The following is a 288,358-nucleotide window of genomic DNA, read 5'->3' on the forward strand; positions in this document are numbered from 1 at the left end:
ACCAAGTTTTGTACCCATAAAGATGGTCTCAGCTGTGACCTTGGGTTCATGTCATATTGTATGTGACATATGATAGTTCTGTATTTGTAAAATCTCACAGTTTTGTTTTGACACCATCACCTTAATAAATTGGCATGATTGTTGTACTTTAACTTGTTTGCACAGCTTTAGAACATAGAACATAGAACATAGAACAGTACAGCACAGAACAGGCCCTTCAGCCCACAATGTTGTGCCGACCATTGATCCTCATGTATGCCCCCTCAAATTTCTGTGACCATATACATGTCCAGCAGTCTCTTAAAAGACCCCAATGACCTTGCTTCCACAACTGCTGCTGGCAACGCATTCCATGCTCTCACAACTCTCTGCGTAAAGAACCTGCCTCTGACATCCCCTCTATACTTTCCACCAACCAGCTTAAAACTATGACCCCTCGTGCTAGCCATTTCTGCCCTGGGAAATAGTCTCTGGCTATCAACTCTATCTATGCCTCTCATTATCTTGTATACCTCAATTAGGTCCCCTCTCCTCCTCCTTTTCTCCAATGAAAAGAGACCGAGCTCAGTCAACCTCTCTTCATAAGATAAGCCCTCCAGTCCAGGCAGCATCCTGGTAAACCTCCTCTGAACCCTCTCCAAAGCATCCACATCTTTCCTATAATAGGGCGCCCAGAACTGGACGCAGTATTCCAAGTGCGGTCTAACCAAAGTTTTATAGAGCTGCAACAAGATCTCACGACTCTTAAACTCAATCCCCCTGTTAATGAAAGCCAAAACACCATATGCTTTCTTAACAACCCTGTCCACTTGGGTGGCCATTTTAAGGGATCTATGTATCTGCACACCAAGATCCCTCTGTTCCTCCACGCTGCCAAGAATCCTATCCTTAATCCTGTACTCAGCTTTCAAATTCGACCTTCCAAAATGCATCACCTCGCATTTATCCAGGTTGAACTCCATCTGCCACCTCTCAGCCCATCTCTGCATCCTGTCAATGTCCCGCTGCAGCCTACAACAGCCCTCTACACTGTCAACGACACCTCCGACCTTTGTGTCGTCTGCAAACTTGCTGACCCATCCTTCAATCCCCTCGTCCAAGTCATTAATAAAAATTACAAACAGTAGAGGCCCAAGGACAGAGCCCTGTGGAACACCACTCACCACTGACTTCCAGGCAGAATATTTTCCTTCTACAACCACTCGCTGTCTTCTGTTGGCCAGCCAATTCTGTATCCAAGCAGCTAAGTTCCCCTGTATCCCATTCCTCCTGACCTTCTGAATGAGCCTACCATGGGGAACCTTATCAAATGCCTTACTGAAGTCCATAGATTACTTACTTCTTTGGTTAGGCCCTGAGTATGCGACTTATGTCTATTATGATATTCTAGTCAATTGGTTTGTCTCCAGCACCACCTTATCTTTAATTATTTGTAATTATCTCTCTGAATCATTTTAATGGATTATAGGTCGTCTGTTCGCTTGATATTCAGCAGGTAACATTTTACTCACCCCACCTGATGCACTTGATCACCTACAGATTCATATTATTCGGCCTGTTGATACTCAACTCACACCGTTTATGTGACCTTTTGATCTCTCTGCCTATTGATCTCTCTGCCTATAAATTGTGTGCCTGTGTGCCTATCTCTCACTTCACCTGACGAAGGGACAAAGGTCCAAAAACTTGTGATTTCAAGTAAACATGTTGGACTATAACCTGGTGTCATCTGATTTCTGACCTAGCCCACCTGAGTCCAATACCAGCACCTCCACATCACTCTAGCATCAGACAGTGACTGTCTCCAGCAAGAGAGAACCTGATCATTACCCTTGGCATTTGATGGCATTACAATCACTAAATCTCCCATTACTGAGATCCGCAGGTTACCATTGGACAGCTCTGAACCATACCGATGATACAAGTCTTACAGTTAGAAATGCAGATCAAAGGGTCAGATTCTTGCAGTGCGTAATTCACCTCCTGACTCCACAAAGACTGTCCACCATCTACAAGGCACAATTCAGGAGTGTGATGGAATATTCCTCACTCACCTGGATGAGTGCAACTCCAAAAACATTCATGAAACTGGCAGCTATCCAAGACAATAGTCGTCCACTTATTTGGCATTGTATTCACAAACATCAAATCTCTCCACCACCGACACTCAGTGACTGCAGTATGTATCATTAACAAAATGCACTGCAAAATTTCACCAAGAAGCCTGAGATAGCACCTTCCAAATCCATGATCACTATCATCTAGAAGGACAAGGGAGCAGATTTTATAGGAATGGCAACGTCTGCTTATCACCCTTCAAGCTGCACACCAGCCTGATTTGGAAATGTACTGTTGTTCCTTCAGTATTGCTGGGTCAAAATCCTGGAATTCACTTCCTAACAGCATGATGTCGACCTAAGGAAAATGGTCTGAGGTGGTTCAAGAAGATAGAATATCAACACTTCCTCAAGGGCAATAAATGCTGGAACAGCCAAGAATGCCCTGCATCCCATGAATGAATTAAAACAAAACTAATTCTTGATGATACAAGTTGGCCAAAAGAATGATAATGGATCTTGTAAAGTTATTACTAATAATTTCACTTCTGCCTAAGTTAGCACAAAAATATAGTTTCATTTTTGAAAAGTCTTACTTAATGATGCTGCTACAGTTGGCACAGTAACTAAGTAACTTTTAGTTTATTATTTTATGTGACTTTACAAGCAAAGCGAATATCTATTTTTCATCCTTATGAGAAGGTAGTGCTGTGTCACCTTGAACTGCTGCACACTATCAGATGGAGGTGCTCATTGTAAAGGTGGTTCCATGATCTTTACCAAGAGACAATGAAGGAATGGCCATATAGTTCCAAGTTGGGTGTCTAAGCTGATGGGGAACTTGTGGTCTAACCACATGTATGTTACACTTGTATTTCTAAATGGTAGAGGTCATCGGTTTGGAAAGTGCTATTGAAGGAATCTCATGAATTACCACATTGTCTCTTACAGATGGTACATACTGCAATTACTGTGCATCAGTGGTGAGGGCTTGGAATGTTGAAGGTGGTGCATGGAGTGCCAATCAAATGGATTGCCTTCACCCGAACATCACTGAGTTCTTGAGTGCTGTTCGAGTTGAACTCATTCAGGCAAGGGGAAAATATTCCACCACATTCCTAAATTATACATTGCGGATGGTAGACAGACAGGGAGTCAGGAGATATGTAGCTCACTGCAGTTTTTTCATTCTCTACTTTACTATTGTAACACAATATAAATGTGATTAAACTGGTTAGAATTTTTGCCTAAGGGAATACCCAAAATGTTAATTGTGGGGATTCAGTGGTGGCAATGCTGTTAAATGTTAGGGGAGATAATTAGATTCTCTTCTTGACATTTGAGTCTCATGCATTTTATGTGCCACATATCAGCCCAAATCTGAATGCTGTAAAGTTCTTGCTGCATATGGACAGGGACATTTTCAGTTTCTAAAGAGTGATGAATGGTGAAAAACATCGTGCAATTATCAGTGAACCTGCCTGTGGTATGGAACATCTTAAGAGTCATTACTTTTTAAAATAGACCCTATTTCTAACCTTACGATGGAGAGAGCTAGTGAGTGAATTGAATATGATTGTGATGCTAACCTGAATAGCTCTTACAGTCTATTCTGACAATGTGTCATTTGCTGCGTAAATACAAGTGTATCTTCAATAATTACATATTTACAAGTAACTATTTAGACAATTTAGCATCTAAACTGTCATGCGTATTAATCATGTGAGCACATGAATACCTTAGGGACTTACAAGATATTATAGCGACGGATCAATGCAGATGATTAGCCGACATCATAATTTTTCAAAGATGATTAGTTGAAATTCATTTTCAAATAGAATGCACATCTATGTTAAAAATCAAATTAGTTCTCAATCAGAAACGAGAAAAAAAAATTATCATGGCAGCTGGTGACATGATGTAACACTAAAGGTTACTCCAGGGAAGCTTTCCAAGTTGTCTCCAGACTTCAAACCAAAAGTCTCAGCCATCATCAAAATCAAATTAGAAATATATGCCATTGTTAATCATTTTTAGGACCAATATAAATTTATTGCCCATAAATGGTCTTTATGAGACAGTTGTACCTTCTTTCCTTAAATTAAAATATTAAATATCACTATAATTTGCATTCAATTTCAGAGGTTGTCAAAGGATAAAATGAGATGCCTGTTAAAGATCTTTAAGAAGTGTGGTTGAATTTTCCAGGCTTTAGTATGTTTTTTTGTGCTCTGTGTAATTCTTGATATTGAAGGTACAGTGTGCTTTGAATATATTGCTTCCTATGGAAAAAGGCTATCACTTTTCAGGTTTATGGTGTCTGAAAAAGATTTGCAAGCATGCCATGAAAACTTCATTCAAGTTCAGGACATTTGTGGAATTGGAGAACATTCGATTAACGAAGACTCAGTATCTGGTCAAATCAAGAGCCTGCAATTATCACCTCCAGACCTAGACAACAGTTCTTATGGCTTTTATATCCATTCTGGGGACCATCATCCTTACAACTGAGAGGCAGCGGTAAAAAGGTAAGTAAAGCATAGCAGCCTTCAATATAACAGTAAGTGATTACATAGAGAACAGTTTTTTTATTAACTTTGGCCGCAGACAGCAATCTGGATGCACACTGATCAAGACTGCTTGTTTTGGATTTCCAGTGTCCAGTTCTCTGGTTCATTTGTATTTTTCTTGGGAATGGTTTTTCTCATGAACTTTCTCTCAAATGCATTTCCCTATCGTTAAATGAAAATGTACCATGAATTAGTAGATTTCATCAGTGTTTTAGTACACTTTTCAGAAAAGAAGCTAATTTTCTTTGGTTTCATAATGTCCATCTTTGGACAATAAATCAGCTCCCATCTTTTTAATCACATGGATTGGCCAAAATAGGTTTTGATTTCTTTTAAGCACAAATATATCACACTTAAATTGAAATTCTCAGTCATGCAAATTAAAGAGCCAACAACGTATTTTGTTGAGTGAAAGAAAAGAAATTTTTATTACTTATTCACTCTGAGATAAATAAATAAAACATCAACAAGACACAAACAAACATAGGTATTAAGTGAAATTTTACAGGGGTCTGAGGAACATGGACTTTGCTGAGATTTTGCAGCAGAAACATGTGCTATGGGCCAGACCAAATCACCACAATATATATGAAGAAGCTAGCCTAGACCCTAACTTTTCCTTATTTTAAAGGTAAATGTAAGGCATTGCATTCCAGATGCAATTGGCCAAACCACTTGAATTTAAGCAGAGCACACATTGTTTTCACGCTGCAGTTAAAATATGGACAAAAAAAGAAAAAGAATTGAGTCAAATGCATCTCCATCAAAATGCTTAACAAAATAATATATGTATTAACTATTACTCATTAACTGTTTCACTACAGTAACATCCCTTAAAAATACCCCCAGCAAAGGCAAATTTAATAAAATAGATTTTTTCACATACAGATCTCGAAGCAGGAAGAGAACCCCAGCTCTTAGCTGTAAAACAATGAGGAAACAGAGCCTCCACATCCAACTTCAAGAGCCCAGCAACTGCCGAAAGCTAAAACTAAAATTCCTGGTTCTTTGGGAGCTTGACCCCATCCCTTCAGGCTGCATCTATTGTTCCAACTTTTAAACAAAATGAAGGCTTCACAAGCTGTTTACTTTATTGGCTCTGAGCAGAGCGCTCGATTCTACTATCTCAATCCTTCTTCATAAAAAAAAGCACAAAATATATCTCTGAAAGCTGCGGTATCTTTACTTGTGTGAGAATTCTAATGATGCCTATCTCCACATTGAGAGCAACCCACTGTAGTTTTTATGTTTTTTGCCAAGTGGCAAGGTGAGTTTTCACTATGTAGCAACGAGTTGCTAATTCAGGTGAATTACAACTTATTAAATGCCTTCTTATTGCTGCAACTCACAGCATTGATATTCAGTTTTCTGTCTTCCCAAAGGCTCCAAAAGAGTTAGAGATCCACAGCTCTCGGTATGGAAGTGAAATTGTATACCCGGTGTCTCCACTCCCTGTTGGCTACAAACAACCTCCGTTAGTATACAGGCACAAGATTGCACAGCTCACAACATGGGCAACAGCCATATATACCCCATGCTCCAGACTCTGGTTTCTGATGTAACATCCTGTGGAAAACCTTATGACACATCTCTGATCCACTTACAATTGAGTTTCTCCAGCCTTTTAGTTGTTATTAGTTATCTTTGCAATGATAACTAATTGTATTACTGTATACCCAAGGACGCACATTCAGTTCATAGACTGGATCAGGCTGCATCTCTGCACTGTTCACTAGTTGTCACAACACTACCAGGTGCTCAGAACATCCTTGCCTTCCCTTATAACAAGGTGTAGAGTTGAATGAACACAGCAGGCCAAGCAGTATCCTAAGAGCAGGAAGGCTGACATTTCAGGCTTAGACCCTCATCTCATTTCTGATGAAGGGTCTAGGCCTGAAATGCCAGCCTTCCTGCTCCTAGAATGCTGCTCGGCCTGCTGTGTTCATCCAGCTCTACACCTTGTTATCTCGGATACTCCAGCATCTGCAGTTCCTTTTCCCTCTTGCCTTCCCTTGGTGTGTTTTGCTGTTGATGCAGACACAAAGCCACGAAGTTTGTCATTGTTTTCAGCAGCCCTCAATCAAGTCAAGGGAGATAGTCTGCACTCAGGACCCCCCAGTACAGTAAATCAAGGGCAGACGCTGACACTAGACCAGGGTCAGTCAGCCACAGTGTGGTCACAGTCAGGATCCTCTCCCACAAGGGATGAGGAACCAAATTCTGAGAGGCTCCAACCATCTTGACTCTTTCTGCCCTATTATAGTCTGTTTTCCTCACAGAATGAAGGGTGAAGAATGCGGACGGCACATCTATCACTGTTGGTCAAGCGGAAAATTCTCCTCAGCGACTGAGTAAGCAGTAGAGAGGCTACAGAGGTTTTGTGGAGTCAGGGGGTTTGAGTAAGTGACACAAATGAGGGAAGATGTTGAAGAAGATAAAGGTCTGATTTACAGTGCTTTTTTATAAATGTTAATTTTGCCTGAGTTCAGTATGATTATGTGTGATCCAGAGTTATGATCCATAACTATGACAATTTGGTGCATGCCAAGAAAGGGAGGCAGAATTTTAGTTTATGTTTTGCCCTCTGTGAGTGATGCAGATTGCATATCTGTAAAATCGTCGAGGGTGAAAGGCTTGAATCTTTATTTCTCCTATTTCCAAGGCAACAATTTCAACTAACTTAATGTATGAATGAAATATTTATGTTCTTCTTTTCCTTCTGTATGCAATGAACTTTGATGTCTTTTTAACAAAAGTGCAGTGACAGTCTTTTATGAATATGTTTATGCTAGCTGGATGAGCCAGAGATCTGACTAACTGGGACACGTTTTAGGAACCTGATGAAGGAGAAGGGTGTTCAACCAAGCCTCTTTAATACCAGATTAATGTATTGCTTACACTCAGTGAGACAGCACATATGTTCTGTCCATGACATGAGTCTATGAAATTTATTGGTGACTTTGCTTAGCCTAAGTAATTACATATTAATTAGAGAAATGCATGGCAAACTTCAAACAAGTCTAATTAAAACAAGAAAATTCACTGCTAAATCAGTTAGGTAGGATAATGTGCTAATTATTCATGTATTCGTCTGAATTTCTTCTTGATTTCAACATGTGAAACACACCTGCATTTTTATAATGTAAGGTCAAGGCTAATAGATCTCGTTAAGTCAGCTCTGAAACCCTTTTGAGTAATCTTTGTTATAATGACAAATGTCAAACATCATAATGTAGTCACAATCAATGAGGTATTCACTGAAGTAGTGAAATTTTGCCCTAGCAAATAACTTTTCATTATAATAAGGCTCTACGATATGTCGATGAGTATCTAATCCTTGATTACTTATCTGCATGGTTGCCTATAACATTTTTTTAGCTATATTCAAATCAGTATCAGTAAACGTAATGGCCAAGATTCTGCAGTTTTGACAATGAAATTCACTAGCTATACTGTGGAAAATTGTCAACAACTTCACAGTTGGCAAATACACCAGGAAATCCAAATGTTTCAGTCAAGGATTTTATGTTCCTCTGCAGGGCAGTTTGTTGAAATGCATTAATATGTACAGATATATTGAAATAGCTCGACAGCGGCCTGTATCCCATCACCAACTCATCCTTTATTACATGTGCAAAGTCTTTCACTCTGGTACATCCTCATCACAGTCAACTCCCAGGGTGTCAGGCCATTTGTCATCCAGTGCTCCTTGATTGGGCCAAGTTAGCAGCCCCAATCAGGGAATGCATGTTGTATGAGGTCCACTTGGCTGACATTGTCACAATGACTGCATGCATATTAATTGGAAATCACTGAAGTTATTTAAAAAAAGTTATCTCCTATTGAATGAGCTGCAGCTTTCAATTTTTAAACAAGTGTATCGTGTTCATACTTTCCACTGAATAGCCTTTTTATCCCTGAAGAGCTATCTTAATACTTGTGGAATGTCAGTTTTCTCTATCCATGCTAAAATTTGTTTAAATTTTATATTTTTTGAAAACTTCTTGATGTTGCAACCTCTGTACAAATCCAAAATATACATCCCAATCGTTATTCCATGTTCTATACAATGAATTTATAATAAAATGAATGATAAAAATCGGCTTGTTACTTCCTGGTTTGCCGTCTGGGAGAATTCTTCAACCTGATTGGTTACTGCTTGCTGACATATCTTGTTGGTGGATATCCAGAATCCATCAGCACTTGCAGCAGAATGAAAGTGTAGAAGGATAAAATCCATTTTACAGAGCTTGCTCGGCTTTTCTTTGTTTGAGGTCAGCAGGGAGTACTATCATTTTGTCATTTGCAAAAATTAAGCAAAATGAAATTCTGTTATTTAAAAATAGACCTTGATTTTTTTATTCACTTCTGAGACATGGGCATAGCTGGCTGGCCAACATTTATTGCCCATGCCCAGTTGCCCCTGAGAAGGTGATGGTGAGCTGCCTTCTTGATCCAGTGCAGTTCATTTGCTGGGAGGTTGAGGTACAATGCCTTTAGGAGAGAATTCCAGGATTTTGATTCAACAGTGAAGGAACAGTGATATATTTCCAAAGCAAGGTTGTGGGTAGATTGAAGGGGAACTTGCCAGGGAGGTGTTCCCATACACCTGCTGCCCTTGTCCTTCTAGCTGGAAGTGATCATGCATTTGAAAAGTGCTCTCTCACGATCTTTGGTGAATTTCTGCAGTGCACCTTATAGTTAGTACGCACTGCTGTGAATAAGTGCCAGTGGTTCGGGGGTGGGTGCTTGTGGGTGTGGTGCAAATTGAGTGGGCTGCTTTGTCCTGGATGGTGTGAAGCTTCTTGAGTGCTGTTGGTGCTGGGCCCGTTGAGACAAATGGGTAATATTCCATCACACCCCTGGCTTGTGCCTTGTAGAAGGTGGACAGGCTTTAGGGAGTTTGGAGTTTTCCTCGCATCTGACCTGCTCTTGTAGCCACTGTGTTTATGAGGTGAGTTCAATTAAGTTTCTGTCAATGGTAATCCCAAAGATGTTAGTAGTAGAGGATTCAGTGTTAATAATACCACCAAATATCAAGAGGCAGAGATTAGATTGTACTTGGAGATGGTCATTTCCTGGCTTTTATGCGGTGTTAACGTTCACTGACACTTATCAACTCAAGCCTGGATATTGTCCAGATTTTGTTGCATTTAAACATAGAGGTCAGAGTCATGAATGGTATTGAACATTGCACAATCATCGGCAAACATCCCCACTTCAGATGTCTTGGTGAAGGGAATGTTATTGATGAAGCAGCAGAAAATGATTGAGCCTAGGACACTACCATGGGGAACTCCAGCTGAGATGTTGTGGATCTGAGATGACTGATTTCTAACAACCACAGCCATCTTTCTATGAGCAATGCAAGGTTGCAATGAGCGGAGAGTTTGCCCATCATTCCCATTGATTCCAGTTTTGTTGGAGCTCCTCGATGCCTCACTTGAGTGAATATGGGTTTGATGTTAAGGCCTGTCACTCTCAACTCACCTTCTGTCTACGTTTGAATCAAGGCTATACTGAGGTCAGGAGCTGAATTGCACAATGGAACCCAAACTGAGAGCTACTAAGCAGCTAATACTGAGCAAGTGCTGCTTGTTACCACTGTTAATGACACCTTCCATCATTTTACTGATGATTGAGGTTAGACTGATGGGGCAATAATTGGCTGGGTTGGATTCGCCTTGTTCTTTATATATGAGATACACTTGGTCAATTTTCCACATTGTTGGACAGGTACCAGAGTTATAGCTGTGCTGGAAAAGCTTGTCTGGGGGAGTGGCATGTTGTTGAGCACGAGTCTTCAGTACTATTGCTGGAATGTGGTCAGGCCCCATAGTCTTTCCAGTGTCCACTGTTTCTCGTTATCATGTGAAGTGATTCAATTTGGCTGAAGCCTGGTATCTGTAATGCGGAGGACCACTGGAAGAGACTGAGATGGAGCATCTACTTGCGAGGTTCCTCCATCACTGGGGATGGGGGTTATTTGTGAAGCTTCCTCCTGTAATGAATTGTTTAATTGTCCACCGCCATACATGAGTGGATGTGGCAGGACTGCAGAGCTTAGATCTGATCTGTTGATTTTGCGACTGCTTAGCTCCATCTATCATTTGCTGTGTATGCTGGTTGTGAGTTTGCTCACTGAGCTGGAAGGTTCGTTTTCAGACACTTCGTCTGGGTAAGATCATCAGTGAGCCTCCGGTGAAACGCTGGGTTGGTGATGTCATTTCCTGTGTTGGTGATGTCATTTCCTGATTTTTTTTCTCAGAGGGTGGTAGATGGGCTCCAAATCTATGTGTTTGTTGATGGAGCTCCAGTTGGAATGCCATGCTTCTAGGAATTCTCGTGTGTGTCTCTGTTTGGCTTGTCCTAGGATGGATGTGTTGTACCAATAAAAGTGGTGGCCTTCCTCAACTGTATGTAAGGATACCAGTGATAGTGGGTCATGTCTTTTTGTGGCTAGCTGATGTTCATGTATCCTGGTGGCTAGTTTTCTGCCTGTTTGTCCAATGTAGTGTTTGTCACAGTTCTTGCAAGGTATTTTGTAAATGATGTTTGTTTAGGACCATATGGATGCCCAGTATTAAGTTGTTAGATTTTTTCAATGCCTGTCCCACTTAGAACATAGAACATAGAACAACACAGCGCAGAAACAGGCCCTTTGGCCCTCGATGTTGCACCGACCTGTGAACTAATTTAAGCCCATCCCCCTATGCTATCCCATCATCATCCATATGCTTATCCAAGGACTGTTTAAATGCCCCTAATGTGGCTGAGTTCAATACATTGGCAGGCAGGGAATTCCACGCCCTTACCACGCTGAGTAAAGAACCTGCCTCTGACATCTGTCTTAAATCTATCACCCCTCAATTTGTAGCTATGCCCCCTCGTACAAGCTGACGTCATCATCCTCAGAGAAAGACTCTCACTGTCCACCCTATCTAATCCTCTGATCATCTTGTATGTCTCTATTAAATCCCCTCTTAGCCTTCTTCTCTCCAATTATGAACAGACCCAAGTCCCTCAGCCTTTCTTTTCGGGCCTTCGCTCCAGACCAGGCAACATCCTGGTAAATCTCCTCTGCACCTTTTCCAATGCATCCACATCCTTCCTATAATGGGGTGACCAGAACTGCATGCAATATTCCAAATGAGGTCGCACTAGCGTTTGTACAGTTGTAGCATGACATCACGGCTCCGGAACTCAATCCCTCTACCAATAAAACCTAACACACCAAAAGCCTTCTGAACAGCACTATCAACCTGGGTGGCAACTTTCAGGGATCTATGTAAATAGATACCAAGGTCCCTCTGCACACCCACACTACCAAGAATCTTTCCATTGACCCAGTATTCTGCCTTCCTATTGTTCTTCCCAAAGTGAATCACCTCACATTTATCCGCATTGAACTCCATTTTCCACCTTCCAGACCAATTCTGCAGTTTATCCAAGTGCGCCTGCAACCTGAAACATTCTTCCACACTGTTCATCACTGCACCAACTTTAGTGTCGTCTGCAAACTTATTAACCCATCCACCTATGCCTGCATCCAAGTCATTTATAAAAATGACAAACAACAGTGGACCCAAAACAGATCCTTGAGGCACACCACTAGTAACTGGACTCGAGGCTGAATAATTTCCATCAACCACCACTCGTTGCCTTCTTACAGAAAGCCAGTTTCTAATCCAAACTGCTAAATCTCCCTCAATCCCATGACTCCATACTTTCTCCAATAGCCTACCATGTGAAACCTTATCAAAGGCTTTACTGAAGTCCATGTACATCATATCAACTGCCCTTCCCTCATCCACATGCTTGGTCACCTTCTCAAAAAACTCAATGAGGTTTGTGAGACACGAACTGCCCTTGACGAATCCATGTTGACTATCTCCAATCAAATTGTTGATTGCTAGATAATTATAAATCCTATCTCTTATAATCCTTTCCAAAATTTTTCCTACAATAGACATAAGGCTCACAGGACTATAATTAGCTTGGTCATCTCTACTGCCCTTCTTGAACAAGGGCACAACATTTGTAATCCTCCAGTCCTCTGGTACTAAACCTGCAGACAATGAGGACTCAAAGATTAAGGCCAAAGTCTCCGGCACCTCTTCCCTAGCTTCCGAGACAATCCTTGGAAAAATCCCATCTGGCCCAGGGGATTGATCTACCTTCTCACCTTCTGAATTGATGACACCTCCTCCTTACTAACCTTAATCCTTTCAATTCTAGTAGCCTGTAACTCAGTCTTCTCCTCTACAATATTCTCCTTTTCCTGAGAGAAAACAGATGAGAAATACTCAGTTTGCACCTCTCCAATCTCCACAGGGTCCACACATAACTTCCCACTTCTGTCTTTGACTGGCCCTATTCCTACCCTAGTCATCCTCTTATTCCTCACATACCTATAGAAAGCTTTAGGGTTCTCCTTTATTCTACCTGCTTATGTCTGCTCATGTCCCCTCCTTGCTCTTCTTAACTCTGTCTTTAAATCCTTCCCAGCTAATCTGTAACTCTCCATCGCCTCATCTGAACCATCTCGTCTCATTGTCACATAAGCCTCCCTCTTCCACTTAACAAGAGATACAATTTCCTTACCTTATCACAGTTCCCTTACCTTATCACTTCCTCCCTGCCTGACAGGGACATACCTATCAGGGACATGCAATATCTGTTCCTTAAACCAGCTCCACATTTCGATTGTCCCCATCCCCAGCATTTTGCTACACCACTCTATACCTCCTAAGTCTTGCCTAATCCCATTATAATTGCCCTTCCCCCATCTATAACTCTTGCCCTGTGGCATGTTCCTTTCCCTTTCCATCGCTAAACTGAATGTAACTGAATTATGGTCACTCTTTCCAAAGTGCTCACCTACCACTAAATCAAACACCTGACCTGGTTCATTACCAAAAGTTAGCATGGTGATAACGCTACACATCACAATGGAGGTTATTCTCAATGTGAAGGCTGGACTTTGTATCTACAAGCTGGTCACTCTTACTGATACTGTCACGAACGGATGCATCTGCGGCTAGCAGGTTGGTAAGAATAAGGTAAAGTACGGTTTTCCTTTGCACTAGCTTCTTCACCACCTGTCACAAATCCGGTCTAGTAGCCAACTCTTTTTGGACCTGACCATGTCAATAAAGTAGGGCTGCTGCTGAGCCACTCTTGGTGCTGGACATTGAAATCTCCAAATCAGCCTTTGCCACCCTCAGTGCTTTCTTCAAGTGTTGCTCAAGACAGAGGAGCACTGATTAATCAGCTCTGGGAAGTAAGTAGGTGGCAATCAGCAGCAGGCTTCCTTGCCCGTGTTTAATGTGGAGCCATGAGATTTCATGGGGTTTGCAGTCAATGTTCAGGACTCCCAGGGCAACACCTTCCTATCTGTATACCACTGTTGAGTCTGTCCTGCCAATGAGACAGGACACATCCATCTATGGTAAAGGTGGTGTCTGGGTCTTCGTCTGTAAGTTTGGATTCTGTGAGTGTGACAATATTAGAATGTGGGTTGCCTTGTCGCAGAGCCATTGAGCCATAGAGATGTATAGTGTGGAAGAAAACTCTTTGGTCCAACATGTCTATGCTGATGAGATATCCTAAATTAATCTCACCCCATTTGCTGGCATTTAGCCCATATCCTTCTCTATCCTTCCTATACACATGCTCATTCAGATGTCTTTTACATATTGTGATTGGACCAGCCTCCACCACTTCTTCTGGCAGTTCATTCCATACATGCAACACCCTCTGCATGAAAAATTACCCCTCAGGCTCCTTTTAAATCTTTCCCTTCTCACCTTAAACTTATGCCCTCTAGTTTTGGGCTCCCCTACTCTGGAGAAAAGATCTTGAGAGAGCTTTCCAATTTTGGCAGTGGTCCCCAGATGTTAGTAGGGATGACTTTGCAGGGTCAAAAAGGCTGTTTGTGCCACTGTCATTTTGAGTGACTTGGTCAATGCCAGGGAGTATATCAATTTTGTTTCTTTCTTGAGACTTTGTGGTGATTGATACAACTAAGTGCTTGCTCGGCTGTTTCTGAGGGCAGTTGAGAGTTAACCAGACCACTGCTGGTCTGGAGCCACACGTAGGCCAGACCAAGTAAGAATGGTAGATTTGCTTCCCTGAAGGACATTAATGACCAGATGGGGTTTTCCAACAATCAACAGTAGTTTCATGGTCATCATTGGAATCTCAGCTCCAAATGGTTTTGTTCAATTCAAATTCCACCATCTGTCATTGTGGAATTCAAATGTGGGTCCCCAGAATATTAGCTGAGTTTCCGGATGAATAATCTAGTAACAATACTGCAAGGTCATTGCCTCCCCTGAATATCTGAATACCATTTCAAATGCAACCATAGGTTGTGAAGGTGCAAATGAGAAAAATCACCATATCTTTGCTATTGCTAACTGCCAGTATGAGTGAGGGGTAGTAGTGGTAAAGTGGGGAGTATGTGATCCTCTTCTGATCGTGTCTTCAATCCTACTGACAGTTCTGCAACTGGTTTCCTGAGATAAGATGAAACGAATTGGACAAGGATAATTGCCATCATGTTTATGAAAATATACATCAAAAATATGGAAAGATATAAATGTTATGGTTTCTGATTAAACCATGCTGAAGGGATCATGTCCCTGGGTGCTCCTGTAAAGGGTGCGACTTGCTTTCCAATAAAGCTATTGGCAAATTTAAACTCCATTTGCAGCTTGTTCTTAACTCTGCAAATAACACTGCAAAACAGATATAATTGTTCCCTAAATCTGTTTGGAACATCCTTCCTTATTGTCTGGCCTTGGGCTTATCTTCAACTTTGCCCAATATTTCCATGTTTACTTTGGATACAATGCTTTAAGCCAAATTAGAATGTGTACTTCTGTAGTACCTTTAACATAATGAAATGTCAGAAGGCACTTTTCAGGGGACTGAATGGGCTGAACAGTCTCAGGAGAATCAATAGAGTTGATGAAAGGGATGGATGAACAGATTAGCTACAACAAGGTCTTCTAAAGATGAGAAAGGAAATAACAAAACATTATTTTAAAGTAAATTTGTATTTTCATAGCAGATTAAGTAATTGCAACATCCCTTAAAATGTGTCAAAGATAATTAATTACTTTTTAAAGTACTGTCTCTGTGTAGGCAAATACAGCCACTAGTTTTCACACAGTTTAGTACTGAAAATAGTAATAAAATAAATAACCAGTTAGTCTTCTTTACATGTAAGCAGTAACTCTACTTCACAAGTATTTAACTGACTGCAAACTGTTTTGCAACATCTTGAATGTGTGAAAGGCGCTATATCACTGCAAACCTTCTGTTTCCATATTTGTCTGACATTAGTTGAAGAATGTGGTAAAGTAGCCCTCATGTTACTGATCTTAACAAGAATGATTTAGCAATTTGGACTGTCCAGGTCAAACTCCCCAGAGAACAGAATTTTAAATCTCATCAAACCAATTTGAAAATACAAATTCAGCTTTTGAAAAGCCTGGAAATAAAATCCCATGAAACTGTGTCCAGGATGCTATTCGAATGTCATAAAATGCCAATTGGTTAATTTAATAATGTATTTCACCTGTCCTTACATAGTCTGATTTACATGTGATGCCAACTCCATTCCAACATGCTTAACTTTTATCTGCTGCTCAGGTGCTCCAGTGATTGACGCCATGACAGCTGTACCTGCACATTGAGAAAGATAAATGTAGATGAGGGAAACTTTAACATTCACCTAAGGTAGGAACAGCATCTTGGTTTAATATTTTATCACAAGACTGCACCTCTGATATTGCAATGTTTCTTAATGCTGACATGAAGCATCTCCTTTTATTGTGACCTTAAATGCTGAAGTGAGGCCTAAACTTACAATCCAATAAATTACACTCAGAGAATTTTTGAGGATGATTTCAGATATGGGATATGTCAGTGGATTGACTGGAGAAGTCATTTTCCTCTGACAAGGATACATTGAGAAGACATTGTCCAGAAATGTTCAAATTCATGAGCAACACAGTCATCAGAGAGAAACTGTTTCTATTGGCGAAAGAGTCAGGAACCAGAAATCAACTGACTATGGCGCGGGGGGTGGGGGAGGTGTGGTTAGCGGGGATTGTGCAATGGCCTAGTGGTTTTATTGCTGGACTGTTAAATCGAGAGACCCAGAAAGTGTTCTGGGGATCCGGGTTTGAATCCTGCCATGCCAGATGGTGGAATTTAAATTCAATAAATACCTGGAATTAAGAAACTAGTGATGGCTGTGAATCCATTGTCAATTGTTCGAAAACCCATCTGGTTCACTACTGTCCCTTTAGGGAAGGAAACTGCCATCCTTACCTGGACTGGCCTACATGTGACTCCAGACCCACGGCAAGGTGGTTGTCTCTTAACTGCCTTTTAGACAATTAGGGATGAGTAATAAATGCTGCCTAGCCAGTGATGCCTGCATCCCATGAGTGGATAAAAATGAAAGAAATGAGACAGACCTTTTGTTTTGATGTGTGTGGTTAGGATCTGCAATGCATTGCACGACAGTGCGTTGGAGCCAGGTGGAATATTGTCTTCAAAAGAGAATAGATGAGTATATAAAGGGAAACATTTACTGGACTATAGGGCATGGGCAATGGGCTGAGACAAGTTGAGTTGCTATTGTAGAGAGCACGGACATCAAAGGTTACATGGCCTCCCCTTATGCTTGCGTGAATTGTTAATCAGATCTCATCATGGGTCACAGTGACCTCTAACCCATAAAGTACAATCTCAATTAGGTCAAGCAAACTCTCGCTACTTAGTCAGCTGCTGCCTGATGTTACTTTGTCTCCAACATGTTATTTTTACCCTGATGTGGTAATGTTTATGTAATCTTCCTAACATTAAAAAAAGCTGGTTATCAATATTGTAGGTATCTAAAAGATATGTATCAGAATTAACCATTTCACACAAACATTAAATTAGAATAGACCAGTACGCATCCAGTAGTATATCATGCTTCAGGGTAGCATGATATTGAATGATACTATTTGTACCAGTAGGTTCCATGCTGTGATACGGTGAATCCGTGGAATTTCCTGCCCAGTGAAGCAGTTGAGTATTTGTCCCAAATAAGGAGTGATGACAGCATGTAGACTTTTTTTTTTATTTTCATGTGAATTTGGAGAAAGAACTTGGCTGAAGTGATTAAAGTCTGGATACAGTTAAGGCTTTTAATGTAAGAAATTGCCTCTTATTAGTGTTTAAAAGTTTCAACCTCTTCTACAGAGTATTGGAGATGTACAATCGGAACTGTTTTACTGCCTTTTAAAAAATATCAGATCAGCAGCCAGTTAACGTTAGTTTGTTTCTTGAGAGAGAGAAAGAGAGGGAGGGGGAGGGGAGAGAGAGTGGGGAAAGGGAGGGGAGAAGAAGGAGGGGGGAAGAGGGAGGGGGGAAGAGGGAGGGGGGAAGAGGGAGGGGGAAAAGGGAAGGGGGAGAGGGAGAGGTGAGAAGGAGAGAGAAGTTACGTAGCCTCTATTCTTCTGTACAGCTAGCCTTCAGTTTTGATCATTTTTGTAACGAGATATTTTTGTCATGAAGTAAGGCCCTCTTAGAATTTAAAAGTAAAAGAATTGTCTCTTTCTTCTAGTTGGTCAAAGGCATATCAACAGATTTGTCAACTGTACTCAGAAACTGACGTTGCTAACTGTCTGAATTCTCTGATTTCAAAAGTTGCTTCATAGTTGATCTTTAGTTAGTTTTCCAAATATCTACTACAGACTCTGGAGTTTTTCTTTAGATGATCTCCAGTGCTAAACATTGTGATTTTGCCTCTAACAATATCACTTTTACATGATGCAGCATTACTTACGTTAAATGTTGTAACATAAGGTCAGAAAACATACAACACCAAGATGTAGCATTGTGAGGTTCTGAAAGCTTGTGTTTTCAAATAAGCATGTTGGACGATAACCTGGTGTTGTTTGATTTCTGACCTTGCAATCCCCAGTACAACACTGGCACCTCAACATCACGTTGTAGCATGAGGAACCACGCATGGGTATCATGGAGTTGAATCCAAAGAACACTTATCCGAGCTAACTATTATGTAAAAACATTACATTGGCGTGCCTTGCTCTGTTGATCCTGGTTAGATAGAGTATGAGACAGTTATACTCTCTGGTCACATGCTATAAAACTTCAACAAAATCATAAGCATGTTTCTTAAGATATGCTGGCAAACTGGCCATGAGACATATCTAAGATTAAATTCAATGATAACTTTATACTGGTGCAACTAATTTACCAGGTTAGATAATATAAACTTCTAATTTTTCTGCAGCAAACATCTGCTATGATTTGTTCAATAGATTTAACATTCCCTTGCATGCTGAAATCGTAGGAATAAGGGAAGGTGATTGAGCCCTTGAGGCTGTTTAGCTATTCAATTAGATTGTGGCTGTTTGTTTCTTTGCTCCATGCTCTGTGGTATGGTAGTCTCAAATCAATAAAATTACGTGTTAAATTGACTCAGGTATTCATGAACCATGCACGCTGCACATTACAACAGCTGAGTTATAAGTAATGAGCATCACTTAAATAAATAGAAAGAAAGAAATAGTTATATCAGTAGCCTAAGCTCAAAAATGGAAAAGTCAGAAGTGAATTATAACAGGGATGGCTTTTTGACTATAAGCCCGATGAAGCTGCATTCTTCAGGGAATTGGGAAAATAGAATGGTTTAATTAGCACTTTTGAAAATTCGCCAGGGAACAGAGCTTGGCTGAATGGCACAAATCAAATACCTTATCAGGAAGCCTTCTGATTTTAGGGTTAAATGAATTCCAGTAATTACCTCCCAAAAGATGAATTCCAAATAAAATGTATTAACATCAAAATCAACTGAAACTTTCTGCAAAGCATCCTTTTTGATTTAATAGAGACAGCCCTCATCCCCCTGTTTATGTGAATGTCCCTTTGGATTTGATGTCATACGTAAACAGTTAAACAAAGATCCGTGAGAGAGAAAATGGTTAATGGTGGGCATCATTCTACTTGGACTAGTGGGCATTATCCATGTATCATTTATTGAAAGCATTTTATTTATAGCTTGCAGATTGTTTTACTAATTAAATCTCATCAAAATATTCTAAGAACTGGGTACTCTCTGACATGAAATGACCTGTATTTAGTTACAGTTGACTGCAACTAAGCTTTGGAGCACATCTCAGATATAAATACAATCTGAGACCTGGAAGGCTTGCTCTCTAGGGAACTAGCTGTTTGTTCTGTTTTGTATAACAACAGCCTTTGTATAATAAATGTATTCACCATTGGCACGGTCAAAAAGCAGAAGGTAAGGAAATTTCCAAGGGTGAGTTGAATTTTGACAAAATATTCGTAAATTTACAAAGATGATCATTTGCATTCTTTTATCTTAATTAGAATATTATCTTGATTATTTTTAGCATGTCAAATTTATATCACTATTCACATGCTATCGCACTATCTATTTAAAAAGCCCTTACTTTGCAGTCGTGGAAACAAGCAATCTATTCATTGAATTTTGTTCGTCAGCACAAATTATGAGGATATTAGGAAATTAATAAATAGACTAAAACAGAGAAGCTGTCAAGATAATGAAATGTGAGGCTGGATGAACACAGCAGGCCCGGCAGCATCTCAGGAGCACAAAAGCTGACGTTTCGGGCCTAGACCCTTATACTCAGATTAGGGCCTTCTTAATTTGTGATTGATTTTTTTTATCCTTTACATCCAGCACTTGAATGTTGTGGTTTCTTAAAATGGTTAGATACTTTACTGTTGATACATAGGAACTTGAAGATTTTCACAAATATCAGCACATCATGAGAACAAACACACTGAAGGATTAGGTTAAAGAGGGAATTTCAATGGATCTTGAATTATTTGTGTTCAAGCTCCAATGCATGTTGACCTTCTACAGTTAAGTAGAAATTTGGACCAATGCCAAATTATTTTAACTAGAATTGGCATTGGCTCAGAGTAGTAAGTAACAATTGTAGCCATTTGAATTTGGCCTTGATTTAATTCAGTTTTCTGAACTCAGACGGTTCTATCAGTACTAAATGTTGTGTGAATTGAATGCGTTATTTTTTACTTGCAAGTAGTAACACTCCTTTCTTCTTGAGATAGAATGGTACATTTATACATTTCCTACATTATATTGCTCAGCTGTCTCTTACAAAAATAAATCTACACATAAAAATGACTCAGAGATAGTAGGAACTGCTGATGCTACAGAATCTGAGATAACAAGGTATAGAGCCAGATGAACGCAGCAGGCCAAGCAGCATCAGAAGAGGAGAAAGGCTGATGTTGAGTCTGGACCCATCTTCAGAAAAGAAGAGGGGTCCTTTCTGAAGAAGAGTTCAGACCCAACACGTCAGCTTTCTTGTCCTCTGATGCTGCTTGGCCTGCTACATTCATCCAGCTCCACACCTTGTTATCTCTACACATAAAAATCCTGTTTTCTGCCTTCCTAACCCAATTCATTTTACTACTATTACAACTCTGGAAAAAAGGCACATTTGCCATCGTTTAAGTAGACCATGGGGCTGCTTTATCATTGGAGAAAGTTGACCTGAGGATTACCACACCTCAGGAAAGGAGAGAGGTTGAGAAGAAGAGTTCTTAACAGTAATCTCAGCTGGCGTGGGAATTGAATCTATACTTTTGGTGTCATGCTGCATCACAAACGCACGCTCCAGTACAGGATTGAGGAAAAATCCCCATCATCTAAAATACTGGACAAAGCCATTGGCTCAGGCTGCAGCAAGCACACAATAGAATGATTTCTGTCTGGGACTATTGTTCAGCCTGGAATTTCAAATTCCACTCTAAGAGAGCAATCAAGCAAACCTTACACTCTTGACTGAGACTAATTTTTATACCTTGTGCCACTCGGCACAGACAGTATGGCGCTTACAGAGATACCGAACTTTCAACTTCAATTAAAACTCATTCACACATACTCTAACCATTAGAAAACCAATTGACCAAAGAAGGAAACACTATGAATAGCACAGATTTGCGGGGAGATAATGAGCCACACAGTCTGTAAAATTGCCACCTCTGGTCTCACCTGAGAGAGTCTCTTGCAATGACAAACTTCTGCAGAAGCAGCTTCCCCACAGGCTTCCACACACAACAAGCAGTTTTGGAACCAAGAACCACAGAGACTGAACAGAGAGCCTGTATCAGGAAACCAAACCAAGAGCATCATTGCACGTCCTGGACTGGGTGATGCCAACCAAGCACGATCCAAACAAGAGCTTGCAGACACTGCTTTGTTCCAAACCAAGAGAACCGACGGCAAAAACCTCAGCAACTGGGCATACTTTAAAACTGTGTTTTCCTCAGTGGTGAGCTGAAGCTCCCAAGACCCCAAAGCTCTGACCTACCCAGCAGGGAGGGAAAGGCGGGTGGAGACAGTGCATTGGGACCCCAAGGGTAAGAAGCCTGATTAAAGATTCTGTATTTAATACTGCTGGTTTTAGCAGTAGCACTAAACTAGCTAATAGTCCATTTAATAATATTTACTGTCCTTTGTATAGTTGATTGTGTTAATTTTGCTGTTTATCACATTTACCCATATTTCTTGTATTATACTAACTTCTTTTGTATTTAAATAAATGCAGAGATTCTTTTGTCCTAAACTCCAGTCTTCTGTCTTCTTAGAATCATCATTGAATCCCTACAGTGAGAAAGCAGGCCATTCAGCCCCTCAAGTCCACACTGATCCTTCGAAGAGCATCCACCTAAACCCGCACCATCCCTGCAACCCTGCATTTCCCATGGCTAATCCATCTAGCCTGCACATCCCTGGTTACTGTGGGCAATTTAGTATTCCCTAAATTTCACATTCTCTAAATAAGTCTGATGTCTAGAACCAATGAGCTGGGGATGATTTGAACCACTTAAAAATCAGAAAATTACTGATTGCAAACCAGAACCCTACAAAGCACATTGTATGAATACTACAATTTGCTTTTATTCGTTTGAATATAGTCAAATTTCTCATTCTCCATGATACAAATGTCTTAATGTCAATATATTTCTAATCTCGCATGTTGCCTGTGGTTTAAACAGTTTAAGTGCATTTCTTTCTGAGAAATTACCAAGTTGATTTTTACAGTTTTTTTTATTGTGTTGACCCTCAAGACCCGGACAGAATTGTTATAATGCCTACATTCTGATATTTAGTGGTTGCTCTGTGAACTGGCTTGTACAGAATTAATCAAGAATTAATGATCCTGTGAGTTTTGGAATAACTTTCACCTGTTATTGACTACTTTACAACAATAGTGACACCATTTGAGGAGAAGCAGATATTGTCCAAGGCCAACTCATGAATGTTTCCATTGCTGTTCAGAAGGCTTTGGAGCTGTAATTATGTGATCCATGAGAAAGTTCACTCAGCTGTATCCTGGGATCTGAGATGAGGGAGATGATCAGTTATCTTAAGAAGAAATGTCAGACATTTCGGTCCTGTATCAATTGGAGTTTTGAAGATCCGAAAGGCGGTTTTATCAAAACACATGAGATCAAGATATGGCTTGACAAGAGGAATGCTGAAATGTTACCTCCTGTGGGAGGGACTATAAAAATAGTTTAAAAATAAGATATTACCTATTTAAGACAGATGAGTGGGTTAACAATCTTGGAACCCAATTGCCTCAAGAACAACGGAGGCAAAGTCAGTAAATATTTTCACAGCAGAAGGAAATAGATTCTTGACCAACAAGAGAGTTAATGGTTAGTAGCAGTAGCAGGGTTTATAAAACTTTGACCACAATCAGATCAGCAGAACAGACTGGAGGGATTGAATGGCCTATTCCTGCTCATAGAGTATTGCATGGGAGAAAGCAGGAGAATAGAGTTGAGGAACTTATCAGCTATCATTGAATGGCAGAGCAGAGCCGGTGGGCTGAATGGCTTAATTTCTGCTCCTATGTCTTTTGGTCTTATGGTCTTAATTTACATGTTCTTATGAAGTAGTCATGATCTGGAATCAAAGATAACAAAGTGTGGAGCTGGATGAACAAAAGCTGACGTTTCGGGCCTAGACTCTGATGAAGGGTCTAGGCCCGAAACGTCAGCTTTTGTGCTCCTGAGATGCTGCTTGGCATGCTGTGTTCATCCAGCTTCACACTTTGTTATCTTGGATTCTCCAGCATCTGCAGTTCCCATTATTTATGATCTGGTATCAAAGTGCTTGGAAAACAATACAACATTGCATAAAGGGAGACAGTACAGCTCATTGTGTCTGTGTAAGCTATTTTCTAGAGAAATCTAAAATTAATAGTGCATCCTTCTCTTATACCCACCATTTTTTAAAAATTACAAGTCTCAGTAGACGATTCCATGTTCCATGTTCCATTAGCTCTCCGAGAAAATGCATTCCTCCTGACCTTTCTCCTAGTAACTGTGAATATGTTTTCATAAAAAAGAATTGGTAAGCTGTCTCACAGGATGCTTGCTACAGAAATTCAGGCTTATAAACCAATAGGAAAAGTTTTACCATGGGTGAACAAAATAACCTGCTCAATGACATTCTGTTAGTTTCTGCCAGGCCACTCGACACTGACCTCATACAGCCTTGCACCACAAAAAAAAGTGAGCACACTAACTGAGGTAAAAACAACTGCCCAGATGTCGAGACTGCATTTGACCAAATATGGAATCAACAGTAAAACTAGAATCAATGGAAATCAGTCAGAGAGGTTTTTGCTGTGCTGGAGTCATACTGAGCGTAAAGCAAATAGTTGCAGCTGTTGGAGGTCAATAATCTCAAACACAGGACAAGATCTAGAGTATTGTTCGAGGATCACCCATCTTCAGCTGCTTCGCCAATGACCTCCCCACCAAAGGTCAAAGGTGAGGATATTTGCTGATGCTCACAGAATATTCAGCACCATTCATGACTCTTCAGATACTGAAGTTACTTTTGTCTATCTGCAGAAAGATTTGAAATACATCCGGGCTTGATCTGACAACAGCAAGTAACATGCATGTCACACAAGTGTGAGGCAATAATCATCTCAAACCAGAGAGAATCTAACCATATCCCTATTAATTGACATTTGTCTTGTTGAATCCCCAAAATCAACATCTGGAGCTTATCATTATTGAGAAACTGAATAGAACCAGCCATATGAATGAAATAGATACAAGAGAAGACCAGATACAGGTAGTTTTAGAATCATAGAGTTGTAGAGATGTGCAGCATGGAAACAGACCCTTTGATTCAACTTGTCCATGCCAACCACTTATCCTACATACATTTAGTCCCATTGGCCAGCATTTGGCCCAAAACCCTTGAAACCCTTCCTATTCATATATACATCCAGCTGCATTTAAAATGTTGTAATTTTTTTCTTATTCTTTTTCTTAAAAAATATCCAATGTCCAGAGATAATCGAAATCAAACATCAGAGGCAGTCAGCTATGCAGATTCACTGCTGGGTCAGACAGCTGTGCACATTTTTTTTTTCCGTTTGGCTCACTTCATATTGCCTCACTACCTTTGACCCTCTTCCTTCTTTTTAAAGTGCCATAGTTTTAATATTTTCTTCCCCAAAGTTCTAAAAAAATGTGACAGCTTATAAAACCGTAATTACAGCTTCTAGAATTTGAGGAAATCAGCTCCAACACTGAAAATACCTCAAAAAAGGAGCAGCTCTTACACCCACAATCTTTTCCCATCCTCTATCTTGGATTTTTGGTGCGAGTAACTCACTTCCTGTCTGCCCAATAGCTGTTGACTATCTGCAAGGCACGAGCCAGGGGTGTAATGGAACAACTTTCACTTTGCTAGATTAGTAATCTCCAAAAAAACACCTCAAGGAACATGACACCCTCCAGCATTATATGATGGATTTTCAGACTCATGTTCTATGTGAGCCATTAGTCACATCTGTTGCCCTCATTCTCTTTTTAAGTTACAGGGTTTGTTTTGTATAGCGTGGTAGTATATAGTCTAATGAGGAAAGGTGCCAGTCTTAAACATATTGCAGATCATTGCATGAAATGTTGGCGGGACAAGGTGCTAGAACTCCCTTCTCTGTGTCTATACATCCAATAGGCTACAATGGTTTAAGAAGGTAACTCACCACTATCTTCCCAGGGACAACTTGGGATGGTCATTAAATGCTGGCCTGGCCACCAACGCCTACATCCCATGAAAGAGTTCTTCAAAAGAAAAGCAGGAAATGAGGGATATGTTAATGCATGTTGTATGAAGAATAAAATCTTTTCCACCTCTGTATCAGTGCACAACATTTTTGTTTTTAATATATCCAAATCTGTAGCATCCTCCAACTCTGACCCATACCTCAGCTCATCCACTCCTGAAGCCCTCATTCAAATGTTTGTTATGTCTAGACTTCTTAATTCTCAGACCAAACCATTCCAAAACAATTCCAAAGCTGCCAAATAGGGGAAGCGTGTGTTAGGACTTGCTGCAGGTTAGGTATGAGCACATCTTTTGGATGGTTTCCTTCTTGACCATAAATCTGAAAATTTATTACACAAGTTCTGGTAGAGAGTTTTTCAAATGTCTTTCGTAATGTTCCTACATCTACTGCTTTCTTTAATTCATATTGACTTTGTTGACAATTTCCTCAAGAATAGGAAGCTCCCTTAAGTTTGATGAACATAAGCTTGTCTACTACAATTCATGCTGGCTTCACCTGTTTTACCTGAGAATATCTAAATAATTCAATCATTTTATCTTTAATTATGGAGTCAAATTGTTCATTAAGCTGACTTTATATTTGATGCTTTATGCTAATTTATAGTTACTGAGTGTATTTTTCTGTTCTTTACTGAACAGACCATATTACATTGGCCTTGAAATGCCAATCGGAAAGTTTATTTCTGACCTTGATTGGTTTGAAAATTACCCACTACCTTTACAAAAATGTCCAGGAACTTAGCAGTGGAGAGGTTTGGCATAAAAAACACATGCCCTTTTTGCAGGCTGTGTGTACCATGTTCTGTGACTTAAACACACATCCACACACTTTGACACATGCTGTGAAATGGTAAGTATGTAATATAAAGTGTGTGCCAAGTGGGTGAGGAGAGTAGTGTGCCAGGTGGGTAAGGTCAGTAGCATACCAGGTAAGTGAATGAATACTTAGAGGAAGAGTGGGTATGGGTTCCACGATGTCTTCTCCACCAGATGGCAGGGAACTGATTGAGTGTGGAGGGAGAGCAATAACCTGGTGGGGGAGGAACGATTATATTCATTTGAGAGAGTTCAGGTCTGAGCGGCTAGGAGAGGGGCAGATGGTTGGGGGCAGAGATTTCAGTAGAGTCATATCTGATTGGGAGCTGGCAGAGCTGGGGGTGTTGTATCCAGGATGTGCTGGGGGGCGGTGGAGGGGGATGCTGTTGGTGGGAGCGGGGACTGGGATAGTGGGAATCCAGCCAAAAAGAACATTTAGGTCTGGGGTTGGGCTTTGGTCCTAGGGGATGTTTTCACTCAGGTAATAAGTGTTAGATCCGATAGCTGGGAGGGGTTGTTAGATTTAGAATTGTCCAACTGGTGGAGCAGGAGTTGAATCTGCAGACTGATTAGGCCAATATGGTGGAGCATCAGATTGAGTCTGGGGAATTGGCAGTTCCTGTCAGGGGCAGAATTGTCATTTCAAGTGCCTGGCCAATATTGTTGATTCTGGGAGGGCCAGATCAGCTGGCTGGAGGTTGTTCATCCCTAGTCAGGCTAAGAGGGATAGAGGTCTCATTTCAATGGTGGTCATCGGCTCTGGCAGAGTTGGCCAGTGTGGTCCAAATGGATCAGTGGAATAAGAGTTCTGGACATGTCTGGTGGTTAGAGTCTGGAAAGTGTAAGGGATAAAGGGCAGTAGAGTTTAATGGGGTTCTGAGGAAAGGTCACTTGACCTAAAATGTTAACTCTGACTTGTCTCCACACATACTACCTACTTCTGAGCTTGCTCAGCAATTTCTGTTTTTGTTAATAGTTTTGGTGGTGTGGGGCTTCAATAGTGAGTTATGAGGTATGGTAATAAGGGTCAGGTTGATAATCAGTTGGAAGTCAGACTGTTATCTTTAACTATTCCTGGACAACCATGAAGCTTAAATGAGCCGGTATCCTTCATAGAATTATAGAACTCCTACTGTGTGGAAGTAGGCCATCGGCCATCGAGTCCACACCAACCCTTTGAAGATGATCCCACCCAGACCCATCCCCCTCCCCTATCCCTGAAACCCTGCATTTCCCATGGCTAATGCAACTAGCCTACACATCCTTAGACACTACAGGGCTAGTGAGCATGGCCCATCTACTGAACCTGCACATCTTTGGGCTGTGAGAGGAAACGTGCACAGACACAGAGAGAATGTGGAAACTTCACACAAACAGTTAACTGAGGCTGGAATCAAACCTGGGTCCCTGATACTGTGAGGCAGCACTGCTAATCACTGAGCCACCAAACTGCCCTCTGATTTTAATGAATTAATTTTGCGTGTTCCAGACACAGGGATTAGCTCATCAGAAGGTTCAATTTCGTTGGCAATCCCCAAAGAATATAGGTCATTTGATACTGCACGGCCCCGACATATAATTCCAGCCTACTCTCTCCTAACAACTCTCTGGCCATCAGAATATCTGGGTCATTAACTGCCCTCTATATCTGCCAGCAGAATGATTACCATGACTACGCTGTTATATGTCAGATCAGAGGGAATAATCAGGCGATTGCTTTTCCCAGTGTCATGCAAGTAGTAGTAACCATCTGGTATTTATGTCATCCCTTTTTGCAAATCAGATAGGCTCTGTCTCAAAAATTCACAACCCAGAGTAAATGCAGCAAAGGGAATTTTCACCAATGCATGTCCTTTGTCGAAGATCCATGTGACAGGTGTTTACTGCGGTCCGAAAAACTCTTGACTAATGCTAATCATTTAATTAGCAGTAAAGCACAAACAGCTCAGAGAGGCTCTAGACATTCAAGCAACAAACATCACGGCAGAATAAGTCAAGCAAGTGCATCATTGATATTGTATAATTCATTCACCATTGCCATGCCTTACAATCTGCCTTCAGTTCATTGTACAAACAGAAATTAGATATCCAAAGAAATGGGTAAACAAAATGTTTGAACTAAAAGTTTAATCAGGACGGCAAGCTGTAAGTTTAGATATGCTGAGAGCAAAATAGCAATTTAATTGCAGACCTCACTGGATGACCTAAGCAGTAAGACCATTCAAAATATGCAGTGACTGGCATGGGTGAAAGTTATACAGCAAGTTACATTGTGAGCTAGTGCTTTAAACAAAGTAGCAGAACACAGCAAAATGGATGACACTTAAGGTGTATACAAAAGATGAGAGCTGTGGTGAGAGTAGTTATTTGCACTGCGTTCAAAGTTACTGTAGTTCTTCATGCATAGGTAGGACGTTTAGTTATAACTTCTTTGGTCTCCATTAGCCAGTTTAAGAACTACATTGAGGCAGAATACCCTGCTTAGGGAAATGTACTTTTTGACATATTGTACCTGGTGTAACCAACAAGACTCAAAAGCATTCTGTGTTGTACAATTTTCATTCAGCACCATGTGTTACAGATTCCCTATTCATTATGTGGACAACCAGTGCAGTGTGACTGCAGCAAAATATTACATACAGGGCATGCTTAATTCAACAACAAATTTCAATTACCTAACTTTCACATCCAGGGACAAAAAAATTGAAATATTCTACTACCCCTGTAAGGCATTCACCAACCAGGGCATGGGACCTTCCTGACCACTGGATCAAAGTGCTGTGCTGGTTCCCTGTCTTACACATTAATAGAAGCATAACAAGCACAAGGACTGGAGCAACTAAAAATATCCACCAGCACCACCACCTTCTCATGGTGTCCAAGTTCCATACAATAAATGAGAGCTTGCCAGTTTTGGCATATCCTCTAGAACACTGGACTTTTCATATGAGAAAAGATATGATAATTACCTCTGCCATAATGTAATTAGCCATGATAAATTTATTGTGCCCACACCATTGATAAGCCCATTGCATGCCGAGCCAAAAGTGGTCAGCCTAGAATTGCCATGTGCCAGTCTTGTCATTTGCCCTGGATGTGCAAAGTGGGAGAAATTGAAATTGTGCTTTGAGGGCTGGGGCCTGGAGATCCTGATGGGCAGAGTGGTGCTGATTGGCTCTTTGTCCAGAACCAGCAGTGAAGGCTACAAAAATACATCATGTCAACTTGGTCTAAGAATGCCACTCAGGTTAAAACAGTCTCAGTCATCTGGAAAATTGTTCATGACTGAAAGGACAATGTCCGTAACTTTCTCCACTCTGCCAATGTAAGCACCATCATATTCTCTCCAATACCTCCGTCTCTACCTCTGCTGCTGTACCCACCTTCCAATAAGGCTCATGCTTTAATACTCTCACTAATGTGAGTGTGAGATAAATGGCAAGGGAAGCCAGATGTAATACAATCTTCATATCACTAGCTGAGGGGACAAAGTGCAAAAGGACAAGTCCAAGTGGAATCTCCCTGTGTCTGTATGGGATTCCTCTGGGAGCTCCAGTTTTCTCCTACAGTCTAAAGATGTACAGGTTAGGCAGATTGGCCATGGGAAATGCAGGGTTAGAAGGATAGGATGGGGTGTTGGTCTGGGTGGGATAATCTTCCGAGGATCAATACAGATTCGTTGACTGAATATACAGTAAGGAATCTATGATTCTATGGTTATATGTTTGGCATGCGATCAGCACCCAGGTAGTGTCAAAGTGAGTGAGCACTAAGACAGTAATGGAGAGGTCATGTTTGCAATCTGGTCAGTACATGAGGTGGGTATGGAACTGTGAACACAATGTCCTTGCTGCAACTACATGATGAGAGTGGCCAGTACAACCCAGAGTGAGACACTGAAGTACAGAAGTGTCCTGTGATTGGATCAGAGATGTACCGTGATGGTTCACAGAGTTTGGCACATATCGGATAACTATGTCCAGGTGCTTGAGTTACATGAGGGAAGTGCCCGTGGGGTGTGCCCCGATATGTTGATTCCCTAACATCTAATATGTACGTCCTTTGGAGCAAGCAACAAGCTGAATTTACGAGTACCTGGCCAAGTTTCCACATAGACATTGAGAAAACTCAATCTTGCTAGACAGGTTTGGTAAGATACAAAACTGAATGTTAAGGATGTGAGGTGGACTGTCCACAAGGTGCTGAAGAAGTGATAATGCCCCTTAAATGGCAACTCACTGATGCTTCACAAGAAGCCTCCCTTGCCACTGGTGAAAAACATAGATGATGGAACAAAATGCATCTGGCATCCTTACCAGATCTCTCACCTGACTGTCTCAGGTTTTGCCATGGGCCACCTCATTCAGTAAACTAAAAGTTTACGTCCATCAAGTTCAAATGGCCCTTCTTCTAATATTTTCAAATAATTTGTAGATGCTGTTTTTGTGCTGCATCATACAATCATCACAGCAGAGATGGAAACCATTCAACCCATAGTGTTCACGCTGGTCATCCAGCACAACATATCACATACTTCCATTCCCCTGGTCTCTCCTCACATTCCTGCATATTTACCTTTCTCAGATTTTGAGAAATTTAGAAAAAACAGGACTATGTGCAGCACAGATGGAGGTCAGTCTGCCCATCACGTCCGTATGTATTGAAAAATGAAGCTGCCTGCCTCGTGCTATATCTCCCTTGGGCTAATTGGACTTCAGATGCATATCCAGACATATAGTAAATTAACTGAGAGTTCTGTCTCAGGCAGTAAATTCCAGCTCCCTGTCACCCTTTTGTTGAATAATATTTCCTTCATTTTCCTTCTAATTCTTCAACCAATCGCTTTAGCACAATGATTATGTCCCCAATCCCTTGACTGTAGGAAATAGGTCCCACAAATCTGTTCTCCTCAATCAAATCTCCTCCCCTTCCAAGGAAAATAAACCCTACTATTCTAGTGTCCTTTCTCTGTATTTTGTCATTTTCCCATCCTCGTATCATTCTTGTAAATGTCCTCTCATGCAATTGCACCTTTTTTGTAGTGAGATGCCTAGAACTGTAGCCATGCACATTGTAGCATCATGTGTGTTTTATATATCTCTCTGCCCCTATATTCTAAGCCTTTGCTAACAAAGGAAAGGATTCTATATGTCTTCTCAAAGACCTTAAGTTTCTGGCTACCTCCAAGGATCTGTGGGTGTGAATGCCACTCTTATTTCCTTGACAGCTCTCGATATTCTCCCTTTTGTTTTTATATTCCTTTTCTTTCTTTGTCCTCTCGAAATGGATCATCTCACATTTCTTTGGTTTCAACCCCATTTGCCATTTTTCTGCCGATCTGATGAGACTGTTGATAACTTCCTGATGCTTTCCTTCTCACTATCAATCACGTGCCCAACCGTTGTGCCAATAGCATGTCCAATTCTTCAGAACTGCACAAAGGAAGCATGGTTAGTAAATTTGCAGATGACACCAAAATTGGTGGTATAGTCGACTGTGTAGATGGTTATGGGTTATTCATTATTACATATATGGAAAAGGATATAATGAACATTGTCTACCACAGTGACATGCTGCTGCTGCCAACAGCCCCTGCTCCAGGCACCACCACCATCGCAGCAGAAGGCCCACCGAGTCCACGACCCAGGCCTCCTGTGGCCAAGAGTTTTTGCTCTGGACACCGCCACTGCTACAGTAGACAACCAGGCCATGCTGCTCCGGTTTCCCCATGACATCAGGTGATGAAGAAATGAGTAAAGAGAAAAGAGAAAGGTGAAAAAGGAGAGTGAGCAAAGGATATGGGCAACCTGGAACAGACAGGCTCAAGAGCCTGAACGCTACCTAATGTGTTGGCTCTTTCATCTTGATGGCCTTCTGAGAAAAATCCATGGGGTTATCTCAGGGTACAACGAGACCTTGATCAACTGGACCAATGGGCCAAATGGTGACAGATGGCATATAATTTAGATAAATGCGAGCTGTTATATGTTGTTAAGGCTAACCAGGATAGTTCACGTAGGCCCCTGGGGAGTATTGTTGAGACCTAGGGATGCAGGTGCATAGTTCCTTGAGAATGACATCACAGGTTGACAAGATGGTGAAGAAGACATTTAGCATGCTTACCTTTATTGGGCTGGGCATTGAGTATTGAAGTTTGGATGCCATGTTACGGCTCTGCAAGACATTGGTGAGGCCACTTTTAGAATACTGCATACAATTCTGTTGCTCCTGCTGTATGAAGGATGATGTCAAAATACAAAAGGGTACAGGAAAAGATATTCAAGGATGGAGGGTTTGAATTATAAGGAGAGGTTGAGTAGGCTGGAGCATCAAATGCTGAGGGGGTGACCTTGTACAAGTTTATAAAATCATGAGATGTATCGATGACATGAATAGCAAATGTCTTTTTCCAAGGCTAGGGGAGTCCAAAACAGGAGGGCATAGGTTTAAGGGGAGAGGGGAAAGATTTAAAAGAGATCTGGGGTGCAGCTTTTTCACACATAGAGTGGCGTGTGCATGAAATGAGGTGCCAGAGGAATTGGTAGAGGTGGGTACCATTACAACATTTAAAAGACATTTGGACATGTACATGAATCGGAAAGATTTAGTGGGATATGGGCCAAATGCAGGCAAACGTGACGAGTTCAGTTGAGGATACCTGGTCAGCATAGAATCATAGAGTTGTAGAGTCACACAGCATGGAAACAGACTCTTCGGTCCAACTCATTCATACTGGCAAATCTTCACCAACTGAATTAGTCCAACTTACTTGCATGTGGCCCATATACATCCAAACGCTTCCTATTCATGTCACTATTCAAACATCTTTTAATTGTTGTAATTGTACCAGCCTCCACCACTTCCTCCGGCAGCCCATTCCATACATGCATGACCCTCTGTATGAAAATGTTGCCCCTCAGGTCCCTGTTAAATTCTTACCTTAAAACTCAGCTCTCTAGCTTTGACTTCCCCAGTCCTAGGCCAGCACATATCTCAGAAGTTAATCATATAGGATGGAGTGGATGTGTTGAATGGAACCCATGGTATTTTCTAGCAATTTAAGATTATGACAGAAAATCCAATGAACTTCCAAAGAAGTGTATTTCATGCTCAAATTCAGGAACAGGGCTATCCACCCACCTTACAAATTATTCATTTTTAACACTTTAATTTACCATCTTGCTGTTAATATGCAAAAAAGCTATTGTGATTGACTTGGCTGAATCAATATCATCTTCAAAATTGTTGCTGCAATGAGGCACAATTTTGGAAGCAGCCAAGTGAGAAACACAGCAGTGATAAGAAAGGGCAACACATCAAAAATTGCTGCAGGGTAAAATCAAGTGAGAGAGTGCTAATGTCCTCAAATCAGGAGCTGGGCTCATTGACTAAGGTTAGAGCGGACACTTAAATTGGACTTGACCTATATTGTTGCAGAGGCACTTTGTAGTAGGAAATGTTTATCTATTAAAGCTGACACAGACATTGAGAAAAAAACTGCAGGGACATCATGGTTGTCTTTACTTAAAAGTAAGTCAATACAACACATTTTCCTAGCCTGCGGCCACTGTGGTGATGTAATTCAGTAATCCTAAATTACTGGATGTGGCACATGAAAAATTGTAGGTGTAAAGGGAGGTGGTGTGTAATGTTAATGTCACGAGGCTATAATTCAGAGGGCCAAGCTAATGTGTGTGGACCCAGGGTCAAATCCCACCTTGGCAATTGGTGGAATTTAAATTCAGGTAAATAGAGCTAGTCTCAGTAATAGTGCTACAAAACTACCAACGATTTCAATAAAAACCCATCTAGTTCACTGATACCCTTTAGGAAAGGAAATCTGACATCCTTACCTCATCTAGCCTACATGTGAGTCCAGACCTACAATAATGTGGTTGATACTTAACTGCCCTCTAAAATGGCCATACAAGATATTTAGCTAAAGGTCAATTCGGAATGAATCACAAATAGCACTCACATACCATGAAAACGTAAAGAAGGGTCCACCATGCTGTCAGAAACATGTTTAGCCCTTCTCCCAAATCAGGTTCTGCTACATACATCTCATGCTACATACATCTCTCATGCTTAAGACCGAACTATACATTCACAAAGACAATTATATCACAGTATAACTAGAAACTCGCATTCTTTTCAACTGTTGACTCCTTCCAAGTATAGCACAGGGACATCATATGTGGGGTCTGCCAGTTTGTTTCATAAGAAGGTCGCAGATATAACATATAGTCGCAGAAGTACCATCAATTATTCTGTCATCTCCGAAGAGGTAATGCAATTATTCCTGTAGAATTACTGGCTTTCTGTTTTTCCCAAATGATTATCACCTGCTTCATCAGGAGGAAACGTTGGTATGCAGAGGGTCCTTGTGCACACTACACAGTGTTAATATGCAGGTAATAGGAAATTGGAAATCAAATGTAAGCCTTTATTGCAAAAGTAGTAGATTGAAGAAGTCGTGTGGCAATTAACCAGGGGTGTGGTAAACCTATCAATTTACATAGACTGAGATAAGACAGTGGAAGCTGGATGAACACAACAGGCCAAGCAGCAGCAGGGAAGCAGGAAAGGTTGACGGTTTGGGTCAGGACCCTTCTTCAGAAGTATTTCTGAAGAAATGTCCCAGCCTGAAATGTCAAGCTTTCCTGCTCCTCTGATGCTGCTTGGCCTGCTGTGGTCATCCAGCTCTACACCGTGTTATCTCAGATTCTCCAGCATCAGCAATTCCTACTATCTCTGTAAAAAAATTACATCCACTTTTGGCATCCTTATCTGAAGAATGATACACTAGCCTCCAGAGACTGTAACAAAGATTTAGAGATTGGGTCGATTAGTCTAATATAGACCAGAAATATTTGATAGGGAGAAGGAGATTCCATAGCCTCAGCAAAATGGTGAAATCCTAACAAAGTTCTGGTAAGTGTTTTGTAATTTGGTCCCAGATCTACTGGGTTTATCCACTCTCCACTCCAATGGGACCATCTGTTCTTTCCAGTTTAACAGTTAGATGCACAGCTGTTCTGCAATTCTCACATTCTGAACACTTAATCTGCACTAACTCCCCGCGGACTCCACCCCCACACTGTTGCATCAATGTTGGTCGGCTCACCGAGCTGGTTCGTTGTTTTGCATATGTTTTATTACCCTGCTGGGTAACATCATCAGTGCAGCCTCCGATGAAGCTCCATTGTGTTTTCCCACCTGCTATTTAAACTCTGGAGTCTGTTGATCTGGATTACCTCACTTCCGGTTTTCTGTCGCAATGGAGCGTACATGGGGTCAAGTTCTATGTGTTTGGTGATGTCTTTCTTCGTGGAGTACCAGGCCTCTAGGAATTCGCGTGCCTGTCTCTGCTTTACTTGTCCTGGGATCTTGGCATTGTCTCAAATGATTTGGTGGTTCTCCTTATCCACTTGGATAGAGTTGAGTTAGTATTTGTCGTGTCTTTTGGTAGCCAACTTGTGTTTGTATACCCTTGTTGTTAATTTCCTTCTTGTCATTCCGATGTAATGTTTGCCACAGTCTTTGCTGGGAATCTTGGATATGACATTGGTCCTGTCCATAGTGGGCAGTGGGTCTTTGGTTCAGGTGAGCAGTTGCATAACTGCTGTTTCATCCCCAATTCAGGTCAGCTTTGATGAAGCGTCATCTAGACTCGAAAAATTAGCTTGATCTCTTTCCACGGATGCTGCTAGACCGGTTGGGATTTCCAGAATTTTTTTCCCAGTACAGATTCCAGCATCTGCAATAATTTGCTCATCTACTTGGTTTGTGGTGTTCTCGAGTTGTCCGCTAAGATTTCAACCTATGAGGGCAGGCATTTCCTCCACCCATTTCAGTCACTTCACCTCGATGCCTTTGGACATTCTTGGGCCATTCTGTACCTTGCCAAGAATTTGACTGACAGCCTTTGTGACAGGCCCAATGTTACCTATATCCATTGAGAGCTGATGAAGTATCCATTGTGTCTTCAAATATCAATGCATATTGTCGAGGTAGAAACAGAATTTTGGACAGTGTCACTAGACGTTTTGGGTGTCAGCACACTTTGTTTTAGCCAGCACGCTATGAACCAGATTAACTGGTAAAAATGAAATGCATGAAATACTGGAGGTTTATTGCATTATTGCAATCTCCATGATGTCTGACGAGTCAGTTGAGGAGCAAGAAGGCTCTCCGCTGGTAAGTTTAATTTAAGGCAAAGTTGCATTATTATTTAAAGTGACATGCTGTAAATAAAGTATAACAGTGATACGTATACCTGCTGTATTATTATGTTTCTATTGCATTGGGTGTATTTTTTTCATTGGTTATACGGACCACTTGACCAACGAAAATATTTGATTAACTGGCCTGCTCCTGGTCCCATATGTGCCAGTTAATATAAAGTTTGCTGTAGATTGACCCTAGGACTTAGTGATCAAGGAAGAAGGTTTATACAGAAACAAATAAGTTGAATATCTATCTGCATATTCTTTCCAATGGACATTCATGACAAGTAGGTCAGAATGGTAGAAATTCTTAATCAGCCATGTGATGAAAATCGGAGTCTTCACCATTGGTATCCGTCAATCCGGATGACAACGTGCATGTTGCTATAGCCAATGGGAGTCTGAGCGAACAATAACACACCTCTACTGGGGAGAAGACATATCTCACCACAACTGAATAAATGGAGAAGGCTTTATGCTCTGCATTTGAGAACATGGTGTGTTAATTATGTGAAAGGTGCAATGTGGGATGGGGACTCGATCACATTCTTCTAGTTTTCAGTTGCCTGTTTCTACTATTTAAGTAACCAGTCCCCACAAATCAGGATGCCATCTCTGGTAGGAGGAGCAGTGGCAGGGTAAAGGAGCATGCTGAGGTGGAAATTCTGCCTCACCAGGCAATCGCCGGTCAGAGTGTTTGGATACTGATGATGATTTTCTTTTCTTGGGCAAGTTAAATTACAGTGCTGTCAATTTAAATTAGATTGTGAAAAGGCTGAGACAAGCTGGTTATGCTCAGTTTTGCATTGTTGTAATACAATTGCACTTGATGCAAAATCAAATTTTCATGTGGTAGCAAAAAGTTGATTCTCTTGTTGGCTGGGTGCCAGTATTAAAAATGATACTGGCATTTAAATGACAAACATTTGTGTGTTCAGGCTTTAAACTGTTTTGCTTGAAGAGATGGTGGTGTAGAGCAGAATTAGATCTTGGGGTTGCCAGCTGTGCAAGTCTGAAGTTGGTGATGTTGCCAAACTGGTATCAAAACTATAATTGAGATATTTATAAGTGAATTCAGATGCCTGAATGTAATGTTTAATTCTAGAAGCTGAATTGAAAGGAACTATACAATCACAGCTCACCTGTTTCATGCCCCTTTAGTCAATAATGGATAAAATTCCAACATTTCCATTGTTTTATGCATTAAATTCCACTTCATCACTTTTGTTTTGCAGTAAAATTTCAAACAACTTCTTCCAAAGGTACATGGAAATAGTAAGGTAAGAGCAAACATTAAAAAAAACTTACAAATCTATATAAAAATAAAATATTTGGATGCTGGAAATCCAAAATAAAATAAGCAGAAAGTGCTACAGAAACTCACAGGTCTGGCAGCATCTGTGGAGAGGGAAACAGAGTTAACATTTTGAGTTTGATATTACTCTTTGTCAAAAGGTGATTATAACTTCACCTCGAATATTTATTTTTTTGTTGAGTTGCCAAGTTTTTCCAGTATTTTCTTTTTCTCAGGAATAAAGCAAAAAAATTGCTAGAAAAGCTCAGCAGGTCTGGCAGCATCTGTGAAGAAAAGAACCGTTCTTAGGAAGGGGTCACCAGACCCGCAACATTAATACTAATTATTTTCTTCTCAGATGCTGCCAGACCTGCTGCTGGCAAAGCTCAGTTTCTGTTTTTGTTCCTGATTTACAGCATCTGCAGTTCTTTCAGTTTTCTTCTTCTCATTTGTTCCGAAGGTTTGCATTACAGTTTAGCTAGAAAGCTGATTAACTTTCTTTATTCAGTCAACATCCATCACTTGGCACAGACAATGACCAAGTACAAATTTGAGGTTTTGCCACTTATGCAGGCTGTAAACTAAGTGCTTACAAACACTGACAGTTTGAAGTCTATGTGGTTTTCGTGTGCATAGCTACTCTGCAACATTGAACATGACAGGACTGACCTTTTTTAGTGGATTTGGTGTCTCTGCATAATTTCATACTGTAGCCCACTCACAGAACATGCTCGCTCCTGTCAGCACTGCTCCATTTCTAGCTTTTAGAGTAGATTCACAACTCACAACATCAAGGAGGCATTATTAAATTCTGCTAACTAATAAACATTGATCAGAGGCATGACATTAAGAACTGCCGTTACTTCCAAAGAATCTGTCATACTGTCAGAGCCTACCCATTACAAATGCACCTTGCAAACTGCTAACAATTTAAACCTGCAAGTTGTCACAGGTGTTGTTAGTTGACTTTCACAGGCTTCATGCAACATCCCTCTTTTCCTTACAATATTAATTTGCTATTGTGTACAAGTTAATGCTTCGGTTAGAACGGTGAGCAAAGGAACATTGCCCAAATGAACTGCTAAAAATCAGTAACAGTGGTTACAACCTTCAATTTCAGGTTATGCATTCAGCAGCCAAAGAAATGTAGCTAATTAGAAGTAACAATTTAATCAAAAATCATTGTTGATTTAAAAGGCAGCTGGAGTTTATAGATGATGTTCATTTTATTATGGAACACTGACATGTTCCATCTTTGCCATCTACTAATTCAGTTTCCTGCTGCTCACTAATATTGTTTAACTTCAAATTCAGTACTAAGTTTGGCAATTTATTCGGCATGTTCTGTGAGAGGGCAACAGTTTGAAATTACACAGAGACACCAAATCCACTAAAAAAGGTCAGTCCTGTCATGTTCAATGTTGCAGAGTAGCTATGCACACGAAAACCACATAGACTTCAAATTATCAGTGTTTGTAAGCACTTGGTTTACAGCCCGCATAGGTGGCAAAACCTCAAATGAATAACCAGCTGTTGGGCAATAAATTAATTTTGATGAATTTGCTATCTATGCAAAAGGGCTTCAGAAAAGAGATAGCAATTTATTAGATTCTCCTGTGAAAACAAATAGGGCTTGTTGTGATTTTCTCACTGTGTGTTGGCAGCTTTAAGCCAATTTATGAATAAGCAAGTGCTAGCTGAGATACTGGTTCTGAAGGAGTTAATGTTGATATTACATTTGCCCCACTCCATCTGATGACACTATACAAATGCAGGTTTCTGTGGCTACTGAAAGAATTCATCTTGCTCACTAATGAATTAAAATGCCAATTAGGGGGTCTCATGTGTTTCAGAGTTCTAATTTGTACCTGATTCTTAATAAGACAATTGGATAAGTGTGCAGAGTTAAACATTGGGAATGGACAGGAAATGAGTGGAATCTTGTTTTATTTGCTTCCACTGTTCCACTACAGTTGAACAACGAAGGTTAAAATTGTATTGCAAGTTGCTACAATTCCGGACTAAATCTCTGGTGGCAGCTACTTACTGTTGCATGGATGTTTGTGGAATCCAGCAGGAATGAGTTCAGTTTTTTTGACATTGCACTGGAAGAGGTTTTGCCTCATCTGTATTTACTTCATTGGAGAAGCAATGATAAATTATGAGAATTAAAGCACTAATGTAAGGAGTACTGAGGAACATAATTATCATTGTAAAACAAATCACAAGTATTGCAACAGCATTTTCAATTTATTTTTCCAGATATATGTGTATTTGCTGACATTAGAAAGGATTATAAGATGATCACATCACTAATGCTACAAACTTTAGAAAATGTCACTGTGTATTGTATTCTTTACAATTTCATTTGAAACGAGATCAAAATGCTGGAAGTCAATTGAAAAATTAGGGATCTTGTGATGTTGGGGTAAAGTCACGACCTCTAATAGAGGAGGCCTATGCTCAAGTCTTCCCATTTCCAGAAGTGTGTAATAGTACCTCTGAATTGGTTGATTAGGAAATATTTACATTTTGAAAGAACTTATAAATAAACTTCTTGAAACAATCAATTAATATCCTATTAAATAAATGAATGCATACTATTACTGCAACTTTTGGTGAGATTCAAATTTTGCATATAAATGCCTTGTGTTCATTGACATTATAATTAATTCTTCTAGCTCCTTTTTTTAGCTTATTGTTTTACGTGAAAACGTGATGCTATTCCTTTAGCTCATTTCTGCTAAAATAGACTGAGCAAAAATTTTTCTTGCCAGAAGAGAGAATGAGTCGAGGGGAGCACAAGCACTGCAGCTCTTAAAATTAGAATGATTCATGCATTAAAAAGTCACTAAGATGGAATGTTTGCTTTTGGATCTAATTTTACACTTGCAGCCCCTGTGGGGCATCTACAGGCAAGCTTGTGTTCCAGCTTCAGGCACAGTGTAGAATAGAAAATGAGTCTGAGTGATATTGCTGACATGAGCGCATTTTCTTCTTCCTGAGGTCAGAGATGCTGAGGTTTTGCAATAAAAGATCCCTGCTCCTCGTGGGCTTTTAAACCATTATCAGGTCAATGAAGATAAATAGCTCGTCATTTTAAATTATCATCCCAGTACTCTTTCTCCCAGTCTGTAAAGATTTAATTGAGTAACCATTTGACAACCAAATGAATGCCGAATAATGAAGCAACAAACTGGATTTTAACATTTGGGGCTGGGAGTGGGTGGTTATAACCAGTGCGATTAACAATGAGCCAGGAAATGAAGAATTCGCTTTATACAGCAACCTTTCACAACTTAAGTACCATCTAAAATTCATTACGGGCAATGAAGTACATTTTGAGATAGTCAGAACTGCAGATGTTATCAGAGATAACGCAGTGTGGAGCTGGAGGAACACAGCAGGCCAGGCAGCATCAGAGGAGCAGGAAAGTTCATGCTTTTCCTGTACATCTGATGTTGCCTGGCCAGCTCTGTTCCTCTAGCCCCACAATGAAGCACATTTTGTTTCTTGATATAGGGTTACTTTGTAACATAAAGAAATATCTTAATCAATCTGCACGCAGCAAGCTCCCACAATTGAACAGATCACTTTTTTAAAAGATGTTGAGTGAGAGGTAAGCATTGGCCAGAATGCTGTAGAGAACTCTAGATTTTGTTTTATTTTAAAATCATGATTTGTGACCATTTGCTACCATCTGAGTGGCCATAGAGAGTTCTGTTTCAATGCCACTTTTAAAACATGGCATCATTAATCAAGCAGCACTAATGCGTCAGTCTCGGTTTGGTCGCTGATGTGCTGGAGTTTGGCTCAGTTTATGAACTTCTAGCTCAGGGATAAGGTTGCAAGCAGCTAAGCCACAGTTGACATAATCAGGTATCTCCAAACTGCTTTAAACATTTCACTGCAACATGTTGGGTTGCAGATGAGCGACACCCATTGACCAGAGTCATGAAGCAAAAACATGAACCCTTTTGTCTTTCCTAGGATGTGGGCCTAGCAAGCAGTACCAACTTTTGTTGCCCATCCTTAATCACCTGGAACTGAATGGCTTTGTAGGTAATTTCAGAGGGCATATAAGAGCCAACCTTACTGCTGTGGATGTGTGGTCACTTTTAAAGATAATGTTGCCACAATCATAGTAGCCTGCTTTCTCAGTAGAGGGAGATGACAGATGGTGGCTTAAGATGCAGGCCGCCTCTCTTCAGCTGAAGAGAGACATTGAGAAGGGGAGTCCTTCAGACCATTCTCAGTCAGAGTGGAAATTGAACCCACAATGTTTATGTCGGTCTAAATCACAAACCAGCCAAGAGAGCTACTAATTCCCCTGTCACCAGTGGGCCACACCAGATAAGGATGGGAAATTTCCCTTCCTGCATGGAAATAGTAAGCAGATCAGTTTTTGTTTATGATACTCAGTGATGGTTGTCATAGTAATCATAGCTGAGATTAGCTTTCAATTCCATGTTGATGAATTGAATTTATATTCCGTCAGCTGCTATGGTGGGATTTGAATCCTTGTGCGTGGGGCATGCTCTCTAGATTATTATTTCAGCTACATTTTTGCTATGTAAACAACTCCCCAAACACAGTGGCGATTAAGCCTGTCGAAGCTCTGCCAAGGAAGTATGCCAATAAGTATTTGGTGCTCTGAGTGTCCTTATTACCTGCCTGTGTGGAAGTGTTGATACATGGTGTTTATGTCAAAACATTACTTTATGCAATTTAAAATTTAGTTCAGTGAGTTGGATGTTTCTCACACATTTTGGAGTTGCCATTTATACTTTGAAGGTATGATCCAGACCCAGTGACATATAATACAGACCATTTATTTTCAAAATCTTGACTAACTTAAAATCCTTAGACTTTGGGATTAAGAGAAAAACTGTTCTAAATGAACTGGGACACTAAAATGGCTATCAAAATGACCTGTTCTGAAAGTATCCAAGCTCATAGGAATATGCAAAAGAGTGTCGCATGGCTAAAACTGGTGACTACACCCAGCGAAGCCAATCAAGGGATGATTAAGTAGATATTAAAATTAATCATCTGGACTGCATAGAACACAAGGAAATCTTTTCATGTCTTTGAGGATTGAGATAAGGCAAACTGCAAAAAGAAGCGAGGCTATCTGACAAGATGGAGGGTGAGTATACATTCTTGAGTATGGGTGGAAGAAAAATATAGGGATTCATGTATCAAAACCTATTGCAGTTTCAGGAGGACATTCCAAAAGGCTAAATAACTGGGTATTGTCACATTAGAGATAAGGGTATCAATTTTCAACTTGCACCACCTCATTTTAATGCCTGGGACTTTCATGGATTGTAATGTTTTCCACAAGGCTAAATGTAAAAATGACAGCAATTATCACCTGACCACATGTTAAATCAACCTTAAGGAAATCCTCAATAAATAAGATCCAGTTTGAAGTGAAAGTGAAAATCAGACTGCCAACATTGTAAGTCAGATGTTTTTGCTATCCAAGATTTTGGTAACAACGTGAGAAAATCATGATTTGTGTGTCTTAGTATCTGATCTCATCTCATTTATATGTGGTTTGCACTCCTCCCATATGCGGGAGAGAAGCTAAACAATTCCCAATGTAAAAGTTAAAGCAGGTACCCAGTGACATGAACCTGCCACTTGCTCCATTAGTTCTGCAACTTGGCCAGTAGCCACGGACATCAAATATGGGTACATTCCATGGACAATGACTATCTGCACATCCAAGCCACAGATGTTGGCATTGGACATGCACGAGACTCACCACATCATCATAACACATTTATGACTCATTTAGAATAAAGTTATCCACATTAATGCTACACTATGCATTTCAATGGCATCTTTAATTGTCATATTACTGCCAGGCCATTTAATGTGCAAGGATGTTGGCTACACCTTGGGGATCTTTGCTGAGTGCTTACTCAATTTGTGCACACTTGGATGCTCACAGTATTTCTCCCTGGCATTTTTTGCACTTTGTTCTTTTCTTTCTAAACTTGCAGGCAGTTTCCCAATAATTCTATCTTACCTTGCCTTTTAGTGCAGGTGGAGAGTCTGGTAGCTTGGGGCGATAGTTACGAGCGATCAGTCAGGGATGTGGACACTTTGCTGTGCTGCAGCATTCTACATCAATGTCACTCTTCCAATGTGTCCCAGCAGCTTATGTGGAAAACATAATGTGGGTGCTTCAATGAAATGGCCATGTCTCAGAGCCTAAGGGAAGTAAAACTCAATCAAGGAAAGGGGGAATTCTCACCAGTCAAAGTTCTGTCATAGTCAGTCACAGGAAGGCATTCCACAGAGAAGGATGTGTGTCATGTGGCTTGAACACAGTCAGTCAGCAGCCTGGGGCAGCCAGACTCAGGGTCTCCCTATCATTCTCATTACAACCAGTTCAATCAGTTTTAGGGATTGGTGGGATGTTAGTTATGGAGCTGTGTTGAGATCAATCATTCCTGGGGGAAGGTTAATCAACCAGCCCAGCTCTTCCCCCCCACCCACTGCATCCCAAAACCAGTCCAACCTGTCTCTGCCTCCCTAACCTGTTCTTCCTCTCACCCATCTCTTCCTCCCACCCCAAGCTACACCTCCATCTCCTACCTACTAACCTCATCCCTCCTCCTTGACCTGTCCATCTTCCCTGGACTGACCTATCCCCTCCCTACCTCCCCACCTATACTCTCCTCTCCACCTATCTTCTTTTCTCTCCATCTTTGGTCCGCCTCCCCCTCTCTCCCTATTTATTCCAGAACCCTCACCCCATCCCCCTCTCTGATGAAGGGTCTAGGCCCGAAACGTCAGCTTTTGTGCTCCTGAGATGCTGCTGTGCCTGCTGTGTTCATCCAGCCTCACATTTCATTATCTTGGAATTCTCCAGCATCTGCAGTTCCCATTATCACTAATCGAATTTGAGTTGGGATATCAGGGGCCACCACTGGGCACAATAATTGTAACAGGAGGCAATTGAACAAAATAAGGAGATGAAAGAAAACACTGCATTGGAAGACAACAGTTACTGCAGGAGAGGGGATGTTCCCTGGATACCAACACTCTGTATCTATCAGGGGACAATGCATCAAAATGGATCACTTGGCTAAGCTGAGCCCCAGGCTTAGGGGATAATGCAGGGAGATGATGATTTAAATGAAAGTGTTGGATGAGAATGTGTGGGAACTCAGAACTAATTGGGGAAACAAGAAATGAAAGAAGGTAAAGAATAGGAAGATTTGGAGATGCCCTGGATTATCAGGCTGATCCTGAAAATTAATCCACAAAAACAACTGTATTGCTTTCCATCCTTATTTGAAGGATGTAATAAATGGACAGATTTATAATAATGATCTGGTTGTATTCATCAGTATTAAGGCTATATCTTTTCACGTTAATGTATTTTTTAATTATGAACTGAAATAAGGAAGCACATTTGTACAAACCAAACATTGCAAATAATTTGACAGTCATTCTAGGTGCTGTTTACACAGCTGCATGTTTAAGCAGGAAGGAAGCCTGGTTTGCAGACGAGCTATAGGCAAAAGGTGCATAAAGGAGATTTGGCTGACAACAGGCAGCTGATTGGTCTGTGGGCCAGTGACAAGTTATTGATGACAAAGGTCTTCTGCTTGTAAATAATAGCTTGATTGAGTCTCACATGGCTGAACAGCTTGGAGACAAGAATAAGGCAGTCAAAACAATCAGATTTCTGCAAAGCACAAGCTAGCTCTTTGCTCTGTCGTAAAAAAGCATCTCAAGCCTGAAGTCAGCCAATTTATTTTTCCTTTCCTGTTGCTATAAGATGTGACTTTTAATTTATAAATCAAATACCTTCAAAAATGTCAAGGAGGGAACTGTATAAAGATGTTAGTGGTTTACCTAATAGATCTTTATGCTGACTGTAATTTATTTACATGTAGCTGGAATAATTTATTTGTAATAAATAGCTTTTTTTATTAAGAGCAGAAACCTGGACTCTTGGAAAAGCATGGCTTGATTTCCTGTATGTTACCTCAATGAGGCATAGCATCAGAAGCTGCAATGCTTAGATCCTTCTAGATATTTGTGCAGGTTGAATTCTGCTGTTTACTTTGGAATAAGAGCTCAACGACAAAAGTCTATGGAGTGGCATTCCATAGCCTTCTCGTCAAAGACCTTCATGTCCCACTGTATGGATGACTAGATAAGATAAACTGTCATTTATGTGTAATGTGAATGCAAGATTTCACACATGACTAAGGAACTGTTCTGTTTTGGATATTCCACACACGGTTTAATTGGAATCGTGACCAATGGCTTCAGCCACAGCAGTGTTCATTGTCATTGTAGCAATGGCTTAATGACAGGGCAGTTGGCTCAGTCAACTCATTGCTCTTGAGTGCTGTGCCCTGTATAACTGGAAGCAGGTAATTGACATCATGCAATAAGTTAATTCCATCAGGGTATAAAGAACTGTTCTTGGGAGGTGCTAATTAGTTTGCAACCCTTCTGTAAGATGCTGTTTTAATGTTAACTCCAAGTACAACAATCATAGTTTGTAATTAGTCTGAAGTACTCTTAAGGTTAGCCAGAGGTCTCACAAGAGACTAGCATTTAGTTCAAGCAATATACTAGCTATGACATACAATGTAACAAATTTATTCCATACCCCAACGCCAATCTCTCCGCTGAAAAGCAATCTTATACCAAAAGCAAAGATTGTAGGCAATAAATTTATCCAAGTCGTCTCAAAGAGCTCCAGTAGAAATGTTAAAAACATATACCCTTGCCCCAGCAGATGGACACCACTGTTTCATATAACATACTCACAATGGTAGTCTTCTGAAGAAATCCAGCTCCATTCAAGGAGAGGAAAGAAGGAAACATTCAAGTACAAAAAACTGAGAACAAAACTATAAATACTGAGTAGTTTGAAAGAACATAGAGCTAGTCAGATCCTATAAAGCAGCAGTTAAACATATGAGTGGAAGCTCAAAACAGCTAGAAGTAATGGAATAAACTGAAAAGCTTGTGCAGATCACAAAGGGTTTTATCAAAGATACATGCCATTTGTCAAGGACTGGTAGTTTATATCAGACACACAATGTAAGTTAAGGCCTTTAGAGGAAGGTTGAAAGTTCCTACGGTAAATTAGAAAGATTCTAGGAAGCTGAAAGAAGACTTAAATCACTATATTTAGTAAACGAGCATCATTTGCAATCTTTTCACATTGTCCGGAAAAACTGGATAAGAAAATAGTGGAGAACAGATCATTCATTAAAAACTTCATTAAATCAAAACATATATTTCAAATAATTTGACTTTTTCATTATCCAGAATAAAAGATTATTTTAAAAAAATATTTAAGTGTAAAAATTATTTTTTGTTCTCATTTGAAAATGGCCTCAAATCAGTGGCATGGTGGTTCAGTGGCCAGCACGACTGCCTCATAGAACCAGGGACCCAGGTTCAATTCCACGCTTGGGCGACTTCTGCGTGAAGTTTGCATGTTTTCCCTGTGCCTGCGTGGGATTTATCTGTGTGGTTTCCTCTCACAGTCCAAAGATGAGCAGGTTAGTTGAATTGGCCATGCTAAATTGCATGTAGTAACTAGGGTGGGAAATGCAGGGATAGGGTAGGGGTGGGGTTTGGGTGGGATGCCCTTCGGAGGGTCAGTGTGGACTTGATGGGTCAAATGACCTGTTTCCATGCTGTAGGGATTGGATTCTATGAGTGGCAGAACTTTTTTCCAGTTTAAGATGGTGCAAATCTCACTGACAAAAGGCTAAAAAGACATGAATCATATAAATATATGTACATATAATATATATTTTTTATATATATGTAACTAAAAAAGGCATGAGGCTCATTAAGAGGAAGGCAAACACGTCACATGTTAATAATCTTTTCCTCCATCTTTAAAATGAAGAAGTTTTGCTTTTTCTTCAATTACTTCAACAAGTTTTAAACACTGGATTTCTTTTTCAGCAGAAAGAGAAAGATAATTCTGAAGCATATGAAGTTTTAAAACTTTAGTTAATATTAAGTAAAGAAAATTTCTGAACGGAAAATTGCAAGGAAAATAAACGTAATTAAAACAAAATTCTTAATGACATAGATTGATGAGCAATTCATCTTCAATATCTGGCATTTACAAATACAGGTGTGGGCGCAACAAAGGCATTGCCAATGGATCTCCAAGGAGATGGAGCTCTGTACCCTCCTCTCTGCCATCTTGGTTTGGGATATCTTCTACTCTCATTGTCATGGACAGAAGGGTAACTGTTAGGCACACTCAACATATCAATGAGCATGTCCATCAGCCTCATCTGTATGCTTTCACATTGAGATTTTTGTCTCAACTGGACCGCATCTTTCCCCTACTTGGAGTAATGAGCCAATCAGATTGAATCCACCTCCTCCATCTCTCTTGCTGTTTGTTTTTTTTTTGTCCCTGAGCACACCAGTTCTATATTATTTTGCCAAATCCAACACTTAAAAGAGAAAAAAAAGATAAATTTAACTTAACTCAAGCTTTGAAAACGGTTTGGGTTCTGTTAAGACATTCTTAGATGTATCCAATTTTGCACGGTAAGGGAGAGTGAGCTTAGACAGCATGTAAAGTGAGACTCTGATCCTTTTGGATTATGTCTAAATTGGTCCCGACCTCTTAGATGTCAGAAAAAAAAGACTAAAACTAAAAAATCAGACTGTACGTTTCACTGTTTTTTCCCTTTGCGTGGCACTTGATGAATAACAATTGTAATTGCTCTCAGATTTAAAAATCACAATGCACAAGGTGCAAGTAACAATAAAGTATTCACAAATCTTCTCATCATTGTATTGTGAATTGCACCCCCTAGATTTCTAAATATCAAAGTCAGAGTTTTAGGTTCTTAAGTGTAAGCTTTGTGATGGATTGTGGACTGTAAGACTGATTAAAACATTTCTGCGTGGGCTGGAGTATTGGAATTGGGAGGCACACTTTCAATGATACTATTTGTCACCAGCTCATAACCAGAAGGAGGCATTAACCAGGGAACAAATAAACACAGAACATGATCACTGGGCAAACAGGCACCTACGAACCAGTTCCAGTCTAGTCTTCATAAAAAATGCAACGAGATCTGCCTCAATAAATGACAACTATCTGTAATTCGCTTAGTGCATTTCCATCAAATATGCTTTAACAGTTGGTATCCTTTTCCATTATCGCAGTTATGTTTGATCCAGCAGTTTCATAGCTGGATACATTGGTATAATCAATAATGCAATGAAAATATTAGCTGTCAGATGATTAAAAAATTCCTTTGTTCTCTGTTGTTCTGGAAGTGTTGATAGGAAGCCAGGCCAGTGAGGCATCTCCTTCGGCAAAGCTACAATGACTTCAGAAATGACTTTGGACAATATTAACCAATTAAATGATACACATAACTGCTCTGAATGATGCCTATAAATATTATTTAGGATTGTTTGGGCAGAGTCAATGTTAGTCTGGCATTTCACTTTTTCAAAAATTCATTGGATAAGGGCATCGCCAGCTAGGTCAACATTTATTGCCCAACCCAAGGGGCATTTAAGAGTCAACCACATTGCTCTGGGTCTGGATTCACATGTAGTCCAGTCCAGGTAAGGATAGCATTTCCCTTTCCTAAAGGGCATTTGGGGAAGCAGGAGTTTTTATTCCCCTAGAATCAACAACTCACGATCATCATTAGTGTCTTAATTCCAGATTTTTTAATTGATATTCAAATTCCAACATGTGCTTTGGCAGAATTTGAACCCAGGTCTCCAGGGTATTATGTGGTTCTCTGGATTAACAGCCCAGCAATAATATCACTAGGCCATCACCTCCCCATAATGGACTCATTATACAAGTCATACATTTGCTTTTGACATATGAAGCTGAAGGAACGATGGACTATCAAATCTTGCTGCTTGCAAACCAGGAAGGAAGTTTGTCCAACAATTTTAAAGTGGTTTTGTGAATAGCCATCTGAAGAAGAATCATCGAATTGAATTGAATGATTTATTGTCATGTATATTTTACAGTGAGATAAACAGCAGAATACAGTGAAAAGCTTTTCCAATGTTCCAATGATTGCACAACACTTTGATTAATTTAAGAACAAGAGGGAAAAAAAAGAGCTTAAAAAGAGTCCATAAGCCCTGAACCCACTCATTGTCAAAGATGCCTGCACTGTTATCCTTCCTCCACCACCTTGTTGCTGTCTGCATGAGCCCTAATAGGCATCAAAGTCCTCAGGCACCATCTTTCACGCTGGACCAATTCTCCTCCACCACTGCCTCACCTGCCACCTGTACAGGACCCATCAACATCAGAATTGTGTAACCCACCACTCGAGGCACCTCGATTTCAATGTTATACCTTTCCGGCACGCTTAGCCGTTGCCAGTGCCTGACCCAACAGTGTCACTGATACTCAGGTGCCATCTTTCGCTGCTGGGCCTATCTCCCCAATGTTGCCTCAATCGCTGTGGCAGCCGCTGATTCCAATGCCAGTTCCTTCTCAACCTGGGAAGTAAATATGTGCACATTTGTGGTTTAAACTGGGCTCACTTAAAGTCTGCATCGGTCCCTTTCGTAGCCCACATTGGACTTACTCAAGGTCCACGCTGGGCCTATTCACCTTCTCATTGGGCTTGCTGGAGGCCTGTTTGAGGTCTGGGCCTACTTGAGGTCCACGAGGTTTGCAGCCTATTCCATCCAAGCTCAAGAAGTAAATAAGGAAACTAGAGGATGGGAAAAAAAAAGAAAATCAGTCCAAGCAGATGAGCTCCAGCTCAAGAACCATACCCTGTCACCATCTTTCAGCCTAAAGCAGTGAATTAACATTTGTACAAAGTAACTGTTTTGAAATGGTGACTCATAGAGTCATAGAGTGCTGAAGACCACATTAAATTTCCCCCAATTTGATGTCGTATGTACTTGGGTCTAAAAATACAAAGCATTTTAGGATGTCAAAGCGTAGTGTGTTAACCTCAATCTTCCAATATTCTAAGTGACAATATATTCCTCATTGATGAAACTTGCACCAAACTGCTGCCATGCAATAAACCACAGCTCGCCAAAGCCAAAACTGTCTTCTTGTTAGACAACCACAGGCTTTCCTTTGCCATTTTAGATCAAGTAGGTCTTGTAGACCCAGTCAGAAAATGAGGATGATGGCAGCTATCTGTTGAATGCATCATGTTAACTGAAGGCAAACAGTGCATTGGCTATAAAACACAACTCACGCAATATGTATCTTGCAGACCACAGCTCAAGCAGTGCATTAACTAGCAGCCACAGCTCAACTGGTGCATTAATCGCAGACAACATGTCAAACAGTGAATTATTACAGTGAACTTCAATTGGCACAAACTGAAGTCTATCCTTTTTTGTTAACTAAACATATATTTTTCACTAAGGGAACACCTGCCAGGAAAACCTAAATTACTGTGGGTTTTAATAAAATGATTCAGGCTTTTATGAAGTTGGCCTACCCCAGTGCCTGCCTTGTAAAATGTTAAACCCATTCAGTAACTCATGACATTGACGGGCAGGTGACACCCTGTGGTAAGGGTCATCCACATATCAATTCGCTGCTTTTGTAACTTTTGATGCTGCTGGGTTAACCTCTGGCAATTTTCTGACAAATTTTCTCGCTGGGAAAATTTTAAGCCAGGTGTCCATAAGAGTTTGCAACCTGTTAAATGGTTTCACTGCAATTTGGAATGACCTGGGAAGGATTCCCTGTGGTTTGTGTTCTGTTGTTCTATCTGGGGTGTCACAAAGGACACCTGCTGGAAAGGACACCTGCACCTCATTCCAAATGAACAGCCCGAGCTGTTCAGTGATAATGGGAACTGCAGATGCTGGAGAATCCAAGATAATGAAATGTGAGGCTGGATGAACACAGCAGGCCCAGCAGTATCTCAGGAGCACAAAAGCTGACATTTCGGGCCTAGACCCTTCATCAGAGAGGGGGATGGGGTGAGGGTTCTGGAATAAATAGGGAGAGAGGGGGAGGCGGACCGAAGATGGAGAGAAAAGAAGGTAGGTGGAGAGGAGAGTATAGGTGGGGAGGTAGGGAGGGGATAGGTCGGTCCAGGGAAGACGGACAGGTCAAGGAGGTGGGATGAGGTTAGTAGGTACGAGATGGAGGTGCAGATTGGGGTGGGAGGAAGAGATGGGTGAGAGGAAGAACAGGTCAGGGAGGCAGAGACAGGTTGGACTGGTTTTGGGATGCAGTGGGTAGAGGGGAAGAGCTGGGCTGGTTGTGTGGTGCAGTGGGGGGAGGGGACGAACTGGGCTGGTTTTGGGATGTGGTGGGGGAAGGGGAGATTTTGAAGCTGTTGAAGTCCACATTGATACCATTGGGCTGCAGGGTTCCCAAGTGGAATATGAGTTGCTGTTCCTGCAACCTAACCCTAACCCTAACCCTAACCCTAACCCTAACCCTAACCCTTTGGGTGGCATCATTGTGGCACTGCAGGAGGCCCATGATGGACATGTCATCTAAAGAATGGGAGGGAGAGTGGAAATGGTTTGCGACTGGGAGGTGCAGTTGTTTATTGCGAACCGAGCTGTTCACCCTTGTTAGAGCACCAAGAACTTCATGTGTTATTAACTTCTTAATGGAGTAAGGTACCAGCGAATGGATAATCCTGCTGCTTTCCAATCATCATTATTTGTAAAATTCTAAACTTTAGGTAAACGAGGAATGAATTGCATACAAATATTCAGAGAGTTTCTGCTGGAGTATTAGTCATACATCAGCAATTCAGGTTCAGCCAGCAGGGAGTAAGTTATGAATTGGACTGCTGATCATAATGCTGGTATAAAGAAATGTGACTTATCTCAGCCGAGTGAATTCTGGCAGCTGGCTGCACTGCCTGGGACATGGATGGATCACGTAATTAAAGTGTTCTTGTTTGGTGCAAAGAACACTTTGCTTTTTGATTATGTAAAAAAATACCTGAGAGGTAGCACAACTGGAGTTAATAAAGCCATACTTTAGAAAGAAAATGTTATTGTTATAAATCTCGACTTAAAGCATTAGAGTTCACTATGATAGTCAAGGGCAGGGTCCTTTTATTTCCCTCATGATGATTGTGTGTTCAGAATGAACTTTCAGATACTGGGTTCTAGATTGCAACAATATTCTGCTCGGAAATAAAACTGTGTTGCCTCATGTTACCACTTCGGTTTTCAAAGACTATTTTTTTAAAACAAAGCATAGCCTTTATAAATGAATTTTCACTTACAATCTGAGCAGCCTGCCATTAAATGTACATTCAACAGGAATCCGAGGTTTTCTTTGCCACTATGGGAGTGCCAATATGAAGCATCAAATGTGCATGTTGCTGCTTTCCTGATTTGCAGCCATATTGCTGTGTGGAGCCAACTGACAAAGGCAAAAATGGGCAAAGGATATTTCTGAGTATTCCATACAGCCAGGGAGGGCAGATTGTTGAAGACTTTGTTTAGATTGAAGTGCAGTCATGTACAAATGGCTGTTTTAGTCTGTCATAGTTATGCCATCTCTAACATAGGCAGGCATCTTAAGCTTTAACAAAGTCTTGGTCTTGAATTACTGCTGTCTTGTCTGCTCGCGACATGGTATCCTAAGTAGAGAGTGTCCAGAGCTGAATAAACCCATGCAGCTGTGGATCTGTGAGCTGCATTGTTTAGAAATAAAAATGAAGTTCACAATTTGAGATTGTACATACCTGAGTATTTTTTCCCATACCAGCTCTTTTTTGGCTGACTGAAGATGTAAGACAAAACTGAGAATTCTGGAACAATGGCAGAAATATGCAATAGCTACAGATTTAGGGTTAGGGTAAAAGCTTGGTGCAACATCATGGGTCAAAGGGCCTGCACAGCGCTGTACTGTTCTATGTTCTCTTTGTCAAGCAAGTCTGAACAATTGCACTTGTATCACTGTTAGGAGGAGGCAGTTTTAAAATATATTGCTCGCAAAATCTCTCTGAACAGCAGAGGAAAACACATGGTGCATACCTCAAAAATTTTGAATGGGTAGGCTTGGATTTTTTTTCCACTGGACCATAGGAGGTTCATGGGTGACCTTATTGAGGTTTATTAAACCATAAGGAGTATAGATAAGGTGAATGGCAGCTGTCTTTACAGTAAAGCGGGGGATTTCAAGAATAAAGGGCATATTTTTAAGGTGAGAGGAGAACAATTTTGGACACAAAGGGAAACATTTTTACATAGAGGGTGGTTTATGTGTGGAATGAACTGGCAGAGGAAGTGGTGGATGCTGGTACAATTAGAACATTTAAAAGGCATTTGGATAAGTTCATGAATAAGAAATGTTTGGAGGGATGTGAGCCCAAGTGCAGGCAGGTGGGACTGGCTTAGTTTGGGATTATGGTCAGCATGGACTGGCTGAATTGAATGGTCTGTTTCCATGCTGTATAATTCTGTGACAATATGATTATATTTGAATGGTACATATTCAATGTGCCATTCAATTCAAGTGGGGACTAAAGTGAAAAAGGGCCCATGTGTCAATGTTAAACATAATTTCTTAAAAAAACCCAAACAAATGCGGGCTTTCGATATCAGAAACAAAAACAGAAAGTGCTGGAAAAACTAAGCAGGTCAGGCAACATCTGTGGAAAGTAGACTAAAAGTTTCAGATCCAGTGACCCTTCTTCAGAAATAAATGCTTTCTAAATGCCCTTCGGACATACTGATGGAGCCCATTCCATTTCGCATTCCCACCACTACTGAAAATTATGAACACAGATAACACAATGGTGATCTTTTCTGGAATGGAAGTTGTAGTGAATGCTCTGCGATTTATGGATGGAGAGACACATTGGAAGAAGTGATTGCAGACCGCAATCAAAATTGAACACAACTACTCAACAGAGCTCACCGTGTGAACCTGAATTTGAACAAGAAAAACATTACAATTAAAGATGCCCAGTAAAATATAGCAGATGGTCCATCTCACGTCAACATTAAAAAGAAGGTTTTTTGCTTGTGTTAGTGCTCCCAATTCAAATGCAACCAGTTATCCTGCTGAACTAGGATTGCTCCAGAACCTGTCTTCCTGACATAACACAGCATGGTGACTTCAGCATTTATGCCATCATATTTCAGCAATATTATACTTAGAACTTTCATCAACATCTACTTGGAAGCAACAAAGTGACAGTCAAGTCTGACCATGAGCCACTTTAAAACATTTTCCTCAAGCTGCTACTATCTCAGGTGAGAGCGACTGCCCTCAACATCAAGTCACATTGAATCAAATGTGGCATCAATGACTCCTAACAAAACTAAAGCCAGTGGGAATCAGGGAAATGCTCTCTTCTTGTTGGAGTCATAACTGACACAAAGGAAGACGGTTTTGTTTGTTGGAGCTCAGTCATCTCTGCTGCAGGATGCCTGTACAGGAATTCCTCAGGATAGCGTCCTGGGTCTAACTATCTTCAGATGGTTTATCAATGACCTTCCATCTATCATAAGGTCAGAAGCGAGGATGCTAGATGATGATTGCATAATGTTCAGTACCATTAACAACCCCTTCGCACTGAAGCAATCCATGTTCAAATGCAGCAAAGCCTGGACAAAGTCCAGGTTTGGGTTGAACAGTGGCAAGTAACATTCATGCCAGGCAATGGCCATGTCCCATAAGAGACAATCTAATCATCATACATTGATGTTCAATGGTATCACTGTTACTGAATTGCTCAATATCAACATCTTGGAGAGGTTGCTATTGACCATAAAGAACTGGACTAGCCATATAATTACTATGGCTGCAAGAGCAGGTCAGAGGTGAGGATTCCTGCAACGTGTAACTCATCTCCTGACTGTCCACAGCTTGCCCTCCATTTATAAGGCACAAATCAGGAATGTAATGGAATAATTCCCACTTTACTGGATACATACAGCTCCATCAATGCACTTGATACTTGACACTATCTAAGTCCAGCAGGCCACTTGATTGGCACCACATCCACAAACATCCATTCCCACACTATTGATACTCAGTGGCACCAGTTTGTGCTATCTACTACAGGCACAGCAGAAATTTACCAATGCTCATTAGACCCCCCTTCCAAAGCCCATAGCCACTTCCATTGAGAAGGACAAGAGCAGCAGATACAATGGAGCACCATCACCTGCAAGTTGCCCTCCAATCCACTCACCTCCTGACATGGAAATATGTCACCTTTCCTTCATTGTAGCTGGATCAAAACCCTGGAATTCCCTCCCTGAAAATAATTTGATTTACCTCCTGCTCGTGCATTGCAGTGGTTAAAGAAGGCACCTCGGGATTGGCAATAATAAATGCAGTGGTTCAACCTGCAATACCCACATCTCAGAACCGATCCTTTCTTTTTTATAACTCCTCCAAGGCATCTGCAAGAAATGTTGCTCCAAAGGCAGAAATACCATCAGGAGATGACACACAACCAAGAGAAGCAGATGTCTGTGTTACAGCCATACATTTTGAGTAAGGAAGTGAAGGATCCCACCGTAGATTGTGAAATTGTTCAGATACAATGTGAAGCAGTCACTCATTGTCATGCTCTGGAAGCTGTCAACTCATCAGAGATACTGAGTGCAACAAACATGTGCCTCACTCAGATCCAGCAAACTATCCAACAAGATGTAAATCTCCCAGCATTGTCAGCAGTGGTGATAAAAGGCTGACCAGAGAGCACCATGTACATACTTGTTGCAATAACTGCATTTTGGGCATGCAGAGATGAACAGACAGCTCAAGATGACATTTTGTACAAGGAAAAGTAATTACCCCAAAGGAGTTGAGAAGAGAGATGCTAACATTCACCAATATAAGCTGCCAAGGAATTGGGTAAAATCCAAGGAAAGCAAGGGATGTGCCCTATTAGCTAAGCATAAGTAACAAAGTCAAAGATCGCATCAGCAAATGCAGCAATTGTAATGAAGGCCAAGTGAAGTAAGCTGGTGAAACACAACATCGCAGATGGACTGTGGATGAAGTTAGGAGCAGACCTCTTCACATTTGTGGTGATTGATTTCATTGTAACAGCAGACTCATATTCTGACTAACGGCAGACTAATATTCTGACTAACAGCAGGCTAATATTCTGGTGGTGGTGGACCAGATGATGTCACTGAGCACCACAGAGATTGTCAAATACCTAAAAGCACACTTCAGCTGTAATAGCATTTCTGGCATTATGCTGAGAGACAATAGCCCTCAGTTTGTGAGTGAAGAATTCAGCCGCTACAAGAAAGATTGGAAAATTCAACACTGCATATTAACTCCACACAATTCTGATCGAAATAGAAACGTTGAGATGGCAGTAAAAAATTTGTCAAAGGCCTCATAAAGAAATAGAGCAAATCCTGCACAGATGTACACAGGGCAACACTCAAGTGGGCAAACTTAACTACTGAAGTCATGGAAAGTAATCTAGTACAATGAATTAATGTCATGTTGCATACAAGATATTCTTCAAATCATAAAATGCTACTGAAGCCAGAACTAGTAAAATGCGAGTGAAAAAAATGTTAACATTGCAGAAAGCCAATGTTTACTTCACAATACATTTTTTTCAACTCATTCACAGATGGGTATTAGCTGCTAGGCCAACATTTATTTCCCACCCCTATTGCCCAGAGGGCAGGAAACAGTCAGCCACTAGTTCTGTGATTGGACTCACATACAGGCCAGACCAGGTGAGGATGGCAGTTTCCTCCCTAAGGATATTAGGTGAACCAGATGTTTGTTTTTACCAAAAATCAACAATGGTCTCATGGTCATTATTAGGCTTTTAATTCTAGAATTTTATTGAATTTAACTTCCATCATCTGCTGTGGTGAGATATAAATCTGAGTCCCGAGAACATTACTTATATCTCAGGATTAATCAGCTAGTGATAATACAATGAGGTCATAGCCTCACGGAGGTGAAGACTGAACAAGCAGAAAGGGTATATGTGTCTACAAGTCAGTTTAGAAGAAGGCAGGCAGTGCAGGGCGTCTCTTGTGGCTATCCCCCTTGCTAATAGCTGTGCCATATTGGATCCTGTTGGAAGAGATGACTGTGCAGGAGAAAGCAGCTGAGCGGGTCTGCTGTAGAAGAAGGAGGAGGAAGAATGACAAGGCTACCATGGTAGGGAATTCAACAGTGGGGGTAACAGGCAGGCGGAAAAAGAGACTCCAGAGAGGCACAATAAGGTGCAAAGCTGGATGAACACAGCAGGCCAAGCAGCATCAGAGGAGCAGGAAAGCTGATGATTCGGGTCTGGACCAGGAATGATATGTTGCTTCCCTGGCATTAGGGTCAGGGATTTCACTGAATGACTGCAGGGTATTCTGAAGGGGAAGGGCAACCAGACAGAGATTGTGAATCACATTCTTATCACTGATTTCAGTAGAAAACTGGATGAGGTCCTGAAAGCTGAATTTAGGGAGCTAGGAATTAGATTAAAGAGCATGCCCGAAAAGGTCATAATCTCTGGATTACTGCTAGTGCCACAAGTTTATGAGGATAGAAATAGGTGGTGAGTCTAGATGAATGTGTGGCTGGAGAGGTGTTACAGGAGGAAGGGCTTAAGATTTCTAGGACATTTGGTTCATTTTGCAGGGAGGTGGGACCTGCACAAGGCAAATGGGTTGAACCTGAACTGGCAGGGCACAAACATTCAACAATCTCAATAAAAGCTGGGCAACTAGCAATTTTGAACTTACATAGAATGGTTGTCACCTCAGCTGTATGCAGTGGAACTGAAGAACTGGATATACTGTTACAATTGCAGTCACAGACGTTCATTTGCAGCAGCTGTTCTTCAACTGCAAGTGGCTGATCAGGAAGAGATGAACACAGCATCTGCACAAAACATACATCAAACCCACTGAACAACTGAAATAGAATAGTAGTGGCACAGAGTCACCATGATGAGGTTGTACAAGCCATTGGTGGGGCCTCTTTTCAAGTGCTTCTGGTATAAGAAGAATGCTATTAAGTTGGAGAGGGTTCAGACAAGATTTACCAGGATGTTACAAAGGCTGGACAGTTTGAATTCTAAGGAGAGGATGGATAGCTTTGAATTTGTTTCACTGGCATGTAAGAGGTTGAGGAGTAACCTTACACAAGTTTATAAAATCATGAGAGAAAGGATAAGGTGAATAGTCAAGATCTTTTTGTTTGGGTAAGGGACTCCAAAACTAACGGGCATAGGTTCAAGGTGAGAGAAGAAAGATTTAAATGGGACCTGAGGGGCAACTTTTTCACACAGAGGGTGGTTCGTTTGTGGAATGAATTGCCGGAGGAAGTGCTCGTGATGCCAATGGGAATTCTGATTCTAAAGAGTTAGGGACTCGACAGGGATTAAGTAAAAAATAATTGCTTGGCATCTGGCATTCTCTGCATACCATATAGTGCTGAGTCGTCTGCTGAAAATTGAGAAAATAGTGACATGAGGCACAGTGCTGACATTTTGCCTTCTCTAAAAGTCAGGTGGAGAGCGTGAATACTGGTTTTCTTTCTGTCCAATGTTCGAATTGCCTATTTTCATTCTAGTCCTGACTACAAAATAGGTGGGATAGAACCTCCTGTTTAGACAATCAGATTAGTTTTTCTGAAAGGCCATCAACCTGAAATGCTCATTTTGTTCCTCGCTCTGCAAATACCAGTTAGCCTAGTGCATATTTGCAGAATTTTCTGTTCTTATTTCAATTAAATTTTGGATTGAATACTTCATGTTCTTTCTGAACAGAAAACAGATGTATAAAAGAAAATAGGATGGCAATCTCAAGATTATGTTTGAATCTCTCCAATCAGGCTGTTATGACATCATAAGACTTAACAGCAGGAGTTGACCGTTGAACCTGGCCTCCCATTCAATATGAGCATGGCTAATATGATCTTAATTCTACATTCCTGCCTATTCCCATAGCTCTTAACAAACAAAACCCTCAGAATGAAATATAGCCAATGACCAGCCTCTACTGCTCTTTGTGGAAGTAAATTCCATTAGCTACTGACATTCTGAGAGAAAGATAAAATCAAACCGTCACTGTCTTAAGGAGCTCTTGTTGTTTGCGGACCATATCTTTAACTTAAGATAAAAATGTGGGAATTCATGTGACATACTCTGAAGCCTGTCTGGCTGCACATCTGAGTGCCTTGATTATTAGGGATGAAAAGGGCCCAGATGTTTTTCATTGGGAAGAAGACGTAAGATGTTTACAATAGCAGCAACCTGAATGATCATGGTTGATGTACTGTGAGTCTCTAAATTCTCAGCAATATGTTGAGAACGTTCGGCTGGAAGTAGTTGGGCCTTAATATGACCCTTTACTTACAAGGCATAAAACAGTTGTGGTCTCTGAGAGAGCTAATCAGCAATTTTACCTAGGTGCAAATCCCATATGAACCATGTTGTCATGGAGATGGACTTTGAGAGAGTAAGGATGTGAATATCCATGCAAATTCACAGATAACTTTCACTTGACATCTTTCAAACTCAAGAGTGTGTTTTTTATTTAATTCATTTTTCTTTTTGGGATGTGAATGTCATTGGATAGGCCTGTCCCTGGTTGCCCTTGAGGAAGGTGGTGGTCAGCTCTCAGTCTTCAGTGGTTGTCCCACAATAATTAGGGAGGGAATTCCAGGATTTTGAGCCAGCAACAGTGAAGGAACAGTAATACATTTCCAAGTCAGGTTGGTGAATGACTTGAAGGGGAACGTGAAGGTGATGGTGTTCCCATATATCTGCTGCGCTTGTCCTTCTAGATGGTAGGTTTGGTAGGTGCTGCCTGTGGATCTTTGGTGAATTTCTGCAGTGCATCTTCTAGATAGTACACACTGCTGCTACTGAGTGTTGGTGGTGGAGGGAGTGGATGCTTGTGGATGTGGTGCCAATCAAGTGGGCTGCTTTTTCCTGGATGGTGTCAAGCTTCTTCAGTGTTGTTGGAGTTGCAACCATCCAAGCAAGTGGGCAATGTTCCATCACTCTTCCTGATTTGTATCTTGTGAATGGTGGGCAGGCTTTGGGGAGTCAGGAGATGAGTTACTCACCAGAGCATTCCTAGCCTCTGACTTCCTCTTGTAGCTACTGTGTTTATGTGATGAGTCCAAAAGAATTTCTGGTCAATTATAGACCCCAGGATGTTGATAATGGGGCATCCAGTGATGGTAACACCATTGAATGTCAAGGGATAGTGGTTAGATTGTCTCTTATTGGTGATGGTCATAGCCTGGCATTTCTGTGATGCAAATATCACTTGCCACTTGTCAGCCCAAGCCTGGATGTTGTCCAGATCTTGTTGCATTTGAGCACGGGCTCCTTCAGTATCTGAGGACCCACGAATGGTGCTGAGTATTGTACAATCATCAGTGAACATCTCCATGTCTGACTTTATCTAGGAGGGAAGCTCTTTGATGAAGAAGCTGAAGATGGTTGGACTGAGGACACTATGCGGGGGAGCTCCTGTAGAAATCTCCTGGATCTAAGATGACTGATGTAGAGCAACCATAATCATTTTCCTATGTATTAGTAATGGCTCCAACCACCAGGGAGTTTTCCCCCGATACTCATTGATTTCAGTTTTGCTGGAGCTCCTTGACACCACACTCAGTTGAGTGCAGCCTTGATGTCAAGGGCTGCCACCCTCAACTCACTTCTGGAATTCAGCTCTTTTGTCCATGTTTGATCCAAGGCTATAATGAGGTCAGGAGCTGAGTGGTCCTGGCGGAACCCAAACTGGGCATCACTGAGCAGGTTATTGCTGAGCAAGTGCTGCTCTATAACACTATTGATGACACTTCCATCACTTTACTGATGATCAAGAATAGACTGATGGGGCAGTAGTTAACCAGGCTGGATTTGTCCTGCTTTGTGTGTCCAGGTTTTTTTATAGCTGGGCAACTTTCCACATTACCAGTAGATACCAGTGTTGTAACTGTACTGGAACAGCTTGACTAGGGGAGCAGCAAGTGCTGGAGCACAAGTCTTCAGTTCTATTGCTGGAATGCTGTCAGGTCCATAGCCTTTGCAGTATCCAGTGTCTCCAACTGTTTCTTGATATCATATGGAGTGAATCGAATTGGCTGAAGACAGGCACCTGTAATGCTGGGAACTACCAGAGGAGGCCATGATGGATCACCCATTTGGCACTTCTGGCTGAACATTGCTGTGAAAGATTCAGCCTTATCTTTTGCACTGATAAGCTGGGCTCTTCCATCATTGTGAACAGGGATATTTGTGGAGCTTCCTCCTCCAGTGGGTTTATTAATCGTTCATCACCATTCATGACTGGATGTAGCAAGGCTGCAGTGCTTAGATCAGATCTGTTGGTTTGTGGGTTCACTTAGTTCTATCTATCACTTGCTGCTTATGCTGTTTGGTGTGCAAAGTAGACCTGTTTGGAAGCTTAACCAGGTTGATACCTCATCTTCAGCTATACCTGGTGCTGCTCCTGGCATACCCTCCTGCACTCTCCATTGAACCAGGATTGATCCCTTGGCTTGAAGGAAATGATTTAGCGTTGGTACATGCCGCACCATGAGATTACAGACTGTGCTGGAGTACAATTCGGCTACTGTTGATGGCCAGTAGACCGTAATCAATGTCAAGGCTTGAGTTGCTAGATAAGTTTGAAGTCTCGCCCATTTTGCACAGTGTGCAAGTAGTAAGAATTTCAAGGCATAACAGTGGAGCATTTTATCTGCATTTTCATTGACATAGAGAGCTAAGTAGAAGACCAACGCCTGACCCTACTGTTGAAAAATAATTGTTAGTCTAAGTTTTGGATCAAAATAGAAATATCATAACATTCAATACTATGGAATGACTGTTGGAAAGTGGCATAAATGTAGATAGGATGCAGTAAATTTGATGGGCCAGAGGGCCTCTTCTGTGCTGCAAAAATCCTATGAAATCTGGTGGTCCTCAAATTGAAACAAAGTATTGTGGATGTTAAAGATCTGAAACTAAAATGAAAAGTGCTGGAGAAACTCAATAGGCCTGGGAGACTCTATGGAAAGAGAAACAGAATAAAAGTCTCAAGTACAGTTCCAAAGAAGAGCCCTTTAACAACAACACTGGTCTCTCCATAGCTCCTCTCCAACTTTCTGTGTTTCTCCACCACTTCCTGTTTTAATTCTGGGTGAAACTAGGGTTTACTCTAAATTACTGAAGCTTACAGAGTCCCAGAGTCGATTGAGCATGTAACTGATTAAAGATTTAGAACATGTCAGAAATAAAAAGGACATGGAAGTTGATTGTTCTTCACCTGTTTAGGGCTGATGTTGACTGAAGCTGATCGTGAGGAAATGGTTTCAGAGATATAATTACTTCTTTACCTTGAGGATTGACACAATTGCGCTTTCTTCTGGAGCTGAAAATGCAGTTTACAACTTTTTTATCTTTCAGAGGTGACCTAACTTCTTATCTTCACTGCCACTTGGTCATGTAAAATTGAAACCCCGTGGACAAGGAATAAACTTTACTAAATTAGAAGTTAACTTAGTGCAATTAAATATGCAGTAAAGTCCTCCAGCTAGGTTATGGATTTAAATTAAAATCTATTTTCTTGTAATTAAAGATACATAATATTACCCCAAGGCAAAGTTAAACTTAATTTAAAATGTATTGAGTAATTAGAAACACATACAAACATTCCACTCCCACCAGCTGAAGAGCTAAACTTGACCAGACTATTTGCACTTGGCAGTTTGGTTTGCAGATACTGTTGATCAACCTGTTCTGATCTACCTCTGGAGTAAGTGGAACTTAAACTGGACTGCCTAGAGACACCATCACAATAGCGCAAAAGTCCCCAGTTTGGATTTTAATTTCACCAGAGCCACTGCCTCTTTGGGCTGGATAATAAGCCAAACATAGCGAATTTTGATGTAATTAATTTCAATCTGCACCTGAATCAGCTTCCTAACAACTGGCACATTTAAGTCTGATCAAAAGACCAACCAACTCTCTGTCAAAGTCATCAAAAGAGTCAGAGCTCCTGTGGTGCAGTCATAGTGTCGTTACCTTAGAGCCATGAGACCTGGGTGCCAGTCCCACATCAGAGGTGTGTAGTGAAATCTTTCTGACCAGGTTGATAGAGGTTAAATATTTAAATAAAGTTGTCATCATAAATCAACAGAAAATTATTATAGGTGCTGAAAGAAAGCACCTAGCTACTGCAGGGTCATGCCAACAGCTAACTTAATGAACACACTGCCTGAACTTTGGCCAGTGGCTATGTTTCAAAATCTCAGGCATGTAGTCTGGAGGATTGTCTTCAGTCAGAGGTTCCTACCAAACTCAGTCAAGGGCAGCATAGGATTTCAGTCAAGAAGCTAAGACATAGACAGGCACACAGGGTCAGGATTTCTGTGTCATTACAATCTGGGAAGTGGACTGGGGTCAGTCTTGATGGTTTTATGCAACCAGACTGAGGAGTAAAAGTAATCAGGAGTTTGGCCATGACTAACCTTCCAAGATGGGTGGGTGAGCCATGGTCAGTCCTAGGGGTCTGCTCACTGACATTCAAAGGGTATTATCAGGGGTCACTTCTTTGGAGGGCAGTTGAAGAATTCAATGCTGGGGATTAGAGATATCATGCTAGAATGCAGAAGGGATAGTAAGTGTGAAGGTGGCTAACTCAACATATAAAGGAAGGGGATGCCAATGCTTTGGAGGACATAGGTTACTGTGGGGTAGAGGCAGATCAGCAATCCTCACAAGCACACTGGCTTTGATTGAGGGACAGTGCAGCATGAATAAGTTGAAAGGATGAGATTGAGGATGCACTGTAAGGGGATGAAGACCTGAATGAAAAAGTTGGGTGGGAACATGTGGAAGCTCAGTACTGCAGGAGTGTAAAGAAACAGGCAACATGAAGGTTTGGCTGGGCTTCTTGATAACCAGGCTGAGCCCAATCCGGCCTGATCAGCCTGCCAAGCAAATCTGGGTTGCCTTCAATTAGCATCCAAATTGTAAATGCACAGTGGAAGTGAGAAATGGCATTTGCCACAGTTGGATTAGGGGATTAAGTGAGTCATTTTTCTATGAGAGTCATTTGCTTGTAAACTACGAGGCCTTTCAAGGGGCAATGGCAATAATCAGGCTGTTACGTAGTACAGGTTGATGAGACATATAAACATAAAATGTGGGCATTGTCCAACTGTGTGTAGTGGAAATGCTGCTCACAGATAATCTGACCACATCATTGGTCATGACAGATTGATTGCAATCACCTCTATGAAGCAGAAGCAATCACTGGTGACTCAACCACAGGACACTTTTCACAAAGCTACTTCAAGGTCTATGAGACAACACAAGACCACAGGGCTGATTTCCTCTCACCTTGAATTGTAAATATTCACCAATGTGCTGTAAGTGGAATGTTGGTTTTCTTGTGTGATGTGGGATTGGGCTGAGAGGATATGTTTGCAGTAATCATACAACACTTACAATCTCAGCATGGCATAGCTGGAGCTGTGGCATTATAATCAGCTCCCTATGCTCAATGCAGAGACATTGCATGGCTGTCCTTGTCGGTGTAGGCTAAACAGGGGACTGCCTTGGACCCGTGTTGTCTTCTTGAGAAAGCCCATGTGATTGCTCCTTACTGCTTACAGTGAAAATAAGCCAGTACTTTTTAACTGGTCAGAGATAAAATATTGAGGTACAAAGAAATTAAACCTCTACTGCTTGCTGATTGCAACTTCAGCTGTGCTATCTTTATGTGGGATTGCTGCTGTTTGTGTGTTTGCTGGCGTATCTGTCTGACCTTGCCTGTCTGTGTAGTTCTGCAGCTACAGAGGCAAAGGGCCATACTGTGGTTGGATCCATTGGTCCCTGTTGCAATGGACCTATGAGGAAACTAACAAAAATGGAACAAGTTTGATGTGATGCATTTGCATTTTGCACCTTTAACAGTTTAATATAGTTATCTATATTTCGGAACATGATGTGGTCATGTTGTAGTAATAACAACTTATACATTTGTGTTGAAATTTATTTAGAGTTTCCTTGCTTAGAAATACAAAACAGCACAATCACTGAATGCTTTATATGTGCTTGTGCAATTAAATCTTCCAACTTATGTAAATAAATTGCCCATGATTTGTTTCCAAACTAAAGCGATGGAAGTGGTTTCTTTTTTCTTTTTGCTGCAGTTTTTCTTCTTTCCACATCCCCTCCCCAACAACCCCCCACCCGCACCGAAATTTTAACTTCTTAATGTATCCTACCTGGAAGGAATGGACAACAGAGTCTGATGCAGGAGATAAGTCGCAGCCAGAGCAGGGGCAGAGGCAGCTCAGGCCGAGTCCTGGAAATGAGTCACGGTCGGAGCCCGGAGTGGGAGCAGAGGGAGTGTGGGCCGGCCAGGGGGATGAGTCCTGTGCAGGTGCCAACGCATGGAGGCAGTGTGGCCTTGTTTTCTGAAGCCTGGCAGGCACGGACTCAGTGGGAAAGGACTCTAACTCGAGTACTTTAAAGATACTTTTTATTCTGATTCTGGACTTCTTAAGCTCTGTATTCTTATGCAAGCCTATTTGTTACCATTTCAGTTTTGTAATAACACTTAAATTATCTGTACCTAGGTATCTTGTACCTAAGATGGCTCTGAGAGGCAACACTACAAACTTTTCACTGCACTCATTCAAGTGGATGTGACAATAACGGCTATTCTGAACTGGTGCGGTTAACATCAAATTGTTCAAATTTATTAGATAAATTCAGACAGGAGTTTCTGCTTGAAAACTTGACAACTAATTACCTGTTGACCGAATTCAAAGTATTTTCTGAGGTAAAATACTAAGGAAACATTATTCATTTGGCTTAACACAGCCCCACACACATTATAATCGGCCATTTCAACGACCACGTACACACAGAAACTGACTGTTCACTGCAGTTGCCCCCTCCAAACTCCTCAGCGAATCATTGAATACCCACAGTGTGGAAGCAGGCCATTTGGCCTATCAAGTCCAAACCGAACCTCCGAAAAACATTCCAGTCAGACTCACCCCCCTACACTATCTCTGTAACCCCGCAGTTACCATTGTTAGCCCACTGAGCCTGCACAACCCTGGACACTATGGGGCGGGTTAGCATGACCAATCCACCTAGCCTGTACATCTTTGGACTGTGAGAGAAAACTGGAGCACCCAGAGGAAACCCACGCAGACACAGGGAGAATGTGTCAACTCTATGCCCGGAGGTGGAATCGAACCCGGATCCCTGCTGTTGTGAGACAGCAGTGTTAACCACTGAGCCACCAAAATAATAATAGTCTTTAAAGCATTTTCATTCACTCAAGGGAAAGTTCTACATAATCTCTGTAAGCATTCTAAAAAATCTGAATATTTCCTTGGAACACCCACTCTATTTGTATCGTTAAATTGCACTCTCCCTTCTGCTCCAATTGCATTGAATTAATTGACCTTCACCTTCCTAGCCAAGACTCAAGCTGAGCATGAGTGAAGATCCCACTGGCCAAGATTTGCGCTGTGATCACACTCACCCCGACCCCAGCTGAGACTTGGGCCAGGTTCTGATGGTATTCGCTTCTCTCAATATCTTCGCAAAGTCTGAGAATTCCACTTTCTTTTTCATTTCCCCTTTCTTCTTCTTGGCCTCCCAAAAGAGACTCAATGATCGATTTGTGGTTTCATAAACATTTAAAGTACAGGAGATGGACATTTGGCCCATTATGTTTATGCCAGTCAGTCAAGGCCTGACTGCTCTAATCTCACTTTCTAACTGACTCACTGACCCTTTCAAGCAGTGAGTTTGAGATGCTATCCCTTCCTTCTTGTCACGTGATGATCAGAACTGTATGCACTGCTCCTGTGTGTGATGGCCTAACCAATGTTCTATATAGTTCCAGCATAACCTCTTTGCTTTAAATTCTATGCCTCAACTAGTTGTGGCAATAATCCTACAAGCCTTCTTCATAACCATATCAATTTGCTTTGAAAACTTCGGGGACCTGCGGATCAGCACAACAGCGTCCTTCTGATCTTTGGCACTTTCCAGGATCTTATCATTAACAATGTAATTCCTTGCCTTGTCAGCTTTCCCCACATATATTAACACACATTTTACCATTTCCACTGCTGAGCTTTTCTTACTGGTCTGTTAATATCCTCCTGCAATTTATGGTTATCCTTCTCAATAATTACCAAGTTTGGATATAAACAGAGCATAGATGAAATAAAATGGCTTTGGAATAACACTCCTAAGCCAGAGCTAATCCAATCCGTCCATTTCTTTTCTTCTTTTTCCTCTTTGTGTGTGTTTTTATTTTCTTTTCCAACATTCTTTTTACCTCTACATACCTCCGTTCCTCAGATGGCATTGGTGGTGGAGGGTTAAGCCAGGGGTGGGAGAGGAGCTCTTGACCTCTTTATTGAAACCCAACTTGGACAGACCGCTTTAGAAAGACTGTGATGCTGAACCTTTACCTTTATATCTTTGTTTTTCTAATTTATAACTAAGATTTTGTACTTAGATATCTTTGTAATTAAAATGGCTTCGGGCGTGGTGACTTTGTACACTTTTGCTGTACTCGTACTTGAGTACATGTGATAATAAACAATTACAATTTTAATTCTAATTCTATCAATCTTTGCATCAATTGTGGGTATCTTGATTATATCCTCCATGATTAAGTCTGAACTTGGTGTTCTATACTCAACAAACTACAAAGGCCCCAGCATTACGCCCTACAGAACCTCACTGGAGCCACTCTTACATTCACAGGTACATCCCTTTACCATCTCCCTCTACTTACTCTATCTCAGCCAATTGTGGATACAATGTGCCACTTTGTCATGAAACAATGGATTCCACGATTCACTTGGATTTTACTTAAATCAACGCATCAATGCTTTCTCATGCATAATTTCAGCATTCCTAATTTCCTTCTTAAGTACTGCCTGAGCATCTTATACTCCTCTAGGGACTCTATTGCATTGAGCCAGTGTGGAAGGTGAGATTGCTTAATCTTGTATATGTGAGATGTCCATCAAGGGCTGCTTTGACCTAAATGGTGTCCAGCTTCTCACTCATGCTGAACTAATCCTGGCAAGTGGAAAATATCTTTCATTTGATCTTCGGACATGCGCGTCACTGGTGTTTATTGCCCACCTCCATCTGCTGTTAAGAATTTGAAATGGATAGCCCAGTTAAGATTTTGGTTAATGGTACTGCCAGAACTTCAATGTTGAAGTATTCAGCAACAGTACTACCACTAGAAAGTGACATTAAGTTTAAAGATGTGAAATTTATCAAATAGTAAGTGTCAGGCTAGAAGAAGGACAATCAGACCATCATTGGGGAGACAATGGCCTAGTGATATTTTCACTGGACTAGCAACCCAGAGACCAAGATAATGCTCTGGGGACCTGGGTTTGAATGGCAGATAGTGGAATATAATAAAAATATCTGCAGTTAAGAATCTAACGATGACCATGTAGCCAGTTTCGATTGTCAGGAAAAACCCATCTGGTTCACTAATGTCCTTTAGGGAAGGAAACCTGCCATCCTTACCTGGTCTGGACTACACGTGACTCCATACTCACAGCAATGTGGTTCACTCTTAACTGCCTTCTGAGCAATTAAGGATGGGCAATAAATGCTGCCTGGCCTGCGACACCCTCATCGAATTAATGATTAAAGAAAGAATCAGACATGTTTTAAGTGAAGAGATCTGTATGACAAGATTTTTGTTAAAATTATTCAATTTATATGCAGAAAAAAAATTCATGAATTAAATATTCCTCTGGGGTAAAAATTGGAGGGAAGACCAAGATTAAATGGTATATTAATAAGAATATAAGAACTAGGAGCAGGAGTAGGCCATCTGGCCCCTAGAGCCTGCCCTGCCATTTAATAAAATCATGGCTGATCTTTGAGACTCAGCTCCACTTACCCACCCACTCACCATAACCCTTATTTCCTTTACTGTTCGAAAATTTATCTAGACTTGCCTTAAAAATATTCTGTAAGGTAGCTTCAACCACTTCACTGGGCAGGGAATTCCATGGATTCACAACCCTTTGGGTGAAGAAGTTCCTCCTGACCTCAGTCCTACATCTGCTTCCCTTTATTTTGAGGGGATGCCCTCTAGTCCTAGTTTCACCTGCTAGTGGAAACAACCTTCCTGCCTCCACTTTATCTATTCCCTACATAATCTTATATGTTTCTATAAGACCTCCCCTCATTCTTCTGAATTCCAATGAGTATAATCCCAGTCGACTCAGTCTGTCCTCCTAATCCAACCCTCTCAGCTCTGGAATCAACCACCCCCCCCCCCAACCCCGAGTGAGTCTCCTCTGCACCCCCTCAAGTGCTAGTATATCTCTTCTCAAGTAAGGAGACCAAAACTGCACACAGTACTCAAGTGTGGCCTCACCAGGACCCTCTATAGCTGCAGCATAGCCTCCCTGTTTTGAAACTCCATTTCTCAGGCAATGGCAGAATTTCATTTGCCTTTTTAATTACCTGCTGCACCTACAATCCTACTTTTAGCGATTCATGCACAAGGACACCCAAGTCCCTTGGCACAGCAGCATGTTGCAATTTTTTACCATTTAAAACATAGTCCATTTTGCTGTTATTCCTACCAAAATGGATGACCTCACACTTATCAACATTGCACTCCATCTGCCAGACCTTTGCCCATTCACTTAGACTATCTACAATACTCTGCAGACTTTCAGTGTCTTCTGCATACTTTGGTCTACCACTCACCTTAGTGTCATCTGCAAATTTTGACACACCACAGTAGTGTGATACAGCAGTACACACATACAAGCAAAAGTGACCTCACAAAGTGTTGTCGGTAAAATCACAGCTCAAAATTTGAGGACATTGATTAAGTACGAAAACTAAAAACAGTGGTAGCTAAAAAGAATGTATTAGAGGAAACTAGAGTGAAGATTGAAGTGAATAGTGCCACACTGGATCAAGTTGATAAGTAGGACAAATAAAAATAGAAGATGGCACATGTGATGCATAGGTTAAAAGAAGAAGGGAAAAAGCCAGAAATAACTTTGTGAAATTGAAGGATGTGTTGACAAAAAGAACATTCAAGCTTCTAAATGAGGAAAAAGCTCATATAATAGTACATTCTTTCTATCTTCCTTGTATGCCTCAGAAACCTGGACAATAAGTAAAGATCCAAAGAAGAAAATAGAGTTCTTTGAAAAGTAGATGGTAAGGCTATATCTAAAAATTCCATATACAGTGGAATCAGTTTTTTGATGAAAATGTGGTTATCATAAAACAGATAAGTCATGATGTATTGAGGAGCAGAGAAGATTGAAGGGCTGAATGGCCTACCTCCACTCCTAATTAACATGTTTGTCTTTCCTTAATTAAGTGAATTTACATTCTCCAGTGAAGCTGCAATTCAAGCACAAGCATCAGGTCTAGTCTAGGATCATATCCATTCTACAATTCTTACTGAAATGCGTATGCAAATTGTGGAAATGCCTGAAGTGTTCTAACCTCTGGTGATTTACCATGCTGTGATTCATTCCGAAAAAAAACATCCAGGATTATTAGGATGGAACATATCTAGCCTCTTCATAGATCACAGAAATTTGCATTGCAATCAGTAGAATGCACAAACTACTCTGGTTATCTTTGAAAGGTTACTCTATCTGTGATGAAGTCCAATTCATCTTTTTTGATTAATTGTACACCACATTCTATGAGATAATTATTAGCCCTTCTTTTAGTACAGTGAATTGATATACGCTTTTCTGCATTAAATAAGGAAATCCCTCCTTAGAGCCGGCATTTCAAGTGTCATTTAACATTGAGGCAATTGATTTATAACATACTTTGAACATTTTCCCACAAACCCATGTTATTTGCACAGGCCTGTCATGTAGACAGGACCTGATAAAACTAGGGCCATACACGACTGGAAAAGATATTCACACGAATGCAGAAATGTTTTCATCCATTGGCAGTTTCCACTTTTTAGTTTTTATTTTAAAATTACTTCATTCTAATTTATAAGAATAAGGTATTTTTTACCTGCTGCTCATTTCCCAAATACATGAAACAAATTTTGCACACCTTAGTGTCCCTCCACAAAACTATGCGATTCTTCTTGCGGATAGTCATTTTAAATTTGTCCAAAAGCAAAAAAAAAGTAATTCTCATATTAAAATTCACAGCAGGAAAATGTAAGCATAGAGAATGACATTCTGGTGACATTTATATAGCAAATAGATATACAACCATATTTCCAGTTATGGCAATAATTCAAATATATATTACCCCAGTAATCTAACAATGATAGCACAGTTTGGGAATCCTGAAGACAAGATATTCACACATTCTAATTACAAATTTTCCTTGTATAAGCAAGGAAATTTCTGGAAATTTGTCTTAGGACAAATAAATGAACTGCGATGGGCTCAATTACTTTGTGTCACAGATTACTAAATGTCTGCTGACTTGCAATGAAATCAGTTGCTCACTATATCTTCAATTTTCCGCCTTCCCTTGGAAGATGGATGGCTACAATCTTTTTTTACACAATCAACACGGAGACAAAACTCATACAGATCTGCAACTACCAAAGCATTGACTGTGGAAAAGCACAATTTTCCAGAAATTAGATAGGATTATACCATATTGTTCTCCATTAACCCTAAGGAGAAGAAATAGATATCTTTGAGCATCAACAGACATAGGAATCTTCTTTTTGTTCTCACACGTGACATGGACATCGCTGGCTGGCCAACATTTATTGCCCGTTCCTAGTTACCTATGATAAGGTGGTGCTGAGCTGTCTTCTTGAACTGCTGCAGTCTATGAGCTGTAGGTAGACCCACAATGCCGTCAGGGAGGGAATTCCAGGATGTTGACTCAACAACGCTAAAGGAACAGCAATGTATTTCTAAGTCAGAATGTCTTGGAGGCGAACTTGCAGGTGGTGGTGTTCCTGGGTATCTGCTGCCCTAATACAAACCTGGATCAGATAATTACTACGCTTATGCTCATAATCTGTCACTATGCATCACTACATTCTGAGCCCAGTGTTGTGAAGGATGGGTCTGGCCACGGTGCTGCAGAGTCTCTCAGCGTTTTGACCAGCCCGTGTCCCCAGCCCTTTGTGGAAAAAATCACGAAGAAAAATATCTTTGATCAATATCACAATATGGTCAGCACATCTTTCTGGAACATGCCTTTGCAAAGAAGGTCAGGAGAGAGATGCAATGGTTTTTGTCAAGGTTTGTCCTGAGAAGAATCTTGAGGCAGGACCCTGCATTCTGCGGGCTGTTCCCCAGGACACACACTGACACAAACATTGACTGCACCTGGAGGAACTGTCAACACAGTGAAAGACACTCTTTAGTCTGCTCTAAACTTGTTGGTCTCCCAGCGCAAGGATTTGACCTCGACCAAGTGTTGCAGAATGGTACATTCCAAGCTCCAGGACTGCGTGCTGAGGGACGCACTAAAGCTTGGGACAGCTGGGGAACTGTCAAAACTGTACTGACATGTAGGAGGGCTCATCCAGCGAAGACACATGGACTGAGGTCAGGAATAGGAAGGGTGCAATCACTTTGATGGTGTTATACGACAGGCCTCCCAGCAGCCATTGGGCGACAGCAGAACATATGTGTGAACAGTATAGAAAAATGTAAACACACCAAGATTGTTGTGGTGAGTTATTTTAACTTCCTTGATTTGACTGGGGCTGATTTGGTGCTGGGTGTTTAAATGGGACGGTATTTGTTAGGTGAAACCAAGATGGTTTCTTGAAACAATATGTAAACACTCCAACTAGGGAAAGGGCCATTACTTGACGTGGTATTGGGGAATGAGCCTAGCCAGGTGATCAAAGTTTCGGGAGGTGAATATTTTGGGAACAGTGGCCATGATTCTGTAAGTTTTGAATTACTCGCAGATAAGGATAGGAGTAGTCCTCGGGTGAAAATACAAAACTGGGGAGGGCTAACTACCACAATAATAGGCAGCAATTGGGGAATGTAGATTGGGGACACCTGTTTAAAGATAAATCCATATCTGGCATGTGGAAATCTTTTAAAGGCCAGATGGTGAGAATTCAGGACTGGCTCGTTCCTGTAAACGTGGAGGACAAGGATAGATGACAAGACAAATTGAGAGTTTAGTCAAAAAGAAAAAGAAGGCATATTTAAGATTTAGGAAAACTGAAGACAGACAAAGCCCCTGAAGAATATGTAAATAACAGGAAAGAACACGGACAAGGAGACTTAAAGGCTAAAAGAGATCGTGAAATGATTTTGGTAAACAGTATTAAGGAAAATCCGAAGGCATTTCATACATATATAGGAAGCAATATGGTATTTAGGGAATATGCAGATAGAGGCAATGCAGCCCAGTTGAGTCTGCACTGACCCTTTGAAGAGCATTCCATCTCCCCCACCCTATCCCTGCCACCCAGCATTTACCATGGTTAACATACCTAGCCTGCACAACTCGAGAAACTGTGGGGCAATTTAGCATGACAAATCCATCTAGAATCATAGAATCCCTACAGTGTGGAAGGAGGCCAGCTTTCAGCCCAATGCTTTTGTGAACTCAACTTCAATTTTTATTGCCCTGATCAAAAACGTCAGAATCAGTATGACTTTAACAACAACAACAACAAAGTTGCTGGAAAAGCTCAGCAGGTCTGGCATCATCTGTGAAAGAAAAAACAGACCTATGAAAAATGATCTTTCCGGATTAGGGTTCATAAACATGTTGTGATAGAGTTGTGTCATAAACTGAAAATCTACTCGCGGAAATAGTCTGCATCAGAATCAGCACAGCCAAGTGCAATCAAGCTTGTAACCATCTTCAACTTGATTCCGGTCCTCCAAATGCCAGGAATCCTCTTTACATTGATTAATCTTCATCGAGTGATTGATTCTTTGTTCACTTAATTGGGTAAACACATTTATCACTTTGTCAACAGAGAAACGAAAGGAGAGTTACAGAGTATTCCAGTTGCACTTGGACAGGACAGTCGTTAAAAATCTTAATACAGACCAGTTACCCCACAATTTAAAATATAAAACACAACAGCTTTTGAAAACAAAGCAGAAATCAAACAGTTCGATGACCCTGACCTGTCATATATTTGCAAGGTATGTTTTAATTGCAGAGATAATGGGAACCGCAGATGCTAGAGAATTCCAAGATAATAAAATGTGAGGCTGGATGAACACAGCAGGCCAAGCAGCATCTCAGGAGCACAAAAGCTGACGTTTCGGGCCTTCATCTGATGAAGGGTCTAGGCCCGAAACGTCAGCTTTTGTGCTCCTGAGATGCTGCTTGGCCTGCTGTGTTCATCCAGCCTCACATGTTTTAATTGCAGTTGTCTGTGAGATCTTGAATTCCTGGACTTTGTTGCATGTATCTACAGCCTTGATAGAAAGAATCTGTGGTTGCTTTTATAGTGGATAGACTGGGAGATAGTGGTTTTCTGGTAATGCCACAGCACTAGAATCCAGAAACCCAGACTATTTCTCTGGGCAGGTGGTTTCAAATCATGGCCCACCTCCATGACAGCTGGTGGAGTTTAAATTCAATTAAGAGAGATCATAACCCATGATAATTATTCTGCTCTCGTAACCCCAATTGATATTAATACCAGACAAGTCTTGTCCCAGGCAGCAACATGGCTAGATAGATCATAATTTTTTATTTAAATTTTTGTTACCAAAGTTATTTTTACTAAAAAGTGTATGCACAATTTTGCAGTCTTTCTTTTTAATGGTAAAACAACAATGGCAATAGAAATAAAGATAAACAAGAAAAAATGTACTCTATTCAGAGATAGTAGCAACTGCAGATGCTGGAGAATCTGAGATAACAAGGCGTAGAGCTGGACGCTGTACACCTTGTTATCTCTAAAACATACTCTGTTCCCTTTTAATACAGCTTCAAAGATGGTTAAATATACAATAGAATAACCCAAATATTTTTATAGACTGAACAGAAATAATGACTTTGTATTAGAATCAACATACCCTGGTACAACTTACAAATGCCATTGCAATTCTATGAAAACCCAGTGCTGTATCCTAGAAATATTCGGACCACCTCATTTCCAAGTGAGAGAGATTCTTTCTTTATTTTTTAATATTTTGTTGGGCTTAAAGTAATTAAAATTTAAACTTATCTGCTAGAACTGTTTGATTTGATTTATTATTGCCACATATAGCAAGATACAATGAAATGATTTGCATACTAACCAAGCAAATCATACCTTGCATAGGTACATCAGGGTATTAGAATAGAATGTAGAATATAATGTTATAGCTACGGAGAAGGTTAGAGCTAGAGATAGATCAACTCTAATATATGAGAGGTCCATTCATAAGACTGATAACAGTGGGGAAGAAGCTGTTCTCAAATCTGTTGGTACATGTCTTCAAACTTTTGTATCTTCTGCCCAATGAAAGAGGCTGCACAAGATTATAACCAGGGGTCTTTGATTATGCTGGCTGTTTTCCCAAGGCAGTGGGAAGTACAGACAGAGTCAATGGAAGTAAGTTTGGTTTTCGTGGTGGACTGGGCTGTGTTCACACACTCTGTAACTTCTAGCTGTCTTGAGCAGAACAGTTACATCCAGAATAGGATGTTTTCTATGGTACATCTATAAAAAATAGTAAGTGTCATTGTGGGCATGCTAAATTTCCTTAAATTCATGAGGAAGTAGAGGTGTTGGTGTGAGTCCTTGGCTGTAGCATCAACGTGGACAGACTCTTGATGATATTTACTCCTAGGCACTTGAAGCTCACGACCCCCATCACCTCAACACCATTGAGACAGAGAAGGCTTCCCAAAGTCAATGACCAGCTGCTTTGGTTTGTTGTCAGTGAGGGAGAGACTGTTGTCCCAACACTAGGCCAGTATGCTCTCTATCTCTTTCTGTCTCCACTGTCTTGTCATTGTTTTGGTTCTCTAAGTAACTCAAAAATAATGATCATTCCTATGCTCTTGCTTCAGCTTTCTTTCAGTGATAATTCTTGCCATAGCCTCGAGTCCTTTGTCTTCACCTTTAAAAAAATCTTCAAGCTTAACTTCACTTTTTTTTCCCACAGACATTATCCAAAATAATTTCAATTCTTGACGTTTCTTCAGAATACTGCTGATCACACTTAATGCCACCAAAAGGTTTCCCTGCACTTCGGGGGATTTTTACACACTTCTCTTTGAACCAACTTCCCAACACAAATCTGAAACAACAGGTTGTCGATGCTGGAAAACTGAAGTAAACAAAAACAGCAATTGCAGGAGAAACTCAGCTGGTCTGGCAGCGTCTCTGGGCAGAAAGCAGAGTCAACATTTGAAGTCCGGTGATCCTTCTTCAGATCCTCTGAGGTGACCACAGATGGTGTTCAATGCACTAACAATTAAGAATGGGCAACACATTCTTGCCGGTGATGCCTTCAGCTCATCAAAAATTAAGGGCAAAATATTCTTCTGTTTGACACCATTTTACTACTTTCTTGCATTTTTTCGGATTTTGGTCGGCTGAGTTGTATTGCATTACCTCTCATCCTACATACGAGACTGTTTTCTCCTGTAAGGATGCTGTAGAACACCAATCAGACCAACCCCTTTTTTTTCTGCTATTACCTACATGAGTACAAGGAAATGGTTGGAACCAGGGAAGGAGAGGACACATGATTCAAAGCTGATCACTTGTTAAAAGGTAAATTCAAATCCAGATTCTGGAGGAGCAGATGTTACCAGGTAGCTGCTTTGATGCTTATGATGGGATTGTCGGCACCTTGTTTCTCTCTGCTGGATAGGAGAATGAGAACCTGCTTATTAATGACGTTGGTAACAAATAATAATCCCTGATTATTGGGTTCTTGTCATTCCCTGGCAGGAAACCCATCTCCAACATGTTCTGAAGCAGGGTCTCTGAACCCAAAATGTTAACTCTGCTTTCTCTCTACAGATGCTGCCAGACCTGCTGAGTTTTCCCAGCAATTCCAGTGTCTGCAGTTCCTTGATTCTTTTTGTCTGTTAAGAATCTCGTCTTGCCTCCAGGAGCTCTGTGGAAAAGATGATTTGTTGCTTGACAGTGAAAAAGGCCTTGTTTTACTTCTCATGGAATTCTCCCAAATTTCCTGCCATAGCCCACGTCATTCTAGGTCTTATAAGATTCCACTGTATGAGTACACCTGTTATGCTAATTAATCTAGGATAAAAAAAATTATTCATTTTAACTGGGCTAGAATCATTGGGCCTTTAGTTTCAAGGCTATTAATTAATGTAATAGGCTGAGATCTGAAAATGGTCATAGTGCATGAATGGGACATTAACGTGCAATTAATGACGTGCTGATGGAGAACTTCTTTCAAACTCAGTGCTATGAACAGCATTGAAGAACTGCATATTCACACAACCAAGATTTTTGAACCATTGTCTCTTAAATCTTAATTTGTATTTCAGTATAGTCACTAGGTTTAAACTAAAGAGATGGAAATGTAAGATATCATTTGGCTATTTCACTAACAAAAGGAGTTTAGAATAATGAGCATATATGTGAATATTTTTATAGAAAGGAAAATGATGGTGCTAACACAACAAGTGAACTAAAGTTAACTCCAGCACAAAAATTCTATTGTCATAAAATAATCTTTGAATTAAAGCATAAAAATGAAGTTAAATGCTACCTTCTAAAATTTCAAAGTGAGCTGCATTGAAAATTTATGATAAAATGGCTGAATATTCCTGTCGATGGAAGTCAAGAGATAATGGGAACTGCAGATGCACCACGCAACCAGCCCAGCTCTTCCCCCCCCCCCCCCCCCCCCAATGCATCCCAAAACCAGTCCAACCTGTCTCTGCCTCCCTGACCGGTTCTTCCTCTCACCCATCCCTTCCTCCCACCCCAAGCCGCACCCCCATCTACCTACTAACCTCATCCCACCTCCTTGACCTGTCCGTCTTCCCTGGACTGACCTATCCCCTCCCTACCTCCCCACCTATACTCTCTCCACCTATCTTCTTTACTCTCCATCTTCAGTCCGCCTCCCCCTCTCTCCCTATTTATTCCAGTTCCCTCTCCCCACCCCCCTCTCTGATGAAGGGTCTAGGCCCAAAACGTCAGCTTTTGTGCTCCTGAGATGCTGCTTGGCCTGCTGTGTTCATCCAGCCTCACATTTTATTATGATGGAAGTCAAGATATTGTGCCAGTTCTGAAGAAATATAGTTGTGAAAAGTAGAAATATTCTCTGCATGAATATGTAGGGATTTACTGCAACTTTTGAACGTTACCTATTTTGTTTCTGGTGTCATCTTTCCTGAGTGGCAAGCCTGAATTTTTTTTTGTACAAAATGGAAAATATTAAAAGACATTTCATTTTTCTTTAAAAATAAAAAAAAGTTGTTGGAAAAGGTCAGCAGGTCTGGCAGCATCTGTAGAGAGAAATCAGAGTTAATGTTTTGGGTCGTGACCCTTCTTCAGAACAGGTACCACCAGACCAGCTGAGCTTTTCCAGCAATTTCTGTTTTCGTCTCAGATTTACAGCATCCACAGTTCTTTTGGTTTTCACTTTTTATGACAGATCTGTTCATGCATTTGTTTTAAATAGGTCAATCATTTTGCTAAATAACATATGAGGAAAATATAAACAAGTTGAAAGATGTTGATGTAAGTTTTAATATTAAGGGTACTTATACTGGTTTGAAGGAAGACTTTATGATTTTGTAAGCATTTCTATCAGTTTTGCTCATATTTCCGCTATTGAGAAATTAACATGGAAGCTGACAGTAAAACTGGTTAAATGATCTAGAGGTGCCAAAAAGTTGATCAGTTGTGTCTCTAGATGTATATGAACCCTTTTTGTCATCGTCAAAGAAGTAAGTGAAATATTGAATGTTAAGACTATGCTGTTAAATCATTAATCAGTAAGAAGATTTTAATTGATTAATATGTATACGTAAATCTGCAAATTCCTTTCAAGTCACTGTCCTGAGAGAGCTAAAGGTTTTATCAGTGTAAAGAAGAGGTGACATTTTAGGTCAGACATCTTAAGCTTGTTTAGTACATCCTCATCAGTGGTGTGAATCTTTGATTTTTTACTGAAAAATTCTGTGTCTGACACTACCTCTCTCACTAACACCTGAAAAAGGGCTTGGGCTCCGAAAGCTTGTGTTGCCAAACAAGCCTTTTGGACTATAACCTGGTGTTGTGTGATTTCCGACCTTGTCCTGCCCAGTCCAATGCAAACACCTCCACATCACTAAGGCAAGCCAGATAGGAGTCATCTGCTGCAGTTTCTAAAAATGCTTTATGACTGGATGTTGCCTGTGGCAATGATACCCCAAACAGTATTTTGAGATATTGCAGTCATTGAATTACTTACCATCAAGACCCAGGGGACCACCTGAAGCTACCACATTAAAAGCCTCACATGGGATCTAATTGTTCAGCACACCTTTCAGCTATTAACCTCTCTCTGAGACATATCTGTTGAAACAAGTAGAAGCAGATCAAGAAGAACAAGTAAGCCTGTGGATACCGCTGGTTTTGGTAAAATTTATTGTTGTCGGATGAGAAAATATACCTTGTTTCAAAGTTTTGAAGTATTTTTGAACAGATGTCCTGAATAGGAGTTATGTGGGATAATGAAGCTTACAATGTCAGTGCCATCGAGGAAGAGGATGTGAACAGGATGGTTCATGCAGTGGTCAGATCTAGTAAACAAATCAAATTCCGCAATATCAGAATAACAAAAATGTTGTTTGCAACCGGGCAAGTTATCCTGAACCTTGCTCTTCAGGTTATTGCTGCTGGTCCTCTTGCTAAATAGTTTATTTTCAGGAGAGCATTTAAAAATAAGTGGTCACCTGCTTAAGTCAGATTAGAATAATTTCACACAGAGAGTTGCGAATCTTTGGAACTTTTTCTCAAAATGTAGTGTAAGCAGACTTTGAAAATTTTAAAGGCAGAGGTAGGTAAATAGTTGACAAGTGAGGGATTGAAAAGCTATCAAGTGTAGATAGGAATTTGGAATAACCAAATCTGGCATGAACTTATTGAATGTCAGAGCATGCTAGCGGCGCTGAGCAGCTCTCCTCTTCTCCTCTGTTGTATGTTAGTTGATCATGCATTTTAGGATATCCATGTCAAGGTCTCAGATTACAAGGATGAATTCTGCAAAATACAGGACCGTGTGGAATCCTAACACATTTATTCTACTGCAGAATGGCTAAATTCAGCAGCCAAGTGGCCAACTGAGTTCAATGTCCCATTGCAAAGATGACATAAAACCAAACATTCACAAGAACATAACTAGTATGATGCTAGCAAGCAGGATGGTAAGTGCTTTTAAGCTGTGCAAAGAAAATTAAAGATGCATACTTTAATCAGATGTTCAATTTAAGTTCCATTAGTATTGAGATATTATATATGGAGGGATATGAAACAAAGGCAGGCAAAAGGGATTATTTTAATTTGGCATGTTCGGCACAGCATTGTGGTCCGAAGGACCTTTTCCTATGCTGTGCTGTTCTGTGTGCTGTGTTCTATGTTCCATAATAATTCTCTAGAACAAATGAATAAATTGCTGTCTCATTAAAGAGAGAGTTGGCAGTGAATTTAGCCTGAAAGTCACCACATCTCAGTTGTAAGATCAAGGTTGAGAAGACAGAGTCTTCATGGTACCATTATCCTGGATGAAAATTAAACACTGTTTAGTCTCACTCTGCATCACAAGTTAGCCTTCCAGCTAATGGAGCTAACCTACCCCAAATTCTTTTGTATAAATATCATTATGGAATCTAGACAGATAGCATTTATAAAATCAATCCCAAGAATGTTCAGCTCAGTGTTATTAAAGCAATTTCAAAGAAAAACTATTTACCATGCTGCAGACTTTCACATTGGCGTGTGTATTGTGAACAAGAAGGAGAGTGTTTTTTATTCGGGGTGACTAGTCATGTATACAGACAGTAGGTTACAAACCTAGAGATGACAGCATATTGGGAATCAGTCATTGTCCTTGTCAAATGATAAGAGTCTGGAAATAAAATGAGAACGGAATAGTGATAATTTTTATTTAGTTTAAAAATTACATTGAGATATCATTAGATCCTCCCTCCCCTCTAAATATTGACATCCTGTACTCATAGTTATGTTGCCTTCTGTAAATTTTGAATTCTGCACTGATGAAAATGCTACTTGAGCGTAATGGGTTTTCACATGCCTTAAGGTTGATATCCAGTGCCAGTTTTGATGCCTGTTTTTCAGTATTACTGGTTAAATATGCTAGTTTCTTGAAGAACACTTCAGACATATGGCCTTAAAATTTCCACATCCATTTATCAAAATCAGGAACAGTCATATATAACAATTGAACAAATTTAGTCGATGTACTGTTCATTCATGCCAAACAGCAGACAGGCTTGCTCCTTCATTGAGATTAATCATATCAGATTCATACCTAATCACAAAATGATGTCTGAGTGGGTATGCCTGTTCTGTTATACTGCTGTTTGTTTTGAGCAAAGTTTATTTTATTTGGTCCATGGAGAAAGTACTTGGTGGAGGCAGTTCCATTTATTAAAAACAAAATATTGCTCAAACATAGCAGAAACCAAGCCCAGATGTGGAAAGTATGGTACCTTGAATAAAGAATTCCTGTGCTAACACATCCTGTAGTGATTGTAACAAGGTCAGCCAGGTGGACCTCATAGCATGTGAGCTCCCTGATTGGGGCTGTTAATCTAGTCCAATGAGTGAGCAGATATAAACAGGAGTGCCAGACATCCTGTTCAAACTGACAGCTGGCTCTGAGGGAGCTGGATCAGTGTCAAGTACTGTGCACATGTAAATAAAGCGTCACCTAGTGATGGAATACCAGCCTCTGTGGAGTTATTCCAGATTCAGTTTGTCAATGCCTCATTCTTTTCTTGATCCTCAGCCAGAATTTAAACTAATGCCATTTTTGTAATAATCCAACTCTCCAAACTATGATTCAAACTAACCAATACTATCAAATGAATACTACAAAAAGATCCCTTTTCTTTGGTGCTGCTTCATCTGTGGCTTAGACTCATTTGGTTTTTACAGGATGTCCTCTTATAATGAGACAGAAAAATTAGAAGTCCAGTAGCCAGTGAGTTTAATCTAATTGCATTGCCACAACACAGGAAGATGACAGCTGCTGAATTACTTGTCAGAATGATATTCCTGAGCTGATTTCACAAACACAATAAGGAAGAGGATTATGTAAGTGAAAACCTAATTAATCTCTGCTCTTACGGAAGTTATTTGTACTACATTGCAAACTTGTCCATTCATTAGTATCTGGCCTTTCTGAATTTGAGCACTAATGGAATTTTTTTTATTATGTGTGGGTCGAATGACCTGATTAGACTTTTCTTTTCATATTGAAATCATTATGCGTAAAGTTTCATGTAATTTCAAGTTAGGGTCACAGAATATAAGTCATGAAGGCAAATTAGATCAGCTCCAGTACAGAAATTATTAACCTTATTTTTTAGATTTTACTTTGAGCATGGCTCAAGACTTGATCATCCCAATAGCAACCCATGACAGGCTTAAACCCCCAGTTCTTACATTCATGAATTGGAACAAAGACAAAAAGTGCTGGGGAGAAAAAAAAACAAAAGCTTGATCTAGCATAAGAGATCTCGTGTGGAAAAAAAATTGAGAAAAAATATATTAAAAAATAAGTGAAAGAATTCCAGATCAGGCAGCACCCATGATCTGGTTAATGATGCTACAACCCATGGACCAAAAGATAGAGACGGATTTAAAATTTCATGTAGATGGCCTTTCAAGATGGAATTGGCGAAAGCTTTTAATTCTAAAATTCTAGTTTTGTTTCCCCCCATGCAGACATTGCCCTCGAATTTCTAATATTGTGTTTTTATTTTAGATTTTCAACATCTGCCAAATTTTATTTTAAACAGAGAAAGATGCATTTTTTTGGATTGGATTATGATATAGAGGTGTTGAGATTGGAAATATTTGAAAAATTCTGATGAAATTTCTTTGTTCACTGTTTGATGGAGCATTAACTCATTTTCAAAGCACAGAGAAGGAAGGTGAATGGGAAGACATGTACATGCTAATATTTGCTCAGCAGGTATAAAAATACTGACTGATGATTAATTTATAGCTTGGTAGCATGGAGAAGCAAGGATGTTTGAAATTAATTGCAGAATATTCACTTAAACGGCTGTATTGTTCTGGTGTAATTCTGTGTAGTGTAAAATAGCATGACTGCATGAAATTAAAGGTTAACCTTTAATGTGAACTGGTATTGTGTTGAACAGTAGTGGAAAAAGCACAAGGATGAGCAGTTCATTTCTGCTTGACTTGGCAAGGTCTCATCCAAACTTTTTAATTTTGTCTCTTCATTTTGCTCTCTGTCTCAATCCAACCTTTCTTTCCCTCTTTTTATTTCTATTTCCAAGACCCGATTGGCAGGATGTTCTTGATGTAGTGTGTTGGAAGTTAAAATGTTGTGTGATAAAATGCTGCAGAACGGATGTATGAGCAATTTTAGAGTTCATGGAATATTATGAGCAACAACGATAAGGAGACAAAATTGGCTGACTGACAGGAGACAGGGAATGGAGATGTTTTACTGATTGGCAGATGTTAAATGCAGAGTTCCCCAGTAGGTGGTGTTGGGGCCCCTGCTCTTTCCGACACATACTGATGACCCAGAACATGGTGTTAGATAAGAGTGCTAAGGGTGCCTTATGCATCGCCCACTATAAACTTATCAATTATTTCACGACTGATGTAATTCAGAGTGAAAGACAATTTTTGAACAAATGGTAATGGCAGATTTAGGTCTCATGTCAGATCATGAACTGATTCAAATGATGTAAATTGAAATAGAGAACTTAATTTCATCATCTTCCAAGGAAGAATCTGTAGTACCAGTGACAGAGATTGTGTCGAGTGAGACATAATCCTCAAATAATATGGCAAAAGAAGTGAACATTCAGAGCTTGCCAGTAATGTTGTCACTGAGGCTGAATGAAAGTGTCCAAACCAATCAATGTGTTGAAATAAAAATCGATTCACTTTAGCAGTAGCATATTGAGAATAAAAATTTGCTCACATAGATTGAAAATGTGGTGAATCCAACTCCATAGAAGTCACCACAGGGTTATTGATGAATGCAGGGAATTCCAAAAGGATTTTTGGTACAGATAGTGTTTTACACAGACTTGTGAGAAAAGTTATGGATCACAGCATAAAAGAGGCAGTAACAATTTAGATGTAAAATTGGCTGAGAGATAGAAAAGGCAGCAACGATGAATGGATATGTTTAAGTGTGGAAGAAGGTTTGCAGTGGAGTTCCCCAGGGCTTGTTATTTCAACCTTTGCTTTTGCTGATATATAAGTGATATAAATCATGGTGCACAGCAGAAAATGCCAATGTTTGTAGAGGACAATAGCTGTGAAGATCCTCAAAAGGACCTTGACAAGTTGGTGGAGTGGGCAGATTTGTGGCAGATGAAGCTCAATACCGAGAAGAGTGAGGTGATACAGTTTTATATTAAAAAATGGAAAGATACAAAACCAATGGTTACTATTCTAAAGGGTGTTCAGGAGTAGAGAATCTTGGGTGTACATGCACAAAGCTCATTAAACATGACAGGGCAGATAAAAAGAACTTTTAATAAAGCACACAGTATTCAAGGCTTCATTAATAAAGTTGTCACAGATTTCTAGACCATAGGCTACTTTCTAATTCGAGACAGCTGACAGTGGGGTTTATCTTGTGGCTCACCACTCCTCGGGGTAGGCAGAGATTAGAAAAGAGAGTCCTTTATGGTAACTTTAGCCAGTGCGGGAATTGAACCCATGATGTTGGCATCACTCTGCATTGTAAACCAACCAACCATTTCTTCAGAAATGAAGAAGGGTCCAGACCTGAAACGTCAGCTTTCCTGCTCCTCTGATGCTGCTTGGACTGCTGTGTTCATCCAGCTCTACACCTTGTTATCTCAAAATCAATGTCAATAGCCTTGAACTCAGAGATCTGTCAACCTTCAAAATCCAGAGAGGATGTATTCTGGGAGAATGCTGGGACCTCCAGACCACATGAATCTGAAGAGAGATGAGGTCTTGTTAAAAGTAATTATATACACAAAAGTATTGATAGTTATAATGATAAAAAAAAGCTCGGGGTGACATGGTCACTCAGAGCATTTGGATTTGAAAGGGTTAATGTTGAAAATTGCCTTATGCACTGCCCAGTATGGTGACATCATATGAGCTTGTTGGAGAACAGGTTAGGACCTGGGAGGAGTAAGACCTATTCTCTTGGTATTCCTCATAGATTCTCAAGCAGGGTGTATCACATCAGCATAACTTGTACTTAGTTTCTATCATGCAATAAATTATGTAAGACAAAAGCTTATTATCAGTAGACTATCAAGTAGCTTTCCTCTACTGCACAAGATCGAACAGTCCCTGTGGATCTCTTAAAAAAGGATAGTGACAGTAAATCTGCCTTATAGTGAGCAACAGAGCATCATGATGAGCAGATGTCTGCATCATTCAAGCAACACAGGCAGTGATCCCTGTGAGCTGAGTGGTTACATGGCCAGGCAGCTACTCGGAGAATCTGCATATGCCAATTGAAGTGCAGACATGTTGACCTCTGGTCAGAAAAGCTGCTGTTTTGCACCAACCTCAGAGATGTGCTCATCAGCAAGAAAAGTTAGGAGAAACATAGAAAACAATTGAAAAAATTGCAGCTTACACAATATCTGGGAGGTATTGTGAACTGTGAGGAGGACTGTACAGAGAATTTCAAAGAGGCACAGACAGGTTGGTGGAATAGCCAGTCAAGCAGCTGCAAGATCATTAATTTACTAATCAGAGCACTAACAGTTGAAATCAGACTTTAGTGGAAACTTTGATAACAAGGTGTAGAGCTGGAAGAACACAGCAGGCCAGGGAACATCAGAGAGCACTTGTTTTGATCGAACACTAAAGAGAGAAAGCTAAGACATAGAACAGAGTATTGAAAGCTTCCAAGGTGGTACAGTCATAGGAAAAGAAAGTTGAGGTTTATAAAGAGCTTACCTGCAGTAAAAAAAAGTTAGGATTTTGATGATTCTACGTGGGGAACTGCTGGTGTGAGGATGGAACATGGATATCTCTCCATGTGATAAGGAACCATGAGGTGTAAAACATTGAGATAATGTAGTAACTACTGTAAGTACATGTTCAAAGTTAACAACTGCCATGTACACTATGGGGATAGAAACAGAGTTAATGTTTCATGTCCGGTGTATCTTTCCTTAAGAACTTCTCAGTTCTTTGCAGACTCGAGATGTACTCTGTTTCTCTCTCCATTGATGCTGTCAGACCTGTTAAGCTTCTCTGGCATTCTCTGTATTTTAGATTCCCAGTTTCTGCAGTATTTTACCGTTACAGCCATGCAATATATTCCTGGTGGGCCAGGAAAGGAAACGTCAAATATGAATCGTAACAATGATGGGAAAAGGGAAAGGTTAATTGGGCGACAGTGAAGATAAAAAAAGAAATTGCTCTTACTTGTTTCTTTGTGGTAGCAAGAAGCCATCTAAGACAAAAAAAAATCCAAAATGAAAGGCAAGGGAGAGGGAGAGAGAGAAAAACAGAAGAAAAAACTAACAGTTGCATGGGGGCTAACATGGGAAATGAGGAATATTGTTAATTCCAAGAAAGAGGCGTACAAATTGAAAGGAAAAAAAACAGCCTACCTGACGACTGGGAGTAAATTTCTGTGAAGGAGGACGAAGGTATTGATTAAGAGGGAGAAAATAGAATACAGCAGAAAGATGGAGGGGAGCATCCGAAGTTGTTGCAAAAACTGATGGATATATGAAGAGAAAAAGATCAGTGAAGGCCAATATAAGTCCCTTTCAATGAGAAACAGGGCATGTTATACTGAGAACAAAGAGTGGGCAAGCCAATTAAATACACTCTGATTCTGTATTCACAAAAGGAGGTTACATACAAGATTTCAGAAGTAACACAGTGTAGAGCTGGAGGAACACAGCAGGCCAGGCTGCATCAGAGGAACAGAAAAGTTGACATTTCAGGTTGGGGCCCTTCTTCAGAAGCGTTGGGAAACACGGGGAGAGGGAGGAACTGATAGAAATCAGTTTTAATCGGAAATGATGAGATTAATCCCCAGCCCTTGATAGTCTTTTCTGACCAGAGGTCAACATGTCTGCACTTCAATTGGCATATGCAGATTCTCCGAGTAGCTGCCTGGCCATGTAACCACTCAGCTCACAGGGATCACTGCCTGTGTTGCTTGAATGATGCAGACATCTGCTCATCATGATGTATGAGCTTTCTGCTCTATTGCTCACTATAAGGCAGATTTACTGTCACCATCCTCTTTTAAGAGATCCACAGGGACTGTTTGATCTTGTGCAGTAGAGGAAAGCTACTTAAGAGCACTTAAGGAAGTGGCCTGAGAAGTAGTCAATGCATTGGTGGTCACCTTTTAAGATTCTGCAATCTGGGACAGCTCCTGTGGATTGGAGAGTTCTTAATGTAATCCCACTGTTTAAAAAAAATGGAGGCACTGAAGAAACAAGTAACTAGCAACCAGTTAGCCTGATATCAATAGCAGGGAAAATGCTAGAGCCCATTTTAAAAGATTTAATAGCAATTCTCTTGGCAAACAGTGACATTATTGGACAGACAAATCATGCTTGACAAACGATGTCATAGAGTCACAGAGTTAGACAGCACAGAAGCAGACCTTTTGGTCTGACTTTCCTGCACCAGCGAGATATCCCAATCTGACCCAATCCCATTTTCCAGCATGTGGCTCTAATCCCTCTTAACCTTTCCAATTCATGTACCCATCTAGATGCCTTTTCAATGTTGTTATAGTACCCACTTCCACCACTTCCTCCAGCAGCTAATTACAAAATGCACCTCTGCATGAAAAGTTAATGCTCGGGCCTTTTTTAAAGCTTTTACCTCTAACCTTGAAGCTACATTCTCTAGTTTTGGACTCCTCCCCCAACCCAAAAGAAAAAGACCATGGCTATTCACCCTATTCGATCCACTCATGATTTTATAAATCTCTGTAAGGTTACCCCTCTGCCTCCCACACCCCATGGAAGAAAGCCTCAGTCTATTCAGCCACTCCTTATAACGACAACTCTCTAGTCCCTTGTAAATTTTCTCAGTACCCTCTCAAGTTAAACAACATCTTTCCTGTAGTATTGTATGCAGTATTCTAAAAGTAGCCTAACTAATGTTATGTACAGCTGTAACATAACCTCCCAACTCCAGGCTCAATGTTTTGATAAATGAAGGCAAGTGTGGCAAATGTCTTCTTCACTACCTTGGCTACCTGTAATTCCACTTTCAAGGAATTTTGCTCCTGCACCACTAGATCTCTTTGTTTAGCAACACTCCCTAGGGCCCTGTTATTAACTGTATAAGTCCTGCCCTGGTTTGCCGAACCGAAATGTAACATATCACATTTATTTAAATTAAACTCTATCGGCCACTCCTTGCCCCATTGGCCCATCTAATCAAGGTCCCATTGTATTCTGTCTTCTTCACTGTCCATTACACCACCTATGTTGGTGTTATCTTCAGACTTACTAAGTATATTTCCTATAGTCACATCCAAATCTTTTGTATAAATGATGAACAACAGTGGGCCCAGCACTGAATCTTGTGGCACTCTGCTGGTCACAGACCTCCAATCCAAGCAACAACAATCTATCACAACCCTCTGTCTCCTACCTTCAAGCTAATTTTCTATTCGATTGGCTAGTTACGCATGGATCGCATGTGATTTAATCTTGCTTATCAGACTACCATGCGGAACCTTGTCGAACACTTTGCTGAAGTCCACATAACAACATCTAATGCTCTACCTTCACCAATGTTCTTTGTTACCTGTTCAAAAAACTCAGTTAACTTATTGAGATATGACTTCCCATGCACCAAGCCATGTTGACTATCCTAATCAGCCCTCGCCTTGCCAATTGCTTGTAAATCTTATCCCTCAGAATCCATCCAACAACTTACCTGCAACTGACATGAGCCTCACCAGTCTATAATTGCCTGGGTTTTCCTTACAGCCTTTCTTAAATAATGACACCTCATTAGCCAACGTTTAGTCATCTGGCACTTCACCCGTGGCTGTTGATGATACAAATATCTCAATAAGGGGACCAACAATTTCTTCCCTACGTTCCCACAAAGTCCTAGGAAACACCTGATCAGGTCCTGGAGATCTATCAAGCTATGTGCTGTGACACTTCCAACACCTCTCCTTCAATAATGTGAGCTCTTTTCAAGACTCACTGTTTATTTCCCCAAGCTTCCTAGCTTCCATGTCCTTCTCCATAGTGAATACGATGCAAATTATTCATTTAGTATCTCACCCATCTACTGGAATTCTTCAAGAATGTAACTAGCACAGTTGATAAGGAGTCCGTGGATATGATTTACTTGGGCTTTCGGAAGGCTTTTGATGAGGTCCTACATAAGAGACTAACATGCAAAATTAAACCACACGAGACTGGCAGTATGAACTGACATGTATAGAAAAATGATCAGCAGACAGGAGACAAAGGGTAGCAACAAATGTCTCTTTTTCCCAGAGGCAGGCTGTGACTAATGGTATACAGCAAGGATCAGTGCTTGGACTGTGGCTATTCACAATATACATCAATGATTAAGATGAGGGAACCAAACGCAATTTCTAAATTAGTATCAGAGATAATGGGAACTGCAAATGCTGGAGAATTCCAAGATAATAAAACGTGAGGCTGGATGAACACAGCAGGCCAAGCGGCATCTCAGGAGCACAAAAGCTGACGTTTTGGGCCTAGACCCTTCAACGTCAGCTTTTGTGCTCCTGAGATGCTGCTTGGCCTGCTGTGTTCATCCAGCCTCACATTTTATTATCTTGCAATTTCTAAATTCGTGGGTGACCCAAAACTGGGTGGGAGGATGAGCAGTGAGGAGGATGCAGAGACACAGAAAGTGTGATTGGACAAGTTGAGTGACTGGGCAAATGCATAGCTGATGAATTATACTGTGGATAAATGAAGGTTTCCACTTTTTTAGCTAAAACAAGAAGGTAGATTATTATCTGAATAGTGGTACATTGGGAAAGAAAGACGGTGATGCAATGAGACTTAGATGTCCTTATGCACTAGTTGCTGAAAGTAAATGTGCAGGTGCAGCAGGCAGTGAAGAAGGGAAATGATGTGTTGCCTTTTTATTTGAGTAAATAAGGAACCCGGATGTAAACAGTAATGTGAATCTTCTCGGCAGTGGCGTGGCACCACAGCCATCCAATGTTCACAACATAGGCAAAGTAGTCTAATGTGCCAATGAAACAGATCCTCACATTCTGACTACATTAAAATTGAACAAGGTAGAGGGAAAAGACTCATGCAGCCTGTTGCCCTCCTTCACAAATGTTTAGGGTCAGTTCCTGAGAACATAAGGAAAGGAAGTAGGAGTAGGCAATTTGATCACTTGAGCCTGTTCCATCATTTAATAAATCATGTCTGATCTCATCCTGGCCTCAACTCGCCTTCCTGACCACACCCCATTACCCTTCAACCCTTAACCTCATGATGAATATGAGGAACAGCAACACCATCAGCAGTAACAGCAGCAACAAAAGATACACCAGTCACAACAACAATTACCTCGTCTTCACCCACATGGCATCCTACAGCCAGAGGGAGTGAACACTGAAGCCAGTTTATAGGAAGTGAGACTTCAAATACAGGAAAAAGAACAGCTCTATTGATATACCTGAATATCAGCACCTCAGGAGTCTCAGATTTTCATGGTGGCTCATTGCCAATATTTTCAACCTTCTGGAACGAGACCTTACTGCCAGTTGTTCAAGTGGGAAAATATTGCTAGTGGCCATCATCAAGGTTACTGTCATTGGAAGACAATCTCCATTTTTACCTCCACTTCTTCTGGGGTCTGTGCCCTCTAACCTCCTGCATGGAGTAACAGCAGTGCTTTCTGAGTGTTAGAAATGGCTGAGAGAGGCATGGAAGACAGCTTTTGTGTAGCATGGGTATAAGTTATGTTTGAGAGAAGGCTAAAGGATGAGGGTGAGTATTGGCTGCTCGGTTGAGATGAGAGGAGGTACCTGGAGAGAGAGGAATGAATGGATTTACAAGATGTACCCATGTAAGGAATGTGCAGGAGGAATTCTGGGAAGTTCAGAGTGTGTGACACCTGAGAATGGTCTGTCATTCATTTCTCCTGCTCTTCTGAGTTTCTCAACACCCATGATGCTCTGGCTCCAGTTTGGAGGACAAATTCTTGCTGCTCCCTTCCTTGGTCACTTCTGTCTTTGACAAAAGAGTTAGTCCTCTATCTTTTACACTAGGGAGCATTTACTTTATTCTGAATCCTTAGACCCCACAGCAGGGACTCCAGGTAAGAATCCAGGGCCCAGGAAGCAACCATCCTAGGGCTTTTTTTCCATTTCAATGATTGCCACAGCATCAGAAATACACATTACTACATTCTGATGCCTACCAAGGTCCCTTTAATTATAAATTCTTTCTTTGACACATCTTATTCACTCTTTCAGATCAGGGAACCCAGAAGCAGGATCATAATACTACGAATCAATTAAAGAGCTCAAGATTTCACCATGTTCTCCACTCACTCCTGGTCTTGCTATTTCAGTAGGGACTAACCATTGAAAACACCACTCCCTCAACCCCCACCTATAATATCCCTTTTGAGAGTAGTAATGGATAGTCCATTGATATTATGAATGTGATATTGACAAGCAACACTCGAGCATAATATTTAGGAAACTTAATTCTGAATGCAATGTAAATTTGTTAAAACAGTTTTTCAGAATCAGGATCACTTGCAACCTCAATAGTTTCAGAGCTCCTCTGAATGTTTGTTCCAAGTTCCATTGAATATTTTTACACCATGAGTTATTTCACAACTTTTATAAGAAGGTGTTGAGTTGATTCACAAAAGTTAGATGATTTGCCAATCTGCTGTGTTGGTGTTTAAGCACTTTTCTATGTCGATACCAGCATTTCAGGTAAACTCTATCTTTCAGCATGAAGATGCTTTTTATCTCATTTTCCTGAAATGAAAATGCAAGCAGTGCGGCTGGTTGAACAACGAGCTGACTCAGTGAACAGCAGGGAATAGAAATGAAGACATTTGAGCAGACTGCTTACTGCACTACAAACCAACTAAGTGAAAGAATGAGGAGAAAATGAGAATGAAAACAGCAAATAAGCAGAATTGGTGTAGATAGCAATAACCCAACAAGTACATGCGTAAGCAAGAAAGCGCCATAACTCAACAGAAGCCGCTTGTGATTGAAGTATGGGTTTGTAAAGCTCTCATCTTCACCATGGCAACTAGTTTATCTGGTTGGCCAAAATAATTCTCAAGCATGAAAATAAAGTTTGAGGATTGCAAAATGCAATTATTAGATCCATCAGTCTTTACAATTATGCAAAGAAAGTTTGCACCTAAATCATTCTCCCCCCTGTTGTGTTGCCATGAATAATATTCCACTTCCAAGCTTTCAAAAGCTGTCATTTTTTAATACCTACTGCAGTTTAATTTCACATCAAATTTTTGTCATATACTCTTTAAGTGCCCACTCATGAAGCCCTGAATTATTAAAGGAAATGTACTACATGATGAAAGAAAATATGTAACTTGTAAAAGCTCTTGATTACGTCAAAAACTAATTACCGCTTCTGTTGTTTCATATTTGCCAATGGAACATTTTTAATATTGCATTCTAAGCTGCAATCTTCTTTGTATCATTATCCAATTACAGATTACCACAATGTATGTCACATAAAGGTACATCAGAAACTGTAATGATCGCTGTAAAGTTGGGTAACTTTGTAAAAGAGGTGCAATTTTTTAGTTTATAGAATGACCCACCAGGAAAATTTCTTTGTTTTAAAGCTTTTACTGTAACAAATGAATAGTAAACCCATTTGACTAAAGACTATTTTCGTTTTGTAGGCTATATGATAGAAATGACCACCCTCCTTTTGTGCCTATTATACATCACTCTCACCAGGAAAATCTTTTTCACAAACAAATTCAAAGTTTCTCCCAGCTTCCAATGGTTCTCACAACCCCACTTCGCTGAGTCGTCACTTCGAGTGTGCCTCTCCAGGTGTAGGATGTATCACTTTGACTTGTGACCTTCTCAATCCTGCACCTAGCTGCAGTAATCCTGAAAGAGAAGCAACTACGCCTCGCTAATGACTGCACAAAACTGCTGTTGTCTGTGCTTGTTGGAGTCACTTATTTATAGCAAAGCTTGCAACTTGATCTCAAAAATGGCTCCCTTCGCTCCTTCCCCACGATAATATTAAAAACATGCATTCAGATCGAATTTGTATTTGGCCACCTTTCATTCCAACTCCCATTAAATAAAATTTCCAATATGCAACAGTTACATCCTGAAACCACCACCACCTTTCTGGAAGATGGGAGGTTCAGAGTATATTCATGCTGAACTCAGTCACCAGCCATTCTCAGAAGTACAAAAGACTTTGCTCTTACATCTCAGTAAACAATATAAGCTTTGCTTTGATCTCTAACAATCAAATCACATAGGTTTAATGTCAGGTAAATTTTAGAACAGGTTGCATTGAATGATTCATATTTTCACTGAGTAAAGCTCTTATTTTGTGGGTTGTAATATAACATAAGATAATGAAAACAGTTCGTTTGAGGAGCAGGAAAAGAAATCTAAAGTTATTGTATTTCGAAGGATGACTTCTGTTTACTTAGCAAGGTCAGAGTTGATGTCCGGAAGCAACTTTGAGATAAGCAGAAAGACAGAGCGAGACAGAAAAAAATTAAACAGTAGCTGTACACTATCTATCTACTAGCTGTTGACTTGAAGCAATCGCTAAGCATGCTGGCAATGGGATCATGCCTAATCTGGGGTGTCTACAATGGTGAAGTGCTTAAGATGAGTTGGAGGGTTTGCCTGGATGAATGCTAATGGAAGAACTCCAAGAAATCTCAAACCCTAGAAAACAACAAGGGCACTCTAAAGGTTGCAAATTCATAAGAAACTTCATCTCTGAGAATCGGTTCAAGAATTTGGGAATGTTGTCCTCGGAGAGAAGTAGGCTGGGAGGATATTTGACAGAAATTTTCAAAGTGATGAGTAGGCTGGATAGTATAGACCAGAAGATGCTGCTCACACTGGTTAAAAGAAAGAAGATAAGATGCCAAAGACTTAAAACAACATTCTTATCTTTTAGAAAACAAAATGTTTTTACAAGTTACTGGAATCTTTCAAAACTGTAACATGATAAGAGTTGTTACTCTTGTGCCAGATGTGTATGTAGAGTTTGTTGTCATACAGTATTGGCTGTTAGTTTAACTTACAGATTTTGATTTTGTTTTGCATGGCACATTGATCTGTTAACATGAAATGTGCTCTTGCCTTCAGCAAGGTATTTGTACCCAATAAGGCAACACTTAGGTTAGCACCCATGACATAAAAGCTAGATGTGAGTAACATAGTGTAAAAAGATTTTATGCAAGTTTTCTACACCTTCTCAAATACAGGAGTTTCCTAATTAATGATTGTCCACCCTATGAATGCTCGTACTATGACTGTGATCCCATACACCACATCATGATTTTAAAATTTAAAGACCCTACAACACTTCCTGTTTTTATGAACAGCTGCTTTCCATTGTCCTGAGTTGTGCTCCGACTTGCAAACAAATCACGTTACGAATGGATTCCGCCATCGAATCCATTCACAAGCTGGGGACTGCCTGTATACACATATAACAGTTACAGGCACTTCAGTGTCTGGGATAATGCTAAACTATTTGGTTGCAAGCAGTAGCATGCTTCCATCAGTGTATTAAACTTCAATTAACTCTTGTTAAGGTAGACACTGAGATGTTTATACTCTCATGTGACATATAGTGATATAGTGATATCAGTGCACATCATTCAAATGTATACTGCATACTAACTTTGCGATATAACTCAATAATTGATGCATGTACAAGTTAACAATGGCACAACAAGGCTGTCTGCAAGCAAACAAGACAAGCAACTATGTAACTCCTTAATCACTTTATTTACAACAACGCAGCCACCTCTGCTTCAGAGTGAATTAGGCAATTGCAATTGCTGAAAGCATTTGTCTGACTGAAATTATTCGCTAAAGACTTGTAATTTGCTACAATTTGATTATTGTTGTAAGCCATTGTTGTGCGCTCCCCGTTGAAAGAGCTTATCTCAGGCAATAAACATGGCACTACTGACAGTCTGGTATTAAGAGTCTAACGATGACTATGAATTAACTGTTGATTGTTGGGGAAGAGCCCATTTGGTTTGGGTGGCACAGTGGCTCAGTGGTTAGAACTGCTGTCTCATGCAGCCAGACACCTGGGTTCAATTCCACCCTTGGGTGACTGTCTGTGTGGAGTTTGCACATTATCCTGAGGTGTGCATGGGTCCCCTCTTGGTGCTCCAGTTTCCTCCAGTCCAAAGATATGCATGCCATGTGGATTGGCCATGTTAAATTGACTGTAGTGTTCAGGGATGTGTAAATTAATGGGGGTGTATCTGGGTCTGGGTGGGATGTTTTAACGTTTGGTGTGGACCTGAAGGGCCTGTTTCAGTACTGTTGTGATTCCATAACACAAAGAGCTTGCTGAGGGTGAACGTCCACAGATGTAGGTCTAAACATTTTATTTGCTGTTTCAATGATCAGTGAACTCCCCCACCTAGAAACATGGAAAAACGCTGAAAGTAACATGACATAAAATGTATTACAATTATAAATTATTTCTGTAAATGATACCTTGAGGTGATTAGATTTTTTCTGTTAACTATTAGCAATTGTTGAAACTCTAGATCTGCGACAATGTATTGGAAAGCAGAGCAGGTTCAATGACAATAGGGAGAGGGGGAGATGGTTCTGAAATAAATAGGAAAAGAAGGGGAGGCGGATCGAAGATGGATAGAGGAGAAGATAGGTGGAGAGGAGACAGACAAGTTAAAGAGGCAGGGATGGAGATAGTAAAGGTGAGTGTAGGTGGGGAGATAGGGAGGAGATAGGTCAGTCTGGGGAGGATGGACAGGTCAAGGGGGTGGGATGAGGTCAGTAGGTAGGAAATGGGGGTGCGGCTTGAGGTGGGAGGAGGGGATAGGTGAGAGGAAGAACAGGTTAGGGAGGCGGAGACAAGCTAGGCTGGTTTTGGGATGGGGAGGGGAGATTTTGAAGCTTGTGAAAAGGGGGTGACCATGCATACCTGCATGGGCCCAAGCTATGCCTGCCTCTTTGTAGGTTATGTGGAACAATCCCTCTTCCGTACCTATACTGGCCCCAAGCCCCACCTCTTCCTCCATTACATTGATGACTGTTTCGGCACTGCCTTGTACTCCCACAAGGAGCTCGAACAATTCATCCGCTTCACCAACGCCTTCCACCCCAACCTCAACTTCACCTGGTCCATCTCCAATACATCCCTCATCTTCCTGGACCTCTCTGTCTCCATCTCAGGCAACCACCTAGAAATCTAAATACATTTCAAGCCCACCGATTCCCACGGCTACCTAGAATACACCTCCTTCTGCCCAGCTTCCTGCAAAAATTCCATTCCCTATTCCCAATTCCTTCGCCTCTGCTGCATCTGCGCCAAGGATGAGGCATTCCACTCCCGTACATCTCAGATGTTCTCGTTTTTCAAGGACCGCAACTTCTCCCCCGCAGTGGTCAAGAACGCCCTCGACCGTGTCTCAGGCATTTCCTGCAAATCATCCCTCTCACTCTGTCCCCACAATAACTGCTAAAAGAGAATCCTCCTCATCCTCACATACCACCCCACCAACCTCTGGATACAAAGCATCATCCTCTGACACTTCCGCCATCTGCGATCCAACCCCACCACCAAAGACACTTTTCCATCCCCACCGTTGTCTGCTTTCTGTCTCTCCATGGCTCCCTTGTCCGCTCCACACAGCCCTCCAACCCCACCACATCTGGCACTTTCCCCTGCAACCACAGGAAGTGCTACACTTGCCCACATACCTCCTCCCTCACCCCCATCCCAGGCCCCAAGAAGACTTTCCACATCAAGCAGATGTTCACCTGTACGACTCCCAATGTGATATACTGTATCTGCTGGCCCCCTCTACATTGGGGAAACCAAGGGGAGGCTTGGGGACCACTTTGCAGAGCACCTATGCTCGGTTTGCAATAAAAAACTGCACCTCTCACTCGCGAACCATTTCAACTCCCCCTCCCATTCCTCAGATGACATGTCCATCCTGGGCCTCCTGCAGTGCCACAACGATGCCATCCGAAGGTTGCAGTAACAGCAACTCCTATTCCGCTTGGGAACCCTGCAGTGCAATGGTATCAATGCGGATTTCACAAGCTTCAAAATCTCCCCTCTTCCTACCCAAAACCAGTCCAGCTCATCCCCGCCTGCCTAACCTGTTCTTCCTCGCACCTATCCCCTTCTTCCACTTCAAGCCGCACCTCCATTTCCTACCTACTAACCTCATCCCGTCTCCCTGACCTGTCCTTCCTCCCTGGACTGATCTATCTCCTCCCTACCTCACCACCGACACTCATCTCTACTGGCTCCATCCCCACATCTTTAACTTGTCTGTCTTCTCTCTACATATCTTCTCCTCTATCCATCTTCTATCCTCCTCTCCCACTCTCCCTATTTATTTCAGAACCCTCAACCCCACCTCCCTTTTCTGATGAAGGGTCTAGGCCCGAAATGTTAGCTTTTGTGGTCCTAAGATGCTGCTTGGCCTGCTGTGTTCATCCAGCTCCATACTTTGTCATCTCAGATTCTCCAGCACCTGCAATTCCTATTATCTCAGGTTCAATGAGATCTGCATCTATTTCTTATGTACGTTTTCTTTTTTCCATGTATTTATGGACACAGGGCTTTGGCTGGAATGTCAGGACTTTCTTACCTCACTCTCTCTGGGCTCTATCTCCACTTACCAGCTCACCTCCACTCACCACCCCGCCGCACCCACCACTCCACAATCTTGTCTTCTGCAAAAATGCCATAAATTACATGTCTCCAATCTGCCATTACTTCTCCCAAAAATCCCCAGACTTAAAACGTTAAGCCTGTTTTCTTCCTGCAGATGCTGGCCAGACCGACTGAGTTTCTCCAGCAATTTCTGTTTTTGTTTCAGATTTCCAGAATCTGCAGTTCTTTGTTTCATTTTAGATTGCCAATCTATGTTTCACACTGGCTTGTGTTTCCTTCTCACTGCAGCGAATATTGCTGCTCATCATTCAATGTTCTCAGCAATGACTCTTTGCTACAATAGAGTCCCTGGATATTTCAGGGTACACCTTAAATTTAAAGCCTTAGATGGCCATTTGGTGCCTTGTTAGAATTGCCCATTTAGACCATATCATTTAATCACATTGTGAAAAGCAGACTCTCTCCCGGAAGTCTACGTTTGGAAACATGAAAGGTCGGAAAAGGTCAGATCCTCCTGCGCACTCTGCAATTCAATTAGATCATGTGTGTTCTGATTGCTCCCTTAATCTCACATTCCTGCCTGCCCCCATAACCACTGACCCTCTTGTCGATTACAAAACCTGCCTAACTCAACCTTAAATATATTCAATGATCTGGCCTCTGATAGGCTAGGGTTCCAAACTTTATTAACCCTCTGATAGAAGATCTTTGCATTATGTTGGACTCTGTAGATGTAGTTTATTTAATTAATTGACAAAACATTCTTATCAACACTCACTGAAATGAGAAATGGTTCCATTCCCAAAAGTTGTTTATTTCCACTGTCAATAGATTGGTAACAGTAAATAAAGGAGAAACGCTAGTGTAGTTTTGGTGTAAAATAATTGTTTCCTCATTGAAATAAAATTACCTAACGCTTAGTGAATAATGTCAGTGCTTATTAACATTATTATGCAATCACGATGTCAGCAATGCAACATTACTCAAATGGATTTAAAACATCGGTTTGTTACTTCATAAATAGTGGGGAGAAATGCTGACCCATCACTTCACAGGCTGGATAATTGTTGGTGATATTAGTTACTTGTGCTTTACTTTCACACAATCAAATGACATTGAGGCTAAGTTAACAATGACTTTGAGTCAGATGCCATTCTGTTTGATGTGTTGTCAAAGTTTAAGCAGTGTTAGTCTAACCTGCTGTGTGCTTTGTCAATTCAGTTTTCAGTCACAAAGTCTTGTAATGGCTACTTCCTACTACATAAGTGTGGCTCTAATAAAAGTTAAGAAGCTCAATGCCATCTGGGATAAAACAGCCCACTTGATTGGAACCCCTGCCCACCATATTAAATAATCATTATCTCCAATATCAACACAATTGGCAGCAATGTAAACCATCTAGGATGCGCATTGCAGCCACTCACTACAGCTCTTTCATCAGCATTTTACAAATCCTGAGAAATTACATCAGGTTTGTAATCCGAGCAGACACTGTCACTCCCAGGGAGCGCCTTGCAGTTCGCACAGGCTCTGAGATAACACACTGTAAGCCTCTTCGAGCACTGGTATCCTTAACAATGATGGCACCAATCCAAGTTCACGTGGTAGGAAACTAAGCTTTCACTGCAGCTTCCAGGCATTACACAACATGCTGTCATGCTGTAATAGAATCTGAGACATTGGCAATCAGATGGCCTGCATAATAGTTGCCATTATGATTATAACAAAATATGGACTATGGAGTTTTGAAATAGATGCATTCGAGAAATGCACTGGAGCATGTTTATTACAGAATAATGAGCCTATTGCATTAAACCCTGACTACAGCTCAGTGAAACTGCTTCAATAAAGAAAGGGAAACTCTCATTCTAGTTTTCACATGTTTCTATGCAGCAAATATTTCATTGCTCATAACAACTACAAACCATTGGAAATTACCTGTCAAGAATCTCTCATAATTACATCTCATCAACTGCAAGAATATGACTTTGAAATACATAATGAAGCAGGCTCACAGATGACAGTTCTCAATGATTTTAGCTGACTTTAAAATCACATTAAAAGCAAAGATATTCCTTTACTCCCATAAATGGTTATTATTGAATCTAAATTAGAAGATATTGTCTACATCGGTCTCATTACGCAGCTCAAAGGCAAGTAGAGTACATTCAGCAAAATACAACTGATAAAGCTCAGCTGCAACAGCTCAAGAAGATCATCATTATTGGGGAGTCTTGGGGCCCAGGGACCTCATATAGGACAGCGGTTGTATCTCTACCTTCGGACTGGGAGGCCTGGAGTCAAGTTCCACCCACTCCACTCAAATAATTGTGAAGGAAAATTACTGGGTTGTCTGGACATATTCAGCAGGTTTTGACTAAGTGTATTTTTTTCAGGGAGTTCAGAGACAAACTGGGATTCTGTAGGAATGCAATTTTAAAAGCCAAACAAGTGGTTATCCCACAGGTTTTACGTTGAGATAGTGTATGTGGGTCAAACCTTCGGCACAGAAAACAGATGAGCAATTGACAAGTGGATCCATCAATTTGCCCAGTATCAATGAAGATATCGATCGACTGATCGAGTCTTGTGAAATGTGATAACTCCATCAACATTGGAGATTGAGAGATGCTCCCATTCCATGCAAAATTCCTCTGAGCCACGATTCAAGATCAGAACTGATATTTTCAATGCTTAAGGACATGACTGCATTCTGCTAACCATTTCACCATATTCCTTTTTTTGAGACTGATGGAGGATACCACTGATGCACTAATTGTGAACACATGGTCTACCATGTTGATGTGTTTGATGTTCATCAATGGATTGTGCCTGGTGGTGATTCACAGTGGATTATTGCACCGTTCACAATCAGATACATATTCCCCTCCTCTCCCATGTCAGTATTCTGCAGGGACTATCTCCATCAGACATATATTCCCCTCTCCACCCTGTTTGTCAGTGTTCTGCAGGAATTGTTCCCCCTGGGACATCTTGCTACACTCCTCCACTTCCAAAATGTCCCCATAACCCCCTGGCACCTTCTATGCAATCACTGAAGCTGTAGCACCTGCCTGTTTACTTCCTGCATCCGCACTATCCAAGATCCGAGTCACACCTTCCAGGTGAAGCAGCAATTTACCTACACTTCACTTAATCTAGTGTACTTTAATCACTATGCCTAACACGGTCTGCTCTACGTTGTTGGAAATTAAACACAAACTGGGCAATTGCTTTGCAGAACAGCTATGTTCTGTATGCTATAAAAACACTGAGCATCCAGTTGCCTGCCACTTCAACACCACATTGTGTTCCATGGCCAACATCTCTGACTCAGGCTTGCTGCAGTGTTCCAGCAAGGCTCAGTGCAAGCTGGAAGAACAACACCTCATTTTCCACCCAGAGACCCAAAACTCCCAGGACTTAATAGCAAGTTCTATAATTTCAGGGCCTGAGCAACTTCTGTCATATCCTTACCCCCAACCTCCATACACCAGTCACAGAGTCACAGAGTAATACAGCATGGAAATAGGCCCTTTGGCCCAAACTGGTCCATGCTGACCATGTACGCACTCATAGTTCCAATTGTCTGCATTTGGTCCATATCCCTCAACCCTTCCTATCCATGAAACTATCCAAATGTTTTAAATGTTGCTATTGTACCTGCCTCAACCACTTTCTCCAGTAGTCCATTCTATATACACACCACTCTGTGTGGAGAGGTTTCCCCTCAGGGCCTTCTTAAACCTATTCCCTCTCACCTTAAGCTATGCCCTTCTAGTTTTTAATTCCCATCCCTGGGAAAAAGACTGTATGCATTCATCCTATCTAACCCCCGCATTGTGTTATACACCTCAATATGATCACCCCTCATTCTCCTATGTTCCAAGGAATAAAGCCCTGTCTTGGTCAACCTCTCCCCATAACTCAAGCCTACTAGCCCTGGCAACATCCTTGAAAATCACCTTTGCACAATTTCCAGTTTAACTATGGCTTTGCTATAACAGAGTGACCAAATCTGTATACAATACTCCTAGTGTGGTCTCAACAACAATTTACACTACTGTAACATAACATCCCAACTTTTATACTCAATACCTCGACCAATGAAAGCCAGGATGATAACTGTCTTCTTCGCCACTCTGTTCATTGAAAGCAGTGTCACAGGTAGACAATGTATTTGTACTCCATGTCTCTCTGTTGCACAACATTCCTCCTGACCTTAGCATTTACTGTACAAGTCCTACCGTGGTGTAACTTTTCAAAATGCAACACATCACACTTATCCGTATTGAGTTGCATTCACAACCCTCAGCCCACTCTCTCATCTGATCAAGATTCCTCTGTACTTTTTGACAATGTTCTTTGCTATCAACGATGCACTAATTTTGTATCATCCTCAAACTTACTAATCTTGCCTTGTACATTCACATCCAGATCATTAATATAAGTAATAGATAACAAAGGGCACAGCACTGACCCCGTGGTACACCACTAGTCACAGGCTGAGAAACAACCTTCAACCATTACCTTCTGTTTCCTACCGTCGAGCCAATTTTGAATCCAATTAGCTAGCTTTACCTGGATCCCATGCAACCTAACTTTCATGACTACCCTACAGTGTGGGACCTTGTCAAACAGATCACTAATAGACCACATCCATTGCCCTACCATCATCCATTCTCTTGGTTACCTCTTTGAAAAACTCTAAAGTGTTTGCCATGATTTCCCGCACACAAATCCATGCTGACTATCCCTAATCAGACCTTGATCATCCAAATGGTGGTTGATCCTATCCATCCGTATCCTCTCCAATACTTGTCTCCCACTGATATCAAGCTGTTTCAGAGATAGTAGGAGCTGCAGATGCTGGAGAACCTGAGATAACTAGGTGTAGAGCTGGATGAATACAGCAGGCCAAGCAGCATCAGAGGAACAGAAAGGCTAATGTTTCAGGCCTAGACCCTTCTTCAGAAAACGTTTTCTGAAGAAGGGTCTAGGCTCAAAACATTAGCCTTCCTGCTCCTCTGATGCTGCTTGGCCTGCTGTGTTCATCCAGCTCTACACCTTGTAATCACTGATAGTTAGCCTGTAGTTCCCTGGTTTGCCTTTGCTACCTTTCTTAAACAATGGAACAACATTAGCCACTTTCTAGCCTTCTGGAACTTCACCAGTGGCTAAAGAGGAAGGAAAAATCTCTGCAAGAGCCTCTGCAATTTCTTCCCCAGCTTCTCACAACATCTGAGGATGGACTTGATCGGGGGATTTATCCACCTTAATGTGCTTTAAGGCTGAAAATATCTCTTCTCTGGTAATGTGTAGGTGGCTCAAAGCATCCCCACTTGTTTCCCTAGCATCCATGATTCTCTCTTCAGTAAACACTGAGCAAACATGTTCATTTAAAATTCCCCCCTCTCCTGCGGCTTCACATATAGAAAGCCCTGCTAATCTTTAAGGTGACCTATTCTCTCCCTTGCCACCTTTTTACTCTGAATATAACCATAGAATTTCTTGGGATTACCTTTAACATTATTTGCCAGATCCATCTCATACCCAGTTTTTATCCTGATTCCTTTCTTGAGTATGGCCCTACACTTTTTACAGTCAGCTAGGGCTGCACTTGAGCCCAATAGCTTAAGCCCAACATATGCCTTCTTTTTCCTGACCAGAGCCTCAATATCCCTTATCAGCCAGGAATCCCTAAATCTGCCAACTTTTCCCTTCACCCTAATGGAGACAAATTGCCCTCTTGACATCGCATTTTTAAAAGCCTCCCATTTGCCAGTCATTTCTTTCCCTTCAAACAGACTCACCCAATCGACCTCTGCTAGATCCTGCCCAATGGCCCCAAAATTGTCCCTGCTTCAGTTTAGCACATTAACCTGTGGGCCTATCCTACTTTTTTTCCATAACTATATTAAAAATAAGAAAGTTATGGTCACTGGACCCAAAGTTGTCTCTGACTGACACTTCAGTCCCTTGCCCAATCTCATTTTTGAAGAGGAGGTCCATTGTTACATCCTCCTGAGTTGGGCCCTTTACATATTGATTTAGGAAACTTTTTTTGGATACATTTGAAAAATTCCACCCCATCTGGGCCTTTTGCACTCTGGGTGACCCAGTCAATACAGGGAAAATTAAAATCTCCAACCAATACCACTCAATTATTCCTACAGGTATCTGCAATCTCTTTACACATCTGGTCCTCTAGTACCCACTGGCTATTTGAGGGGGGGGGGGGGGCACTATAATACAGTCCCAACAGAGTGACCATCCCCTTCCTCTTTCTAAGTTCTAACCATATAGCCTCATTTGATGACTCCTAAAGAATATTCTCTTTAGGCACTGTTGTTTTGGCCTCCCTTATCAAAAGAAACCTCCCCCTACTCATTTACTTGTAGTTCTGTCACAATTGTGTCTTCTGTACCCTGGAACATTGAGCTGCGAATCCTGCCCTTCTCTCAGGGATGTTTCTGTTATGGCTATAACATCCCAATCCCCAGAACTAGTCCATGCTCTGAGTTCATCTACCTTACCAGTCAGGCCTCCTGAGCTGAAACAAATGCACTTTAAACCAGAGCCTTTCCCTCCCTCTACTGTGTCCCTGGCTATCCTGAATAGCAAACTTGTTCTCAATGACTAATATATTTTCCCCTGACTTGTCAATGGCCCCTCTCTTATTCAGAGACAACCCCCCTCCAACTTCTGCCAAACTAGTTTAGACCCTCCTGGGTAGTACTAGCAAATTGCCCCACAAGGACTTTGGCCCATCTGGTTCAAGTGCAACCTATCCCTCTTGTACAGGTTACCTCTACTCCAGAAAAGACCCCAAGGACCCAAGAACAGAAAAGCCCAGCTCCTACACCAGCTCCTCAGCCATGCATTCATCTGGCATATCTTTCTATTTCTATCCTCACTGGTGGGTGTCACTTGGAGTAATCTAGGGATCACAATCATTGAGGTCCTGCTTTTTAAAAGTCTTACCAAACTCCCCACACTCATTTCACAGGGTCTCATTCCTTTGCCTACCTATGTCATTTGTACATAATGTACACAATGACCTCTGGCTGTTCACCTTCCCTTTCAGAATATTTTCAACACCCCAGAGACATCTTCGACCCTGGCACTCAAGACACAATACACCATCCTGAGAGATAGCAAGAAATGTAGATGCTGATGCCAGACTTAACACTGTGTGGAGCTGGAGAAACACAGCAGGCCAGGCAGCATTAGAGGTGCAGGAAAGTTGACATTTCGGTTTGGGACCCTTCTTCAGAACTGGGGAAGGGGAAGGGAGCTGGGAAATAAATAGAGAGGGGGTTGGGGCTAGGGAAGGTAGGAGGGATGGTGATAGGTGAGTGCAGGTAGGCAGTGGTGGGGATTGGTCATTGGGATGGGTGAGGTGGATAGGTGGGAGAGTTTTAAAATCTCCCCAGCACTGGCCTCATCCCATGTCCAAACCTCCCTCTCTTCCCTGCCTCCTTGACCTGACAGAAGCTGTTCATCTTCTCTCCTACCTAAGCACCCCACAAGAGAGTGAGCAATAATGCTGGTCTGGCCAGCAACATCCATATCACATTGTAGAATATCTCAAGGAGAATTTTTTTTTCCAAAGTCACATTCAGATATTAACTGACTAGCAGTGGCAGTTTCAGCAAGATTACACCTGTTTTAAGGAATCCAAAGTTAGCTTTAACCAGTGCCCTCAGCCGAGGTGTGGAGCACTCAGCGATGTGACTGGCACTGGCTGCAAACTGTGCTCATGCTCATTATGAGATAGTGTGACATTGGCATGTTACCTGCACTGGGAGCAACATGCATGGGTTAATTTCATTCCTGTGGGTGCTGGGTTGTCAGTGATTCAGAATAATGTCAACAGCACAAGATTCAATTCCTGTTCCAGCTAAGGTAGATGTGAGGTCTGTCTCCTCACGCTGCCTCAAAGTAAAATCATATCTTAAGTCATGGTTCAAAGAAGAGGACACCCATTTTGACGTTGTGAGTAGGAGGAAGATTACAATACAGAAATGATTGCACGTACAATGAGGTACCTCTATTCATTGTTCTCTATACGCAGATGCCCTTTCAACAGGATTCACAGATATTAATTGTCTTACTTAACCTTCTCACAGTGTCAATGCCTGAGACAATTGTGCTACCATTAGGGTGGTAATGCATAAATCAGAAAGATATTTGCAGGGTGAAGTAAAGCAATATGGTTCTGATGCACTAAAGTTTAATGCATTTACATTCTTTCATCCACCTTCTTAACAAAGGAATAGATCTATGTATTTAAAATGAATTGGAATATTCTTTGACATAAATGATGAAGCATCTGGATTCAATTTCTTTTATTGTTACAATTTTACTGTTACAGTTTAATGCCACCTATCTGCGTTGGGAAATAAAGTGAGGTGCATGTAGTTATATGTTAGCTGAGTTAAATCTGAAAAATTACAATGGATTTAGGGCTATCAATTATCATAGGTGCAACAGAAGTCACATAACACCTGGACATCTACATGCAGTGGTGCTCTGTGGTTAATTTACCTAATGAAGGAGCTGAACTTCGAAAGCTTGCCATTTCAAACAAACCTGTTGGACTATAACCTGGTTAACAAAGTGTGGAGCTGGATGAACACAGCAGGCCAAGCAGCATCTCAGGAGCACAAAACCTGGTGTTGTGTGACTGCTGACTTTGTTCACCCCAGTTCAACAACGGCACCTCCACACAATGACCGTGGGTAATTGACGGCAGGAAGCACAGTTTTGCTCAGAATGGATACAGCCAACAGATGTTCCCGGAAATTAAACATGAACATTTAAACTAAATAGCTGCAGTCAATTCATTCAGGTTGTTGGTAGAAGAAGCCCCCCCAAGAAAGTGGCAAAAGCACACACTTTTGGTTTAAATGTTTTGAAATTAGAATACACAGAATGAACAAAACAGTCACCCTGTTACGTGTAAATATATGGCAACATTTCATTCAAGTCAAGCATTATTTAACTTATCTTAGCTGAGTCCCGATAAGAAAGCATTTGGGCATGGTATAAAATCTGCTGCTCATTGATCTGAATGTTCACGAGAATTACAAACCAATCCCAGTCACAATGAACTCTAAGCTCAATACAAAGGGACAGGAAAACCTATCAATTGTTAACAGGCTAAATTGGAAAGATTCTCCGCAAAGTTTGAAACTCCTTTTAAATTTGCCGTTGCACCAAATTTGTCCCAAATCTGGTACAGGTGCTCCATTGCAGCTGTGTTGACAACATTGCAGTGGTTTGGTTATGTACAGCAATGAAGTGATCTTTTTATTTAGACGTGCGGCATATTTCTGTTACTTTGCTTGTTAAGTATAAACATTAACTGATATGAAAATTCTGCCATGATGTTCCTGCCATGTTAGCCAGCTCTACAGAAAATAGTGTTAGCAGCAGAGAGCTAGTTCACTCTGTTATTCTCACATAAACACTTCCCTTCCTTCACCCAAACACACAGCATCTTTCTCATTCTTCCTCTTTCATTGAGTCACACAGTTTCTCACTCCACTGCACTCACAAAATCTCCTTCTCTCTCAAAATCACAAGTCACCCGGTTGCCCAGATGCACCCAACAATACCCTATTGACCTCATCTATTGTGAGTGATAGCAGTGAGGGAAGGAGAGAGACTCAGCATTGTCCCGGTAACTCAACGTTCCTCCTAAAGTGTCTGCAAGTGGAGCTGCTTTAAGGTCCCAAACACATTTGGTGAAGGGCAGAAGTCACTGCTGCATATGGAATGCATACGGACGACAAAGGCCGATGCAGCCTGAAAGAAAATTAGAGGGAAGGCTGGCCATAATCCCCATCCCAGAGCCTCTATCTCTAACAACACCCATCAGGCATCCCATGCCTTGTAATCACTCCCACAATGGTTTCACCATTGCAGATAAAACTACTCTCAACTGCCCTCAGACAGAACTCACTGACTCATGTTGCCATTGTTCATTGCTCTTCCAGTCAGAGGCACTTTGCTTCGTTTTCTTCACAAATCTATACACAGAAAATAAAGAAGAGAAATGACCTCTGATTGGAGGAACATGTCTGTCCATGTTGACCCTCTGAAGTTGAAGCTCTGGTAGCAGACAGGGCAGTGGTGGTCTGCAGAGAGCTTCTCGTAAAAGCCTGGTCTGTACTGCTTACCTTTGAAACTATTGCCCATTAAGTTTACAAAAATGAGTGCCTCGATTTAATAGTCAGCTGCACTGCCTTTGAGAGGTTCCTTGTATGCCCCTGAGCATGCCAACATATTGGCTTTGACTTCTGGACACTACTGCTACAAATGGTCCTCAGAAGCCCATGCAACAGAAAGATATATCAGAGAGAATATTGCCTAGGCTCCTTTCTTGTCTGGCATTGTCGCCATCTAGTTTCTACCTGGTGGGTGGGAGAATGGGAAACTGCTAATCAATATGCTGAGGTCAGGTTAAAAACTAAAGGCATCTGGTGGAGGGGTGCTTTTCAGACTTGAGCTCTGTGACAAAGCAGTGTGCCACCAGGATCAGTGCTGGGCCCACTGCTTTTTGTCATTTATATAAATGATTTAGATGTGAACATAGGAGGTACAGTGAGTACATTTACGATGGAACTGAAATTGGAGGTGTCGCGAACAGTGACGAAAGTTACCTCAGAATGCAAAGAGATTTTGACCAGATGGGCCAATGGGCCGAGGAGGGGCAGATGGAGTTTAATTTAGATAAATGTGGAGTGTTGCATTTTGGAAAGGCAAATCAGTGCAGGACTTATACACTTAATGATAACACCCTGGGGAGTGTTGCTGAATGAAAAGACCTTGGAGTGCAGGTTCATAGTTCCTTGACAGTGGAGTTGCATGTAGACAGGATAGTGAAAAAGGTGTTTGATATGCTTACCTTTATTGGGCATTGCAATAAGTATAGAAATTGGGAAGTCATTTTGAGGCTGTACAGGACATTGATTAGGCCACTTTTGGAATATTGCACACAATTCTGGTCTCCCTACTATAGGAAGGATATAGTAAATCTTGAAACGGTTGAGAAAAGATTCACAAGGATGTTGCCAGTGTTGGAAGGTTTGAGCTATAGAGAGAGGCTGGATAGGTCGGGGCTATTTTCCCTGGAGCATTGGAGCCTGAGGGGTGACCTTATAGAGGCTTATAAAATCATGAGGGATATGGATTGGGTGAATACCTAAGACTTTTCCCTGGGATGGAGGGGTAAAAATACCAGAGGCCTGAGTTTAAGGTGAGAGGGGAAATAGAACATAGAACATAGAACATTACAGCACAGTACAGGCCCTTCGGCCCTCGATGTTGTGCCGACCTGCCATACCGATCTCAAGCCCATCTAACCTACACTATTCCATGTACGTCCATATGCTTATCCAATGACGACTTAAATGTACCTAAAGTTGGCGAATCTACTACCGTTGCAGGCAAAGCGTTCCATTCCCTTACTACTCTCTGAGTAAAGAAACTACCTCTGACATCTGTCCTATATCTTTCACCCCTCAATTTAAAGCTATGCCCCTCTCGTGCTTGCCGTCACCATCCGAGGAAAAAGGCTCTCCCTATCCACCCTATCTAACCCTCTGATTATTTTATATGTTTCAATTAAGTCACCTCTCAACCTTCTTCTCTCTAACGAAAACAGCCTCAAGTCCCTCAGCCTTTCCTCGTAAGGCCTTCCCTCCATACCAGGCAACATCCTAGTAAATCTCCTCTACACCCTTTCCAAAGCTTCCACATCCTTCTTATAATGCGGTGACCAGAACTGTACACAATACTCCAAGTGCGGCTGCACCAGAGTTTTGTACAGCTTCACCATAACCTCTTGGTTCCGGAACTCGATCCCTCTGTTAATAAAAGCTAAAACACTGTAGGCCTTCTTAACAGCCCTGTCAACCTGGGTGGCAACTTTCAAAGATCTGTGTACATGGACACTGAGATCTCTCTGCTCATCTACATTACTAAGAATCTTACCATTAGCCCTGTACTTTGCCTTCTGGTTACTCCTACCAAAGTGCATCACCTCACACTTGTCTGCATTAAACTCCATTTGCCACCTCTCAGCCCAGCGCTGCAGCTTATCTATGTCTCTCTGCAACCTACAGCATCCTTCGTCACTATCCACAACTCCACCAACCTTAGTGTTTCAAAAGGTTTGTTTAAAAAGGACCTAAAGGACAACTTTTTCACGCAGAGGCTGGTGTGTGTATGGAATGAGCTGCCAGAGGAAGTGGAGGAGGCTGGTACAATTACACCATTTAAAAGACATCTAGGTGGGTATGTGAATAGGAAGGGTTTGGAGGGATATGGGCCAAATGCTGGCAAATGGGACTAGATTTACAGAGGATGTCTGTTTGGCGTGGGCAAAGTTGGACTGAAAAGTCTGTTTCCGTGCTCTGTATCTCTGTGACTCTATGACTCCAACGGATGTAAATATGTCTCCCATTGCTCACTGGAGGGAGATTCTCATCTCATTATTAGTTGGCAGATCAGACTTTTTCCTCTGGACTTTCACAAATCGATACCTGGCCATTTTTTCTGCCTGACTTACCAATGCTCATGTTGTTCAGGAGCTGGGAAGATTTAATCCATAATGAGGTTGAATGGTTCTTCAGAGCCCTAGTGGTAACTCCAGTTTCTAACACTCATAGGTGGTGACAGAGTAAGACTTTGAGAAGTAAGAAGAGGGGAATCTCAACTGTGCGTGGAGAATGTGCATTAGAAACAGTAATTTGGCCACATTTGTGAGGCTACCAAAACTCTTAGTGAATGCATGGAATTTTTGGAGTCATTGAGGTCACACAAATTGCTTTAGGAACTGCAATCCATAAGATCCGAATGAGATAACAGGATTGTCAACCTCACTAGCAAATAATTTCCTCTCCCTAACTTTTACTGTAGCCAATAAATGTTCATGGTGAAGCTGATAGCCCCCCTGCTGCTGATAATCCATTCCTGTTACCACATTATGATTACTATGATTTAAATATTACAACACCACTCTATTGACTTCCCTCCCACTGTGGAATAGTGAATGGCATTTCCACTCTCAACATCCCCTCATCGGTGTTTAGGGGCCTGCAAGCTAAAGCAACAGATGAGTGCACAGTCAGTTGAGTATTGCTGGCATGTACACCATGACAGGGTTTTACAAAACCATGCATTTTATTTTTGTCTGTATTGTTTAGAAATGTTCATATTGCAGCTGTGTTTTCAAAATGGCAAGGCGGCTCAGTGGTTAACATTGCTGCCTCACAGTGCTGGGGACCTGGGTTCAATTCCAGCCTCAGACAGCTATCTGTGTGGAGTTTGCACATTCTTCCCGTGTCTGCGTGGGTTTCTCCCCACAGTCCATAAATGTGTGGGTTAGGTGGATTGACCATGCTAAGTTGCCTGAAGTTTTCCAGGAGGTATAGATTAGGTGGGTGATTGGGGGATGGGTCTAGGTGGGAAGCTCTGAGGTTTGGTGCAAACTTGTTGGGCTGAAGTGCCTGATTCCACACTGGAGGGATTCTATGACTCAAATTCAGAGTTCTACAGTCGCTCCCTCTCACAAACTCATTCTTTCTCCTACCTTCGAAGCACATTGCTATAAATGTTACATCTCTTAAGAAACCTGGCACCACTGCTGGATTTAATCAAAATCAATATGTTCAAGAAGATAATGTTGGTAAAGCAGGTAAATCATGCAATCTTCATATTGGCATTAAGTGCCATACGATGCCAATATGATCCTTTCACTGAAAATCATTGAATTAAGACAAAAGATTAGAGACACAGATGGAAGAATGATGAGATTATTGTATCCTTTCTCTGAACTTTAATGCAAACATATTGCAATTGTCTCATCAGCTCATCCGATAACAACATTAAAATGGATTTAAGCTCCACAGAGGTAATGTACGGTCTATTGGTCATGATTTTAATTCTAGGGCATCGACCATCAGTTACTTCAGCTTCAGTGGAGTCTTCCACATGCTGACAAGTTGTTTGTTAGAGAGGAACATCATAGCTTTAATTGGAAACTGGGTCGAAGAGATTTTAAATAGAGTGAAATAAGAATAAGGGGAGAAAAAAAAACACAAAGAAGAACTAGCAGTTAAATAAATAAGCAATTTGTCATTTTCACCCTTTTCCAGTTAATAAAACAATAATACAGTCAGAAAAATGTATATAATGAGATTTATTTTCAACAGTTGATGCTACAATATCTTCTGCATCTCCATGTTCTTCACATTTTTATTTTGATTTGTGCTGTTGATAGTTGAAGGTTTTTAATCAACATTCAAACTGAGTGCAGTCCATTTGGCACACTGATGTCTTATCTTAACAGAACTACACTGTGCTCCAATTACCTAGAAACAAGAGTTTTGAAGTGTTATATAAACAGATCTTTATTATCCAGAAAAAGTCCCTTGAAGACAATGTATGATCAGAAACAGGTTCAGAAATGTCAGCAAGCTACTACAACTTTTCACAGTGAACAACTGACAATGAAGGTTTCTGCTGGTTTGGGAAAACCAAGGCATTTCAAAATTTTGAGTTGAAAACAGTGTAAAGAGAAAAAAGCCATGATTTTGTGTTCTGTAGAACTGAAGCACCGGTTTCCAATTAACTTGGATTAATATTTGTATGTTGTAGCCACTAGAGAAATGGAAGCATTTCTCACCTTAATATTGACTACAAAATCAAATGTTAATCTTAAACTGAAACTCCAATGAATTTTAGTTGCGTTGCTAAAGTACAAGAGTACAGTGAAGCCTACTTAATATGAACTCTCAAAATATGAAACTCTTTAAAGTCAGTACTTATATATGCCCTAAGTTACATGTACAAACCAGAGTTGTCTGTTGACATAAAAGAACATGGCCTTGTCAGATTGTTAAAATGCTAAGACAATCAATAACATCACAGAAATCTTAGACAGAACTTTGTGGATTTTCTTCTTCATATTCCAGCTGGGGGCCTGTCCACAGACCGATGTGCTAGTATTGGAGGGTCCAAGCCGAAGTCATAAAAAGGTGCCAGCGTTTACAAGGCACTTTCCCCACATGGCAGAGAACCAAATGCTGCTGACAAATAGCAGTATTCATGGAAAATACCCTTAAACAATTTTTCAAGAGGCTCAGTTGGCATCTGTGAGAGAGAGGGCCATCTTCTCAAATGATGATAATATACAAGTTAGTGGAAACATGCCAAGCCGTCTAACACTCACCTTCCTTTTACATTTAAATGCATCTCTCAGCCCATTCATTGAGGCCATTCATGTTCAGAGATATCACTGGATCACAGTGTCCTATTAAAAGTATGGTTTTGACATGATGTGCAATAAAACAGCATCCATGTACACAACCTTAAACAGGAAACTTTCTGTGCAATAATGGAATAGCTTGAACAAGTTGACTGGTCCCCATGGAAGATGAATAAAGTAATTTACTCTTTCAAGAGAGGTGGCCATAACTGGCCTATCCTGAGTTTATTATTCCTGCCCGAATGTCCTTGAACTGAGTAAAGTTTTGGGCCATTTCAGAGAGCAGTTAATAGTCAAACACATTACTGTGGGACTGAAGCCAAATGTAGGTCAGATCAAGTAAAGATGGCAGATTTTCTTCTCTAAAGGGCATTAGTGAAGGAGGGTCCAGACCTGAAACGTCAGCTTTCCTGCTCCTCTGATGCTGCTTGGCCTGCTGTGTTCATCCAGCTCTACACCTTGTTATATCAGTGAACCATGAGTTTTTACAATGATTTACGATTGTGATGCTCACCATCACTGAGACAAAATTGCAATTCCAGATTTTAGTAACTCAATTGGAACTTCAACAGCTGCTGTCACAGTATTTCAGCCAATGTCCCAAGATCCAAGCCTTTGGTTTATTTAGTGGGATAACCGGTATACCACCCCAACAATTAGCTTCCTGTCCCTTCATATGTCAGCTCTGCGATCCCAAGAATCTGGTGAACTTTTACTGAACTCCCTCCACAGTCAGAACATCCTTCCTCAGATAAGGAGATAAAACTGCACACAATATTTCATGTGTAGTCTTACTAGGGCCTTGTAGAATTACAAGAGGACATCCTTGCTCCTGAACTCAAATTGTCTCCCTATGAAGGCTAACACATCATTTGCTTCCATCACTACCTTCTTTCAGCGACTGATATATGAGGGCATTCAAATCTTGTTGCATTTCTCCCTTCCCCAATCTCTCAATATTCAGATAATAATCTACCTTCCTGGTTTGCTACCAACATGGATAATATCACATTAACTCACGTTATACTTTGTTTACCAGCCAAATACCCAAGGCTGCTTTGCATCTCCTCAGCTTTAGACATAGAATTTTAGGGAGGTTTCCCCAAAGGCATTTCATCTGTTGTGGGATTGAATCTGCACAAGAACTCAACCTGAGCAAAAATGTCAGAAATTAGCCATATATAAAAAGTAAAAGCATTCTAATGTATTTGTAGAAGAGGATGAAGGAAAACGGGAAACAAGAATGTGACCCTTAAAACTGTTGGGATTTTGTCTTTCCAAAGATGTTCTTAAATTCGTGGTCAAAGATTGGAAGGTCATTCTGATTATCGCAATTACCAAGAACAAGTAATTTTAAAATGTCTCTGCTGAGTACAAGTTTTGACCTTGAGGGATAAAGGTTCCATAAAGCAAAAATAAAATTACAGTGGGATTAATTATCTAAAGCAAATCACCTTTCTATTCCTTGAGTGCAATGATGAACATTTTCTCTTCATCTTGAAGTGACTCATTTGTGCCTTAGGGTGTTTGTTCTTGGAGTGTCAGAATATTATGTGCAGATACTTAGAACATAGAACATAGAACATAGAACAGTACAGCACAGAACAGGCCCTTCAGCCCACAATGTTGTGCCGACCATTGATCCTCATGTATGCACCCTCAAATTTCTGTGACCATATACATGTCCAGCAGTCTCTTAAATGACCCCAATGACCTTGCTTCCACAACTGCTGCTGGCAACGCATTCCATGCTCCCACAACTCTCTGCGTAAAGAACCTGCCTCTGACATCCCCTCTATACTTTCCTCCAAACAGCTTAAAACTATGACCCCTCGTGCTAGCCATTTAATTGATCAATGCATGAATTGATCTAATATTATCAAATATCAATGAAAGATTCAAAGACAAAAGCAGTCACTTGGAGGAAAAATCCCTGGGAACAGAAAACATTAATGCTACAACATCTTCAGCCTTTTATTGACTTTTACAAAAACATTGAGAACACCCATTTTGCCTTCCACAACAGTGAACACTGTTGAAACCCCTTTGGTTAAAACCATTAAAACACAAGTACTGACTGTGATCCCAGTCTGACTTGGACAGAAAGTCCTGGCCAATGACTGATCGGACCCCTGACTGTTCTTGATGCAGCTCCTTGACTGATATTCCATGAATTCCTAATTATTTGTATTGGACCTGATTGACAGACTGTGACAATCCCCTGGAATGTCAATGGATGATACCCTTGATGGACCGCCCCAGGATGCCCTGACACATAAAAGTACCCTCCCCACAGGCTTGACTAACTTCCTCCTTAAGACTTTAAGACACAGATGTTTGATGGAAGCACATTCAGTGTGTTTGGCATGGAGCCTGCTGGCACATGACATAGTTGTGAGATTGACATGGTACATTGGGGGAGGTGATGGCATAATGGAATTATCGCTGGACTGTTAATCCAGAGGCCCAGATAACGTTCTGGGGACTCGGGTTCAAATCCCACCACAGCAGATAGTGGACTTTGAATTCAATAAACATCTGGAATTAAGAGTCTAATGGTGACCATGAACCCATTGTCGATTGTCAGAAAAAACCCATCTGGTTTACTAACTAACAAGCTTCAAAATTTCCCCACCCAAGACCAGGCCGCTCGTCCCTGCCTCCTTGACCTTTCTGTCTTTTCACCAACCTATCCGGTCCTCCCACCTCACTGACCAATCCCCACCCCCACTTCCTACCTACTGGTCTCAACCCCTCCTCCTTGACCTGTCTGACTTCCCTCCCTCCCAATTGACCAACCCCCCATCTCAACTCCCTACCTACGCTCACCTTTACTGGCTCAATCTCCGCCTCCTCGACCTGCCTGTCTTCTCTCCACCCATCTGCTCCTCCATCCACCTTCCATAATCACGTCCCCTTCTCCCTATTTATTTCAGAGTCCCTTTCCTCTCTCCCATTTCTGAAGAAGGGTCCAGACCCGAAACATCAGCTTTCCTCCTCCTCTGATGCTGCTGATCTGCTGTGTTCATCCAGCTCTATACCTTGTTATATCAGACTTCAGCCTTGGCTGTTCCTGCTATCCCTGGTTGACTAATGTCCTGTAGGGAAGGAACCTGCCATCTTTACCTGATCTGGCCGACATGTGACTCTAGGCCCACAGCAACGTGGTTGACTCTTAACAGCCCTCTTGTCAATTAGGATGGGTAATAAATGTTGCCAGGCCAGTGACACCCTCACCTCCGAATGAATTTAAAAAAAAATGCTAAACATCAACATATTCACCTTTTTGACCAATGATACCCCGCAACCATGACATGCTGCTTAGCTTTGTGCCTGAGCTAAGCAGCATGGTAAGACAGAAGTATGTGAGGCTTTAAGGTGTGGCTGAACTGGGAAAAGTGCCAGAGCACAACACAAGGCAGGGATGCTGTGAGCACTGCACTGGACTAGACACAAAATGAGTGAGTGCTCAGTGAGTCAACAATCTGCTCAGAAATGCAGCCTGGTCCAGTCCATGAGATAGGTGCCTGCTGCTATGCACAAAGCGCCCTTGTAGCAGCTTTAACATGAAAGACTCCAGTGCATTCCAAAGTGCAGCATTGATGTGTAGAACAGTCCTGCAGTGGATCAAAGATCTCCTATCATGATGCAATGAGTCTGGTATGTGTCCAGTGCTGAGATCTGTGGATATGGGATGTTTGTAGTTGCTGTTCTTGGAATGAACCCTAAAATGGCACTGGGTGTCAAAAATACAGGCCTCAAGGAACAAGTGCTGAGCTGCAGTCTGCCAAGTGACTGCTGCCATTTTCATGTCATTAATTCTCAGCATCTCGCTTCTACCCAGTGGTTAGGGGAATGACAAACTGTACGAAAATAAGGCGAGATTAAGTAATGATCAAGCTGATAATGAGTGATGATCGACGCCGACAGGTTTCTCACTGCTCACTAATGAGAATCTTGATTCCCAACGTTTATTGAAAAATGGGAATTTTTGCTCTTGACATTGAGAAGGTCTTCGCCGGATATCTCACTTGATTTTCCCAAATTTCTTGTCCTGGCCTACGTCATTCAGAGATGAGGAAGATTCTAGCCCCAGTTCTCATACAAAGAGCTGAATAATCTCCTTCTGCACAATAACAATTCTGTGAGTGAGATCAACCACTTATGACAGAAGTCATTATTTTAATATTTTGTTCTATTTACCATCCAATACGAATGGCAAACAGAGTGAATTAATTTGTAAATCATCTAAATGAGAGTTTTCATTCATATAGTGTCTTTCAAAGATGTCAGTAAGTCCTTTAAGTATGTTACTTGCAGTGTTGTAATCGGTGCATGATATGCAGTTTATTGGCTTCCAATCAGCCCTCGCAAACGGCAATAACTAACCACCAGTTGACCTGTTCTCACAATGATACTTGAAGGATCAAAATTACCCAGAATCTAGGAAAACTCCGCTGATCTCTTTGAAATAGTGATTCTGGTTATTTTATTTTGAAATAAGTAGGGAGAGGAGACCTCAGTTTAATATGTGGCCTGACAGGCTGCATCTTTTCCAATGCAATGCTAAATTTTGCCAATAATAAAATTTCAAGTGCTTTAGGTGAACTTTTCCTAGGTCATGAGCTACATGGGCTATGGTGAGAAAGTTGGAATCAATATGTGAGATGGGCAGCGAGAAGTGTCCCGAACGTCAAGACTGAAAAGCCTGATTTTCCGACCAAGTGTTCAACAGCAAGTTAAGATTCTCATTACAAGTGAAATGACTATTTGTGTTGGTTAGCATGTAATAGCATCCTCACTGTGGAGGCATTGATTGTGATTTCACTTGGTCCCATCTGCCAAACAGAAACTAAATGGCAACAAACCCCAACATGAAGGTCAGCGCAGTAACTTGGCGACCCCACCTAGCCACTTGCTCCTCCAGACCTGCATCATACATCAATGCCTCAAGGTATATTAAGTGAATAGTAACCAGACATATGCACAATCTCCACCCCTCCACTGTCCAGCAGAACCTCGAGGGTCATGCCAGGACAACTGCTAGGAGCCATGCAGGGAAGCTGCAGGCTGCCAGTGGTTTGATGAGGTGCACGGTTGGGCATTAAAAGTGGCATCGGCATCAGGATTTTCCTGGCAGTGACCCTCACTTCTGCCTGCAGTGAGTGGGAGAATACAACAAGTCAGGTGACAATAGGGTGTGGTGCATCATTAGGAAGGTGTGTTTGGAAAGGTAGTGTGAGGAAAAAGCACTAGGGATTTTAGGTAGAATGCCTCCATGAAATTTGCCAACATTGACACTTAACTAATTTCTGGTATTTTTTAGTTCCATTTTTTGATGCGTTATATTTTAGTATATTGTCAACAAATGTCACTTTATCCAATCTACTAAAGGTTCAATGCATGAGGAAACCATGACAAATTAAAGTTTTCTTTAATAATTTAAACATATTACTTGCTATCATTCTGGTACAGTGTGGATAAATCACCAACTAATGCTGTCTTGTTTTGCCTATTTTATTTACAATTTACTTCCAGAAATAATTCCTACTATCTAAATGTAAAACTGTTGAAACTGCTTATTCTCTTTATCAGGAAGCATTGAGGGCTGTGTCACTGAATTAGTTCAAAGCTGAGTTAGATAACTGAATGAATAATTTTATTGTCATGTGTATTTGACAGTGAGGAAAAACAATAAAATACAGCGAAAAGCTTTCAACTTTCCAGATCCATTTTGCATAGTTTAAGAATAAGAAAATAACAAGCACCTCCAAAAAGAGGTAAGAACATGGAGTTTGTGACCACATGAAGTGGTTGAAACAATCTTACAGATGAAATTTTAAAAGGAAGATCCAGTATTGAAAGAAATTGAAGTAGATGCATGTGATAACAGCTTCATATGACGAAGCTGGGAGAAAGTTCAAGATGAGCAATGATTCCAGCATGGACTAGTTGGGCTGAATATCTGCTTTTGCAGCATATGTCATCTATTCCTATATAAAACTAAAAACAGTGAAATATTTTCAGAGAAAGAATTTCACTGACTTATTCCTTGTCAAGGTATTGATCAACATTTTTGAAAATAAAAGGTGTTTCAATATATAATTAATACATAGCTGGGCAAAAATAAACATTCAATAGTACAACCTTGTCACTGATTACCTTGTTATAATTGAAACCTTTCATTCAATGTGTGGAATTTTTCATTCCAAGGTTCATCAGACGTTCAATGTCAAGAAAAGTTCTGATAAGAATTAACTAGCTTTTTCAGAGTCTCACTCTTGAGTGGTGACAGCCTTATTTCCATGTGTCTGCATCTTATTAAAACCCCAAACTCACCCTATTTACAACCTCCTTCCAATTCTTCTCCATCCAGAAACTAGATAATGCAAATTCCTGACAAGTCCATCATCATAGGTACCTGAAGACTGCAGCTTGCCAAACACCTGTCTCAGCCATCATCTTCGCACTGCTTGTCCTGTACCATATCTCTATGTAGCCATCATCCTTCTCCGCTCTTCATCCACCAAACTCCACATGAGCAATCCACCAGCCTCACTGTAAGATCATGTCAGCTCTAGGGCCAACTTAGCCATCATTCTAGATGTTCAACAATTTACTTTGGAGCTGATGGGTACTCAGGATCTCCATTTTCTACCTGGTAGCTTTGCATGCAGAGACAACTACACATCTTGTGTTTCTACACTGAATACTTTTGAACTGCGTGGATACATACAGCTATGGCTCTTAACTTACTTTGTTAGCAGTCACTCACTTGACCCATATTAGAGCTAAATCAGTCTTTGTTTGATTCACAAACACAAAGATGCTCAGCAGGTGCTGTGGAGTGAAAAGCAGTTAGCTTTGAATCTGGTATGGCACTTCTTCAAAACTCTCAGAATTTTTGCCTGCTTCACATTTGCTTTCTTGCACACTTTAACTTTGGCACTGAGATACAGACTGCCAGCGTCAGCGGCTTAGCTTTCTTTCTGGAGCTGAGGCAGAGGCAGGTAGCTTGTGATGGTGGGGAACATTTAGTCAGTCAAACGTTGGAAATGTGTGGCATTGTCCAACATCATCGTCACATCTGCCAACCGATGACAAGACAAACACTGCAATGCTTCAAATAGCCATGTGAGAGGGTCAAAAGGAAAGATTCATGAAGTAAACAGGAAATCCAGTCAGCTGGAGGTAACCACAATACTCAGTCAATTTACAGGGAGTTGGCCAACAGATAGTCCTGTAGGTCACTTGTGCACAATCTGGGGGATTACAGGTAGGTGAGTTGATGTGTTGTTGAAACATCAGTATGGAGAGATAAGCCTGCTAATTTTCCCTGCAATTTGGCATGGGGAGGAACTAAGTATGAGAAAAGTGGGTGGACGAGCAGTTAGTGGTGATGAGGGAACTGTGGAAGTGGTGAGGTATCCCCAATGAATGAGGAGGAAGCACAGGGGCATGAAAAATCGATCATTTGCAAGGATGAGATGGGTATTGAGACCTTGAGTGAACATGAATGCAATACTGAGAGTAATGGTTCATGAGCCTTGGCGAAATAAGTGTACAGCAACAGACTTAAGAGTGAATGGTTTCCCTGAGCGTTTAAGGCAGCCAAGAAAAGACGATGGCACTTATCCTTACAGAGAACAGAGGATCAATGACCTATTTTTCTCCTAGGCATCCTTTCCAACTTAGAATGAAACATTGACCATTGCTGCAATTTGTGCCCAGTCTGGCTGGGTCTGATGTTGTAGCCTCCTTTGGCAGTCAGCAGGTAAAAATGGGCTTACCTCTTCACCGGCCCATTCACAAGATCCTTCAGATCCCTGGAAGTGGGGCAACAGATTGACTTTGCAACATTTTCAGTATTGAGCATGACAATGCATTGGCTTGCAGTATCTGAAATGGTGCATAGCTGGGCTTTAAATATTGCATCAGAGTTATGGAAGCTGGAAGATCTCAGTAGAGCGGGGACCCCATGTATGTTGATTAAATCACGAGGGGCGTGAATAGAGTGAATAACCAAGGTCTTTTTCGCAAGGTAGGGGGATCCAAAACTAGAGGGCATAAGTTTAAGGTGAGAGAAGAAAGATTTAAAAAGGACTTTGGGTGCAACTTTTCATGCAGAGGGTGGTGTGTGTATAGAATGAGCAACCAGAAGAAGTAATGGAGGGAGGTACATTACAACATTTGAAAGGCACTTGAATAGGTATAAGAATAGGAAGGGTTCAGACGATGTGGTCCAAATGATGGCAAGTGGGAGGAAGTCAGATTGGGATGTCTGGTTGACGCAGACGAGTTGGGCCGAAGGGCCTGTTTCCTTGCTGTACAGCTCTGTGACTCTAGAAGCAGGATAGGCCACCCGGCCTTTGAGCTTACACAGCAACAAGAATGGGACTAATCCGTTAATATTTTGATTTCCACAATCCATCAAATTCAATCACCTTTCGGTTCCCCTGCCCCACAAGAAGCTAGCTAATTCTGTCTGAACAGCACTTGATGAACACTTTTTACCATCTTCTGAAGCAGAGAGTTCCAAAGTCGCAAAACTGTTGGAAAGAAGTTTTACTCATATTGATCCCTAATTTTGGAACAATGTCCACTGGGTCTGAACTCCCCCACAATAGTAAACATCCTTTCCATGCCCATCTTGTCTATACTATTCACGATCATATAAACTTACATAGGGATGGCATAGTGGTTCATCAGTTAACACTGCTGCTTCACAGCACCAGGGACCTGGGTTCAATTCCACCCCCGGATGACTGTCTGTATGAAGTTTGCACTTTTTCCCTGTGTCTGTGGGCTTTTTTCAGGTGCTCCTGTTTGATCCCACAGTCCTAAGATGTACAGGCTATGTGGATTGGCCATGCTAAATTTCCCATAGTGTCCAGGCGTGTGCAGGCTAGGTGAATTAGCTGTGGGAAAAGCAGGATTATGGTATGTGTCTGGGTGGGATGTTCTTCAGAGGGTTGGTGTGGATTCAATGGGCAGAGTGGCCTGTTTTCACACTGTAGGGATTTTGATACTCCAATGAACTCACACCTCATTCTTCTATATATCAGTGAAAAGAAGCCCATTCTGTCCAGCCTTTCTGCTTAAGACAAATCATTTCAATTATTAACCTAGTAACATTCCTTTGAACTCCTTCCAATTTATATCCTTCCTTTCATAAGGTGACCAAAATATACTAATGCCCTGTGTAACTGAGGCGTAGTATTCTTACTTTAATGTCCAATCCCTGTCATAATAAATGATAGCATCCCATTAATCTTCTTGATTCCGTGCTGCACCTGCACACTTTTTGTGCCTAATGAACCAGAACGTGAAAATCCTCTGATGCCCCAGAATTCACAGTTGTTCACCATTAAGTCATATTCTGCTTTTTCATCCTTTTGGCCAAACAGTACAACTTCACATTTTCCCACATCACATTTCATCAGTCAGACCTTTGTCCCCTCATTCAGCCAATCCAGACCCTTTGGGCTCAACTGTGGACAGCAATGGAGGGTAAATTAAATCTGATTGTCATATGTCCCCTCGCCTACAGTTGAATCCACTGTTAAGATTCATGCAGAACAGCCACTCAGATGAGGTGAGGGGACAAAAGTGAAATGTTTGTTACAATACCAACCTTAATCTCCATGAAGGCCTCAGAAGTGTTAAACTCTATTTACCATGTTCAAACACTAATAAATCGATCCAGTAAAAAGAGCGCACCTCTCCCTCCTCATTATTTGTGGGATAGTAAAAGATGTAACGAAATAAATAATTATTCATTTTCTCAGAGGAATGACAAAAACCATTTGCAAACTTTTAAACATCTTGCATCAACAATTCCCCCCTATAATTGATCACTGTCAAATCTATGCAGTTTTAATGATGTTTAAATCTTGCAATTTCCATTTCCATTTTCTCTTTAATGTCAAGTAACATGTGTTTGCAGATTTGTTTTTGTCAGAAATTACTCTGCATTGTTATGTATTGGTGACTTAACGTGACACAGTCAAAAACCAAGTGGATAAATCTATTGGCATTTCAAGAAATAAAAAGAATATGTACAGACCAAGCATCCGGGAATGAGAACCCTTCTGTTTTAGGCTAATAGTAAAATACATTTCTCTCTAAGGAAACCGTATCAGTTTTAATAATATTTCAGAACTGTTGAGTAGAATCTTATAGTGGCAGCGTAGGCTTCACCTTTGGGGCAGTAGGGTGGCTCAGTGGTTAACACTGCTGCCTCACAGCACCAGGGTCACCGTCCTATTCCACCCTTGTGCTATTGTCTCTGTGGGATTTCCACATTCTCCCCCTCTCTGCGCGTTACATGGACTGACCACGGTAAATTGCCCTTGTTGTCTAGGGGTGTGTAGATTAATTAGATTAGACATGGGAAATTCAGGGTTACAGAGATAAGGCAGGGAAATGGGTCTGGGTGGAATGCTCCTCAGATGGTCAGTTTGGACTCAATGGGCTGAATGGCTTGCTTCCGTACTGTAGCGGTTCTATGAATAATAGCTGCAAAACTGGTGAGGTACACATGACAAATCTTCTTGATACCAACCAAGCAGCTCTGAGCCCATTGATGGACTTGCATCCAGAATCAGGTCCCTAGTGATGAATGTCCCTCCTTCCCTCCCAATCAGGGGTCAGCCATTCCTGGGCATGTCATGTGGAATGCCATGGCTGCAGCTGGAAAGGCAACACCTGGGTGCAAGGGAAGTGATTATTTTCGTGAGGGGGAAGTAGCAGGGTAAGGTTGGAGCTGATGATTTCAATGGCAGTGAAGAGGGAGTGAGAGGTAACTCTGAGCAGCCAACTTTCTGACCCATATCCATGACACAGCTCACAACCCCATCCTTGGTGATGAGCAACATACAACTTTTTTCCCTCCGTAGGGCCATTAGTTGACTGGTTACTTGCAGCTGGGTCACATCCAGAAGTGAGAGACCCTTACGTTGTCTTTAATTGGCCCATCAGTTGTCTTAGTTCATAGATCATCATAGAATCATAGAACCCCTACAGTGTGAAAACAGGCCCTTCAGCCCAACAATTCCACACCCACCCACAGAGCATCCCACCCAGTCCCATCCACCTATAGCCCACCCAATCTACCTATCCCTGAACAATACGGGCAATTTAGCACGGCCAATCCACCCAACCTGCACACCTTTGGACTGCGGGAGGAAACCAGAGCACCCTGAGGAAACACACACACAGAGGAGGAGAACGTGGAAATCCGACACAGACAATACCCCAAGGGTGGAAAAGGATTGGTGACCCTGGTGATGTGAGGCAGAAGTGCTAACCACTGATCTGGCCTGCTGCCCCAAAGTTGAGGCCTACGCTGCCACTATAAGATTCTAGCAACAGGGTGCAGAGATCAGACACTGACTGTCCTGCCCAGGACTTAATCTCAGTGGAAATGGCAGCACGATGGTGACCAGCAATACCTCCACACAGCCTAATTAAAACCCTTACCTGTACTCTTCTAGGATTGGATATTGCGACACCTTATGTCACATTTTTGGAAAGGTTGTAGAATTGGTTGGGAAACAAAAAGCATTGGGCAGAATCTTCGCAGCCTCTAAATGACATGGGCATTGGCATGAAAGTTAGGAAAATAGCATGAGTTGGCCAGTGAGGAGCTTCTCAATAACAAAATAATGGGATCAAACGGTCCCATTTTCCTTTCAAGTGTCGAGCGGCAAGACCAGATTGTCACAAGTAAACAGCAGTGGCTTATCTGCATGCATTAACATCTCACTATCTAATCTTGCCCTCATTAATGGGCAGTTTCCCCCTTCTCCCAGTCAGAATAGAAACTAGATAGTGGTAGTGCCCAAGATGAAAGCCTGGCGGGTGAACTGGTGATGCCAGCCAGCTGTTTACTCCCCCAGATCACCACCTTGGACACCAGGCACCAGCAGGTGCTACGATTAAATGGATAAGAAAAGAATCAGGTGAGTGCAGTCTTAATTATCGCTTAACAGAGAGGGGTTTGGAGATGTGGGTGTGTTAGGTCATGAAGGCAAGGAAGGGAAGATAGTTTACCTTTATCACATTCACATAAGATGTCATTGACAAGACAAATTTCAGTCCTATGACAGAGCTGAAAACCTAATTAAAGGGATTCGCGTCTGGAATTCCAGTGAAATGGATGGTGACAATTCAACCAGAATGATTTTCAAGTGTGATGGGGTCAAGGGATATTTCCTGAGATGGTTAGTAACATAAGTTTCAAGCAGAGGGGGATAGCACTTGAAGAAAGTGAGTCAGTAACATATTAGCTAACAGCTGGACCAGTAAGGAATATTGCAGAATATTTCATGTCCAGTTTGCGAATAGGGTCAAGGGAGCAAGAGCTGGGTGCAATGAGCAAGAAGCACTATGGTGGGTTGGGGAGAAGAAGTGTGGAGTTGGGAGAGTAACTGGAGGAAGAAACAAATTCAGGCTTGGGCGCGCAATGTTTCACCAACTTGTTTAAAGTCACCTGGGCCTGTCCAAAGCTCATTGGGTCTTTCAGTGTAAAGAGCTATCCTCGATTGAGTGTTGCAGACTGACACATCTCCAAAATCAAGAACTGCAGGTGTTGAAAATCTGAAATTGCAACAGAAATTTCTGCAGAAACATGGCAGATCTGGCAGCATCTGTGGAGAGAAAGCAGATTCAGTGTTTAGGGTTCTTCATGTGACTCTTCATCAAAACTGAACTGTGTCATAATATCTGATGGTGTATGGCCTATTGCCTGTATGACCATAGAATATTTGACATTCAATTAGAAGGCAGGTGGGATTAGTTTAGCTGTGGATATTGGTTGGCAAGAACTAATTGGACCATACAGCCTGTTTCCACGATCTATGATTCTATCTTAGGGCATGTTGCCTTAGGCAGCAACCACACATAACACCCCTGTTCACTGAAGGCAATATCAAACACATTTCAGCCTTTCTGCAACCTCAAGGCACATATGCAATCCATTTATGGTTTGGTTCTGCATTGCAATGTTAAGGTGTACTTTTTTTTTTCTTCAGCTTGCTCCTTTCAAGAAACCACTGGAGATCTTTCTGAAAATCTCAACCTTCAACCCACAAATGTATCAAGACCTTTGCTGATACAACTTGTGACAGATCACACAGCTTCAGCTCATTTTCTCCTGATGGGGATCAGTGCTACAGCCCAGGCAGTAAGATTTGCTAACATAGCTGTTATCCTCCACATGTGCCATATCATAAAACGGGTGACTTCATCAATACGAAAGCGTTCCATTCCATCAAGAGAAAGCACAGCAAAATGAGGTAGGTGAAATAGAAGGGCATGAAATGGTCTTCTTAATCATACAAACATAAATGCAAACATATGAATTAGGAGCAGGAATTAATTATTACTAATTATTAGAGTGCATTTTCAGTGATGTCAGATCATAAACTTGAGGGAGAAAGGCTCTGATGAAATCCTGCAACAGTTTATCTTGTAAATAACGTAGCTGTGCAGTAAATGTTTATTATTTTATATGATTTCCGGCTCTCTCACAGATTTCAACCATTTTTTTAAATGCACTAATAACTCTCAAGGTCAAAAATCACACAACACCAAGTTATAGTCCAACAGCTTTATTTGAAGACACAAGCTTTCGGCGTCTCACTCCTTCTCCGAGAATGAGAGAAAATAAAAATTCTCCTCATTTCTGCCTTAATGGAAGCCCCCCCCCACCCTATTTTTAACCTTGGTCCTTTTTCTAGTTTCTTCCACAAGAGGAAACATTCATTCTTTTATCATTTCCAGTGTTGGTCCTCAGAACCTTAAGTTCTGTGATCATACAAACTGAACTCCTGTACTCACATGTGACTGTAGGCTGCAAGAAGGATTTTAGTGACATCAATCCCACAGAAAGCAAAGCCCGCACTTTAGAAAGTGTTTACAACTAAACTGATGCAATACATGAAACACAAAATGGGCTAAGGATGAAAGAGAGACAATGGGAACTGCAGATGCTGGAGAATACAAGATAATAAAGTGTGAAGCTGGATGAACACAGCAGGCCAAGCAGCATCTCAGGAGCACAAGAGCTGACGTTTCGGGCCTCGACCTTTCATCAGAGAGGGGGATGGGGAGAGGGTTCTGGAATAAATAGGGAGAGAGGGGGAGGTGGACCAAAAATGGAGAGAAAAGAAGATAGGTGGAGAGGAGAGTATAGGTGGGGAGGTAGGGAGGGGATAGGTCAGTGAGGGAAGACGGACAGGTCAAGGAGGTGGGATGAGGTTAGTAGAAAGGAAATGGAGGTGCGGCTTGGGGTGGGAGGAAGGGATGGGTGAGAGGAAGAACAGGTTAGGGAAGCAGAGACAGGCTGGGCTGGTTGTGTGATGCAGTGGGGGGAGGGGACGAACTGGGCTGGTTTTGGGATGTGGTGGGGGTAGGGGAGATTTTGAAGCTTGTGAAGTCCACATTGACACCATTGGGCTGTGTGGAGCAAACAAGGGAGTCACGGAGAGAATGGTCAAATGGGTGGTGACCACTCTCTCCATGACTCCCTTGTTCGCTCCACACTGCCCTCCAACCCCACCACACCCGGCACCTTCCCCTGCAACCGCAGGAAATGCTGCACTTGCCCCCACACCTCCTCCCTCACCCCCATCCCAGGCCCCAAGATGACTTTCCATATTAAGCAGAGGTTCACCTGCACATCTGCCGATGTGGTATACTGTATCCATTGTACCTGGTGTGGCATCCTCTATATTGCGGAAACCAAGCGGAGGCTTGGGGACCGCTTTGCAGAACACCTCCGCTCTGTTCGCAATAAACAATTGCACCTCCCAGTCGCGAACCATTTCAACTCCCCCTCCCATTCTTTAGATGACATGTCCATCATGGGCCTCCTGCAGTGCCACAATGATGCCACCCGAAGGTTGCAGTAATAGCAACTCATATTCCGCTTGGGAACCCTGCAGCCCAATGGTATCAATGTGGACTTCATAAGCTTCAAAATCTCCCCTTCCCCCACCGCATCCCAAAACCAGCCCAGTTCATCCCCTCCCCCCACTGCATCACACAATCATCCCAGCTCTTCCCCTCCCCCTACTGCATCCCAAAACCAGCCCAGCCTGTCTCTGCCTCCCTACCCTGTTCTTCCTCTCACCCATCCCTTCCTCCCACCCCAAGCTGCACCTCCATTTCCTACCTACTAACCTCATCCCACCTCCTTGACCTGTCCGTCTTCCCTGGACTGAACTATCCCCTCCCTACCTCCCCACCTACACTCTCCTCTCCACCTATCTTCTTTTCTCTCCATCTTCGGCCCGCCTCCCCCTCTCTCCCTATTTATCCCAGAACCCTCTCCCCATCCCCCTCTCTGATGAAGGGTCTAGGCCTGAAACGTCAGCTCTTGTGCTCCTGAGATGCTGCTTAGCCTGCTGTGTTCATCCAGCTTCACACTTTATTATCTAAGGATGAAAGATATAGTTTAAGTCCCATATGAAAGTTGTTCAAATTGTACAAGCTCGGCAAAATTTACACATACCCAATTTCAATCCACTTGGATTGTTGGCCCATTTCTGAAAAGCATTGACATGTTTAAGAAGAAAAGCTTAACTCAGCGCCTTTTTTTTCCCTGAGTGTGGTGGATGCATGGCTGATATCTACAGTTGCTGCTAGTACAAATTTATCCTTTCATCGAAAGCAATGTAACAATTGGTACCTGACTTTAAGAATTTAAACACTTCTTGGAAATTAACAACAAAAAAAACTCCTTAACCTCAGAATCACAGTGTTACTGCATGGAAGAAGGTAGCTCAAACCACTGTACAATTGCATCAGGTCTATTATCGTAAACTTTATTCTAACCAGTACCTACGGGTTCAGAGATGTGCAGGCTCAGTCAAATATTCTGGTTGATCATGAGGTCGATTTATTCAATGTAGAAATGCACACTAAGTCATAGAAACATAATACATGGGGCACACTCGTCATTGTTATGGTTTATTAATGACATAAATCACTTAAATACTAATGAAGCTTTGCCTGAAATACATCTTACTGGCAGAGAACCTTCTCACGTGCACTCTGAAATAACTACTTAGACATTACAGTAGATCATGGTATTTGAGGAGAAATCGAGTTGAAATTGAATCAACTATTGATATTTTATGTCGTCATTTGAGTTAACATCAAGTTTTTTTACATAAGTAAATGTATATACACATATAAATGAGCTAAATAAAATTAAAACAACCATAATAATTGGACAGAATAAAACAGTAAACTTTGAGAATTTTGAGGTATATAATTTTTGCCATTTTACTGAGAGTGCCAGTTTAAAAGGTATAATTTAAAATAATGTTTGCGTACCTAGTTTCAATCTCCTGCCTTTTCCTTGTATCCCCGAGAACCATTTCTATCCAAATAACCAGCGAATGCCATCTTAAATGCTTCAATTGAACCTGCATCCCAGAAGTGCTTTCCATCCACTAACTACACTGTGAATGAAATATTTTCTCATATCTCTCTCGCTTTATTTTCACATCTCTTAAAATCCATGTTGTTTCATCTTTTTCCTTTTCCTAGTGGGAGCAGCTTCTCCCTAGCTATCATATTCCACCTGCTCATGATTTTGAACCCCTCTTTCAAATCTCCTCTCAGTCTTCTTCTCGGAGAGCAGTACCAACTTATTTTTTGATTTCTTGTGATTACATCATTCTAAACTTTCTAATCTTGACTTGCATCAGGCCTCAGCAGTACACAGGTAAGCATCTATTCACATTTCTAATCAAAACTAGTGAGAGGGCTTTCCATTATTGCTGGCTGTCAATGGAACTGACAGCTTGAAACATTCACCCTCCTACTTTATAGGCTCTGAAACTGAAATGAAAATTTTTAAAAGTATGGAAACTCATTTTCTATGTTTGAGCTGATGCTTTTTCTAAGTCTTTTCAATGCTATCAATGAGCAGCTGCAGCTTGTGATGATCTCAAACCATATAATGCCATGAAAGTTTCATTATAGATAACAAAGTATTCAGTTTTCAGCTGTTTCTAAAGAGACACCAGATTGAGCCATTACAGTGAAATAATGGTGCACACCAACTGCTTCACATTCAACTACAAAGGAATAATAGAGGTCTTGTTCTCCATTAGAACATTTAAGAATGGGGTCCATGGAGTTGGATCTTTTGTACTGGGTTAATGTGGTAGCTCATTTTCCCTGTCCAGTAAATCAAGTTTACAAATTAACTCCCAAGGCAGAATACACTCTACCTGTGTAAAAAAAATCGGAGAAAAATGTCTTACGACAGTTAGCTGTTGGATGTGGCTTGCATTTGCATACCAAGATGTTTCAGTCTTGACAGAGGTCAGACTCATTCTATAGTGTATTTTCCAATATATTTGAAAGTTCTCATTATCTGCTTAGTGTGATCCTGTCTTCCTGGTAAGAGGTTCTAAACCCTTTCAGGAGTTACTTTGGCAGCTACCAATCTATTAAACCGGCTTTTCTCTGCAATTTTCTTACATAAAAAGAAACCCAATCCTTCAAACACAGTTTAATTCTCCTGGGAGCTGATGGGACCCTGCAACTTCCTTTTAAATATTCCTGTAGTTGCATCCATGTTTCAAATTTAATAATATTTTAAAATTAAATATTGGAAAATCATGTTATCATATCATTATACAGCTCCTGTTATAATTTGCATGTGCCCTCTGGCATCAGCAGAAATCTCCATTTGTAATTCTCTAGCAGTTTTGCAGTGAGTCATAGATAGCCTCTTCATTATCAGTGCACGTTTCAATTAAGAAATTAGTGAAGGTATTCAAACTAAAAATGTGAGAGAGCATGTAAGACAGAATTTGGAAACTAGCAGTCAGCTATTGTCATGAAAGTTGTTCTCAGCATGTCTAGCTTTTTAAAAAGGCTTTATTCAATGCTGGGCTTTAAGAACAGTATTATTCGAGTACCAGTCTTTAGAGTAACTAAAGTAATCCAATCCCTGATAAGACATGTAGTTTAAAAAAGTCCAATGCTTATTGTGGCTTTAAATAAAATGAGCCATTGAAAGTAAATTAATCTCAGAAGTGATTATGTGATTTCATTGGCTGCAAAGTATGCTGGGACATCCAAAAGTTGTGAAATGTGCCAAGCAAATAAAAGCACTTTGTTTTCATTTTCAGACAAAAGTAGTTAAGGGAAGTTGAAGCAGAAATTCTTCATAAAAAGAAATGAATTTTGCAAATGGAGAAAAAATATTTTTGTAGGTGACCAATTTTTATCCCTGAAAGTTGCCACCCAGGTTGATAAGTGCTGTTCAGAAGGCTTACGGTGTGTTAGGTTTTATTGGTAGAGGAATTGAGCTCCGGAGCCATGATGCCATGTTGCAAATGTACAAAACGCTAGTGCGGCCTCACTTGGAATATTGCGTGCAGTTCTGGTCGCTCCATTACAGGAAGGATTTGGAAGCATTGGAAAAGGTGCAGAGCCAGGATGTTGTCTGGTCTGGAGTGAAGGCCCTATGAAGAAAAGCTGAGGGACTTGTGCCTGTTCTCATTGGAGAGAAGAAGGCTAAGAGGGGATTTAATAGAGACATACAAGATGATCAGAGGATTAGATAGGGTGGGCAATGAAAGTCTTTTTCCGAGGATGATGATGTCAGCTTGTATGAGGGCGCACAGCTACAAATTGAGGGGTGATAGATTTAAGACAGATGTCAGACGCAGGTTCTTTGCTCAGAGAGTGGTAAGGGCTTGGAACACCCTGCCTGCCAATGTAGTTAACTCAGCCACATTAGGGGCATTTAAACAGTCCTTGGATAAGCATATGGATGGTGATGGGATAGTGTAGGCGGATGGGCTTAGATTAGTTCACAGGTCGGCGCAACATCGAGTGCCGAAGGGCCTGTTCTGCGCTGTATTGTTCTATGTTCTAAATTTAACAGGGCTCAGGGTGAAAGCAGTGGAATGGGATGAAATACAATGGGAAGATTACTCATGGAGCTCTCTACTTGATTTCACACTATTAGTTGAATGCCAGAAATGAGACTTAGTAGTTAAATGTGCCATGATAATTCCAAGTCACACACTATAGAATTAGCAGTCAAAGGTAGATTTCAACAGCACAAGAGCAGGGTTTTTAAAGCATTAAATCACATGACGAGCTATTCAAGCAGCCATTATAATTCACGTCATTTGAAGTTTTGGTATAAGAATAAGTTAAATCATTTGGAAACTTGAGAAGATCCAAAATATCATTAATCTTTTATTCAACACCATGTATTTCTATCACGATGACAGCGAGGTACCCCATAATGCCATCAAAGCATTTCTGTGTCTAAAATTGATTATTTTAGGATTGGGAAATGTGAGACAACCTATTTACTTATGAAGCAGTAAGTCCCAAATATGAATTGACAAGCCTATTTTCAACCAGACCAGAGACAAAAAAAATTGCAATCGTTATAATTCTCATTGTATATGTGTCTAGACATAAAGGTTAATACTTGATTGACTGCATTAAGCACCACACACCACGTTTATGTTATGAAGACATTCATTAAGACTCGGAAGGAGAATAAAATATAATCTTATGTGAGACAGAGCTAAGGCTAAGTCCTCCCAACAGTCTTTGAGGTAATGTAGAGCCTATTCTTAAAACCTGCAACTACTTACAGAGGTATAATAAACTAATATCTTGAATTTTTTTTCTATTAAATTCTTCTCATTTGACCAGAAAGTATTTACTTTTGTATTCACAACATTTATATCCTAAAAGGATTCTGACACTTTGAAGACATGAATAGCAGCGCAAATAACACTAATCTGCTCTCTAACTGCAGAAATAACATCAGAAATATAAGAGTTCAAAAACCATTGATACTGGTGCAGGGAGTCTGGCATTGGCATTTCTGACAACTAGTGCATATCTTTTTTCATCATGTCAACAAAATAAAGGGCAATACTTACATTCTAGTTATTTGCTGAAAATTTGGTGAGGTTCCCTGTGGGTAATAATATTTTATCAAGGCACTAGTGAAGGGTTTTAAACATTTTAATGTTATCTTTTGATGCCTGTTTTTGAGGAAGGCTGAAAGAATGAATTTGAAATGCTGTATTACTTGGCAAAATAGCATAGAACTGTCAGCTTATTATCCAGGATGTTTCAAAAGATAAGTTGCATGTCAGCAAGATTGAATGGAGCTTTGGTAAACAACTAGACCCTTGTAAGCAAAAGACCCAGAGGAGCTGATAAGAGACAATGTTAACAATTTGCTGATATAAGAAACAAGATCTGATGAGCTGCTAAGAAATTCTCAAGTGTTAGCAGCGAAGGCAAACAAAATGTGATATGTTCTGCTGCAAATTTGAAGGAGAACTAATAATACAGTTCATTCTGTGAGAGTTTTCAGAAGAATCATTGTAGTAAGATCATGTATCACTCCTGTAAATGACCATTAAAATGATTATAGCTGTATAGGTATATACAAGAGATGGTAAGAGAGGATATTTTTGTGGAGACCTACAGTTAAGTTCCGTATGACCTGACATCACTATGACAAAGCTTCTTATGCACAGATTCAATGCTTATTCCTTGAGTCAAGTCATATATAATGCTCTAGTGTTGTAAATTTATTATTTTCTTCTTCATGAATCCAAGTGAAACAGTTTCTGGGTCCTCTCAATTTTACTCCTGAATTAGCTGTTCAAGGTACTAACCCATGCCATTGGGGTACACATCACAAAGTAATGGTATACTTCTTGTTATTCAGCTATAAGTGATTTTAACTGCCTTCTTTGTATCCTCTCATGAGCGGAGGTCACCATGAACATCCATGTGTTCTGTTACTTGATGATGCTTTTGGACCTTGTGTGCTTGGCCCATTTTTGACCTTCCTTTGGGCGCATTGCATGTCCTGAGTTTGGCATGCCTCCACCTGAGCTGGCTGGCTGCAATGTTTTCCCAAGAGAGGTGGTCTACAATTTGTGTGGCTCTTCTTTAAGGTATCAATGTATCATTTGTGCCAACCACCTGGATGTTGTTTGCTGTGAGACAGTTCCCTATTGAAGGCCTTCTTTGGGATCGTGCAGTAATTCATTCAACATCAATAGTCTGCCTAATTAAGTTGAATTATAGAATCACAGACTTGTTAGGGTGCAGAAAGAAGCCATTGACCTATCATGCCTGTACTAGCTCCATTACCCAGACTACCTTTATTACCTTGTGCCAATCACCTGCCTTTTGCCCCATGTCTCTGCATATCATTACTATTTAAAAAAACCAATGCCGTCTTGAATACTTCAATTGAACCTGCTTCCACCAAATTTCCAGGCATTTCATTCCAAAACCATACCAACTGTGTGAAAAGGATATTTCTTAAATCACCATTGATTCATTTGCAGATCACTCTAAATCTATGCCCTCTTACTTTTGTTTCTTTTCACAGAAACAGGTACTCTTTCTCTGCGCTATCCAACCTGCTCATGATTTTGCAATCAGATCTCCCCTTAGCCTTCTGATTTCCAAGGAGAGCAGTCTCAACTTCTTCAATCTATCCTCATAGCTGATATTTCTCAAACCTGGAACCATTCCGTTAAATTGTTTCTGCACTCTCTCAGAAGTATCTGCATTTTTCCAATAGGGTGCACCCTAATCATTGATCACAATACTCCAGCTGAGGTTTGAACAAGGGCCTTACACAAATTCAACATTACCTCCTTGCTCTTGTACTCTAAGGTCTTATTAATAATGCTGAGAACGCTGTATGTTTTATTTACTGGTCTCTCCTGCTTTCTGCTATCTTCTACGATGGCAACAGGCCCAAAGTTGTAGGAAAAGACCTCATACCTTGCCAGTACTACTATTCCATATTATGAGAACTGTTTATGCATTGATTCAGTAATTGGTTCTGTCTATGGCAGATACCGTGACCATGTCATGAAGCCTCATGGTATCGGTATTAAGCATTATGAATCAGGATGATATTGCAGAGAAAGCATCTTTTTTATCTCAAATCAAAGAACTAGATTAATTCTTCAGCCTTGAGTTTTGACCACAATGAAATCATGTGTTTGTGTGAGAAACTGTCTGGATAAAATAGTTATGAGCTTAATGCTTGAAAATATCCACAATATTTCCATTAATCTACAATCTTTCAGATTTTAAGAAAAAGAATCCTATGTAATTTAAAATTTGATAGATGTCTGATCTCAATCTTGATTTTCTTTATTATTTTATGTTAACAAACTTGGATTAAAATACTAAATGAAGTTGATTGAGCATGAATTTTCAGTTTAAAATATTCTGAGCCTACTTGTGGTCATTGAAAATAACACAGAATTTCATGTTAGATCGAATATCGAAAGGCTATTGCATTTTTTACATGAAGCCCAGGGATTGGGATATGGAAGGATTTGTGTTGACAAAGAAGCATACATAAGGTCTAGGTGACTGAAAACAGACAAAGCTTTGGAAGAATACCAGGAAAGTCGCATCAATCTGAAATGAGGAATTAAGAGGGCTAAAGGGGTCATGAAATATCTTTGGCAAACAGAGTTAAGGATAATTCCAATGCTTTTTATTCATACATTAGGAGCAAGAGGGTAACTAAAGAAAGGGTTGGCTCACTCAAGGACAAAGGAGAGAAGTTATGCGAGGAGTCAGAGAAAATGAGTGAGATTCTTAATGAGTACTTTGCGTTGGCATTGACTCAGGGGAGGGACATGAAGGATGTTGAGGTTAGGGATAGATGTTTGATTACTCTAGGTCAAGTCAGCATGGGGGTGGGGGGAAAGTGTTATGTATTCTAAAAGACACTAGGGTGGACAAGTGCCCAGGTCTGGATGGGATCTATCCCAGGTTACTGAGGGAAGTGAGAGAGGAAATAGCTGGGCTTAGCAGATATCTTCGCAGCATTCTTGAGCAAGGGTGAGATCCCGTAGGCCTGGAAAATTGCTAATGTTTTCCCTCTTGTTTAGGAAGTGTAACAAGGGTAACCCAGGTAATTATGGACCGGTGAGCCTGACATCAGTGGTGGGGAAGCTGCTGGAGAAGATACTGAGGTACAGGATCTATTTACATTTGGAAGAAAATAGGCTTATTAGTGATAGGGAGCATGGTTTTGTACAGGGAAGGTCATGTCATACCAACTTGATAAACTTCTTTGAGGAAGTGACAAAGTTTTAGATGAGGGAAGGGCTGTAGATGTCATATACATGGTCTTCAGTAAGCCAATTGATACAGTTAACCATGGTAGGCTGCTAGAGAAAGTGAAGTCGCATGGGGTCCAGGGTCTACTAGCTAGAAGGGATGGATGGAGGGCTGGCTAGGCAACAAGAGACAGAGAGTTGTAGCGGAAGGGAGTTTCGCAAAATGGAGAGCTGTGACCAGTGGTGTTCCACAGGGATCTTATGTTGGGACCACTGTTGTTTGTGATATACATAAATGATCTGGAGGAAAATATATAGTCGGTCTGATTAGCAAGTTTGCAGATGACACTAAGGTTGGTGGAAAGCAGATAGTGAAGGGGGCTGTTGGAGAATGCAGCAGAATGTAGATAGATTGCAGAGTTGGGTGGAGAAATGGCAGATGGAGTTCAATCCAGGCAAACGCATTTAGAAGATCCAATTCAAGAGCGAACTATGTGGTCAATGGAAAAGTCCTGGGGAAAATTGAAACACACAGAGATCTGGGTGTTCAGGTCCATTATACACTGAAGGCAGGAACATAGATCGATAGAGTGGTCAAGAAGACATACGGCATGTTTTCATTCATATGACGGGGTATTGAGCACAAGAGTGGGCAGGCCATGTTACAGTTGTACAGGACTTTGGTTCGACCACATTTGGGATACTGTGTACAATTGTGGTCACCACATCACAATGTGAATGCTTTGGAGAGGGTGCAGAAGAGATTCACCAGGATGTTGCCTGGTCTGGAGGGCACCAGCTATGAAGAGAGGATGTGTAGCTTAGGATTATTAGCATTAGAAAGATGGAAGTTGAGGGGACACCTGATTAAGGTCTACAAAATCATGAGGGGTATAGACAGGGTGGATAGCAAGAAGCTTTTCCCAGAGTGGGGGATTCAGTTACTAGGGTCCATGATTTCATGGTGAGAGGGGAAAAGTTTCAGGGAGATTTGTGTGGAAAGTTCTTTACGCAAAGGGTGATGGGTGCCTGGAACGCGTAGCCAGCAGACATGGTAGGGGCAGGCACGATAGCATCGTTTAAGATGTATCTATTCAGATACATGAATGGGCAGGGAACAGAAGGATACAGAACTTGGAAAATAGGTGACAAATTTAGATAGAAGATCTGGATCGGCACAGGCTTGGAGGGCTGAAGGGCCTGTTTCTGTGCTGTCATTTTCTTTGTTCTTTGTTTGTTTGTTCTTAAATCTTAGCACAGCCTCTCCCATTCATAGAAATCTCACTTCCTATCCCTAAATACCTTCTCTTGCTAAACTGGCTACATCACATCACTGCTCTTAGTCATTTTTATCACCCCACCTCTTTGCTCTCTGAACATGTTCACCTCCCCAAGTATCCACCCAGTGCTGCTGCTGACAGCACTGAAGGGACTGCAGGCATTGAGTGAAAATACGAGCTTCAGTCAATCACAAAGGCCTGTTTTTTTTTGTCCCCTGCCAAAGGAGCGAGCACAAAATGCAAGTGACAAGTGGAGGACTGGAGGTGGCCTGTGACAACTCACATAGCCTACAGATTTAGGACAGGATGTCATAGAGATTAGTGATACATCTGTGTCCCTCTGATTCAGGGGCTCAAACACAGAGCTCATAAATATTTTAAAAGAACTTGTTCTGAGATTTTATTACACACCTCTGGATCAGGTGAATCTGGGCCTCTTCACTTCGAGCTAGGTACACTATCACTGCCTCACAGCAACCCCTAAAGAAGCTCACAGCTGTGATGCCACCATTATTTCGTTCATGACCAAACAATGAGAAACGCAATAGAAGTGGGGATCTGGTGACTTTGCTGGAAGCTGCAGCTACCGTACCAAACAGCAGAAGCAGCCGAAATCATACATTTATGTAATAGTAATTCACCAGCAGTGTTCTCATTCAGCTGATAACCATGTGCAGAAAAAACTGTTTTGTACAAAGTGTGCGTGGATGCAGAGCGTTGTACGAGAAACCCAAATTTGGTGATTGTCAAAATCACTACCTCCTCACAACTAATTCAGAACCAAATTGTTTGAGTTCAAGGATTTCCTCACGTGTGGAGTAAAAGCTGCTGGAGATGATTGACGTGCTGAGGACGAATTTCCTTCTATGATTGTACTATCACGCCATACACACCACTGTGTATGCAGTGCAAATATTTGCACTTTATTGAATCCAGTTAAGCAATCAGTGAATTCCCATTGATGTTTTACAAATCATAATTGCACACAAGCAGGCATTGGTGGCAGGGACAGCTGTGAAGTATCTATTATTTGAGTCAACCATTGGTACGGCACTGTCATAAAATATCAAAAGCTCAATGGAAGCTTATAAGTTTATCAAAATCAGATCAAAATATTGTTACTTGGCTGTTAATGCAGTTCTGAGGAAGGTTCTCTTGATCCAAATGTTAACTCTGGTTTCTCTCCATAAATGCTGTCAATCAAAAACTGTTGAGTTTTCCCAGTTTTCCCAGCCATTTCTGTTATTCTTTGTGATTTACATTATCCACAGTTTCTTACGGTTTTTACAAAATATTGTTACTGGGCTGTTGATGCACCTCTGTCCATGTGGGACCCACTCAGCCCCGAAAGGGAGGCCAGTGCTATTTCAAGCGCTGCTTAACTGGAAACAAGTGCTGAATGCTAATTTCATTGGGGAAAAGGAGAGTGATGCATGTTAAGGGGCAACTTTAGGAGATAGGACAGATGTGCCAGGCTGTCCCCATAATAATGGAAAGCTTTGGGCAATCCAACTCTACCAGTTGTGAGTTGGTTTTGTATTTATTTGTGAACACATTGACCATGGAGATTATGGTTATCTTTGTCAGTTTTGGTAATAATGGTCTAATAATCACTTACTTGTTAGAGACAACTCTGTGGATTAGTCTATTTATAGCATAAAACACATTATAAGTTGTGAAGTACACATTATAGCAAACTAACTGAATCCTACATGAGTGTTTTATACAGATCCAAAGCAGTGTACATGCCAGGCAGAGCCATGTTATTGTACACCCACAGCATTGGGGTTTCTTAAAGTTGAACTCACTTAAAGGCAAAGTATGCATACCACAGCCTCCATGGAGTTTCATTCATAGCTCTGAAATGAGTCTATTGAGTCATCAACATTAATGCAGGAGATGCCTCTCATTTCAAGTAGCTTAAAAGAAGTTTTACTCATGGTTTTGTAACAAGACTGATCTTTATTGAGGTGCCGTCCAAAAGCATGGTCAGGATAAAATGGTGCTGGTGCAGCAGAGCAAAAATGGCTAAAGGTGAAATGCCAATGAGGACTTCTTTAAAAGACTTCTGTTCCTTACACATTACCAAATCCCAAGTGCTTGATATGATGTTTCCCCTCTTAATGGGCAAGCCTGCTCCTCAATAGGTCCTGGTGAATTAATCTTTAACAGGATTCCTAGGGACTGCAAGTTCTAGAATCCCAGATCAAAAACAGAAGACTGTGGTGATGTGAGGAATGTACCTCTTCTTCTATTGAAGCCTATACCATATGAAAGCTGTGGAGTCACAAATTAAACATTTGTGATTTAAATAGTAATTTAATTGAACAGATCTTGAGTTTTGTTGAGCAAAAGCTATATTTTGTTGAAGCTTTTCATCTTGTACTCATCAGCACAATTTGGCAAGAATACATTCAAGGAGAAAACCAACATGTATACAACATGAGAGAAGAGTACTGAGAAGCTGGCAGGTGAACTCTGATTAGCAGAAGCATTGCCATGTAGAATATACTCATTAGTGCTAAAAGACAATTATGGAGCAGATTCTAAAATTTTAAATCAATAAGATTGACTCAGGCTGCCCTGAATAGTGAACCAATGGCTGGCAATTATTTTGTTCTGTTGAACTGAGTGCAGTGTATACACATGCTAATTCAGTCTTAAAAGAACAGTAATATTTGTAACTTCCAGTATATACATATATGCCATACTGTGAACCTGAATAAGACTTTGAAACTGTTATCAATGTAACTCCTCACATGTTCAAGATTATCCAGCAAATATGCACTCTGCATTGCAGAATCTCATCTAATATAATACAGTGTGATAATAAAATGTGAGGCTGGATGAACACAGCAGGCCAAGCAGCATCCCAGGAGCACAAAAGCTGACGTTTCGGGCCTAGACCCTTCATCAGAGAGGGGGATGGGGAGAGGGAACTGGAATAAATAGGGAGAGAGGGGGAGGCGGACCGAAGACGGAGAGTAAAGAAGATAGGTGGGGAGAGTATAGGTGGGGAGGTAGGGAAGGGATAGGTCAGTCCAGGGAAGACGGACAGGTCAAGGAGGTGGGATGAGGTTAGTAGGTAGATGGGGGTGCGGCTTGGGGTGGGAGGAAGGGATGGGTGAGAGGAAGAACCGGTTAGGGAGGCAGAGACAGGTTGGACTGGTTTTGGGATGCAGTGGGTGGGGGGGGGGAAGAGCTGGGCTGGTTGTGTGGTGCAGTGGGGGGAGGGGACGAACTGGGCTGGTTTAGGGATGCAGTTGGGGAAGGGGAGATCTTGAAACTGGTGAAGTCCACATTGATACCATTAGGCTGCAGGGTTCCCAGGCGGAATATGAGTTGCAGCCTCACATTTTATTATCTAGGAAACAGCAACTCATATTCCGCCTGGGAACCTTGCAGCCTAATGGTATCAATGTGGACTTCACCAGTTTCAAGATCCCATCTACCTACTAACCTCATCCCACCTCCTTGACCTGTCCGTCTTCCCTGGACTGACCTATCCCCTCCCTACCTCCCCACCTATACTCTCCCCACCTATCTTCTTTACTCTCCATCTTCGGTCCGCCTCCCCCTCTCTCCCTATTTATTCCAGTTCCCTCTCCCCATCCCCCTCTCTGATGAAGGGTCTAGGCCCGAAACGTCAGCTTTTGTGCTCCTGGGATGCTGCTTGGCCTGCTGTGTTCATCCAGCCTCACATTTTATTATCTTGGAATTCTCCAGCATCTGCAGTTCCCATTATCTCTAATACATTGTGATGTTAGTTTTGCAACTGTGAGTTAGCTGAGTATGATCATTACCTTGCTTGTTGCAAACAGCCAAAGGGTCGTGCTGTTTGATACAATTCACCAGACTGGCACTGAACTTCATATACTTCATCACTCATTTGTCTGAAAGGTAAAATATCTTTTCACCTTGACAGCAGCATCTGTTAGTTGAAAACACTAATCATGTTGCTAATAGTATAGCACTAGTGTGGAACACATAGCTTCACATGTGGCTCACACTTTTGAGATATCTTACCTTAGGTTTGCACATTGATAAATTGTTTGAATTTGATTACTAAGTTTTCAAAAAGGCCAAGCTTATAGCTATGGAAATGTAGGAATCCCAATGTAGGTAGCCTGTGGTAAACAGTTGTAGAGAGCGCTCTGTTGATTACTCAAATAGCTCATTGAGGAGAGGGAGTCCATTTGACTGCTCTATTTCAAACATGAACTTAAGTGCAAGATGGAAACATGTAAAGATATTCTTGCCATTCAGCTATGGATTCAGATTGAACAAATGTATAATCAACATACCAGAAAAATAAAAGGAGGTTTGGTGTAATTCTGGCAAAGACATGTGTCTTATGGAATCTAGCAAAAATATTTGTAACAATGGCCTGGCAACACCATCTATTTGCATAATTCTAATTTACTAAGGCCATAATCACTATGCAGATGTGTATTGATTGCTGATTGATGGGAAAGATTGTTAATGTAATGTAAATGGGAATAAGAGGAGGTTAGTAGTGAATGATTATAATTTTGTTCTCTCTAATCTGACAAACTAGTTGAACATTTGAGCCATGACAGCATCCTTTCCAAGCCTGGTGTCTGGCCTGGTGGTTGCTGCCCATCTTTATATTCCTGTTCATCCTCTTTTTCCTCCTCTTCTTCAAAGTGTTCATCAAGGCCTGATGGATGCCTTGATCATTTCCACATCTAATCCTCTCCGCTTTTTGATGAAGTGCAAGTGACACTTGAGCTGTCTTCAGTGCAAGGGAAAGAGCTAGAGACAAAATACTTAAGGGAAACATGGCTTTGATGATGCTGGACAATGTGTGACCACCAGATCCAACAGGATGGAATTCCTATCAAAGGGCATTGCAGATGCTGGCCACTACCTGGTAAGCATTACTCTTTAGGCAGATAAAGAAAGCTGAGCCTTTGTCCCGAGACCCCCTCACATGGATAATGGCACCTTCAATATTTGTACCTCTATTATTCCACACTACTGTGTTGTGCAGCTTCAATTTGCACTCTTCCTCACAATACCTTTCTCTATAATAGCAGAATACTTTGGCCAGACAGTATGATTGTCTTCCTCATTTGGAACTCTCTAAAATGTCTTTGGGTCCATTGAAGTCGCCTGTTTCAAAACCTTGATCATTATCATAAAGCTATGTCCTCCCAAGAAACTCTGAGAGAGTGTTCTGACAAATCAACTGGAAGCACTGAGTCTTTACGGGTATTGGAGAATCTGAATATTAAACAGCTTCATGTGGCATCACTTATTTGCACCTCTTTTTCATTGGTGAGTTTTACAAGCCCCAGAAATGTATACTGTTCATATTCGTTTTTGATTCAATTCAAAACCATCTCCATACCATCTGCTAGCAATGTTAACACCTGTGCTAATTACTGGACACCAGAATGTTAATCCTGCTTCCAGCAGGCAGCAAATCATGCACCTGTCAAATATGGATATTTAAAAGTATATTGGCTCACACTTGAAATTTCGTCATTTTTACTTCTCACCAAAGTGCAATTCAGTCAGTGTCCATATGTGGTAAGACCCAGACAACATTCATGTCAATAAATGGCAAGTAGAATTTGACCCATATAAGTAGTACACAATGATTATTTCCAACTAAAGTGAATCTAGCCATCTTCCCTTGATGTTCAAAGACATTGCTATCACTGAATCCACCACTATCAACACATTGGGGGTGAGAGTTGATCACAAACTGAACTGCATAGGCATAGACATAAGAATGCAGTTGCTGCAAGAAGAGGTCAGAGACTAGGAATTATGTAGCAAGTAACTCATTTACTAACTTTGCAAAACCTGTCCACCATTGACAAGGCACAAGTCAGGATTGTGATTGTGATGGATGGTGTCACTTTTTTGGATGAGTCCAGTTCCAACAACAATCAAGAAGTTTGACACAATCCAAGGCAAAGCAATGTATTTGATTCGCATCCCATTGGCCACAATTGCATTCACTTCCACCACCAGTGCTACACAGTGGGAGGAATGAGTACCATCAACAAGAGGCACTTGCTGCAATTCACCAAGGTTCTTTTCACAGATCTTTCAAACCCATGAAATCTGTACCCTTAATTGCCAAGGGCAAGAATTACATTGAAATACCAGCACCTGGAAATTTTTCTCCAAGTTACACACTATCCTGGCATGAAACTATATTGCAACTCGTTCACTTGCAATGGGTTCCCATCCTGGATTTCCCTCCCCATTGGAAACATGGGTGTATCTGCACCAGATGAATTGCATATGTTCCAGAAGGCAGTTCATCATCAACCTCTCAAGGGTAGGGTATAAAAGTTGTCCCAGCCAGCAAACCAATGTCTTGAGAAAGAATGAAGCAAAACTATTTGTGTTGATTAAAGTTCTATGCATAAAAGATACGTGTTTTCAGGAGCAAAATTTTAACAAAATAAATCATAGCAAGAGAATGTTTTTAAGTGTGTTCAAAATTGGGATTGAATAGAAGTGTGGATTATGTTTGTAGCATTTCCCTTGCAAATTTCAGCACAAAGGAATATTCCTAATTCTGTAATCTCCCTCTACCAACCACAGTCTTATTGCATGGTAATTTGAGCAATGTTTCTTCCTTCCTCGAACAGTTCATTTAACTTGATTATTTCATGGATTATGTTTTGTGATATGTAAATTTGGCAAAAGAAATCCATGAAAGCCAGGATGAATTATTTGATCTCAAAAACAGTTGCCAGAAGGACGACATTGTGAACAAGGGTAAGTGAAAAGGTTGGAACAGCAATTAATTGATGAATGATTGCATTTATAAATAACTTAAAAGGAACAAGTTTTCAGCCAAATGTGACACATTTTTTGAATATGTCGTCCTCACATTCATTATTGAATTACCATACCATTAACTAAAGCCCATAAAACCACACAGACATCTCATCAATGGACAAATCTGAAAAACAACTGATTACATTTGTAACGCAATGTGGAGCTGGAGGAACACAGCAGGACAGGCAGCATCAGAGAAGCAGTAAAGCTGATGTTCTGGGTCTTCAGAAAAAAGAGGAAGGGTCCCAATCTGAAACATCAGCTTTCCTGTGCCTCTGATACTGCCTGGCCTGCTGTGTTCCTTCAGCTCCACGCTGTGTTATCTCTGGTTCCAGCACTGGCAGTTCTTACTATCTCTGATTATATTTGTAGCTGCCACACAGGGCAAAATGTAATCCAAATCAAGTGAACCACATGCAAATTAGGTTGTCAATAGGAATTACAAATCTGAATTGGCCAATAAACTGTAGTACAAAATGCCTCAAAAGGTAAAGATTACATATTTTATAAATATAACTAAAATCTTTTTGGGAATTCATCTGAACATTCAACTCACTCATAATGTAACACGACGTTCTATTTATCAACATAGTATGAAAACTTTCTTAACATTTTGATCATCCTAAATGATCAGTAGTATAAGTCTAATGAGCATTTAGTAGGTGTTTGATGTGTTTAGCACTCCTGGGAACTTATTTTTTGTACCCTTGTTTCTATTGAAGAGCCATTGAATTTGGTAATAGCATTTTACTGGAAAGTTTCCAACTACTGCTATCTGTTTGATCTCTACCTATATGATGTTTTACTTCTTTTGTTTCAAGCATTAACTTCTCTGTAATAAGAACAGAAAATGTTGGGGAAACTCAGCAGGTCTGTCAGAGAGAGAAACAGAACTAATGTTTCACGTTCAATGATTCTTCTTTGGAACAGATGATGTTCCAGTGCTTTGGTTTCAAAGTATATTCATTGGATGCAAACATTAACTTTCCAACTCTCTGTTTTGTTTCAGATTTCCAGAATTCACAGTGTTTTGCCTTCAATTAACTTCCCTCTACATTGATCTTCCTCTTACTGACCTTTGGATCTGTTCAAGACTTGCTGAAACAAAAAGCTGGATATCTGACATTAAATGGGTAAAAACACAAGCCAAGCTATGAGCAGCAATGTGGAACAAAAAGAGTGTTTACTCCACCCAGACTGAGTAACCTGCAGTGTAACCCTAGCTGGTCCAGTTTTTGTTAAATCATTATTAGTTTTCTACCCAGTCTGCTTAATGCTCAATATATCAACAATGCTAATCGCCAACTTTAGCGATAAATAAAAGATGGTGGCTGTCTAATTCTATTGGCATTGTTATTTCCTTCATTGGTGCGATGAAGGACGTATCTTCTTCATGTTTTGCTCTGTTTCATATTACAAAAGAACAATGATCTACCTTCCCGAAAAAAAGGATAAAAGAACATTTCTATCAGTGGAAGTCAGCAAGCGTGTCAGCTACCTTGTGGTATGTTCAGTTTAGATTTTGATTGCTTAAGAAAATGTCTAATCTGCAGTTTTTTGAATTATTTTGTTTACTTTAATGATGCCCTTCAGCTTTTTTTCATAACAGTATCTTGTTTTATATGAACGCTACACACTAAGTGATGTAGCTTCTTTTTAAAACTAATACATAATAACACTGACAATGTTCTACAAAGAAAAAGCTATAATGCTGTTTCAATGACTGGGGAAATTATTTCCAAATGAAATATTGTCAGACCAGAAACTCTCTTTTTTATTTCACTCTTCTTCTTTGCTTTTTCATCTTTCTTTTATTTCTGTTGAATTTCCCGTCACGTAAACAATAAACAATGATATACAACACTCTTGAAATATTTAATTTTGCTCTTTAGCTGTAAATCTATCTTATTATTTTCAAGGAGCAAAATTGCACTAATGTCTATGTAAGACAATATACTGTCACCAGTTATGTTCAATTCATTCAATAGTGTCACACATGATTATAAATTCAGTCTATATGAGGGGGAAATGTGTGGAATCTAACATTCTTGACATAGGGAATAACATTTACCTTCAATATATGGTGGTAAACTGTTAGACTGCTTCTCCCACCAGTCATACAAACTCTCAGTTATTCTTTTCTACTGTTCTGAATTCTTGATTATCTATCAGTTTAGTTACTGCTGGTATAGGGATAGCAAATTAGCATGGGTAGCTAATTATTTTGGCAATGGGATGCCAAGAGTAATGATGCAAACAGTAATTTGGTGGTAAACCCTCGAAAATTGTAATAGGCTAGTTAAACATGATTTCCCTGTCACAAAATCTAAATGACTCTGCCTGATCACATGACAATTTATTGAGGTACCCTGCTGCAAACTCCTTAGTAATGGATTCTAGCAATTTCCCTAAAATAGATGTTTGACAAAATTGCCTAGAGATTCTTGCTTCTTCTACTCCTTTGCTCTTGAATATGGAATATGCTACTCTCCAAGTCCTGCTGGGATTCTTTCTGGAGATATGGAATTTTTGGAAGATTGTAACCACTGCTGCTACTATAACCTTTAAGACCCGAGGATTCAGGTCATTGGTTCTGGGGACTAGTCAGACTTCAGATCGAATAGTTTTTCCAGTTCTTTATCCCTGGTTCAGAAAAGATTTATGAGGATGTGGCCAGGGTTGGAGGGTTTGAGCTACTGGGAGAGGCTGAATAGGCTGGGCTATTTTCCCTGAAGCATTGGAGGCAGAAGGGTGACCTTATAGAGGTTTATAAAATTGTGAGGAGCATGGATAGGGTAAATACACATAATCTTTTCCCTGGGGTGAGGTCCAAAACTAGAAGGCATGGGTTCAAGGTGAGAGAGCAAAGACATAAAAGGGATCTAAAAGGCAACTTTTAGTGAAAATAATAACTAAAGATAGTAATCATCCTTTAGAGAATCAGAGAATCCCTATAGTGTGGTGAGTGTAAGGAATGAGTTGCCAGAGGAAGTAGTGGAGGCTGGTAAAATTACAACATTTAAAAGTCACCTGGATGGGTATATGAATAGGAAGGGTTTAGAGGGACATTGGCTGTAGCAAATGGAATGAGATTTATACAAGATATCTGATCAGCATGGATGAGTTGGACCGAAGGGTCTGTTTCCATGTTGTATATCTCTACGACTCTATGACGCTATGGTGAAGATAATTATTTTAAGCTTCTCCTTACCTTTCACCTTCTTGATTTTCAAATCTTTGGGAAGAGTTTTAAAGCTTTTACAGTGAAGACAAACAGAAAAATCATGTTCAAAGCCTCAAGCACCTCCTTATTTACTTCTTCTCGATTCCTCAGATCTATCTGGGGGTTGCACAGTGGTTCAGTGGTTAGCACTGCTGCATCACAGAGCCATGGGCCCAATTTGATTCCAGTGATGGGTGGCTGTCTGTGTGGAATTTGCACATTCTCCCCATGTCTGCGTGGGTTTCCTCCTTGGTCTCTGGGTTTCCTTCTACTGCCCAAATTTGTGCCAGTTAGTCGGATTGGCCATGCTCAATTGTCCTCTAGTGTGTAAGTTAGGTGGATTAGCCCTGAGAAATCCAGGGTTATCAGAATAAGGTAGGGGATTGGAATGCTCTCTTGGTAGGGTGGGGGTGCGGTGATTGTGGACTTGAACGGCTTGCTTCCACACTATCGGGATTCTATGATTCTCTAAAGGATTAATATTAACTTTAGTTATTCTTTTCATCTTAAATTAATTTTAGAAACTCTCATTATCCTTTTTTTTAATGTTACTAGCTTACTTTTTATTCTGTACTCTACTTTTACTGGTCCTTACTGGCCAGTCAAAAATTCTGGACAATCTTCTGACCAAGAACCAATTTTCTTAGAATTGTATGGTGTTCCTTTCAAGCTGATGTGTCCTTAACTTTCTTGTACAGGCATGTATTTAGAGATAGGTTAAATGAGTGAATGAAAAATTGGCAGGTGGGACATAACATAGGAACACAAACTTACCCATGAGGCAGGAGAGATCGAGAAACAATATCTCATTAAATGGAATATGATTGCAGAACTCTGGGTTTCAGAGTGGTCTAAGTATTCAGATGAATGACAGAGAGTTAATTTGCAGGTGCATTTAGGAAAGCACATTGAATTTTGGCATTTATTGTATATCAAAGTAGTGAGGTTTTACTTTAATTGCATACGGCCTTAGTGAAACCACAGCTGGATTACTTGATATAGTTTAGTTCACCATTAAATAATTTAGTTACATTAAAAGCACTTCAGAGTGGAATGATTGTAATGAGGTCAACTAGGTAGACTTTACAGAATATGAGTTCCCTGATTGGGGCTGTTATCTGGCCCAATCAGGGAACCCTGGCTGACAGACAAAAAAGAGGAGCAGCAGAAATTCTGACACTCAGAGCTGACTCTGGTGGAGCTGGATTAGTGTCAAGGACGATGTGTAAATAAAGGGTGACTTGGTGATGGGATACCGGCCTCTGTGAAGTTATTTCACAGAGAAGGTTTATTCAAGTGATCATGATAACACATGGACAGACAAATTAGAAGCAAGATTAGAATTTACAATCACTTAAACCTACTCGCCATTCAATAAGGATATGACTAATCTGACTTTCCCACCTATCCCTAATAAGCATTGAGCCCCATGTTTATCAAGAATCTGTTTGCCTTAGCCTCAAAAATATTCAGTGACTACTGCCTCAAATCATTGTTTGGTGTACCGAGTTCCAAAGGTTTCATGACCATCTGAGATAAATATTTTCTCCATCTTTAAATGGGAGACACCTTATGTTGAAACTGTTTCTCCTAGTTCTAATCTCTCTCTTGAGGAGAAAGATCCATTCAGTATCCAGCTGCCCTGAGGCAAATGGATTATCTTCAAAGCCAAATGGAGAATTGATGAGTGATAATGGGAACTGCAGATGCTGGAGAATCTAAGATAATAAAATGTGAGGCTGGATGAACACAGCAGGTCCAGCAGCATCTCAGGAGCACAAAAGCTGACGTTTCGGGCCTAGACCCTTCATCAGAGAGGGGGATGGGGTGAGGGTTCTCACCCCAAGCCGCACCTCCATCTCCTACCTACTAACCTTACCCCACCTCCTTGACCTGTCCGTCTTCCCTGGACTGACCTATCCCCTCCCTACCTCCCCACCTATACTCTCGTCTCCACCTATCTTCTTTTCTTTCCATCTTCGGTCCGCCTCCCCCTCTTTCCCTAATTATTCCAGAACCCTCACCCCATCCCCGTCTCTGATGAAGGGTCTAGGCCCGAAACGTCAGCTTTTGTGCTCCCGAGATGCTGCTGGGCCTGCTGTGTGCATCCAGCCTCACATTTTACTATCTTGGAGAATTGATGAATAGTGTTTCTCTTGTTTCCAAGAGAATTTTCCCAACCCTCTTAACTCTTGACAGCTTCTGTTGAATTCTCTTTGGGTCCTACATAATACAATAGAGCAGCACAATGGTAAGTTATTCAACCCAGCAAGCCTGTGCCAGAGAAAGAGAAATTCCACCACTCCTATCACCTCCCCACTGTTTACTCTTTCTCAGTTTTTCTTCTCTCTTGACATTTGGTTAATTTCCTTTTGAATGGAATTTGTATCTGGGATACAGATATCAGGGACGGAGAGAGTTCAAGGCTATAATTAATTCTTGAGTAAACGTTTTTCCTCATTTTGCCCTTGGTTCTCTTTCCAATCAACTTCTGAATTTAAATCTGGGCCATCTGATTAACAATCTTTCAGCCATTAGAAACAGTTCTCATCTAAACGAAAATGTATTCTATCTAAAACGTTCATAATTTTGTAAATTTTTGTCAAATTTCCCCAAACCTCTTGACTGTATGGAAAGCAATCTCAGCTCCTCTGCAAACATTCATCCTCACATTCATTTTAATAAATATCTTCTCAAGCCTCCCTAAAGCTTTTATGTTCTTTTTGTACTCAGAATTGGAAAATGTACACACAGTGCAGTCAAACTGTTTTATACTGGTTCAGCAATTCTCAAGCTATGTTTATAAAGACCATCAAAAGCGTAGGTTTTTAGTAAGATAGACACTGTAGCTACAGTTTTGTCAGACATTTGTACATAGCCTGGTAGTTCACATACTGACAGATTAACTTCTTTGAATTGTCAAAATTATTATTTTTGAGAATGATTAAGATTTTCTTGTAGGCTGCTTTTTGATTTTCGGGGCCTAGGTTTTCTTTTTCACTGGCTCATTTATTCAGAAATGTAGTCAATTAGTTACAATATGTTTTGTATTTAAGTTCACAAAAATAGCATCTGGACTCACATAATCACATTCGGTTAATTCATCAATGTCCTTACCAAGTCACAATACACAAGGAAATCATTCATTTACTGAATGCCATAATTTTACAATTGGCTCAAGACAACGTACATAAGTTAGCAAAAAGAACATCAAAATAACTGACAGATACTTCAACACACAAGAAAAAAATCCATCAACTTAAACACACCTTTAGCAGACTAATGAAATCACAACTTTTGAGTTTTTATCATTTGTGCACAAAGCTGGGGCATTTTATCAGTGTAGTTCCTGCCCTTTTTAAAAAATGCTTTTCAGATCTAAATCTCACATTTAAATTGAACATTTGACACACTTGTTCCGTACAGTAACGGTTCTGAAAGGGTTAAAGTTGGAGGCATTGCCCCTCCCATCTGATGATGTCATACCATCTTGATGGGACAATTATGAGTCTTGCCTGTAATATTCTTAAAACAGTTCCATTCAATTTGGCTGAACACTGGCATCAGTGATACTGGGACTCTCTGGAGGAAGACAAGATAGACCATTCACTCTGTCTGTTACATAGGGGCTAATCAAGGCCAAGATTAGAAACAAGACAAACAATCCCCAAGCTAAAGATGTAGCAATCTCAAAATTATGATTTAAGAGACTCAAGATAGATGAACAAGTGATAAAAGTAAAATGGGTCATATAACTAAATATATAAAATTTATGAAGAAAAAATGTTGACAGAGGTGTTACATAAGATCTGAAGGCAAAAAGTTTTGATACTCAATCAAGTCAGTAGACCCAGTAGAGAAAGGAGGTGGGCAGCATTGTCTCCCACCCAGTAGCTGGTAGTTGTTGGTTCTACAACATACATAAGAACATTATAAATTAAAATAAAATCAATTGCACTTTCCCACAATATAGGTAATGAATGTATGCAGTCTTAAACTAGAAATTCCACCATAATTTCCAAAAGGTTCATTATCCCAGTGATTTCAAGTTGTTTTTTTTTGGCTTTTAGTTACTGCAATGCTTTTTGAGGATAGGCTTAACATTGTTCCCTTACCTTTCACACCACAACATAGCCTTTCCTTCAGCTTCACATTGCAGCCTCCTCCTTAATCCCCACTCCTTGCAGCCACCTGCTTTCCCCTCACCTACCCTGTTGCCCTCCTTCTCCCATTTCTCCCATTTCAGGAAGCAGGCAGCATTCCTTGAAACTACTTTCTGTGGCTGTCTTCTGATAACTGCCAATGCCTGAGTTTAGCAATTCTCCAAACACTCATTTGTTAACAATCCCAAAGGGTCTCTGCTCCCGACTCTAAACTATAAGGGACAGGCCCCACATCCCTTGATAATTCCCTGGGCTGTAACCTGTCTCCCACAGGAATCCCAGAGACCTGGGTTCAGTTCCAGGAAACAATCACAGAAGCCTGAGATTGGCAATAACCAGGGGAGGCAACGGCCTCGTGGTATTATCGCTGGACTGTTAATCCAGAGACACAGATAATGTTCTGGGGACCCGGGTTCAAATCCTGCCATGGCATCTGGTGGAATTTGAATTCAATATAAAAAATCTGGAATTAAGGATCTAATGATGACCATGAATCCGCTGCCAGTTGTTGGAAAAACCCATCTGGTTCACTAATGCCCTTTTGGGAATGAAACTACCATCCTTACCTGGTCTGGCCTACATATGACTCCAGACCCACAACAATGTGGTTGACTCTTAACTGTCTTTGGGGCAGTTAGGGATGGACAATAAATGCTGTCTGGCCAGTGATGCCCTTATCCTGTTAATGAATAAAACAAAACCTCACTCGAGGCAGCCACTTTCCTTCTGACTTGCTCCTCCAATTGCAGGCTAGTTCTTTCCTGTGCTTGAAGCAACGGACTCACTAATGGTCCCATCAACAGCTAATGTGGTAGAGTATCAGTTTAAAAATATGTAGGAGCACGAGAGAGATGGAAATTTGATAGCCGTAGCTGCTAACAGATTCTGTCTCTCTTCAGTCCATACTGGCCTGGTTGATTATAGGTTCCCCTGGAGTCACAGACCCTGGTGATCAGCACTGTATGCCTCCTCTAACCCTGCACTCTGTCTATCTTATTGTAAAATAGTTGAGCAGTTTGGCCCTATCCCCTCTGGAGCTTCAAAATAAAAACATAACGATGATCTTTTTGAAACGTTTTAAGATCCTGATGGGACTTGTTATGATAGATGCTGAAAGGATGTTACTTCCTGTGTGGAACACAATTTAAAACTGAGTGCTCCCCCATTTAAGGTGAAGGTGAGGAAGAATATCGTCTCTCAGACAAATGCTTGTCTATGGAATTAGCTTCCCCAAAGAGCTGTGCAGGCTCCGAAATGGAATATATTTAAGGCTGGGATACATTGGTTTTTAATCGACATTTGATAATGCGGAGGCTTGGGAACCACTTTGCAGAACACATCCGCTCGGTTCGCACCAACCAACTGCACCTCCCAGTCGCGAACCATTTTAACTCCCCCTCCCATTCCTCAGACGATATGACCATCATGGGCCTCCTGCAGTGCCACAATGATGCCACCCGAAGGTTGCAAGAATAACAACTCATATTCCGCTTGGGAACCCTGCAGCCCAATGGTATCAATGTGGACTTCACAAGCTTCAAAATCTCCCCTCCCCCCACTGCATCCCAAAACCAGCCCAGCCTGTCTCCGCTTCCCTAACCTGTTCTTCCTCTCACCCATCCCTTCCTCCCACCTCAAGCCGCGCCTCCATTTCCTACCTACCACCTCATCCCGCCTCCTTGACCTGTCCGTCTTCCCTGGACTGACCTATCCCCTCCCTACCTCCCCACCTATACTCTCCTCTCTACCTATCTTCTTTTCTCTCCCTCTTCGGTCCGCCTCCCCCTCTCTCCCTATTTATTCCAGTTCCCTCTCCCCATCCCCCTCACTGATGAAGGGTCTAGGCCTGAAACGTCAGCTTTTGTGCTCCTGAGATGCTGCTGGCCTGCTGTGTTCATCCAGCTCCACACTTTGTTATCTAGGCTTGAGTAAGCTGGTCTTTTGCAGGACCTGGTCCTAAATGAGAGGTAAGGGGGTTACTGAATGGTCAGTCTTAGGAGCAGTGTAAACCATTGAGGGATAAGCACACATCAATGGTTCAGCAAGAAACTAGTTTGAATCACATATGCAAAATTCCCTTAGGAATTCATGGCTCAGCACCACTCTCATTAATTACACAAAACCCCCCAAGGAAATCCCAAGCTGAAGGCTGCTTGTAGTCAACAATGAACCATTTTGAAAGAGCTAAACACACCAAAGGAAAGAAATCTAAGATGGTAGGGTATTTTTTCAAAGACTTAAACTGTGTGTGTGTGTGTGTGTGTGTGTGTGTGAGAGAACCTGATCAATTAAATAAAGTGTTTTGCTGGTGAAGTATAGGATGCCCTCAAGATACAAATTTCTAGCTCCTGTCTGGTATTTATTTATATCAAAAATATTTGCAGTGCTTACAGCTTTCATCACACCCACTGTGTTGGTTCTGTTTCAGTAGAGTAGCATTTAATATTTGCTCCTGGGTGGTTTCCAAAGAGTAGGTGTACAAAACTGACACTGTTCTAGTACTTAGAAAGAATCAGTTAATGCATGGCTAATACCTTCATTCTATCTGGAATGAAGGGATAGAAACTGATCTGATGATGAGTGGTAAGTAAGAAGTGAATTAAATCACCTTTCTGATACGGTAAGTTAGTGATGGACAATGTAAAACAGATCTTAACAGAGGTAGATGGCAAGTGTGTGCATAATTTTCTAAATCTGAAAGTTCACTAATTTGGTCATCTGTCATTTACCTGGCCCTCCTGAGTTCAAGCTCATCAACATGAGTTCAGTCAAATTCAACCTTCTAACTTGTTACTGTAATTTAATGTATGGGTGATAAAAAGATATGAAAGCCCAGTCATAGGCTGATTCATAGCAGGGAAATTGATGGAGAAAGATAAATCCTTCTTGAAAGATAGGCAGCTGGAAATTACCATACTCACATGCTTGAAGACTTAGGATGCAATTCATGCAGGACACTAAGAGATCTGAAAAAATAGTAAATGAGCTCAACAAGATGACATGACATAAATAGATATTGTGAATAAATCATGAGTAATGATTCAAAATATGCAGAGAACACACCTAGAGAAATTGTGGATGCCTTCTGTTCTGTTACAGTATTTATGGAAAATGTTGGAACTGATGTTTAAATTGAAAGAACTTGTATATCCACTGCATAAAAACTATCGGTCACTCATCTCTAAATAGCTTTATGATTGTAGATTATTGGTTACAAGTTGATATTTGAAGAAAATTCATTCCAAAAATGATACATAACACCCAAAAAGCTTGACATCATCCAAGACAAAGCAGCCCACTTGACTGGCACCACATCTGCAAATATTCAGTCATCCCATCACTGACAATCAGTAGCAGTAATGTGTATGACCCACAAGATGCCCGAGAGAAATTCACCAAACATCCTCAGACAGCACCTTCCGAACCCATGACCTATTCCCTCGAGAAGACAAGGGCAGCAGATACAAGCGAATGCCATGACCAACAAGTTTCCCTCCAATTCACTCACCATCCTGACTTGCAGGTATATTGCTGTTCTTTCATTATTGTTGGGTTAAGATCCTGGAATTCCCTCCCTAATAGCATTGTGGGTCACCTTAGAGCTTATGAAGTTCCAGAAGGCACCTCACTAACTTTCTTAAGGGTAATTAGGGATGGGCAGTAAATGCTGGTCAACCAGTGTCCCATGTGTGAATAAAATAAAAAGACAGACAAAAGAGTATAATCCATTTACTGGGGTATTTAACGTATTTAACATTCCTTTGGGTTAATTTTAAATCAGAAATCCGGAAAACACGTAAATACATTTATTGTATTCGAAAAGCCTCTTCAGAATATTTTTAGTGCAGCAGGTTTAGTTCGGTCACCTGATGTCAGTCAACAAGCTCATCTAAATTTAGTGTTAGATCAATTTCTGAAGTGGAAACTGCCCATTTTAGGTGAGTAAGAAAAGGAATTATTAGTACAATTTTTGTGGCAAAGTAGAACAATAAAATCGAGAACAGCCAAGCCCAAGATCTCTGTATGGAAGCAATAGAAGGACTCTGCATCATCTTGTCCACAAGGACTTTTCCTGCCCCACAAACACATACAAGATGAAAAAATAAACTTACCTGAGCTATCTGTGAGCACCATGTTGTTCCCGCCAAACAGCGAAGGTTAAATAAAAGCTTATCTGTAAGCAAACACACGGTGAATTGAGTTTAGGAAAGGAAAGAGTTGCAAGGAAATGGAAAGAGGTCTGAATTACAATTCAGCTGAATTCCATGTTATCAAAGCACACATGTGGCTACTTTTTGGATGCAATCCTATTTTAAAGGATACATTTAATCTCATATTGCAACCACATCAGTGGCATTAGCAGGAAAACTTCACTTCTTGCAGACACTAGAGTAGCTGTCAATTGTTGTTCAAAGATGCAAACATTAAATAAACTCTCAAGGACATTATCTATCATCCCCAGCTTTTGCAGCTTGATACAAAAGCTGGTTAAGAACACTCTTATAGTGGCACAGAATATAGCAGCTTGATTATTAATCCATACACTTACTAGCACAGGTAACTGTGTTAGTAACTGCTCGTTATAGAATTTATTATCCTTGTTAAATAGGTGACATATTGCAAGGTAAAAATCTGCTGCTCATCAAATTGATTATAATTGAGTAATCCTGCCCACATGTAGTAAAACTGGATCTCAAAGAGATCCATATGTTTGACTCTGTGGTCCTCTCACATGGAATAACAGCATGCCTGTCTCTAAATCAGAAGTTTGCAATTTCAAGGCCCATGCATGAGATCTTAACCCTTAATCTGTACAAAAATATCCATCTTGTGCTGAGGGAATGCAAATTCTGGACGGAACCTTGTGCTCCTGAAGATGATGACATCAGAGTCCGGAGGGGCACTTAATAAGGCAGGGTGGTGGCATGTGCAAACTCTATGGCTTCTCCTCTTTGTTAGAATTGAATCCTGTGCAGGAAGGGTCTTAGCTATCCTTCTTGCTCAGGCTCCAAGCGGCAAATTAAGGTCAGTTTAAGGGCCTCAGTTTACCCCAGCTAGGATTCAGCCAGCTACAAGAGAGTTGGGTGCTGCTTATTGTACATGACAGGTAAACCTGTCTGGGCATGTCAGTTACAAGCTGGTTGCCTGAGATGGAGACTGAGAGGTCCAGGAAGGTGAGGGATGTGCTGGAGATGGCCCAGGTGAACTGAAGGTTGGGGTGGAAGGTGTTGGTGAAGTGGATGAACTGTTCGAGCTCCTCTGGGGAGCAAGAGGTGGCGCCGATACAGTCATCAATGTACCGGAGGAAGAGGTGGGGTTTGGGGCCTGTGTAGGTGCGGAAGAGGGACTGTTCCACGTAACCTACAAAGAGGCAGGCATAGCTGGGGCCCATGCGGGTATGCATGGCCACCCCCTTAGTCTGTAAGAAGTGGGAGGAGTCAAAAGAGAAGTTGTTGAGGGTGAGGACGAGTTCAGCTAGGCGGATGAGAGTGTCGGTGGAGGGGGACTGGTCGGGCCTGCGGGACAGGAAGAAGCGGAGGGCCTTGAGGCCATCTCCATGCGGAACCTGCATTCCGCATGGAAATGGCCTCAAGGCCCTCCGCTTCTTCCTGTCCCGCAGGCCCGACCAGTCCCCCTCCACCGACACTCTCATCCGCCTAGCTGAACTCGTCCTCACCCTCAACAACTTCTCTTTTGACTCCTCCCACTTCCTACAGACTAAGGGGGTGGCCATGGGCACCCGCATGGGCCCCAGCTATGCCTGCCTCTTTGTAGGTTACGTGGAACAGTCCCTCTTCCGCACCTACACAGGCCCCAAACCCCACCTCTTCCTCCGGTACATTGATGACTGTATCGGCGCCGCCTCTTGCTCCCCAGAGGAGCTCGAACAGTTCATCCACTTCACCAACACCTTCCACCCCAACCTTCAGTTCACCTGGGCCATCTCCAGCACATCCCTCACCTTCCTGGACCTCTCAGTCTCCATCTCAGGCAACCAGCTTGTAACTGATGTCCATTTCAAGCCCACCGACTCCCACAGCTACCTAGAATACACCTCCTCCTACCCACCCTCCTGCAAAAATTCCATTCCCTATTCCCAATTCCTCCGCCTCCGCCGCATCTGCTCCCACGATAAGACATTCCACTCCCGCACATCCCAGATGTCCAAGTTCTTCAAGGACCGCAACTTTCCCCCAACAGTGATCGAGAACGCCCTTGACCGCGTCTCCCATATTTCCCGTAACACATCCCTCACACCCCGCCCCCGCCACAACCGCCCTAAGAGGATCCCCCTCATTTTCACACACCACCCTACCAACCTCCGGATACAACGCATCATCCTCCGACACTTCCGCCATTTACAATCCGACCCTACCACCCAAGACATTTTTCCATCCCCTCCCCTGTCTGCATTCCGGAGAGACCACTCTCTCCGTGACTCCCTTGTTCGCTCCACACTGCCCTCCAACCCCACCACACCCGGCACCTTCCCCTGCAACCGCAGGAAATGCTACACTTGTCCCCACACCTCCTGCCTCACCCCTATCCCAGGCCCCAAGATGACATTCCACATTAAGCAGAGGTTCACCTGCACATCTGCCAATGTGGTATACTGCATCCACTGTACCCAGTGCGGCTTCCTCTACATTGGGGAAACCAAGCGGAGGCTTGGGGACCGCTTTGCAGAACACCTCCGCTCAGTTCGCAACAAACAACTGCACCTCCCAGTCACAAACCATTTCCACTCCCCCTCCCATTCTCTAGATGACATGTCCATCATGGGCCTCCTGCACTGCCACAATGATGCCACCTGAAGGTTGCAGGAACAGCAACTCATATTCCGCCTGGGAACCCTGCAGCCTAATGGTATCAAAGTGGACTTCACCAGTTTCAAAATCTCCCCTTCCCCTACTGCATCCCTAAACCAGCCCAGTTCGTCCCCTCCCCCCACTGCACCACACAACCAGCCCAGCTCTTCCCCCCCACCCACTGCATCCCAAAACCAGTCCAACCTGTCTCTGCCTCCCTAACCTGTTCTTCCTCTCACCTATCCCTTCCTCCCACCCCAAGCCACACCCCCAGCTACCTACTAACCTCATCCCACCTCCTTGACCTGTCCATCTTCCCTGGACTGACCTATCCCCTCCCTACCTCCCCACCTATACTCTCTCCACCTATCTTCTTTACTCTCCATCTTCGGTCCGCCTCCCCCTCTCTCCCTATTTATTCCAGTTCCCTATCCCCATCCCCCTCTCTGATGAAGGGTCTAGGGCCGAAACGTCAGCTTTTGTGCTCCTGAGATGCTGCTTGGCCTGCTGTGTTCATCCAGCCTCACATTTTATTATCTGGGCACTTGTCAGCTCTCTGTGGAGAGGTTGGGTATGAGGGAACTTAGCCAAAGGCACTCAGATCCTGAGCAAGAGTTTGAGCTTAGTGAAGGCTCATTGTCCACACTGCTGATCATTTAGGTCACAAATGTGACTCTAAGCCACAAATTTTCCCTTAGCCCCTGACTATCATAAATCATTTATCTTAACTCTGGGATAACTGAGGTTTGTCCTTCTGGCAACAACAATGGTTTCCTCAATGATAATGCTGCCAGGTTCTGATAGGCCAGCAGCTCTTGCTGGATAGGACCTTTGCCCCATGTGGTCATGCTTCAGGGAAGCCAGTAGATAACCTCAGCACTGCCTGAATGCCATGTGGTTTAAGAATAAAGAACAAAGAAGATTACAGCACAGGAACAGGCCCTTTGGCCCTCCAAGCCTGCGCCGATCCAGATCGTCTATCTAAACCTGTCGCCTATTTTCCAAGGATTTGTATCCCTCTGCTCCCTGCCCATTTATGTATCTGTCTAGATACATCTTAAATGATGCTATCGTGCCCATCTCTACCACCTCTACTGGCAAAATGTTGCAGGCACCCACCACCCTCTGCGTAAAGAACTTTCCACGCATATCTCCCTTAAACTTTTCCCCTCTCACCTTGAAAATGTGACACCTAGTAACTGAGTCCCCCACTCTGAGAAAAAGCTTCTTGCTATCCACCCTGTCGATACCTCTCATGACCTTGTAGACCTCAATCAGGTACCCCCCTCAACATCCATCTTTCTAATGTAAATAATCCTAATCTACTCAACCTCTCTTCATAACTACCACCTTCCATACCAGGCAACATCCTGGTGAACCTCCTCTGCTCCACCTCTGAAGCATCCACGTCCTTTTGGTAATGTGGTGACCAGAACTGCACGCAATATTCCAAATGTGGTCCAACCAAAGTCCTTTACAACTGGAACATGACATGCCAACTCTTGTACTCAATACCCCCGTTCGATGAAGGAAAGCATGCCGTATGCCTTCTTGACCACTCTATTGACCTGCGTTGTCACGTTCAGGGTACGATGGACCTGAACACCCAGATCTCTCTGTGCATCTGTTTGCTCGGCCTACTATGAAAGAAGCACCACAGATCTCGCTCCAGCTCTCTAGCTACCTGATAAGATCCCATGTTGCTCACTGTCTTGCACATAAATCATGCTTTTATAGAAAATCCAATGTCATTATTTTAGCAGAGACACACTTGTTCTATCCATGTTGACAGATTCCTTAACCAGCAATTCAAAAACATTAAATAGATTAGCTGGTCGTTTATCTCTCATCTTTTGTTTGTAGTGCTTGCTGTGTATGAATTGCTGAATGCTTTTCCTTTCATTGTAACGATGACTGCACATCAATAGCAATTTATTTTCTGTGAAGACAATTGTCACAACCTGATCACGGAATAAAGCTGAAAGATGAATGCAAGATTTTTTCCGATCTCTTTCACAAGCATGCAGTCAGAGAGGAAGAAAACTGACCATATCCAAAACAAAGCCTGATTGTCTGATCGTATTACACAATCAGCATGAGCAATGGAGCTACCCTGCTGAGATTTAACTGCCAAGTGTTTGCAGCCTCCGCAGGGTAGAAGCCAGAATGGCTGACAATATCCATGGTGCTGCAACAAAGAAGCTGTGTTTATTGACACTGTATGTCAGAGCTGACAATGTCTTATTTATTTAACTTGTCGCTTAATCAATAATGGAAAATGTATATTTTAGTGAAAATAAAAATTGTTTGTGGTTTGGACAGATTTCATACATGCAGGCTTGTTACAAGGCTGCTCTGCCTATGGTTCAATGAAAATAGTCAAGATGCACACTCTAACCATACTGTTGTAATATTTGTTTATTCTTTCACATGATGTGGGCATTGCTGGCAGTTGTTGAATGCATGGAATGGTTTGTTAGTCATCTTGGAGAGCATTTAAGAGTCACTCATATAGTTAACAGTCACATGTAGATCAGACCAGGAAGAATAGCTTTTCCCAGGGTACATCAGTTAACCATTTGTATTTTTACAATAATAAATGATAGTGGTCATGGTCACTATCACTAGACACAAATTTCAATTCGAGATAATTATTAATTGAACATAAACTTCATCAAATGCCGCTATGGGATTTGAACATCCAGAACATTAACCTAAGCTTCTATTACAGCAATTCAGTGACATCATAACTACACCAAGACCCACTCATGCAAAGCTAGGTGGTAACTCACCTGAACCTCTTCAAATTTGAAAAACAGGCGTGCAAATAAAAAAAGAAATGGAACTTTTCCTGCAGGTGGAAGCAGTGTCCTTATGTTTGTTCATGGACATTGAACACTACTCCCATCCACGATAGCTTTACACAATCTGGTGAAAGTACAGAAATTCAATTCTCGAAGAATTATTTCAGACTTAGCCCTGATGTGTTGCACATCAGGAGATATCTGTAACTAAGCTAGTGTGTTTGGAACCATTAATTAAAAGAGACATGTTGACATTCTTCTTTAACAGTAAAATTAGTTTCACAATACATAATAATTCCACATTTGTTCCACTTAAATTTTGCTCTGAGCCATTTCATTGGGCAAGTTACTTCTGTATGCAAATACACTACAGTTGATTCATTTTCAAAATAGATTATTTTCAAAACAAGGACTTAGTTTTGTCTACCAACCATGACTCAGTTGTCATCATTCTCACATTTGAATCCAAAATCTGTAGTATCAAGTTCCATCGCAAAGACTTAAGGATAAAACACTACACTGACATTCCAGTGCAGTATTTTGGGAAATGTGCATAGAAATGAGAGTATGTGGATGAGATGTAAAATCAAAGTTCCATTTGCTCTTTTAGCGACTGGAACCAGGTGGATCTTGTTGTCAGTGAGATACTTGGTTGGAATTGATCCTCACTTCAAGGACTTGCTCTGACCTGTCTGGCTACAGTCAGCATACTGTGCACAAGTAAATAAAGGGTGTCAAAAGCTGAGAAAGCTCAGCAGGTCTGGTAGCATCTGTGAAGCAAAAATCAGAGTTAAATTTTCAGGTCCGATGACTATTCCTCAGAACTTCTGCAGTTCCTCCAGTTTTTAAATAAATGGTGACTTGATGACTGGATACCAGCCTCTCTACAGTTATTTCAGCTCTCTTATCAATAAAGTGTACTAATTTCAAGGAAACTCAGGGTATTCTAATTTCATTGTCCTGCTGTCTAGAATTGGGCATGCAGCAACAGATGAAGAGTGTCAGTCCTCTGAGCAGAACTGGCGAATCTCCCTGCCAGCAGGTTCCTAATCCAATTGTAGCAGTTAGCTGGGTCTCAGTGTTGGAAAGCACATTCGATACCATACACTAGTCTTTCCATACTTTACCCACTCTATACCCCACCACACCCACTCTAAAATAATCTATCCTTTCCATTACATGCTGTTTCCTTTCTATATCCCACAAACCTATTCAACACCCTACTGTGCTCATTTTATACATCTTATTTCTTCTAATTCCTGCTCTGCCCATTTTATATTTCACTATACCCATTCTATATCCTACTCTGCCAATTCTATATTTTACTCCATCCATTCTATGCCCTACTCTACTCATTATTTTATGCCACACTACCCAGTTTAATAGTGTGGAGAGACTGAACTGATAATATTTAAAACCAATTAATTAATGATAATATCAGTAATTATAACTGGTCTTACTAATACTGACAATAAAACTATTGTCAACTATTGTTAAAAATAAATGGTTCACTAATGTTCTTCAGTGAAGTAAAACTAACATTCCTTACCTTCTTGGCCTTCAGATCCACAGCAATGACTCCCAATAAAAAACAGAATTTGCTGGAGAACCTCAGTAGATCTGGCAGCATCTGTGGAGAAAGAGACATAGTTACCATACTGAGTCCAATAAGACTTATTTTCAGAACTTACTTTGGAATGCCATATCTGCATCCTCAGGAGAACAAAAGGGGCCACAAAATATTTCTAGCTGTTTGGATTAAAGAAAACCTGAAGGCTTTTTATAAACATATTAAGAGTAAGAGATGACCAGCGAAAGAGTGGGATCTATTAGAAACCAAAAGGGCAATATGTGTGTGGAGCCTATGGATGCAGGTGAGATCTTAAATAAATACTTTTCTTCTGTAATCACCAGAGAGAAAGATATTGTAGCCATGGATTTCTGTTTGGATGGTCTGTTTCTAAAGCATGTTAAGATTAATAAAGGTTACAGGTATTAGATGCTTCAATGGGCAAACAGATGCACATGTCCCCAGAGACCGATGAGATGTATCCCAGGCTGCTGTGGTAGGAAAAGGAGAAGATTGCTGGGTCATGGTAGAGATGCTTAATACTTCATTGGCCACAGGTGAAGTGCCATATGACTGAAGGATTGCTAGTCTGGTTCCTTTCTTCAAAAATGGCAGCATGGTTTAGGCAGGTAATTACAGACCAGTTAATCTAACATCAGTTGTAGGGAAATTATTGGAAAAATCAGGGATTAATCAACACTTGGAAAAGCAGGGATAATCAGGGGTTTGTTAGAGGGAGATCCTGTTTGACTAATTCATTTGAGTGTTTTGAAAAGATGGCTAAATATATTGATGATGGTAGTGCCATTGATATGACGTACATGGACTTCAGTAAGGCCTTTGACAAGGTCCCACATAGAAGATTGGTAGGAAAGGTAAGAGCCCATGGGATCCGAGGTAAATTGGTTAACTGGATCCAAAATTAACTGAGAAATAGGAGGCAAAGGGTGATGGCAGAAGGTTGATTTTGTAGGTGTAACCAGTGGTATACCATCGGATCACTGCTGGGACCATTGCTGCTCGTTATGTACATGAGTGGCTTAGATATGAATATAAAAGATACAGTTGGTATGTTTGCAAATGACATGAAAATTAGAGGTGTTGTTGACAGTGAGGAGAATGATCTTAGGTTATAGTCAGATATTGATCAGATGGTAGCTTGGGTAGAGCAATGGCAGATGAAATTTAATTAGGGTTAGTATGAAGTGATGCATTTCAGATGATTTAATCAGGGATAAACATACATGAATGAATGGTAGGTCATTAGGGAACTGAGGGACAAAGGAACTTGGTGTAACCAGTCCAAAGATCCTTGAAGGTGTCAGCACAGGTAGACAGGGTGGTGAAGAAGGAACAAATGTGCTTGCCTTCATTGGCTAGTGCAAAGTATATTGGAGCAAGAAAGTCTTGCTACCACTTTATGAAACATTCTAGATGAAGCAACACTTCACTTGTACTTCCCAGAATTTAGTCCGTTGAATTCACTGCTCACAATGTGGTCTCCTCTACATTGGGGAATCAAAACCTAGACTTGGCGACTGCTTCACAGAACATCTACGTTCTGCTCACAAAACAACCCTGAACTACCTGTTGCCTGCCACTTCAATGCAGCACCCTGCTCCCCGGCCAACGTCCCTGTCTTTGGCTTGCTCCAGTGTTCCAGTGAAGCCCAACTGCAAGCTGGAAGAACAACAACTTACTTTCCACTTGGGGACCCTACAGCCCTCTGGACTCAATACTGAGTTCAATAATGTTAGGGCCTAAACTCTCCCATATCCCAGCTTGCTACCCCACACACCAGGCCTTGTTACCACATAACCCCCTCATTACACACCCATGGTTGTTTGTCACTAATAGTCTCCATGAACAACTATTCAACCTCCCTGCCGGACCATTAGCAACTCCATTGCCCAACCGTCTTTCTCTCTCTTTGGACTCTATCCTATCATTTACTCCCTACCCCGACCACTTCCCGAATTTCTGCATATAAACTGACTAACCGAGGAACGGTCACCGGATCCAAAACATTAACTCTGTTTTTTCCTTCTCAGATGCTGCCAGACCTGCTGAGCTTTTCCAGCAACTTTGTTTTGCTGTTGTTGTTAATAAAACATCGGTTAGGCCACAGATGGAATACTGCATACAGTTCTGGCACAACACTACAGGAAGGATGTGATTGCATTGGAAAGGGCACAGAGGAGATTCAACAGGACATTGTCTGGGATGAAACGTCTCAGTTATGAGGAAAGGCTGGGTATGTTTTTTTCTGAGAGCAAAGGATGCTGAGAGGGGGATCTGATTGCAATATACAAAATTATGAAAGGCATAGACAGAGCAGATTGTGAGAACCCTTTCCCCATGGTAAATGTGTCTGAGGCATGAAGGTATAATTACATTTAAGGTGAGGTGTAAGTGGTTCAGAGGTGATCTGACAGCAAAAGAAATCTCTAAAGGATGATAGAGATATGGAACATGCTGCCTGAGAGAGTGTTGGAGGCAAGTACTCTCACAACATTTAAGATATATAAAAAATAGAGTGCAGAGAATGTCAGGGTGTAGCAGGCTCTGGACCAAGTGCAAGTAAATGGGAATAGTGTAGTTTGGAATTGGTTGGTCAGCATAGACATGGTGGGCCAAAGGTCCTGTTTCTATGTTGCATGATACTATGACTCGATGATTGTTTCACTCTCTCCTCAGATGTTGCCCAGAACTGATGACTCTGCGACAATTTCTGCTTTTATTTCATATCTCCAGCATGAGTAGAATTCTGATTTAGTTTTAGCAGTTGACTTTAACTCCCCTCTGAATTAGTGTAGCCAATAGCTCAAGTTGGGGGCAATTGGGGATGGGTATCACATGACGCCACGGATGCTGACATCCCAGGATGCGATAAAAAAAAATTGATCCCCACACCTAATTGTCTTTTGGCATTTCCATTCCTTTGCAATAACGTTACATTTATCATAGCTCTCAGGAAATTCCCATGCATAATTAATCTCTTTCACAGTGTACTCAATGTTGTTATTTAAGGAAATGCAAAGAATAATTAGACTCAAATAGAGGTTATGTTTGGGACTGTTGTTCAAGTTCACAGAGGTTAGTCAGTCCATCTACTCTGTCTGAAGCACTTTGTAAATTACCAGAAAAGTAGTATTCAGCCTCGTGGTTTAAAATCCAAAATAAAAATCACTAAGAAAGTGCGGCATCTTCATCAAATATCAACCCAAATTATATGTTCAAACCTTGTTATGAGGTTTCAACCTGAAATCTTCTGACTTCGGGATGAGACTTCTGACAGGTAAGGCAACCACTCATTCATAGCAGAAAATGCAAAAAAACTAGTTACAAAAATCACAGCTAATAAAATGATAATAATCAGTTCTATTCTTATTAAGGTGATAAAGTATTGTGTGTTTTGATTATGTATAAAAAAGGTGATTTTTATGAGAAAATAAATACAAAATTGTCACTCCATCTCTGACTCGTGATCTTGATGAATATGCCTGAATGACAGAATAAATCCTTCAGATTAGTAAAGGAGAGAACAAACATCAACAACTAGATTGTAAGCATTTTTTTCCTTATGACTTCTCTTCAACAATAAGCACACAATGGAGAATTGAGAATATCAGTTTGTACATTTATGATGAGATTCACAATGGATTGGTGTCACATTTTGATTCCAAATCAGAGGCTGCTCTGGAATGGTCATTTTCCCATGTGCCAATTCCATGCTACAGACAAAGCAGAGATGGGGGGGAGGCGGGGATGTGGTCAGGGGCATGGACAGACAGCAGGTGGGTGGTGTGTGGTCACACATTGAGCTGATTAAAGGATCAATTCAGATCACCTTGCACATGCTGTCTTGAATTCTCTAGTCATCATGGGGCTGAAACACCATTGGGGGATTGAAGAGGTTTCCAAGCAGGGATGGGGCTGGGTGTTTAGAGTTAAATCTCTGTTTCTCTGTTCATAGATGCCCCCTGTGCTGCTGAGTATTTCCAGCATTTACAATTTTTATTTCAGAACAACAGCATATTCAATATTTTGCTTTGTTGTTAAGGGAGCAAATGATCCATTTCCACAAAAGTAATACATACACGAACAATTCCACAGCACCACCATAGCCATTGTATTACATCTGTAACTATTGGACCATCCACTAACCCACTGCCTCTTTAATTTTAAAATATGTAAAATCTCTTCAGAGGGTGCTACCATTCTGAGTTCTTGACTAACAAGGGAATCAAGTGGCATCAGTAATAGATAGGAAAGTGGAGTTGGGGCCTCAGTCAGATCGGCTTTGATTTTATGGAAGGGAGGAGAAATCTCAAAGAGCTAAATGACCTACTCCTCCTCCCATTTCAGATGTTCGTGTGTCTGAATATTCAAGGTTCTCTCACCTCTCCGGTCCAGATCAGCAGCAGGCATCTCTGTCAGTGAAGTTCAGTTGTAAAGATCCATGCACTATGTCTCAAGACTCGGGAACTCATCCTCTGTCCATCGTTGAACAGGGATTCTGGAGGAGCCTCTTAGTCACCTTCTAAAATATTATCCACTGGGATCTGGTGCACGGCTTACTGATCTGAAGTTGTTTCAAACAGGGTGATCAGGAATCATAAGCGACAATCCAACACCTAAGGCAAGAGCCCGCTATGTTGAATTTCAGCAACTTCTCTGCAGACCTGGAAAATTACATTTCAAGTAAAGTCATGTCATGCTCCATTACCCATTCACAATATTGTAGCAGCAGAAGAAGTAACTAAAAGATTTTGTGTACTCTTTTGTAGTTAACATTATAATGTATGCACTATCCTGTAAAATATCATAATTTTCTACAAGGACAATATTTAGTCACCATTCTTTTTAATAAGAGCCAAATCTTTTGAAGAGAGAAGATGATTGCCTAGTGGTCACTTATCACAAGCTTATTAATCCAGAAATGCAAATGAGGCTGTTGACTTGCTCCCTGAGCTGGCTGGTTTTTGTTCAGACATTTCGTCACCATGTTAGGTAACGTCATCAGTGGAACCTCTGATGAAGCAATATTATTCTACTCCGCTTGGAATTTATACAGCCTGGTCCATGATGGTGAGTACTGTCATTTCTGGTTTTGATCTGTAGGGGTTTATATATGATGTTCAATTCTATACGTTTGACGATTGAAGTATGGGTGGAGAACCATGTCTCCAGGGATTTCCCTGAGTATTGAATAGACAGGAAGGAAACTGGCCATCAGAATATATGAAGATCAGCTCGCAGCAAAATGGCACAACAAACTGTCCTTAACAGCTATACATTCAGACAATGAAGGCCGTCCGTTTAACTTGGACAAAGTAGCCATAGTAGCCCAAGCCAAACATAGACACACACGGGAATTCCTAGAGGCATGGTTCTCCACCCATTCTTCAATCAACAAATATAATGAATTAGACCCTATAAACAAACCCATACAGATCAAAACCTGAATTGACAGTATTCACCATAACGGACCAGACAGTATAAATTCCAAGTGGAGTAGAATAACATCGCTTCATCGGAGGCTCCACTGAGGATGTTACCTGGCATGGTAATGAAATGTCTGAACGAGAACAAGCCAGCTCGGCGAGCAAGCCAACAACCTCACCCACAATCCGAGCTACAGATCTCATCCAATACTCTAACACTGGTAAGTTTCTGGGGATCCAGGTCTGAATCCTACCAAGGCAGGTGGTGGAATTTGAATTCAATTTGGAATTATTAATCTAATGATGACCATAACTATTGTTAAATGTCAGGAAAAGAAAAAATCTGGCTCACTCATGTTCTTTAGGCAAGGAATCTGTAGTCCCTACCTGTCTGACCTATATGTGACTCCAGATGCACAGCAATGTGCTTGATACTTAACTGTCCTCTGGGCATATAATAAATTCTGACCTGGCTAGTGACACCCACATTCTCATGAATGAATCAAAAACAAAATCACAGCTGAATTAACTGAGCTCTTACTTACCTTATACTGCAGCTCTGCACTTAGAGTCGTAGAGCCACAGAATTGCACAACATGGAAATGGACCCTTCGGTCCAACCTACATCCTAATCCAGATTCTTAAATTATACTGCGACTCTTGACAAATGTGAAAAATGCTCCTGATCTGGAAATCTCCTAGCACAGCATGTGATCAGAGCTGGAGTTCAAACCACTCCATTTTTATACCATCATCTGCTGGAGTTTTGTGGTCTCAGAAACTATTTGACAAATATTTTGTAAGATAGCTGGGTCACAGTGTAATCTGGTAGGTGAGGGGGTGCAGGTGATATAGCAGGTAAGAATGTGAGTGGATAGGCTAGATCAGTTGCCATGGTTCTGGGTGTCAGAGATAATGGTCAGGTATCACAGTGGGATGTTGAGTGTCAGGTGGAATGGGTCTTGCATCCAGAGAAGGGGTTGGGTGTTGTAGGGGGCAATGGTGGGGGTGGTTGTGTGTTGGGTGCGTTCTGAGTATCAAGGGATAGATCAGATTGAGGGAGATGTTGAGTCATGTCTGAGTGGAAAGGATGTTGTCTTGATGAAGGGAGCTGGTGTTAGATCAGGTGTTCAGGAGTTGGGGATCAATGTGAGTAATTGGAAGATCAGTTTAAAAGTTAGCCAGGAGTGAACAGGTTTTAATCCTTCTCACCTTTCCAGACTAACTGATCAAGTAAAGAGGTCAGAGCCGTCCAAAGCCTTTGAATTTAATTCAGTGTTGGGAACTTTTTCCAGATGTTGGTTAATTTGGAACTAGATCTGAGAGTGGAAAGGCTCCTCTTTGAATCAAAGAAACGTTAAGTACAAGGATGCAAAGAATGAGGGATGGGAATAAAAAGCAAAGTAGTATCTGTTTTCTATGTAATCCAAGCAGAACCCAAGGTTGTAGAAACAGAATGAACTGTTTTGATGAAAAATCTCACGACTCAGCTTTACTTTAATTCACTCTAGTCTAAGATCTCCAAACAAATGGCCTGTATGGATGAATCTATTAAAGTTCAATTATTTAATATAAATGTCTACTGGATCTGGTGATGTAAATCAATTTCATGCAGGGAGCTGTGAAACATATGCCTTTAGGCAAAAATGTACACTATGCTAATGCATTCAGTTTGCTGCCAGTTTCACAGAATGCCTCTTACCAGAGATGAATAACTGGACAGAACAAAAAGGGCAGACTAGTAAAACTTCATAAAGCTTGGGTCTATTAATGATTTTTGGTTTATGAGCCCCATTAGAGAAAGACAGAATTAATGATTGCATCTGCTTTTAGCAGAGTCCGTTGTGAGTAATTAGAAAGCAGGAAATTAAATTTAGAAAATGCTCCCTTGCAGTAAATGAATCCAGAATATTAGCGATTGTATGTATGAAATGAAAGAGTATCAATGAAAGGTATGAAAATAAAAGGCAAGTTCAAATAACAGAGTCAGATCTCAAGGCCATATTTCCAACCTTGGTCTGGTTCATAAGGTATGTGTTCTGCTGGTTTACCCACAGTTAGAGAACACAAATATAGCAATATTTCAGGGGTAGGAATGATATTGCTAAACTTGAGAGGATGCAAAAGAGATTTACAAGTGTCTAGAGGGTTTGATTTATAAGGAGAGGCTGAATAGTCTGGGGCTTTTATCCAACTGGAGCATCGGAGGCTGAGGGGCGACCTTTTGAGGTTTATAAAATCATACAACGAATAGTCAAGGTCTTTTTCCTAGAATGGAGGAATTCAAAACTAGAGGTCATAAGTTTAAGGCGTGAGCAGAAGGGTTTAAAAAAAGGGCCTGAGGGGTAACGTTTACTCCCAGAGGATGGTGTTTGCATGGAACAAGATGCCAGGGGAATTGGTGGAGGCTGGTACAATTACATCAGACATCTGGATGGGTATATGATTACGAAGGGTTTAGAGGCATATGAGCCAAAATGCTGGCAAATGGGACTAGGTCAGATTGGGATGGTTGATCAGCATGGATGAGTTGGATCAAAGGTTCTGTTTCTGTGTTTGTATAAGAGAGTAGGGAGTTAAAATGGCCACAGTTCTATTCCAAGCAGTAGCCTTGTTGGTTCAGGGAAGTGAGATGGACTCTCAATGGAAAGAAGTGGGAAATTCTTCAACAAAATCATTGGGACCTGACAGAAAATTCAATCAGAGGTCTGCTTGAGCCAACGTGACTGCCTCAGCAGCAACTTCTTGATAAAAGAATTTACAGCCAGGGGAGGTCCACATAGCTAATTTTTTTCAATGCTGATCATAAGAGGCAATGTCTTCTTTAACTCTTCACTGAGGTAGCATGCTATAAATCAACCCTATGCTGTTCCTGGAGTCATCATGCCATCTACAGATGTCAAACAATATGCAGGATTCCCCAGTTTACCTGTCTCTTAGACCCAGGTTGACAAAAAGCATGACAGATTTCTGTAATTAACAAAAACTATTTATTCCAAGTAAATAGACTCTAGTGGCATAAACTATGCTGAAAAATTGACATATAAGATAACTAATGAAAACTCTAAACTTCCACTTACACACACAAGGATAACGGAAAAATAATTGAACATAGATGGAGGGAAAACTTGGAAACCAATTCAGTCGATTCACTCACAGGGGCTGCTGCGAAAATTCTTATGATTCTTGTGCTGGTCAGAATGTTGTTCCTCAGTTGTCCTTCTTGGGCTGGCATGGTGGCTCAGTGGTTCGCACTACAGCCTCACAGCACCAGGGACCCAGGTTTGATTTCTCGCCTTGGGCAACTGTCTGTGTGGAGTTTGCACATTCTCCCTGTGTCTGTGTGGGTTTCCTTCGGGTGCTCCGGTTTCCTCCCACCGTCCAAAGATGTGCAGGTTAGGTGGATTGGCCATGCTAAATTGCCCGTAGTGTTCAGGGGTGTGTGGGTTATCGGGGGATGGGTCTGGGTGGGATGCTTTAAGGGGCGGTGTGGACTTATTGGGCCAAAAGGCCTGTTTCCACACTGTAGGGAATCTAATCGAATCCAATCTAAAATGCTTCCAGGGATTCATAAGAGGCACACGGTGGTTGGTTCTCTTGTAAAAAAGGTCTCTGGCTTATCAATTAAAAGTTATTGCCTGCCTCAACAGCTGTTGGCTTAAAGTGGCTTCTTACAGAGTACAGTGCAAGGCCCAAAGTCAGTGATTGTCCGAGGAAGGAGGAACCAAAATAGGCCACTTCTCTCTTTGAGGCTGCTTTAACAATAAAAACAGAAATTGCTGGAGAAACTCAGCAGGTCTGGCAGCGTCTGTGAAGGGAAAGTAGAGTTAACGTTTTGTATCCAGTGACCCTTCTTCAGAAGTAACCTGCTTTAAATTACATCTCTACCTTCCTGCATGTCCTTGGTATCTTTCATCCTGGAACAAAGATCAAAGAAAATTACAGCACAGGAACAAGCCCTTCGGCCCTCCAAGCCTGCACCGATATGCTGCCCATCACAATGAAAGCCTCCTACCCTTTTGGAGACCGTATCACTCTATTCCCATCCTCTTCATATATTTGTCAAGATGTCCTTTAAAAGTAACTATCATATCTGCTTCCATTACCGCCCCAACTCTAAAAAACTTACCTCATACATCACGTATAAACCTTGCCTCTCGCACCTTAAAACTGTGGACCCTGGTAACTGACTCTTCCACCCAGGAAAAAGCTTCTGACTGTCCAGTCTAGGTCCATACCCTTCATAATCTTGTAGACCTCTATCAGGTCGCCCCCCACTTCAACCTCTATCGTTCCAGTGAGAACAACCCAAGCTTCTCTAATCTCTCCTCATAGCTAATGCCCTCCATATCAGGAAACATCCTGGTAAATCTTTCTGTACCCTCTCTAAAGCCGCCACGTCCTTCTGGTAGTTTGGTGGTCAGAACTGAACACAGTTAATAATCAAAAATCTACTTACCTTTACCTGAAAAAATAGTTAAAGACTCTGCATCCACGTCCTTTTGAGGAAGGGAATTCAAAAGATTCACAAACCTCATAGTGAGAAATAAAATCCTTTCTGCTCGGCCTTAAATAGATGCTTGCTCATTTTTAAATGATGGCCAGCAGTCTCGATTCTCCTACCTTTTTCATTGACCCCATCAAGTCTCCTCAGGATCTTACATATTTCAATTAATGCACACTGACTTCTAAACTCCAGAGGATACAGACCTAATTTGCTAAGTTTTCCTCATAAGGTTCATTCCAGTTATTCAATGTATTAACACCCTTAAATACAATGACAAGTATTGTACTCTCCTGTTCTGTGGAAGGGTCACTTGACCTGAAATGTTAACTCTGATTTTTTCTGCACAGATGCTGCCAGACCTGCTGAGGTTTTCCAGCAACTTCTGTTTTTGTTCCATTCGAAATGCAGGCTCATCAACGCCCTATATAACTGAACCATGACTTCACTACTCTTTCTTGCAACTCTCTTCATAATCAACCATAACATGCTGTTTGCTTTTCTGTTTACAGCTGTACTTGCATACTACACTTCCACAATTCACACAATAGGACACTCAGATCTCTGGAACCTCTTACTATTGAGATAATTTTAAAAAAAAATTCTGGCATAATTCCACAAAGTTCATACTTGTTCACATTATACTTCATCTTTGCTCACTCAACCTATCTATATCCCTTTGTAGGACCCCTTATGAACACACCCCAATCATGTTTCCAAATCTTTGAGCTATCAGCAAATTCAGCTGCTATACCATCAACCCCTTCATCCAACTCTTCTATATAAATTGTAAAGATGAGGCCCCAGCAGCAAACTTTCTATGTCTTACCTTGTTCACAGCCCTGAGCTATTGAATTATCTGAGAACCAATCACATTGTGGGAAGGCAAATGACCTTTTTGCATCAGTAACTGGGCATTAGTTCACAAAACAATTTACTAGCTGTTGCCAAACAGAGGTCCATATGTGTACACAACACTTTGGCTGTAGTTCAACTGTGAGAACTGTTGTAGCCCACAGCTCTGTAAATAGTGTTCTCATTCAGTATCAAGTTACTTACTTTCAAACAACACATACCTTTTCATAAAAATCAAAAGAACTGCAGATGCTGTGAATCAGGAACAAAAACAAAAGTTGCTGGAAAAACTCAGTAGGTCTGACAACATTTGTGAAGGAAAAAACAGAGTTAATGTTTCAGATCCAGTGACCCTTCCTCAGAGCTGATGGTGGCTGAGAAGATGTCAATTTATATGCAGAACATAAGGAGGTAGGTGGAGTAGAGAGTAGACGATAGGATAGAGCCCAAAGAGAGAGAAAGACAGTTGGACAGACAAAGGAGTTGGTCATGATCAGGCTGGGAGGGTGAATGGGGATTATTAGTGACTAATGGCAGGTCATCCTTTTTTTACAGCTGATGTTATTTTCGTCCATAATTAAAAACAAAAATTAAAAAGGCACTTTTTTTTTACATTCTCTATGCTTTGCCAGAAAATCTGAGACCTCCCTCGGTCTGGAACTCCCTCTCTTTCCTGATGCCCACTGCAATCGTCTACCAGTCACCTACTTGAGGGACACAGGCATTGCTTTACACATTCTTCTCAAAATCCTTCTCTTTTACAATGACAAGCTAAATCTTCCCACTGGACTATGGCAAGAAATTGACTGTGTGGAAGGGGCTGGCAAATTAAAATTTACTGAGTCTCACTCTATGGGAAACTCGGTAATTTGCTGTTTGGTTCCAGGCTGGACTCCCACCTTCTTACTAAAATAAGATCCTTTGAGCACCGTTGTTTATTCACCAATTTGTCAGAAATAAAACAAATATTCGACAGATAAAAACTGGAAAAAAGTAGAGTGAAATTAGTTTGCTACTGAAATATGTATAAATAGCCCTTATGAATCAATTCTGTTGCGTTAAAGTATGTCAACTGCAGTATTATTTATGATTGGGTCATCTAGTTATATTTTTATATATTTTATAAATTTTAATTTGCCAGCCCCTTCCACATAGTCAATTTCTTGCCATAGTCCAGTGGGAAGATTTAGCTTGTCATTGTAAAAGAGAAGGATTTTGAGAAGAATGTGTAAAGGTATGTCTGTGTCCCTCAAGTTATACTTTTATAGTTTGCATATTTATTTTGATTTCTTTTGAACCAGATCTCAATAACTGAAAAATGTGGCATGAGGACTGAAAATTACAGCAGTAGTTAATTTTATTTTTTTCACACAATATGAATTAATATTATTTGAAAATTAAATATTTCCAGTTTCAACAGTAAAAACCAATTAAAACCAATCAATATTTAAACGTGTCTTCACTCATATTTTCCCACAATGAGTGAAAAAAGAAACTCCTTGCTAAAATTTTAACTGATGAGCACTTTTCAATTGAATTCATGCTGTTCAGCTGCTTGCTGTAAGCCAAAGAAAAATGTGTAAAACTTCTCCAGAAAATACTGAACACACGATAGGTCAGTCAGCATCCCAAGAGAGATTGGAGAATTGTTCACGTGCAAATTTTCCTTGAAAACTGAAAAACACAAAGTGAACTGACAAATATAATCAGGTTAAAGGTACAGAGAACATTATGCACACTGTAGACACATTAATAAACTATTAATATATATGTCTTCCACAAATATATATTATTTTACAAATCTTTAGCGGAATCATGTAATTGTTGGACAAAAACATTAAAGCATTGTGGTATTTGTTTTTGTCGGTTAAACTGATTGTGTGACTAAGGAATGTGAGAAGTGAGTAAATATGAAAAAATGGGATAGATGGAAAATATGGAAATACATGCAAATCAGTGGACAATGAAATTCAAGACTCAACAGAAATCACATGGATGGTGTTCGCTATATAATCCAATCTTCTCAAATAATAGTTGGTCAATGTTGTTTTCTTGGCACAATGTCCAAATATATTCTTAAACTGGTGTGGAATATTAAACCAACATAAGCATGGACCTCTGGCCAGAAAGAATGTTGAATAATCCTTATGGATTCCGAAGTCTCAAGATTCTCGTTGGTTCTTGCACTGTTGTTCATTAGCTATCCGACGTATTTTTGGTTGTTTGAAGGCACTTTCCAACAGGATACAAAGTTATTTTGTCTGGTATCTTATTGTGTATTGTCCTTTGATATTATGAAGTCAGGAGCATGGTCTGTAGACAGTCAATGAACAGTAGATCCTAATTTATTTTGTTTGAAAGGAACCTGGCATACCATTGTTAATTGCCTTTTCTTTTCTGATTCTATCTGCTTCCATTCTAATTGACTGTATATCGATATCAATTGTTAGTTCTATTATAAGGTGTTTGAAGCGAAACATTTCTCTGCTTCAAACCATTGAAAGGAAATGTGAAGCCTCTTTTTCTCAAAGCTACACATTCCAATCAACTTTTGGAAGCTTTGATAAACTTTGAACTCAACCATCTCCCAGTTTGCTGGGCCATGCAGATAACTATATTACAAACTTAAATAAAGTGCACTTCTGGAGCAAATTGCAGGCTTTCTGGTGTGATAGCTTCATTATCCCTTAACTTCAAATGCAGTTTAGTGGTGAGGCCATACTCTTCTAGCAGCCTATTCAGAGTCCGTTGTGTAGATTAATTTCTTTATGCAGAATGTGATGTAACTATGTATCTTGCTACCATCTAGGGTTGATTTTGAGACATAAGCGGAGTGATGTGTTTGTGAGGTAGGAACAGATAAAACAGCACAGCGAAAAGTGGTATTTGGGATGGGATGAAGTTCATGAACTGTAAACAATTAGTTGGATAAATGCCTTACTTCACTGTTGTCCATTCTATGCAAATCTGTGGGTTGAGTTTCACGGCCCCATGTATTTGAAGTGGTGATGGTTGTGGTGATGGTGGGGTGTGTGGGATGTTGCCGGAGGACTTCAGTGATTCAGTTGATATCATATCCAAAGACTTTGACTCTGGAGCTATCGGCATCTTTTCTTGAATGGTGTCTGGGTATTTAATGGTGCCCTCACCCAAGTGTTTAAACCTATAATATTGACTAATATCACAAGACATCTGCCAAATCCAGGCCAATTCCCCTGGCACATCCAGATCTTCCTGCAATCTGCTTTACACCTCGAAGGATTAACACCTGCACATATACTTGCATCACTTACTGAGTTATACACATTTCCCACTGCAACTTAATCAAAATCATTAAAGATGGAGAAGACCACCAACCCACCAATTCCTGTGAAACACTGCTCGTTGACCTATTGAAGTTCCCTTAGTTGTGGCCCCAACGCTTTCATCCTCAGGAATGTGCACAGCTGGTTATCACCCACACAACACAATGATCACTGCTGTGATGCACTAAGCACTATACAAAATTAGCTTAAAACAATATGTTTGGTCCACAGTTTAGAAACAGATTCCATAATTTAAGCAGCAGCTTGCTGTACGGGTGGGAAGAGGCAGGGGGCTGGCTGTGAACAGCTCAGCGTGTTTCTTTTGTGTCAGAATCCCTGCCTGGAAGTAAGGTTCTTTGGTGTGGTGGTGCAGAGAGAACTCACAGCACGCTGTTGCCACAAGTAACATGTCTGCAGCTGCTTCTGTGTGCATTTGGAGAAATGCATTTGTGAACTGTGCAACCATGAATAGAGGCATGATCACGACAGGCCTGTCTGCAAAGTGATCTATGACCTTGGCTTTATATCACTTGGTGATCTCCCTTTGAGTTTTTTTTTGTTTAAAGTTAAAAATAACCAGTAAAGCCTTAGTGTTATACAAAGTTAAAGGTTAGCTTAATATGTAACCATCGCTTAAAATTCTGAAATAAAATTAATTATTAGCTAATTTTTTAGCTAAAATACAAATACAAGAAATTATTTTAGCTGGATTGCATATCTCCTTGTGCCTCCTCTTGAGAACACTATCCCTCTCTCCATTGATTACAATCAGATTGTTCCTTGGACTTATGCTAAAAATGGCCTTTCAGATCTTGAGACTACCTCAATGCAGGCAGCTTCCCTGACTTAACACGGTGTGAAGCTGGATGAACACCGCAGGTCAAGCAGCAATAGAGGAGCAGGAAGGCTGATGTTTCGGGCCTAGATTCTGAAGAAGGGTCTAGGTCCGAAACATCAGCCTTCTTGCTCCTCTGATGCTGCTTGGTCAGCTGTGTTCATCCAGCTCTACATCTTGCTATCTCAGATTCTCTAGCATCTGCAGTTCCTACTATCTCTGAAACAGCATCCCTGACTTGCCATTTTGTGTTTTGCTCCCTCAGGCAGAGATACCAGGCTCACAGTACTGTTGTATTGTTGTGCAACTTAGCACAGATAAAAAGCTCTAAAGCATGTCACGGTCGCCAGCAGACATTATATACCATTATGAGCTGTGGTGATTTTCCCCCCAGCCCCCTGCCTCTATATGGCTCTGTGACGTGGACTGTCTTCAACAGGCAGCTCAAGGTGCTGGAGCAGTACCATCAATTCTGCCTACACAACATCCTGCCAATCCACTGGGAGGAAAGATGCATCAACACCAGCATCCTTGGTCAGGCCAACATCCCCAACATCGAGGCACTGACACCTTGATTTGCTGTGATGGACTGGGCATGTTGTCCATCTGACTGAATAAGACTCCCCAAGCAGCTGCTCTACTCCCAACTTTGAAATGGCAGGTGATCTGCAGGTGGACAAAGGAAGCGCTTCAGTGATACCCTCAAGGCCCCATTGGCGAAATGTGGCATTCCCAAAGACACCTGGGAATCATCTGCCCAAGAACATTCCAAAGTGGAGGAGGAGCACCTAGGAGGGCGTCGAGCACCTCGAGACTTGCTGCTGGGAGAAAGCGGAAGCCAGACAGAAAGACCGAGAGGAACGTGCGGCCACATCAATGCCCCTCCTACCTCTTCCCATGGCCGTCAAGTGTAACAGAGACTGCAGTAGCTGCATTTGTCTGTACAACCATCTATGGATTCACCCAGACAAGAGATTCACCCTCATCTGTGACAGACCACCAAGGAATGAATGAATACCATTGGTCAGCTGATGTCAGCACAGTAAAGATGGATAGGCTCTGATACCAGTCCAGGAGCTTGGGCACAGTCAATAGGTTGCTTAGGGTTGCAAAAATCAGGATTTTCTCCTCATTGGAGCTGAATGTTGGACAGCCCATCATCCGTCTTGGGTCTTTCTGCCCTATTGGTGGCTGCTTTCCTTCTGGAATATGAGCAAATTAGTTCTTACGGGAAATGACTTTTCACAACTATTAATTTTTTTGAGGTTGACCAAGGGATATCTACTAAGTAAGAAAGTACACAGTGCCTTGGATGTGTCAAGTTAATAGTCTCGCGGCTGGGGCGTCATCAACTGAGCAAAGAATTTGCAGACAATGTTGAAAGTGGACAGAGCTTGAGCCTTGGTGGGCAGTGGGTTTGTGTGGGTGTGTATAGAGTGTGTGTGAGTTTCCAGAGAGAAGGTGGTGCCATGTATCTTGGTGGAAAGGGAAAACTACATTGCTGTGCATTTCCCAGGTAGCTGAGACTGCATTGACCTGGTTGGAAAACCTTAGCAAGCTAGCATAGCTTGACATAGTGTAGTCTTCTGCTGGTTTTAGAGGAAGACAGCATCTTCCATTTCCATCACCTCGAGTTACATGCTCATAAAACGGAGTATCAGCGTCCCTTGATTGGGAAAATGTGAGGAATGGTGCAGTGTAGATTCAGACTGTCAGTGCGTGTCTACCTTTTGAACATGGTGCAATGCCAGGAATGCCAGTCAATTCCAGGATATCATGGCAGTAGTGATTTTCGTCCGGGAATAATTCATTACGAGATAACACTACAGTTGGCAGAGAGGGACACCATAAGTTTGGGGTGATTAGTTAAAGGGATGTGTCTAAATCAGGAACCTCTCTAGGCCTCAGTGTGGAAAATCGCCCAAAAAAAATACAAAAAGAAACATAAGATTCAGCTGTAAGTGTCTCTTTTTGTGGATGATGCCGAGAGAAAGCATCAGACTGTCAGCCTTTTTGCATGAACAGAATTAACGTGTGGCTTCTAGAAGCAAATTTGTAGCATTCTGTAAAACAAAAGTAAAGCATTTCAGATACCAAAGATCTGAAAGAAAAACAGAAAGTGTTAGAGAACTTCATCTGAAGAACTGTCATATTGAAGACAAAATTTTGGGCTGAATTCTACATTCCTTTTCATTAAGTCTAATTACTTCCCACAAGGATTCCATTCCATTCTCCCAGCTTTTCAGTCTCCATCGCATCTGTCCTGATATTGCCACTTTCCACTGGCGTGCCTCCAATGTGACCCTCTTATTCAGCAGCCAGCTCTCTCGCTGCTGTGGTTGGTGGAACCCTCAACCGTATCCAAGTTATGTTTTTGTATTTCTGCCCTTATTCCTTCACCACCTTCCTAGGACAACAATAAGGTTCTCTTTGTTTTTCCTATCCATCCCATTAATCTGCAAATTCAAAGTATCATCCTTTGCCATTTCCACCATCTCTGGCAGAATATCTCCACCAGACACATCGTCACCTCTCCTCCACTGTCAACATTCCTCAGGGACCAATTCCCTCTGTGATACGTTGGTTTACTTCTGGATCAATCATAACATTTCCTCAATCACCTCTGTCTTCATCCCAAGTAATTGCAAAAGGTTTAACACGTACTCATTCATCTCCTCTATCCTCATTGTCCAAAGTCCTAAACACACCCTGCAAGTGAATCAGTGTTTTACTTGTACCTCTTTCAATCTAGCATTCTGGACTTGCTACTCACAACATGATCTCCTTTGCGTCAGCAAGACCAAATGCAGACAGGTTGATTGTTTTGAGCAACACCTCCAATCCATCCATAGGAATAACCCTGACCTTCCAGTTACTTGCCATTTCAGTAAACCAACCTGCTGTCAAATGAATATTTCTGCCCTATCGCTGCAGCAATGAAGTACAATGCAAGCTTGAAGAATAACAGCTCAGCTTCCACTTTGGCATTTTACAGTTTCCAAGACCAAATTGAAATCCACAGCTTCAGACATGATGTCATATTACTTCTCTTCCATTATTGTACCCATGGACTTCATATAATCCCCACAGTATGGAAGCAGGCTATTCAAAGAGATCACTTAGATCAAGCCCCCTATCGTAGCCCTGTAACCCTGCATTTCCCGAGGCTAATCCACCTAACCTACAATCGTGGACATGATTGAATTTAGCATGGCCGATCTACTTAACCTGTACATCTTTGGACTGTGGGTGGAAACTGGGGCACTTGGAGGAAATCCATGCAGACGTGGGGAGAATGTACAAACTCCACACGGACAGTCATACAAGGGTGGAATTGAACCTTGGTCCCTAGCGGTGCAAAGTGGCAGTGCTTACCATTGAGCCACCATGCGGCCCAAACTCATTTGTTTCTTACTTATTTTAATTACAGCCAAGAGGACCCATTTTCACTGCTCCACATCTTTATTTACTCTTCCTTCACAGCCATTACTTTTTCACCTCAACTTGAAACCCTTTTGCCTTTTGCACTGTGCCTCCAAACCATCTGTTCCCTTTACCCATTCTCTCCCTCTGTCAAAGATATAATGACGATCATTTTCCAATCCCATTCAGTTCTAGAGAAGAGTCATATTGGGCTCACAACATTAACTCAAGTTCTGTCAAGTTTTAAAAAAGATTTGTAGCTCGGGTTGTGGGTTAAGTTGTTGACTTGCTCACCAAGCTGGCTTATTTTTGTTCAGCTATTTCGTCACCATGGTTCTCAACCCATAATGCAATCAACAAGCATACAGAATTGGATCCCATTTACAAACCCATACAGAACAAAACCGGAAATGACACTACTCACCATAACAGACCGGTCAGTATAAATTCCAAGCGGAGTAGAACAACATCACTTCATCGGAGACCTCACTGATGATGTTACCTAACATGGTGATGAAATATCTGAACGAAAACAGACCAGCTCAGGGAGCAAGTCAACAACCCTGTCCATTTCTGTCATTCCACAGATGCTGCCAGACCTGCTGAGTTTCTCTAGCAATTTTTGTGCTTTCTGCACTGCTGTACAGAAGGACATGGGCAGCAGACACATAGGAACAGTAGCCCTTGTGAGTTCCTCTCCAAGACACTCACCATCCTAACTTTGGAATATATCACCGTTCCTTCAATATCACTGGGTTAGATTTCTGGAACTCCCACTCCATCTATATTGGAGGTGCACCTGCTCTAAATGGATTGCAGCTGCTCAAGAAGGCCGTTCGCCAAAATCTTTTCAAAGGCAACTAAGAATAGGCAATGAATGCTGGTCCAGCCAGCAATGCCCATGCCTCATGTTTAAATAAAAATAACCTTCTTCTGAGGAGAATTTCAGCTGTCCTCAAGCTTGAAAGATGAGATATAAATGTGTGACAACTTCAACCGACTAGCTTAGCAACTTGTTAGAGCTGAAAAGGCATGGACATCAGGGCGGATTTCTAAATATGAAGGATCTGAATAAATGTTTGAAGAGATCTCAATACCTCATCAATATTGAAGAAATTTTGTCACAATTGCTAAGGCAAAGGCCTTTATTCCTCCAGATGAATGCTGGCAAGGAAGATCAAAAGTAGCTGCAATTCTTTGACTACATTCTGGTTGTCACTTTGTGAGGTACAGATAATTAAAAATGCCACTTAGCATTTCTACTGCTACAGATGAATATCAACGCAGACAGCATGACATAGTTAGTGACCTTCCTGGAGTGGAAACAATCATGGATAATCTACTAACCTTCGGATTTGGAGATATGATGGAAGAATTCATTGCAGACTACATTCAGAACCTAGAGACACTGGTAAATAAAGCTTGCTAAATGCATCTGAGGCTGAACATAGACAAGAACTGCCATTGAAAATGATTGTAGTCAAGAGAAAATGGCATGTGTGAAGCTGGATGAACACAGCAGGCCAAGCAGCATCTCAGGAGCACAAAAGCTGGAGTTTCGGGCCTAGACCCTTCATCCTCTGACGAAGGGTCTAGGCCTGAAACGTCAGCTTTTGTGTTCCTGAGATACTGCTTGGCCTGCTGTGTTCATCCAGCTTCACACTTTGTTATCTTGGATTCTCCAGCATCTGCAGTTCCCATTATCTCTGAGCAAATAGCATGTACTCATTCTGAAAAGATCTCACCCTGATCCTGATGAGGCGTGAGCTTTACTAGAGATGCTGCAACCAACAGTTATGAAAATGATGGAATGAAATTTTGGATTTTGAGCTACTTTGTTGTCTAATTTGTCATTAGAGTCTGAAGTTCACACAATCTTACTCCTAAGGATGTGGAGTGGAAATGTCACAAAGAGCATAAAGAATATTTTACTTGCATCAAGCTACTGACGATATTGCCAATGGTGCCATAATATAATGCACACGATGAAATCAGCTGCAACAGAGCCTGGAGCAATGTGCACATGCCAAGCCAATCAAATGATTTTGCGTCAAGGGGATGAGGTAAAGTTGCTGCTCTCCCAGAGGACCTTGGGCTGCTCTGTCATCAGAGAGAGATAACTGGTGGTGAATTTGACTTGAGCACTCACACTTTGAGTGATGGGCCAGGTTGACCTCAGGTGGCCCCAGCTGGTACAACAATTGAGCCCATGTTATTGGCATCCTGTATCATAAACCAGCTGTACATAAAGTATTATAAGTGGCCATAATTGTGATACATCTAACGTAGTTGCTTTCTATTTAAAGGCAGAACCAGCAAATGGAACAGTCAACATCAGGGGTGTCCTTAGGTCACTGGACCCAAAACGTTAACTCTGTTTTTTCCCTCACAGATGCTGCCAGAACTGCTGAGCTTTTCTGGCAACTTTGTTTTTGTTCCTGATTTACAGCATCCACAGTTCTTTTGGCTTTAATATAGCAGGCTGTTGAGCAGGTCTAATTTCTGTTCCTTTGAGGGAGATCATCTTCAGCTGATAACCCTCGTGTGAAGTGTGCATTTTCTGACTGTGTCTTGTTCTGTCTGTATTACATCTGGCAATGAATATGTTTGAGATTGGCTACGATTGGCTTCATGATTCTGAAACTTTAAACATCTCATTTGATTTCCAACACCCACCCATTTCATGGGAGTTAAACATAGATTTTTTTTTAAAAGAATGCTTTGTCAGATTAGGCTCTTTCAGTCTCAAGGCACACTGAAATATAGTTTTGAATATTGTGGTTCCAATTTTAAGCTTCACTGCTCACAATGTGAATATTAAATTTGAGCGTAAGGTCTAATCCAATTAACAACATATAAACCTTGGTAGGGTACCAAGGAGCATTGATGCATCCTCCCACTATATTGTTAGGAATTCTAGACACATATTCACTTCAACTTTTGTGCAAGTGAAAATATCACCATTATGTTAGGGATCAGATAAAAGACAACTCAGGCTTAACAGCCTGCCAACATTGTCATGCAAACATCACAAAATCAATACAAATGTTATGAAATGTGTCTATCAGGTAACTCTGCATTCACCCTCAAACTATAGTGGCTTATCCAATGCCTATCTTAGAAAAATATCTGAAATAATGGGCAGAACAGATATGTTAAATTGTACTGGAATTCTTTTACTTTTATAGAACTGGGTTGTGACATTATGGTCAAGTGATCATTGGTGCAAATTAGATGTTTTAAATTGACCTACAGCTACAGACCTTGGGCCTGTCAGAAAATTGGCCAAACTAAATTTAATGGCAGCCAGCAAATATCAGCTGCATAGAACATGCATAGAACAATGTCAAAGAGGTCACAAAGTTTCTGGGGAACCAGTTATTACTAGCACAAGGGTTGCGTATTGGAAAAGTATCAGTCAGACTTTCTCGCACCTTGCTTTCTCAAAAGGCATGCAGATCCTCTCTCTCTATTCAAATAGTCAGAACTCCTGAGGATGGGCACTTTACACTTCCCAGCATGGCAACCCATGAAAGGCTGTTGGTGCAACCCGTTGGATGCTTTGAACTCAGCTCATGATCCCATTGACCAAAGGCCACAGAACAATGTAGATCGTCGAGAGTGAGGGTGGGGATGGGTGGGGGTAGTGGTGGGGGGGGGTGTTGGTGGGGATAAGAACACACAGTGGAAGCCACCTTCTCAGTGATGACTTGCTTTGAAGACTCGACCTGGCCCAGCAGTGGAGCTCTGACCTCCTGGACAGAGACAGAAAATTCACCTTGACCTGTAAGACACACGTGAAGAAGACAACCAGCCTTATGTTGGAGAGGAAGGAGACTCCAACAGCCTAGCTCAAACACAGGAATCATTGTGGGTAATACCCTTTCTCAGACCGACAGAGCTAAACATTAGATAAAGAGTAAATATTGTGGGAATTTGGGAAATGCTCACATGGTATTTTTAATGAGGAATTTTTTTAATAGTGTCAAAGCACAAATTGAATTCTCTGTCCCTACGTCTGCCTTACTGACAAAAGTGTTTGGTAAAGTGTTTTTAACTCAGAAACTGATAGAAGTGTCCAAACCAAGGACACCAATAACAAATGCAAATTCAGTCATAAAATTCACTAATGTAACTGTTAGAAATATTCCTACTTCAGATGCTGGAGGAATAGCTGAAATATAAATTTATTATAAATGTCGTGAGAATCACTCTGAATAACCAAAGAGAAGGAAATTTCAATGGGACAAATGTCAGGCCCATCAGACTGTTCTGATTTTCTTTAAACCAGTTCATTATGTTAGTTGGGTTTCAGAGTGTCCTCGTAATTGAAAATATAAATTGCAAAGACCCAAGGCTTGTTCGAGATAACCTTAAATTCTGTAAACCCGCCGAGATGTAAAGCACCTTTCTTTGTGTCGGCCTTCAATTTACAAAACATCCATGAAGTATTTATAAATTCTCCTTAAAGCTGATCTGTGCAATTTGTGCCTGGGGAGCCTTCTGTCAAATTGCTCCCTGTTTTGAGAGCTACAATCTCTTCTTCATTCATTCATTCAGGTGAAATTCAGGTGCATATGAAATTCAGGTTGAATCACATTGATCCAAGCCAGGGGCATTTGCTTGATTATATGCCCCTCTACTGCCCTGTTAAAAATATTCCACTGAAAGCAGCAACTTAATGTCTTTGCAGTTGTTTCCTATGTAGCTAACCAGGACTATAGCACAATGATTTATTTCAAGCATGAACATAACTAGAATATGTAATGAGCAAAGTCTTCTTGTTTTATTACATATTGCTTCAAAACTCTACATTTCACACTTAGATTTGGTTAAAAGCTAATTTACGGTGAAACCTAATGCAGTTACAAATGTTCTTTGAAAACTATAGCTGAGTACAAAAGCAGATTTTGAATCAAAATTTGTGACAGTTCTAAATAAATTGCCTAGATTTGCAGTGGTTTCATCTGATCTAATACAGCATATCTGGTTTTCACATAGTCAAAGGACAGCATATCTGCACATTCTTAATGAAATGTAAGATCTATAACTCTTTCTTACACTTATTAACAATGACTTCTTCTGATGCTACTCGATAATTTCTTTAATTTAAGCACAGCATGATGTGAATAAAGGGTGACCATAAATAATTAAAACATTTTTGGATGTTCAGCTCTCGTATTGATGATGCTTCAAAGTCTATCACAGTTTGCAGTTAATTCCACTATAAACAATGAAAGCTTTAAGACATTCCTGAGTTATGCTGTTCCAACTTCAACTTGCCAATAATTGTCTGACTTAAGCTAGGGGCTCTTTGTCCTTGAACACAGAGGCATATTGATTGTCTCTGAACTATAATAATTATTCCCGTGTTCCTTCGTGTTTGAAAATTCCCAGTTCCCTCACATATTAGGTACGATTATTGCCTTTCCTTGAATTCAGTTGCAAAGTATCCTTTGTGCTTCCACAAAAATATCCATTACGTACATTACCAAAGTAATCTAAGTAGTGCATAGAACTAAATGTGTCTCAGTAAAACGCACAGGAGAAATTACTTCAGAGATAGTAGGAACTGCCAATGCTGGAAAATCTGAGATAACAAGGGGTAGAGCTGGGTGAACACAGCAGGTCAAGCAGCATCAGAGGAGCAGGAAAGCTGACGTTTTGGGTCTGGACCCTTTTTCAGAAATGAGGGAGGGGAAGGGGATTCTGAAATAAATAGAGAGAGAGAGGGGGAGGCGGATGGAAGGTGGATAAAGGAGCAGATAGTTGGAGAGGAAACGGACAGGCCAAGGAGTGAGCGTCAACTGAGGTTGCAGAAACAGCACCTCATATTTCACTTGGGAACACTGCAGCCCAATGATATCAATGTGGACTTCACAAGCTTCAAAATCTCCCCACCCTGACCTCATCCCAAAACCAGCGCAGCTCGTTCCTGCTTCCTTGACCTGTCCGTCTTTTCTCCCAGCTATCCGCTCCTCTCACCTCAACCCTCACCCCACCTCCTACCTACCAGCTTCATCCCTGCCTCCTTGACCTGTCCATCCTCCCTTGACTGACCAACCCCCATTCTAACTCCCCACGGACACTCACCTTTACTGGCTCCATCCCGCCTCCTCCAACTCAACACCTTGTTTTAAGAGAAATTATGGGTCATTTTTCAATAGGATGATAGATGTTGCTGAAGCTGACTGCCAGAATTCTCCAGTACATTGAAATATCCCATGTGGAATCAGTGAGATCTTGAGCCCTCTGAAGAAGTTTTCAACTCTGAGTTAGAATGAAAAACTTTGCAGGATTCCCACTTGCCTACCTCACCAGTTGGTCAGGAAGGTGAGAAGGAGTAAAAGCTGTTCAACCTACTACCACACTCCAAATTTTTGCCCCATTCATTAGTGAACCCCTCTACTACATTACCGATATACCACAGACACCCAAAACCCATTACTGACCTACAAATCTCCCATGGACAGTTGACTTTCCACAATCTTTGAAGAAACCCCCAGCTTCTTGCCAATCTAGAATAGACTCCCAACACCCCTTGTCACGCATTGTAATTTGGTCTAAAGGTTCTGTTTCAATTATCGATGATGTTCAATTACTTGGATGCAGTTCCACTAAATGTGGACCATCTCTATTACATAATCTCAATGAAACAGGTTGCTTAGAAGTCTAATAAATTAATGTCTGTTTCGGATGATCAATTTATCAATGGACCTTCAAGTATGCCTTCGATGTTATTGGTGGAACCACTCTACCCACTGCAGTCGTAAGTTGTTTCTCAAAGTCTTCTAAATGCCTAGTATATTAATAGCTTTTGTTTTTATAACCCGGTAAATTGAATTTTAATACATTACTGTCCTTTACTAAGTTGGTCTCTCCTTGGACCACAAATTAAGCTTATGTGTGAACCAACACAGGCGGTTGCCAATCTCCAGTGCTGGGTGAAGGAGGATTTTTATGACAATGCACACAGAGAGAGGCCACTTTTCTCTCACACCTCCAGCACTGTTTAAAAATCAGTTTGCAGATGCTAGCTAATATCAGCAGATATATGTCTTGGCTGAATTTCCAGCCCCACCTTCCTGTTCTTAAACCCACTATTCTGCTCTTCTGTTAGAGTTCCATTTCACTTTCATATTCCATTGCACCACCATGGGAAAATGGCATCCTGCTTGCTGAACTTGTAGGGGAAGACATCAAATATACACAATCTGGGGATAATCAGGTGACAGGTGAGGCTGTGGTTTCTGAACGTCAAGCTCTGCCCTGACCTCTGCTCTGCTCCAACAATCTCCACTTCCCATGACCTCCACCAGCTCATCCTTTGCTCCCCTTCAAAGTCGGCTTCAACTAAGCTTCGATGGGGCAGCAGCTTTGAGGAAACTCATGTCTAAGCTCAGCGTTGGTTTTGTTGCAATGAACTGCCAGTTAGCTCTCAATGAGCTGACAGGCTGGCAATAAACTGAGTCATCTCAGTAGTGGGGTGTGCATGCTGGTCACCATGCATACCCATACCCATAATTAGGAAGAATGGGCAAGCTGAACTCATGTCAAAAAAATGATGAGTTGCTCTGCTTTTTAACTTTTTATGTAAACAAGCAGCAAGGACACCCATCCAAAAACACTGGGGTCCTTTTTCACACTTGCATTTTGAATTCTGATGATGTGATCAGCTGGAAGCAACAAGCAAGAGTGAAGTGGTTCAGAGCTAGTAGAAGCCAAAATGTTTTGCATTTGGCTTTGTTTGAATTTTTCTTGTGAAGTCAGGAGGAGATCACAAGCTACTGAAGGACCACAAGAGAAGCTAAGTTTCCTGCTGTAACATTGCATAGACCTCAGACCAATTAAACAGTGAGCATTTAAGACAATAGATGGCATCACGACATGTGAGATTCCAGTACAACGTACCCACTTCACCTTCAGGAGCAAAAACAAATGCCCTATCCCTCCATCACTGAAGCTGAAGAGCAGCAGTGTCATTTACAAGATGCACAGCAGAGATTCAGCAATAATTTTTCGACAGCACTTTACAAATCAGCAGCTACCACCATCTAGAAGGGCAAGGGGAGTGGATATATGAGAACCACACCACCTGCAAGTTTCCTTCCTAAGTAGCAACCATCTTGATGTCGAATTATAGTGCTATTCCTTCCGTGTTGTTGGGTCAAAGTCCTGGAATTCCCTCCCTAACAGCATTGTGGGTCTACTTACTGTACATGAACAGTGGTAGTTCAAGAAGGAGCTCACCACCACTTTCTCAATGGCAACAAGGGATGGGCAATAAATGTTGGTTCAGCCAGGATCAGCCATGCCCCACATTTGAAAAAAAGTCAGTGGTAACAGTAAATAGTTTACATGCGGTTTGTATTGCATCGTAAGTAATGTTGTTAATAAACTTAAAGATACCTGTCTCCATAAAATCCAAGTCTTTGCAGTATATGTTACAAGGACTAACATATTAGGAATACTCATACCATAATACATTGACAATGATGTTTTATCAAAGGACCACATTAATGGCAAATACATGGATTTGACTCCCTTCCTTTTCTCAAAATACCATTGGAACAACATCAATGCCCAATCGTATTTCTTATCAGATCTTAGCAAATGGCTTGAGAACTGTATAATTTTCTACCATTTTTCACTGAAATGACTCCCAATACATTCAGCAGAATCTATCTGAGGTCTGACAGTTATTATTAGTGGGGAACTGACTGATATTTTCCACTCAAATATGTTTGTAAAAGTGATGATGGATGAAGGGTCTAGGCCTGAAACGTCAGCTTTTGTGCTCCTGAGATGCTGCTGGGCCTGCTGTGTTCATCCAGCCTCACATTTTATTATCTTTGTAAAAGTGATGTTGGATTTCTGCATGTGAGTTTGCTCGCTAAGCTGGAAGGTTAGTTTTCAGACGTTTCGTCACCATTCTAGGTAACATCATCAGTGAGCCTCCGATGAAGCGCTGGTGTTATGTCCTGCTTTCTATTTATCTGTTTACTGATGATGTTACCTCGAATGGTGACAAAACGTCTGAAAACTAACCTTCCAGCTCAGCGAGCAAACTCACATCCAGAAACTCAACCTGAGCTACAAATCTTCTTAAAACTCGCTAGTGATGTTGGATCCTGATGAATGTTGCTCATTCTCCTGAATATAATTATAGTTACCTGTGGAATTTTCAGATTGATCTGGCTCATTTTGTCCCTGGGGTGAAACCAAAATTATCCCATGCATGTGTGACCTTGCTGGGTGCTGGTGGTAATTGCCTAAGTTACATATGTATCCATGCAGTAAATGTACACTTAGCACATTGCATTAATAAAATGAAATGCAAAGTGATTTTGAGACACAAAGTCGTGTTCAAATACTTGTTCAGCAAACACCCATATTCATGATTAATGTCAACACACATCCCTCAGCCCTGCCACACTAATTTATTTAATTACTGTGATTGAACTTGATGAAAACTGATTGTTTTCACAGGTTAAGATGCTAAAATTATGGTTTGGGCATTGCACAACTAAAAGCAAAAGCACAGAAAACACCTGACATAAAAGGTTTTGGGGTCTCTTTCCACATCAAATAGCCCCCCCAGCTTCTATAATTAGCATTATATTTTGATTTAGTTATCGCAATTAAAATATTACCATCATTTTAATCCCAAATGCTTTCTAGTAATCAACCAAATCAGACATCACCTCTTTCAGAGACAGTAGGAACTGCAGATGCTGGAGAATCTGAGATAACAAGGTATAGAGCTGGATGAACGCAGCAGGTCAAGCAGCATCAGTGGAACAGGAAGGCTGACGTTTTGGGCCTAGACTGTCAGCCGTCCTGCTCCTCTGATGCTGCTTGTCCTGCTGTGTTCATCCAGCTCTACACCTTGTTATTTCAGACATCAGCTGTTGCTATTTTTGGTAGGTTGGAGAAAAATTGACAGGTGATTATGTAACCAATGGTGTTTAAAACTTTATACATTTCAGGTAAAGGCCAATAATATTTTAGTATCTGAACAAATCACTTGACTGATGTCAAACAATTGTGTGATGGATTCTGAAATAGCTACCCTGGACTGTTTGTTGTGTGCTGTCTAGTAGTCAATATATCAATGTACTTTAAAGACAGAGTATGTCTGCTTATCTTTAAGAGACATACTCATAATATCATCACACTGTCAAAGCTTGTAACCTGAGGGTATAAAGCTTGCACAATCCATCTTATCCCAGAATCAATTGAGTGTGACCTGCAACTAGCAGCTTGCTCATTTGTTGTACCCTAGTATCTCAATTGTAGCCCAGGTAACTGTTTCTATGAATGCTTGAGTAAAATAGTTAGCTGCAGTAAATGTCTGTTGGATTGACCAATCCCACAAAGTCCATGTAGTAATTGTAACAAGATCAATCAGGTGGTATGAGTTTCTTGTTCGGGGCCGTCAATCTGGTCCAGTCAGGGAGCTCTGGCTGATAGATAAGAAGAGGAGTGTCAGGTATCTTGTTCACTTGAAAAGCTGGCTCTGAATCAGTGTCAAGAACTTTCCATGCATAAATAAAGGGTGAATTGTTGACAGGATGCTGGTCTCAGTGGAGTTATTTTACGCGAGCCTTACAGAAAATCTGCCCAGATAGAGAAGGAAGATTTAGCGTTCACATTTCAAGTGAGGAAGTTCCACCAATATCTTTATAACTGTAAATTTGTGATCATAAGGGACCACAAACCCCTGTTGGATCTACTTACAGAGGGCAATAAATAAAGGGTGAATTGTTGACAGGATGCTGGTCTCAGTGGAGTTATTTTAGGCGAGCCTTACAGAAAATCTGCCCAGATAGAGAAGGAAGATTTGGCGTTCACACTTCAAGTGAGGAAGTTCCACCAATATCTTTATAACTGTAAATTTGTGATCATAAGGGACCACAAACCCCTGTTGGATCTACTTACAGAGGGCAAGACAGTGCTGCCCATAGCTTCAGATCGAATTCAGCTGTGGGTTCAAATATTAAGTGCCTATAATCACAAGTTAAACACCAGAAAGGCTAAGTAGTGAGTGTGGATACAATGAGATGTCAGCACTGGTACTGCCACTGAAAGTTTGTAACGGTTTTAAATTTCCAGCACACATTTCCAGTCACTGCTGACAATATCATACTTTGGCCGCTAAAAGATCCGGTCTTGGCAAAATTGACATGGCTGGTGGTGATGAGGGAAATTCACAGCCAGAAACCTTTTTGGGCCTAGACAGACCAGGTCACAGTACAGGACGCTATAGTATTTTCCCAAACAAACGCTGCTGCCAGATACTGGCTGAACCTCACCAGGGGCATCCAGGAGTTCCCATAGTGAAGATGTTGGTGAGGAGTTATGTCTGGTGGCCAGGACTGGATGCAGATGCTGGTGGAGCAGTGCCCAGAGTGCCAACGAGGGCAAAAATTACTGCCAGCAGATCCCCCACATTCACTTGAATGGCCTGGTAAACCCTGGACATGATTACATGTCAACTATGCAGGTCCTTTCATAGGTTGTATGTTCTCATTGTTGATGCCCACTTGAAGTGGTTGGGCAGGCAGGGCATGCACAGAGTTCATTTTTCAAACCCAGGGACAACAGTAGAAAAACTGTGCACACTTTTTGCAATGCACAGACTCCTGGAAGTGTAGGTTACAGATAACAGACCATTGTCTACCAACAGGAAATTAGAGTATTTCCCAAATTCAAATGGTATCCAAAATATAAGGACATCTCCATACTTTGCATCATCCAGTGGTCTGACAGAAAGAGGAGTCCAAACTTTGAATGCAAACTTTTTGTCAAGAAGCCATTTGCAATCCACCTTCACCAGCTTGCCTCTCAGATTCATAAAACATGTCTTCCCCCAATTTAGAATTATTATACCTTCTCTGTCTATGACTTTTTCTGTAATGATGCCACATGTAACTGTATTATAGCCACTATCTCCAAATTGGTCACTTACCTGCCCACTTTCTTTTTCGAAGTCTATGTGCAGAATTTCATTCCTTCTCATTGGGTTTGTTGTGTTCTGGCTACAAATAAAAAAATGCCCTCTTAATGCAATTAAAGAATTTTGGGCCCTCTGTGCCACTCAGATTGTTCATATTCCAGTTGATATTTGAATAGTTAAAGGCCCCGTCTATCATTTCTCCATTGGTTTTGTACTTGGAAATTTCCCAAAATATTTTAAGTATGGTTTCAGCTGTTGCTTCATCTAATGTTCATCTCAGGGATAATTGGTTCCCTAGCCAACAATGCAACAAACCCATCATTTTATTTCTCCCTCTCTTTCCTGCTTGAAGCCTTTATACCGAGGGAAGTGGTTGTTATTTTTGCATTGCTTTCAGCTGCCTTTCTGCTGTAGCATTGATATCAAGCCACCATTCACTATCTGTGCCTTTAGGACTTTATTTTGTTATATTAATTGCATGCACAGATATAGATTTTAACAGTGCCAAATTTCTTTGCTTTTATTCTAGCTTCGTTTTATCTCTCTTTCAGAGTCACTATTGTTCTGTCTCCGGTTTCCTGTCCTGAATTCTTGAAATCGAATCTGTCCTCTGATTCCCATTCTTCTGCCATTCTACAATTAATCTCAGAGACTAAGATTAAGAGGAGTAAAATTGGTTAGAAAGTTTTTTTTAAGGTACATGAGCGCAATTGGAATAATGTGAAAGGAATATTATGGTGGGAGGAGGCAATGAGCTATTACATGAGAGGACGGATTGAACTTTCAATTCAGAATCCAGAGTCCAACTCCTGCATGTTTTGGTCACAAGACACAGAATTGTTACAGTAGTGAAGGGGCCCTTTTGATCTGTTGTGTCTGCTCCAGCTCTCCAAATGAACAATTCACTTTGTGTCACTTTCTTGGATGACTCCCCAAACACTGTACATTATTACAACATAATTCCCTTTCGAATGCTATTGACAACCTATATCTGCATCAATGATACAAAGTTGTTTCAAGAAACAAAGAGTCTATTAGGACCACTGGCAGGTTTGGTGTCCAATCAATAAAAGCCATGGAGACGGGAGCTATCTCTGGAGGTGAATTCTCAAAGACAGTTGGTAGCCATGATTGAGTCAGCCATTCCCTAAATGGAGAACAGGAGACCAACAGCCTATAGTCTATGTAAGCACCCAAAGGTTCACTCATCAGGGAAGTAATCCAGCTATTCAAGCTAGTTGATATCTGCAGCCATGATTCCATGCTATGTATCCAAGATTTGTTCATTAGCATGCCGTAGGCCATTCCCTTTGCCAGTGACTATCTTTGTAGAGTTCATTCTGTCATTGTCCAGCCTGGTAACAAGCTATTCAAAGAGATTTACAGTCCTTTAATCAGAGTTGTGTGGGCGGCCAGCTCCATTCCTCTCCTTTAGAAAAGGGATGGAAGAATCTCATGCCATTGAAGGCTGCTTTTCTTCCAAAGTACATTGACATCCATCCTCTCTCAACAGGTTGTTGAAGTACAGCCCAGGGGTTTCTTCAAATGTCAGACTTTGTTTGATATGGTTGAAAATTGTCAACAGTTTGGGAAGAAGAAAGGCAGTAACATGTTCTAGATGTTCAACACAATTGTACAAAGACAGCAGAACACCTCTTCCCTGAGATACGTGCCACATCATAATGATATTTAGTAATTTTACTAAAATGAATAAAAATGAAATATATTACCATGGAATTATGTGTCCCAGTAGTTGAGATAGAAGTTTCTTTTTATCTAATTCTGCCCATTCTCATCATTTTGATTCAAGAAAATATTAACATCCTGGAAAGGCCTGGTTGAGCATTAGCTTATGTGTAATAAATACTGCAGTAATTAAAATCTGTATTCAGAATAATAAATTAAGTTAAAGTGGAATTTGTTCTTGTAATTGACATGGCAAAGTTTATTTAAGGATGCAGGATTCCTTCCATTTAAAATTTATGAATTAATAAGCTATGTCCTGCCAATAATATGTTCGTTCTGCCGGTCCATATTATTTTCAAGAATTTTTTTTGGCCATTGGTACCACTTATAAGATGTGTCACATTGCTGAGGCACTTAACCAGAACTGATCATTGGTATTTGATTTAAATTGGTATTTTCTTAACTGTTTAAAAGTGATTTGAATTTGAAAAAATCACAAATACAGAACTCAGCTAATACTATAGACCTTCCATCTATTAAATCATTGCCATCTCATTTAAAAAAAAATTCTACTATAAGAGTACAACCATAATACCACAAAGCAGTGTCTGTGATTTCTAGTCCAACCTAATGTTAAGTGATTCCACACCATGAATGACTTTATATGGTCCCACTCAGGACTAAATGGAACCAGTCAGGATAATATAATGGTGACCAAGTTGAAGATCTGGAAATCTGACCCTCATTTTTGATGAAAGCTCTCTTCAAGTAAGCAGTTCATGCTGTTTAAGCTGTTAGGCTTTAGAAGTGTTAACACCAAGAAGTGAACTAAGCACTCTCCAATATAATGATGTCGTATGGATTTGAATGGAACAATAGCTCTGGATCTCAAATGCAATAGGCTTGCTATTAAGATCTGACTCATAGTCTTCATAATATTTTCTATCATACCAATGTGACTTGCACCTAATTACTGTCATTTGATAAACTATAACTTGGTTAAGACAAATATTTCCATGTTAGACTACCACGTGGTTTTTGTCTATCACATGAGGCCAGTCAGATCTTTTAGATCCCAACCTAAAAGAGGATGGTGGTATCAAATCTATCTGATACATCTTTTGCCAAGGTGCCATTGGCAAGGATCTATCATCCAACATAGGGAGCAGTGGTGTGGCCTCCACTGAGCTTTGCAGAATCTTCAGACATAATTTTGTTTAAGTGATAGACAGCAGACAAAAGATTCCTGCAGAATAGTAGTTTCCCCTTTTGTGACCAATTTTGTATTTGTGTATATCAGAATAAACTGTTTTGGCTTCTCCATATGGTGCACACTGTTTCTAATCTGAGCTGCAAAAGTATTCCATATTGATAAGGATAGAGTGGTAACCTAGACATTGCATCAACATTATAACAACCTTCCAACCATCCGTACTCAATGTCATATTATAAGCAGTGAAAAGCATTGAGATCCCTTCCTTGAAACTTTTTTTAAAGGATAGAATGATTTTTCCAAATTTGATATTAATTTGCAAGAGTCTAAGCTCAGAAATGTTTTAAGTGTGTGTGGCACATTTCTCAAAGCTTCAAGTTCACTCTGGCCAGGATGTAATTCATCCTTGATTACACCATGACCCAACCAATGTAAAGAATTCTGGAACATTCCACATTTGAATGATTCATTGTCATTTGTACTTTACAATAAATAATACAGTAAAATACAGATAAAAACTTCAGTTGTCACCACAATCTGGTGCCATTCGGAACAATTTAAGAATAAAAAGATATAACTGAAAAAAAGTCTGTCTTATTCCACCAGTTTGCTCACCAATGATATTTGTGCTGCCACCCCTCTTCCATTGCCTCCCTACGAAATTCCATGGCTTTCCAAACATCCTTGTAACATAGCTTGTTACCTATTTGCCGCTGAAATAAGGATGTCACATGACATCAAAACAACACACTATGCCCTGAACCTGTTGCAAAATTTGATTTATTACTCCTTGAAAAGTTTCTGGTGTTCTGTTGAAACACCAAATGACCGCCTATGAAACTGAAATATATCTATGTCGGTATTAAAAGTCAGATATGACTTTAACATGCCCTCTAATTCAAGTTAGAAATAAGTATTTGTCGGATGTAATCTGAAAAAGTGTAGCCTCCTGACATGTCATGAGCAGATTCTCAATTTTCCGCAAATTATCAGGAGGATTACATTTTGAAAAGACCATTTTTTTTCTTGGGTTTGGATTGTAGACTAAAATAGGACAAGAGATGCTTTAAACCAAGGTCTATGGAAGGAGATGATGAAGTGTAGATCTGGATAAACACAGCAGGCCAAGAAGCATCAGAGGAGCAGGAAGGCTGATGTTTCGGATATGGACCCTTCTTCGGAAATTATTGAATCTCATTACATGTGATGTTTACACTGTTGCTTTGTTCAAGAAATGGGGGAAGCAGTTTCAGTCTCCACAGCATCAGTGGTTAGTGTATTCAGCAAACACCTCACTCAGGCACAGACTGCTGATTGGTTTTTCAATTGGGATCAGTTGTGGAGACAAACAAGTATCAGCATGACAACCACCCTCTGATTGGTTATTTGGCAAGTGATTGGAGTGCATGTGAAGAATGCAGAGGCGGAGTTTTTCAGACTACAAGAGGCAGCATCTTTTTTCCCCTCTATCTGCAATGAAGTAAACAAGAACTGAAAGATAGCTAATCTTTCTGCTCATTAGGACAACACTGCAACTCAGTGGTTAACACTGCTGCCTCACAAAACCAGGGACCTGAGTTTGATTCTACCTTCAGGCGACTGTCTGTGTGGACTTTGGACATTCTCCCTGTGTCAATGTGTTTTCTTACAGGTACTCTGGTTTCCTCCTAAAGATGTGCAGGTTAGGTGGATTGGATATGCTAAATTGCCTATAGTGTGCAGGCTAGGTGACTTAGCCACAAGGAATGCAGGATTACAGGGGCAGGGTAGTGGTCTGGGTCTGGTGGGATGCTCTTCAAAAAGCTTTGTGGACTCGATGAGTCATATGGCTTGCTTCCACACAGTAGGGGTTCCATGATTTTTTCCATAAGCTGTAAGCATTTGATAAGGTTCCCCATGGTAGGCTATTGCAGAACATTTGGAGGCATGGGATTGAGGATGATTTAGCTGTTTGAATCAGAGATTGGGTAGCTGTAAGAAGCCAGAGGGTGGTGGTTGATGGGAAATGTTCATTCTGGAGTTCAGTTACTAGTGGTGATCTGCAAGGATCTGTTTTGGGGCCACTGTTGTTTGTCATTTTATTAAATGACCTGGATGAGGGTGTAGAGGGATGGGTCAGTAAATTTGTGGATAACACTAAAGGAGTTGTGGATAGTGCAGAAGGGTGTTGCAGGTTACAGAGGGACACAGATAAGCTGCATAGCTGGGCTGAGCAGTGGCAAATGGAGTTTAGTGTAGAGAAGTGTGAGGTGATTCACTTCGGAAGGAGTAACAGGAGTACCGAATATTGGGCTAATGGTAAGATTCTTGGTAGTGTGGATGAGCAGAGAGATCTCGGTGTCCATGTGCATAGTTCCCTGAAAGTTGTCACCCAGGTTGATAGGGTTGCTAAGAAGGCATATGGAGTGTAAGGATTGTTTTATTGGTAGAGGGATTGAGTTTCAGAGCCATGAGGTTATGTTGCAGCTGTACAAAACACTAGTGCAGCTGTATTGTACTTGGAGTATTGTGTACGATTCTAGTCGCTGCATTACAAGAAGGATGTGGAAGCATTGGAAAGGGTGCAGAAGAGATTTACCAGGATGTTGCCTGGTATGGAGGGAAGGTCTTATGAGGAAAAGCTGAGGGACTTGAAAAGAGGCAACTTAATAGAGGCATACAAAATGATCAGAGGATTAGATTGGGTGGACGGTGAAAGTCTTTTTTTCTCAGATGGTGATGGCTAGCACAAGGGGACATAGCTTTAAATTGAGGGGTGATAGATGTAGGACAGATGTCAAAGGTGGGTTCTTTACTCAGTAGTTAGGGCGTGGAATGCCCTGCCTGCAACAGTAGTAGGATCACAAAGTTTAAAGGCATCTAAATGGTCATTGGATAAACATATGGATAAAAATGGAATAGTGTAGGTGAGATGGGCTTCAGATTGGTTTCACAGGTTACTGTGCTGTAATGTTCTATGTTCTAATTACTGAGTCTATCAGCAAATAAGTAATGTCTAAACTGCATCATGTCTTCAAAAAAAACCGGATAGGATCTGGAAATAAGATGATCAGAGATGGTACCACCAATATTTCTTGTACAACCCATAACATTTTATTAGCTTGTTTGCATTTGCCTGCTTGTGTGTGTGTATTATAAGGGTTTAGCAAGGGGATAGAGTTTAACCTTGCATAGTTATAAGTTGTTTCATTATTTTTCCCTGCTGTTTGAATAGATTTCTTTGTAACACAAAGTAGTTTCCTCTTAAATACAGGAACCTGATCAGTGTTTTCTGTTAACCTAAGACTGCCAGACAGGAAAACTAGAACTGTGAGTAATCTTAGTCAATCTTTGACTTTTGTTGTGGCCCCCGCAGTAGTCAGACCCAAATTTCAGTACATTTTCCCAAGTTGGTTGTAACACAGTCTGGATTCTGACTGACAGTTACTTTATAATTCTTTCATTGTCTTACATTATTATCATTTGCTTTTGATTTTTCTACTGTTGGTAAACCCCCGATATCTCTGCTGAACGTTTGAGATAATGTTTCCCATCTCTAGTCTTATCTCCTGCTCTATTTTCTTCCTTAGAGCACAGGACTGTGGATCAGGTCTGCAGTAATCTGATTTGGTGTTCTTCTGAGATAATCTTCTGGCCTGAGATTCCAAAACAGGTGGCAGGTTGGCTAAATACCCAGGGATACTTATAATGTTTAATTTTGCCTATTGCTGTATGCAGGCAAATGGAAACATCACCATTCCCATTATGGGAATTATCTCTTCTCCACAGCTCCTTAATTCTCTTTTTTTTTCCTCCAACTGATACTGACCCAATTTTTGGCATAATGATTCAGGAATCACAACAGTTGATCCTGTGTCAACATTCATATCCATTGAGGCTCAGTCCCATGTTAGTTGGGCTGAAATGCACTGCAACTTTTCATTGGGCAATCCTGAGCTGCTTGTTGTATGGATCTTGATGGAACCACTCATCAAACGACACCCATCTGCAGTCACTGCCATTCTTTTCTCGGTATTTTCTCCAGGTGTCGTCTTCTGACATGTCTTGGCTAAGTGATATCTCATTCTGGGGATTGGCCCACAAGTCAAAAACAGAGCTGCCTTCATTGAGGTCTTCAGTTTACTCCTCAAAATGCCATTTAATTTAGGTTTGTTGTTAACTCTGGCTTCTCTTGAGTCATGTTCCACCAAATCCACAGACCAAGTTGTTAGCGCATTATGTTAGAGGTCTACTTTATCAATGTCAGCAACTTGTTTCAAATAGGATTATAGAGTTATACAGAAAAGAAATAGACCCTTCGATCTACCATGCCAATGCTGCCCAACAAACATCAAATTACACTAATCCCATTTACTGTAGTTGGATCATAGCATACTGGCATTTTAAATTCTCACCCAAATGCTTCTTAAATGTGCTAGAGTATCTGCCCCCATCCTTTCAAGCAGTGCGTTCCATATTTTTATTACCTTCTGGTGATTTTTTTTTTCAAATCAGGTCTCTTTAAACCACTTACTCAACACCTTAAATCTACGTCCTCTGGTTTTAGTCACATCTGCCATGGGGAAATGATTCTTACGACCTACTGTCTATACCTCCCCATAACTTTGTATACTTCAATCAGATTCCCCCCTTCAGCCTCCTCGGCTCCATGGAAAACAAATACAATCTATACAGTCGCTCCTCATAACTGAAAATATTCATTGCAGACATTTCTTGGTGAATCTTCTCTGCACCCTCTCCAGCGCAAACATGTCCTTCTGAAACTGTGGTGACCAGAACTATACACAACATTCCATCTGTGGCCTAACCAATGTGCTACAATATTGTAACAAGACTCGGTTGCTCCTATAATCTATATCACCGCTAACAAAGGCAAGGGTCCCGTATGCTTTCTACACCATCCTGTCTATCTGTGCTGTCATCTTCAGGGATCTATGGAATTGTACATCAAGGTCTCTTTGTCCCTCAGTGCTCCCTAGAGATTTACCATTTATTGTGAATATCATTCCCTTGATGGAGGTCACAAAGCGCATCACCTCATACTCTATCAGGATTAAATTCCATCTGCCATTGCACTGTTCAATTTACCAAATGATCAATACCAGTCTGAGACCATCCTCCTCATTATCAACACCACCACCAATTTTTTTTTGCCCGTACTTCTTGAACTGCACACAAATCCTTAAAGATTTTTCTTGGAATTCTCCAACATTGTAGTGGATAGATACATTTTTCAAAGTCATGATAAACTCCCTGATATCCTGACTGTACAACTGATCCCTTGTACTGAACTGATAGCTTTCTATAACCTCCAATGGTTTGGGATTGTAGTGCTGCTCAAGTTTATTCAAATGTGTCTGACAGTAGAATGCCTTTTAGACTAAAGGAGTGAGAAAATTCTTAGCGTTTCATACACCTCTGGATTGGCTTTCATCAGATATAAGTTTTTTTTGCATGGCCTAATTAACAGTTGGATTGTCAGGATATCCAGGCAATTACTAGCAGATAAACATATCTCAAACCACTCCATAAATGCACTAAATGAATCTTCATCATGAATGTACTCTGTCTGTGTCCAGTCATAATAATTGATTCAATCACCTTCAAAGAATTGTCCATTCATATCTGCAAATAATCTCTTCAAAAAGCCAGGTTTTTAAAAACATCTCTCAGCAAAATGAAACTCTCAATTCCTCTACTCTTGCTAAGAGTTTATACAATTTTAAATTTGTTCAGCTATTGCCATCCATCATTCCAAACATTAGCATTGACCACATCATTCTGGTTTAAACAGAACAACAAAATGCACAGGACAAATTGTTAAACACATGCTCATTTAAGGAAATGATTTACTCAAATTGGAAGAAACATTTTGTGAAACTAGATCACAAACTGATGGTTTTTTTTGGCTTATGTGTCATGAAATATATCATTGAATGCTACCGGTGAAACATCAGCTGAACTGTCTCTCAGCAGACGACTTCGAATAAGATTTTCATTGCTGCAGCTACATTTAGCACAGTAATTAAAAGAAAAATAATCCACATGATAGAAATAATTCTGAAGTGAAACCAGAGGATTAATTTGAAAAGAAAATGTTATTGTAAAATAAGAGTCATAGAGATGTACAGCATAGAAACAGACCCTTTGATCCAACCGTCCATGCCAACTAAATGTCTATTCTTGGCCTCCACCAGTGTTGCAGTGAATCAGAACGCAAATTTGAACAACACCTTATCTTCTGCCTGGGCACCCTACAGCTCAGAAGACTAAACATTGAGTTCTTTAATTTTAAATAACCTTTTCACTCATTCCCCCGCTCCCTTTCCAGCACCCCCCACCTCCCTTCTATTCCACTTTCTGACCCTCTCTTCCAGCTACCAACTGGATTCATCTCTTCTATCAACCAACCAGGTCACACCTACTATCAATGTTCATATATCATCACCATTTGACTACTGTTCTTCCTGCACTTTAACTGCAGCTCCCCCTACAAACACATCTAGTCCTGAGGAAGGTTAATACTCAAAACCTTTCCTTTCCTCAAGATGCTGCCTGGCTTGCTGTGTTCTTCCAGCCTCCTATTTGCCTACCTTGGATTCCAGCATCTGCAGTTTTTCTATGTCTCTATCCTAAACGAACTTTGTAGTGAATGAAACCTTTGAAGAGCAGGTGTGCATGCTGGAATGGATAGAGATAGAGGAAGCTGATGTGCTGAAAATTTTGTCAAACATTAAGATTGACAAGTCATCAGGCCCAGACCAGATTTGTCCTCGGCTGCTTTGGGAAACGAGAAATGCAATTGCTTCGCCACTTGCGAAGATCTTTGCATCCTCGCTCTCCCCTGGAGTCGTACCTGAGGACTGGAGAGAGGCAAATGTAATTCCTCTTTTCAAGAAAGGAAATAGGGAAATCCCCGACAATTACAGACCAGTAAGTCTCACATCTGTCGTCTGCAAGGTGTTAGAAAGGATTCTGAGGGATAGGATTTATGACCATCTGGACGAGCATGGCTTGATTAAATGCAGTCAACACGGCTTTGTGAGGGGGAGGTCATGCCTCACAAACCTTATCGAGTTCTTTGAGGATGTGTCTAGGAAAGTTGATGAGGGTCAAGGTGTGGATGTGGTGTATATGGACTTCAGCAAGGCATTTGAGAAGGTTCCCCATGGTAGGCTCATTCAGAAGGTCAGGAGGAATGGGATACAGGGGAACTTAGCTGCCTGGATACAGAATTGGCTGGCCAACAGAAGACAGTGAGTGGTAGTAGAAGGAAAATATTCTGCATGGAAGTCAGTGGTGAGTGGTGTTCCACAGGGCTCTATCCTTGCGCCTCTACTGTTTGTAATTTTTATTAATGACTTGGATGAGAGGATTGAAGAATGGGTCAGCAAGTTTGCAGACGACACGAAGGTTGGAGGTGTTGTTGACAGTATAGAGGGCTGTTGTAGTCTGCAGCGGGACATTGACAGGATGCAGAGATGGGCTGAGAGGTGGCAGATGGAGTTCAACCTGGATAAATGCGAGGTGATGCATTTTGGAAGGTCGAATTTGAAAGCTGAGTACAGGATTAAGGATAGGATTCTTGGCAGTGTGGAGGAACAGAGGGATATTGACGTGCAGATACATAGATCCCTTAAAATGGCCACCCAAGTGGACAGGGTTGTTAAGAAAGCATATGGTGTTTTGGCTTTCATTAACAGGGGGATTGAGTTTAAGAGTCGTGAGATCTTGTTGCAGCTCTATAAAACTTTGGTTAGACCGCACTTGGAATACTGCATCCAGTTCTGGTTGCCCTATTATAGGAAAGATGTGGATGCTTTGGAAAGAGTTCAGAGGAGGTTTACCAGGATGCTGCCTGGACTGGAGGACTTATCTTATGAAGAGAGGTTGACTGAGCTCGGTCTCTTTTCATTGGAGAAAAGGAGGAGGAGAGGGGTCCTAATTGAGGTATACAAGATAATGAGGGGCATAGATAGAGTTGATAGCCAGAGACTATTTCCCAGGGCAGAAAAGGCTAACATGAGGGGTCATAGTTTTAAGCTGGTTGGAGGAAAGTATAGAGGGGATGTCAGAGGCGGGTTCTTTACACAGTTGTGCGAGCATGGAATGCATTGCCAGCAGCAGTTGTGGAAGCAAGGTCATTGGGGACATTTAAGGGACTGCTGGACATGCATATGGTCACAGAAATTTGAGGGTGCATACATGAGGATCAATGGTCGGTATAACATTGTGGGCTGAAGGGCCTGTTCTGTGCTGTACTGTTCTATGTTCTATGTTCTAAACTAATCAGGTCCCATTTGCCAGCATTTAGCCCATATCCCTTTAAACCCATTGAGACACCTTTTTTAAATGTTGTTATTTTTCCAATTTCCACCACTTTTTCTGGCAGTTCATTCCATACATGCACCACCTTCTGCATGAAAATGTTGCCCCTTAGGTCCCATTCAGATCTTTTCACCTCTCATTTTAGACATATGCCCTCTAGTTTTGGACTCCACTACCCTGGGGAAAAGACATTGACTATCCATCCTATCCATGTCCCCGCATGAAGTTATAAATCTCTAAAATGTCACCTCTCAGCCTCTGACACTCTAGGGAAAATAGGCCCAGCCTACTCAGCTACTCCCGTTCGCTAAAAATACTCCAAACCTGGTAATAACCTCAAACCTTTTTTGAACCCTTTCAAATTTCATAACAATTGTTGAAAGATCAAACTATAAGAGAAGAATTCAGCACTAAGGGGAATCCATAACTAATTTAGTTTAAAAAAAATCTCCACATATCAGTGAAAAGAAAATGTGAATAGAAAGAATGTTTGACTTCAGAGAAGTCATCACTCAAATGATGAGTGAATCCCATGTACTGAAGCAATGTACATCCTAAGAAGAAGAGATCAACCTTATAACAAGAAAGCAGCATGATCCTAGTCAGATAGGTAACAAAAACATAAGTTGCTGGAAAAGCTCAGCAGGTCCGACAGCATCTGTAAAGAAAAGCCAGAGCTAACATTTTGAATCCAGTATCCCTTCATCAGAACTGCTCTGATGAAAGGTCACCAGACTTGAAACATTAACTCTCTTTTTTTCCTTCATAGATGTTGCCAGACCTGCTGAGCTTTTCCAGCAACTTTGTTCTTGTTTCTGATTTATAGCATCCACACTTCTTTCAGTTTTTATTATAGAATTACTATGTGATTGGCTCCTTCCAGTGATCAAAACATGGCCATTGTGAGATTTCTCAGTTGTGCACTATGTCAGGGCAGTGACTGATGTCATCTATGCCAAATGACGCAGCTTCATTTTGATCCCCCACGAGAAGGTTAGTGTTGCCTACTGGGCAGTGGGATTTAGAAACATAGCTGCCTTCCCCCAGGTGCAGGATGCCATCTACTGCACAATTGAGGCACTGAGAGGGCTGTATCATGACACAATGGGATTCATCAACAGGAAGGAGTTCCATTCCATTTATGTCAATGTGATTGACAATCACTGTTACCACTTTAATGACATATGTGCCTATTAGCTTGGTAGCTGCCACAGTTCATATTTCCTGTAGTGCTTTCCTGTGCTTGAGGTGCATCGCAACGCTGGTTACTGGCGGACAAGAGATACCTAGAGTGACCATGACTGATGACACCTAGAGCAACCTTCTGGCTGATGCACAGTACAGATACAATGCTGCTCCTGCCTTGGCCTGGATTGAGGTGGAGCAAAGCATGGAGTTGCTAAAGATGCAGTTGTACTGCTGAGGAGGCCGCCAGAAGAACATGTTCCACTATCATGGTGTGCTACATTGTGTACAATTAAAGCAGGCGATGAGACAATATGATAGATTCTGAAGAACTGGTGGAGTGGGAGCTGCCTTCTGTTGGTGAGGAGGAGGAGGAATTCATGCATCCTGATGCATGACAGAGCTCAATGGCATCAGGCTACGAGCCAGACGGAAACTATTAAAGAGATCGTAGGAACTGCAGATGCTGGAGAATCTGAAATAACACGGTGTGAAGCTGGATGAACATTGCAGGCTAAGCAGCATCAGAGGAGCAGGAAAGTTTGACGTTTCGGTTCGAGACGCTTCTTCAGAAATGGGGGATGGGAAGAGGATTCTGAAATAAAAAGGGAGACAGGGGCACACTGTAGCAGTGACTTAGGGAGGGTGTTTTGATCTGATTTTACCAAGGACAGGTAAACTGTGGGGCTTGATGGTAAAACTGTGCCTAAGGTGAGGGAGTGGGGTTGTGCTTAGAATGGAGCATCAGCCATGTGGGTTATGTGATATGTGTAATGTGACTTTGTGTTTACTGTGTCATTAGGTTGTTAGTGAGGAATAATGCCAGGTTGTCAATGCAGCCTTTTAATGATGCATGGGATTTCCAGCGAATGGAAAGATGGGGCTAGAATTAGGTGCTGGGATGCCGTACAGTGTGGTAGGTAATTAATGAGGCAAACTTGGTGAGATATCTTGCTGTAAGAAGCCCTCCAAAAAGTGCCATGAAACTGACACTCACCCAATAGACAGTAAGTTTCAGCTCACAGTTTTCGCTTAGAAAAAAAAGCAGCTAACCTGTGCCTGAAGTAAAGTACATGAAGGGAATGCAAAAGAAGATTTAGACAATAAATCCTCTCAGCCTGTGCCAGCACCAGAGGACTGCACTAGAGTAATCACAGGTGTCAATCCATTTCTGGAGATGGACACTGAGCTGATTGCCTTTAAAGGTCCAATGCCCACACAGGAGCAAGTTTCATATGTGGGATGGCAAGGGAGCGGCTACTGGAGGTTTCCTCTCTTCACAGCTGCCCGTCATGAGATGTTGTTGAATCATTTCAAGTCTCTGTAGCTCTGGCCTGACCATCTCCCCTTGGGAGCATCTCAGAGGAGGAGTCATTTCGGAAAATCAGCAAGTGAGATAGTTGCTATTAGAGCAGCCAATTCACCAGCAGAAACAAGAGCCTAGATTCAGCTCCCAGTGAGATGGTGAATATCCAGCTTATCATCCCTCTGGACTGTAACACCAGGCCATTCCTTTCTGCAAAATTCACTAAATCCCATGGAAGCCAACTTGAGGCTTCCTAAGAATGCAACAAAAGGGGAGAACAATATCCCTAATCACTGTTCGTAGCGACACAACAAAAGATTTGTAACAATTTTCTTTTATTGTATTTCTAGCAAAAACAACTCAGTTCTCAGAGATAATGGAAACTGCAGAAGCTGGAGAATCCAAGATAACAAAATGTGAGGCTGGATGAACTCAGCAGGCTAAGCAGCATCTCAGAAGCACAAAAGCTGACGTTTCGGGCCTAGACCCTTCTTCAGAGAGGGGGATGGGGTGAGGGAACTGGAATAAATAGGGAGAGAGGGGGAGGCGGACTGAAGATGGAGAGAAAAGAAGATAGGTGGAGAGAGTGTAGGTGGGGAGGTAGGGAGGGGATAGGTCAGTCCAGGGAAGATGGACAGGTCAAGGAGGTGTGATGAGGTTAGTAGGTAGGAGATGGAGGTGCGGCTTGGGGTGGGAGGAAGGGATGGGTGAGAGGAAGAACAGGTTAGGGAGGCAGAGACAGGTTGGACTTGTTTTGGGATGCAGTGGGTGGGGGGAAGAGCTGGGCTGGTTTTGGGATGCGGTGAGGGAAGGGGAGATTTTGAAGCTGGTGAAGTCCACATTGATACCATTGGGCTGCAGGGTTCCCAAGCAGAATATGATTTGCTGTTCCTGCAACCTTCGGGTGGCATCATTGTTCTCAGTGTTGAGATATCACCAGAAACAGATCATATAAATTTTCAGCATCATATTTCTGTGTTTCTGATATTTCCACTGACAGCTTAAAATTCAAGATACCCTGTCGAAATTGCTGTGTCTGGAAAAAGAGGAAAGAAAAATGTATATATTTTTAATGTATCACATCTGAGAAATTCAATGGTGCTTCAGCTCAGCCAGCATTTGCAATGTTAATGTCATAGATCATAATGAAGAGGGAACTCACTAGTTTGATGAAAGGAGAAATGTGGGGTATCAGATGAAGGTGATGTTACATTGTTCCTTCAAAACTTGTAAAAGCTTTTGCAAACAGACAGAAAGTAGAGCAGCAGATTTCAACAGTACATGAGAATAGGCAGCATCTGAGGCTATCAAAGTAAGCAGAACAGCAAACTTTCGAAAGCGAACCTCAAAAAAAATCACAAACTAACATCTGGATTACAGTGGCTAAACTACAGATATGTCAATCACTTTTTTATTAATTGCTAGTTTTGGATAATTTTGATGCAATGGTGAACTGGTATTGCCATGGCTCAGTGATTGGCAGTGTTGCCTCAGAGTGCAGGGACCTGGGTTTAATTCAAGTCTTGGGTGACTGTGCAGTGTCTGCACATTCTCCATTCTTCACTGTCTGGGTTTCCTCCAGGTGTTCTGGTTTCGTCCCATAGTCCAAAGATGTGCAGTTTAGGTGGATTGGCCAGGCTAAATTAACCTGTAGTGTGTAAGCTCGGTAGGTTAGCTGTGGGAAATGTGACATACAGGGTTAGGTGGGGATATGGTTCAGGGTTGAATGCTCTTTGGAGGATTGTTGCAGATTTGATGGGCCAAATGGCTTCTTTACACACTATGGGATCCCATGGCCCTGGATTGTGCCCAGGGTACCCATACCTCAGCTGCATATATAGCTGTAACCGAGATGTGAAGATGGCCAACATTGACTCTGATAACCTGGGCACAGCCATTAACAGTATCTGTGGGAAGAAATCAGAGTTAATTCTTCAAGCTCGATGACTCTTCATTAGCTCTGATGAAAACTCACTGGACTCAATGTTGACTCTATTTTCTCTTGCACAGATACTGCCAGACCTGTTGAGTTTCTCCACATCTTCTGGTTTTGTTTCTGACTCCTTGTTTGCTGTGCATGCCCTGGCCCAGACTATGCTGACCACCCCATTTTTAAGTAGGAGGAAAGTCTGTAGTGGCGTTGTTCACCGGTCAGCATTGAGATCCTTACTTTTCCTGACATATATATTAATGATTCAGGTGTTTGGTGGGCGGATGGACAATTTCTAAGTCTTTGGAATGATTCAAAACTTGGAAGTATTGGAAACTGTGAAGGGGACAGTGCAAAACTACTAAAAAGCATTAACAGGTTTGTGGAGTAGACAGATGTTTAGCAGATGCAGTTCAACTCAAAGAAAATTGAATGATATATTCAGGTTGAAAATATCAGGAAATACAATATAAAATAAAGGGTATTATTCCAAATGGTGTACAAGAGCAGAAACCAACGGGCGTACATGCACATAAATCACTAAAGATGGTAGGACAGATAGAGCAAAGAGTTAATAAAACAATGTCCTCAGCTTTATTATTTGGGGCATATAGTGCAGAAGCAAGGAGGTTCTGCTGAACTTTTATGGGAAACTAGTCTGAACTCAGCAGTACCACATTATAGGAAGGATATGAATACATTGTCCTGCACACACTCCAATGATTCCAGAGATGCAAAACTTCTTATTAAGATTTCTTCTTATGAAGATAGATTATGAAGATTTCTTCTTATGAAGATAGATTGAAAACATAGGGACTGTTTCTTTCGGAGAAGAGAAGGCTCAGAGGAGAACTGATAAAAGATTTCAAAGTTATGAGCGATCTGTACAGGGAAGGTATTGAGAACCTGTTCAGTCATATAAAGATTCAAGAATCACAGGACAGAGGTACACGGTAATTTGAGAAAGAAGGAAATGTGATGTGAGAAACATTTTAACTCAGCAAAAAGATTCTAGAGCTCACTGCTTGGAGTGTGGTAAAGGGAGGTTCAGCTGAAGCATTCAAGAGGGCATGGAATGATTATTTAAATAGAATCAGTACACAAGATTATGGGAAAAAGCAGGAGATTGGCACTGAATTACAATACATGTTCCAAGAGCCTGTGCAGAGAAGCTGGACTGAATGGCCTCATTCGGCACTATTACAATTCTGTGATTCTGTCTACTTATTTTGCAATGAATATTCCTCACATTAGCCTGACATTGGTTATTGGCACGATTTTAGAATCCATTTTTAGTTTTCTGAGTACTTGGAGCTCCGTGGTAAAATAGGGCAAAGTCAGCATGGCTTTGTCAAGGGGAGCTTATGCCTAACAAATCCGTTAGTTATTTGAGGAGGTAATGAGCAATTTAGACAAAGGGGAACCAATAGATTTGATCTGTTTGGATTTCCAGAAGACCTTTGCTAAGGTGCCACACAGGCGATTGCTAAATAAGAAAAGATATCAATGTTAGGAGCAAGATATTGGTATGGATGGAGGATTGGCTGACCAGCAGAAGGTAGAGAGTAGGGATGAAGGTGTCTTTTTCAAGATGGCAGCCAGTAACTAGTGGAGTTCTGCAGGGGTCAGCATTGGGACCACAACCATTTGTGTAGTAACAATCTGGATAAAGGATCTGAAGGCATGATTGTTAAGTTTGCAGATGACACAAAGACAGATGGAGGAACAGGTAGCGCTAAGAAAGTGGGCACCCTCTAGAATTGTTATGAAGAGGCTAGTGGGTGGTTAATCTGTGGAACTCATTGCCACAGAAGGTTATAGAGGCCAAGTCACTGAGTGTATTTTAAGATCAAGATAAATGAGTTCTTCATTTGTAAGGAGAACAAGGGTTATGGGGAGCAGGCAAGGGAATGAGGTTGAGAAAAATATCAGCCATGAATGAACAGTGGAACAAACTCAATGGGCTCAGTGACCTAATTCTTCTCCTATGTCCTATGGTCTTAGGGTCTTCTGATGGTGATGGAGTAGAGGGAGATTTGTTTTGCTTGTAAGTCCTATTGGTTCCAAGAGAGCTTTGTACCAGAGGCAAACAGTTACCCAAATACTGGCCAAGCAACAAACTGGTCAATCAACCAGTCAACGGGCTACCAGTAGATCTTGTTGGGGTTCCTAAACTCATTCCAGAATCCAAGAAGAAGAGAAAATCTGTCAAGATTACATATAATGTCTTAAAAAGAAAGGTTTCAAAGGGTTGAGGAAAAAAAACAGTACTAGCAAGCCAAGGAAAGGACAATCAAATTGGGCAAGTACAAAATTATGAACAAGACTGCCGATGATTTATCAGCGCCTGGTATCAGATGTTTTATTTCAGCTTACCTTCAGGAAGATTTATTGTAATGATTTAGTGGGGTACTGGTACATTTCAAGTTGTAAGCCCAAGGTATAGTCAGCAGAGTGGTGCCATAAGAGCTCAAAAAACAAAGCTTGAAGTTAACGTAGCCCATTGTGAAATTTGTAATTATATACCAGATTGGCTTGTCTGAAAAATACTTTGTACCACTGAAGGCAACTCAGCAGATAATACTGAGCAAAGTTTGTGAGAAGAAGCCAATAATAAGAATTTGAATGGGTGTTAAAACCCAAATGAACACTTTAAAGAATCTTTAATTTATATTTTTCAGACGGCATTAGTCTGAAGAACAGGGACTATCTACAAGCTGTACCACAGATATTCATGAAAGCTCCTAAGACAGTACCTTGCAAACCCACAACCACTCATTGAGAGAGACAAGGGTAGCAGATACATGGAAATATCACTACCTGCAAGATCCCCTCCAAGCCATTCAACAGCCAGATGTGGAAATATATCATCATCCCTTCAGTGTTATTGGCCGAAAACCCTGGAACTGCCTTCCTAATAGGATTGTTGGTGTGTCTACATCAACTAGATTGCAGAGATTTAATAATGCAGCTCATCACCAAGTTAAGGGCAACTAAGGATGGAAAATAAATACTGGCCAAACTAGTGATGTCCTTATCATGTGAGTGAATTTAAAACAAAAAGTACAATTAAATTCAGAATGCCAGTGACAGATAATGATGAAAGTGAGGTAATCCTCCAGCAATTTGACTGAGGATGACGGAACCCCGCCCACGGCCGACGACCTCTTCGCTCCGCCCACTACCTCCACAGCCAGCAACCCCAGAGAAGATAGCCACACTAAGCCCTGCCAAATCTTTACCCTACCCCCCAGACCTCCCACTGGCTGAGGATGAATGGTCAGGCCTAAGCAAGGGGCTCACCTTTGTCCCCCTCCACCCACACATCAACGAATACCAGTCACGTTTGGACATAGAGCAGTTTTTCCGCCGCCTTCACCTCCACGCTTACTACTTTAATTGGGAGCCCAACCCTCCCTCCACTGACCCCTTCACCCGCCTCCAACACAAGTCCTCCTCTTGGATACCACCCCCAGGCCTCCTACCCTCCCTCGACCTCTTCATCTACAACTGCTGTCGTGACATTAACCGCCTCAACCTCTCCCTCGCAGAACTGGCAGCCCTCCGCTCCCTCCGCTCCAACCCCAACCTCACTATCAAACCTGCAGACAAGGGAGGTGCAGTGGTAGTATGGCGCACTGACCTCTACATCGCTGATGCCAAACGCCAACTCTCCGACACCACCACCTACCGCCCCCTTGATCATGACTCCACCCCCGAGCACCAAATCATCATCTCCAATACCATCCAGGACCTCATCACCTCAGGGGACCTCCCACCTACAGCCTCCAACCTCATTGTTCCCCAACCCCACACGGCCCGTTTCTATCTCCTTCCCAAAATCCACAAAACTGCCCTCCCTGGTTGCCCTATTGTCCTAGCCTGCTCCTGCCCCACCGAACTCATCTCCACCTATCTGGACTCCATTTTCTCCCCTCTGGTCCAGGAACTCCCTACCTACGTCTGTGACACCACCCACGCCCTCCACCTCCTCCAAACTTCTAATTCCCTGGCCCCCAACACCTCATTTTCACCCTGGACGTCCAGTCCCTTTACACCTGTATTCCTCATGCAGATGGCCTCAAGGCCCTCCGCTTCTTCCTGTCCCACAGGCCCGACCAGTCTCCCTCCGCCGAGCCGAACTTGTCCTCACCCTCAACAACTTCACTTTCGATTCCTCCCACTTCCTACAGACAAAGTGGGTGGCCATGGGTACCCACATGGGCCCCAGCTATGCCTGCCTCTTTGTAGGTTATGTCAAACAGTCCCTCTTCCGCACCTACAGAGGCCTCAAACCCCACTTCTTCCTCCGTTACATTGATGACTGTATGGGCACCGCCTCTTGCTTCCTAGAGGAGCTCGAACAGTTCATCCACTTCACCAATACCTTCCACCCCAACCTCAAGTTCACCTGGGCCATCTCCAACACATCCCTCACCTTCCTGGACCTCGGTCTCCATCTCAGGGAACCAGCAAGAAACTGATGTCCATTTCAAGCCCACCGACTCCCACAGCTACCTAGAATATACCTCCTCCCATCCACCCTCCTGCAAAAATTCCATCCCCTATTCCCAATTCCTCCGCCTCCGCTGCATCTGCTCCCAGGATGAAACATTCCACTCCCGCACATCCCAGATGTCCACGTTCTTCAAGGACCACAACATTTCCCCCCGCAGTGGCCGAGAACTCCCTTAACCATGTCTCCCGCATTTCTCGCAACACATCCCTCACACCATGCCCCCGCCACAACCGCCTCAAGAGGATCCCCCTCGTTCTCACATACCACCCCACCAACCTCCGGATACAACGCATCATCTTCGACACTTCCGCCATCTACAATCCGACCTCACCACCCAAGCCATTTTTCCATCCCTACCCTTGTCTGCCTTCTGGAGAAACCACTCTCTCTGACTCCCTTGTCCGCTCCACACTCCCCTCCAACCCCACCACACCCGGCACCTTCCCCTGCAACCACAGGAAGCACTACACTTGCCCCCACACCTCCTCCCTCACCCCTATCCCAGGCCCAAGATGACTTTCCATATTAAGCAGAGGTTCACCTGCACATCTGCCAATGTGGTATACTGCATCCACTGTACCCGGAGTGGCTTCCTCTACATTGGGGAAACCAAGCGGAGGCTTGGGGACCGCTTTGCAGAACACCTCCACTCTGTTCGCAATAAACAACTGCACCTCCCAGTCGTGTACCATTTTAACTCCCCCCTCCCATTCCTTGGACGACATGTCCATCTATCATGGGCCTCCTGTAGTGCCACAATGATGCCACCCGAAGGTTGCAGGAACAGCAAATCATATTCCACTTGGGAACCCTGCAGCCCAATGGTATCAATGTGGACTTCACAAGCTTCAAAATCTTCCCTCCCCCCACTGCATCCCAAAACCAGCCCAGTTCGTCCCCTCCACCCACTGCACACCAAAACCAGCCCAGCTTTTCCCCGCCTCCCTAACCTGTTCTTCCTCTCACCTATCCCTCCCTCCCACCTCAAGCCGCCCCTCCATTTCCTACCTCCTAACCTCATCCCACCTCCTTGACCTGTCCGTGTTCCCTGGACTGACCTATCCCTTCCCTACTTCCCCACCTATACTCTCCTCTTCACCTTTCTTCTTTTCTCTCCATCTTCAGCCTGCCTTCCCCTCTCTCCCTATTTATTCCAGAACCCTCACCCCATCCCCCTCTCTGATGAGGGATCTAGGCCCGAAACGTCAGCTTTTGTGCTCCTGAGATGCTGCTTGGCCTGCTGTGTTCATCCAGCTTCACACTTTGTTATCTTATGCAGAAAGCTCTTGTTCACTTTTCAAACAACCATGATGGAAATTGAATTTTTAAGACCTGGTCAATATTACTTGAATTCAGCTCCATGTGAGAGATTTTGTGGCTCAATGGTAGTTTCCTTATTTCTGGTCCAGAAGGACCTGCCTTGGAGGTCCTTCATAACATCCCTAAAAGGTTAATTAAAAATGTCTGCAGATCAATGTCCACAGATCCAGGACATCTTCAAGACGAAGACACTGCCTGGTCTAATCATCCTGGATGTTACGAAACAAGAAATGACCTCTTTCAGTTAGGAAATGGAAGAAATTCAGAACAGCTGTCTTCCATGATGGATATTCTTGCGATTAAATGTTCCTATGCTGATGTTACAGAGTAGCAGTGCTTAAACAAAAGATCCACTGTTCTCCCAAATCTGAAGAAAATATATTCTGAGAAAAGTATAAAATATTCAGATCACTTACATGCATGAAATCAGAATCTTGGGGATGATCGGGAAGTTGTAAGTGTAATATATGTATACATAATTTATGTAACACTATCTCAAACATTTTTAAGAATTCCACTTGCTTCTTATATCTGGGGACACTATACTCTAGCTTTTGGAGGAGCCAGATGCATCTGTACCAACTCCCTAAGGACCTTGTCATTACGTCAAAAAATGTAGTTTTACTTACTGCTATCATGCATTAAAACATTTGTTATCCAAGAACGGCACTTCTTCTGCAAATACTGTGTGTTCTGCCCTCTGCCACTAATCTGCCGCCATGTAACAAGAAATCAGGTAGGTCCAGGATAGAGCAAGGGTAATGCAAGATTGATGGGACTGAAATGCCTCAAATAACCCTTTTCCAAGTACTACATATTGATAGAAAAAGTAAATATGTCAAGGTAGGAGTGCTCCCTGGGAATACGCCACAATTATTACTTTGAAAGTGGCAACATAACTACACACTTTATTCTGATTGAAATAATTAACTGACGTGCCTCCTTAGTGATCTAATTCCAAATAATGTTCTGAAAGGAGCATGTAGCTTTGTGTTGTTCATTTATCAGGTTGTTGTCATGTCCATTCAGGATCAAGTTCCTCAATAATCTGATTTCTACAAAATAAAGGTGAGAGTGTGGCTCACTTTGAAAGCCAGATCAAATCCTTAAAATGTTTACTGGAGCTGTGGATTGAAGGTGTTCACTTTTGGACAAAAAATACGATGTACTCATCCAGTGACTATCTGTAGTGCCTAATGGGCCAGAGAAAGAAAACTTATGAATGGAGTCTCCTCTTCTGCACCACACACCTCCACCCCCCAGCTCCATTTCAAATTCATAGAAGTGCACACCAAATTGCAGTCAGGCTGAAAATAGGATGTATGAGTGCCATTTATGTTGCTCGAATCAATTAGATCTGATCTTGCTGAATAAGAAACACTTGTAACTTTGTCCAATTAACATGGGATCAGAAGCTGCATCTTCTACTTGAGTCTGTACTAATTATAAAATATATTTTTGCTGTAGCAGCTGAGGAAAAAAGAAATAACTGCTGGAAATGTATGTCACCAACTGATTTAAGGTCAAATTTAGCCATTATTTTCAAGCTTTCTTCCTGCTGTTGTGATCAGGCAAAGAAGCAGAGATTAAATGTTTTCTGCTTTGTAAAATTTTGCTTTGCTTCTTAAAAGCCAGCAATTTAATCATGAATTAATTCCAACATACTGAAAGACTCAGTGCCTTTCCTTACAAATAAATGTTCAATTGTATCTGAAGAATGTTATGTATGTAAGTCCAGCGAATAACTGATTATTTTCATATCAATTGCATTATCTTTACACAAAATTGGCATGCAGCTGGGCTGTTTGAAAATGCAGGAAATGGAAGAAGAGAACGAGGTGGTAGGGAGGATAAAATCTAGACATCCGACTTCTGAAGAACTCCTGAGAGCGATAGAATGAATTGCACTTTTCATTTACTCCATCAAAGGCCCCAATGTTTCATTCGACAATTTTGGAGATAGCTACTGAAATGTTGCACCCATTATCAATTGTTTCCCGGGGCAGACTCTCTTGAACTATGACTTAGTTGCTTCCCCAGCAACATTGCATCTCCCATATAAGAGGAGCAAACTTGCTTTAAGCAATATAAACTACCTTTCAATGGGGTTAGTCACTCATAATATTGTCCGCTACTCACAAGTTCAATCAACGGATGGCTTGGTTAACGCTGACTTGGTGCAGTCATTCAAAACAGGAATTAAGAAGTTGGTTTTAGTGCCTTGCATTGAAAACATACATAACTGTGAAACACTCACCACAAACCTTACAACCATTTTGGGAATTGCCCAGTTTAGCCCAGAACAACATTTGACATAATTTGAAAAAATAAGCTTTTTTACCACTGACGCTGTATCCACTATCCTCTTTTCTATTGTTACAGTTATGAGATTAGGATAACTATAATATTTTGGGACTGTAGCCTCAAAGGCTGAGTGAAAGTGGCTATGTAAATTGTTCTGAACTCTGTCTGACATTAATCCTGGGTAGAGATAATGGGAACTGCAGATGCTGGAGAATCCAAGATAACAAAGTGTGGGGCTGGATGAACACAGCAGGCCAAGCAGCATCTTAGGAGCACAAAAGCTGATGTTTCTGGCCTTCTCATTGGGCCTTCTCACCCACCTTAATCCTAGGTAGTTTGATTGTTAGAGATCAAAGGAAGATTCAGTTTGTTTTACTGAAAAGAAAGTGGAAAGTATTTATACCGGATGATAATGACAACACTTACTGAGTTTGGAAGGGGTAGATGCTGGATATTCTAAAGTTCCAGAAATGTGCAACAGGTTCTTAACCATTTTGCAACAAATTGTCCATTTACTTCTCAGACAAAACTGAACTGAATCTTGGGATGGTTAATTAGCATTTCTCCCTTAATGTAAGGCTCCTGGGTTTCAAGTTGCTTGGAGAGTGGGTGGAGGAATCCATTTTTGAGATCAGGTTTCATCTTCTGTACAAATCAATAGACTCCTCAGACAGAAAGTAGATTGATATGGTAAGAAGAATCAAAAAATCTGCTTTGCTTTGGAAGTGTGATGTGTGAACAGGAGAAAAATGATTCATTCCTTTGTGGCTTGAAGTGCAAGTTGTCTTCATTTTTGGCGTTTTATCAATGTTCCAGTTAGTTATTTGTTCTAGTTTAAAGTTTAACATGTGCCATATCATTTTTTGAGCTCATAATTGAAAGCTTGAACCTTTTTAAGGGTTATTAGTTTCTGCACAGATTTAATACTATTATTAGCGGTGTATTCAGGATAAGGTCTCCATTAAAATAATTGTACGAATGCACTGCTCAGTCAAGTGTTATAATGATAATCAAACCTCAGTTTTTGGAAGATTGATTTGGAGGTGTTGGCTTGGTGTTAAAATGTAGCGGCTTCCCAGATTTTGTTTACAATAAGTGTATCTGACACACAGCTAGCCTAATTATACACTCAGGATTCAATTTGTACTTTTGCACCAATTGAAAGTAATGTTTTATTTTGCCACCGCGCCTGTTTTATAACAGGGTAACCCTTTCTCCTCACCCCACAGCACTTTGTTTGCCCTGTTATTAAATGATGTTAATGGAGTGGAGTGCTGGAGCCACTGCCAACTTAATTTAATTTCCTTTTTAGAAAATGTACCAGCCTGAACTCATATAATATTCTCCGTGCCACTTGAGAACACAGAATTGAGAAACAATTTACTTCAAAAATACTTAGAATAACTTCTTTGAAAACTAAAATGTTGCCTCAGATTGTTAGCCAAGACATTGCAGTCACATAATATCAGTTATTCTCTTTTAGGCAAAATCATCTACTTTTCCAGCGAGGAAATAATTAACTAATTAATTTCAGTAGCACAGACCTCGTTCTGTCATGTTATCAAGAATGTATCAGATGTTCAATCAAATAAGAACAGTAGACAGAGATAACCATTTGAGAATATGATGTTGTGTTGATAACAGAGTCCCAAATTGAAAATGTTCAAGACTGGCTGCTAAATATTTCTGGTTCTGAGATGTTTTGAAAAGAGAGGGAAGAAAGGAAAGTTAGTAGTACTGATTAAGAATAACAATACTGAAAACACTGTGTTTTTCAGAGGATCTAGGACAGAATATATCGGTTCGAGTTAGGAAACAATAAAGGTGCTATATCATGAATATATGATATGGGCCACCAACAACATATTTCAAAGACGTTGAGGAATAAATTTACTGGGAAATTATGGGGCAATGATGAACTATGGAGGAGGAAATAGATAATTTCTTGACTATGTTCTCGTCGATCTAAGTGTTGTAGATGGACTTGTGCTGCAGAGAAACATCAGAAATGATCACGACATAGTTACTGAAGAAATAATATTCTATTTTTATTTTTGTGACCAGCGCACTAAATGGGACAGATTTAAAACAGATCTCAAAACTCAAAACTGAGCATCCATTGTGTATTATAGGCCATTAACAGCATCAAAACTATACTCAACAATAATCGGTAACCTCGTTCTCAGCATATTCCTGACCCCATTACTACCATCATGCTGGAGATCTGTATTTCTTTAATGAAGAGTTCAAGAGGCCATGCCAGGTGCAAAAACTTGCTGACTTAAAAATATGGTGTCAATTCCGTCAACACAGGACTACTTGCAAGACAAACATCGGAAGTGGCGTGCAATTTACAGCAATAATGCATCCCATGATCAATGAATCAGCTTAAAGCTCTACAGTCTTACTGTATCCAGTTGTGAACTGTAGTTGCCAATTAAACAATAGGAGGTGCAGGCTCTACAAATACCTCGTACTGCAAAGATAGGGAAGCCTAGTGCAAAATCAACATGAGGCAGTTACCACCCCCGTTATCAGCTAGGATTACTGAGCGGATGATCTATTGCAGCCTCCTCCTGATGATCCCAACTTCACAGATGCCAATCTTTTTCCCATTCAGTTCACTTCATGTGATTTCAAGAATTGGTTGGACGCACTGGATACTTCGAAGGCTATGGGCCTGCTGAAATTCTGGCAATAGTGCTTAAAACCTGTGCTGCAGAACTTGGTACACCTCGACCCAAGTTGTTCCGGAATAGTAACAGCATGGACATCTAGTGTGGAAATTGAAAGGTTGCCTCGATACATCCTGTATACAGGAAAAGGACACCTCCATCCTGGCCAATGACTTATTTACCAGCATACTTTTGATCATCAGCAAAATGATACATGGGATTTTTCACAGTGCTATTAAGTAACACTTAGTGAACAATAACCTACTGACTGTGCTCTGAGTTCCACCAGGGTTGCTCTATTCCTGACCTCCTTCCAGACTCTGTCCAAATATGGATAAATGAGCTGAATTGCAGAAGCAAAGGAGAGTGTGTCAAGGTGACACGTAACCAGTGTGACATCAAGAATCCTGGAGTTAATGTGAATCAGGTGGAAAGTCTCTGCTGGTTTAAGTGATGGTGACTGCAAAGGAGGATAATTATTGTTGGATGTCAGTCATCTCAGTACAAGGACATCACTGCAGGAGTTCCACAGGGTTCTTTTTCATATGCAGAAGTGATGAAAATTGAATATTATTTCCGTGTCACCAAATCTCAGTTCCTCAGGGTTTTTTGCAATGCTGAACCAACTTCGGCTGCTATATCAATAACAATCAATTCTGAGGGCGGAGGTGGGGGCATTTTCTGATTGTTGCATAATGTTCAACACCACACACAAGCCTTCAGATATGGAAGCAGTGGGCCTCGACAAGATCCAGACTTGAGTTGACAGCTGGAAAGTAAAATTCATGTATTCGAGTGTCAGACAATGACTATCTCCAGCAAGAGAGAATCTACCTTGAGCTTAAATAGCCTCACCACATTTGGAAACCTACTATGAACATTCTGTAGGTGACCATGAACCAGAAACTGAATTTGACCAGACATATGAATTCTGTGGGTGCAAGATCAAATCAAAGTCTAGGAAAGCTGCCCACCATCCACACCCTGCAGCCCAATGGTATCAATGTGGACTTCACCAGCTTCAAAATCTCCCCTTCCCCCACTGCATCCCAAAACCAGCCCAGTTCGTACCCTCCCCCCACTGCACAAAACAACCATTTACAGAATAGGACAAATAACAAACCAGGCAAAAAACAAATGGAAGAAGGCCAATTTTAACGGTGTGCAAATAGATATTGGTGAATATGACAGATGTTATATCGATTAAACAACTGAGAACTTAGCAGAATATAGAAATTTCAAGAGTGAGGGGAAAAAGTAGCAACAAAGAGAAGAGACTGACAGCTGACTTCGTAGGCATTCAAAAGCCTCCTGGCAGAAGTTCAAAAGGTGGTGCAAAAGGGAGATTCAAAGGTTAATAAGGAGGGAGAAATTAGAGCAAAAACAGATAGTGGGAATTTTTACAGGTGTTTTAAAGAAGAAAAAAATAAATGGAGCCTTGCTCCTCAAGAGAGTGAGCCTGGAAATTAATACTGGAAAATAAGATGACAGATGAAATTAACAGATATTTTGCAGCTGTTTTCATTGCAGCGGAAATAAATAACATCCCAGAAATAAGTGTGAATCAGACAGTGAAAGAGGAGGAGGAAATTAAGCCAATTACAGTCACCACCGCAATCATACTGAGAAAATTGTTAGAACTGAAATCTGACAAACCTCAGGTGCTGACAGACCTTACTCTATGATCTTAAAAAAAAAGAATTGCAGATACTTTTCTTTCAGCTGTCCAAAATTCTCTAGGTTCTGGAAAATGTCAAATTTAACTCCCTTTATTTAAAAAAATGGAAAATGGAGAATGGAACGCAGTAAACTACAGGTCAATAAACTTTGATATTCCACAGGGATGGCTAGACACACCAAATCAGACTCGCTAACTGGATAGTATATACAGTAAAATTAAAACATTCAATGATCCTCAATATTGCCTAATTGTGCCTTACGAGGTGAGCTTTTATTTTAGCTCTGAGGGTTGTGAGTGTTCTGAACTCTGTAACCCATACAATGGTGCAGGCAGGGTTACTGAATATTTTGATAGCTGAGGAAGATAGATTCTTAACTAAGGGGAGAGTCAAGGATTATGGAGGCTGGTAGAAAAGTGGAGATGAAGCCACTATTGGGTAAGCCATGTTTTATTAAACAGCAGAGTGAGCTTGAAGAGGTTGAATACACCTAGCTCGAATTCCATCTTTGTAATTACAGTCATTTAAATGAGCAAATAGATGGTAAAGGGTGGATTGTGACCAATCATAGTCTAAAAACTTATGCGTGAAGGCGGGAACATGTCTGAGTTAAAGAATGTTGCATGTACATTTACGTGAGAGGAAGATGCCTACAAAATCATTATGAAGGAGGAGATAGTTGAGTCACTCAATGGCCTAACAGTTCATAAAAAGAGGTTTCAGAGACATTGCTTATATTTGAAGCTGTTATGTCACCAGAACTGGATGGATATGGCAGAGGATGTGGGAAGGGGTAGGCTGGTGTTGATAAAGGATGCTAATTGTCTAGATACTGCCCATAATCTTTCAACTTCGTCAGGAATGAGGGTAATGTCACAGGACGTTGAAGGTTAAACACATCAATGACAGGCCTGTCAGTCTAACCTCAGTAGTGAGTAAGCCTTTAGAAATGGCAAACTAGAACAAAATTAACAGCCACTTGGAAAATGTGAATAAGTTAAGAAAAAGTAACCAGTTAACACAGACTGTATCCCTGTAAACTCCATACTAAGGAAATGGAGTCTAAATCTCAGCCTTCTGAGTTCAGAGATAGTTAAAGCTGTCCTTCAGAGTCATCAGCAGCCTCCTCACCAAAAGTCAACAAACTTGCACCAGCAATGTTGCAGCTACGGGAGTCACACAGTGCAGAAACACTGGGATAAGTAAAGGCAAACACTAAACAAATATAACAATGGTGAGCAGTGGAGTATTAAATGTATTGTTCACTAAAATTGTACATTCCTGCACGCAATCTTTATGCAGCATTTCTCTGTTTAGAGAAAGGGAATAGTCAACCTTCTCTTCATCTCAAGTCTAAGGTTTTTTTTGATGCCTTTAGATGCTACATTCTATTGGTCCCACACAAAAGCTTTGCCAGCTCTCCACTGAATTTACACCTGCAGTTATTTGTCTCTTGAGCAATCATCTTTATTTTAAATAAAGCATGTTTTGAAATTAAGGGCTAAAGGCATGCAGACTATTAGTGGGTTTCAACTAGTTGTAACACCAATGCCCATAAGCAACTGACTTGTAAATTGGATGTGATGCCTTCAAGTAGCAGAAGTGAAAGTCTCCTGAGACCTGATAGATACTCAGCTCTGTGCATTTAGGAGAGAGCTTTGCCGTGAATTATGTGCCCGATCAATTAAGACCCACAACATTGCTGTGGGCTCCAATCGCTAACCTAGACCGAAACATTATGAGCTACTTCGGCAATGACATTCCCTCTATCAAGAGGTCAGACAGAAGAATGTTTGCTGATGATTGCATAGCGTTCAGTAGCATTCAGAATACCTCAGACACTGAAGCAGTCCAAACAGCAAGACTTGGAGAAAATTCAGACTCGGGCTATATTATTCATTTGTGAGATATTGGCAAGGTAAGCAAATAGTTCTTCATCTCGGGTTACCCCTGAGAAGTTGATGGTGGTGAACAGCCTTCCTGAAACACAACAGTCCTAGTGGTATAGACATACCTACAGTGCTGTTAAAGAGGGAGTTTAATAATTTTGATGAAACAACAATGAAGGAATAACAATATATTTTAAGGTGATGATGGTGTATGACTTGCAGGAGACAAGTGGGCAATAAACATATCTAACAAGAGACATCTAAACATTGTTCCATTACATTTGTCAATGACATGAAGGTAGGTGAAATTGTTGACAGCGTGGAGGACTGTTGTAGGTTGCAACAGCACATTGACGGGATCCAGAGCTCGGCAAAGAAATGGCAGATGAAATTCAAACCAGAAAAGTACAAAGTGATTCATTTTGGAAGGTCAAAATTAAATGCAGAATACGGGGTTAATGGCAGGATTCTTGGCAGTGTGGAGGAACCGAGGGATCTTGGGGTCCGCATCCATAGATCCCTCAAAGTTGCCACCCAAGTTGAGGGGGTTGTAGAGAAGGCATATGGTGTGTTGGCTTTCAATGTCAGTGGAAATTAAGAGCCATAAGAATATGCTGTAGCTCTATAAAACCCTGGTTAGACCACACTTGGTGTATTGTGTTAAGTTCTGGTCACCTCATTATAGGAAAGATGTGGAAGCTTCAGAGGCCGTGCAGAGAAGATTTACCAGGATGTGGCCTAGACTGGAGGCCAGGTCTAATGAGGAAAGGCTGAGGGAGCTTGGGCTTTTTTCATTGGAGTGAAGAAGGATGAGAGGTGACTAGATAGAGGTGTACAAGATGATGACAGGCATAGATTGAGTGGATAGACAGAGGCTTTTTCCCAGGGCGTGAATGACTATTATGAGGGGGCATAACTTTAAGGAGATTGGAAGAAGGTATGGGGGAGATGTTAGAGGTAGATTCCTTACACAGAGAGTGGTGAATATGTGGAATGTGCTGCCAGCAGTGGTAGTGGAGTCAGATACTTTAGAGACTTTTAAGCGACTCTTGGATAGGCACATGGAGGATAGTAAAATGTAGGATATGCAGGGTAGTTTATCTTAGAGTAGGATAATAGGTTGGCACAACATCATGGGCCGAAGGGCCTGTACTGTGCTGTATGGCAGCTAATACAGCTAAAGTTATTTTCACTTCACCAGTCATCGAATTGAATTAACACGTCATCGTCATAATTTTTAATCTCTTTACAATCTCAGTGAGTAAAAAATAAATGATAATCTGTCGAACATCATACTTGGCCAGGTACTATTCGTAAATTCAATTCCATTACCTGAACTCTAATCAACAGCTCTGAAGATCCTATACTTCAGTCATGAAATAAATCCTGACATGAACTTGTCAGGAAAACTATGTGCGTTTTTTTTTGAATATTCACGGAATCAATAATAAATCCATCTTAAAACACATTATAAATTGAGAGTTACTATTCATTTATTTAAAAGCAGAAAATATATTTCGGAATTCTAATTGGAACCACATAAAAGCAGACTGAAATCCTACTCTGAAGCACATGTACGCACTTCATCAGAGTTTGACTTATGGTCTATGCTCACCTTCTATGTCACTTATTTATTTACTCTTTCATCTCTACATAGTTGTAACTTTACAACTTCGCTACAATATGTTATTCCATTTGGCTTTCGTTTCAGCAGGTTGTTTTAACAGAAATATTCTCAGTTGTTTGAAATCACAGCAATTAGCAGATGCAGATCACCAAATTAGGCAAATTATGCTTTAGCATATTTGTCCAAGTTGCAAATTTGCCTTGACCCTACATTTTGCATGCAAATTTCTTAGCAAGTACTACAAACAATGTTGGTAACGTTGAACTATGTTTGCTTTCTCTCAGTTCTCACCTGTGCCAACATCAGCAATTCGTTAAGAATGTGGGTCTTACTTTGAATACAGAAACACAAGTAGGCCATTCAGTTCTTTGGCATTAGTCGCCCATTCAATGGCTGACATAAACCTCAGTTCCAATTACTCTCCTTTTTCTCCACATCAGTTGAGACTCCTCACCAAACAGAAACAAGCTGCATTACACTGCAACACCCAGGATTCCAGAGAATGGAAGAGTAACACCTACGTAAAGTTTTCACTGGCAATGGACACCCAAGAAGTTTTGTCCACAGGTGCCTACAAAACAAATGACAGACAGAGGACATGGTACAACACAAGACACTAGCAATGCTACCCTACATCAAAAATGTTTCAGAAATGACTGCCAATCTCCTACGACCGCATAAGATCATGAATGTACACAAGCCAACAGCAACACTGCACCAAATGTTAGCAAAAACTAAAGACACCAGACCGGAGGTCAACAAGACCAATGTGATAAGCAGAATACCATGCAATGACAGCAATACACATTTCATTGGACAAACAGAAAGGAAACTGATGACCAGTATACATGAACACAAGCTGACAGTGAAAAAAAACAACCAATATTCACTTGTCTCGATTCACATAGACAATCAGGGCCATCAGTTTGACTGGGACAAACTGACTGTACTGGTACAAGCGAACAACAGACGTGCAAGGGAATTTCTGGAAGCCTGGTTCCCAACACAGGACTCCATTAACAAACACATAGAAATAGATCTCATATACAGACCATTGTTAAAACAACAGAACTGTAAATGCCCAGACCATCACACCAGAGCATGATAGAAATACAGAAGAAAGCAGAACATCAACGCTTTGATTAGAGATTGCCTACAAAGGTAACAAAATGCTTGCACACCACAGAACAAATAGCTCGGTGTGCTAACAAACAATTGCACCCACAATCCGAGCGACAAATTTTAGCTTAGACCTTAAAAACAAAAATTCATTGATCTCAGCCTAGAAAATACAAACAAATCAGCCTAGAAAATATAGAAAAACAAATGGTGGCATATGTATTAATTGAAGAAGAAGCAGTGTTTCCTAATTCCAGGCCTTGTGTATCACTAGAGTGACACAGATAAGCTCGGTCTCTGCCTACCAGGGATGCGAGATAAACTACTATTTCACTGCTGGCAGAAAATTCAATAGATTGGAAATTTCTTTCAGCATTCAACTGTTACTTGTTCAGTTCAGGAGAACAGAGGGACTGTCAAAGATAACAGGTGCTGTCAAGGGTACAACATTCGGAGCTGCTGTTTTGCCGAGGTTTCTAATTTCTCCAAGAATGCCTCTGCTGCATGTCTATTGGTGTGTCATCGAAGCCAATTGTGGATAACAGTGAGACCTAAAAATCTAGCCTTACCGTTAGCTGACCCTGTCACACCTCACAAGATAATTATGGATGAAGAAGGCAATATTGAAATAGTTTTATTACAAATGTGGGGAGACCATAGTTGGACAGTCTAGGTCCTTCTCCACTGAAGTCTAAATGAGCACAGTTTATGTATGTTTTCATTATCAGTTATAACTTAATGGTATTAAGTTGGCAAAGATGCACAGCACAACAGTTTCTGGTGGGCAGACAATTGTGTTCCTGTATAATAATAATATTGCAGTGATTTGGTACTGTCCTTTCAGAGACAGTAAAGAACATGGGTTCAGCACAGAAGGTTATTTTGTGCATTATTTGTGTGTTTTCCATTTCTTGATTACATCAGCTTGCATCATGGTTTGTGTATGCTTTGGCACCCTAGCTGCTAGACCTCACTTGCACTCTGAAATTAATCTACATTTTGCAGCACCCCATTCACCACCTTACAGACACTCATTCCTCTACAGTGACATCAAAGCTTGTTTTACAGCTCCCTTCAGACACACAACTCTACCACCTGGAAGGGCAAGGGCAGCAGATACATAGGATTACCACCACCTGCAAATTCACCTCCAAATCAAACAACATCCTGAAATGGAATTGAATTGCCATTCCCTCATTGTCATTGGGAAATAATTCTGGAACTCCTACTTCACACTGCTGTGCGCATACTTATACCAAATATAGTGCAGTGATTCAAGAAGACAGAAAACAACCACCCTTTCAAGAGGAGTTAGAAATGGCCAGTAAACGTCATTAATAAATTAAACAAAAATTAAAGAACTGTGGATAATGTAAAATCAGGAGCAAAAGCACAAGTGGCTGGAAAAGCTCAGCAGGTCTGGCAGTAGCTGTGGAGGAAAGGTCGGAGTCAATGTTTCTGGTCTGTGTTCTGAGAAAGGATCACCCAATCTGAAATATTAATTCTACTATTTTCTCTATAGATGCTGCCAGAACTGCTGAACTTTTCCAGCAATTTCTGTTTTTTTTTGCTCTTGTTGCTAATAAATATCATTAATGGACATATCCTAACAGCGTAAAAGGAACATATTTCCTAAAAATATTACAGAGATAGTGGCAACTGCCGATGCTGGAAAATGTGACATAACACGGTGTGAAGCTGGATGAACACAGCAGGCCAAGCAACATCAGAGGAGCAGGAAAGTTGACATTTCGGGTCTGAAGAAGGGTCTTGACCCGAAACGTCAATTTTCCTGCTCCTCTGATGCTGCTTGGTCTGCTGCGTTCATCCAGCTTCACACCGTGTTATCTCATATTTCCTAAAAATACTGTTCTCAATATTAATTGCCTCTACTCCTATTCTCACCGTTTAACTTTGTGCAACGATATAAATTTCTAAATCCTTAACAATTAGAGCATTTATGAAGACATACCTATTTCTGAGTCATTGATGGCCTGCTGAAAATACATTAGCAGTTGCTGATTACTCAATGGTGGACTGCTATACACACTTGTATTTATAATCATTGGAGTCCTCTATAGTCTATGCAATCCCATGAAAGCCTATGCCTCATGTAGATTATATTAGCAGCTAGTAATCTTCCTTTCTAAGACAGAATCCCTTGGTACAGCAACTGATGATAACTTTGTAGGTGTCATCACTATTTCCCCTTTTTTTATCTTTCAGAATGACTCAGAACGTCTTCTTGCTCACATAGTTGTATGGGTGGAGTATCACACTGAGCTAAATGCCACAACTGAGGCAGGCAAATGCATCTGTATTTGCTCAGTAAGCAATGATCCCTAATGTCTGCTAGTTCAAATTAGTGCTTCAAAAAGCATGTATTAGCAGTGCCTGTGGTGAACTATCCTGATATTATTGAAGTTGAGTATATGGCTGCAAGTCAATGATTGTCATATTAGTTTCACTAATCATTCATCCTTCAGTGGTGATGCCCCAGAGTGGGCTCCTAAGAAAGAACAACCAAGTATAATGCTTGGAATTTTGTCTAGGTATTATCGCTTCCATTCTATAATGAGAGTAACATTTTGAATAAATGCTGATTGATGGCTGATTGATCAATCTCTCATATAACAAACACACTTCAAAAAGTCAACAACTGAGGATTTTTAAAAATTTGGGCTGCAAATGACAGATTCCCCATTACTAATGCAACTTGGAAAACTATTCTTTTCTGAAAATAGATGAGTCAGCCGAGGTCTTTAAAGTTTGTTTACCTTTCAATTTTGAGGATGCCTTTCAAAATGCTAAATGAGCTTGCTGGGTTGCCTTTCAGGCTTTGTTTATTTCAGGTGTGAGCACTACATGGGCAAGTGTTACAGAGAAGGGGAAAGTTGAACCACTTTGACTGATAAACTGAAACACAAGTGCCCAATCTGTTCTGGCGAGGAATAAATGTTCCCTTCTAATAATTCAACCCAAAACGCCCAAAGAAGCTTGCCTCACCTTTATAATCTGTAAAAGAGTGGTTAAATTAAAGAAAATCCCTGATATCCACTTTATAAGTAACAAGCAACAATTTATTTATTTAGACCTAACAGTGAACAAATTGATAGACTTACTAACAAACTGAACAATTTCCCCCTAGAATACTACTCCCTAATTGGCTTAAATTCCCCTGGAATGCTGTTCAAATAAACACAAGTCCCACTTATATAAGATAATAAAATGTGAGGCTGGATGAACACAGCAGGCCAAGCAGCATCTCAGGAGCACAAAAGCTGACGTTTCGGGCCTAGACCCTTCATCAGAGAGGGGGATGGGGAGAGGGAACTGGAATAAATAGGGAGAGAGGGGGAGGTGGACCGAAGATGGAGAGTAAAGAAGATAGGTGGAGAGAGTATAGGTGGGGAGGTAGGGAGAGGATAGGTCAGTCCAGGGAAGACGGACAGGTCAAGGAGGTGGGATGAGGTTAGTAGGTAGATGGGGGTGCGGCTTGGGGTGGGAGGAAGGGATGGGTGAGAGGAAGAACTGGTTAGGGAGGCAGAGACAGGTTGGACTGGTTTTGGGATGCAGTAGGTGGGGGGGAAGAGCTGGGCTGGTTGTGTGGTGCAGTGGGGGGAGGGGACGAACTGGACTGATTTAGGGATGCAGTAGGGGAAGGGGAGATTTTGAAACTGGTGAAGTCCACATTGATACCATTAGGCTGCAGGGTTCCCAGGCGGAATGTGAGTTGCTGTTCCTGCAACCTTCGGGTGGCATCATTGTGGCAGTGCAGGAGGCCCATGATGGACATGTCATCTAGAGAATGGGAGGGGGAGTGGAAATGGTTTGCGACTTGGAGGTGCAGTTGTTTGTTGCGAACTGAGCGGAGGTGTTCTGCAAAGCAGTCTCCAAAGCCTCCGCTTGGTTTCCCCAATGTAGAGAAAGCCACACCGGGTACAGTGGACGCAGTATACCACATTGGCAGATGTGCAGGTGAACCTCTGCTTAATGTGGAATGTCATCTTGGGGCCTGGGATGGGGGTGAGGGAGGAGGTGTGGGGGCAAGTGTAGCATTTCATGCGGTTGCAGGGGAAGGTGCCGGATGTGGTGGGGTTGGAGGGCAGTGTGGAGCGAACAAGGGAGTCACGGAGAGAGTGGTCTCTCCGGAAAGCAGACAGGGGTGGGGATGGAAAAATGTCTTGGGTGGTGGGGTCGGATTGTAAATGGCGAAAGTGTCGGAGGATGATGCGTTGTTTCCGGAGGTTGGTAGGGTGGTGTGTGAGAACGAGGGGGATCCTCTTGGGGCGGTTGTGGCGGGGGCGGGGTGTGAGGGATGTGTTGGCCTCCTACCCTCCCTCGACCTCTTCATCTCCAACTGCCGTCGAGACATTAACCGCCTCAACCTCTCCACCCCTCTCACCCACTCCAACCTCTCCCCCGCAGAACGGACAGCCCTCCACTCCCTCTGCTCCAACCCCAACCTCACCATCAAACCCGCAGACAAGGGTGGCGCAGTGGTAGTATGGCGCACTGACCTCTACATCGCCGAGGCCAGACACCAACTCTCCGACGCCACCTCCTACCGCCCCCTCGATCATGACCCCACACCCGAGCACCAAACCATCATCTCCAACACCATTCACGACCTCATCACCTCAGGGGACCTCCCACCCACAGCCTCCAACATCATTGTTCCCCAACCCCGCACGGCCCGTTTCTATCTCTTTCCCAAAATCCACAAACCTGCCTGCCCTGGTCGACCCATCGTCTCAGCCTGCTCCTGCCCCACCGAACTCATCTCCACCTATCTGGACTCCATTTTCTCCCCTCTGGTCCAGGGACTCCCCACCTACGTCCGTGACACCACTCACACCCTCCACCTCCTCCAGGACTTCCAATTCCCTGGACTCCAACACCTCATATTCACCATGGACGTCCAGTCCGTATACACCTGCATTCCGCATGCAGATGGCTTCAAGGCCCTCCGCTTCTTCCTGTCCCGCAGGCCCGACCAGTCCCCCTCCACCGACACTCTCATCCGCCTAGCTGAACTCGTCCTCACCCTCAACAACTTCTCTTTTGACTCCTCCCACTTCCTACAGACTAAGGGGGTGGCCATGGGCACCCGCATGGGCCCCAGCTATGCCTGCCTCTTTGTAGGTTACGTGGAACAGTCCCTCTTCCGCACCTACACAGGCCCCAAACCCCACCTCTTCCTCCGGTACATTGATGACTGTATCGGCGCCGCCTCTTGCTCCCCAGAGGAGCTCGAACAGTTCATCCACTTCACCAACACCTTCCACCCCAACCTTCAGTTCACCTGGGCCATCTCCAGCACATCCCTCACCTCCCTGGACCTCTCAGTCTCCATCTCAGGCAACCAGCTTGTAACTGATGTCCATTTCAAGCCCACCGATTCCCACAGCTACCTAGAATACACCTCCTCCCGCCCACCCTCTTGCAAAAATTCCATTCCCTATTCTCAATTCCTCCGCCTCCGCCGCATCTGCTCCCACGATAAGACATTCCACTCCTGCACATCCCAGATGTCCAAGTTCTTCAAGGACCGCAACTTTCCTCCTACAGTGATCGAGAACGCCCTTGACCGCGTCTCCCGTATTTCCCGCAACACATCCCTCACACCCCGCCCCCGCCACAACCGCCCCAAGAGGATCCCCCTCGTTCTCACACACCACCCTACCAACCTCCGGATACAACGCATCATCCTCCGACACTTTCGCCATTTACAATCCGACCCCACCACCCAAGACATTTTTCCATCCCCACCCCTGTCTGCTTTCCGGAGAGACCACTCTCTCCGTGACTCCCTTGTTCGCGCCACACTGCCCTCCAACCCCACCACACCCGGCACCTTTCCCTGCAACCGCAAGAAATGCTACACTTGCCCCCACACCTCCTCCCTCACCCCTATCCCAGGCCCCAAGATGACATTCCACATTAAGCAGAGGTTCACCTGCACATCTGCCAATGTGGTATACTGCATCCACTGTACCCGGTGTGGCTTCCTCTACATTGGGGAAACCAAGCGGAGGCTTGGAGACCGCTTTGCAGAACACCTCCGCTCAGTTCGCAACAAACAACTGCACCTCCCAGTCGCAAACCATTTCCACTCCCCCTCCCATTCTCTAGATGACATGTCCATCATGGGCCTCCTGCACTGCCACAATGATGCCACCCGAAGGTTGCAGGAACAGCAACTCATATTCCGCGTGGGAACCCTGCAGCCTAATGGTATCAAAGTGGACTTCACCAGTTTCAAAATCTCCCCTTCCCCTACTGCATCCCTAAACCAGCCCATTTCGTCCCCTCCCCCCACTGCACCACACAACCAGCCCAGCTCTTCCCCTCCACCCACTGCATCCCAAAACCAGTCCAACCTGTCTCTGCCTCCCTAACCAGTTCTTCCTCTCACCCATCCCTTCCTCCCACCCCAAGCCGCACCCCCATCTACCTGCTAACCTCATCCCACCTCCTTGACCTGTCCGTCTTCCCTGGACTGACCTATCCCCTCCCTACCTCCCCACCTATACTCTCTCCACCTATCTTCTTTACTCTCCATCTTCGGTCCGCCTCCCCCTCTCTCCCTATTTATTCCAGTTCCCTCTCCCCATCCCCCTCTCTGATGAAGGGTCTAGGCCCGAAACATCAGCTTTTGTGCTCCTGAGATGCTGCTTGGCCTGCCGTGTTCATCCAGCCTCACATTTTATTATCTTGGAATTCTCCAGCATCTGCATTTCCCATTATCTCTGATCCCACTTATATAAACTGAAATAAGAATCAACTATAAATTAAAACTTAATCTCTCCAAATTCGCACAGATTCTGTCTTCTAGAATGCCCAGCCTTCTGCATTATACCACAAATGCCTTTCTTCTGCTGATTCTGCTGTCAGGGGTGCTTTCCTCTGTAAAAACTGAAAGAACTGTGGGTGCTGTAAATCAGGAACAAAACCAGAAGCTGCTGGAAAAGTTCAGCAGGCCTGGCAGCATCTGTGAAGAAAAAAAATCAATTTCTGATGATATAATTGGTTTCAGGCTGTCAAAACCATCAGTTTCAAATTCATTTGGTTTTCTGTATCTAGGTCCTTGATTTAAATTAATTAGCTAAATTCAAACTTGTTCTCTTAACACCAAAACAAAACTGCTATTTTGCCTGCCAACTGTAAGGCCTGTTGATATACTTGTTTCAATTTTGAAGCTCTCTGTACAGTACTTGTAAACCTCCAGGCACAGTCAAAGCACAATCTCTTAAAGGGACCATGCACTGCTTTTCCCCACTACCATTTTTATCAATAAGTTCTCACTTCTTGCCTTCCAGTTCATGAATACTCTACACAACATTGTAACAACAGGTACTTACAATTCTAAGTCACGTTTCATTTTGGGTCCTTCGTTTCGATCCATCGGCTTCTTCTTCATGTTTACTCCAGGTCGATTTGATTCTGAAGGCTGTACAAATACTGTTTTATTTAATCAAGCCTCATTGTCTGGGCATGCTCATTTTCTACCACTGAAAAGTGCCCAGTTCTTGAACGTTTTCAAGCATGTGTAAGTGAACAATACTGCAAACATAAAAGTGGTTGTTGTTGGAATTTCTATCACTCTCAGGATTTTTGGCTAAGTGCATTTCAACCGCAGAATCATATCTAATGATAGATACAATAATCTGATAACTGTACTTATAGGCTGATTGAGAATGAGCAGTACACTCACAATCATAAACAAATGAAAGGGCCTACTGTTTAATCAGTCACTAGGACAGATGGCCTATTTATCTGACAACACAGGAGCACTGAAATGTATACACCATTATATTCATGTGTGTCTTGGGCAGAAAATGTTCTTGCCTTGACAGCAGTACCCTATTAGTGAAAAGAGCCACTTACATTGCTGAACCTGTTGCTCCAATTTCCAAGGAATTAACATGTTCAACATTTGGTGCAAAACTGTCAGCACTCACTGCATATTTCAGATCATGCTGATAATTACATTAACAATCAATTTAATGTTGCCAGTTGGCTCATAATGTGCTTGTTGGAAGATAGGTAAATTCTTAAATCAAACACCTCCTTTGCAGGTAAAAGAATAATGTTGTTTTAACTGCTGTGAGGGCTGTTGCACTTAATGTTGGAAGGGAATCCTGTCAGTTCCATATAGCAGTGCCCTGTCTGATGTAATAAAATAGAATATCCTTCATTGTCACTTCTACTGCAGTACAGAAGTATCAGAGTACTATGAAGAGGTTTTCTTTTACAACAGCTGCCTTTTAATGGAGCCATCCTAGGTGAAGAAGGCACAAATCTTACAGAGTGAAAAAAAGTGTTGTTCTACAAGGGGGCTGAAAGGAAAGTATAAACATTACTTACAGGGTAACTATAACCTACTAAAAAGAATTTAAATTACAGTACGGTAACAGCAGGTCAGCATGTGGCACCAGGCCCAAGTCCAGCAATTCTCCTGTATCGCTCCAGCCTCCAATCTGCTCCTCACTGGCACACTGCAGGAACTAGGCAAGTCACACTATACCAGGATTCATACCTCGACCCCATCATTACTTCAGGGACTCAACACCTTGCACCAGGGACTCGGCCCCTCCATCAAACCAGGGACTCAACTCCTCCAACGCTCCAGGGACTTGGCCCCTCAAGGTTTGAAGCAATGGTCACTAAAGCCACCATTGCTGGATATTTACAGATTTTAAGTTCTCTGAACGTTATCCATTGGGTAAAGTCATGGGTTTAAATGTCTTCTCAAGGAAACTACCCATTGATTTCCCTGGATGTTGCATCGTGTAGCTTTGTGTGGGCATTATGTAAGCTTTACCCTGTTAGTAAAGCACAATTAATTATCAGCACCAAAAGCATTGATTCAGGAGTTATGCTGTGATGTGTGTTTGTGACACCGTGATTGAGCAACCCACATTGCAACTGGAGCAACTCAAATTGTTTGGACAGAACAAGGGTGGGGGAGGGGGTGGGGGTGGGGTGTAGATAGAGTAAAGAGAAAGAGATATTTTGCCTTGATGAAGGAACCAATGACAAAGGTCCATAGATTTAAGGTAAGAGGTGGGAGGCTTAGAGGGGATATGAGGAAAAACATTTTTGCCCAGATGGTGGTGGGAATCTGTAACTCACTGCCTGAAAGGTTGGTACAAGCAGAGACCTTAGAAAATTTAGTATGTGTTTAGATCTACAGCTGTGTTGGCAAGACATAGGGGTTTGGGTCAAGTGTTGGAAAATGGACAAGGATGGTTAGGTGTTTATTTCTGGCCAGCACAGAAGATGGGCCAAAGGGTTTTTTTTCTATGTTGTATAACTCTATAACTCAAAAGTACTTACAATAGAGAGAAGAACTAATGGTCTATCCTGACAATGAAGAATAAATAAAGTGACAGACAGTTGGCCAGCTTACTAACAGATCTTTCCTTAACATGCACAGAATTCAGTCAGAGAAGAAACAAAAGGATTAAAATGGTTTAATGAAGAATGTGAATCAATATGAGTTTTTTAAAAGTTTTTGTGTTACGGTGACATTAGAAAGGTTTTACTTCTTATTGTGCATTTTAAGAGACAGTGTTATGGAGACACTGTTTGAATAGTGATTAGCTTCCTGAAGTCCTTGTGAATTTTGTTCACTTGGAGCAAAACCTGTTAAGAATAAGCTCCCATAATGATATCTCTCATTTTTGAATAGAAAACCCTCTTGTTGCACTCAAGGTGAAACTTATTTGTTCTACTGAAAGAGTTTTTGAAGAAATATCTAAAGATTGTGTTTCGTGAATAACCTAAACCTGTAAGACTTCTGAGGCAACCATGACTTAGTGACTTGACTATGCCAGTCAGAACAGCAAAGCAACAGACTCTGAAACATTCCACTCAACTTTTTTTTCTTAAGAATAACTCTTTGGATAAAGCGTTTATTTTCTTTCCTTTGGAAAGTAAATCTCTGCATTTCCCTCCTTTCTTGTATAGAAAGAGAGAGAGAGAGAGAGTGTGTGTGTGTGTGTGTGAGATAAGCATTTTTCTTCTGTAATACTGACTCTGTGCATTAATCAATCATTGCATTTTTATTCAATAAGTTTTATTTTGAACATAAATCAATAATTTTGTTCATGAATAAAGCTGGTAGATAGATCTTGTGTTTAAAATCTGATATAGATAATGAATTTAATTAATCATCTTGGTTACCAGAAAAAAATTGTTTATTCTATATTGTGACCCATGGAATAGTGAGACTGGTGATGGTGCATTCCTCCAAACGTGGTCAAAGTAGCATTAAAAGAACAACCTCACACATTGTAATCATACACAGGCCAGACTAAATAAAAGTAGCAGCTCTGTTCTGTAACGTAGATTATTCAAGCTGCCTGCTTCTAACAACAGTCAGGCTGTTTTGTTAGGAACCCCTAATTTGATACCAGGGATGGCAGGACTGACCTGTAAGAAGACATTGCTTGAACAATTCACCAGATTTCAGAAAGATGGGAGGGGATCCATTTGAAACATAAAAAATTCTCACAGCATTGAGCAGACTAGATGCTACGAGGATGTTTTCCCGAGTTGGAGAGTCTGGAATCAGGGGTCACTGCCTCAGGATAGGTGGTAGACATTTCAGACTGAGATGAGGAAGCATTTCTTCATTCAAAGGATAACGAACCTGTTGAATTTTCTACCACAGATGACTCAATCTCTCATGGACCAGTAGAATGAAATGACAATTCTTACTATGGGTTGGTGTTTTTAAAACCACCACTCTATTGCCCCACTTAACCAAAAGATGCTTTTATGTCATGTGGATAATGTTAACGCTAACACAAGTCTGTAGCTCTGGTAAATATTTCGGCCAAAATGAGTTTTATTACTTGATAAATACAATCTATATGGACTTCTGTGTGGACAGTGGTGCAGGCATCATTGATGATGAACAAACACAGAAGGTGCTGTAAAAGCTCAGCAGGTCAGGTAGCATTTGTGAAGAAAAAAAAATCAGTGTTAACATTTCGGTTCCAGCAACCATTCCTCAGAACTGGAATTCTGAGTCAGTTCTGAGGAAGACCCACCGGACCTGAAACATTAATTGTGTTTTTTTACCTTCACACATGCTGCCAGACCTGCTGAACTTCACAGCAACCTCTGTTTTTGTTCCTGATTTACAGCACCTGCAGTTCTTTCGGTTTTTATCATTGATGATGAGCTGGGTCAGGAATGGTGGAGTGTCTTTCAGCTACATCTATCCTTTTTTCCTTATTAGTAAAACTATTCAAAATGGTGCTGGATTGTGGCGACAGTGGAAAAGCCTTTCATTGTATTCTCTGCAAAATACACATGAGATTTAAAGCCATTCATTCATTCACATTGTGCATTTTGTGCAGCTGCTGAACTTAAAAGGATAAAATGCATATTCCCATTTGAAAGAAGCATCAACTGTTTTATTGAAGCACCAATTCATTCCTTATAGTTTGAAACTAGTTAACATTAGGGCATTCAAATGGACCAGTGGAAATATTAGCGTTTGAAAGCTGTGCAAATATTCACATGGCTGGGATAATAACACCGTTAAAATAGCAAAGAAGTGATTGGGGACGAGTATTCATTCAGTTGAGTGCATTAATTTTATTTTGCACTCAGGTCAATTAATTACTCTGCCATGCAGTAATATAAAATCCACTTCCACAGTATAAACAAGTGCTGTTGGTGATAATTTTATTATGCTACATTTAATAATTTTAATCATCAAGAGAGTTATACCACATAAGGTTTGTCTCGGCAATATTTGTAGGGCAACGTGACTTTATTAATTACTGCCTAAACTGTAGGACTAATGGGTTTATTTAATCCTATTGGGATAATTCTGCTGACTTTGTTGCCTTAATTATTCTTCTCTCCCCTTCACAAATTAACGTGGCTTTTACCTTTTCATCAATTAAGACTTTTTTAATAGAAATCTGAACTTCAATGTTTTCACTCCACTTCAGCTTTGGACGATGTTGACTTAATTCTATTACAAACATACGTTGATGCCACAAGTTCACAATTTTGTCAAGTATCATGTTCCAATGAATTGCCCATAGTCAGATTTGAAGAGTGTGGCCTTGAAATTGTTCAGGGCTATGATCTGAGTGTAACATTCACTGGTTCAATTGATCTATGTAGGTAGATATCATAGAATCCCTACAGTGTGGAAACAGGCTGTTTGGCCCAACAAGTCCACAACAACCCTGAAAGCAGCCAAAGCCATCCCCCATAAACCACCTAATGTACAAATCCCTGAACACTCTGGGCAATTTAGTGTGACCAGTCCACCTAGCCTGACATCTTTGGACTGTGGTGGAAAACTGGAGCACCCGGAGGAAACCCACGTAGACATGGGGAGAAAATACAAATTCCACACAGATGGTCACTGTTCACTGTGCTTGAATGATGATGAATGTGCATTGTCTCCGAGGCGCAATGTGAGTGAGTGACTGTGGGTAGACCCCTGGCCTATGTGTACTCTGTGCCCATGACTTGCCATCCTGGTACTGGGACTTCCTTATCAATGGTTAACCCCATCTTGACAGGGCTCAGGGCTGGTTCCCACCCAGTTTCTAACATCTGGTTGAATGCAATGTGTTCGTTGCACAGTCTGTAGGGTTGCTGGACTCAAAATATTAACGCTGTTTCTCTCTTTACAAATGCTGCCAGACTTGCTAAGTTTTCCCAGCACTTTTCTGTTTTTGTTTCAGATTTCCACAGTTCATTGGTTTATTCTAAGTAACATATTAACTTGGATTCACATCTGCAGCTTATGAAACACCTATCTGTCCCCATGCCATCAAATTTGGTACAATTATTGCTTTCACAGTCTTCACCTCCACTCTCTACAGGTGAGGCACCCATGGTGCTGAGGACATTGTCCAGGGTTGCAGAGTAACCACATCTAATACCATGCCATACACATATCCCCAGAGGTCATCAGCTCTTAAGCCTCTCTGGCTTATGTCTCTTTCTGTGCCTATCATTGTCCATTAGATGAGAAGAGTCCAGGACTGTCAGGATGTGCACTCCACAGAAATGGCCCATCCTGCCACACCTCTAATTGTGAGATTGTCAAAAGATATAATAAAACTATTAATATTAATATTAAAAATGATATTATTAAAGACATATTGAAGACGTATTCTGAAAAAAATGTAGGCGTTCACCAATCAGCATCTTCTCTTGTGCTGCCGTTACTATTTTTTGTTTATTTGTTAATCTCACACTCATCCTGCTCAACAATTCACGGCTGATCACCTTAAGTAATATATTCATTACCTCTAGGCTCTCTGAACAACTGATCACTTGGCAATTAACCTTTGAATCTTGATTTATTTTTATCTTTATTTTTACAGTGCTCTCTCTCTATCAATTTTTTTCTCTCTTTTGTAACCCCTCACTTTATTTCTACTATGCTGTAAAACATCACAATGCTTTCCCTGTGAAAGGTGTCTCAAAAGAATTGAGCGACATGTGAAACTGGTCTTCTCTTGATGCAAAAAGGATGTTGCTGTCAAGTCAAAGACACATTCTGCTAACACACAAATGAGCAATGTGGTAGCTGAGTTCCAGTGTCGGGCTAATGCCAAATCCATTGTCCATATGTTTTACAGACCGATCAACTGTACCAAGCAAATGTCCCCTTGACTGTCCACAGTGAGCAGAACACAGGCCATAGTAAATCAGATTGCGCTTGCAAAATTCAGATCACAGCATGCAGTACTTGATGTGGTTATGGAATTAGACAACATGTATTAAATAACCCAAATGGTGCTAATAATTGCACAGTACATCAATTTAGGATTATCCATCAGTTTAGCTGTGTATTTTGTTTGTTTGTGTTAGAAGATACACTTAGCTACAGTTTGGGACCCTGTACTGTGTAGGCTAAATATGTTTGTACATTCATGGCCACATTTTCATTGGGTAAATGAAATGGATACTGCCAATCCTTATGACACCCTGACCAATCAGAGTCTACCTGCTGCAATCAGTGAGCTAAAATTGAGGTTTAAGAGATCCAGCTGAATCTCCATGTCAAACATATTTCACCCAGTCAGCACACATTATAATTTACAAATTTTTGTTACCTTTTAAAATTATATTAATTGTGTTCCAGTCCTGATGAAGATGAGGTGAAAAGCTTTGACTTTATGTCCCTTTTTAGCAATCTTTGCGCTCTGCACTATGAAGTAATTTTCAGTATTTGCTGCTAACAGAATTTTCTTTTATTTTAAAAACTGAATTTAATTAAATTTGAACTTTGTCTTCCTCTTGAAGAAGCTGAAACCTTCTTTTCCTTTTCTTAAATTATAATGTACTCATTTGGGAAAATATATAACACTCAGTGGTCTTTTTACTAATATTGATAAAAATAAGTTAGTATAGAAATATTCCGTAGCTCTGTATATAGGGCATAATTTATCCAATTAATGTTAGTTGCTACTTTCTTAAGGACTTACCATTTCTCGAGTGAATTACCTTGCAGTTATTATTGTAGTCTAGCATTTACTCATGTTTATATGGTTATTAAACTGATTATCTGGAGACCTGTGTTTCACTCAAGCGCTAAGAAGGGAAGAAGTTTTCAGGTAAATTCATTACTGCAAAAACTCCAACAAGTAGGCATGCACAACAGAAATACGGGTTGGAAAATGTGAACAATGCAAAAGGCATACCTTCAACCCATCATTTCTCTTCGCGTGACTGCCTCCTGTTATTGTTTGGTAATTGTATTTCGCTGCATGTAGATGATGTGCAAAATCTCTTGTGTGCTTAAACATAGGAATAGGCCAAAACTGTGGCCATTGACTTTGGAGGTACATGCTTAAAATCTGCAATTCTCGGAATAAGCAATTATGAAAGTGTATAAAGTTTCTTTCCACTTCTATCCTGCATAACCAGGCTTTGTGGAATGGAACATCCACTGAAAACACAAGCTGGAATAATTTATGAACAAAAACAAAGTTGCTGGAACAGCTCAGCAGGTCCATCAGCATCTGTAAAGGAAACAACAGAGTTAGTGTTTCGGGTCCGGTGACCCTTCCGCAGCACTCCAGTTTTTTTTTGCACTTCTTTCGGTTTTTATCTTGGAGAGTTCATGTATTGTATAAAGTCCAGGTATTTTATTGTATTTTTCTGCAGTTTTAATTGTGGGGCAAAATGGAAAATGGAGTATTTTAAAAACCAAGGATTGCTGCTGGATTGCTGCACTTGTTGAAAGCATGTAATCTGGCACTCATTGCAAGTGCTGTTTACAGCACTGCCAGTTCAAACAATAGTAGATGATTTGCAGCTATGATGGAGCTAAGAGTTGTACCTCAATGGAGATTCACATGATGACAAGTAACTGATTTGTCTTTGGACTAATGACCTATCATCGATGGCAAAGATCTTCTGCCTGTCAACAACTATGTGATTGGATCGTGAGTGGCTAGACAGTTTGTGATTGAACAAGACAGTGAGAAGCCATCAGATCCCAAGCTCAAGAGCTGTCTCTTTTCACTGCACTTACAACTATTTTAAGCCTGAAAAAATTAATTTAATTTTACTTCAACTGTTGCCATATGCCATGAATTATATTTGAATGAATTAGATGTCTTTATAAGTGTTGAACAGCCACCTTGTGCCTCCTGCAAACAAATGAAAGTTTCTGGAGAAGGAAGGCTGTTCTGATCAACATAAGGATCATCTCAGTAAGCCATATAAACAGAAGCTACTACAGTACTGCCCTAAAATGCCATGTACTTCTTTTGTTCGTACATGTTGTGTAAGTGGGGAGTTTATAAACAGGTTAGTTTTAACGAGTAGAGTTATATGTTGATGGTGCATAATTATTTATCTGCAGCTCGGAGTTGTTCATTTGCAACAAAAATAGCAATTCTTGTTAAGTTGAGTCATAGAGTAACACGACATGGAAACAAAGCCTTTGGCCCAATCATCCATGCCGACCATAATTCCAAACTAAGTTAGTCCCAACTGCCTGTGTTTGATTCATATCCTTTCAAACATTTCTTATTCATATACTTATCTAAATGTCTTTTAAATGTTGTTACTGTGCCCACGTCCACCACTTCCTCTTGTGGCTCATTTTATACACGAACCTTCCTCCTCTCACCTTAAAATGTGCACCCTAGTCTTGAAATCACTCTCGCCTATAAAAGTACAGAAAGCCGGAATATGTTTTCTGTCAAACTGGGTCTGAAATTCAAATAAATTGGGGAAGTTTGCACACTTCTTAAAAAGCTTTGATTTTTGAGACAATTCTGGGAATTGCAAGGCTTAATTTCCAGCGTGCTAATCCAGTGAGATGTAACAATCTATTCTTTCTGACTATTTGGAATTGTTCTATATTCCTGTATAAGTAAATAATAAACAAGAAAAGAAAGATCCCATTCATCTCATATATAAGCAGATGCAGAGTAAAAGATATAGAGTCAGATTTTGGTGAAGTGGATGGTGTAGTGGGATACAAAGTGACTTAAAGAGCTGATCAACTGCTTTGAAGTTTTAAGTTCCCTCAGTCCAGAGATGGAGTGGTGTAGCAGTTGTGGAAGTGCTTTGTTGTAACCCAAAGGATTCTGTACAAATCACTTGCTCCTCGTTTGGGTGCCATTCAGTGTGTTCTTTTTGGATCCCAGCACACAAGAGTAAGACATTATTGATGCAGAAAAGACAAGTTTGCATGAAGAGAGAGGAAGGGAATAGAATGTCACAACAGGAGAGTTCAGGGAGCAATTGTCCTACCTCAACTTCAATGAGGAACATTGTGTCAGATGTCTACTGTTCATTAATAATGCTCTCACCGAAGTCTGAGACCCGTTTCATTCACAGCTGCGACCCCTGAGCTTTGCTAGAAGCTTTGAACGAGACTGTGACCGTGAATGTTCATGCATTCAGTTCCTTCTAGGTTCGAGCAAATAATATTTGCAACAGCTCAAGGCTTGCCAATCTCTGTTGCATAAAAGAGGTCATTTGAAGGTCTGCATTCCAAGACAACTGAAGGTATTAATTATGTCTTGCCAGGAAGAAGCAGGCAGAGTGAGCACAAAATTTTGTGGGAATTGAAATCAGGCCTACAGTGTGAGCTGTCGCTGCCTGTATGCACATTGCTTTGCATGGAATGTGTGCCAACACTGCTATTTTCCGTCACTGAGATGTACTCCACTCATTCATCATGTTGTTGGTCTGCCACCAATATGGCATGCAGGTCAATGATCACTGTCCTGGCAATTGTCATGATGCTATCAGTCTGTGGGTGTCTGCTGTACTTAAGCCACTCATAAAATCTCCACAGTGTGGAAGCAGAATGTCAGCCCATTGAGTTCACACCGATCCTCTGAACAGCATCCCATCCAGACCCAACCCCCCCCACTCTACCCTGTAACCTAGCATTTCCCAAGGCTAATCCACCTAAGCTGCACATCTTTGGACTGTGGGAGGAAGCCAGAGCACCTGAAGGAAACTTACGCAGACACTGGGAGAATGTGCAAACCCCACGCAAACACCAGAAGCTGGAATCAAACCCAGGTCCCTGGCACTGTGAGGTGGCAGTGCTCATCACTAAGCCACTATGCTGCCATTGTGACAAATTAGAGTGTGGCAGTTGGATAACAGGGACAATTCATTGACAAAGCAACTCAAGCATCTTTGTACAACCCATGAGCACCACATATGTGTACAGTAAAAACTATGTGACCACAAAAAGTGACATGGAGCATAATAAAATTGAAGGAGTCCCTCACTACTTCCAGGGCCTTGCTAAGACTTGCGGGTCTGATCCGTTGCATTTTGCACAACCTCATTATGAGGTGAGCACAACCCTGTGCACCAGGCTGAAAGTAACAAGACCCCTTTGTGAACGGGCTTTCACGGGTGTAAACACCTTTCAACTGTGACATCAGGAAAATTTGCTCTTTCCCCATTGCTTTTTAATTCACTCTTCTCCCTCCTGATACCTCATCTGTCATCAATTTCTTCACCTCCTCCTACCGCTGAGCAGAATTAACAACTCATGTACGACTTCCTCAATTTGATCTAAAGTCAATGAGGGAGGTTATTATGGCGAAAACAGACTTTAAGTTTCTATTTTAACCTACTTTTCTAATCAACCTGTTCAGAGGTGTTATAGCTCTGGAACAGATCGGATGTGAACCTAGGACTCCTGGTCTAGAGTAGGAACACTACCACTGTGCCACAAAAGGATTCCAAAACAGACACTAGTTTAATGCTTTACTAATAAGGCATAGCTGTTTGAATGTCTGATTTTGGCTACAAATCTGGTCCGAAGTATTGATTACAATAATTTGAATTTTCCAGGGGTTACTAAAACATTGCTCAAGGTCTGCTTAGCAGCAATGTTCACAGAACAGTCAATGTGGGTTATTTCATTCACTTGAGTTTTATTGACTAATGCACAGTAGCAAGTTTTAAAATGTCTCAGGAATTGAATTGGTGGATACACAGATGTGTGTGACAGTGGAGTACTTAGCAGAGCAGATGTAGAGAAGGAGGAATAACCTGTATAGTAGAGGGAAAGGATACTTTCTTGTCTTCATTTTGTCCTGCAACAGAGCATGTTCAAAGTGCCAAATGGCCTACTCTTGCTCTTCCTTCCTACTTACTATGCTCCATTCCCTCACTGCTACAGCTCCTGTTGTTGCTCTGTCATGTTTCCTCAAGTTTTTATATAGACCAATGCAGACCTCGAGCAAAATTCCACTGTCTAAGCATTCTCTCACTCCTGGTGATTCCTATAAAGTATTCAATAATGTCTCTTTAGGTAAGATTAAGGTAAGTGGCTGGAATAAAAGTTTCCAAAGAATTGGTGAAGTCTTGATAAAGTGCCTCAGAAAGTTTCTCAAGGTACTTCCTAGCCCTCTTCAAATCTCTGGCAGCAAATGAACAGTACAAGGAAAATACTCCTCTCAGCTGTTCCACATTATTTTAACTGCTGGTTTCTGATGAAGTGACATTAGATAAAGCACCAAAAGCAGTCATGTTAGGCAGCTTCATCGATAAACACGAACTGTGATTTAACCGTAAAAAAGAATACTCTCCGTGGTCCTTCCCACATTTCAAATCCTTCACTGAGAGTTTGTTTTAAGTTTAATATGGGCCAAGAAGGGATTTCAGCTCAAAACCCCAAGTTAACAAAGTTTTGTAGCTGTTCTTAAATGGTTTTGAACCTCTAAAAATTTAACTAGATGATATTGAAGCATATCCAAAACTCTATGTATGCTATACAAGTGATAATACAAAGGCAAAAGACTGGTGAAGGACAAAGACCATTATCTGTAGTATGCAATTTTGTTGATAATGCTTGCCAAAAGCTATATTTGCTGTAAAAGTAAGTTGGGTCTTATTTATTCATATCATGATTGGAATAGTTGCTACCATGAAACAAACTGAAAACCCTTCATTGCGAGTGCTAAACGTCATTAATAGTTTTAGAAAATGTGTGGAAATCTACCAATAATTGTTTCTAATTTTACGTCAAGTTTTTCATTTGGAGCCCAACAGGATGTACAAAATCAGAACACCAGCAGTGTCATTTAGCTGCCATAAACCAGCTGGCACTTATCAAGCTTAATCCACTTATATCCTACTTGCTGTTCCAAACAGGAAAAAAAAGGTACATGAATCTGTACTAAGATTATATTTTGATAAAGAAGCCTGTCTTGTTATTAAATGGCAATTCATAAATAAAATAGCTAAAGTCAGAGAAGATCAATTCTTATTTCCAAATATGATTCTTGCTAAAGATGTTACCAGTACAAACCAATTTTCTACAAAAAAGTAATATCGCACTATCTTTGGGTAATTCTCAAGTGTATTTGCAATCTGTTGCTTGCAGCAATAAAACTAATTACATCTTACACTTAGCATTTTTGTTAACAAATTAGAATATTTAAATCTAATTAAAACCACAGCAATTTGCATTAAAAAAACCCCTTCTATTTACAAGTGCAGGAAACTTTGTTTTGCTTTGTAGCAAAACGATTCATGGATGTTTTTCTGAAGAAGGAATTTGAATTGTTATATACCTACCTTGTAGATGTTAACCAGAGTGTGCTTCCGAGTAAAGATGTGAGTGATAAGAAAAATAGGTTATATGATGTTAATTGGCTTTAGACTAGACGTGAACCAAATAAGATTGTTTTTGAATTCAACGTGTATTTAACATTACCTTAGACTTTCAATACTGGTTCTGGTCACTGTTCAAACTAGTAGCTGTTATAAAATGGCATTGCACAGAGAGACCGATTACATGATGTTTCTGTGCGAAAGGAATTTATTAAATGTTATATCAGTGGACATATTTAAGGGCTAGTATAATTTGAGTGTCTTTATGATCCCAGAAATATAGGGTTCAGACTGGATGATTTTCTTACTATTGCAAAGTTAGAATAAATTTTTAATGAATTCAGCTTTGTCTCACTGACTTCCATTAGCTTCCTCTTTCTCATTCCAGTGAATTGAAGATCATCACTCTTATTCAAGAAGCTGCATGGAATACCCCAATTCCTCTATCCAATGTGATAGAGCTCATTTCCTTCCATTCCCTTTAGTGATGGCGGGGTCATTGTCATGTTGGGACAATGTCCACCAATGTGCATGTACGAGGTGCTATGTACTATTGGCCAACTGAGAAGTTTGTTGGGAAGTTCTAATAATCTATTTTACATCTACAGGGAAATCAATGACCTAGTGGTATTGCCATTAGTAATTCAGAACGCCAGGGTAATGTTCTGGTTTGAATCTCACCATGACATGGAGTGGATTATGACATCACTTAAAGTGAAAATATAGATTTAAATATCTAATGGTGACTGTGAAACTATTGTAATTGGCAGATACACTGACAGATACAGTGATAGACAGCAAATTATAAAAAAATCACTATAAAGGAACCGTATTTCCTCTGGCCAGATTATTCTGCAGATGCTGTTTGTGAATATCTTTTAGGGAAGGAAACCTTGGGCGTTGCCTGGTATGGCACACACGTAACTCTTGGCTCTCAGAAACGTGTTTCACTCTTAACTGCCTTCTGAAGTGGTGCAGCAAGACATGTTGTTATATCCAAGCATAAATAGGGAAGGACAATAAATGCTGGGCCAGCCAGTGATGCCCACCTCTTGCGAGTAAAAAAAGTTCTATTTTCTTTTGCCCTGACATTTTGACCAGATTTTTTCACGAGATCGTTTTATATTTGTTTTTTGTTCTTTAGCCCTGATCATATTGGGTCAATATCATTTATATTGGAATGGAAAAGTTATTTCTCTCTTCACACACTCTACCAGATCTATTCAGTTTCTCCAGCACTTTCTTTTGTTATTCAGATCTCCAGCAATCTCTATACTTCATTTTTATTTGAATGTTCTTCTACAGTTCTCATTTATCCCTATTTGATCCCTGAAATACTTATTAAGTCATATTTTTAAATTGTCTCTATCTCAGAATTTTCAATATAAAATTTCAACTGAAGTCGTAAATTCATGAATTGGGTTTCAATCATTTAAATTATTCTGAAGTACAATGTTCTTTTGTATCTTCAAGAAACAGCTAATAGTATATGATGTTGGATTTTTACTCTATTCAACACTTCATGATTATAATCAACACAGGAACATCAACTCCTGTGCATTTAACTTTATTTATCCCAATTAACCCAAACAATATTTGTCATTGAAACTGAATGGACAGAATTAGAATCATGTTGGAGGATGCTTAATCTTTAACTATTATCAGAAGCTAGTAGCGTTTAGAGTCACAGCATTATTGAGTTTTACAGCACAGAACCAGACCCTTTTGTCCAACTTGTCCGCCTTGACCGGATATCCCAAACTGATTTTGTTTCTTTTGCCAGCACTTGGCCCATACCCCTCTAAAACTGCTCCTATCCATATACCATCCAGATGCCTTTTAAATATTGTAATTGTACCCACCTCCACATCCTCCTGTGGCAGTTCATTCCATACATGCAGCACCCTCTGCGTGAAAAAGGTGCTCCTCAGGTCCCTTTTAAATATTTCCCCTCTCACTTTAAACCTATGGCCTGTAATTTTGGATTTCACTATCCTGGTGAAAAGGCCTTTGCTACTCACTCTACCTATGCTCCTCGTGATTTTATAAATCTCTATAAGGTCTTTCAGTTGAATTACTTTGGGTCCTAATAATGGAGTCTGCAGTTAATAATTTATGACGTTCCATACTTTTATTTCGCTTGTTGCTGCGGTCGTGGCTTCAGGACAGAAATATCAAGTAATCAGTTTCTCTATGGGAAAATTCTTCCTTGATGTAACAGGGTCCAGAACCAATATTATTGTATTTCTTGGAACAAGGAGTTTAATTTGAAGGGTGACTGAAAGGAATTGAAGTCATTCCCTGGAGAGTTACAATGTTCAGAACCATGTAATGACCAGTAAAGGATATACGAAATTTATTAAAATATAGATGGTAGATTCCTGAGCACTTTGTCAAATCCCTCAAGAAATAATAATTACAGAAAGCAGACAAGATATTGAGGTATCTGGTCAGTTGGCGGGTCAAGTACTGGAGTTTTATTTCAAAGTACGATATCATATTGGAAACAAATGTTAAAAAGCTAATGTTAGTCAAAGCTCTTTAAAACATGAAATTTCAATTTATACCAAGGCTGACAAGCTAGCTGTAAATCATAGATGACAAGGCACCATAATGATACAATCCCTTTATCCATCTCCCACACATACACAAAACAATGATGTCATCATGGACCATCACTGATGACTTGCGAAACTAATAGAAGCATACAGTATCAGAGATAATGGGAACTGCAGATGCTGGAGAATTCCAAGATAATAAAATGTGAGGCTGGATGAACACAGCAGGCCAAGCAGCATCTCAGGAGCACAAAAGCTGACGTTTCGGGCCTAGACCCTTCATCAGAGAGGGGGATGGGGAGAGGGAACTGGAATAAATAGGGACAGAGGGGGAGGCGGACCGAAGATGGAGAGTAAAGAAGATAGGTGGAGAGAGTATAGTTGGGGAGGTAGGGAGAGGATAGGTCAGTCCAGGGAAGACGGACAGGTCAAGGAGGTGGGATGAGGTTAGTAGGTAGCTGGGGGTGCGGCTTGGGGTGGGAGGAAGGGATGGGTGAGAGGAAGAGCCGGTTAGGGAGGCAGAGACAGGTTGGACTGATTTTGGGATGCAGTGGGCGGGGGGGAAGAGCTGGGCTGGTTGTGTGGTGCAGTGGGGGGAGGGGACGAACTAGGCTGGTTTAGGGATGCAGTAGGGGCAGGGGAGATTTTGAAACTGGTGAAGTCCACTTTGATACCATTAGGCTGCAGGGTTCCCAGGCGGAATATGAGTTGCTGTTCCTGCAACCTTCGGGTGGCATCATTGTGGCAGTGCAGGAGGCCCATGATGTACATGTCATCTAGAGAATGGGAGGGGGCGTGGAAATGGTTTGCAACTGGGAGGTGCAGTTGTTTGTGCGAACTGAGCGGAGGTGTTCTGCAAAGCGGTCCCCAAGCCTCCACATACAGTAAACAGCTTTAATGTTTGCTAATTGTAGCTTTAGAAATGACTCAATTTGTCCCTTCAATGTTTGTTAAAGTAATTAGTTCTCACAGTATAAATCTTTTGATAATGTAACTTCAAATAAATGAGGAATGAATTATTACTAAAACCTGGAACTCAGAAGTAAATTTCATTTTAAGAGTTACACTATTCAAGACTCAGTGTTCATCATTGGTATATTTGTATGATTCCAAATCAAACCAAATGTTGCAGGGATTTTGAGATGGACTAAAGGTGTCACACTAGAATCAGAACTACCTAATAAAACTCATGACTGACAATATTATTGTTTTAGATAAGGGCACCACTAGGATAGCATTAATGTGAACAAATGAATAAGGAGCAGATATAGACTACTTACTCCCTCAAGCCTGTTCTGCCTTTCAATAAGATCAAGGCTGATGTAATTACTCCATATTCCAATTACACCCCTCCACATACCCCACTTTTGAAACCCATGCTGATAATCTCTACCTTAAAAATATTTAAAGTCCGCCAATTTTTAAGAGAGTTCCAATTATTTATGACCCCTGAGAGAAAAAGAAATTCCCCTTATCTTAGAGACAGCAAGAACTGCCGATGCTAGAGTCAGAGATAACACAGTGTGGAGTTGGAGGAACACAGCAGGCCAGGCAGTGTCAGAGGAGCAGGAGCACGTGAAATGGTTGCAAATCATTTCAACTTCCCATCCCACTCCCTGGGTGGCATGTCCATCCTGAGCCTGCTCCAGTGTCACAATGACACCACCCACAAACCGAAGGAGCAGCAACTCATATACCACCTCGGAAGCTCACAGCCCAATGGCCTAAGAGTGGATTTTACCAGTTTCAAAGCCTCCCCACCTGTCCAACCTGTCCTAGCCTGTCTAACCTTTCCCCACAAGTCAATTCACCCATTCTGGACATTCATCTACTAAATCTCCGCAGATGCTTCAAACACATGTATGTTCTGCTTTAAATAACGAAACCAAGATTGTACACAGTATTCCAGATGGAATTTTATTAATGCCCTGCATTCCCGAAGCATAAACGGTTTGTATAAATTGTATTGGAATCTTTGCTTATCTGTTCAGACTAGTTTCTATCTTATTGCAATGTGGAATGTGACTCTCTCCCTGGAGACAGGAAAAAATTGTGATTTTTTAAAAATATAATTCAGACATCCAAAAACTGTTCTGCCTGCCTAGTGCCAAGGTTAAGAACATATTTTCTTGGCTTCTGGGGAACCTAGAGAAATAATTCAGTTGTTATTGTTTGCATAGGTACCAATGATGTCAGCAGGGCAGGAAAATAGGCAAAGTGAAAGGTCAGTATATAAGCTGCAGACATTTAAGCAGATGCTCGGAATTACTGCAAAGGGCAATATCTATTACCCTAATTATTACCCTGTTACCCTAATTTCTCCTTTATTCCCCCATTTGAATGGTATTGTGTACCATGGTGCTTTGGTTAGTTTATTCATTTTCCCTGCAGTCTGTACTCTCGACCATAGTGGGAGTGAGAACCTCCTATCTATTGGACAAGGGCACTGGTTAAAGCTCCTCCTCAGCTAAATTGTGCATCCAAATGCCTGCCTTGCTTACAACCACAAACAGTTTCTCTCTCTCTCTCTCTGTCTGTAGGAAGGCATGCTTTTTTAAATTCACAATAACCAGCAAAATTCCTTTAAATTTCGTCCTTTCAGTCCTCACTTTGATTAAAATTTAAATCATTTGCAGCTTTCCAGAGTCTAAAACTGATGTGATTTTGTTTTCATCAGGATATTTGCTCAGATTTAACAAAGTTCACGTAATCTCTTCTAATATAGAAAACTGGGAATGTACAATGTGATATGGAAGAGTCTAACAGACACTTATCACAGTTAACTATTAAATACAAACTCCACTTACATTTACATTATTACCTCACCTAACATTATGTTACCTAGAGCAGCGTGCTTTCTGTAAGCGGTCATGTTTCAAGTGATCCTTGTGGTAAGATGGTATTGGGGACATTTATATCCTCAGGTCATATGTTATGAAGCAGTGATGGTGTGTGTACATTTGCCAGACTCAGACAATAGTTACTTTTAGATGTAGTAAAAGCTGAGATCGAACAGACTCAACGTTGGAACAGTCCAGCAGGTGGTTTTACCTCATGAGGGCGCTACAGGCACTCAAGGTCCAGATCCTACAGACAGTGTGAATGATGATAAGGTTACAATGATACAGACTTGATCCTATGGAAGGACAACCAATTTATGAGTACAGTAGTATCAGCGCACACTATATGTACAGCAACAGGCACCTGAAGAGATCTGACTAGCAAAATCTTTACAGCAAAATAGAAAGACATTTGATTAAAGGCAAAATACTGTGGATGTTGAAAACAAACACAGACAACGCTGAAGAAACTCAGCAGGTATATAGAGAAAGAAACACAGTTAACATTTTGGGTCTGGTATGACCCTTCTTCAGACAAAGACATTCAACCAGTTTTGACTTAATGGCGCTTTTTTTATTCATTCATAGGATAGGTGCCGCGCTGGCAAGGCCAGCATTTATTGCCCATCCTTAATTTCCAAGAGGGCAATTAAGAGTCAACCACATTGCTGCGGGTCTGGAGTCATATGTGAGCTAGACCGGGTAAAGATGGCAGTTTCCTTCCCTAAAGGACATTAGTGAACTAGATGGATTTTTCCAGTTTCAGTGAAGAATCCTTTGCAAGCATTTGAAATTGGAGTAGTAGCAAAATAGGACATTCAATTCAAGGCAAAATACTGCAAATACACCTGGATCTCAGAGAACCAAGGCCATTTCATCAGAAATATCAAAATTCAATCCTTCTTCAATTGTAAGTTTGTGAAAGCTGTAAGTAATCTTAACACAGTGATAATTCGTCCCCTCCCCCCACTGCACCACACAACCAGCCCAGCTCTTCCCCTCCACCCACTGCATCCCAAAACCAGCCCAGCCTGTCTCTGCCTCCCTAACCTGTTCTTCCTCTCACCCATCCCTTCCTCCCACCCCAAGCTGCACCTCCATCTCCTACCTACTAACCTCATCCCACCTCCTTGACCTGTCCGTCTTCCCTGGACTGACCTATCCCCTCCCTACCTCCCCACCTATACTCTCCTCTCCACCTATCTTCTTTTCGCTCCATCTTCGGTCCGCCTCCCCCTCTCTCCCTATTTATTCCAGAACCCTCTCCCCATCCCCCTCTCTGATGAAGGGTCCAGGCCCGAAACGTCAGCTTTTGTGCTCCTGAGATGCTGCTGGGCCTGCTGTGTTCATCCAGCTTCACACTTTATTATCCAGTAATCTTAACACAATCTGCAGCAAGCAGCAGATCATCCCCTGGTCTACTTGTTGAGTGAAAATATTCCTCTAAAACCAAAAGATATTTGTAATGATCAGCCTAGTGAAGCTCATGTCTTGTTAAAACATTCATTTTCAGTTGTACAAGCCATTTGAAGTCTGATGATTATCCAGAGGAGCAAATATTAAACTTGGCCATCTTATTCACACCTGGCAGTAATGGGCTGCATTAGAAAGAATAATTGTCTCATCAGTTTCAGTATTTCAGACCTTGATACAGGGCATTCTCTAAATTTTGATGTATATTACCTTTCATTGGTGAAGTGGAAGCCCCTTGTGTTGAAACAGTGATTACGATGTTCTGTGGAACCCTGTAAAATAATGTGGGTGATGAAATATTGAAAATTGCATGTGTTGATTTGAGGTTACTAGGTCGCAGTCTGCTTAGAAGAGATAATAAAGCATTCATGTTTTAACGGTTCATGTAGTTTCAATTCTAAATGTCTACATCTTTGTCAGAACAACTTCACATGAATGTCGATGTTTATATCCTGGGCCTAGAGCAAACCAGAAAACCAGTAAAATGAAATGACCTTACCTCAGTGCTGCCTTGTCATATTGCCCATGCTGACGGGTTTGCCAGCTCTGTTGTAAACCGCTTCATTGACATGGTGAATGCATGCCCACTTTGAAGCATGGGCTGAAATTAGGTTTTATTCATCCTTTCATCAGATGCGGATGTTACTGGCAATGCCAGCATTTGTTGTCAATCCCTAAATAACCTTGTAAACCAGTAGAAGCGACCACATTGCTGTAACATGACAGCCAGGCAAAGTAAGGATGACAATTTTCCTTCTCTAAAATGTAAACGTTAATACATGACAATTTATAATGGTTTTATATTTACTATTACAGAAACTAACTTCCGACTCCAGATATTTTCATTAGTTGAATTTAAATTCCACTACTTATGGCCGTAGAATTTGATCCAATGTCCCTGAGCATTCTCTTGGACATCGAAATGATGAGCTTATTGATATTACCTCCACACCATTATCATGCCTCAAATCACCCCTGACTTCTGGAACTGAACTTCTGTTATTTAATTTGGTTGTCAAATTCAAAGTTGAAAAAATGAGCTATATAAATGGAAAAGTCAAACCTCAGTGGGTAAAAATATTGTCCCATTATTTCTTGAAAGTCTTTAACTACTGCCAGACTCTCATTGACTCTAACAGGTGTTACCCCTCATCTTCCTTCAAGAAACGCTATTTCAATTGATAAAAACTGTAGCTGGTTCTGAAAATCTATCAGTGGTCTATCCTCGCTAGATTTGGTGAGACACACTATTCCAGGTGCATGTCTATAAAATAACAAACAAATCACTGCTCAGTGGTTCTCGGCTGCAGAAAACATTAATGAAACCGATCAGGTCCAAAAATGTTTCAAACCTGCTTCGGCTGATGCAGGCAACAGATGTGCCTAATAATACTAAATCCTAAACCACTTATGCTGCTCCTGCCAGATGTTAATGCAGTAGTTGAATTAAAATTGACAAGGGTGTCACAGAAACATCTCTGCTCCCACTGCCTCACTGGGCTCCCCACTTCCAGTGCACCATCAAATTAAAATTAAACCCATCTGGTACAGCATTTTTCCTGAAAATCTATACTTATTAAGATGAGGGGTATTACAGCTAGGGAATAGAACGTTTCCCATTACAGTACCCTCCAATGCTATTGAAAGAAGAACACCCATGAGGCCTCTTTATTGAAAATTCCAAAAACTTCTGTGAAATTATGTGTCAAATTAGTAACAGTTTGGAGCAAAATCAGAAAAAGCAGTTTTGAAGGAGAGTCATTCTTTTGAAAAAAAAAGTAATGTGTTTCTCTCTTCAAAGGTAGAGTTTGACTTGTTGAGTGATTCGACATTTGCTGTTTTGATTTCAGGTTTTCAGCATCTTCCAGGGCTCTTGGAAGTGTATGGAAGGTGTAGGTCATAGCAACTGGGCTAAGACAGACAAAACTTAATTCATGTTGGGTCATTTACTGTTACCATTTACAATTGATGTGAAATCTGGACCACAGATTGAATGAAATAAGGATCCAGATCTTAGTCAGTACTTTGTGGGAGATTTAATCTCCTTGATTGATTATATACCACTTACAACAGTTGTTCTGACTTCTTCAAAATCTTTTTGAAGAAGAAGAGACTCCTGCTGAGGATAAAACCATCTCAATTCCTATAAAATGTTGGATATTTGTCTGTTTTATCCCTAACAATAGTAGAATCACGATATCAAGCAAACAGTTCATGTCATTCCTTTATAGCAATTTTGTCACCATCATCAATCAATATTTTCTTACATTGGCTTTTGCTGTTGGTGTCTGTTTTGTTATTTTTTGTGATTTACTCAAGTTTATACCATGACATTTAACTTTAAGAAACCGATTGGTCATGCAGTTATGAGTTCCACTGACCACTTAATACATTAAACATTGTTAACCATGGATAATCGTTTCTCTCTAAGTTTGCTTAAAAATGAACAATCTGACAAATGGTCCTAATGAAGGATTATTTTTAGCCTAATATTCTACAGGCATGATGCTTACAAAAATGTGATAATATCTGGATGATGAAAACAGTAACTGTATCTCTAACTAATTTGGAACTAAAATTGTTGATAATAAAACACATTTCAGCTTGATTGCTAACGTAAACAGTGAAATATGTCTGTATTTGCAACAGTAAACTGAAGCAAAGCTGTGCCATGTCTATTTAAGTTTTTGAAAAGATGCCTTTGAAGCCCAGTTCATCACACTTTAGCTGTGTTGAATTCCATATTGATTTCTGCACTGGAGCAATTATTTTTCTGCTTTATGATTCTCACAGCACCACTAAAAATCTGTTCCTAATAATGTCATAGTCAATTAACAGCATCTGCAAATTGGCAAATAAGATATTACATGCTGCACAATGTGTGGTAGCCTCAGTCATTGACACGTAAATAATTCTTTCTAATGTGCTATGGCAATTAAAACTTTTAATAGTGCAAATATGATATGAAAATCATGGCAAGAAAGAAGTTGTAGCTGTTACGCTTTGAAGAAGAGGAAGTACTGACTGTTATATAAGCCTCTTCTCAGTCAAAATGGATTCTTCATATACAATTACTTCCATGATAATACAAATTCTTCATTAGCTGAGTTTCATCCAAAAACAAAGACATGGGGTAGAATTTTAATCTTCATCTATCCGATGGAAACCAGGTAGATAAGCAGTTGAAATGTCCAATGTGGGTCAATCTATCCAACTCTGGCCCGAACCTGCTAGCTTCCAATACGTTCTGATATTAAAATACTCTGGATAAGGTGGGCAGGACACCTAGTGTATGACTGCAGAATCTTCCTTTAAGTGTGCAGATAAGAATCTGGTGACTTTTTGCGCACGAGGCCCCTTCAGGCTTTACTGCCAGGCTGAACAGTTTGGGAAGAAGACCAGCCGTATAAAATAATCCTGAAATGTAAATCTTCTTCAGCTTGCTGGCCAACCCAGGAGAGATTTGCGCTCCCTAGACTTGGTGATGCCTGTCCTATCTCATGTTGGATATTGTAAGGTTTAGTCGGACCACTGCCCTCCATCTGTTTTAATGGTCATTTAGCACAGTTGTGGATCAGACACTCCAGACGGTAATGATCCTCAACCTATGTGAGAATAGAACAGATTGCTCCTAAGGTAAGTTCTGGTATATTCTAATGGGCCTCAGTGGTCAAGGCATTCCAGCATTTTTGGATTTAAGAGAACCTAGGCCTTGTCATTTGAACTATCAAAGTTCAAACCTTCTTGAATCCTAAATTTGTGAAGGCTATAATTAATCTGAACACAATCTGCAACGAGCTGCAGATCACCTCCTGGCCTATATATTCAGTGGAAATACGGCTATGACATCTTTTGTTGTCCAAACATTGGTTCAGTTATTTCATGATCCATTACTGTTGGCTGCTGAACCTTCAACCACCATGTCCTTGCCTGTTTCAATTACCTCTGAACTGCATTATCCATGTTCCTGCACCTCCCCACTCCTGGCAATGCAACGCAAGGATTTCTCTCCAACTGTTCTATGAGCCTTCCTTCGCAAACTTGTAACTTTTTTGCAAAGAAATAAAGATATGTTTGAACAAAGCATGAAGGTGGAATTGAGAAAGACAATCATTCAGCTGCTTAATAAAAGGCAGAGCAGACTTGAGAACGTAACCACATAGCCTAATCCTGTTTCTATTATCCTTACCTTACTTCCAGTATGCCTTCACCTCCTCTTGCTGTCACTCTCATGACTAAATAGTTTCTAATTTGAGCAAACATATAAACAACAGGGCACTGTCTTCAGTTTTATGTTAAAGTAAACCTCAAGTGGAAAACTTAGCCTTCATTCAATATTTTGTATATGATTATCTATTGAACCATATTTTTTGATAATATTACTGTAAAATGTCTATTTTTTTTAAAAAACCATCTATTAGTTAAATGTGCATTTTTAAAAATAGGAAGCTATGCACTGCAGTTCAAAACAGATGACTCTTATTTATTTTAGAGTAAGTTTTTGATCAGGTCCAATAAACATGAGGGTCATATTATCTTGCATGATTATGTTCTTCTCACCACATTTACAGGCGCAGATAGAACTCCTGATGTTATGTGCAGGAAATGCAGCAAGTTACCAGGATGTCCCCCGTCCTGAGTTCCAACCACCAGCACCATATTTAAAAGGAACAGGACAGCACGTTGTTCCCTCCAAACCAGTAGCATCTCACAATATTTATTGGTCAGCCCCACGCATCTCTGGAGATATCTGAGACAGATAGTGGCGTTTGAAAAAAAGACTGGAATGGAACTAGCATGCAGGCAGTCCAGGATTAGAATGAATGGAAAGTTTCTGCTAGATAGTTAAAGGAGGCTATCCCTACTCATAAGGATTACCTGGATTGAGAACACTTTGGAAGCTAGTACCCATGTGCAGCTCAAGAGAACCCACTGCACTCTGCCAGTGCAAGTGCCACCGTCTGCTTTTTGTCTCCTGCTCCAATGAGTGTGAATTAGAATGGTACGTTTGCCACTGCAGAGGATTGTCGTACATAAGACTGGATGCCAGGCATCCCCATCCAATGCCTCACATGCACTGAATATGTTTCAATTAACTACCCATATTGCATTACTTGTACCACAGTGGTATGGCTTTCACATGTCTATCAGTGATCTCAGTTAAAACACAAGAAGAACCAGAGCACTCAGCAAGTGACTGTCAAACTCTTAACCCTTCAGATGCCCCAAACCACATTCTTGTTATCATTAACACAAAATTGGACATTCACACACCAATATGCACCAAATTGATCTCCAATACTTTCTCAGCTGGACTGTTCAAGTTCCTAACAACTTTCTAAGTGATAAAGATTGTTATTTCCCTTCCATATATTGCCAATGAATTTGAATTTGTGACCTTTGACTATTGGCTGAGCATGTCTCCAAGTATTTTATCAAAACGATTAGAGACAAAATACAGAGACTTGATTGAGAGAGGGATAGGACTGGCAGTTCAATGTTCCAGGGCTTTGTTCTTTTAGATGAGATAGTGAGGAAGGTAAAAGAGGTGGAGGAGTTGCATCACTAATCAGGGAGAATACTATGTCTGCGCTCAGAGAGGATAGACTGGAGGGCGCATCCACTAAGGCAATATGGGTAAAGCTCAAACATAAGATGGGTGCAATCACCCTGCTGGGATGATACAATAGACCCCTCAACAGTGACAGAGACATTGAGGAACAAATATGTAGGCAGATTAATTAAAGGCACAATAAAAACCGTGTTGGCATTGTGGGTGAATCTAACTTCCCCAATATTGACTGGGACTCCCTTATAGCAAGAGGCTTAGATGGGGTGGAATTTGTTAATTTTATCCAAGAAGGTTTCTTGAAACAGAATGTGGATAGTCCAACTAGAGGAGAGGCCATACTGGACTTTGCACTGACTAATGAGCCTGGCCAGGTGACTCACCTTTCAGTGGGAGAGCGTTTTGGAAAAAAAAAAATCACAACTCCTTATATTTCAAGATAATCATGAATAAGGATGTCAGAAACTTGTGGCAAGGTACTAAATTGGGGGAGAGCAAATTACATCAGTATTAGATAGGAGCTAGGGCTGTAAACTGGGAGGAGCTGTTTCCAAGCAAGTCCACATTTGATATGTGGAAATTGTTTAAAGACCAGCTGATGGGAGTTCAGGGCCAGCATGTTCCAGTAAGGAGGAAGAACAAGGATGGCAAGGTAAGGGAGCCTTGGATAATGTGAGAGATTGTGAATTTAATCATAAAGAATGAAGAAACATAAGTAAGGTTTAGGAAGCTAAAATTGGGGAACATAAAGAAAGCAGGAAAAAACTCAAGCATGGAATTATGAGAGCAAAAGGGGGCCATGAAATAACCTTGGCAGGTAGGGTTAAAGAGAATCCAGAAGCATTCTATTAATACATTACAAGCAAGAGGATAGCTAAGGAGATGGTAGGACCATTCAAGGGTAAAGGACGGAACTTGTGCTTGGAGGCAGAGGATGTAGTAGAGATGCCAGATGAGTACTTTGTGTCAGTATTCATCCAAAAGAAGGATATAGAGGATAGAGAGATCTGTGTGGAACTTGCTAATATACTACTGTACTTTGAGATCAAGAAAGAAGATGAGATGGGCCAATGGTTAAGGAGTAGCGGATGGAATTTAATTTCGATAAATATGAGGTGTTGCATTTTGGAAAGGCAAATCAGGACAAGATTTATACATTTAATGGAAAGGTTCTGAGGAGTGTTGCTGAACAAAGAGGCCTTGGAGTGCAGTTCAATAGCCCTTTGAAAGTAGAGTTGCAGGTAGACAGGATTGAGAAGAAGACATTTGGTATGCTTGCCTTTATTGGTCAGTGCTCTGAGTATAGGCATTGGGATGTCATGTTGCAGCTGTACAGGATATTGGTTAGACCACTTTTGGAATACTGCATGTAGTTCTGGTCTCCCTTCTAGAGGAAGGATGTTGCAAAACCTGAAAGGGTGCAGAAAAGATTCTCAAAGATGTTGCCAGGATTAAAGGGCTTGACCTATAGGAAAAGGCTGAATAGGCTGAAGCTATTTTCCCTGAAGCATCGGAGACTGATGGGTGATCTTATAGAGGCTAATAAAATCATTGGGGGCAAGGATCGGGTGATAGATAAAGGTCTTTTCTCCAGGGTGGGGGAGGGCATAACTAGAGAGCATAGGTTTAAGGTGAGAGGGGAAAGGTTTAAGAGGGACCTAAGGCGCAAATCTTTCACACAGAGGGTTGTACATATATGGAATAAGCTGCCACAGGATATACTGGAGGCTGGTACAACTACAATATCTAAAAGGCATCTGAATGGGTATGTGAATAGGAAAATCTTAGAGGGATATAGGCCAAACACTGGTAAATAGGGCAAGATTAATTTAGGAGGTCTGGTCGGCATAGACAAGTTGGACTGAAGGTTCTGTTTCTGTGCTGTACAGCTCTGTGGCTCTATGACTGTAAGTGGTGTTAGGTCTCTTGAAGTGAATTAGGTTGGATGACTTCCCAGACCCCAATGGTTTCTACCCCTGGTCACTAAGAAAGGCAAGACAGGAGATTGCTGGGACCTCAACCAATTTCTTTGTGTTCTCATTTGCCACTGGAGAGGTCATAGAGGACTGGCAAGTAGTTAATGTTGTTCCTTTATTCAAGAAGGGAGAGAAGGAAAATAGGCATAATCCAGGAAATTACAGACTGGTGAATCTCACATTGGTGTTTGGGAAGCAATTAGAGAGAATTCTTAGGGGTAGGATATATGTACATTTGGAAATGCATGACCTAGTTAGGTACAGTCAACACGGCTTTGTGCAGTGCATGTCATTTCTTAATAACTTAATTGAATTTTTCAAAGAGTTGACAAAGGTGATTGATGCAAGGGAGCAGTGGGTGTTATCTCCATGGATTTTTAGCCTCCATGGCTCATCCAGGAAATTAAGATGCATGGCATCCAGGGTGACTTGGCTGTATGGATTCAGAATTGGCTTGCTCTTAGGAGGCAAAAAGGAGTGGTGGAAGATTATATACCAGGCTGGAGGCCAGAGACTAGTGGTGCTCCACAGGGATCTGCACTGGAACCTCTGTGTTTTACCAGGGTGCCACCTGGATTAGAGGGTATAGACTAAGAGGAAAGGCTAGAAAAACTGGGGTTGTTTTCTTTGGAGCAGTGGAGGCTGTGGGGAGATTTGATAGAAGTCTATGAAATTATAAATATGTAGATAGGGTTGATGGTCAGAATCTTTTTCCCAGAGTTGAAATGTCCAAAACTGGGGACATGCATTAAAGGTGAGAGGGGGAAAGTTCAAAGAAGACCTGAGCATCAAGCTTTTTATACAGAGTGTGGTCGGAGTCTGGAACATGCTGCCAGGGGTGGTGGGGGCGGCAGATACAATAGCGATGTTTAAGACACTTTTAGATAAGCGCTTGAACATGGAAGGAATGAAGGGATATGGATCAAGGGTAGGCAGAAGGGATTAGTTTCATTTGGTGTGATGTTCAGCACAACATCCTGGGCTAAAAGGCTGTGCTGTTCTAACCTTGTCACCCTGCAGTATGCAAACTGTACACAACATGCGCTGATGGTTGGAATTGAACCCAGGTCCCTGGTGCTGTAAGGTAACAGTGCTAACCATTTTTTGCCTGCATTTCACCCCTATTCCTCTGAGCCCTTCTTATTTATGTCTTTTAAATGTTGTTATTGTATCCAGATCTACCACTTGCTCTGGCAGTTCATTCCAAATGAGAACGACACTCTGTGTGAAAAGGTTGCCCCTCAGATCTCTTTTACATCTTCTCTCACTTCAAATATATACCTTATAGTTATGGACTCCCCTACCCTTGGCAAAACGACAGTGGTTATTCACACTAGCTACATCTCTCATGATTTTATAAACCTCAATAAGGTCACTACTCAGCCTCCGATGCTCCAGGGAAAATAATTCCAGCCTATTTGGTCTCCCCATATAACTCAAAACCTCTAGTCCAGGTAAAATCCCTGTAAATTATTTTCTGTACTCTTTCTAGTTTAACAACGTCATTCCTAAAGCAGGGGGACCAGAATGGGACACAGCCACAAGGTGATGTCTCAACTCCTATATTCAATGCTCTGAACAATGAGGGCATGCATGCCAAATACCTTCTTCATCATTGTGCCTCCCTGTAACACTATTTTCAAGGAATTATAAACCACACCCCTAGGTTGCTCTGTTTAACAATACTCCTCAGGGCTCTACCATTAGCTGCGTGACTCCTGTCAATGTTTGCCTTGCCAAAATGCAACACCTCACATTTATCTAAAACTTTTCTGGCGCCTGATCCAGCTGATCAAGATCTCATTGTAATCTTGGGTATCCTTCTTCACAGTCCACAATACCACCAATTTTGGCGTCATCTGCAAACTTTCCAAACATGCCACCGATATTCTCATCCAAATTATTGATATAAATGACAAACAGTGGACCCAGAACTGATCCTTGTGACATACTGCTGGCCATAAGGATCCAATTTGAAAACAACTCTCTACCACTACTATAGATGCCTATGTGCGATGGAGAGGAAAATCAAGATCTGCAGATTTACATTATGCTTTCCCATGGGCAAAAGAACTTTAGAACTAAGAGTACAGGAGCAGTAAACCTACCTGAGGTTTTCTGAATTAGTTTAAATTATTAGCAAGTGATCCATTTTCTTTCTTGTGGCTGAATTTATCTACAGACCAACGAATCATATGAGTTAATGCAACTTTCAATTAATAACAACACATGGCATTTCTACTTTAATATCAAAGCATGGCGCGTGTAAAGTCAACCATATGGCTCAGCATTCCTGCAGAAGCCTTATTCACTGAAATCAAGAGAGAGAACCAGAGGCCGTACACACACTGTCAAATACCAATTCAATTAAACAGACAAGTCTTCCATCATGGCAGACTGCATTGTGATTAAAATGCCTGCTGTTATCATTGATACCATCCATCAGTCATGAGTGCTATACGGAAATGGCACAATTAGTAGTGAAATATATATTTGATCAACAAATGCTTGACATAGATAGAAATATATGGAAACACAATGACCCACAGCACGGGTAACAAGGAGGATCAATTATTAATTTGTAAGGTTGAGCACGCTCTTCATTTTTAGGAACTGTCACTCTCATCTGCTTGTCTGAATTCCTGATGTTACAAATTTGTAACTTAAATTGATCATTGTCATCTTTCTTCCTGGCACATTCTAGACTTGGTTGAGACATGAGTGTAAATTATGGTGCTATTTGAATTTCTTTGACCTTTCCTTTCATGTTGAAGTGGTTTGCCTCTGTAAGTGCACCCCATGTCCAGGACAACTGTGCAACTGAAGCCTCTGGTAAACTTTTTATACAGTAGGTTGGACCCGACATCTTCTCCATTCCCCTTTCACTATAATGTGCAGATTCCCACGCCAATGACAGTGTTAAAAATGCTCTTTGTACATGTCAATTTAAATCTAAATGTGTACTATTTCCAGGGCTCCAAGCTGGAGGCAAGAGTGATGCTCAGTGAGAGTCCACACTTTATTGCACAAAACACTTCATTTAATGCAGTTTCACAGCATTATTGTGTACAATCTATGAAGTAAACAAATATGTGATGGAAAAAGAATTATTTTCTTTGATACTGCAAGAACTTCCGATGCTGGAGCTAGAGATGAAGCCATGTGGAGCTGGGGGAAAACAGCAGGCCAGGCAGCATCAGAGGAGCAGGAAAGCCTTGGCTTGGGACCCTTCTTCAGAAATGGGGGAGGGGGAAGGGAGCTCAGAAATAACTAGACAGAGGGTGGGGTTGGGGTAGGTAGGTGGGATGGTGATAGGTCAGCGAAGGTAGGGAGTGGTGGTGATTGGCTAGTGAGATAGGAGTGGTGGATAGTTGGGAGAGAAGATAGGCAGGTTGTGTCAGGTAAAGGAGGTGGGGATGAGAGGGAGAGTTGGTCGTGAGATGAGACCGGCAGTAGGGAGATTTTGAAACTGGTAAAATCCGCATTTAGGTCATTGAGCTGTTGGCTGCCAAGGCAGAATATGAGGTGCTGCTCCTCCAGTTTCCAGGTGGTGCATTGTGACCCAGGAGAAGGCTCAGGATGTACAAGTCACCCAGGGAGTGAGAGGAGGAGTTAAAATGTTTTGCGACTGGAAGGCGTTGTTTGTCGCATACAGAATGCAGATATTCTACGAAATGGTCTCCAAGTGTCAGCTTGGTCTCATCAATGTAGAGGAGGCCACATCGGGAGAAGCTGGTGCAGCAGACTAATTTGACAGATGTGCAGGTGAACCCATGTCTGATGTCAAAAGTTTGCTTTTTGCCTTAAACGGAGGTGAGGAGAAGGTATAGATGCCAGCGTGGCACTTTCTGCAGTTGCAGGGAAAGGTGCTAGGGTGGTGGGGTTCGTGGGGCATATGGAGCAGACGAGGGATTCATGGAGAGCGCGGTCCCTCCAAAAGGCAGATAGGGATGGGAGGGAAATATATACAATCCTACCCCACAACCAAAGAACCAACAACTCCCCATGTTTCTCTGATGTTGCCTGGCCTGCTTTGTTCCTCCAGCTCCACACTGTGTTATCTCTTATTTTCTTTGATAATATTTTATGTTGCTCTTAACTTCAAACAAATCAAAATGCATGTGAATGTCAAATTAACTTCCAATGGTTGATTTATGTTTTTTTTAATTTATCAAATTCAATTCTTGTTCCACAGGATAGATATTTCCACAACCTATTTATTCATTCTCGGGATGTTAGTGTCATGACTAGGGGTGAGCATTTATTACTTGTTTCTAATTTCCCTGGAGAAAGTAATGATGTGTTGCCTTCTGGTGCCATTATAATCCACGTGGGGAAGGAGCCCCAAACTTTTATGGAGGGAGGCTTTTGACCAAATGACAGTGAAGGAACAGTGATATTGTTCTCGGTTACGATATGTGTGTGGTTTGGAGGGGGACTTACAGATGGTTATATCCCCATGTATCTGCTACCCTTGTCCTTCCAGCTGGTAGAGGTTTTGGGCCTGGATAAGGAGGATTTTTTTTTCAGCCAGACAGTGGAGAATCTACGGAACTCATTGCCACAGAAGCTTGTGGTAGTCAAATCATTGAGTGCATTTAAGACACAGGTAGATGGGCTCTTGATTAGTGAAGGAATCAAAGGCTATGGGGAGAAGGCAGCAGAATGGGGATGAGAAACAAGTTAACCATGATTGAATTGCGGAGCAAATTATTGGGCTGAATGGCCTAATTCTGCTCCTCTACCTTATGATCTTCTGATATATCTATGAGCAGAAAACAGTCAATGCTAGAAATACCAAATACAAACAGAAAACTCAGGCTGTCTGCTAGTTTGGCAGCATTTATGGAGACAGAAACATATGATGAATAGATTTGATTGACCATCTTTCATCAATGATGAAAGGCTCTACTTTTCCTCTGGGGATATTTTCCAATATTTTAAGCATTTTCCATTTTCCTTCCCACGTGTTTATTATCCTGTGCTTCTGTTGAAATGATCAATGTTTGAAGAAGACTGACTTGGGTGAGATTGTGATGGGTGCAATGCTCAAATAACCAGCTGATACTGGCTAACACAATCATTTCAGGGAGTAAGTGGGTCCCCAACAAGGAGTTGGTGCCTTTGCAAGATTGGATAGAGTAAGGAAATGAGACTGACTCAATTGCCCCAACAGCTAGTCAACAAGGAGTCGATGGGCTGAATTACCTCTTGTGTCTGACCTACTGTATGCCTCAAATAGGAAGGGATAATTGAAGGAAAAAAAGGCACATTAATTTTTTTACACTTCAATATATCATGTCCTCGCATCAGAAGCCACACAGAATGAATGTTGATTCATACTAAAAAGTGGGCGTGGCAGGTGAGAACAGAATTAAATCACCTTTCAAACTGAAATTCTATGGTGGAGAAATAGAAATTTCAAAAGCTTTGTTTGTAATATTAGCCTTGAGTTTATCCTGAGACGGAAAGATTTACATGTGTTGCTCATTTCCCTTCTGATTCCAGAGTTGTCATGCTGATCTATTCCCAGAATTAATCATCCTTTAAACTTCACTGGATATGTTTGACCCTCAGGAGAAGAGAACGAGAAAGAAGCTTTGGGTTCTTAGTTTGGTTAAAAATTTTGCGTAAACAATTGATCAAAGCAGAGGAAGGCATCAAATCACCTCACTTCAAGTTCACTGGAAATTCATTGCTAGTAGATTGCTTGGTCATTAAAAAAATCAAACAAGAATGAAAGAAAAAATATTCAAAAATTACAAGATGTGTTTGTGATAGTTAAACAGGTGAGTTCGTTGCAAGAATACTAAATTGTATTTACATCCCACCTTCACAGGAATAAAATATCCCAAGGCATTTCATTGAATGATTAATAAGCCAAAATGTAAGAGCAGGCCACCGAAAGACATATTGGCTGATCTTCCAGTCAGTGGTAGGTTTTAAATTGCCTGTGTTTCATTTTAGCTTTTGTACCTTGGGAGAGCAGGGGACCTGTCTAGTTACATATTGTGTCACAAACTGCAATATTGCTGCTCTAATTTACTGCAGGCTTATGCTGTGTTGTTATCAGTTACTAACAACATTCAACTGTGAAAGTGTAGTGCTGATACATACATCAATCTTCAGAAGAAATGTCTAAAGCTGTTTTATTAAACTGAAAAATTGAAAGTTGTGACAGCCTTTGGGGATGTATGTCCATGTACTGATATAGTGTGGTACTGAGGACGAATATGGCTTATCTCACTCTAATAGTCCATGTGGTGAAGGTCTAACTTAGCTCCATTGGGGGTGGTTGACATGGAGACGAGAGACAAAGTCTGTGAGAAGGTCACCTCTTAAGTTTTGAATGTTCTGTAGAGTGGGGAGAAGAGGTAAGAAGCTGAACCCAGAATGCCCTGTATTAAATGCCTCATATAAACTGCACCAAATAGCAACCAAAGGTACATACTTATGCCAGAATTTGTCAACACGTTTTCATTACGTTGAAATGTTGGGCTGAGTTTTGATATCCATGATAAACGGGGCAGTAAAATCCAGGAAGTTGTAACAGAATGAACTTATTTCCCCTGTCATCTCTGTGGTTATCTCCAGTTCTTTGAATTTCGCCAAGTGTGAAGTGCAGCTGAGTTTCAGATGAGATCTGTTTCTTAGACAAGTGCCAGTGTGTTGGAACAGTTGAGTCAAGATTTAACAAAGAGTGGATGAATGGCGCATCTGCAGTTACTTGCAAGTGATCCATCGAAGGAATAGACCATTCAGCCCTACCAGAGTGCGGCATCATTCAACATGATCATGGCTGATAATCCAACAATCCCTGTTCCTGCTCTCTCCCCATAACCCTTTGATGCCTTTATCCCTAAGGCCAGTTATGTTGCCCCCACCAGAACATTTATCATTATACCTTGTCTAACTCCTAATAAACCTTTCCCAAACAATTGGTTTGTCACTTGTATTCCTGTCCCTTGATCAGGACACGGCATTCAATAGGAATTCTAGTTCAGGATTCTCTTAAGGTTACTGAATGCTGCGAGGCCTGGATAGAGTGGGCATGCTGAAGATGATTCCACCAATAGGAGAGACCAGAACCCAAAGGTACAGTCTCAGAGTGAAGGGATGACCCTTTAGAACCAAGATGAATAGGATTGTTTTCAGATAGAGTGGATCGCGTTGCCACTGAAAGCTGTGGAGGCCAAATTATTGATTGTATTTAGGACCGAGAAAGATAGGTTCTTGATTAGTGAGGGGTTCAAGGGTTATGGAGAGAAGGTGATGGAATAATGTTGAGAAACATCAGCCATAATCAAATGGGAGCAGAGTTGATGGGCCAAGTGGCCTAACTATGCTGCTATATCTTATAAACTATGGTGTTAGTATCATAAGCTTCTACAAATAGATCCAATGGCTTTTATATTCACTTGAGAGGGGAGACATGAGTTCAGTTTCAAACTTGATTTAAAAAAAAATGGTGTGGCACAGACTGCATTCTGTGCTCTCAACAAACTTTCAATGGCCTTCCCACCATTACCTAACATAATAGCTTGAAAAAGAAATGATACATTTCAGTTATGGACACCACACTTTAGGAAAGATTTCAAAGCATTTGAAAGGGTTCAGAAAAGATTCAGAAGAATATTTCCAGGAATGAGAAGCTTCAGTGATGTCATTAGTTTGTAAAAGTGGGACTGTTCTCCTTGGAGAAGAGAAGATTGAGATGAGGTTTAAGAGAATTGTTGAAATTCATGAGGGGCTGGACAGAGTAGATTATCCAGTCCAATTGATGGAAGGATTGAGAATAAGACTACCCAGGATTAAAACAATTGTCGAAAGAAGCAATGGCAACACGAAGTACAGGTAGTTCTGCTATAACACGTCTTTTATCAACACTTGATGAATAGTGGATATTATTCAGATAATGCGAGCTTGCTGCTGTAAAGGTACTGCAATTTTCTACAGCAATTTCCCTATAGCATAATTTTCTATGGTGATTTTCTATAGCAAGATTTTCTGCAGCATAAAGTCACACAAGAATGCAACTATTGCTTTACAGGAGAACTACCTAGAGTCATAGAACACTACAGCATGGAAACAGGCCTTTTGTCTCAACTGGCCCATGCTGACCATGGTGCCCACTCAGCTAGTTCCAATTACACACAGTTGGTCCATATCCCTCTAAACCCTTCCCGTCCACATACTAATCCAAATGCTTCTTAAGTGTTGCCATTGTACCTGCCTCAACCATGCTTTCTGGCAGCCCGTTCCACATACGTACCATTCTCTGCATGAAGAAATTGCTCTTCAGGTCCTTCCTAAATATTTCCCCTCTCACCTTAAACCTGTGCCCTGTAGTTTTCAATTCTCCATTCCTGGGGAAAATGATTATGTGCATACATTCTATCTATGCCCCTCATGATTTTATACACCTCTATAAGGTCATCCTTCGTTCTCCTATGTTCTGGTGGCAGAGTGGTTAGCACTGCTGTCTCATAGCACCAGGGACCAGGGTTCAATTCCACCCTCAGGCAACTGTCTGTGTGGAATTTACATGTTCTCCCTGTGTCTGTGCGTGTTTCCCCTGGGTGCTCTGGTTTCCTCCCACAATCCAAAGGTGGACTAGCCATGCTAAATTGCCTGTTGTGTTTAGGGATGTGTAGATTAGGTGGGTAATAGGGGGATGGGTGTGAATGGGGCGCTCTGAGCTTTGGTGTGGACTTGTTGGGCCAAAGGGCCTGTTTCTGCACTGTAGGCATTCTATGATTTATAATTCTATGATGAATAAAGTAATATCCTGGATAACCTCTCCCTATTACTCAGGCCTACAAGTCCTGGCAATGTCCTCATTAATCTTCTTTGCACACTTTCCAGTTTAACTATGTCTTTCCTGTAACTGAGTACACAATACTCCAAGTGCAGCTGACCTGTAAAGCTCTTTCACATCGCAAGTAGGTAGGATCCTCAATGCAATCCTTTATAACATCCGATCAGGGAAGTATAACATACGGTTTCCTTATCCCTCTATGGGAGGATGTTATTAAATTGGAAAGTATGCGTAAAGAATTAATAAGATGTTACTGGGGCTGGAGGGTTTGAGTTATAAGAAGAGGTTGGAAAAGCTGGAGCAAAGGGGCCTGAGAGATGACCTTTTCGAGGTTTATAAAATTTTGACAGGCAGAGATGAGGTGATTGGGCAAGGTCTTTTCCCCAGGGTAGGGGAGCCCAAAACTGGAGGGCATAATTTAATGGTGGGAAGGGAACAACTTTTTCACACAGAGATTGGTGCGTATATGAAATGAATTGGCAAAGGATGTGGTAGAGGCAGGTACAATAAAAACATTTAAAAGACATTTGGGCACGTGTATGAATGGGAAAGTTTTAGAGGGATATGGGCCAAATTGCAAGTAAATGGGACTAGCCTGGCTTGGAAAACTGGGCCGCATGGATAAATTGGACCGAAGGGTCTGCTCATGCTCCATGATTCCATGGTTTTATGACTCTACCTGTAGGGAACACTTTGCTTTGATAAGCCAACTTGGCAGTATTAGAAGAACTGAACACAAAAAAAATCAACAGCTTCCATGTTAACTTTTTTTCAAGCAGACACCAGCCTGCCCTGCTTATCATTCACCCCTTTCCATACAAAAGCTATCTTGTAGGGAATTACTTATTCTTTCCCTAAAGGTGCACTCCTTTTCTCCTCTTTCACATGAATTTTCCACAATCTGAACTGATACTTGTTAAATTGGATAACCTCCTGAAACAGACATACGTGCAGGTAACCCACACCCATTCAAACATTGCAAGCAGCGCTTTAAATTCACACTGTCTCCTGCTTTCGGTTCTGTTTCTGTGAAGTTGGCATTACCTGTGCCATTTACTCGTTGCATTAATCAACAGGGGCCAAACAACAGTGATGGGCTGGTATTAGTTCTCATAGTGATGAGCAGTAACTGGTGAATATTCTACACTTGTCTGAAGACGTCACATTTTACTGTTATGACTGGAACAAAGAATCATCTAATGCTATTGAACAGGAAGAAATGCCCTTTCAGGGACAGTACATTTTGGCTGCAAGAAATGGAGGAAGCCCTTTATGTACTAAATCAGTGTTGTAGTATATTGACAAATGGCTGAGCCATCTGTCAATATATAGGAAATCTCTAAAAATATGTTCAAGTGTGCCTATTACAGGAAGAGATTATCTATTAATCTGTCAATCCATCAGGAAATCCTATTAAAGGCAATTCAAACCAAAGATGAGGGAAAGAGGCCCTTTCTCTTGTTTTCTTCTTCCACTGGAGACGTCTTTCTAAAAAAAATTGAATCGGCCTGTTCAGCAATGTTATTTTGCTGCTCTGGAGCTAATTGGGCTTGAACCCAGGCTGCTTGGGTTAGGGCTACCTATAGCACTGCTGTGCCACAAGAACCAATTGTTGAGGAGATTTTTTTTTAAACCCAGAAGTGCTGTCACGCATAACTGAGTGACATTCCTGCCCCCAAAATCACTGTGATTTTTGTTTGTGTTTCCTTTTTCTTTAGTAATAACCACCACCTGTAATCACCTGTGTAACTGGGGAGATCTTAATTTGATTTAAGTTTGAATTTAGCTGTGAATGCTTTACATTAGTTGAAGCGTGGAGTTGCAAATGTCAAAGTTTCAAACCAACATTGCATCATCATTCTCCTTACTACGCTGCATGCTGTTGCTCTCTAAGGGGCATGTGTTGGCAAACCCTATATCAATACAGTAGAAACGTGTGCATGCATCTCAGACTTTCGTTTTCAAGCCTCCTTAAGACCTGAAAGAGATTACATTGAGATGTGCATTATGTGCTGCCCAATATGGTGTGTCAATTAGACATACGAGAAGAGCTTTTGGACATCAAAGAAGTAAAATCTAATATTGAGGTCTCTTTATAGTATTGTAACGATACCGATCACTTTTATTATCGTGCAATAACGTACAACTTAAGATAAGAGCTTTTTCGTATTAGACTACCAAGCGAATTTCCTCTACCCCATAAAACTAAGCTCACCATGTAGATCGCAAACAGGAAAGAGAATATTAGGCAACAAGTCAACCAGATGAATCTTTCATGAGGTGAGTTATGGTGAAGATTCATCATCCAACAGTGCAAAATAATGCTACAAAACAAAAACTCTGAATTTCTATATAATCAGAATCTATTTAATTGCAATAATACTGATGTAAAACTCGGTCAGAATGACGGTGATCTGAAATAAATTAAATTTGTTGAGTCACATACAAGTGCAACGTGGAGTGCGGCCCAGTGTAGTGAGTGTTTCCAACAAGCTGCCCTACAGGAGAAAATTGGCAATAGCAATTCCAATGCCTTGAAACCCTCCAAATAAACCTGGCTATAAATGATAATAAATGGGACTGACAGAAACGTGTTTTAACGTGCCTTCCAAGCTAAGTGACAGCATAACAAATTCTGGAAGGGAATAGAAATGCGAAAAATAAACAAAAAAAGTTGTAAAAACAAATAAAACACCAGAGCTGTCTCCTACAAATGGTTGTTCATGTGCAAAGCACGGATTTTATACCATTTGCTGTTATCATTTGACGAAGGTGAAATTGCAGTAATGGGTTGGGACTTGCTCTCGTAATGAGGAACAGTAACTGGTGAATATTCTATACTTGATTGAAGACTTTATATTTTACTGTTATGACTGGAATAAAGAATCATCCAAAGCAGCTTAACAAGAAGAAATTCATTTCATTATTATTTCATACGCGCATAAGGTAAGAGTTTCCCTTTAGTGACGTACATGATAAATTTTAGCTGCAGTGGTTACAGATACTAATCTGTAAGAGATATCTTCCAGCTGCAGGGTGCAGCTATCAGACACTTATTGTGCCGGAAATTAATTTCAGTCTGCTTGCCGAGGAATCACAGCAAGAATGCTTTTCAGCTAATTTTTAATGTTGGAAGAGTGAGTACCTATTTCATCTTAATACTAGGAATATTTCATTTGAAACCTATAAAAGTTCAAAATTTCCCCTAAGATATAAAGTACAGTCCATAGACTGCTAAAATGCGATTTTGAATCATAGAAATTCTATGGTGTGCCCATCACGTTTGCACCAACCCTGCGCTCCCGATAGCTAATCCACTATGGGCAATTTAGCATGTCCAATCCACCTAAACTACACCACTTTGAGCTGTAGGATGAAAGCAGAGCATCTGGAGGAAACCTTCACAAATACAGTGAGAATGTGCAAACTCTATGCAGATGGTCACCAAGGGTGGAATTGAATCCAAGTCCCTGCTGCTGTAAGGCATCAGTGTTGATCACCATGCCACCATGCCATCCCTATTACGCTGAAAGCAGTACTCAACAGCCTCCTGGATCAGATTGCAACCTACCACCAGTCCTGTTATAATCTTTGAAATCGATGTACACCAGATACTGCTATGCTTCAACAGAAAAAATAACAACACAACTGCGTTCTTAACATTTAAATAAAGAGACCTGCAGCATGTATAATAGAGTTGTATGTTAATCCATGCATAACGTGCTGTCAAAGACAATTTTCTCGTGAATTCTCTCTAGAAGCTGTAGGTTACAAATAGCTAATTTGTAAATCTACAGTCAATTGAATAGCAGAAAGAATATCAAAAACAGATATTTAACTTAACAAAATGAGTAATTCAGTTAGTTCTCCTTGCTTAATATTTACGTATATTTGACAAGTTGAAATGACTCTGACATTAGTAACAGATGACGGGCTGTGCTCGTATGAAAGTCTTTTGCCCATTATCTTAACAAAGGACATAAAATTTTTTTACAAATCCTTTCAAAGCAATTCTTATTAATCTCACATAATGTGAAATCAACACACAATGGGAAATGCAGAGGAATGCCTTTATAATTAGCAACCTTTTAATAGAATGATGAGAATATATAAGTGTAGCATGAAATCAGAATATATCTGATTTCATTAGTGAGTTGTTAATTATTGAGAAAATCTGTATTCACTAGCATTTTATTTAAAAAAAGATCATCCCAACTATCTGATTAAGAATGAATGGGGTTCATTTTATCATTGGCCAGCCTCTTTCCCCAGCATTCCACCTCACTCTCATACAATTGGCTTTGATGCTATTAAAGATCAGGAGGAATTTAGAATGGTTGACTGATTCGATAATTTCTACTGTACACCATATGATGATAAGTAGAAGTCTTCAGTATTTTGTGCTTGAATACGGATTTTGGATATAAGATTTGGAGTTAGATTGGACATAGTGCACAAGAAAAGAAAATGACAAGTGGTTGATTGCATTGTCGTCCTGTGCATCATAGGTCAGGTAGGTAGATATTTGTCTGGTATTCAGAAATAAAAAATGGGTCTGTCATTTAATCTATGAATAAAGATGAATCCTTCATAATTATTATGCATTAGCAGAACTTGGCAAAATTAATATCACCAAAAAATGTCTTTGTATAGATTTATTTTCTGACTGTGTTCTCCATTAATTACAGAGCACACTATTCAATTAATTAGGTTTGCATTCACTTACTGCTATGTTGCGGCAGTAGAAATAATTCAGTTTCATTATAGAGCCATTAAATACACTGTGTCGCCACAGAAGCTACATGCTGAGAATTTGCATTGCTTGGCTTATCACAAAGATTTACAAGCATCTGACCTTTTCAAGTGTGACTAACATTAGATCCCTGAATGCACATGTACATGTTCATTTCAAATCTAATGTTGCTTTCTGAAAAAATGATTATTCATGGCACAATAAAATGGCTTTCCCAATATAACTTTTATTATAGAAATGAGCTGTGTCATTCTGAAATCTAGCTCTGATTTATCCTCTTGGCACCACTTCTGTGTTAAAATATTATTCCAACATTGTTAACTCTTCCGAGAGTGTATAGATCAGCATTTCCAGAATTGTTCATGTGCAGCTATTGAGTTTAGATCAGTACCTCCAGAATAAATATCGTCCAAATAGTGCATAATTTATATTAGAAGTCACAAAGGTCACAAACTGAAATCAGCCTGTTCAGCCCATTGTCATTTATTAGACAGAATTCAATACAATCTGACCTGTCAATACAACATTATTTTGAACAACGAAATGGAGGTCATGCTGAAGCTAGAACTGTGTGCCCACTGCAGCTGATTATTCTCTTCGTTTTTGAGCTATTCCTTTGCATTCAATGCTCCCTTTGCTGCTTGCAGCCACACAGGCTACACCCATTGCCACTCCCTTCACTGCCAGCCACATCTGTCGCTGCAGCTGCTCGCCTTGCTTGCAAACCCTAGCCTCCTTCACCACCGGCCACCAACCTTCAACACAGACCTATCCTCTCACCACCCACCTTGGTGCTGACCATCTCCCAACTTTTCACTGGCTGCTCCCCTGTGCAACAGGCAGCCCCTTGACACTACAGAACAGGCATTTTGCACTGTAATGATAAATTGCAAGCCTCCAATTCTAAATATGAGACTGTGCCATTCCATCGCTACAGTTTGAGAAGAGAAGTGGCTGAAGTCTATAGTCAGGCAGTGGGCAAGTTTATTCACTGGCACTGGCATCACACGGAGTGAAACTGCATGGGCTATAAATGTACCTTGTGCAGTTTTGTAGGCAACAAATAATGCCAGCTTCATTATTGTGGCATGGCGTGCAAGGTCGCTCAACAAAACTGATGCTGACCAAATCACTAATCGCCCCAGTTGGATTTCGCTCTTAATTGTCAACAGAAACCCTGCATCCAGGGCTCCCAGCACCACAAAAGAAGTGAATTTGTTGCATATTCACCTACTCCGAGGGGCTGAAATCCTGCCATAAACACCTGCAGTAAACCAGAGATACAACAGTGCCACCCAGAGACATGACTGCTGCTAATAAAGCACAAAGCCCTTGAATACCAATCAATGCAGATACCTGGATAAAGATAAGTGAGGGCAGGATGGGGATCATGAAGCGGACTCTGGCCAATGCTGGAGCTTGTCAGCAGGAGTAGAGGTGGGGGCTGGTGGTGGAATCAGAGGGAAAAGCAGAGGGCTGGCTCTCAGTAGATCCCCCACTACCCTTCCAATGCCAAGTTACTCAATCGGATACTGAGTGCCTTTAATGAGGGGCCACTACTTTATATTCCCTCCAAAATAAAAGACTGTAATCAGGAAGAAAGAAGTGAAATTGTTGCATCTTCACTCTCACATTAGGGGCTGAAATCCTGTAGTAAACACATTACAGTAAATCAGAGTTGTTGGTCTTCCCACCTGCAGAGCCCTGCTCCGCATTGCTTGAACACCACATGTGATTGGATAATATTAAAGCCCCTTTTAGGGAAGGTATGCACAAGCCTTTCCATACCAGACTGATTCATGTTGATTTAAGGAGAAAGCAACGTTTCCAGACAGCCCACGACCGCTTGCTTTAGCAGTCACCTCGTGTAGTTAGAATAGAATAGAATCCCTACAGTGTGAAAACAGGCCATTTGGCCCAACAATTCCACACCACCCCTCTGAAGACAATCCCACCCAGGCCCATTCCCCTACCCCTGATTTCCGTGTGCCTAACTCACCTGTCGTCAACGTCCCTGGGCATTACGGACAATTTAGCATGGCCAATCCACCTAGCCTGCACATCTTTGGACTGTGGGAAGAAACCAGAGGACCCAGAGGAAACCCACGCAGACACAGGGAGAATGTACAAACTCCACACAGACAGCTTCCCAAGGCTGGAATCGAACCCGGGTCCCTCGTACTATGCCACCTTGCCACCGCATTAAATTCTGCACCTTGTCTTTGCCTCAAAGATTAACCCCACAAACATATCCCTCACAAAACTCTGCCTCAACTTCCCCACAATCCATTCTAAACCCCTCACAACTAATCTTCAAGGTGCAATCCTTCATTCTAGACATCTCAAATACTTACACACAGCCAACGAGATCTATTTTCCCTCTCCTACTCTCTATATATCCCCTTCCTTGTGTTCTGAAAAAAAAATCAAGCCTTTTGTCAGATATGTGATTCTCTATAGCAGCTGGCACTCTGGTGGCCCTGCAATGGTGTTCAAAATCTTTCCTAGGCTATAGTGTCTCACTCTGGCTCTTACTGAAGTCTTGTTAACATTTTATGAAGTCTCGTCATTACCTCTTGGCTTTTATGTTCTGTACATCTTGCAATAAAACTGAGGATTCCATTAACTTTTCTTATGGCCTTATCAATCTGAGATTCAGTCTTTAATGTTCTGCGAACCTACATTCACCAATTCATTTTCTCTTGAATGGTGGGTAGAATTTTTTCCTCTAACTGGAGAGTCTAGAGTCAGGAGTCAAGATGTCAGAATGAAAGGTCAGCCATTAAGGAATGAATCAAAGACTATTAATTTATTCAAAATGGTTTTGGATCTTCGAAAGCCTCTAATCTCAGAGAGCCATGGATGCTTGATCATTGAATATATTCAAGGTGGAGACTGATAAGTCTTTGGATTTTAAAGGGAGCTGAAAGCTTTCAAGATAATATAGAAAGGTTGGGTTCAGTAGCAGATCAGCCATGATCTTATTGAATGGCAGATCAGGCTTGAAGCGTTAAATGACCTATTCCTTCTCTATTGCTCATGTCCTTTGATTCTTCTCATAGTATAATTACTGTTGTCACATATTAATGAAATACATAACCTTGCACTTTATGTCACTGAATTAATTTTGAGGGTTTAGCTTATTCCCACATCTAATCAATAGCCTGTGTCAGTTTCATTTGATTTCTAATTTAATTACACTTCCAATTTTGGAATTATTGGCAAATTTCTATGCCACTCCTTCTAGGCCTATTTCCAAATGATTATATCTTTTATTTCCTTACAGAATATTGGCATCACATGTCTTGGCCACAATCAATTGCCCATTCCTAATTGTCCAGCAGGAAACTAAGAGTCCTACATCTCCCCCCTTATCCCTGTCTCAGGCCCCAAGGAGACCTCCTACATCAAATAGATGTTCACCTGTAGATCTGCTAAAGTGGTATACTGTATCCACTGTTCCCGATGTGGGTCCCTCTACATCGGGAAAACCAAGCGGAGACTTGAGGACCGCTTTATGGAATGCCTACACTCGGTTTGTGTTGAACGGCTGCACCTCCCAGTCGCGAACCATTTCAAATCCCCCTCCCACTCCTTGGATGACATGTCCATCCTGGGCCTCCTCCAGTGTCACAACGATGCCATCTGAAGGTTGCAGGAACAGCACCTCATATTCCGCTTGGGAAGCCTGCAGCCCAATGGTATCTATGTGGACTTCACCAGCTTCAAAATCTCCCCTCCCCCGACCGCATCCCAAAATCAGCCCAGCTCGTCCCCACCTCCCTAACCTGTCTTCCCTTCCTCCCAACTATCCACTCTTCCCACCTCAAGCCCCACTCCCATCACTTACCTACCAGCCTCATTCCCACTTCCTTGACCTATCCTTTCACCATGGACTGACCTATCCCCACCCTAACTCCCCACCTACACTCACCTTTATTGGATCCATCCCTGCATCCTTGGCCTGTCTGTCTCCTCTCCACCTATCTTCTCCTTTATCCATATTCCATCTGCTTCCACGCTTCCCCCTATTTATTTCAGAATCCCCTTCCCCTTCCCCATTTCTGAAGAAGGGTCCAGACCCGAAACATCTGCCGTCCTGCTTCTCTGATGCTACTTGGCCAGCTGTGTTCATCCAGCTCGACAGCTTATCTCAGTGAACCACATTGCTGTGGTTCTGGTGTCATGTGCAGATCAGACAAGGTGAGGACAACATTTCCCCAAAGTGAAGCGGATGAGTTTATATGATAAATAATTGTGGTTACATGGACACAATTGCACTCAAATTTCACCATCTGCTATGTGCCCAGAACGTTAGCCTGGTGTTCTGGCCTGGGGTTCTTGATTGCTAGTCATTGGACAATGCCACATCACCATGCCTCCCCATGACTATCAATGTTTAGATTAGATTAGATTACCTACAGCGTGGAAACAGGCCCTTCGGCCCAACAAGTCCACACCGCCCCATGAAGCATCCTACCCAGACCCATCCCCTACACCCACACACTCCTGAACACTATGGGCAACTTAGCATAGCTAATCCACCTAGCCTGCACATCTTTGGACTGTGGGAGGAAACCGGAGCACCCGGAGGAAACCCACGCAGACACTGGGAGAATGTGCAAACTCCACACAGACAGTCGCCCGAGGCTGGAATCGAACCCGGGTCCCTGGTGCTGTGAGGCTGCAGTGCTAACCACTGAGCCACCGTGCCGCCCCCAAATGTTGTAAAGAAAGAACCAATAGAAACATAGGAGGTTGGAGCAAGAGTAGGCTATTGAACCTCTCTGGCCTGCTCCACCATTCATTTTGATCAAGCTCAATGCCCTAATCCTGTCCCCTCCAATATCCCTTGACCACTTCAGGTACAAGAACAGTTGTTGCCTCCTTCTTGAAAACACAAAATAGTTTGGCCTGAACCATTTTCTGTGGTGATGAATTCCATCTGAGATGTAAATTATCTGACACCACAACCAACCTCCAACTACTGTCTCAACTACTCTTAACTCTGTTTTCTCCCTTCTGAATAGTTTTGATGCAGTTGACTATTACCCCAGCGAAGTAAATAGTTCTTAATCTTCTTTCCAGTAATGTCACATATCCTTTGACAATGCTGAAGTCCACGTCCATGACAAGTGGGTTCCTTACCGGCTTGGACAGAGTAACGTCACCACATCTGCACCCATTGTTAGAAAGATGCCTCAGGAATATGGGAGGGAGTCAATCCAATCTATTTCCCCACAGGTTTACCCCAGACAGTTGCCCATCTGCCAGTCTACCTCCCTGAAGCTAGTAATATCTTGACCATTATTTCATTCCCTTTTGGCTTAAATGGTTGTTGTTGTGGGTCATCTGTGCCCATGTGGCCTGCAAATATTCTGATAGCCTGGGTGGAATAAATTCGGTGAAGGAGGCAGAGCATGATGGATGAGAAATGATTGTTGCCAGGATACAGTCAATGGACCTACGTTGTTCAAGAAAAGCCCCTAAAATTTGACCAAGCATCTCAAATAGCAAAACATCAACTAACACATAAGTAATGGCCTTCTAATTAATGTTGGTGATGTGTTTTTGATGTTTATCAGCACCACAAACTTTTGTATGCGTCCATTGCATGATAAGTCAGCGTTGAGTCATGCCAACTTTTTTCAAAAGTTCTGAACAATCTAAATTATTTGGGTTTGTGGTCTGATCTAAAATGAGAGGCGGCCCACTCCATTTCACAACAATTGTCTGTTTACTCCTTGCCATTTTAAGTGTTATGGCATCACTCTCAGGCCAGAAGATTGGCTTTTTGTTTCACTTAACCCACTTTTCCAATCAACCTGTTCAGAGATGTTATTTTACACCTTTGGAACAGATGAGACTTGAACTCAGGCCTCCCAGTCCAACGGAAAGGGGCACTAACATAGCACTACAATCATAGAATCCCTGCAGTATGGAAGCAGGCCTGTCAGTCCATCAAGTCCACATTGACCCTCTGAAGATCAGTCCACCCAGACCCACTCCATCCATCTAACCCTACATTTCCCATGGCTAATCCATCTAGCTTGTATATCCCTGGATACTACGTGCAATTTAGGATGGTCAATCCACATAATCTGCACAACTTTGGATGGTGGGAGAAAACTGGAGCACCCGGAGGAAACCCATGTAGACACAGGGAGAATGTGCAAATGCTACAAAGTCACCTGAGGCTGGAATCAAACCCAGGTCCCTGGTGTTGGGAGGTAACAGTGCTAACAATTGAGCTATTGTGCCACTGTAAATCAAACCTCTATATCTTCATTCTGTGCTTATTCTTTATTATCCTTTCATCACTTAAGTTTCCAGCATTATGAATATTCAATCAGTGCACCCAGTCATAAGTTCTTTCTAACTTTAAGAGGGTTCCAAAAATGAGGCCAATTTGAACTTGATCACAAAAGCAATTGCTGGGTGTGACGTGGGGCAAATGATGTCTGTTTTCAAAGCTTATTTGCTGAGGTAGCAGAATATGTAGATGTTTGTCAGCAAGGTCAAAAAGTAGAATATATTCTGTATAACCTTTCTTTGTATTTAATTCTTCTTGTGGTATATTTTATAAAACTTGCGATTGTATTAATTATCAATTCAAAATCAAAGCTGTTCAATTTAGGCATAAATTTGTTCTAATTGGACAAAATGGATGTTAGCCAGGGAATATGAGTTAGATGTTAGTTAAGTACAGAAATTGCTGACCACATCAATGCTGTTAAATGTATAACCCATTTAGTAACAAAGCATGAACATGTCACCTCTGCAAAGTTAAGCCTCTGCAAACATTTCCTAATAACATTTCATTTGGAATATTTAGCCATAAAGATTAAATTTCTCATGCGCAGTGTGCCACTGATAAGACATAAATCACTCCGTGGCTCACCGTGCCAATTTTGCCATTCGCTCTCTACCCAAGAAGAATTCCATCCTTCAAAGTTCATCTGGTGTACAACGACACACAGTGCATCATGCAGGTCAACATCTTGTACCCTGAGAGGAATCTTGATGACTTCTTTCCATGGCAGCCCTCTGTGCAATAAACATTTTCCCGACCAACACAAACCAAAGAATGTCAGCTGACAACAATACAAACTGGAACGATACAACCTGTCCTCAAATTTAGTTCAGCGCCAGCATCATTCTTCCAAACCTACACTGCACATTTAATATGTTTATCTTGAGGTCTGACAAACTGAATGCTAAACTCTTGCTATAGTTTTACAAGAGCTCTGTATAACAGTAATATAACTTCTACCAGCTTTGTGTGCATGTTGCCTTCAGAGTAAAAAAAATGCATTAACCTTTTAAATTATGCTTCACTCTGATTTATCGTTAGGTTCAAAGTGAATGACTTTGCACCTTTCCACATTGAAGTCCAGCAACCCCATTTTTGTCCAGTCACAGATCGTAAAGGTGTCCCTTTATATCTTTCTGCTCTTATTTATATTATTTACTGTGCCACCTTATTTAGTGACATCAACAAATGTAGAAAAGCAGTTCTCTCATTCTTCATTGGAGTCAGATGTAGACACAGTAAAAATTTGCAGCTCCATTGTGCTCCCTGTGAGACAACACAGTCATACCTGACCTATTTCTTTCTTTGCATAATTTATGGACATTAACCTGGTTCTCCCCAACCTAATTTAATGGAAATAATTGGTTTCTCATCTGGATTTAAGCATTTTCTTTACATGGATTATTTCACATGGAGGATGCCTCAAACAAATAAATTTACAGACTGTAATGAACTCACGCATTGTCTTTTTCCAGAATCCAAATAAGCTCAATGCTGATATAATGGGCATAGCTTCAAAATCACAGTAAAAATAACGCCCAAAATCAAATTGGATGCTTACATGAGTTATCTGTTATTTGTTAAATATTTATAATACTTTGCTGTTTTGGTGCTAATTTAGTCAGCACCAAAATGCTGCAAGTTCAGATTTCTCCAAGAACTCCAGTGTTCTTTGGAAACAATGCTCTTCAGAAATAAAAAAAAATAGGTTGTGATATGTTATGCTTGGTTTAATCATAATTAATGTATCAAGTGGAATTTATATGATGGAACATTATATACTTTAAATAGTAAAATATTTTGAATTAGTGTAACTCTCAATGGGGTTTTGAACCCATCCTAACATTCTGTCTGCATAAGAGGAATTCACCGCTGTGAGCTCTGTAAATAATTGACTTCTTACTAGGGATGAGTTAATTATTGGTGCAAACGTGAAGTATTAATTCCTCCCGTGAGGTACCATAGTAGATTATCCTTTCTGCATAGGTTTATGATTTCATTTTGATGGAGTAATTTGACGTTCTGTAGCTATGTGAAAAAGAAACATTTCTGCCAAGGGGCTGTAGCTCAGTTCATTTCTTTTCCAGTCAATTATGTTTGTTCAGGAAATATCCTTACATCAGATTATGGTATGAGTTTTATTTTGATATAATGAACAGAAATTACATTGTAGTCAAACATAACCCATTTGTCATTTTAAATTTTGGCTTTCAAAAAAAATTGGCCATTTCTTCCAATTCAAAACTGTTGTTACAATATATCAGTAAACGATAATAAAATGATTCTTTAATCATTGTTATGGTGAATGCTCTAGATTTGGTAAGAGTAGATCAAAGACAGCAAAACAACTCTATTCAGTAGCTGAAACATTCATTCCCCCCACCACCAGCCTGTAGAGGCGGAACGAAATGCTATGAACAAGATGCAATTATGGCAATTCATCAGGGTTCCTTTGATAGCACCTTAAAAACCTGTGGTGTTTAACATTTAAAAAGACAAAGGTTTCCCTTAAAGTCACACGTCAACATGTTTTAGAGTGGTATCACCATTCCAGATTCCTAGAAATAACATCCTACCAATATTTTGTGTCAATCTTTGCTACAATCTACAGAGGTTAGGAAAGAAGGCTCACTGCCACTTATTTTGACACCTGTTTGAGAGATGAACCAAATGTTAGCCTGCTTAGTAATGCTCACCACTACAGAAGAGTAATAGTAGAGTTAAAAAACAACAAAATGAAACTTGGAAAGGTGAAAGGCTTAGAACAGTGCCTACATTTGTTTAGAGTTATATGTCATTTATATATATTTGCAGCATCCACAAGCAAATATAATTGTGTATAGATTCTAATATCACATCAGTTAAATCTACCAAATGACAATTCTTAAAGTAAAATGTATATCCAGTTTACAACTTAAAGGCAGTGGAACTGCTGTTGGAACATTGAATTGCAGTGCTGTTATACCAAAAATGAGCGATTAATGTTTGAACTAGTATATCTCCTTCTGTGGCCCAGTGTTGAACTTTGTTTAATAGTCAGCCCTGTAGAGATTTTTAATATATCAAGCGCAATACACAAACACAAGCTGCTTTTGTATTATGTGACATGTATGTGTAGTAATTTGGGTTTTACCTCTTTTTACTGAGTTGTAGTTGCATCCAGAATTGTGTTAAATTTAGATTATCCAGTTTGTACACATTTAACAGATTAATGTTGATTGAGCCGGTATCAAGGGAAGGACATACTAGCACTGGGGAGGTCTAGGGGAGGTTTACCAGAATGATCTTGGGGATGAAAGGCTGATCCTATAAGGAGTGGTTGAGGACTCAGGATCTATGCTCAATGGGTTTGAGAAGGATGAGGTAGATCTCATTGAAACTTAGCGAATACCAATCAGCCGAGATAGAGTGGGTGTGGAGAAGATGTTTCCACCAGTAGGAGAGGCTTGGATTGGAGGGTACATTGTCAGAGTGAACGTACAACCCTTTAGAAATGAGATGATGAGGAATTTCTTCAGACAAAGGGTAGTAAATCTATGAATCTCATTGCTGCAGAAATCTTTGGCGACCAAGTCCTTGAGTATATTTAAGGAAGAGATAGATAGGTTCTTGATTAGTAAAGGGACCAAGGTTTATGGGAAGAAGGCAGCAGGATGAATTTTAGAAACATATCAGCCATGATTAAATCATGGAGCAGACTTGATGGGCCAAAGTGCCCAATTCTGCTCCGATGTCATATGGTCCTACTTGTAAAGATTAAATGAATCAAAAGGTATGGGAAGAAAGAGGGAATATAACATTGAGATAGAGGATAAGCCATGATCATATAGAATGGCAGAACAGGTTCAAAGGGCTGAATAGCTTATTCCTGCTCCTAGTACCTGTGTATCTATCCATCAATGACCATTATGCATCAATAATCTACACTGAAGTAAACAGGTCAAATTCTGTATAAGATAACAAAGTGTGAAGCTGGATGAACACAGCAGGCCAAGCAGCATCTCAGGAGCACAAAAGCTGACGTTCCGGGCCTAGACCCTTCATCAGAGAGGGGGATGGGGACAGGGAACTGGAATAAATAGGGAGAGAGGGGGAGGCGGACCGAAGATGGAGAGAAAAGAAGATAGGTGGAGAGGAGAGTATAGGTGAGGAGGTAGGGAGGGGACAGGTCAGTCCAGGGAAGACGGACAGGTCAAGGAGGCAGGATGAGGTTGGTTGGTAGGAGATTAAGGTGTGGCTTGAGGAGGGAGGAAGGGATGGGTGAGAGGAAGAACAGGTTAGGGAAGCAGAGACAGGCTGGGCTGGCTTTGGGATGCAGTGGGCGGAGGGGATGAACTGGGCTGGTTTTGGGATGCAGTGGGGGGAGGGGAAGAACTGGGCTGGTTTTGGGATGCAGTGAGGGAAGGGGAGATTTTGAAGCTAGTGAAGTCCACATTGATACCATTGGGCTGCAGGGTTCCCAAGTGGAATATGAGTTGCTGTTCTTGCAACCTTCGGGCGGCATCATTGTGGCACTGCAGGAGGCCCATGATGGACATGTCATCTAAGGAATGGGAGGGGGAGTTAAAATGGTTCGCTACTGGGAGGTGCAGTTGTTTGTTGCGAACCGAACGGAGGTGTTCTGCAAAGCGGTCCCCAACCCTCCGCTTGGTTTCCCCAATGTAGAGGAAGCCACACCGGGTACAATGGATACAATGTACCACATTGGCAGATGTGTAGGTGAACATCTGCTTGATATGGAAGGTCATCTTGGGGCCTGGGATGGGGGTGAGGGAGGAGGTGTGGGAGCAAGTGTAGCACTTCCTGCGGTTGCAGGGGAAGGTGCCAGGTGTGGTGGGGTTGGAGGGGAGTTTGGAGCGGACAAGGGAGTCATGGAGAGAATGGTCTCTGCGGAAGGCAGACAAGGGTGGGGATGAAAAAATAGCTTGGGTGGTGGGGTTGGATTGTAGATGGTGGAAGTGTCGGAAGATGATACGCTGTATCCGGAGGTTGGTGGGGTGGTATGTGAAAGGTCAAATTCTGTTTGTTTTTTAACTTCCATCCAATTCTCATGGAAAACAAGACTTGGAATTACAAGGGTTATTGCTAGGAAGGTTAGAAAGCAAATATCACTAACTTTAGATATCACTTGATTTTTTTTTAAATGAAAGGTTACAAGCTGCATTTTTGTAATAGACTTTAAAGATTCCAAAAAAAAAATCCAAACTCCATACCTGCCCAGAAATGTAGTCTGTGCATTCTTCCCAGACACTTCGTCTTAACATCCCTCCTCTGTGTTTGTTGTCCAGTGTGGCTGTAAAGTCCTCCTATATAATGGTTTTAGCTATAAAAATTACCAGTCTCCATGATGTAGTCAGGTAACTTTTATTGCTCCCTGTCCTGGGTAACTTGCTTAGAATTGGGATTGTGTTGGGAATGTGTCAAAGTATAATCCCAATTCCTATTTCCTGGTGTCCGCACCCCTAAACCCATCACCTTGGACCCCATAAAATTCTTCCCTTTGTGTGGTTATTGAATGGAAATGAGAAATATGGTTTAGCTTTTACTGTAAATGGAGAAAAAACAGCTCATGAACAATTTGTTGTAGAGTATTTAGGGTGAGAGAGGAGAAAACAGGATCAAATGAGAAGAGATAATGGGAACTGCAGATGCTGGAGAATTCCAAGATAATAAAATGTGAGGCTGGATGAACACAGCAGGCCAAGCAGCATCTCAGGAGCACAAAAGCTGACGTTTCGGGCCTAGACCCTTCATCTGATGAAGGGTCTAGGCCCGAAACATCAGCTTTTGTGCTCCTGAGATGCTGCTTGGCCTGCTGTGTTCATCCAGCCTCACATTTTATTATCTTCAAATGAGAAGACACCAGTTTTGACATTGTCTCTGGTATTACTGATCACCAAAGATCTGTTCCTGGCCATGTTGGCTAGCATGTTACTTTCAAGCAAGAAAAAGTTATAAGGTGGTCTTTATACTCGTCTGCTGGTTCCTCAATGTGTGGTTGTATGGAAGAAAGAAGGCCCTATGATGCAGTAAGTCTTTTAAGTGTCTGTTATGGATGAATACCTGGTATACAGTGCATCAGATGCATATTGTGAGGGCCAGGGTAGAAGTAAATGTGAAAAGAAGGTATAGTTAAATGTGGTGCAAATTATGTTAGGAGATTACAGAGAAGTCAACAGGAATATTGAATATTGAGGTTGGAAGTATTTAAGGGAGCAACATGCTTCAAAAGTTGACCTTTTTTTGCCATTGCCTCTAGACATATGAGATAAGATCCTGCAATGGAGTTCCTCTGATGGCGTATTGCCATAATTTTCCTTTGTTCTGTTTACTGCAGTTTTGATGAGTCCCTGTCCCTGATTTAGTAGGAGATTCTTTGATTGTTCCAATATTCTGACCCCCTCTGTTGTAAATCTGTGGAGGAGGTGGGCAATGCCACCGGATCAGCAATCTAGAGCTCCAGGGTAATATTCTGAGATAGGAGTTTGAATCCTACCATTCCATGAAACAGTTAAAAGTTAGCTTAATGTATCCATATAATTACCTTTAAGTA

General features: G+C 41.2%; 1 long non-coding RNA gene across 1 annotated transcript; it reads left to right on the forward strand.

Annotated features, from left to right (window-relative positions):
• The first annotated feature begins 19,935 nt into the window (after positions 1-19,935).
• On the forward strand, positions 19,936-147,011 carry LOC125459111 (uncharacterized). Its single transcript, XR_007248964.1, has 4 exons — positions 19,936-19,982; positions 38,125-38,169; positions 127,526-127,789; positions 146,732-147,011. It is a non-coding gene; the product is annotated as an uncharacterized LOC125459111 (long non-coding RNA).
• Positions 147,012-288,358: the final 141,347 nt, after the last annotated feature.

This window comes from Stegostoma tigrinum, chromosome 17 (genome assembly GCF_030684315.1).
Source record: "Stegostoma tigrinum isolate sSteTig4 chromosome 17, sSteTig4.hap1, whole genome shotgun sequence".
In the NCBI taxonomy this organism is placed as follows: Eukaryota; Metazoa; Chordata; class Chondrichthyes; order Orectolobiformes; family Stegostomatidae; genus Stegostoma; species Stegostoma tigrinum.